General features: G+C 46.4%; 5 protein-coding genes, 2 long non-coding RNA genes and 2 pseudogenes across 25 annotated transcripts in view; 5 read left to right on the plus strand and 4 right to left on the minus strand.

The window, feature by feature from the left end:
* Positions 1 to 2632: 2632 nt before the first annotated feature.
* Positions 2633 to 45156, plus strand: Rabgef1 (RAB guanine nucleotide exchange factor (GEF) 1). Of its 6 annotated transcripts, none has more exons than NM_001199059.1 (9): positions 2633 to 2708; positions 18215 to 18400; positions 21691 to 21857; positions 28764 to 28930; positions 37823 to 37904; positions 39500 to 39632; positions 41238 to 41329; positions 42676 to 42932; positions 43648 to 45151. In NM_001199059.1, exons 2-9 carry the CDS (start codon positions 18222 to 18224, stop codon positions 44044 to 44046), a joined length of 1476 nt encoding a protein of 491 aa, NP_001185988.1. In that variant the 5' UTR covers positions 2633 to 2708; positions 18215 to 18221; the 3' UTR covers positions 44047 to 45151. The 6 variants fall into 6 exon arrangements, with proteins under 6 accessions (NP_001185988.1, NP_001346162.1, NP_001365802.1 ...); NM_001378873.1 differs by having other exon boundaries at positions 2644 to 2708; positions 28761 to 28930; XM_006504447.4 differs by lacking the exon at positions 2633 to 2708 and adding an exon at positions 2805 to 3151.
* Ndufa12-ps (NADH:ubiquinone oxidoreductase subunit A12, pseudogene) lies at positions 19207 to 19702 on the plus strand (annotated as a pseudogene).
* Gm15921 (predicted gene 15921) lies at positions 38894 to 39376 on the minus strand (annotated as a pseudogene).
* Positions 45157 to 50557: 5401 nt separating the features above from the next.
* Tmem248 (transmembrane protein 248) lies at positions 50558 to 74579 on the plus strand. 5 transcript variants are annotated; one of them, XM_030254810.1, is made up of 9 exons: positions 54738 to 55025; positions 56649 to 56749; positions 60004 to 60090; positions 60263 to 60440; positions 62569 to 62854; positions 67617 to 67767; positions 69061 to 69244; positions 71162 to 71305; positions 72092 to 74480. In XM_030254810.1, exons 4-9 carry the CDS (start codon positions 60282 to 60284, stop codon positions 72110 to 72112), a joined length of 945 nt encoding a protein of 314 aa, XP_030110670.1. In that variant the 5' UTR covers positions 54738 to 55025; positions 56649 to 56749; positions 60004 to 60090; positions 60263 to 60281; the 3' UTR covers positions 72113 to 74480. The 5 variants fall into 5 exon arrangements, with proteins under 5 accessions (NP_001074863.1, XP_011239209.1, NP_082130.1 ...); XM_030254811.1 differs by lacking the exons at positions 54738 to 55025; positions 56649 to 56749 and adding an exon at positions 59604 to 59685; NM_001081394.1 differs by lacking the exons at positions 54738 to 55025; positions 56649 to 56749; positions 60004 to 60090 and adding an exon at positions 50558 to 50733 and having other exon boundaries at positions 72092 to 74579.
* Positions 52532 to 54680, minus strand: Gm6598. Its single transcript, XR_377119.4, has 2 exons — positions 54548 to 54680; positions 52532 to 52842 (listed from the first exon to the last, which is right to left on the minus strand). It is a non-coding gene; the product is annotated as a predicted gene 6598 (long non-coding RNA).
* A 1966-nt stretch (positions 74580 to 76545) lies between the features above and the next one.
* Sbds (SBDS ribosome maturation factor) lies at positions 76546 to 86344 on the minus strand. Of its 2 annotated transcripts, none has more exons than NM_023248.2 (5): positions 86024 to 86344; positions 84753 to 84882; positions 81628 to 81828; positions 79100 to 79264; positions 76546 to 77275 (listed from the first exon to the last, which is right to left on the minus strand). In NM_023248.2, the coding sequence occupies exons 1-5, from the start codon at positions 86149 to 86151 to the stop codon at positions 77147 to 77149; spliced, it is 753 nt and encodes a 250-aa protein (NP_075737.1). In that variant the 5' UTR covers positions 86152 to 86344; the 3' UTR covers positions 76546 to 77146. The 2 variants fall into 2 exon arrangements, with proteins under 2 accessions (NP_075737.1, XP_006504553.1); XM_006504490.3 differs by having other exon boundaries at positions 84753 to 84823; positions 86024 to 86311.
* A 41-nt stretch (positions 86345 to 86385) lies between these two features.
* On the plus strand, positions 86386 to 172382 carry Tyw1 (tRNA-yW synthesizing protein 1 homolog (S. cerevisiae)). Of its 6 annotated transcripts, none has more exons than XM_006504331.3 (16): positions 86386 to 86459; positions 89747 to 89868; positions 93633 to 93755; positions 97797 to 97898; positions 98709 to 98903; positions 99980 to 100261; positions 105435 to 105557; positions 108747 to 108864; positions 112595 to 112647; positions 118057 to 118175; positions 119667 to 119776; positions 127438 to 127615; positions 130718 to 130853; positions 156413 to 156523; positions 166060 to 166227; positions 171433 to 172377. In XM_006504331.3, exons 1-16 carry the CDS (start codon positions 86456 to 86458, stop codon positions 171652 to 171654), a joined length of 2166 nt encoding a protein of 721 aa, XP_006504394.1. In that variant the 5' UTR covers positions 86386 to 86455; the 3' UTR covers positions 171655 to 172377. The 6 variants fall into 6 exon arrangements, 4 of the variants coding, with proteins under 4 accessions (XP_006504394.1, NP_849228.1, XP_017176073.1 ...); NR_153350.1 differs by lacking the exon at positions 86386 to 86459 and adding an exon at positions 87851 to 88007 and having other exon boundaries at positions 112595 to 114438; positions 171433 to 172381; NM_001015876.2 differs by lacking the exon at positions 86386 to 86459 and adding an exon at positions 87851 to 88007 and having other exon boundaries at positions 171433 to 172381.
* Positions 172383 to 200217: 27835 nt separating this feature from the next.
* Positions 200218 to 208024, plus strand: part of Caln1 (calneuron 1) — a 476922-nt gene continuing 469115 nt past the window's right edge. Inside the window, exons 1-2 of one of the 3 annotated variants that reach the window (XM_006504369.3) lie at positions 200218 to 200448; positions 206602 to 206767. The gene's annotated coding sequence lies outside the window, so the exon portion shown is untranslated. The remainder of the gene's footprint in view (positions 200449 to 206601; positions 206768 to 208024) is intronic. The other 2 variants (XM_006504367.3, NM_181045.1) reach the window with 2 other exon arrangements.
* Positions 206101 to 208024, minus strand: part of Gm40336 — a 3215-nt gene continuing 1291 nt past the window's right edge. For both annotated transcript variants that reach the window (XR_003956002.1, XR_003956001.1), the window contains exon 3: positions 206101 to 206332. This is a non-coding gene — a long non-coding RNA (predicted gene, 40336). The remainder of the gene's footprint in view (positions 206333 to 208024) is intronic.

Below are 208024 nucleotides of genomic sequence, written 5' to 3' on the forward strand. Positions count from 1 at the left end.
GAGCCAGCCATACGTGAACACAACTGCTGAACACATTGGTGGGGCTTAACAGAGAGGGAGTTAGGACAAAGTCAGGGAAGCTCTGCTGTAGGCTTCACATGCTATCTGTTGACATTCTCGGCTTGTGGATTGGTGGACACCACCGTTGGAATGTAAGAATGCATTCCAAAGATTTTTCCGGCTGGCCAGAAGGATGTTAAGTCAGAGACAGAATGAGTCTTAAACGGATATTCAACGGACCTAAAGACAGTCTGAGATATGGCTCTATAACATTCCAACTCTCCAAAACCAGTCTACAGAATCTTTAACACAAGGGTGGGTTTTTAGAGAACTTCACAAGGTAGACAACACTTATCTGCTGCCTCTAGCAGTCTTGAAGTGGGAACTAAGACTAGCTTCTGTTCATGCCTTCACTATTAATGCTGTGTAACACTGGCTAACTTAGCCGGGTGTGGTGGCGCATGTCTTTAATCCCAGCACTCGGGAGGCAGAGGCAGGCGGATTTCTGAGTTCGAGGTGAGCCTGGTCTACAAAGTGAGTTCCAGGACAGCCAGGGCTATTCAGAGAAACCCTGTCTCAAAAACAAACAAACAAACTCCAAAAACAAACAAACAAAACCAAAAAAACCCACTGACTAACTTATTTAATTTTTAGGTCTCAGCTATACCCCAATTTTTTTTTTTTTTAATTCTGATGATTGAACCTAGGTCCTCCAGAAGAAAGAGCTAGCCTTCTGTAGGTAGGAAAGGAAAAGGGCTCAGGGTGGAACTGCCCATAGTTCACACATATTTCTGTGAAAATATGTATCTATGTTTTAAATGAATGCTAAGAGTTCAAGCAGCGAGGCCAAGAACACCAGGGATGAGAAACAAAGATGTCTGCAATCCGGTTTGAGATAACCTGATGAAGCAAGCTCCCGGGCAGTTGGCACCAACCTGACTGTCCAGCTATCTTTCACTGATGCCAAAAGCTTTCCCCCCTTCAGTAGTAAATGTACAGGAGAGGCTTCCTCATGTTTCCTTACATTATGATTATTGTGTGTGGATGCCATGATACTTACATGGAGGTGAGTGGGCATCTTTGTTAGTTGGGTCTCTCCTTCTACTTTTTGTTGAAACCATTTATTTATTTTACGTACATTGGTATTTTGACTGCATGTGTGTCTGTGTGAGGGTATTGGATCCTCTGCAACTGGAGTTGCAGACAGTTGTGAGCTGCCATGTGGGTGCTGGGAATCGAACCCAGCTCCTCTGAAAGAGCAACCACCGTTCTTAACCACTGAGTCATCTCTCCATCCCCTCCTTCTTTTTTTTGTCAGGTCAGTTCCAGGATTTGGATTTAGGTTGTCAAGCCTGAATGGGAAACCTTTTACACACTGAAACATCTCTCTGGCCCTCTTTACTTGTAATCCTCTTTCATAAAACTCGCTTTCACCTCATTTGTCTGTGTCTTTCTTTAATCTTCATAGACCTTAAACATCCAACTTGGAGCCACTTCCCTAGGCCAACCTGACCCTGTCTGGCACCCTACAGCCTTGTGCCAAGCACAGCTGGGTCATGAAAGATCCTTTTATTCTCACAACTCCTGCATCATCATGTGCTCTCATTATAAAGCTATACCCCACAACCTTCCTTATATTTGCCCAGGCCAAGAACACTAGAGATGGGAACTCCTGAACTTCCTGTCTCCACCTAGCCAGGCTGGGATCACAGCCTAGTTGCTATTGGACCAATTTCCTTAAGATTCTCCTAAATTGAATCAGTTTCAAGTCCTGCTCTTAAAAAGAGCAAGCCAGGAGTGTTCATTTCTGTGGGCCATCTGCCCAGGTGACCAGGTTCTTTCTATGGACGAGTGCCCAGGAGTGAAAAACAAAATAGCAGAGTCAGAAAAGGTGAAAACAGGCATTTATTGAGACAGGGGTTAAAAAAAAAATTCTGCTGGGAACAGTGTTTTGTTTTTGTTTTTTGTTTTTTCCAGAGCTGAGAGCCAGTCTCACGGACTCTGGGTTGCTCATTTGTAGGGTTCATTCTGAATTCTCTCCTCCCCTATCCTATAACTTCATCTCCTCCACCCCGACGGTTCTTGGCCCAGGGAGATAACAAAAGCTAGTGAGGTGGCATGTCAACTGTCCAGTGGGAGCGTTATCTATCTTTACAGACAGGCAGTCATGTGCTAAACTTTTCCCTCTCGATCTTTTTCCTGACTATCTATTCCCTGCTAACTGCTCACTAGGGGAAAGGTGTGTTTGTATTTCCTTCTGGCGGCCGCATTCGCTAAGCGCTGGGAGATGTCTCCTGGTCCCAGACTTTGATGTCCCGTTTCGTGTATGGCTGTCCTCGGGGCTCCTTGTCGCCCTCAGGCTAATGCAAGCAGAAGCTGGTAGACGGAATGAGGAATGACAGGGGAAACCGCGGCTTCTCGCGAGTCACAGACACGTCAGCGAGGGCCTCACGGTCACTCGGTGTCCCCTGCCCTCAGGGACTGCCCCTTCGGGTGGACAGCCTCCGGAGCGTTGCAATCTTTTCCGGCCAGCCGCCAGCCAGTCCCCGGAAGTCCGAAGCGTCACGGAAATGACGCCACGCGTACGCACCGCGCGCGTGCTCGCGGTGCCGGGGGCGGGGCGTGCGGGGGCAGGGGCGGGGCAGGGAGCCGAGTGACTGAAGGGGCGCTGGGAGCGGCGGTCGGACGCCGGCGGAGCCGCGGAGCAGGTTCGGAGGGACGGGGGCTCCGGAGGCGCGTTCCCACACGGAGCGGGGCGGCGGCGGCGGTGTCCGGCCGCGCGCTGACCGGGGCCGCTCCGTTCCGCCTCTCAGCCGGGAGGGCGGGCGGGCGCATAGGGCCAGGCCGCCGGAGCTCTGCTGCTGCTCTCGGCCTCTCCAGCTCGGCCGAGTTCTTCCCAGCTCGGCGGGACTCGGGCTCCCGGGAGGACACGCTCCCCGGTCGTCGGCTGCCGCTCCGATCCTGTCCGAGTCCGGAGTTGTGGTTGCAGCCGGGCGGGTCCCATCCGGAGCCCGCGTGGGTCCCGGGGCTGGTGCGGCTGCTGTGGCGCGGGGTTTTGAATACTCGTCCCAGGTGCTAGAGGCCAAGGTTATGGGTGTCTCTGAATGAGAAGTCCTGAAGCTGAGGCAGGAGGATTGCCGCGAGTTTTGAGGTCAGCCCTCTGCCACTGAGGAAGACCCTTTTATGGAAAATAATAATAAAGGCAGTCCCTGATTCCGAGCTGTCTGGAAGGGAGAGCCAAGGGGATGTCCTTCCATCCCTTCGCGGAAGTTGGCTCCATAGAGGGAAGCGCCTTGGAGACTAGGTCATTGGCAGCTGGCTGTGTCTCAGAGCTGATGACCAACCTCTGTGGTTGGGAAATGTGTTGCTGGATGTGGTAGGCTCGGTCTGTCTGTGGAGTTTAGATGTGACACTGGCATAAGTTTTACAGCGTCACCTAGTTTTGTGGTAAGAGCCCCTATGGTCCCCCCACCCCCTGCCACCTCCTGGAAGTTAACTGTTGGGTCTTTTAACCTACAAACCTAGAATTACTTTTCAAAGGAAGACCCAATTAGTCACCCACTTCTGACATCCCAGTATTTGGAAATTGAGTCAGGAACAACAGTCTTGGGAGTTTTGACGTCAACGGGGCTATGTAGTGAGTTTGAGGCCAGCCTATACTACAGAGTAATATTCGATCCTCCCGCCCACCAGAGTCGCAGTTAAAAGAAAGAAGAGGCTAAAATAAAATGGTCTTGTCAAGCTTGTTACTGGGCGGTGGTGGCGGTGGCTCACACCTTTAATACCAGAATGCTGGAGGCAGAGACAGATCTCTATGAGTTTGAACAGGCCTGGTCTACAGAGTGAGTTCCAGGACAGTCCAGGCTACATAGACTGTTTTGGGGGGAGAAGAAGCTTGCTTGTTACTTGGTGATGACTGACTTTAAGGTTTACACATGTTAGATAGGGGCTGTTTAACTGAGCTACAGTCCCAGTTTCTATTCAGCCTCTGAGAGTTACTGTTTGGGGGGATTATTTATTTATTTTGATTTGTGTGTTTATTTTGGGGGACAGGGTCTCGCAATACAGCTTTGGCTGTGTAGATCAGGCGATCAGGCAAGACTCTGAACTTGGAGCATTCCGCCTGCCTAGGCCTCTCAAGTGGTGAGATTGCGGGTGTGGACCACTGCCTTGCCTGTCTTTTCTTTTGGTATGTGTGTTCACAGTGTGTGCATGTGGAGGCCAGAGGTTAGCAAATGTTAGCTATTTTCCTTGGTGTCATACTAGCCTTGACTTTCATTGAGACAGGCTCTTAGTGAACCTGGAGCTGGATTCACCTAGACTACTACTAGCTAGCCCACAAGCTACAGGGAACATTTTTTTGGTGTGGGGACTGGGGACCTGGTTCAGGTTCTCATGCTTGTGTGGCAAGTACTTTATTTTTGCCATTTATTTTGCCCCAGCCCCCCCTTTTGCCTTTGATGAAATGAAGTTGGAGTTTATTAAGAAACAGTTTTATTATAGAATTAAACCCCGGCTTTAAGGAAGAGAGAGACACTTTAAAGGACAGTATACCTCCAAGACATGTGTGTAAACTTCTTAAGAGTCTCCAAGATTTAGTGGTTCCTGATCAAAGGGTTAAGGTGCAGCCAGGATTTGAATCTTTACTTGCTTACAACATCTTGGCTGGAGAGTTAGCTCCCTGGTTGAGAGATCTGGCTGCTCTTGTACGGGATCCTGGTTTGGACGTGGTAGCTCACAACTGTCCAACTTCCAGATCCAGGGGATCTATGCCCTTTTCCAGGCTCCAGGGGTGCCAGTTTGCACATGATAGTGGACAGTAGAGATCCTTAAGGTGTAAAATGTTTGCCTAGTTTGCACCAAGGCCTTGGGTTTTATCCCCACCACGACAGAGAAAGAAAACAAAAATCTCCCACAGAATTTCATCATGGTGTGTGCTAGGCTAGAGCCCTGAGGATCAGAGCACCAGCCAACCTTTTGAAGTGTGGAGGATGGAAGAAGGGACCAGGAAATAAATACCTTCCCAAAGTGTTGAAAAATGTGTAACAGTTCAAACCAGTGAGCTGGAGTGGGAATTTTGGAGGCAGGTGAGTGTGTGTGTGTTGGGGAGCAGTGACCAGGAGAAGAGACCACCCAGCTACGTGAAGAATGCTGAAGGGCAGAGATGCCTGGGTGTGGGGCTTTTCTGTGCTGGTGACAGAGCCACGGGAGGGTATGAAGCAAAGTCATCCTTAGGTTAAGATAACTTCTAAGCAAACACACACACACACACACACACACACACACACACACACACAGAGGCTGCTGTATGGTTTAAGATGATTGTGTCCAAGGTAGTTCTGGGTTAGGGACTGTCTTTCTTGGCCATCTTTTCTGGTGATTAAGTATTTGAATTGAATCGTGTACTCATTACTAAGATTGACTCCCACTAACAGGAAATCTACTTTTATCTCTCCACTCTCAATTCATATTGGGTATTTATAGGTTCCATGGGTACTTGCTGACTGTGTGAGAGTAATCCCTGGACTTCTCCCAGTCTTTGGCTAGATACCATAGATTTTTTTTTTGTTTTGTTTTGTTTTTCAAGACAGGGTTTCTCTGTATAGCCCTGGTTGTCCTGGACCTCACTTTGTAGACCAGGCTGGCCTCAAACTCAGAAATCTACCTGCCTCTGCCTCCGGAGTGCTGGGATTAAAGGTGTGCGTCACCACGCCCGGCATATACCATAGAATTTTAAATCTTGACTGTGTACATTTAAATTTTGGTACTCGTTTCATTGGCTGTGAGATAAGCATCTCTAGAAGAGATGTCTGCAATCAACACCTATGTATCAGTAGAAGTGCTGCCAAGTGCCTTTCTTAGCCTGATAATAAAGTCACCCCAATAACATTGAGAGCGTCATGGAAAAGGCCAACCATTTTGGAAATCTTGCCCAATGCTCACAACACTGTATGAAGTAGTGTGTACAGGGGAAATGACTGTTGATCTTATCACGTTGATTACTATTTAACTGGTTATTTTTAATGTTTGAATAAAGTTCCCAAAACATTTTAAGAGGCTGTGTTCTAGCAAATCTGTAAGCCCAGCTACTCAGGAGGCTGAAGCAGAAGATTGCCAAAGCAGGCCAGCCTGGGCAACTTAGTGAGTCTCAATTAAAGTCACAGGAGAAGGTCTGGGCTGTCACTGCTGGTGGGGCACTTGCCTTCCATGCTGGATACTTTGATGGCTGCCTTTATCTTTTTTTTTAGTTATGTGTGCTCTGTGTATTTGTGTGTGGATGTAGGTACGTGCAAATGAGGTACCCTTAAAGACCGGAGGAGGCTGTCAGATCCCCTGGTGTGGTGCTGGGAATTAGACTTGGGTCTTCTAAGAGAGCAGTCCGTGCTCTTAACCCCTGAGTTGTCTCTCCGGTCCCATGCCTGTTTTCAGAGATTTCTGTTTTTAATGAAGCTCTTTCCACAGGGGTGGGAAGTCTAACTTTGCTTGTATAAGAGAAGTTTTCCTTGTTTTTGGTGACATACTTTACAGGCTTACAATCATCAGAACAGCCAATTATGGTGATTATGATCAGTTAATTAGATGTAACAGAAGTCATAAATCATGATGAGAGGGATAACCCTTGTGCATCTCCAGTAGGAATCAGAGAATGTACACACACTGAGCTGGGGTTCCTGGGCTGGCTACTGGGGGTATGTGGGGCACATGCTCTGCAAATCCTGTACCACTGATCTGCCCAACCTGCCCCAAGTCATAAGCCTTTTATTCCCAAATGATAGGGAGGAGATTGTTAAAGGGTCTGAAACAAGAATGTAGCCAGAGCCTTGAGTGAGGGCTCTAAGCATGGTGTGAGCCTTTGCCAGGCGCAGGACAGCTAAGATGGAACTGACTGAAATCTCTGTTGGTTTTTGTTTTTGTTATTATTATTATTTTTTTTGAAACAATGTCTCTATGTAGCTCTGGCTGTCCTGGAACTCACTATGTAGACCTGGCTTGTGCCACTACACCCCGTCCTGAGTAAAATCTGTGGACCGCTTTTCAAGTGAGTCTGCTGAGTTGTCATTCAACAAAGTCATTGTAACCGAATTTGGGGTATTTTAAGATTAAATGTGGGGACTAAAAATTAAAAATGGGGTGAGGGCTGGCGAGATTGCTCAGTGGTTAAGAGCACTTGCTAATCTTGGAGAGGGCTTGGGTTTGCGTGCAAGCACCCATACGGCAGCTCACAGCAACCTGTAACTCCAGTTCTAGAGAATTCAGATCTCTGGGCCTTGGTAAGCACCAGGCACACTCGTGGTACACATGCACGCATGCAGGCAAACACTCATACATATAAAAACAGATCTCTAAAAGTCATTTTTGTCATCAGTTTGTATGTGTGTGAGCATGCTCAGGACATGTGTGGAGGTCAGAGGACAAACCGTGGTGGTTGGTTTTCTCCTTCCACCATATGAGTTGAGTTCTTGGTGATCAAACTCAAATTGTTAGTGAGCAGGCATGTTTATTCAGTGGTCATCTCCCCAACCCTGAAAGAAAAATGAGGGTTATTTTTTTAGAATAAGCTGTGGGCCAGGACACTTGGGAGGCAGAGGCAGGCGGATTTCTGAGTTCAAAGCCAGCCTGGTCTACAGAGTGAGTTCCAGGACTACACAGAGAAACTCTTTCTCAAAAAAACAAAAAACAAAAAACCCAAAAAACAAACTGATTTTTTTTTAAGTTTTACATGAACTCTAAACTTTTTTTTTTTTTTTTTTTTTTTTTTTTGGTTTTTCGAGACAGGGTTTCTCTGTGTAGCCCTGGCTGACTGGAACTCACTTTGTAGACCAGGCTGGCCTTGAACTCAGAAATCCGCCTGCCTCTGCCTCCCAAGTGCTGGGATTAAAGGTGCCGGCAACTCTAAACATTTTTAAGAGTGTAATACTAGATGCATAATCCTTTATCGGCTTATGATTTTTATACCTCTCCTGCTACTGCTGCTCATCAGAAGTAGGAAATCGAGAGTTTTCAGATACCTGCTCATGTGGTATTTATTAGCATCTGTACTTGGGAATCTTAGCATGGAGGTAGCTCTGATAAAAGTACTTATTTGTATTAACCTATAGTTAGTAACCTGAAAGGTACTAAGGAGTGATTCTTTATATGGAAACTGTGCTGATCTTGTGTATTTTTATTCTTTTTGTTAGTTTGAGGTAGGTCTTCACTCTGTAGGTCAGTGTGGCCTTGAACTCACTCTGTAGACCAGGCTGACCTCTGTGATCCGTCTGCCTCTGCCTCACTGCGATTAAAGGGGTGTGCACTTGACCTTTTTTTAATTTTTATTTTTTGTAATTTCTATTTCTATTTCTTTCTTTTTTAAGTGTAGTGTAAAATAATGCCTTCCATGTGACTTTTTCATATATGTCTTATTGTACTTTGCTCATAATTTGGGGAATTTTTATATAGACTATATTTATAATTTTCCCTTGCTTTCAAGTTAAAAAATATATAATGACAGTATTTTATTTTTTGTAGTTCCTCTATAATAGCATATAGAATTTTCTAATTTTAGGTATACTGTTTACTAAAGCAGTTTCTTTTTCTATGGATGGCACTTTGGAGCACATTTAAAAGATGCTTTTAAAGATTGAGCTCAAAATGTTTATTAGTGGATGAAACTCCATTTGTGTTACACTATAATTTTACCAAGTAGAGCATACCTCTTGTACCACATCTTGTTCCAGAAAGGATTCTTAATGGCTTGTAAGGGCTTGCCCACCCTGCTCTGCTGCTGGTAACACACAGGGAGATGAGTGGCTGAGCGACTCAGAGTAAATGGAGAGTGAACTGGAGGATTAAGGGCCAGCTGTGTACCAAGTGCTTGGCTGACGTCTGAAGTGTCCGGGCCAGAGCTACAGAGGTGGCTTTGCTTGTTAGTAGCCAGTGGAGAAAGGAGTATAATGGTTTCGTGGCCTTGAAAGGTAATCAGAAACTCCTCAGCCCAGTCCTTCAGTTTCCACATGCCTTTTGGAAGGGTTGTGTGCTCTGTTGTGTGTCAGCTGAACTACTCCTGGTCTCATGATCCAAGAGTTTCCATCTTACAGTTCAATCAAGGGTCTGTTTTAGATGGCTAAGATAAGCTTGTACAGTCTCTTAATACCCTCAAGTATTTTTTCGGCTTATACTTTGATCTCGTGCTGTCTGGAAAATGCCTTGAATAGATGTATTTTATGGTGTCGGACAGTCAGAACCATGTGCATTATCGTGCGCGTGTGTGTGTGTGTGTGTGTGTGTGTGTGTGTGTGTGTGTGTGTGTGTGTGTGTGTTTTGGATGGATGGACAAGGTTGACATCCCAGCAGGAGATAGGCTGAAAGGATAGCAAACGAGTGAGAATTCCTTTCTAGATGCAGGTTTTGAGATAGAAGCAGGCTTTGAGATTCCAGCGTCAGCACAGAGCATTAGCTTGAAAAGTGTACACAGAGGATTTATGTTTAAGGTGGGAACAGGTCCACTCATCTCAGGCTAGGAAGTCTTAGGAAGTCGCTGTGTCCTCCACACTGGAAGGTTACTTTTTCAGGAACACTAGTTAAGATTTCCACAGTGCCAGCATGGTTGGTGTAGCCAGGAGCCGGTTCTTGCTTATCCTTAGTAAGCAGTAGGCGGGACCACCCTTGTCTAGATACAGTTGTGTGATGTTGTAACTTCTTCATTGCATTTCCATCACACTTTTACGTTTTTAAAATGTGCCCTGAAGAATGAGTTGGACCAGTGGCCAAAGCTTTGACTGCAATAGGGTAACCCAAATGAGAATTATAAAGACAGGAAGAATTGAAGGCAAGAGGTGGACTAGAATTCACCACAGGTCTGGTGTGCAGTGCTCTCAGTATTGTCATCGTGTGCACCGGCCCCTGACCTCCAGCCTCAGCAGTGCATTAAGAGAAGAAAGGAAAAAACCAAAGTTCTTTATAGGAAATAGACCGAGATGATATGCTTGCCTTCTGTGTAGCAAATTATGTTTCAGTCAGTGAAAATTTGTTAGCTGCTGTACTTGGAACCTAGTGTGGCAAGTGTGTGGAGTCTGCAGAGGGTTTCAGGTACTGTCCAGCCATGGATGGCTCACTTTTAATACTATTGGTGAGATTTGGATGGTAACATGCTTTCAAGCCCACATGCTAACCCGATCTTCTAGAATACTTTATTATGTTATTACTTGCCCTACAAACTAGAATGTGTTATGATAGAGACAATGTGAAGTAGCCTATTTAGCCATATATTATATGTTTTGTGGTCCTGGGGGGTCAAACGCAGTACTTAGTACTTTTTAGGCAAGTGCTATACCTCTGCACTACACTCCCAGCCCCACCCCCACGTTTATTCCATTTTCTTTCTAATTTCTTTTTTAAAAATTGTATTGTATGTGAATGGGTGTGTTTGCCTGTATGTATGTGCATGCAAGGCTGGAAGATACTGGATCCTCTGGAGTTGGAGTTACAGGCAGTTTTTAGGTGGGACTATCCCTGTCTAGATACCATGTGAGTGCTGGGAACAGAACCCAGCTAGGTCCTCTGCAAGATCAGCAAGTGCTCTTAACCTCTAAGTCATCTCTTCAGCTCCCTGTAATTATTCTTGTAAAAACATTATTTTTACATGTCTGAGTGTGCTTGTGAGTTCTAGAAGATGAACTGAAATCATCAGGCCTGTCCTGCAAATGCCCTCACCTGCTGAGACATCTCCCTAGCCTAATAACTTCTTATTCATTCTTTGCTTTTCTGACAAAGGTTTTGCTAGTTAATTCAATATGCCCTTGAACTTGCAATCTTCCTCTTTAGCCTTCCAAGTGTTTGGCTTATAGGCTTGTGTGACTGGCTTGCTTTCCCCTCCCCTCTCCTCCCCTCCCCTCCCCTCCCCTCCCCTCCCCTCCCCTCCCCTCCCCTCCCCTCTCCTCTCCTCCCCTTGCATTTATGATGGTGCTTTAAACCTTGATATCTCACAGTTTCTAGCTTTTCAGTTCTTAGCAAGAGGTTGTCACAGGCTTCTGTCACACTCAGAAAAGGGCATCCCAGGCTGGAGAGATGGCCCAGCTCTATGAGCACTGGCTGATCTTGAGGACTTGGGTTCAATTCCCAGCATCCACATGGTGGTTTACAAGTACCTGTAACTCTAGCTCCAGAAAGCCTGTCTTTTTCTAGCTTCTGTGATGCATAGGCATTACTCCTATTGAAAAAATAAAAATAATTGAAAAAGAAAAGGGCATCCCCTGCTGGTCAGGAGAGAAGAGTCGCTTCACAACTGGCAGTGCTTTCCAGGGTGGTTCCCATTAGCATCGCCCAGGGCTTGGATAAGCTCAGACTCTCAGACGCTGTGACACGGAAGTGTATGAGAAAGGTGAAATGGCTGGAGCAGAACTGAGCCAGATAGCACTGGAGACAGCCCTCCTGTGGGGAGATGCTTTATGCAGTGTGACGTGCTGCTGCTCAGGTGGAGCCACATCTGCTGCTCTGGTACTTAGTAATGGTCCATTTGAGTGCTGACTGCTTCTCTGGAAGAGTCTTGAGAGTGGACGACAGTTGGCTAGCACGTGTGGGTTATTTGGAGCATGCTCAGATTAGAGCCCTAACTTTGCTCGAGGGAGGAGGATCTGGCTGGGCCCAGCAGAGGATGGTGCTTGGAAGGCCTGAAGAAAGCTGCTCCGATAGCTCAGTTCACTCCCGGATTGTGTCCTGTGGGTCTGATTATCTTTTGGGATTACTTGCACAGGGTAGTGTTTACATACTTTGTTTTGTAACAGTTAACACGGAAACTCTGATGTCAATTGTCTGCACGGTATACTGCTTTTAGAAGGAATGTGTATCATGAGGGAAGTTGGTAAAACCGGTATACAGATCTGAAATGCCATGTCTTTGTGTGATGGTGCCCTCATAACATAAAAGAAGGCTACAAAATCATTCAAGCCAGGTAGTGGTAGTGGTGCATGTCTTTAATCCCAGCTCTTGAGAGGCAGAGGCGGGCGAATTTTTGAGTTCAAGGCCAGCCTGGTCCACAGAGTGAGTTCCAAGACAGCCAGGGCTACACAAAAAACAAAACCAAAATCAAAAACAACTCAAAAAGCGGGGCGTGGTGGCGCATGCCTTTAATCCGAACACTCAGGAGGCAGAGGCAGGCGGATTTCTGAGTTCGAGGCCAGCCTGGTCTACAAAGTGAGTTCTAGGACAGCCAGGGCTACATCGAGAAACCCTGTCTCGAAAAAAGCCAAAAAAAAAAAAAAAAAAAAAAAAACCCAAAACAAAAAACCAAGCAAACAGGATAATTAAAAAAGAGGACCTGGGAATCAAAGGGAAATTTTAGAGATATAGACACAGGAGCAGAAAATATCAGTGGTTACATTAGTAAAAATTGTTAATCAGGTGCTAAAGAACTGGCTCAGTAGTTAAGAGCATGTACTGCTGTTACAGAGAACATCTACCACCCATGTTGGGAACATACAAGTACCTGTAGCTCCAGCTCCCTGGGACCCGACAGCCTTTCCTGGCCTCCTTGAACACTCACACTCACCTGTGCACAGGACACCCCCCCCCCCACACACACACATCACATAGCTAAAAATAAAATGTAAAGACAAATAGCAGTAACAGTGGCTAACTGTTGATTGACAAAAGCTAAAAAGTTTTCTAACACTGCCGAGGCTGTGGGAAGTGAGTTCCCTTATCCCATGAGTGGCAAGCATCGCCTTTTCAAAATGTCAAGTGCACATGTTAGGCTTTCCCCTTGTGTTTCCAGGAGGCTGCTCCAGTTTACAAAGAACCTGCCCATGTCCTTGTCCTGCACAGCTGCCAGCCAATCTCAGGCTTTTTGTTAATATTATCTCTCTGTATACTAAAATACCTCATTGTCACATGTAAATGTTAGTTTCCACTCTTCTTTTTGCCTACCTATTTTTGTCACAGGTGAGGCCATTTTAAAACTAGATGGACATTTAAATTTGTGTATTCAAATTTCACTTCCTTCTTGATTTTCCCCTAGCTTCTAGGTATAGAAGTTTTGTGAATTCTGTCACCCTTCTGTCTCTCTTGAAAGTGTTTAAGTTGTACCAGGTGTGGTGTGGACATCTGTCATCCCATCATGTGGGAGACTGAGTTAGGACTGTAGGCCAGCTTGAGTTACATAGTGTGACAAATTGAAAACTGTCCTCTTATTAAAAAAGAAAAGCTGGCTGTGGTGGTGTACACATTGGTCCCAGCAGAGGCAGGGTGTCCCTGAGTTCATGAATTATGTGTCTATGTGTTTGTCTATGCACGAGTGCAGGCGCCCGGAGTGGAGTGGAAAGCATCAGATCCCCTGCAACTGGGGTCAGGTGGTTATGAGCGTCTGTGTGGGTGCTGGGAATCAAATCCAGGATCTCTGCAGGAGCAGCCACTGAGTCACCTCTCCGTCCTCTTAACTGGTTTTTCCAGTTATTTTGAGAGATGTCAGATCGCTGACTGGTTATTTACAACTGTTTACTTAAAACATTCCTTTCTCCTCCTTCCCTTAATATTATGTGTTATGGTATATTAGAATTCATTTGGGGGTTTTGTATTTTTTCTCTTTTTGGATTTTTTTCGAGACAGGGTTTCTCTGTGTAGCCCTGGCTGTCCTGGAACTCACTCTGTAGACCAGGCTGGCCTGGAACTCAGTAATCCGCCTGCCTCTGTCTCCCAAGTGCTGGAATTAAAGGCGTGCACCACCACTACCAGGCCGGTTTTGTATTTTTTTAGTGATTTGTCTAAGTTTAGACTGTTTAACTAGTATGCAGGAAAAAATTCAGAAAATGAATTTAGAAAGTTAAACACTGTGCTATTTATTGTTGCTGAATCATTTTCCTGAGTTCCAAAAAGTCTTGAGAATTCTGTTATCTGTAGTAAATGTACAGAGTTTGGAACCTATGTTATTTTACTAATGCTTTATGTGTATTTTATTCAGTGATACTGTATGTATTACTAAGTACAGCCTTACCATTAAAGCTTTCTTTATTTCTATTTTTTGTCTTTTGTAGTTAAGGCTGATCTTGCACATGGAACCTTCCTGCCTCAGCTTCCCAAGTTCTAGTAATATAGGTGTATCTATGATCATTGCTTTTTATATCAGTGTTTTTACATTGGCCACATAATTTTCCAATTAAAATATTTTCTAGATGTTTTTACATATTGATAGTACTGTGAGGTATTTTATACATCTTATTATCAAAGTAGTTGTTAGAGTTCCATAGATTTCATGTACACATACAGGGCTTGTTTCTTAAACATGGGTTGTTGGTGTAAGCAGGATGGTGGTGGTGCATCTCAGAGCGTGGGAGGCAGAGGCAGGCGGATCTCTGAATTCATGTACAGAGAGAGCTCCTGGGCAGCCTGGGAGAATCAGAGAAACCCTTTCTCAAAAAACAAAGCAAAGAAAGAGTAGTTAGTCAATATGAATAGTGTTTCTTCCTTTGGGTCTTGGCTGTATCCTGCCCATGTGAAACATTAAGATCCACAGAGCTTTTGTTTATTGTAGTGGCCCACATGACTGTCAGTATGTGAATGTTGAATCCACGAGTAAGAACTCTAAAGGTATGTTGGGTTGTGGCTCCCACTTATAATGCCAGCACTCAGGGCTCTTGAGGCAAGAGGATTGCTATGAGTTTGATATCAGTATGGACTTCAGATTCGGACCTTCTCAGAAAACCCAAACAACGAAAAAAAGAAGCTATTTAAAGTCAGCTGGACTATTTACACCCCCTCAGGATGAAGGGGAATGCCATTGTCAGCGTTAATGTCGTTTATGATAGGTGTGGGTAATGCTCCATGCTGGTGGAGTTGTTGTTTGTTTTTGTTTTGACAGTGCTGGGTCTTGAATCCAGAGCTTGAGTAATTTAGGCAAGTGCTTTATCACTGAGCTGTACCCCTAGCCCCATCCGATGGCTTCTTGTTTTGCTTTAATGGCTGGAGGTGTGAATGGCTTCCTGGGTACTGCTTCCTGGAAATATTAAGGACAGTGAAGGACTGGAACTTTTGCTCTGCTTAGAAGTAGCAAGTGAGCACGCCAAAGTCGATGGGTACAGGCAGAAGACCTGAGACTCCTGTAACGGGAGCAAAGGGACCCGCGCTTCAGGATGTCAGCAGAATAGGCTCTGTTACAGCCAGTGCATTTGCCCCACAAGTCCCGTGCAGGCAGTCACAGCTAAGAGTCCAAGGTGAAGGAACCCAGATTTCATGAGCGTATTAGTCTGTTGACTGGTACAGGGAGGGGCATGGTGCACTCATTTGACTGCACGGTGAACACTCTCCCACTGCTCTGGGAAAAGCCCTTTTCTCTCTTCTTTTTTCCTTTTATTTGCTTTATGTGTATATTTGTGGATGTACCTTATATAGAGGTCAGAAGGCAACTTGCTGGAGTCTGTTCTCTCCTTTCACCACTTCAGACCCTGGGATTGTCAGGCTGGCAGCAGGCTCCTTTATCTGCTGAGTTATCTTGCCAGCCCAGCCCATTCAGGGTCACAGAATGTAGCTCTAAATGGCACAAGCTCACTATGTATACCAGTCTGGCCTGCCTGTTCCTCCCAAGTGCTCCAAGGTGTGTGCTACCACATCTGGCAAATACATTTTTACAAAATAAGGTGGATAGCAATTGAAGAAAGCATTCTATCTGACTTCAACCTCTGGCTTCCACACACGGGCACACATATGTGTACCTATTTACACACTCATATAAAGACATACATATATCATACATACATAAAATAGATCCCTACCAGTGGATCTGTATATGTGCCAAAGAATGCACTGAGACCAGACCCTCCGATGTTTTCTGGGGCCACTTCATGTTGCCTTTGTATACACAGGTTCTGCCCCCTTAAAACCAATGCCCCACTGACCAGAGAGATTTGAGCACACTTTGGCTGAATATTAAGGTATGCAGATACAAGGTAAACCTTAGAAGGAAGTCAGACAACACAAAGCCAAAAGCAGATCTCAGCTTCATAGCTGCACTCATGTGGGTGCAGAGAAAAAGACCTGAGACTTTGAGCTCACATTTTGGCTAGCCCAACTGACTAGCAAATTCCAGGGATCGCCCTGTCTCTGTGCCCAGCACTAGACTTACAGGTATTCATTGCCATTCCCAGCTCTTAGGCGATGCCGGGGATTGGACTGAGGTCCTTATGCTCGTGCAACAGTTACTGTATCTATTGAGCCATTTCCGCAGGACCGGTTTTAATCACTCTTTACTGTTGATTTGGATAGTGCCTTCATTGTGCTATGATAATTTTCCATCATTGTAACAAAACACATGAACTAAGAATTCATAAGAATAAAGGGAGGTGTCATGACGGGCAGCAAAACGATCCTTGAAGAGGTAGGAATGTAAACTTGGCTCAGCCTGACTTAGTCATCCAGGCTGGGTCAAACTTTGGGAGTCTGATACTTGGTGGCTTATTGCCTTGAATACTTGGACATAGTACAATTTGGAAAACTGTTTCCTGGTGTAATACAATCCCTGGTGCACAAGGAGACATAATTATAATGAAACTCATCTAAAAGTACATGTCATTTCTTTTAAGAAGATAGGTTCTAGAGATGGCTACCTGCGTTAGCTAGGACCTAGGGGTGATCTAGCATGGTCTCCGTCACACATTTAGCATAGTGGTCATTTGGGCTATTAGCCTCCTCTGGTCCTGGTTGTGGGAGCTTGGTATGGCCTGGTCCTACAGATAATACAGATTACCAGGCTATTCACCTCCAATTTGCAGTCTTCTGAATGGAAAAAAGGCTATATATAATGGATAGGTGTCTTAGTCAGGGTTTCTATTCATGACCAAGAAGCAAGTTGGGGAGGAAAGGGTTTATTTGGCTTACACTTCCATACTGATGTTCATCAACAAGGAAGTCAGGACTGGAACTCAAACAGGTCAGGAAGCAGGAGCTGATGCAGAAGCCGTGGAGGGATGTTCTTTACTGGCTTGCCTCCCCTGGCTTGCTCAGCCTGCTCTCTTATAGAACCAAGACTACCAGCCCAGAGATGGTCCCACCCACAAGGGGCCTTTCCCCCTTGATCACTAATTGAGAAAATGCCTTACAGTTGTATCTCATGGAGGCATTTCCTCAACTGAAGCTCCTTTCTCTGTGATAACTCCAGCTGTGTCAAGTTGACACAAAACTAGCCAGTGCAATAGGTGTTCCTATAAACACTTTAAGGTGGCTTCCTCAGCTCTGTGAAATGCTGTCTCATTATGGTTTTGATTAATTCCAATACTTTCATGTGTTTTCTGACAATTAAATGTTTATTTCTAGATAAACACTCTATAAGCTAGGTGGGCCTAGAACTTGCAGTCTTCCTGCTTCAGACTGGTGGAATTACAGGCATGTGCCAACATTCTTGCTCTTTATTAGTCATGTTTGCTTGTTGAGACAGGGTGACCTAGAACTCAGAGATACACCTGCTTTTGTCTTCTGAGTGATAGGAGGCATGCACTGCCATACCCAGCTTGTTGGCCATTATAAGAAGTATTTTATTAATCTTGCTTGTGTATTTATATGCCACTGCACACCACAACATTTGGAAAGTTGCTTTCCAATGCTTTTACCATGTAGGTCCCAGGGTTCAAACTCAGCTTATCAACCTTGGTGACAGAAATCTTTAGCTGCCAAACCATCTCAGCTCTACCCCCTTTCTGGTGTGTTTATTGAGACAAGGTCTTATTGTCTGTTGGACACTTTTGTGTATTCTATCTTGTTGCTTTGTCAGTGTCCTTTAGATATTTTGGATTTAACCTTTTCTATGGAGGTTGGAAAGGTCTTCTCCCATTCTGTAGGCGGCCTCTTTACTCAGTTGATTGCTTTGTTTGTTGTGCAGAAGTTTGCTGTTGTGCCCTTTGTCTGTTTTTGTTGCTTCTGTTACCTGTGCTTTTGGCGTATTGAAGAAGTCCTTGCCAGTGTTAGGAGGCTTTTCTTCTAGGAGTTTAAAGCTTCATGCTTAGGTCTTTAATCCAGTATTAGTCTCTTAAGGTGCTCTGTGAATTTCAGACCTCAGATGAAGTCGTTCTTTACTATGACTCTACTTGAATTTGCGTGTTTAACTTTGGTTTTTCTACTTTCTTCTCTCCTTCTGTTCTTTCTCCCCTATGGCTTGAAGATCTCAGACTCATTTGTATTTTGCTTTATAAATGTTGTATTTTAATAGTATGGAAGTAAATTAATTTTCAGTGCTTTTTCACTCCTTGGTTATCAGGAAGAAGATGAGCCTGAAGTCCGAACGCAGGGGAATTCATGTGGATCAATCTGAGCTCCTGTGCAAGAAAGGATGCGGTTACTACGGCAACCCTGCCTGGCAGGGTTTCTGCTCCAAGTGCTGGAGGGAGGAGTACCACAAGGCCCGGCAGAGGCAGATCCAAGAGGACTGGGAACTGGCAGAACGGTAAATGACCTCACAAGCTATGTGGAGGTGGGGTGTGGTCACCAAGACACATCCGGGTACACAGCCTGCCATGCCCAGGCATGCTTATCTAGAGTTCTAGTCATCCTATAGAACTTCTGAACACCACTGAAAGATTTGTTTGTATGTGTGTCACATGTGTGTGGGGACCTGCAGAGGTTAGAAGTGGGAGTCACATTCTCTAGAGCTGGAGTTACAGGTGAATTTGGATCTTTTGATATGGGCCTTGGGAACTAAACTCTGCTCTCTGACTGTCTCTCTAGCCTGGTGTGTGTGTGTATGAATTGAACTTGGTTCCTTGTTGCAGGATATTTGATCACACTGTGAACCTCAAGATTGTGTTATTTACTGAAAATAACTGTTGGGCTGGCAAGATGGCTCAGCCTGTAAGAGTACTGATCGCTCTTTCTGAACATCCTGAGTTCAAAGCCCTTGCAACCACCCGTAATGAGATCTGACGCCCTCTTCTGGAGTGTCAGAAAACAGCTGTAGTGTACTTATGTATAATAATAAATAAATCTTAAAAAAAAAAAAAGGGCTGGAGAGATGGCTCAGTAGTTAAGAGCACTGACTGCTTGCTCTTCCAGAGGTCCTGAGTTCAAATCTTAGCAACCACATGGTGGCTCAATCTGTAATGGGATCTGAAGCCCCCTTCTGGTGTGTCTGAAGAAAATAATAAATAAATCTTTTTTTAAAAAAGTACTGTTTCTAGTTAAGGTGTGCGTTCAGCCTTTAGCAAACACCTTTAATCCCTCTATAATACAGACACACCCTTAGTATACACCTTTAGCAGGTCACCGGCCACGGCGGCCTGCGGGGCCTCCTACGGGTTTTCTTCAGGGCAAATGATATAAGGATTGGTACACTGGTGGGAGAAGACAAATATGGGAATAAATACTACGAAGACAACAAGCAATTTTTTGGCCGCCACCGATGGGTCATCTACACCACCGAGATGAACGGCAAAAACACATTCTGGGATGTGGATGGAAGCATGGTGCCTCCTGAGTGGCACCGCTGGCTTCACTGCATGACTGACGACCCTCCGACGACTAATCCACCGACTGCTCGTAAATTCATCTGGACAAACCATAAATTCAATGTGTCTGCCACTCCAGAGCAATACGTTCCTTATTCCACCACTAGAAAGAAGATTCATGAATGGGTCCCACCTTCGACACCTTACAAGTGACCGCAGTGAAGACTGTTCCTGCACTTTCAGGCTAGTTAGTGCAGGACCATCCTAGCAGCTGGCCATGAACTTGATTAAAATTGTTTGACCTAAAAAAAAAAAAAGAAAGTGATATCTAATTGAGAGGCAGACAGTGATGAGTCAGAGAAAGATTTGACAGAATAGGATGTGCCCAACTCTCACGAGACGAGTGAGGAAAGGGAAGCTATTTAAGGGAGAGACAGACAGTAAAGGAAGAGGAGAGTACAGTACAGGAATACAGTAGAGTTCCTAGAGGACAGTGCAGCAGAGTGGAGAGGGAGAAGGAGAGCAGCAGTATTACTGGGACAATTGAACAAAGACAGGTTGGAGAGAGAGAGAGAGAGAGAGAGAGAGAGAGAGAGAGAGAGGAGAGATTGAATGAGTCAGCTTGGAGAGGAGTTTGAGCCTGAACAGCTGAGTCCAGAAAGAACTAGGAAAAGGTAAGCTTATTCAAAAGCAAGTCTCAGAGACTGGAAACATTCTAGGCCTAGATAAGATTGTACAAAGGCTAGAAGCTTACAGGACTCGGGCTAGGTTAGCAGTAAGCCTGCCAGACAACAATTATAACAGGCAAATAAAAGTTCCTTTTACAGGTCCTCTGCAAAACAGTATGTGCTCTTAACTGCTGAGCCATCTCTCCAGCCCCATAACATGCACATGTTCATATAGTACATGATGTTTATGTTTTTAAAATTATCTAGTTTTGTTGAAGGAGTTGTATAGAGGCCAGAGGCTTTTTCCTTCTGCCAAATGGGTTTTGGGAATTGAATTTAGGTCATCAGGCTTGGCGCCTTTTATCTTACCTACTGAGCCACCTTGCTGGCCCTGTAATGATATTCTGAGGCAGGATCTTTCTCTGTCTCCCAAGCTGACCTCAAACTCACTGTGTTTTCAGGGGTGACCTTGGACTTTGTTTCTTTTACGTTTTGTTGTGAGTATGTATAAACAGGTCTCAGTGTGGACATGTGCAAATGAGGCCAGGTCCTGTGGAGGTCGGAAGCATCAGCTCGCTCTGATCTGGAGTTCCAGGGTGTGAGACACTGGGTAGGGTGGGGGGAACCAAACTCAGGTCCTCTACGAGAGCAGTGTGCACCCTCGACTGCTGAGCAGCCTCTCCAGCCTCATCATTTAGATATGTTGAGGCATGTGACTTGGACTTTGGATATTCTTGCCTTTACCTTCCAAATGGTGGGAGTACAGGGTGTGCCACCATGTGTGCAGTGGTGGGGACTGAACTCAGGGATTTGAGAGTGCTAGGCAACATAGCTGCATCCTAAGCCTTAAATGCGCTAGGTTACATTTCTTTCTGCACCTTTAAAGACTTATTTGTGTGTGTGTGTGTGGTACCAGCATGTATGTAAGTGCACCACACATGTTCAGTACCTGAGGAGACCAGAAGAGTGTGTTAGATTTCTAGAGCTGGAGTTAGAGGAGGTTGTGAGCTGCCATGTGTGTGCTGGGAACCAAACCAGGTCCTCTACAGGGGCAGCAAGTGCTTTTGAACCCTGAGCCATCTGTCCAGCTCCTGCATTGATTTATGGTATGTGTGCGTGTATACAAATGCTGCAGCCTTGTATGGAGGAAAGAGGACAAGTGCAGTGGTCACTTCTCTCTTCCTACCCTTTGAGCTCCCAGACTAAACTCAGGAGGGCAGACTGGTGACAAGAGTCTTTACACACTGAGCCATCCCACTAGCACTTATAAGCCCTGTTTCTTAATATGGGAATTTATGACAGGGTTTAACCCAGGTTGCCCTCAAACTTAGTGATATTTCTTCCTGGGCCTCCCAACTGCTGTGACTATAGGTGTAAAACATGTTTGGTTGTTGTTTTGTTTTGTTTTGCGGGGTACTGGGGATTAAAGCTATATATTGAAATCTTCACCAGGTATAGAATTTCATCTTAAAATAGCTATGTACCTGAGATCTCAGACCCACTTGGTATATTTAGTTTCTGTTTATAAAGTCAGATCTTTCTTAGTAATTTGAACAAGATCTTCTAGACCCTGGGAAAACCTGGAGAGGACCCAGATCATTCACAGTCTTTCCCCTGAATTTCAGACTTCAGCGGGAGGAGGAAGAGGCCTTCGCGAGCAGCCAGAGCAGCCAAGGAGCCCAGTCCCTCACCTTCTCCAAGTTCGAGGAGAAGAAGACCAATGAGAAAACCCGAAAAGTCACCACAGTGAAGAAGTTCTTCAGCGCCTCTTCCAGAGCTGGATCCAAGAAGGGTAATTTCCTCTCTCCTTCTTCCATGCCTGAGTAAGCTGCAGACTAGATCCAGAACGCAGGTGGCTCAGCCTCTCACTTCTGTAAGCCCAAGAGAGCTCTAGTCCAGAGTTCACATGGAAGTCAGGTTTGATGGCCAGGCATTTGATTTGAAGGCACTGTTTCCTTGTTTTTTAAAGAAGCATTTTATTCCGCAGGAGAACTAAAGAGAATTGAAATGTGTAATTCTGTTAGTAACGCTCTCCATTCTCATCCAAACTGCTTATCACTGGCTACTTAATGGTTTTGTTTTGTATTTTTCATGCCTTTATTTTTTTTCTCATCCTTGTTTGTTTATCTTGTGTAATACCCACTCTGTCAATAACTTAGGAGAAGTGGCTGTTTCTAAACTTGAAAGTCACCTGAGAGACTTTCTCTCTCAAAGCTTATTTCCTATGCTGTTAGGAAACAGACAGGAAAAGGCTCATTTGGGGCTCTTAAATAACTCATGTTAAACATTTTCTTGTGGATGGATTTGTGTTTGTTCATCTAATTTAAGAAAATAACCTTCCAGCCTGGCGTGGTGGCGCATGCCTTTAATCCCAGCACTCGGGAGGCAGAGGCAGGTGGATTTCTGAGTTTGAGGCCAGCCTGGTCTACAGAGTGAGTTCCAGGACAGCCAGGGCTATGCAGAGAAACCCTGTCTTGAGAAACCAAAAGACAAAAACAAAAAAAAGGTTTGGCTAGCACAGTGCCCCAGGGGATAAAGGTCCTTCCTTCGAAGCGTGATGACTGGAGTTTGAATGGTCCCCAGAACCCAAGAGCTAGAAGGAAGAAGCTGAATTCCTAGAGTGTCTTCTGACCTCCATATGTGCACTTCAACATGTGCACACCCAAACACCATTGCACACATGTACATTTACGCACTAACCAATCAGCTAAGTAAACGTTAACTTAAACATTAAAGAAGATGCTTGACCTCGTCTGCAGCTCTGGGTGTTGGAAGGCCGTTCTGTTAACACCTAGGAATTCCGGAGCATTTACAGCACTGCTAGTACAAATCTCCAAAGGTTGGCAGCTGGTGATTCACATTCTAGGACCGTATTGCCATAGGGAGTGCTGCCTTTCCCTTTGGCTTGTATCTTTTACCCACCTGCCTAGAAGTGGGGATTAAACCCAGGTTCTCCTGAGTGCTAGGTAAGGGCTTTCTTGGTACCAGTTGTGTTCTCAGTCCTTGAGTTCTCCAGACCGGGTCATGCTTAGAGCCTCATGCTGGCTTTGAACTCACTGTATAGCTCACTTCAAACTTGGAATCTTCCTGCCCTCATTTCCTGCTGGGGCAGGAGGCTGTGTTTGTAAAAAAAAATCTTCTGAGGGTGAGGAGCTCCAACTATGTAAAAAATGTTTCATTTCTAAGTGCTGGCCTTGTTGGCTGTGAGTTTACAGATGACCTCCCCACTTCTGCCTGGGTGCCTTGTTAAGTCCTTAATAAGCACACTCAGCTGATCCCCAGTACAGGTCACCTTAGAGTCTAACAGTGGCCAGCTTTGGTTTCTGGGACTTTATTTTACTTCCTTAATGTGTAGAGCCTTTGCCCTTGTCAGTTTATTTATATTAGCAGCACAAAAGAAAGCTCTTGAGCCCAGTGAGCTTGACTGCAAACAAAGCACAGCCTTCTAAGGGATTTGAAGAATGTGTGTGAGTGTGTGTGTGAGTGTGTGTGTGAGTGTGTGTGTGTGTGTGTGTTTGGTGCGTGTGGGTCTGTATGTGCATTTGTGTGATAGTGGGTATCTTATTTGATTGTTCTCCACCTTATTATTTGAGACAGGCTCTCTCAGTGAACCCTGGGCTCACCAATTTGGATAGGCTGATTGCCAGGGAGTGCCAGAGTCTGCCGCCCCAGTGATGGCATTACAGACACATGATAGCCTACCTGGCTTTTTTAGTGGGTGCTGGGAATCAAATTCAGCCGCCCCCCCTGCTTATGCTGAAAATAATTGACACTCTGCACCTCCTCATGTTGTCTTTATTCTTCATAACCATGCAGATTAAAAAGGTTTATCTCTTCATATATCAAAGGGGAAATCTGATGTAATATTTGGTCTGTTTGATATACCAAATATTAGTTGACTAGTTGATACTCACTGACTTTTAATTGATTGACTGAGGTCAGACTCACTGTATTCCCATGCTGGCTTCAGTCTCCTGGGCTTAAGTGAGTCTGTTGTCGTGCATCCTCCTCTTTGGCTTTTTTATTGTTGTTATTATCATTGCTATTATTTATGTGTATGAGCGTGTGCATGTGAGTGCCATCTCCACAGAGGTCAGAAGAGGACATTGGGTTCACTGGAGCTGGAGTTACGGATGGCTGTGAACCATTCAGCATGGGTGCTTCTGGAAGAGGAGTGTGTGCTCTTAGCCATTAGCCCATCTTTTGACACCCTTCTGGGGATTTAGGTAGAAGGAAACAGATGCTGCAGTAATAAAAAGATGGTTGCCGGGCAGTAGTGACGCACATCTTTAATCCCTGCACTTGGGAGGCAGAGGCAGGCGGATTTCTGAGTTCGAGGCCAGCCTGGTCTACAGAGTGAGTTCCAGGATAGCCAGAGCTAAACAGAAAAACCCTGTCTCGAAACAAAACAAAACAAAACAAAACAAAAAGATGGTCCAGGGTAGTTATAAAGAACTGGCCTGGGCTCCAGAGTCAAATCTGTTTTCAAATCCCAGCTCTTTCTTTTACTCACATGTGGCTTTGGACAGGAAAGTGACAAATTTTCTAAGATTCATATATAATACCATCCAGCTCATTAACTGTTAAGTTAATGAGGGATTTAATCCATACTGCATGTGCTCCTTGAATGATAGTTGATATACTGGTTCAAGCTGGCTGGGCAGCAGAGGTCTTTAAACATTTGAGCTGGTGACAGATGACAGCTGGAGAACCCTGTTTGACTGGGTGAACTTGAGCTGTAAATTGTCTTTATTTGAGAAACACAAGATGGCTGTAAGCTGATGTACAAGCTCTGGTTGTTTGGCCCCTGGCAAACACTGCAGGTGTAACGTGGGTAGGTTGTTCTCTTCCGTCTTCTTCTTGGTTGGTTGGTTTGTTTTGTGGTCTGTGTGAACACTCGTAGAACCAGCCCTGTCTTCTAGCACTGAGCACTACTCCAGCCCCCTTTGCTTACATTTTAAAAGGGGATTTGAGGCAGACTACATTTTTTAGACAAGGTCTCACTTTGTAGCCCAAGATGTCCTCGAACTCTTCCTTTAGCCTTGAGATGTGGGTATGAACCAGTGTGCTCAGCTGAGGACTTTCCCCTTGGTTTATTGATGTATGCAAGTGAAACCATGAGGGAGGTGACTGGCTTTCCTCTGCCTTTGGCCCTGAAGCTTTCATTCTCCACATAGTCTAAGGACTTGGCATTCTTTGAAGGCTTTGTTTGGTGCTCTGCCATAAGGGAGTATAGGAAGGCTCAGGAGTCAAACACATTGGCTTGAGTTCAGTTCTGTCCTTAACCTTGGGCAACTGAATCATTGAGGTTTCTAACCATCTTCAAGGCTCAGTTGCTTCATTTGTCAGTTTTGTCCCATGGAAGATATGTTCTGCTTCTGTTTTTGAGCAGTCTATACATTTCAGTTGAGTTATATTGATCCATGGTATTGCTCAAATATTGTGATTTTGTTTTTGTTTTTGTTTTTTGAGACAGGGTTTTTCTGTATAGCCCTGGCTGTCTTGGAACTCACTTTGTAGACCAGACTGGCCTCGAACTCAGAAATCTGCCTGCCTCTGCCTCCCGAGTACTGGGATTAAAGGGATGCACCACCATGCCTGGTGTGATTTTTTTTTTTTAAAGGTATTTTATTACACACACAGAGAGAAAGAGTGAATGAATGAATGAATGTATACGTGTGGGGAGGCCATGCTGGGCATGTGAGGGTTAGAGGACAGTGTTGCCTTCTTGGCACAATTGCTGGGTGCTACTGTCTCCCACCTGGAAAAGCATGTCCTTTTCAATACTCTTAGCTTCATGCCTCCCACCTACTCTAAACTTCAGTGGCTAGTCCAATCTAGCCCCTGCCAAACATCCCTGATAAACCTATCTATAGTAGTGGCCACAGTAGTGGCTCCTCCTGAGACCTCACATGGCTGCTGGGTTCTTCTCCCTCCAAAGCATGACAAAACTCCTTCTCTCCTTCCTTGCTTGCATCCTCCTTTCTTTCCTCTAGGACTCAGAAGTCCAGCCTGTGCCATCCGCCCAGCAATTGGCCCATGGCTTTCTTTACTGACAAATCAAGAACCAATTGGGGAACAGGACCTTAGCATCAGAATTTGTTTCTTCCTTACATTTCTGTCTTTGCTCTTTGCATTTTGAAGCTGTGTTGTTAGATATGTGTTCAGGATTGCTGTGCCTTGAAGAGTTAACTTTCCATTATGGGATGCTCTTCTTTGTGGGTGGGAGTAGCTCTTTTAGATTATTTGACTGCATCTTTTTCCTACCCTTAGTGTCCTGATACACATGTTGTGACATGGGGTCTTACTTTGTAGCCCAGGCTGGCCTAGAATCCACATTCCTCTTGCCTGAGCCTCCTAAGCACTGGGATTACCCTGCAGCTTCTGTGCCCAGCTGGGAATGTGGGTTTTAAATTTGTTGGTTATTGCTGAATTGTCCCCTTTTAAAGTTCTGATACTTGGGCTCTGGCCTGCACAGTGTAAGAAGCTTTTGTGTTCTTGTCAAGATCAAATTTCAGATTTTATTTTAGAGTTTCTTGTTGTGAAGAGACACCATGCCCAAGACAACTTTTTATGGTTTTGTTGATTATTACCTAAACTTCGAACTTAACTTTTGAATGGCATCTTCTTGTGCCATTCGTGTAGACGCACATGCAAACAAAGCACCCATATACATAAAACATAGAAGTAATTCCATAATCTGTCTGTCTGTCTGTCTATCTAGTGTGAGGTGTAGGATATGTTTCCATATGTAGAAATCAGAGTTTTGTTTTTTTTTTCCCTAAATAGCATGGTGTTAGGCTTGGTGGCCTATGCCTTTACTCCCAGAGACTAGGAGGTAGAATTAGGAGGTAGAAACAGGCAGATCTCTGTGAGTTTGAGACCATCCTCTATTGTACATAGTGAGGCCCTGTCTCAAAACAGACAAATAAAATTAAAGTGTGAGGTTGGTAGGCTTTAATACCTTTTGGTTTCTTTTTCCTGTGGGGTTGGTGGTGCACACTTGCTGAGGAAGCTGAGGTGGGAGGATCCTGTCTGGAAAGGAAAAACCAGACAAAATATCTCTATCTCTCTGTCTCTGTCTCCCCCACCCCCATGTGTGTGTGTGGGATAGACTCTTGCTATATATAGCTAAAGCTGGTGTCAGATGCACTGTGTAATCCAGGCTGACCTAGAACTTGATCCTCCTGCCTCAACCTCTTTAGTGCTAGAATTACAGGCATGTGCCAATGCACCCAGCTTGGATGCATTTTTACTGAGAGCAGTGTGACTTGCAAACTGAATGGTGGGGGAAATAAACTGGCCTTTTGTCTCTTTGTAGTGCTGTGTGTCACCTGCTGCCTTCCTGCTTCCATTGGTGGTTACGGTGACTTTTTGACTCAGCAAGAAAGTTGTTCAAGAAAGGGTTCTGTTTCACTATCAGTATTAGTGACTAAAAAATGCTAATAAGCTGTTTCTATTTGCTTTCTGTTAGTTTAGAAAAAATAAAAAAATTATTAGTTGGGTGTGTGTCTGTGGAGATAACATTAAACACTGTGGAGGTTTTTTTCTTCTACCTTTCTGTGGGTTCTACGGGTAAAATTCACATCTCTGGGCCTGTATGGCAAGCATTTCCCCTGTTGAGCCATCTTACTACCCATGGTTAGTTGGGGTTTATTTATTTATTTTTTATTTGAGGCGTTGGCACTGGTACTTTTCCACAGCACTCAGTAGTCATCTCTGAGGAACTGTGACTTCAGGGAGTACCAGGCCCCTTCACGTGCTGCCTGACAGTGAATTATCCTGCCTTCTTACATCGTTAACTACCTAATGCAGCTGTTGGGTTGGTAGCACAGATGTGAGAGTCTTTGTTAGTACTTGACTTGCTCTTTCTTTTTTTAAATTGTTTTTATTGGTTATTTTATTTATTTACATTTCAGATGTTATCCCCCTTCCCAGTTTCCCCTCTGAAAACCCCCTATCCCATCCACCCTCCCAGCCTTTTCTGTTTGTTAACGTATTTTCTGGGTCTCCTTTGTAGCTCTTTGGTCTGGAACTCGCTGAGAGATCTTCGTGCTTCTGCCTCTGCTAGGATTAGAGGTTGTTGACATCACACCCTGCCTTGTATTTGTGTTTTAAGAATTGTTATGCTGTAGTTCAGTTCTTGAGCAGAGAACATGGCAGAACTCCATTCTGTGTTTCCTCCCGGTGGATCTTAGGGATTAAAGTCAGCTCTCCAGGCTTGTATAAGAAGCTCTTTTACCTGTGGATCCACTGGTCATTCTGTAGATAAGGTTTCTGAGACAGGGTCTTGTGTAGCCCTCAAACTCACTGGGCAACTGAGAATGAATGACCTTTAACTGACCTGGATCTTCCTGCTCCTACTTCCCAAGTGCTGCGATTAGAGCTGTGCACAGCCTGCCTTGTTGACTCCTTGCTGGGGATAGAACCCAGGGATCCCTACAGGCCAGCAAGCACTACTCTACCAACCGAGCCACAGTTCAGCTCTGCTGAGCATGTTTTAGAACGTGCAGTTTTATTTACTTACACTTCCTATTTTTCCTTGCTTTAAGGAAACTCATCCAAATGTTTCAATATAAAGTGCTATTACTTTAATTTTGATTAAACATAATTTCAGTAATCTTGTTAGCTACATAGAGTAATTCCATACATCAGTCTTCTGGGTAACAAAACTTACTGTGTTTAATTTTCTCAGCAGAAATTCAGGAAGCCAAAGCTCCCAGTCCCTCCATAAACCGGCAAACCAGCATTGAGACGGACCGAGTGACTAAGGAGTTCATAGACTTTCTCAAGACCTTCCACAAGACAGGCCAAGAAGTCTATAAACAGACGAAGATGTTTTTGGAAGCAATGCCTTATAAAAGGGTAGGCTGACGCTACCACTTGGAAATAGGAGCTGTGGTTTAGGGAGGGTTAGGGAGAGCTGTAATCTTGTCATTTTACATCTGAGAGGAACAAGTGATAGTTACCTAAGACCGGCCTTTTAGCTCAGCTAACACCTGACTCCAAGCTAGTACTTTTCCACTGTGCCCTGGTCATCTCTGTGAAACTTCTGCAGCTAGAGGGACAGGCTGCCTCACTCGTTACCTGTGCTAGTGCAGCCTGCCTGCATAGACCTTTAGCTCAACTGTTTGGCCAGGAGCAGGAACTAGACTTGGTTCCTCATTGCTTGGATTTCTTTTTGTGTTTGGATCTTCCTTCTGTTCCTTATTCCTCAGTTAAGGCAAGGTCTCACTGTTATAGAGTTGGCTGGCCTGGAACTCACTATATATACCGGGCTGACCTGAACTCACAGAGATCCACCTTCGAGCTAAAGGTGTGGCCACCAAGCCTGTTGTCAATGCAGAGTTTTAGTATGCTTCTCTGTGTTTGTTTAGAGAAGGAAAGAGAGTGTAGAGGTGAAAGGAACCTTGGTGGCTACAGTTTCAGTCCCGTTGTTTTGTAGATGAAGGATGGTGAAAGGCAAACAAAACAGTGGTCTGGTTAGCTTGCTAGAGTTTTCAAAGTGAACCAGAGCTGTGGCTTCCACATGCCTCTCACTGTAGCCCAGGCTAGTCTTCAGCTCCCTGGTTCCTGCCTCAGCTGGCACAGTGCTAGGATTGTGGAAACACACCATCATGCCTGTAGGGGGTTATTTTGTGAGGTTTTGAGGTGGGGTCCCGGTCATGCTTGCCATATGGCTGAGACTGGCCTTCGACTTGAGACCCCCCCCCCCTCCCTGCCCCCTCCATAGCCTCTGGGATGCTGCTGCCATTTAGGGGTGTCATTTGCCACAATGCTCCATCACACCTGTGTCTTTAGTCCAAAGTTTCTTATCTGTAATTTTAGTTCTCATAATTCATAAAACTATTTGTGAAAGGAATCATTTTGTAAGAAAAACTGAAGTTTTTTCACTTCTACCATATTAAACTCAACTAGCTCTACCAGTGCCTTCTGTGAGGGGAAGAGAGCTTACAGAGAGGGGAGGGAACGGCGATCAACAAGCAGCTGCTGTGGCCATGCCCCCAAATGTTCTAAGATTCGGTGCTCCAAGAAAGGGCTTTCCTTCTTGCTCTTCGGGGGTGTTGTGACCCCGTGTTAGAAAGACTGTATCTTTTACTTTAAGTGTTTATGAAGAAACAGTGACATTTGGAGTTGAAGCAAGCTGCCACTGAGGTGTGTGTGTGTGTGTGTGTGTGTGTGTGTGTGTGTGTGTGTGTAATGACACTGAGGTGTGTGAGGGGAGGGATAGGCTTGAATGTGTGAAAAGTCAAGTTTGAGGTTGTTTTTGCAGTGTCAAGAGGACACCTCTGATAAAGTTGTATTACACTGTAGTATGTACAGAATATATACTACTGTGTTTATATTGTATCTACAGAAACACTGATCAGCTTGGGTTTTTCTTCTTCTGAGAAGCATAAACTACCCTTATTCTTTAAGCACTTAATTGACTTTTTAGTGAGTCTGAAAATAAAGAAGCAAGTCTAGCATAGTGATGCACACCTTTAGTAACAGCAGTTTAGAGGCAGAGACAGGCGGATCTCTGTGTTTAAGTTTAGTGGTCTACATAGTAAGTTCTAGGCTAGCCAGGGCTGCACAGTGCAACACTGTCTCTTTCTTTCTTTTTTTTGGGGGGGGGGAGGGGGTTTGTTTTTTTTTTTGAGACAGGGTTTCTCTGTGTAGCCCTGGCTATCCTGGAACTCACTCTGTAGACCAGGCTGGCCTGGAACTCAGAAATCCACCTGCCTCTGCCTCCCAAGTGCTGGGATTAAAGGCGTGCGCCACCACGCCCGGCGCAACACTGTCTCAAATAAAAAGGAAATAGAAAAAAAAAAAACAAACAGGAACACTATGCTGTGTGTTCAGAGCATCACTAATTGGTGCTGGAGACCTGATAAGCTTCAAATTCCTCCTGACTTAAGAACTACTGTGCAGCTAATTTTCTTTTATACTAGCGCCAAGTGTTTTGTGGTAAGGGGTCCAGTTGTTCATGTGTCTTGTGTATCTTTGGTGTCTAGCATGATGGGCAACATCCAGATACAGCTCAGGTGGATTTTTAAAATTGCATTGATTGGTTGATTGTGTGTGTGTGTGCTTGTAGGTAGGCATGGGTATTTAGAGGTCAGAGGATGACTGTCAGGAGTCTGCTCTCACCTCTACCATGTGGGGCTCAGGGATCAAATTTGAGTCACCAGGCTTGGCAGCAAGTGCCTTTATCCATCGGGCTACCTCTCCAGGTGTTTGAAGGAATCTCTACTGGCCTTTGACTCCAGGTTATAAAACTTACTATTTATGTCTGAAGTCACATACTCTAGCTTTACGACAATACTCAGATAAATTTATTAAATACAACGTAGGGAACGGTTCTTGGAGATTTGAAATGCACTTAGATTAAGGTGCACTTTGAATTCTTCAAATGTGTTTGCAAACCTTTACCCCACTTAGACTTTGTCTATCACTCTAGTGCCTCTTCAGCATGCTACGTAAGCCCTGCTTGTAGGGGCCACCCCACTGACCCGGCTGCACTGGGCTGTGTAGGAGCCGCCCCACTGACCCGGCTGCACTGGGCTGTGTTCCTGGGCATTGCACAGATTGTTTTCTCCCACGTTGCTGAGGCCTAGAACAGTGACACACTCCTGCTTCTGTCCCATGTGGATCGTTCCTGTTGTTTCCAGTCCTAGTTAATGCCAGAGTTGAACAACCTGTTCTGTGTGAGGGCCAAGACAAGAGAGTTGTTTTCAGAACTGTGTTAAATGCCTTCCCCAGCTATTTGTTCTCTGTTAGGAAACACTTTATTTGCATTTAGGTTTTTAAAAAAATTCCTGAACATTATTACTTCTGGCTGAAATTTCAATGCTTGCATATTTCAGACCCACCACAATATTGCATTATATAATGCTTTAACCATCCAACAAAATTTTATTTGCTAATTTTTTGAAGCTTGTTAATTTTATCTCCAGTTTTAAAAGCAGAGTTAGTTTAGTAAAGATATTTTGAAATAGATTTTAGGCTTAAGGATGGGGTGGAGCACTCCGGAAGAAAGTAAGCACCCTAAGAGGCATGCGTGGGCTGTGGGGGCTCTAATGGGAGAGTCACTCAGTTTTTCTTTTTTACGACTTACTTTTTTTAATGTGGGTATTTGCTCTAGGCCAGAAGAGAGGATTGAATCCCCTGGCATGGGAGTTACAGGCAGTTATGAGCTGCGACGTGGGTGCTGGGAACAGAACTCCACCCTTCAAGTATTCTTAACCGCAGAGCCATCTTTCCAGCAACCACCTCTTTTCTTTTTAATTACATTATCACCTATTGGGTTTCCTTTCTTTTGAGGCAGGGTCTCACTCTGTAGTTCACTCTGACCTTGAACTTGTAATCCCTTGACTGCTGAGGTTCTAACCATGTAATCCTACCACATCTGTCTCTGTGATTGAATATGTGTCACTGAACCTTGTCATAGTCTTCAGGATGTATGTTGTCACTGTACTGAGAAGAGCAGGCACATGATTGACGTAACATCCTTGCATGAATCGCTGCTGTAATCTCGCAGGATTGGGAGATCTAGGACAGGATCAAGTTTGAAGCCAGCCTAAACTACATAATGAGTTCCATGTCAGCCTGGGCTACAGAGTGAAACTCTGTCTCAAAAAACCACCAACAAAAAGATTCTGAAATTAAGAAAACAGAGGAGGTGGTCCAGGAATACAGCTTACTTAGCACACAGCAGGTCCTAGGTTTAGCCCTAGAACTGTGAAAAGAATGTGGAGAAGGCTCCCTGCCTTTGATTCCAACCCTCAGGAGGCACAGACAGGTGGATCTCTTGTTCCTGGCTAGCTTGGTCTATAGAGTGAGTTCTAGGACAGGCGGGGATACACAGAGAAACTATCTCAAAAACAAACAAGAGAGAGAGAGAGAGAGAGAGAGAGGAGAGAGAAAGAAAGGAAAGGAAAAAGAAAAGGAAAGGAAAGAAAAGGAAAGGAAAGGAAAGGAAAGGAAAGGAAAGAAAAGAAAAGAAAAGAAAAGAAAAGAAAAGAAAAGAAAAGAAAAGAAAAGAAAAGAAAAGGGCTCAGCGGTTAAGATCACTGATTGCTCTTCGAGAGGTCCTGAGTTCAATTCGCAGCAACCACATGGTGGCTCACAACCATCCGTAATGGGATCCAGTGCCCTCTTCTGGTGTGTCTGAAAACAGTGACAGTGTACTCACATACATAAAATAAATAAATCTTAAAAAATAAATCACCCCCCATACCAACTTGAGAGAGAACGAGGTTGGAGGGGGGGATGGAGTAAAAAAAGTGCAGAAAAGGCCGTGTGTGGCTTCATGACAAAGTTCTGAGTTCAGCCTTCAACACCTGAATTTTTTTTTTTCAATAAGGAAATTAGAAGCTAGAATGTAACTTGTATAAAAGAATCTTATAAAAGGTTATCTAGACATGGCTCAGTAATCAGGAGGAAGCTGGTTCTACTTGTTCTGGGGATCCAAAAGTTTGACAACACTCACCTCTCTGCTGGCTCTGCACTCATGTACACACACACAGGCTTCACAACACTCACCTGTCTGCTGGCTCTGCACTCATGTACACACACACACACACACACAGGCTTCACAACACTCACCTGTCTGCTGGCTCTGCACTCATGTACACACACACACACACACACAGGCTTCACAACACTCACTTGTCTGCTGGCTCTGCACTCATGTACACACACACACACACACACACACACAGGCTTCACAACACTCACCTGTCTGCTGGCTCTGCACTCATGTACACACACACACACACATACACACACAGAGGCTTCACAACACTCACCTCTCTGCTGGCTCTGCACTCATGTACACACACACACACACACACACACACACACACACAGGCTTCACAACACTCACCTCTCTGCTGGCTCTGCACTTATGAGCATACCCTACATACACACACGTTTGTACACATAACTAAAAATAAAACAAGATACAGCCAGGGGTGGTAGCAAACCCTTTAATCTTAGTACTTGGGAGGCAGAGACAGACCCCTGAGTTTGAGGCCATCCAGGACCACACATCATATAGAAACCCTGTGTCAAACACAAACAAACAAACAAAAAAACTTGGAAAAGGTAATCTTACTGTGAGACTTAAGCTTTAGTTTGGTAGAATACTGACTGTGGGTTCAATGGTATGTGTGGTCACCTGTGTAGTGTACTCTCTGTAGCTTTCCTTTGACCTTTGAACATAGCCTCATGTCTTGAGTAATTTTATTTTAAAGAGTATTTTTATTATTTTATGTGTATAGATATTTTGCTTGCCTTTTCTGCACTTTTTTTACTCCATCCCCCCCCCCACCTCGTTCTCTCTCAAGTTGGTATGGGGGGTAATTTATTTTTTAAGATTTATTTATTTTATGTATGTGAGTACACTGTCACTGTCTTCAGACACACCAGAAGAGGGCACTGGATCCCATTACGGATGGTTGTGAGCCACCATGTGGTTGCTGAGAATTGAACTCAGGACCTCTGGAAGAGCAGTCAGTGCTCTTAACTGCTAAGCCCTTTTCTTTTCTTTTCTTTTCTTTTCTTTTCTTTTCTTTTCTTTTCTTTCCTTTCCTTTCCTTTCCTTTCCTTTCCTTTTCTTTTCTTTTCTTTTCTGTCTGTGTACCTAGTGCTTACATGGCCCACTGAGGTCAGAAGAGGGCGTTGGATCCTCTGAACTGGTGTGAGCTGCTGTATGGGTGCTGGGAATTGAACCTGGGTCCAATGGGTGGAAGAGCAGCCCGTGCTTTTAACTGCTGAGTCATCACTCTAGCCCTTCAGGAGTAATTTTAAAGTATGGTGAAACCTGGGCATTGTGGCACATGCTTTTAATCTGTACACTCAGGAGACAGAAGCAAGTGGATGACCTCTCTGTGAGTTGGAGGCCAGCCAGAGCTACACAGGAGATCTTATCTCAAAAGGAAAGGAAGAAAAAAAGCTCAGAGGACATGCAGAGAGACAATCATCTCAAAACCCTGTTATCTCATTTAACGAGGTTCATGGCTTGGTGAAGAATTGTTTTCTTCAAGTCTGTTTATATGGAAACATGTTTAAAGCGTGCTATTAGGTTGGGCGTGTAGATGTGAGCATATACTTTAAGCACTTGGGAGGCTGAGGGGGAAGATTACTTGTGCCCACAAGTTTGAGACTGATTGGACAAAATAATGAGAGCCTGTCTCAAAACTAAAAATCATATGCTGGGTAAGGTGGCATATGGCTTTCATCTCCGCATTTATGAGCAGATAGCAGGGGGTTAGAGGCTGGCCTGGACTATCCTGGCCGGTGAAGGACAGCCAGTGCTCTCTAGACCCTTAGTTCGGGTTATAAAACACTATTACTCTAGGGCTGGAGAGCTGAAGAGGATCCAGGCTCAGCTCTCAGCACCCTTGGCATGGTGGACCTGACACCTTGCTTCTGAGGGCACCAGGCATGCGTGAGGTGCTCGTGCATGTGTAGCAAAGACACCAGTTTTCTTGTGAGCCGCACTCTGTGATCTCACTCTCCTGAGGAAGTGATCAAGTGTAATAGAGGAGCTTTTGGTCGTTTCATGGCTTTGGTTTCGTTTCCTGGAGAGCCTTTCTGTGAAGATTTGCCTCTGCCTTGCATGTTGGCTCCCACCTTTAATCTCAGCACTTGGAAGGCAGAGGTGGGTGTTTTTTTTTTTTTTTTTTTTTTTTTAAGTTCTAGTCTAGCCTGGTATACATAGGGAAGGAGTTCTAGACTGGGCTATAATAGAGATACCCTGACTCAAAAAACAAACAAGCAAAACAACAACAATAAAAAACAAAAGGCTGGAGAGATGGCTCAGAGGTTAAGAGCACTGGCTGCTCTTCCAGAGGTCCTGAGTTCAATTCCCAGCAACCACATGGCTACTCACAACAGTCTGTAACTCCCATTCCAGGGCTTCTGACACCCTCACACAGATATGCAGGCAAAACATCAATGCACATAAAATTAAATAAACAAATGAATAAAATAGAAACAGTTGCTACTGGTTACTTTGTATTAACTTACAGTTTGCCTTGTGTTAACACTTATGGAGAAGGTATTTTTTCTGTGTTTCGATGAAGAGATTATAGTGTGAAATGTGTCTTTATCTTCACTCACACTTTCCCAGAATATGAGGGCCCTCCTGTACCTTACAGAGATTTTGCTGAGCATTTCATTCGTATGTATTTATTTATTTTTGAGACGAAGTTTCATGTAACCTATGCTGGCCTTGAACTCCTGATTTTCCTGCTTCTCCCTCCAAGTGCTTAATCACAGGGTGTACAGCACTGGTTTACACTGGGCTGGGGCACTCTGCCCACTGAGCCAGTTGCTAGCACCCTCTTCAATTGTTCTAAACCAAATAGTAGTCTGAGCTGTCTGGTTACTATAGAGACCAGAAGGGTATGGCCAAGAGGAAGAGACTCATCCAAACAGGCTTTACTTCTTGAGGAAGTTGGGAGGAAGTAGCACAGACTTGGTTCTAAAATTAGAAGCAATGTGTCCTCATTATACACAGAAGCTGAAAAAGTCAACATGGTGGGAGCAGATTGCAAAACAGTGCCTCCAGGTACTGGGCAGCAAGACAGAGGGCCAGCCAGGTACAAGGTTAAACCTCCAGTGCTGTGTGTGTGTGTGTGCGTCTGCATGGCAGTATGTGTATATGCGTGTAGATGCCCATGTATATGTGTGTGTGTGTGTGTGTGTGTGTGATGTGTGTGTGTGTATGTATGTGTATGTATGTGTGTGGTGTTTATGTGTGTGTGGTGTGTGTATTTGTGTGTGTGTATGTATATGTATGTTTGTATGTATGTGTGTGTCTGTGTGCGTCTGCGTGGCAGGATGTGTATATGCATGCAGATGCCCATGGAGGTCAGAGAGAGTGTGGGGGAACTCAGAAGCTGCAGCTCCAGGCTGTTGTGAGTCTCCTGATGTGGATGCTAGAACTTAATCCTGGTCCTCTGGAAGTATAGCAGGTCCTCCTAACTCACCTCTGGGTCATCTCTCCAGCCTTTCTGATGTCCTTAAGCACAGCAGGAAAACTATGGTTGTTGACACATGACACATGGTGTATTTCAAAGTAATGAGTGGGAAGGAATTTGAATATTCCTGCTATAGCACATTGGCAAGTCTAGGATCGTATGCCTTGGTCCAATCTTGTATAGAAGTATCGCTATACCCATGAATATGGAGATACTAGAGGGTAATCGACATTTTTTAAAGTGAAAAAAAAAATGAGTATTTAAAAAATCAACTCAAAAAGGATCCAAAACTTACATGTTACAGCTATTAAAATCTAAAAAGACCTTGTCATGGAAAAATTAACACTAGTAGTAGTAATAGTAATAAATCGTAAGGATGAGGGTGGTGATGTGAAATAGAGCGCTCACAGGTTGTCTATGCTTACTGTGATGTGTAAAGATCATCAACAGGAGATCTCTCAGGCTGGAGGGGTGGCTCAGCAGCTAAGAGCACTGACTGCTCTTCCAGAGGTCCCGAGTTCAAATCCCAGCAACCACATGGTGGCTCACAGCCAGATCTGACGCCCTCTTCTGGGGTGTCTGAAGACAGCTACAGTGTACTTACATTTAATAAATAAATCTTAAAAAAAAATAGTAGATTTTTCTTTCTTGCAGAATATGTGTGATTTTTAAGTTCTTATAGAGTCGGCTCAGTGCAGGGAGTGTGTTTGAGAGACTTGCTCAGGTTTGGTGTTCTCAAACTAACTCTTCAGCTGCTTACCAACCTATTGTCTGTTGATTCCAGGATTTAAGCATCGAGGAACAGTCAGAATGTACTCAGGACTTTTACCAAAATGTGGCTGAAAGAATGCAGACCCGTGGGAAAGGTAATATGTTGTCAGTCAGCTGTTGTGAGGCAGCCAGTTGGAGCTCAAACTGCCCTCGCCTCCTTTGATTGGCCTGGCTGGTACCAAAGTACTGTGCTGACATTGACATCTGCCTCATACCCAGCAGTGCCCTTGCATGACCTGGGCAATTGGGTTGTGCTTTGAATAATATAATTCCTGTATTGTGAGTATAGTGGGGAAGATCAGAGAGGCTCAGGAGGGTTTCTGTATGAATCCCTACCTTGGAATTGCCATTTGGTGAGTCACGGTTCACAATGACATAAACCTAAGGGAGGGGAGTTGGAGCAGAAAAAAATGAGACTCACCCACTTAAAGCTTTGGGTTTGCTTTGTGGAGCTCCTCTGGCCTTCTGTTGACACTATACTTGAGGGTGCGTCTGAGCTATGCTTGATGTCCTCATGCGTGCTTCAGAGAGAACATGGTGGCTTTGTGGGAAACTGCAGAGGAAAGGAGGTTTGCCGGCACTTGGCAACCTTGGGAATTGCAAGTGTTTTACCAGTGTAGCAATAGAGAGGGACCCACAGAAGTCTTCCTACTTGGCAGGGCATATACCTGCTAGGTTCCAGTGAACCAGTTTAGCAAATAGGTGGGAATTCTGTACAATGTAGATTAGAAAGTTGTAATTTCTTTTGTTGTGTTTTTGTTTTTTGTTTTGTCTTGTTTTGTTTTTGTTTTTTGAGACAGAGTCTCACATAACTCAAGCTGGCCTCTAAAAGACTTTGTGTTCCTGAGCCTCCTGCCTCTACCGCCCAAGTGCTAAGAAGACAGACATGCAACACCATGCCTGCTTTATACGGTGCTGGGGTTGGACCCCAGGGCTTCATGCATGCTGGGGCACATCCCCAGCCCAAATAGTTATGAATCCATAAAGAGGGTTTTTAATGTTTCTTTACTAGGTGTGTTTATAGCAATTTTTTTTTTTTAAGGAAAACACTTTGCAGTCCGGGTCCTTTATTTCGTTGTGTACATTAGGCCATGAATCCGTATGGAATGGGCTCCAACAGCTCAGGCTCTTTTCCGTTAGTCCTCACAAAGTGTGCTTCTCTGGGTGGCGCAGGCTGGCGCTTCAGCTGCACCCAGGTGCCCTTCTCTTTGGCTTCCTTTTTCTTCTGGTCGTTCTCCTTCACCTGCTTCAGGAAGCTGTCTCTGCTCTTCAAGCGCTTGATGTGCTCAATCCGCACGTTGATCCTCTTGGCCAGAATTTTGCCCTTAACCTGCTTGTTTACAATGATGCCCACGGCATGCTGGGTGACATTGTAGACTCTTCCGGTTTTGCCGTGGTAGCACTTATGGGGCCTTCCTTTTTGAACAGTGCCCATTCCCTTGATGTCTACAATATTACCCTTCTTGTAGATTCACATGTGTGTGGCCAAAGGAACAACGCCATGTTTCCTAAAAGGCCTAGAGAATATATATCGGGTGCCTCTCCTCTTTCCCTTTGTGTTCGTCATTTTGGCGAGTTACTGGAAGATGGCTGTGGCCAGCAATTTTTTTCTGTATGGAAAATACTACAGAAATAGAGTCTTGTTTTGAAATCCTTCTCTTGAGCTGCTATACCCCTTTGTGTATTCCAGTGCCTCCAGAGAAAGTGGAGAAGATAATGGATCAGATCGAAAAGCACATCATGACGCGTCTCTATAAATTTGTGTTCTGCCCAGAGACTACTGATGATGAGAAGAAAGATCTCGCCATTCAAAAAAGAATCAGGTGATCGCAGTGCCTGCTTTATCTACAACCTAGAACGGAATGATAGCATGTGGCTAAGCGCGTGTGAGCTTCCAGCCTTGGGCAGTAGCAGCAGGAGCATCTCAGCCAGGCTTAGGATAACCAGCTTTTCTGTCTGGCTGGAGAGAGGACCCATGTTGGCTGTGTGAGATCATTCTAGGTCCCTAAAAGCTTCAAGAAGTCTGCTGCCTTGTCAGCGGGAAACTGTGGCTGTCAGTCTCAAGGCGGTGGAGGACGTGTGTCTGTCTTTCTCTGTAGGCATGGCTTTGCCAGTCTGAACTGACTGACCCCTTCTCAGGGACCTCATGGGGTGTACCCAGACTTGGCAGTTCAGCAGCAGTGGAATGCTTAGAGACAAGCCTGTAGTAGTTATTTTTTTCACTGTTGTGGAAAAATACTTGCCAGGAACAACTGAAGTGAAGGGATTGTTTTGGCTTGTAGTCTAGGAGGGATAGCCCACCATGGTGGGGAAGGCAGAGCTATGGCAGGAACATGGAGCTGAGGCTCCCTCTGACTCCATGCATCAGGAGGCCTCTCCTTTACTTCATGTGTACGTGAATGTGCCTGAGTACATGGTATGTGCGCCACGTGCATTCGGGAACACATGGAGGTCAGAAGCATTGTGTCCCCTGAGTCTGGAGTTGCCGATGGTTGTGAGCATCCCGTGTCGGTGCTGGGAACCAAACCTAGGACCTGTGCAAGAACAGACAATGCTCTTAAGCTCTGAGCCATCTCTCCAGCACTCTTTCCCTTGTTTTTTTTGAGACAGAGTCTCGTGTAGCTGAGGCTAGCCTCGATCCCCTGATCTTCTTACTTCTGCTTCCCAACTGCTGGGATTACAGGTCTGCCCACCACGCTTCTCTCTCTTTTACTCAGCTTGAGTCCCCAGCCTATGGATGGTGCCACTGAAGTTTAGGGTAGCTCTTATCCCCCTAATCTCCTAAAGCCTTCACTGCTGAATCCAGGGTGTCCTCTAGGCCATTCTAAATTGAGTCCAGTTATCAATGAAGCTTAGCCATCACAGCACCCAAGTGTGAGTTTCTTGGCTGAGGAACCCCAGATGAGGTCTCAGGTAAGTACATGGAGATGCGGCACCAGAAATGAGGAGTTGACACCTGGCAGATAGATGCAAAATAGAGTCCAAGGCCAGGGGCTAGAAAGTAGATGGATGTGAGGCTGAGGGGTAGGTTCAGAGCATTAACCCTGCCAATGGAGAACTCAGCAGCAGAGACCAGCATAGTCAGGGTGAGCCAGGAAGTGACTGAGGTTATGGGGACATAGCTCTTCCTCTTCAGGGACATGTGTCTTGGACATGGAAGGCAGAGTGTCACAGTGCAGGACCAGCTGTGGACCGTGAGGACAGCAGGTATGGGTTCTCAGCCTTCACAGGAGAATCTCCTTTGAGACAGCACACTCTGCCCTCTGCTGTGATAGGCACAGAAGCCATGGCGTTCAGGGACAAGTCATATGCTTGAACTTGGGATTGTCTAATAAGTCAGTGCTACCCTCGTTTTGATTGGACGAACAACAAGATTAGCGTCTACCCTCTGTTCTCAGACCTCCTCCTGACCATTCCTGTCTCTGCAGGGCCCTGCACTGGGTAACGCCTCAGATGCTCTGTGTCCCTGTCAATGAGGAAATCCCTGAAGTGTCCGACATGGTGGTGAAAGCGATCACAGGTCAGTGTGGCTGAGAGCTTTACATCTTACTGTTCTCCATAGCTTACCATGATGCTGCAGTATAACCCATAGGAAAGCCCTTAGAATCCTGCCCTCCTTCCCTCCTCCCTCCTCTCCCTCTTTCTTTCCTCCTTTTGCTCATTCAATTAAGACAGGATCTCACTATGTAACCCTGGCTAGCCTGGAACGTGCTATGCAAGACCAGGCTAGCTTCAGACTCGAGTTCTGCCTGCCTGGGCCTCTGCTTCCTGAGTGCTGGCTGCTGCACACTGCAGCAAGTAAGTTCCTCCCCTTCTTGTGTTGTGGTGGAGTTCTCTCCTTTCCACTTGAACTGCTTTTGATATCTAAAAAAATTATTAATTGGTTGATTTTTTTTTTTTTAATAATGTGCAATGGTGTTTTGTCTATGTGTATTTCGGTGCAACTGGAGTTACAGACAGTTGTAAACTGCCATGCAGGTGCTGGGAATTGAACCTGGGTCCTCTGGGAAGGAGACAGTACTCTTGACTTCTGAGCCACCTCTCTGGTCCCATTCTGATATTTTCTGTTTGTTTGTTTGTTTGTTTGTTTGTTTGTTTGTTTTACGAGACAGGGTTTCTCTGTGTAGCCCTGGCTGTCCTGGAACTCACTCTGTAGACCAGGCTGACCTCGAACTCAGAGATCCGCCTGCCTCTGCCTCCCGAGTGCTGGGATTAAAGGCGTGCACCACCACACCCAGCTCTTTAAAGTAACATGACCCCTCCCCCACCTCTGTCGGTCTTTCTGTCTTTCTTTGGGGCTATGAGGACAAAGAACAACTTGTGGGAATCAGTTTTCTCCTTCTACAGTGTAGTGTGTTTCATGGGGACTGAACTCACAGGCATCAGCAAGTACTGTTATATACCGAGCCATCGTGCTGGCCCGAAGTGTCAGGCTTTGACCATTGAGATGACAAACACAGCTAGAACTGACAGTGACTGCCACTGCTCTTCTCCACTCAAGGCCACTCAAGGCCTTTCTGTCTGAGAAAGGGCTTGTCCGTAGCCATATCCCCTCCCCGAGAAGCGGTGTGCACAGTGAAGACTTTCTAAACTGAGTATAGAGCTGTGTTAGAAGACGATGGGGGTGGACCTCAGCTGACAGAGCCCTGTGTCCCATCCAGTATGCGGTTGTACACCCATCATTTCAGCACTTGAGAGGTCAAGGTCATCTTTGCTGCTTAAGGAATTTGGGGCTAGCCCTGGGCTATAAATATAAGCTCCAGTTGAACAAATAAAAACACAGAAAGCACTTGAACAATAAGAAGCGGTGAGATACTTCTAAAGCCGTGTTCTCCTTTCCCATGGCCCGGTGCCTCCTCTTCACAGACATCATTGAGATGGACTCAAAGCGTGTGCCTCGGGACAAGCTGGCCTGCATCACCAGGTGCAGCAAGCACATCTTCAATGCCATCAAGATCACCAAGAATGAGCCAGCCTCTGCCGATGACTTCCTGCCCACCCTGATCTACATCGTCCTGAAGGGCAACCCCCCTCGCCTGCAGTCCAACATCCAGTACATCACTCGCTTCTGCAACCCCAGCCGGCTCATGACGGGCGAGGATGGCTACTACTTCACCAACCTGGTAAAATGGGACTCCCGAAGGCAGGGAGAGGACCCAGGAGGGAGGTGAGAGGTTGGTCTTGGACCCTCTGACAGCTCAGAGCTCCCGAGGATGCGTGCCTCTCAGAGTGGAGGGGACCACAGTCTGCTGAGAAACAGGGAAAGAGAGCTGTGAAGCTGGGCTGGTGCATAGAAGCAGCTGAGAGGATGGAATGGGCAGGTCAAAAGCACTGGGTTACATAGTGAGTCCCTGTGGTAAAGAGGACAGCCAGGCCTGGTGCCCATGCCTATAGTCTCAGGACTCTAGAAGCAGAGGTACCAGGAACCAGAAGACTAGGAATTCAAGATCATTCTTGGCTACTTAGTAAGGTTTTTTTTTTTGTTTTTGTTTTTTTGAGACAGGGTTTCTCTGTATAGCCCTGGCTGTCCTGGAACTCACTTTGTAGACCAGGCTAGCCTTGAACCCAGAAATCCGCCTGCCTCTGCCTCCCGAGTGCTGGGATTAAAGGTGTGCGCCACCACGCCCAGCTGCTACTTAGTAAATTTATGGCTAGCCTAGGCTACTAATTATCTCTGTGACAGGACAGAGGATATATAGCTAGTGACAGAGCACTTGCCCAGCATGCACGAGGCCCCATGTTCAATCCTCAGACCTAGGAATGGGGAAAGATTGAAAACTCTGCCTGAATTCTTGCAGCCTTTCTGCTGACCGCCATGCTGTTCTCTTTGCTCTGCAGTGCTGTGCTGTGGCTTTCATTGAGAAATTAGACGCCCAGTCTTTGAATTTAAGTCAGGAGGATTTTGACCGGTACATGTCTGGCCAGACATCCCCCAGGAAGCAGGAGTCTGAGAGTTGGCCCCCGGAGGCCTGCTTAGGTGTGAAGCAAATGTATAAGAACTTGGACCTCCTGTCTCAGTTGAATGAACGGCAAGAAAGGATCATGAACGAAGCCAAGAAACTTGAAAAAGACTTAATAGACTGGACAGACGGGATTGCCAAGGAAGTTCAAGACATTGTTGAGAAATACCCACTGGAGATTAAGCCCCCGAACCAACCCTTAGCAGCCATCGACTCTGAGAATGTGGAGAACGACAAGCTCCCTCCCCCTCTGCAGCCTCAGGTGTACGCAGGGTGACGGCCCTGTTTATTTGGGGCTGGTTTCTGGGAGCTGCTGCGTTCCACTGTTCAGGTCCGGAATATGAACTGACTGCTTAAAGTTTCAAAGTGTTTTTAGGTACAGATTTAGGGATTGGTTATTCTCTTTTTTCTTCTCTAGCGGGGAAGCTTAGTAAATAATAATGTACTATTTATTTGAGCTGGTGGAGTAGGTTTGTGTGAATTCTGTGTCGCTCTTTTATGTCCTGCCTGATTTCCCATGGGCTTCCTCTGTGTAGACACTGTTGTTGGTTTTGGGCAAACACTGCCTTTTAAAGGATAAAACAGATGCTATAAAGTCTATGTTGAAATGAATTCTATGTTCCCACACTCCCCCAGTGTGAAATAATTTTGTAATTGTAAAGATAGAAGATAATGTTAATAAGTAAATATGTAAAATTGTAAATATGTAAAAAAAAAACACATAGGGCTGGGGAGGGGTGTCTCAGCGTGCATGGCATTTCATGAGCTGATGTTTTTTTTTTTTTTTTAGGTGAAAATGAAATTTATTGAATGTTTGCCTTTAGCGCCATTTTATATGGTTTGTCCCACTAAAAAGAATCTAAAGAATTTGAGCTTTAACAGGACATTGGCACTAACTGCCCTAACTTGAGATTCTTTCTGGTACATGTGAAGAAGTTGTAACGCCAACTTTTAGGTCACATACAGAATTATTCTGGGACCCTGGGGTGGTGGCTCAGTCAGTAAAGTGCTCTCCATACTGATGTGAGGACCTGAGCTCCCTGTCCGGCCCCGGGTGAAAAGCTGGGCATGGTGACACTCACTTGGGACAGCTCTGCTGGGAGCCAGAGTTCCTGGGGCAGGGGGCATCGCTGTCAATGAGACACCTCGTGTAAGCAAACAAATCAAGATGGACGGCTCCTGAGAAATGATAGCCAAGGATGCCCTCTGGCCTCCACATGGCCACATATGTGCCTGTGTACCTCTACATACATGTGTAGCACACACACATGAACACACAGTTGCTGATTAGTACAGTTGACTTGGAACTGTGCTTGCAGCTTCCTTTCCCTGTTTATCCAATAAACTTCCCCCACAGTGCTGTGGGGCTATTGCCTTTTTTATCTGATTGGTTTTGTTTTGTTTCTGGGTCTTTGGGGACGGGCTGTTGCTGTGTAACCCAGGTAGCCCTCAAACTTGTGATCTTCCTATCTCAGCCTCCCTCCCGATGTTGGGATTAGGGGTCTCTTACCACCACACTCAGCTCCTTCACACAAATCATCCCAGAATTCTGTGATACAAAGATGTGCTCTTAGATGGGAGTTGTAGGGAATGAATGAGGCTTCTGGAAGTTGATGGGGGAACTTCTCAAAGCGTGAAGCAAGCAGATGCCTTGCGCTCTTCATAGTCTGCTTTAACTTATCAACAGGCAACAGAGTCAGCAGGTCACATAGACATCTCTCAGAACTTTCAACCTCAGAGTTGACCATTGGGGTCTAAGATTTTCCTGTTATGGCAAGACTGCCTTGTACATTGTGGGATATTGAGTAGGATTTCTGCCTTCTGTACTCAGATGCCAGCAGCGCCCCCCCATGTTTGTGGGAACATGGCCTCCATTCATGTGTGGTGGCACGTGCTTATAATCCTGGTATTCAGGAGATGGAGGCTGGAGGATCAGGAGTTCAGATCATTCTCGGACACATAGTGAGGCTGAGGTAACCCTGGGCTGCAGAGAAAGAGAAACTAAACCTGCCTCTGGACAGTATCTCATGTCTCCTAGGGGACAGAGTTAGCCTCTGCTAAAAATCACTGGTCTCTCGTCAGCAAGGGCGTTATGCACCTAGTAGTTAATATGCTATAACCGAAGAATATTGCATTGATTATATAGTGTAATGTTAACTTGATGCCTCCTTCCGTGAGGCCCTGCGGTGGGGAATCTTCTCCAATCCCTGTGGAGTTTCTTAGACCACAGATGGATGACACTTCCACATGGTTATCAGCACCTTTGTGAAATTCGGAGTTCCTCAGGACACCATTCTTCAACAGGGTCGTGGCATTCAAGTAGCTGAGAAAGACTTTCTTCCTTTCCCAAAATATTTTCCTAAATGTTTACGACAAATATGCAGTATGATAATTTGGGAATAGAAGTAGGTCAAGAATGTAACTTTTAAAAAGTATTTTGTTTTTAATTATGTGTATGTCTCTGTGTATGCATATGTGGGAGTGCAGGTACTTACGGAGGCCAGTAGACAGCGTCAGATCCCCTGGTCCTAGAGTTACAGGCAGCTGTAGTGAGCTACCTGGTATAGTTGCTGAGAACCAAACTCAGGTCCTCTAGAACAATATGCACTGGTAACTTTTGAGTCATCTCTTCAGCATGAAATATAAAACTTTAATGCTTTAATTTAAGCTGATATTAACTGTACCAAATTGGACACATCAGTAGTCACTGACGACATAGAGCATTTGAATCAGCTGTTGCCCAAGTTCACGCAGAAAGCAATGGATGACATCAGGTGCCAGTGAATTGGCTGAGGAGATGGCTCAGGAGGTAAAATAACAAGCTTTGCATGTCCAAGGCCCCGGGTTTATTCCCAGAACCCGTGTTAAATCCTGGTGGTAACATCCTTGTAATCTCAGCTCTGAGGAAGTGGAGAGAGGAGGGTCTCGGGGCTCACTGGCCGGCTGCTTGGAGAGTTCCCGGCCAGTGAGAGACACTATCTTCAAAAAAAACCAGGTGAGTAGCATTTATTCAGAGGAACTACTTCCAGGTTGATCTCTGGTTTTCACACCCATGTATAACCAGTCAGGATCTTTCTGAATAACGTGGCCTGGGGGTATAGCTCAGTGGGAGAGCATTTGGCTGTAAAGTGCGCCCAGGTGATTACGGTAGCTAGCATACTTTCCTTTTCTTTATTTTCTCTACTTTCTAGCTGCTAATCCAGGTCCACATAGGCTACATTGTCCTGGAAACATGCAGAAGTACCTGTCAGCTTCTAACAAAGGCTGACCTGTGAGTTTCTTGCTCTCCCGAGTTTCTGTGGCTATGTCCCTGGTCATAGATATTGGTCTCATTGGCTTGAGATAATGGTCTCATGCCTCAGGTAGAGGCTTATTATTTCAGCATCAGGACAGTGGCCAGAGATTCTGAACAAGAAAGTGTGGTATTGCTGGGCATGGTGGTGCAAGCCAGAACTGGGGAAGCTGAGGCAGGTGGATCTCTGAGTTTGAGGCCAGCCTGGTCTCCAGAGTTCTAGAATAGCCAGGGCTACACACGACAGAAACACTCTCTTGTTTTTTTTTTGTTTTTTTTTTTTTTGAAGAAACACTGTCTCAAAAAGAAAGAAAGTCTGGTATTTATGTACTGTGAATGTGATTTGAATCAAGTGTTGGGAAAGATGTCCATATCGATAAAGTTTCATGATCCATCCTTCCAAGTACGTTGACAGTTGGTTCCCTACTACAAGAAGAATGCATAAGGGCTGGAGAGATGGCTCAGAGGTTAAGAGCACTGACTCTTGTTCCAGAGGTCCTTGAGTTCAATTTCCAGCAACCATCTGTAACAGGATCCAGCGCCCTCTTCTGGTGTGTCTGGCAAGAGCTACAGTGTTCCCAAATAAATAAATCTTAAAAAAGAAGAAGGATAAGAGGAATACGTACAATTACTAATATTTTTGTCACTGTGATAATGGTTGGGAGCTTTAAAAGAGCTGTTGAAGACTGGTAATTCGTTTTATGTTGCTGTGACAGAAGACCCAACTTAACAGCTCACGGGGTGGGGGTGGGGGGAAGGTTTATCCTGGCTTCTTGGTTCAGACCGTCTCTGTCATAGCAACTGGAACATAGAATGGGAACTCCTTACATGGTGGCAAGCCAGGAAGTAGCTGCCGGAATGCTAACCGCTGACCTGTAATCTCCAAACCTGTCTCCTACCCACCCATTGCCATCAGCCAGGGAATGAGTGTTCACACACATGAGCCCGTGTTGACATGTTATACCCCCACCCCATCCCCATCTCTTTTGGCGGGCACCAAAGACTTCCTTCCCTCTCTGCACCTTGCTGCTACGTGACTAGAACTCTTAGAGCACTTTTGGAGCGTCTTCTAGGTAGGTCCACTGGAGAGGTACCCCAATGGTCACATTCACTGCCCACACTGAGCTAGAAAAAGCCAGAATGTTCACTGCCCCAACTCCATAGTAGCTGTTAGCGTTACCTCTTCAGAAAGGGGGCAGGGGTATTGAAAATGGGCTAAGATTTGACTAGGCAACTTAGAGCAAAAAGATCCAAAAGAAGAGTAACCAGTTTCTCTCTTGACTAAAAGCCAGATTCTCTTGGTGGTGGCAGCCTTCCCAGGGGCCAGAGCTGCCAAAAGTGTTTGGGGACTCTGATCTCTGATACTGTTCTTCAGTGTTTCTAGAGGCATGTTGTAATTCCTTCCTGGGAGGAAAGGTAAGCTCTACCTACCTCTAAGGTCTCAATGACAAGCCACCCACGGCACAATTCCAGCAAAGTCCAGTGTTGCCAGTGAACTTCGTGGGCTTCCTTACAGGAAAGTGCGGGGTTAGTTACAGGGTGTGGACACTCCTCCCATCACCAGCCACACCTGGAAAGCCTTATCCAGTAAGGATGGGGGCTCCCATAACCACAAAGATGTAGCCCCAACACAAGACCTCATGTGGGGAACTGACGAGAGCTCTGAGTGACTGTGTACAAAAGTTGATGATGGGAATTTGGCAAAGCCTTCCCTTTAGTGTGAATGTGGACGGTGTGCAAAGATGTATACTTGTGAAGGACCGGTTAGGCTCATAGCAACTGCATCTTCATTCTCCCAGATGTTTATGGCTGAAGACTGTTTGACTATAGACACCTGAGACTAGCTAAAGCCGCCTTCTGTTCTGTCCACGATGAAGGTGCTGAGGTTCTGAGTCGTTGCTGTAGTTGAGACCACTCCATCAGAGTGCCCACAGCTCACCTGACTCCAGCTTTTTTTGTACATGCATGTGCCTTAGCTTTTCTTCCTTGCCTGTTTGTTCCTAGCCAAGCCCCAGCTACATTGAATGCTGCCCGCTCTGTTCTTCCCCAGTGTGTGCATGTGTGTGGATTCCTGCATGTGTGCATGCGAGCGCATTCGTGTGTGCCTCCTGACTCCAGCTTTTCTGTACTTGTGCCTATCCTCTGTTCATTCCCTCATCGTTCCTGGTTAAGGTCAAGTGTCAGCTGAGCTGAATGCTACACCCTCTGTTCTTCCCTGGTGTGAGTGTATGTGTGTGAGTGTTTGTGTGTGTTAGGGTGGGGTGTAAATTTACAAGCCCATCTGGAGTGCTATTTCCCAAGGGCGGGGCACAGCTGAGTTCTTAAACACAGCAAGTTGCTTGGCTCTGAGGACAGTCATAACAGGTTAGCTCTTCCGAGGAGGAAACAACATTACAATAGTAGGTGAGGCTTGTTAAGACAAAACTTCTGGTCTAGAGAACATAATCTCCAGCCTGGGTGGACCTAACATTCCAGATGGGCCTGGTCAATTACCTGGCCAAGGGGCCACCCCGCAGAAGTCAGGCTTACCTTAAGCCATGCTAAAGAGAGGTATGGAGGTATGATTTCTTTGTCTTAGGGCCCTTTTCCAGAGATTGATTAAGCTCACTCTCTTAAAACAGTCCCAGTCGCTTACCATAATAGCAAATTCTGTTTATAAAACTTGGAAAGTCTGTATATGCTGACCAGGTTTAAAGTAAAAAAATGTATATTGGAATTGTGAGGGTTTTATTTTATCCCTATCAAAGGTAGTTAGCTCGCTGAAGGCCAGTATTCCATACACCATCTTGCTTTTTGGCTGGTTGGTTTTGTTTTGTGTTTTTGAGGCTGTGGCTGTCCTGAAGCTCACTCCATAGTGAGACCAGGCTAGCCTTGAACTCACAGAGATCTCTGCCTGCCTTGGTCCCTAGAGTGCTGGGATTAAAGGCATGCAAAGCAAAAAGTATCAGGGTATCCAAGGAAATTGTACACACAGATGAAGGTAAAAAATGCATGATGGGGTGGGGCTCGGGGTGGGGACATTCTTTTGGAGATGGGGGAGGAAGAACTATCAGAGGGCAGACTGGGACGGGGATGACCGGACTGTTAAAAAAAAAAAAAATAAGTGCATGGTCGCGCTTGGGTTATGCTGGAGATTGGATAAGGGTGAAACGTGCTTCCGGCCTGAAGTGAATGCAAGGTCTGGATCCATAGTTCCACAGGTGTCCATGGTCACCTCCCACAGCTTTCAGCCAGCTCTGATTGGGTGACTGTACCAACCTGCCTGTTCATGAAAAGGACCTAACCCAGGACACCACCCAGAGAGGTTACCAGGGTGCAGCAGACAGAGCATTTGAGTTCAAGAGTGTGAAGAACCCCCCCACTAAGTGGGAATTGGACTGGGGTTGGCTATCACGTGCAAGAAGTCCCTCCCTCCCTTAGGTTTTGCCAACAGCCTTGTCTGAGGAAGAGACACGTTCTGTATCTTCAGAGCACCCTGACTCCTGGCACAGGACAGAAGGAAGTAGCCTGTACAGCAGGCTTTCCAGCTCAAGGAAGATGCACCATGCTATGCCTTAAGGCTTTTCTGTTTATATGTTATATAGCCTCTTCTGCGAAGGAGACTCATGTCTAAGGGCACTCTGACCCTCTAAGGACAGCCAGAAGTGATCTTTACAACAGACGACCTTGTAGGTAAGATGGCTTTTCTGTTCCCATGCGATTTTTTTTTTCTTCCTGTACTTCCTCATCTTTGTTTTCCCTGATAATAATCAATTAAACATCCCATTTTCTCATAAGTCGATTTCCGTCAGGGTTTGATGACCACACAGTGTCTTTGTATGCAGTTGCCTCTAATAACAGCTCAGCATTGGACTTACTCTGAATCCCCAGGGATTCTCCCACGAGCCACCATGCTTGGCTTGGCTGGGTCCTGACGTCTGCTCCTTTGGCTCCACCGTCTCTAAGCCTGTTTTTCTTTGAGATAGAATATTCTGCCTCCCTCTTAAGACTCCTTTTATTCCAAGCTTGTTATTTACCCCGTCTCCAGATTTCCTTGCAACCTGGGAGTTAGTGACAGTGACATAAACAGGCTACCAAAAATGAACAAGATGATGTCATCCCATTCTGATTTTTTTTTCCTCTCTCTTTTAAGCCATTTTTCTGTGGTCTATATTTATCTTAGTTACTGTTCTGTTGCTGTGGAGAGACACCAGGACCAGGAAATCTCTTATAAAAGAAGGTCTTTAATTGGGGGCTTGCTTACAGTTTCAGAGGGTCAGTTCATGATCACCATGGAGGGAAGCAGACAGGCAGGGTGCTGAGGCAGTAGCTGAGAGATTTACCTCTTGATCTATAGGCAGCAAGTAGGGAGAGACGAGAAGATAGTGGGCCTGGCAGGGACTTTTGAAACCTCAAAATCACTCCCAGTGACACAGCTCCTTCAACAAGGCCACACCTCCTAAATCCTTCCCAAACAGTTCCTCTAACTAGGGACCAAGCATTCAAGCATATGGGCCGATGGGGTCCATTTTCATTCAGTCCACTTCAATATTTGCTAGATTATAAGCACTAAATAAAAATAACAAGAACTGTTGTCAGTCAGCCCTTGTAAAGAGTACAGAAGACACTCTGTCTAAAAAAACCTCTCAGCAGCTTCTCCAGCCTCCTAGGTTTAAGGCCTTCCTTATCTGAGTTCTGCTTGATGTCATAGACATCGATTTGATCACGTTTTACTGTGTATTTCTGCCTTTCTACCTGCTCCTTGCACTTATTCAAAACCAAAAGCATAGCAGTGGTAGCTCATTGTCTGGAATGAGAGCACACACATGCTGTGCACACACAGACATACACATGCAGATGTCTTCTATACGATTTCCCTGGAACTATTTGGCTTTGAGGTTCTGGAGGAGACAAGCATCAGAGTTCCACTTACACATTCTATGGGAAGCCATCATCCATTCTGGGTGAGGACTTTCCAGTGTAGTTGCTTTGAGGTCACTCACCCTGCTGGCAGTAACCTCTTGCCTATGCTCTGTAAGTAAGCCAGATACATTTACTGGCATTCCAGGGGGAACTTTGGTTTGTCACCGAGACCTTAGGAAAAGGGGATAAACATCGCATAGTCTTTACCTAAGGAGAAAATTCTCACAAATGTTCTCATGTCTCATGGCACACCTTTAATCCCAGCACTTATGGATCTTTGAGTTTGAGACCAGCTTGGGTCACATAGTGAGTTTTAAGTCAGCCAGGGATGGATTGAAAGACCTTATCTCTTTTGTTTGTTGGTTGGTTTGGTTTTTTTTTTTTTTTTCAAGACAGGCTTTGTTTAGCCCCAGCTTCCTGGAACTCATTCTGCAGACCAGGCTGGCCTCAAATGCAAAGATCTATCTGCCTCTGACTCTTGAATGCTGGGATCAAAGGACAACCTTCCCACTGCCCAGCAACCGTGTCTTTAAAGAACAACAAAAAAAGTCAAGACCAGACAAATGGATAAGTGTAACTGATCTCCTGGGTTTTCAATAATCATGTACAAAGGTCAGTATTAATGTGGTTAGAGGAATTTAAAAAGGATAATATTTTGCTGCTTCTAAGGTCAGCTAGGTCCTTGGGGACTGAGACATGGCTTGAAATGAATTGTCCTGTTGTCCAGAAACGCGACAGATTCCCATCCAGTGGATCCTAGAGTCCCGTCTACAGAGAGGAGGGTGGTATTAGTGTGCTCAAACACCATGACTAAGGTAGTTGGCTCCTCATTGGGCTCCAGAGAGAACAGGAAGCCAGCTCTTGCCATCCACGAGACCCCTGTGTCAAAACAAAAAATTCCAACAAAAATAAACGAAAATCGTGTCCTCTTTACTATCTCACGCCATACACACCAAGACCTGCAGAAGCACTTCGGGACGGAACCGAGCAAGCTCACGGCAGTTCGCGAATGCGAGTGATAAATTTCAGGCAGCTCCGTGTATGCTTTTCCCATTTGCAAAACGAAGACAGTCTGCTTCTCCTCCTAACCCCGACCCCACCCGCCGCTCGCCCCGGAGCAATTCTGTCCCTTCCGCGCCGCCGTCGCGCGCGGGCGGGGTCAGAGGTCACGGCGGCGTTAGTGGTGACGTGGTTTTCTGCCTTCACCCGGAAAGCCCGGCGTTCGCAGCGCGCGGAGCCGGCGTCCCGTTGGCGCGCTCTGGCCTGGCTTCGGGTCGTCGCTTCGGCCCCGAGGAGCCGCTCGCTGTCTCCGGAGCGGCGGAGAGGATGGTGCGGGGCAGCCCGGGGCCCGCCGCGCGCCGCCGCGAGTGAACAGGGCCAGGCCGCGGGCGTCCGCGGGCTCGAGCCGCCAGTCTGCGGGGCGGTGAGTAGGAGACGGGGTCGTAATCGCGGGCGCATGGGCCGGGACCGGGGACCCTGAACCCGGGGCCCACGGCGTGCTGGGCGGATCGGTGCGCAGGCTCTCCCAGCCACCCCAGCTCCGTTCACTCCTCTATTAGCTGACCCGGTCCTGTTCCATCCTCCCGAGGCCTGCGGAGTCCTGCTCCCTCAGTCAAGGCTTGTATAGGTCGGCTGAATAAGGCTGCGTGGACCTACTAGCATCCTTTGCAAGTTTTAGAAAAAAAAATGATTGTTTTGGAAAATTATTTACATGATGTGTTTGTATTATCTTGTCTGCGCACGTGAGCGCAAATACCCACCGACTCCAGAAGAGGGCGTTGTGTCCTTAGACCCAGAGTTACACTCCATTGGTAGCTGCCTGATGATGGGGTTGCTGAGAACTTAACTCTGGTCCTCAGGAATAGCAGGTATTCTTAACCCCGTAGCCATCTTTCCAACTTCTCTGTGTGTGTGTGTGTGTGTGTGTGTGTGTGTGTGTGTGTGTGTGTGTGACAGAGAGAGAGAGAGAGAGAGAGAGAGAGAGAGAGTGAGAGTGAGAGAGTGAGTGTGAGTGTGTGTGTGTGTTCAGTTTTAGATTTGTGACTTGACTTTGGGTTGTCAAAAATGTATCCAAAAGAGGGTTTAATGCAGCCTTAACTGGCTAGGATTTCCCTATGTAGACAAGACCCACCTTCAACACCGATCTTCCCGATTCAGACTCCGTAGTTCAGAGATATAGGCGTGGGCCACACTGCCAAGGTTTCACAGTGTAATAACGGTATTGTTTTGGTTTTAATCTGAATCCTGGAGTCTGGGGTCTCCTGCAGCCTTAGATAGTCCAAACCCACGACTCAGTCGAGGCTGACCTTGATTCTCTTAGACTCCCTAGTGCTGCCGTTGGCAGGTGTGCACTGCCATGCCGGTTAAGCCCGGCTAAAACATAATTTTTTTTTTTTTTTAAAGACAGGTCCACTGTGTAGTTCAGGCTGGCCTCCAACTCTCTGTGTAGCTTGAAGTTGTGATCCTCCTGCCTCAGCCTCATATTGGGGTGTTGTTAGCTGTGTGGTACCAGGCCCTGTTCACAGAGTAGTGGTAGCCTGGTGGCAAGGCTAGTCAATACTGGGACAGGGGGGTGATTTCTTACCTGTCCCATAGTTGTATAATACAACAAATCACGGGAGGATTTCCACATACTGTAAGACACACAGCTTTAGTTCTGATGCAGAGAATCCAGAGCTGTGAGTTTAACATAATGGAAATAACCTGAAGCCATGTCACAGTTCTGGAACTCGTATTTTCCCAGGCTTCTGTCGTTGCCTTGTCTGAACATTCTCAGGAGCCCATGGTTTTAAAGCTTCGTGTTTCCTTTTGACCCTTCTTCCCTCTCTCATCTAGTGCTCTCCTCTTTACACACGAGCATTAGAGAAAACTGGGCCTGATTTGGGGGTGGGGTGGAGTGGTCGGGGATACAGAGCACAGTGCAAGGGTGGTGGACCTACAGGATGGTTTTTGTCAGTATGGGAAGTCTGTAGAATTCTAATTATGGGCCAGACCTAGTGGCACACGCCTGTGATCCCAGATCCTTGTGAGCTGCCACTGGAGCTGCCACCAGCCCAACCCAGGTGCCCTGGAAGATTAACTGAGCCTTCTTTCTATCCCCACAGAACTTTAGTTAGACAGCTAAAGTGTTTATTGAAGACGGTGTCTCCGATGATGTAGTTGGTGTGTTCGAGGCATGTGGAATTGATTGGTGGGAAGCCCTCTTGCTGGGCCTGGTGTTGTGTGATAGCACAGTGAGTTAAATGAGAGTCCTCTGCCACTTACATGTCTGCTTGTATCATTGTACATTACCTAAGCTGTATGCTGACACGGAGACTGATACCCACCTAACAGTGTCGGAGAGATTAAAATACCTACCAGGGTGTGCTAAGCAGTTGTTAGGGTGTCCACTACATGGCATATGTTAAGTAGTTATTTTCTCCTTAGCCTCGTATAATCTGGTTCTGCCACAATCCACAATTAACTCTTGTGAAAGAGAGTGTTGTTTGTTTGTTTTAAATTTATTTATTTTATGTGTCTTAGTACACTGTCCTGTTGCTGTCTTCAGACACCCCAGAAGAGGGCATCGGATCCCCTTACAGATGGTTGTGGGCCACCATGTGGCTGCTAGGAATTGAACTCAGGACCTCTGGAAGAGCAGTCAGTGCTCTTAACCCCTGAGCCATCTCTCCAGCCCTGAAAGAGTTTCTTATATTGGTTGGTTTTTTTTTTTTTTTGGTTTTTCGAGACAGGGTTTCTCTGTATAGCCCTGGCGAGTTTCTTATATTGTTACTGACATCTTTAATTTTCTTTTCTCTGAATTTTTGGTCATGGTATTTAGTTTGTATATGTGTATGTGCATACCATGGTATGCATATGGAGGTCAAAGGACACGTATTTGAAGTCAGCTCTTTCCTCCATCTGCTTATGGGTCCCAGGGAGCATATTTATAGGCCACTAGGGTTGCAAGTCAAACACCTTTACCCCTGAGTGATCTCAACAACCCTTTTTAATTTTTATTTATTTTAACAGATTTATTATTATACATGAGTACACTGTAGCTGACTTCAGATGCACTACAAGAGGGTGTCAGGTCTCATTATGAGTGGTTGTGAGCTACCATGTGGTTGCAGGGATTTGAACTCAGGACCTTTGGAAGAGCAGTCAGTGTTCTCTTACCCACTGAGCCATTTCACTAGCCCTTGTTTTTATATTTCACTATTTTAAATATTCCTAAGTCAAGCAACTCAGTAGTTGAGCCTTTTTTTTTTTTTAGCCGTGGTTAGGATTTTAGAAATGGAGTCGCAGAAAAGCACAGGTGTGCTTTGTGTGCTTTGTGACACTGTGGAGTGTCACAAAGCTGACCCATGTCCTTTCAAGTGACTGTGTTCTTAGAACTTGAGGATTGTTGGAGCTGCCTTTTACCTAAGTTGTCTGCAGTTTGGCTTGGTTCTGGTGGCAGTGAAGTAGTCTAGGTAGCAACTGGTGACCTGCATTCGTCTTTCTTCTGTGCTTGAGGAGTCAGAGTTTGACTCTCTATCTGGTGTCCCTCCCCTCAGTCCTTGGACTTCTCAGACGCCATTTCCCAGCCTTCATTTCTCACTACCTGGTTGGAATGAACTTTGGGGGAAGTGGCCAGCCACAGCACCTGCTTCTCACTCCCAACGGAATGCAATGCTTGCTTGCTTATTTGTTTGTTTTTCCAGACAGGGTTTCTCTGTGTAGCCCTGGCTATCCTGGAACTTGCTCTAGGCCAGGCTGAGCTTGAAATCACAGAGATCGGCCTCTGCCTCCTGAGTTTTGGGAGGTGTGTACCACTACCATCCAGCTTGCATTTTTATTTAAAAGTAAGGCTTACTTTTTTTTTTCCCAAGACAAGGTTTCTCTGTATAGCTCTGACTGTTCTGGAACTCACTTTGTAGACCAGGCTGGCCTCGAACTCAGAAATTCACCTGCCTCTGCCTCCCAAGTTGCTGGGATTAAAGGCGTGCGCCACTATGCCCGGCAAGGCTTACAGAAACTTTTTTTTTCTTTCTTTCTTTCTTTCTTTCTTTCTTTCTTTCTTTCTTTCTCTCTCTCTCTCTCTCTCTCTCTCTCTCTCTCTCTTTCTCTCTTTCTTTCTTTCTTTCTCTCTTTCTTTCTTTCTTTCTTTCTTTCTTTCTTTCTTTCTTGGCAAGGCTTACAGAAACTTCTTTCTTTCTTTCTTTCTTTTTTCTTTTTTTTTTTTTTTTTAACTTAAAGGCAAGTCTTACTATGTAGCCCTAGCTGACCTGAAACTCTTTGTAGACCAAACTGGCCTCAGACTCACAGAGATTGGCCTACCTTTGCCTTTCTTGTAAGTGCTGGGACTAAAGTGTATACCATCATGCCTGGTTCAGAAAACCTTGCATCTCTTGGCTGATATAGCCTCTAATTTCCTATTTGAAAATGAGTGTGAATGGTAGAAAAGGTAGAGTTTTGGTAACTATTTAGAGTCTTGATAGTTTTGTTCAAAATGCTTTTGTGCCTGGCAGGGAGTTGCACCCTTGTAGCACCATATGATCCCAGCGCTTGGGAGGTGTAGGCAGGAGAGTCAGTTCAAGGCCTAAACTACATACTGTCTCCTGCCTAACTATAACTATAGCTATAGCTATAACTATAACTATAACTGTAACTATAACTATAGCTATAACTCCCCATCCGTACCTGGTTCTCATCATCCCTTTGCTATTAGATATTTTGAGCCAGAGACAGGTAAGAGTATTTCCCTACTCTTGAGTGATTTGCAGTTTGGAAAGACCAGACCACTGGAAAGTTTCAGAGGCGCAGCTCTTGAGCTGCCCTGGGTTCAGTCCCCAGCACTATATAGGTTGGGTGTGGTGGTACATTCCTGAAATGCCAGCCTGTGGAGGTGGTGGCAGGAGGATCTGAAGCCCAAAGTCCTCCTTGGCTACATAGCCAGTTCTAGTCCCACCTGAGTTACAAAACAACAAAACTACAAATAAAGGGCTGGAGCGATGCCTCAGAGGTTCAGAGTGCATGCTGCTTTCACAGGATTTGCCTTCAGGTCCCAGTGTCCATGCGAGCAGGCTGACAACCACCTATAACTCCACCTTTAGGGGATTTGATGCCCTTTTCTATCCTCCACAGACACCTGCACACATGTGACATACACGTACATAAAAATAAATCTTAAAGTAATTCTCTGCCATGACGTTTAAAAGCCAATGTAAAAGGGATAATTTCTTAAAATACCTGTTTTCTCAAATTTGACTCACCAGAAGTAAAAAATAGACATACAGTTTAAAATCGTTAAAGTAGCTAAGATAGACTCCTCAAAATAGAAAACAAATACTTGGCAGACTCAAATAGTTTTCTGGCCAAAGTTAATCAAATTTCTAAGAAGTAGAAGTGCATTTTATTCCTGGTCTCACAGGCCTTAAATCCAAGTACTTGGGAGGCAGAGGCTGGTGGATTTTTGTGAATCTAGAGCCAGCTTGATATACATAGGAAGTTTCAGGCCATCTTGGCTACACAGGGAAATCTAGTTTCAAGAATTAAAAAAAAAAAAAAAAAAGGAAAGAAAGATAAGCTTGTCTTATTTATGAATACATAGAAAAGCTGGGAGTAAAGGAGCAGATATATCATCACAGTAGCTTTAAAGGTCTCGATCAGGAGCTGGGGGATAGTCTGTGCTCTCGCCCCCATACACCAAACCAAAACTCTTCAGTTCTCAGTCATACCAAAGTTACCCAAACCATGCAGTCAGTATGGAAAAGATTAATCAGATTATTTATGTTAACAGAGTAAAAGACAAAAATTGTTTAGATATTGCAGATAAAGTATTCATTGAAATGTAGTATTTGGCTGAATTCAATAGATACATAGCAAACCAGAGAGACCTTGAACCCAAGAACCAAGAGAAAACAGCCAGGTGTGGTAGCATATGTCTCTAATCCCAATACAGAGACAGAGGTGGGAAGCTCAGGGTTCAAGGCCAGCTTGGAATACAGGAGACTCTGTCCCAATCCTTTCTTTCCCCCATAAAAAAAGAAATAACATTCTAGTGAAAATCTTTTGTAAACTTCTAAGAAAGAGTTAAGTACTTCCTCCCTCTCGAGAGGTCTTCTGTTGTAGTTAGGGTTTCCGACGCGGTGATGAAACACTATTCACAAAAGCAAGAAAGGTTTATTTGGCTTCCACTTCCAGATCATTGAAGGAGCTCAAACAGGGCTGGAAACTGGAGGCAGCAGCTAATGTAGAGGCCCTGGAGGGGTGCTGCTTACTGGCTTGTTCCTCATAGTTTGCTTTCTTACAGCACCTAGGACCACCAACCCAGGGGTGGCACTGCCCAGGGCCCTCCCACATCAATCATTAAGCAGGAAAATGCACCACAAGTTTGCTCACTGGCCAATTTAATGGGGACAGTTTTTTTTTCTTCATTTGAGTCTCCCTCTTCTAAAAGAACGTAGCTTGTGTCAAGTTGACATAAAATGAGCCAGCACAGCTTCCCACCAGAAGCCTGTGTTGAGTCCCAGATTTAATGGTGAAGCATTGCAAAGCATTTTTGTGAGGCAAGAATTTTATTACAGCTATTGCTATTGATGTTTCATTGAAGTAGGAAAAAGGAAAAAGATACAGGGATCCCAAGAAGTACTGCTAATGCACTTTTTCTCAAACAGTATGATTGTCTACATAGACATCCAAGAGAGGCCAGACAGCTTGGTTAGCATCAACAGCAGTGGGAGGGCCCTTGATTGGCAGGTCAGTAGATAAAAGTCTCCTATGAGCATGAACTAATAATAATAATGTACTGTGTGTGACAGGCTCCTGTAGCCCAGCCTGATCAGTATGTGGCCAAGGAGAAACTTGAATGCATGATCTTTTTGTCTGTCTGTCTGTCTGTCTGTCTTTCACGTGCTGGCCTTACAGATGTGTGCCTCCCTGCCTGTCTTACACAGTGCTGGTTATGGGACCCAGGGCTTTGTGTGTGCTGGGCAAGCACTTACCAAGTGAGCTAACAGCTCCACCCCTCCCTCCACTTTCTTTTCCTTTTTTAAAAATAATTTTGTATTTTCTTAGAAAGACTGTCTTACATAGTTTAGGCTGGCTTTGCCTGTGGCTGGGGATGACCTTCGACTCCTGATCTTTTCCTTCCTGAAGTCACAGGTGGGCACCTCCATTCCTGGCTCTTTCTAGTCTTCCAAATGAGCTCACTGCGTGGACATTTTCTCTCTCAGATCCGGCCTTTGGTCCACAGTCCTCCTGTATGAGACTGGACTGAGCGCTGCAGCTTAGTGCAGCCAGGCCGCCGGCCAATCCCTCGCTGCATGTGTTGCAGGTTGCCGCTGGTGGGAAGCATGTTCAGTATCAACCCCCTGGAGAACCTGAAGCTGTACATCAGCAGCCGGCCGCCCTTGGTGGTTTTTATGATCAGTGTCAGCGCCATGGCCATCGCCTTCCTCACCCTGGGCTACTTCTTCAAGATCAAGGAGATTAAGTCCCCAGAAATGGCTGAGGTCAGTATATTCCTGGTGTCTGCTTGTGTCTGATGGACCTTGTAGAGGAGTGTGTGTGTGTGTGTGTGTGTGTGGGGGGGGGCAGCTCTTTTTATATGTGAGGTCTCACTCTGTACTGCAGGCTATTGGCTGACCTGGAACCTGACGTGATCTTCCTGTCTCAGCCTCCTGAATGCTGGGATTATGCGTTGTGTATCACCACATCTGGACTGTTCTTTCTGAGACAAGGTCTCCTGAAGCCCAAGCTGCCCTTGAACTCCATATCCTCTTGGCTCTGTTATTCAAGGGCACACAGATAGATATGTCAGAAAAAGATACATATGTATGTAGTTTCCTCTTTTTTCCTGTGACTGGCTAGGGAATGCCTAGTTGTTTTAAGTAATACTATCAATTTTATGCAGACTATTTCAGTAGAGAAACATGCATCTGGGAGGGTGTATTTATAAATCAAACAAACACTGCGTATGGTGGTGCACTCCTGTGATCCCAGAACTGGGGAGACAGCGGCAGAAGGAGTGTGAGTTCAAGGCTATCCTGGGCCATGTAGTAAGAGTATGTTCCAAAAGAGTCTGAAGAGAGCATGTTCAGTGGGCGTGGAGAAGGGGAACAGTGAGTGAGAGCAGTGGGTAAATGACACGAGTGAGTGTCGTGGTACAGTGACGAACCCGCGGCCTTACGTGCTAACCTAAAATACTGAGTAAGAGTCTTAGATCCTAGAGAGAAGGAAAGGACATTTTTATTTCCAGTGCAGTTCTTTCTCTTTATTATACTTCTGACTGGTTTGTTACTTACTTACTTACATAGTCTCCCTATGCATCCCTGATTGTTCTGATATTCAACAGATCAGCTGACTTCTGGCTTCTAAGTGCTGGGATTAAATGTTTGCACCACCATTTTTATTTATGTATTTATTTATTTAAATATATATGCATGTTTTGCCTGCATATGTGTCTGTGTACTCATGCATGCAGTGTCCTCAGAGGCCAGAAGGTGTTGGATTCCCTGTAACTGGAGTTACAGACAGTTGTGAGCTTTAAGGCATGCATGTGGCACACAGCCATACATGTAGACATATACCCATATATTAAGATAAATATATAAATCTTAAAACAAAGCAAAAACAAGCTATAAAATAAATGAAAATAGTGATTTTAATGTGTCACCACTTTTGTTCAAGATCCTTTGCCCCCTTTTTTCTTCAATGCAGGGTTTCTCTGTGTAGCCCTGGCTGTGCTGAATTCACTCTGTAAACCAGACAGGCCTTGATCCCCTGTGTGTGTACCGCCTCTGACCGACTGATTTTTTTTTTTTTTTTTTTTTTTTTTTTTTTGGTTTTTGGAGACAGGGTTTCTCTGTGTAGCCCTGGCTGTCCTGGAACTCACTCTGTAGACCAGGCTGGCCTCGAACTCAGAAATCCACCTGCCTCTGCCTCCCAAGTGCAGGGATTAAAGGTGTGCGACACCACTGCCCGGCTTTTTTAAAATTTTTACTGTCTATGTATGAGTGTTGGCCTGCATGTAAGTATGTGCACCATGTGCCCGAGGAGCACAAAAAGGATCTCGGATGCTCTGACACTGGAGTTACAGATGCTCCAACCTTGCTTTCCCTGTAATAGTAGCAAGTGTTCTTAACCACCGAGTCATCGGACAGCCCTCACGGCCTTTTTGTTTTGCTTTTATTTACTTTTATGTGTATGGATGTTTTGCTCCCATTTATGTCTGTGCACTGTGTGTGGGAAGTGGCAGAGGGTGTCAGGTCCCTTGGAACTAGAGTTACAGTTAGTGTTAGCTGCCATATGGGTGCTGGCAATCTCTGGAGTAGCACTCTCTCTACCAAGCTCTCTCTCCAGCCCCTCAAGATTCCTTTTGAGTTTGATCTTGAGCCAAGTTGATTTTTCTCTTAATTACAATATGCTGAATTCTCAGGCACTGCAGTGTGTGCAGATTACCAGGGCTAGCATAATTGTATCAGATGCTACAGGTGCTGAGTGGTGATGCATTGTGACTTGAGACAGTCAACCTCATCTCATTCTTCTCGTCTTGTGCTGTGTAGCAGAGTCCAGGGTCAGGGCTCTTTCTGCCTTGGAGATGCTGGGACTTCATATCTTCTCTGTTTTATTTTGCTGAAGGATTGGAATACTTTTCTGCTCCGGTTTAATGATTTGGACTTGTGTGTATCAGAAAACGAGACACTGAAGCATCTCTCCAACGATACCACCACACCAGAGAGCACCATGACCGTCGGGCAGGCCAGATCGTCTACCCAGCCGCCCCAGTCCCTGGAGGAGTCAGGCCCCATCAATATTTCAGTGGCCATTACCTTGACCTTGGACCCTCTCAAGCCCTTTGGAGGGTACTCTCGAAATGTTACACACCTGTACTCCACCATCCTCGGGCATCAGATTGGATTGTCAGGTGTGTGCCAGCTACTTTCCTTTCAGAGTTCTGAGGCAGCAGCTGAGCTAGGTTCCATGTTCTGTTCTGTGTTTCTGCTGTGTCTCCTCTTGAGACTTGGACTTCATGAAGCCAAGAAGGACTGGTTCCTGTGCATCTTCACTCAGTCGGTCTTCAGGTATCACACACACTCTCTTCATAAAAGCTTTCAGAATCAGGACTGATGGGGTCAGAGACACAGCTCATTGTTAGAGCACTGGGCTTGTGTGTGTGAGGCCCTGGCTTCCTCTGTAGCACTGGGAGACGCCAAGTGGGAGGAGAGAGAACTTGTTAGTGCAGGGTCTGTTTCTGGTCTCAGTTTATTTGACCTTTGACCAACATAGGTTTCACTTGCTCAGGTCCATTTATACTTGAACTTTTTTCATTATTAAATGCTTTCTTTTGCTTGTATATGAATGTTTTGCATGGGTGGATGTGCACTGTGTGTTCCTGGTGCCTGCCAACATCAGAAGAGGGAGTTAGAGCCTCTGGATCTGTAGTTACAGATGATTGTGGGCTGCCTGCCATGTGAGTGCTAAGAGCTGAACCCTGGTCCTCTGCGCGAGAGCCTCTGCTCTTACCTGCTGAGCCATCTCTCCAGCTCTCTATTTGGACCCGAGAGAAGTTAGCATAAAAAGTGTAAGAATGCTGCCTTAGGTCATTGAGGCACTGAGGCCAGCTTGGCAGTGGGACACAGTGATAATCCCAGCGTGTGGGAGAGTAAAACTGTAGGATCGTGAGTTTCAGGCCCTGCCTCAAAAACAAAAACAAAAAGGGCTGGTGGCGCATGCCTTTAATCCCAGCACTCCACAGACAGGGGCAGGGGGATCTGTGCAAGTTTGAGGCCATCTGGTAGTCTACATAGCAAGTTCTAGGACAGCTAGGGCTACATATTAAGACCTTGTCTCAAACAAAACACAAAACAAAAACCAGAGAATTCAAAAAGAAGAATTGATGGTGGTCATGAGGTAGAAGCAGGAGGGTCATAAGTTCAGGGTTATCAGCATTGAATTTGAGGCCAGCACATGTTACAAATAGAAATAATGAAGACATCTTAGAAGCCTAACATCCCACACTGTCTTACTGTAATAGTCTTGTAGTCTCTTTTTGGTTGCAGTGGGGTCACATAGGAAGTGTCCACTGAAAACATGCTGAGTCTCTGTGAGCAGTTCACCTGTCTAATGTCAGTGGCACACAGCAGGAAGGAGGGATTTTGCTGCTGTGTCTTTTTCCCTGTTTATGATACAGGGATAGATATGTGTGTTAATTGACTGTTGAAGTTGTTAGTAAGGCTTCCAATCAACATCAAGCTAAATTAAATTGGTTGTTAATTTTAAGTCTGGGGAGTCAAGACTTACACTCAGTTTTTTGACTGTGTGGGAGTCAGCAGTCTATCATGTTGTTCAAGACACAGTGTATTTACAAACATGTCTATGAATGGGTGTACTGTGCTGGGGTTTGTGTGTGGCTGCACAAGCGGTATACCTGTCCAGAGATATGTTTGTAAATGTAGGTAGGATCCTAGGATTAGTCTTAGGTCACCTGATAGGTTATTTCTCCACTGGTGAACTGAGCCAACTCAAGCTGGATTAGATCATATTAAAGGCAGGTTTATTGGGAAACGGCTCTCGGGTGAGTTCAATGGCCACAAGGACTGAGGCCTGAGGGGTCACCATGGGAGGTGAGGGGAAGAAGAAAAAGGGAGAGAAAGCTTATATACACTGCAAGAGAGAGAAGAGGAGAGAGACCAGAATAGATTATATAGGGAAGGTAGGGAATGACAGGTAGGGATGAGGGATGCTGGGAGGACCTGAAGGCCAGGTAAAATATGTATACCTCAGTTCCTTGTGCCAAACTTCATCATCAGGCTCATTTCCCCTGCCCTGCTGAGCTATCGTGCTGGCTATTATTTACTGTTGTTTGTGATGCTGGACTATGAACCAGGGCCTCGTGCATGTGAAAAAGTGTTCTCTCAGGCCTGAACTTTTTTTTTTAATTTAAAATTAATTAATTATGTTCTATGTATTGTGTATTGCCTGCTTGTATGTATGGCTAATGTACCATTTATAAGCCTGGTGCCATGGAGGCCAGGGAGCACAGAATCTCCTTGGGCCTGGAGTTACAGCTGTGAGCTGCTGTGTGGTGCTTTAAATTGATTCTAGGGTCCTCTTAACTACTGAGCCATCTCTCCAGTCCCAGGTCTGCACAGTTTTAAATGTCCACAGTTTGTTTAGTGGTGTGCTAACTTCTAGGAAGAACTAGAAAAAGCCTCAGACCTAAGGCCTTCAGCCTTGAAATTTGGGGATTACAGAAGAGGTGAAAATAACAGGAATCAGGCTGGGGGTAACTCATTGGGCAAGGGCTTGCCGAGCATGTGTAATGCCCTGGGTTTAGGGCCCAGTACTAAAAAAGGATAAGTCAAACACCAACCAAAGTCCATATACTGCCTAGTTTTATGTCAGCTTTATACAAGCTGGAGTCATCTGGCAAGAGTTGAGAATATACTCCCAATATAGATTGGCCTGTGGGTAAAGTAAGTGTGTGTGTGTGTGTGTGTGTGTGTGTGTGTTTGATGATTGATGTGGGAGGATACCAGCTTATTGTGGGTGGTGTTATGCCTGGACTGGAGAGCCTGGGTATTATAAATGAGCCATGGAGAGCAAGCAAGTAAGCAGCACCCCTCCATGACTTCTGCGTCAGCTCCTGTCTCCAGGTTCCTGCCCTGGCTGAGGTCTTGCCCTGACTTCCCTGAGCAATGTATATGACTTGAGAGATATAAACAAACCAACCCTTTCCTCCCCCGTTGCTTTTGGTCAGAGTGTTTTATCACAGTAGTGGAACCCTTATTAAGACAGCTCATTATTGCAAGGCTTTCAGGGGTCCCTGCTTATGATTTAATAATAAACACAGGGAGACATCTGTATAGTTTAAGGCTGCTGGCCTGTTTGCTGGGGCAGTCCCTCTAACTCAACCCAACTTCTTTGCCATCATGTCTTTCCCTGTGGCTTTCTCTCTGCTCTATCTCTGCCCTGAGCCTGTCCTGCCTCCATCCCTCTCTGCCTCTCTCCTGTCTTCTTTTCTTCCGCCCCAGCTTCAACTGCCAGTTCTTTATTTCTCAAATGCCATGCTTCTTTCTGATACAAAGAAGCTACTAACATAAGTGGGAGATTTTTTTCTCCCCACAGCAGCTTGCCTTTCTTTGGGGGCAGGTGAGGAAATGACAAACATTTACATATCCTGCCAGCCTGGTGCTGGCACAGCAACTAACAATTAATACAGGGATATACCTTCATAGCCAGTCCATACCGTATGTGTGGGGGTGGGTTATCCTGAAAATTCATCATGAATTAACACTTACCAGGTACTTAAAATGCTAATTAGGGTCTTGTTAAATGTATCTGTTACATTTATATTGCTGTGTTAAAGCACCATGAGCAAAGCAACTCAAAGTTTAATGGGGCTAATGGTCCTAGAGGCTTGAGTTTATGATAGCTGATGGTTTGGCAAAGGCATGGCTGCAGGTGGCTGGAGCAGCAGCTAGCTGAGAGCTCACATCTTAACCCACAACAGGAGGGTTGAGCTCACTGGGAATGGCAGAGGCTGCTCCCCCTCCCCCAGTGCTTCTCTGTGTAGCCTTAGCTGTCCTGGATCTTGTTCTGTAGACCAGGCTGGCCTCAAGTTCAGAACTCCCAAGATCCATCTGCCTCTGCTTCCCAAGGGCTGAGATTAAAGGCGTGCATGCCCACCTCCAGGACGTACCTCCTCCAACAAGGCCACACATCATAATCCTTCATGCATCAAACCCTTGCACCAACTTGGGACTAGTAACCAAACATTTGATCCTGTGGGGACCATTCTCATCCAAACTACTACAGTAAATAATACAAAAGGTAAAAAGCATGGATTATGGCTGTGCCTGCTTGTATGTGCTAAGCCTGGGCACAGTAGTTCAGTGGTGTAGGAGGACATGAGAGGAAGCTGGGAAAAGCCGCAAAGCCTTTGTTCATTCGAAGGGCTGGCTGGACCTTGGAGCGATAACCTTTGGTTCCCAAAAGCCTTTGGGTAGTCAAGTCTTGGAGATGCTGGTAGGGTCCTGCCTGTTGCCTCTGACTGTTAAGAGTGGACATTCGGGCCGGGCAGTGGTGGTGCACGCCTTTAATCCCAGCACTCGGGAGGTAGAGGCAGGAGGATTTCTGAGTTCGAGGCCAGCCTGGTCTACAAAGTGAGTTCCAGGACAGCCAGGGCTATACAGAGAAACCCTGTCTCGAAAAACCGGGAAAAAAAAAAAAAAGAGTGGACATTCGGTGCAAATCACTCCTGTGCATTTCAAGAAGCAAACACGCAAGATGCACTCTATTGTCCCTGCCCTGAGTCTGGTGGACTGCGTCTCCCTGTGTGTGTGCAGAGAGATGCTTGAGACACATCCGTGGGCTAACGGTTGATTCTGAGGGAAGTGTCGCTGGTACAGAAAATGACTCCACTCAGGTTGCCCAACTCTGTTCCTTTCTGGCTCTGGCAGGGCTTCCTAGCCCCAACTGAAAAGTAGGAGCCTTCTGTGGACACTTGGTGGCTGTGCTAGTCTGGTGGGCCTCACAGATCAGGACAGATCAGAAATCCCATAGAGCAGGTAGGTGTGCAGGCCAGTTGGTGCCTGTTGGGTTTGGCTTCAGACTTCTTTGATTGTCAGCAAACAGTCTATACATTTCTGCCTGTGTCCACCAATAAACTGCCAATTCTTCTGCAGGCAGGGAAGCCCACGAGGAGATCAACATCACCTTCACCCTGCCTGCTGCCTGGAACGCCGATGACTGTGCCCTCCATGGCCACTGTGAGCAGGCGGTGTTCACAGCATGCATGACCCTCACAGCTGCCCCCGGAGTCTTCCCCGTCACTGTGTAAGTGCCCTACACATTTGGAGGCCAAGACGATTACTGGCAGGAGTCATTTCTCTCTCTGGTTTCCAGGGGCTGAGCTCAGGGTGTTGGGCTTGGTGGCAAGGGACTTTACCTTCTGAGCCATCTGAGCTGGTTTCAGGGATTATTTAATTTAATTTGAAGTTCTAACTTCTCCTCCATAAACAGATGTGCCTGTTGGGGGTTGTAGCTCAGTCGGTAGAGTGTTTGCTTAGCGTTCATGAAGTCCTGGGTCCCATTTCAACACAGAATAAACGGGACATGAGAAGTACACCTGTAGTCCCAGTACTGGAGGTGGAGGTGGGGGATCAGGAGGTCAAGGGTACATAGGAGACCCTATCTCAACAAAACAAAACCAGGCCAGGCGGTGGTGGCGCACGCCTTTAATCCCAGCGCTTGGGAGGCAGAGGCAGGCAGATTTCTGAGTTCCAGGCCAGCCTGGTCTACAGAGTGAGTTCCAGGACAGCCAGGGCTATACAGAGAAACCCTGTCTCGGAAAACAAAACAAAACAAAACAAAACAAAACACAACACCAAAAAAAACCCCCCCCCACCCCCCCCCAAAAAAAAAGAAGCCCCGCCCCCAAGCCAGTGTTTCAGTGAGCCAGTGATGCTGTGGCTATTCTCCAGTAACCATTCCTACTAAAGGGATCTTGTATTTGGAAAGGAAGAGCCAGGTCCCCTGCCAGAGTGACCTGTAATTAAAGGTGCCTAACGATAAAGGTCCTTCTCTTCGTCTCTGTGACCCAGAAATTATATTTTATTTTATATTTTTTAAATACTCATTTTTATTACTTTAAATTGTATATATTTGTAGGGGATGGATACGTGAGTACGGTTATTTTAGTTTTGGGGAGATTTGTTTTAAGATAGTCTCATGTAGCCTAAGTTGGTCTTAAACACTACACAACAGAGGTTGGCTTAGAATTGCTCATCATCCTGCCTCATTCTCCGGAGTTCTGAGATTATAGGTGTCCAATCTATGCCTGGCTCCTTATGTGTGCATTTAAACAAACAAACCAAGAACACTATAGAAGTTTGATGTGCTGGCTCATACCTGCACTTGTAGGCATTTGTCGGCCAGCCTGTTATGTATTGAGATCCTGTCTCAAAGCACAGGTAATAACAAGTAACTCTCAAACAGCGCTGTCTGTCCCAGAGGGCTGTGGTGATTGTTCTCCTCATGTGGCTCTGCTCAGTGTTGCTGGGGGCTGTGTGGAGGGACTCCAAATAAATGTTTCAGGTCACCGAGCTGGTCTCTTCCTCTCCCCTGCAGTCAGCCACCTCACTGTATCCCCGACACATACAGCAACGCCACGCTCTGGTACAAGATCTTCACAACTGCCAGAGATGCCAACACGAAATATGCTCAAGACTACAATCCTTTCTGGTGTTATAAGGGTGCCATTGGGAAAGTCTACCATGCTTTAAATCCCAAACTCACTGTTGTTGTTCCAGATGTAAGTGAAATAAGTCCCTTTTGCGTGTCTGTGACTGTGTGTGTGTATGTGTGTGTGTACATACATCCTGGAACTGTGGGTGTATGAATGTTACATCTTGGGTTAGCTTAGCCTTGGCTATTCTTTTTTTTTTTTTTTTTTTTTTTTTTAAGATTTATTATTATATGTAAGTGCACTGTAGCTGTCTTCAGACCCACCAGAAGAGGGCGTCAGATCTCATTACAGATGGTTGTGAGCCACCATGTGTTTGCTGGGATTTGAACTCAGGACCTTCGGAAGAGCAGTCAGTGCTCTTAACCACTGGGCCATCTCTCCAGTCCCAGCCTTGGCTATTCTAGGTTTCTACTTGGTTTGGAAGACTAGATGGCAGAGCTGTGGATATCTTGGTACCTTTGTGGTTTAGAAAAGCCTGTTCCTTAATTTTTTGTTTTTTTCCAGAACAAAACAAAAGTTTGTTTTTGTGTTTGTAACCCGTAAGGGTCTCTTGAGGCCTTATATGCAGAGTATCTGCTTAATGTCAATGTTAGCAATAGCTAGTTCTCTTTAGGGCCCAGAAAGGGTGAGTAGTTCATTAGAGGCAAATCTTTGTTTCTCTTCTTCTTAAACAGTAGCTCACTATTATAGCTCAGGCAGGCCTGGGAATTGGGATCCTCTTGCTTCAGCCTCTTGAGTGCTGTGATTATAGGCTTGTGCCACCATGCCTGGTCTAGAATGAGTATTTGTCTTGATACTAGGGCCTACATAGCCTTTAACTTCAGAGGAAAGAGGCAGCTGTCACTGCAGCAGTCAGTGGGTAGTCTGCCACACTCATGACGTTTGTTCTTGCTTCCTTCCTGAGTGTATCGCACTGGTTTCTTTCTATTTTTCCCTGGACTATCCCTTTTTCAGTTTCTGTTCAGTTAAGGATGTTGGCAGTCAGGGCGCTGCCAGCCTAGGGCAGAAGGGGAGGCTGCATGGACAGAGGTCAGATTCCAGAGCTTTCCCTGCCCAGCCAGGGTTCACCTGCCTCCTCCAGCAGGGCCTGACCGCCTTGCCAGGCGGTTGGAAAGCACTCATGCACTCACTGGTCTGGTGCTAGAGAGACGGCTCAGCAGTTGGGAGCACTTGCTCTGCAGGAGACCAGAGCTCACCGACATCAGGCAGTTGCCAGCACCTGTAACTCCAGCTCTAGAGGACCTGATGCACCTTTGTGGCTTCCACAGGCACCTGCACACACACAGCACACACATATACGTAAAAGTAAAGATCTTAAGAGGAGACTGGTCTGGCCTGGTGTATATATATATATATTCCTCAGATCCTGGCACTTGGGAGCTGAAGCAAGATGAGTTCCAGGCCAGTCTGTGCTACATAGTGAGTTCTAGGTCAAGCTGTACTCAAGAGTGAGACTCTAAAATGGGCCCTGAGCACTGGGTCGAGAAACATAATGGGAGGTAGACAAGGTCTCTTCCAAGCCCCCTTGACTGTGGTTACATATGAGATCTCAGGAATGAGGCTAGCCTGTGCCCCTTTCAGCCAGGGACATAGTGAAAAACAGAAGGGAAAAGGATGCTGTCTCTGGTGGGATGTGCCAGCTGTCCAGTGGAGGAGTGTCTCAGAGGTGGGCAGCAGACCAGTTGCTTTGTGGGATCAAGAGGACATGTCAAAGCACAGCAGGACTTTGGCAGGTGGCGTGCAGCTCCCCTTGCATGCAAGTTCCATGTCTTTACATAATGACAACTAGTTTGGTAGTTTTGGAGATACGCAGAGAGACTGCCTGTTCAAACTTAAGAGTTACTATTGGGGTGCTGGAGATGGAGCTCAGTGATTGTCTAGTGTGTGTGAGGCCGTGGGTGCAGTTCTGAGCACCACAAAGGCATGGAGCTGCTGTTGGAACATCAGTGATGGAGTGCATGTCTGGCTTCCTTTGTTCTTCAGGACGACCGCTCATTAATAAACCTGCATCTCATGCACACCAGTTACTTCCTTTTCGTGATGGTGATAACGATGTTCTGCTATGCAGTCATCAAAGGCAGACCCAGCAAACTGCGGCAGAGCAATCCTGAATTTTGCCCTGAGAAGGTGAGTAGTGGGTGGGTGTGGCTGCCTCTGCCAACAGGCCTTTCTCAAAAAAAAAAGTCTCAACTTCATGATAGCTGTTCTGAATAATCTCTGATGGAGTTCATGTCCCTCGTGCCTCTTTACCCCCAGTCCTTCCTTCAACACAGAAGTCATGCAGCAGAGGACCTATCAGGGCCAACTAACTAGTGGCTAGGGATGTGGCTTGGTTAGTACAGTGCTTGTCTTGTAAGCAGGAGGCTGTGGGCTCAGCCTGCAGCACTTGGTAAACCACACATGGTACATGCCTGGAATCCCAGCACTTGGGAGGTCAAGGCAGGAGCATCAGGAGTTTAAAGTCATCCTCAGCTTCATAGTGAGTTTGTCAGCCTAGGCTACCTGAATTCTTGCCTCAAAAAACCAAATTCAAGGTCAGGGATGGTGGCACACACCTTTAATTCTAGTTCTCAGGAGGCAGAGGCAAAGGAATCAATTAGTTCAAAGCCAGCAAGAGCTATATAGTGAGACCCTGTCTCCAGAATGAATGAATGAATGAATGAACGAATGAATGAATGAATGAATAAAAGGTTTGCTTTCCAAGCATAGTGTAAGTGGTTTTGCAGGTTGGCAACTGTTATAGACTTAGGCTTTTGTTCATTCTTCTCCGAGGTGAGGTAGTTTCCTTAAAGTCTTATTAATTCCCTCACTCCCCAAAGGTACTAGATGCTGATAGTCAGCATGACCTCGCAGTATTGTTCTCGGTCCCAGTGGCTCCCTAGTTGACTCAGTTGTCTGCTTGCTCTCTTCTAGGTGGCTCTGGCTGACGCCTAATCCTACAGCTCCCCATTTTCTGAGAGACCAAGAACCATGATCATTGCCTGCTGAATCGGCCAGGGCCTGGCCACTCTGTGAATACATGATCTTGCAATGTTGGGTTATTCCAGCCAAAGACATTTCAAGTGCCTGTAACTGATTTGTCCATATTTATAAACACTGATCTGGAAATTGGTCCTGTGATGCACGTGCTTTGCCCTGGATGCACCTGAACTCGTCCCCCTCGTCGAGGGGCAGGAGGGCATGGACATGGGCTTCTTCACGGAGAGCCAGGGCGTGTGGGGATCTTGCCAGAGCTGAGCTGAGCAGCTCGTGTTCCAGCGCCAGTGGGGCCGAGGTTTGCTGTGGTTCTTGTTTCAGACTGGCGTGCTGAGTGCTGGAAGCTGTTTGCACCTTTGTCAGGACACTGCGTTTCAGAAGCCACTGTTCCCTCTGGTGGCTTTTACATGTCGGTGGCTGGCATACCATATAGTAACAGCAGTAATTCTGTCTCAGTGTGCTTGCAAGGAAACTTTTCTTATAAAGAGAAAAAAAAGTTACAATTTACTACTGCCCTAGTTAGGACAGACATGCTTGTCTCTCCTAGGTAAAAGGTCAGGTCCCCGAGTCATTTCTGTAGTGAAGAGCAGAGTTCCGTGTCTACACTGGCAACTAGGAACTGGGGTGCTCTGCTCCCGTTTGCTCCTGGGAGGGGCGTTCTCCTGGCTTGAGAAGTAGCTGTGTAGTGAAGGCACAGGGTTGTGTGGGTGACTAACTTCACACGGCAGAAGAGATGTTGCTCTAATGCTCACAAACAGGGCTTGCTCTTTTTTTTATTTTTAGAGGAAATACATTTTCTTTTTAATTTTTTTTTTTTTGCATTCATTTCTATACATCACACATCTCCAGGAGAATGCACATTATAGGTATGTAATGTGGAACCGACACTGGGGAGATCTGAAGGAAGAAGGCATGAGGCACTCTCTGATGGCTTGCTAGTCAAAACTGGAAGGATTTTCCTTAGGACAGGTGTGACCTTCTGGTCCCTCTGTCCCATTGCCCTCTCGTATTCCATTTAAAAAAGTCATTCATGATCCTTTCCACCCGCTCTCTGTATTTTCAATGTTTTTCTCTCAGCGCCTTGCCTTAACAATCCCCAGACAGTGTTCTCTCAAGCAGTGTTCCAGACTTGTTGGGTGTGAAGATAAATGCATGTAAGAGCAGCCCTTTGGAGGCTGAGGCAGGAGAATCTCAAGTTCAGGGCCAGCCTGGGCCACATACTGATACCCTGTCTCTCAAAGGGAGAAAAATTACTTAGGTATGTCAGCACTTTTGTCCTGTAACTGTAGATCTGTCTCAATTGAAGTTAACTCACTATATTCGGAAACTTACTGGCCTAGAGAATTTTATCCCAGGCATTCTTAGATGGAAAACAATACTTTTGTTTTTTCTTCTAAATTGAAGCTTGTTAAAATAATCACTGTAGTTATGTGGTACACTAGTATTTCTTAAAGCAGAGGTGAGTTGCGGATAAGGTGGATAATATGTGACTTTAGTCTAGTCTTCTCTGAGACTTTGAGACCCTTGGCTTGGCTGGTATAAGTGTGTCATCCGGACCACCAAACTTCAGATTAAGCTGTTACTGAGTGAGACACGAGAAGAATGGTGTTCGCTGGTCTGTCGGCTGTGTTCCTCTTAGTCATCCTTGTGTTAATGACAGGCAGTGGCTGGGATCTGTAGAGGGTGGGAAGGAGGACCATCACAAGACCTAGGGAGAGGAAGTCCCCAAAATGCTTGGGACATGACCCATCCTGAGGCCAGATACATACTTTAAAATTCAGATATTCACCGTAGCAGGTAGACAGATGGAGGATGGCTGGGGAAGGGAGTTGTGGGCTGAAGTTTAGGGGACTGCAGACACATCTGGGCCCAGTCCTCAGCTGTTCCTTGCTGGTATACCTCAGAAGTGGAATGTCAGAGTGGGCTACTAGAGACCTCTGACCCCAGCAGCACTGGCTTGCCCTCATATGTGGGGTGTAGTCACGTCAGTGACTTCCTGGGAATTGCTTGTTTCAGATCATATTGATCTCTTTCCTTTTGTCTCTCACCGTATGGTATGACTTGAATCAGTTTTGATTCTATGTGTAAGTTCTCATCGTTTGGAACCTGGTATTTCTGTTGTGTTCTTGGCAGTGCATAGGAACCCAGCCTCCTGTGTTTTGACCCTCCTGCAGGCACTGTGGGACTCGAGGGCAGCAGATCCATCTCCCGTCCCTTGCTGCATGATGGTCACTAGCTGATCTGTGATGGCGTCCCTTCCCCCATTGATTTTCTGTGTTTGAAGTATGTGCATATGTGCTTTACAGAATAAAACATCTGGATTTACTTGGTTTGCCGTTTTAATTCCAGCCGGATTGGTGTTCTTTAAACAAAAAGTAGGCAGGGAGCACTTCCAGGGCTTTGCAGGCTGTTTTTGTTTTTTTTTTTAAAGTATCCCCGGCCATGAGGACGAAGGGTGGCCAGTGTTTCCTACTGAGGTGACCTCAACAAACACAGGGTCTTTGTACAGAGTGTAAAACCTTGTGTGAGACCATGGGCCTGACGTGAACTCTACCAGAAGACCTTAGAAAAAGAGCTAGGGCTGGCCTAGAATATCCCAGTGAGTGGCTGAGGGCACAGCTAAGCAGCAGGGTTCTGAATTCTATTCTCAGTGCACAGGATACACATACAACGAACCAGCAGAGGTTAAAAATACTCTGGCCAAGTACCTCTATAAATCCTTAGTGTGCCCTCAGCCACCATTAACAGCAGGCTTTGGCTAGAGACAGCTCAGTGCTTACGAGCCGATTTCATAGGACTAGAGTTGTGTCTAGCACCCACACTGGGCTCACAAGTATAACTCCAGCTCCAGGAGTTATGCCCTCTTTTAGCCTCTGAACTTGTACACATAAAATTTTTTTGGAGGGGTACAGCAGCCCCCTCTGCTCTCTGAAGGTCAGGTTGTGCTCATGTGGGTGTTAGTCTTGTGTGTCCCTCCTTCACTTCCACCTACTTTCTGTTGGAACCCTGCACTTGAGTGCTCTGTGCTCGGCACCATCTTCTTTGTTCACGCCCACCTCAAGAGAATATGCCTTGGAGAAGCAACACATCTTTTTATCATGTGTTATTCTATATTATGAGATCTTGCTTTATAACTGACTTGTGGGATATTGTGCTTTGAGTTCCCTCACACCCAGAAAAGCAAGGCTCACCAGAGATGTAAACCATCAAGTTTGCAGTGGTCTTACTGTGGGCACAGGACAGGTGTGGTGGTGCATACCTTGTGGTCTTAGTACTGAGGGACAGTGAGGCAGGAAGGGCCAGGTTCAAGGCTAGGCTGGGCTACCTAATTCTTTTTTTCTTCTTCTTTCTTTATTATTTATTTTGGAGATATATCTCACTATAAAGCCCCAGCTGGCTGGAGCTTTCTAAGTAGATCAGGCTGGCCACCAAAATGAAGATTGGATCTCTCCTTGTCCCCTGAGTGCTGAGATTAAAGCTATGTGCTAACATGTCTCCCATGGGTGTATGGGTTCCTAGGTACTACTGCAATAAATGGAAGGAAGGACAACTTGCAGAAGTCAGCTGTTCTGCTCTACCTAATGTGGGCCCTGGGGTAGGACTCAGGTCAGTAGACTGGGGGGTCTGGGCCTTTGTTGGTCATGTTGAGAGCCTGAGAACCTATTTAAAACAACAAATCCCACAAAGTAACACTTCATTTGTGAAAGCTGGACTTTTTGCCTCTGAAAACCAAATTTCTTGTGCTGTGTTGGTTGGTTGTAGATGAACAAACTAAAAACGGGTTGGTCACAGGCCTATAGTCCCAGTATTCAGGATGCTGAGGTGGAAGTATTGACTCCTAATGGGAAGAAAATAAATTAAAAGCAAAACCAAAAATCTGTCAAGGTACATTATATTCTTGGATGTTTTGCTGTTTGAATTTTGAGACAGGGTTTCTCTGTAGTCCTGCTTGTCCTGGAGCATGCTGGGAACTAGGCTGGCCTTAACTCAGAATCTGCCTGACTCTACCTCAAGTGCTGGGATTAAAGGCCTTTGACTAAGACCCTCAAATCACAAAGAAACCAAACCAAACCTGTAACTCCCTGCGCCCACCTCTATTTGTGATGGTTAGTAACACCATCTGATCACCATGGGAACAGGCCTCTGTGGGCTGGGGTCCTGACCGAATAGAGGAAAACTGAGGGACTGCAGATGTTGACCAGCTGCCTTGCCATTCTGCCACCACGCCTCCTTTGCTGTGAAGGCCTGTGACCCCTCACTTGCTGAGCTGCGTGTGGTAAAGCCTCACCTTCCTTGAGATGGTTTTCCAGGCATTTCGTCACAGCAATGAGTAAAGTACCGAATACAAAACTGGAGCAAAGGGGAAGCTGACTAGAAATGCAAGCCAGAGCTTAGTAAAAATAAGTTTTATTGATTACATAGAATTTTAACTATACTAACATATATTATAAACCTTTAAGAATTAGTATTAAATGACTGTATATATTTTCCCAAGAATAATCTAAGTCAGTTTTGGTAGCATGTTGGTTGAAAATTAGAAAGTCAAATTCTCCCTAGTCATTATAAATCTATTGGGAGGGACCCAGGAACTCTTCTCTCCATGCTCACACCCCATACCTGCACTTCATTATTCAGAAACACCCCATCTTCTTTCCAGCAGGCGTACCCCCTTTGTTATTCAGACCCCTCTCCAATGATCTGTCATGGACTAACTCTACCTTCTTATCCACCAATGCTGTCTCTGGTCCCCTGGAACTAGAAAGGCAGACGCAGCAGTGAGCAGCTGTTCTGGACTCTGTATTTTAGGTTATTTTTCATTTTTGCTGGAAACCCCAATTGACAACAAAAATACCCAGGTACCTGGGTAAATGTTTAACACAAGATGGAAAGTGGCACGTCGCGTGAGCAGGGCGTTTGGCAGGTCACAGAACGAGCTGCTGCTGTGAGGAACAAGCGTCCTCGGTCGTGCTCCAGTTGAGGAGCCGGGCGGTGTCATTCAAACTTCTCATCGCCTTCCTCCACGTCCTTCAGACTGAGCACTTCCAGAGAACCCCTGCCTTTCGTTTCCTTTTTTATTAGCTCATCAATTTCTCTGAAGCAGCCTGGGTCGATGAGGCACACCTGCAATGAGTAACACAGCTGGTTTCCAAGGGAAGATGGGCATCGGCACAGAATAAGCCCAGTTTGAATGCTCAGGGCAGATCTATGACTGTGTTCTAGGTGCTGCTCACATGGAGGCCAGGGCAGCAGGCTGGGCCTGGGGTTCTGTCTCGATTCTAAGCACCTACTGTTGGACTTTGGGAAAGGCACTTATCCCGTGTTACGGTTTGTATATGCTCAGCCCGGGGAGTGACACTATTAGAAGGTGTGTCCCTGTGGTCATAGGCTTTAAGACCCTCATCCTAACAGCCTCGAAGTCAGTATTCTGCTAGCAGCCTTCAGATGAAGATGTCGAACTCTCAGCCCCTCCTGTATCATTCCCACCTGGATACTACCATGCTCCCACCTTGATAATGGACTGAACCTCTGAACCTGTAAGCCAGACTCAACTAAATGTTGTTCTTTATAAGACTTGCATTGGTCCTGGTGTCTGTTCACAGCAGTAAAAGCCTGATTAAGACACCCTTGAAGACTCACCTGGCCAGTGCTGCAGCTCATACTGAGAGTGAGCACTGCTTAGCATCAAGACCCTGGGTTCAGAGGCTGTAGAGATGCTCAGCACTGGCTGCTCTTCCAGAGGTTCTGAGCTCAATTCCCAGCAACCACAAGTGGCTCACAACCATCTGTAATGGGATCCGATGCCTTCTGCTGTGTCTGAAGACAGCCACAGTATACTCATATATAAAATAATAAAATTAAAAAAAGACCCTGGGTTCAATCCCTAGCACTTCACTCCTTTCTAAGACATCCATATTCTCCCTCCCCCGTGGGGTGTGTGTGTGTGTGTGTGTGTGTGTGTGTGTGTGGCAAACCATGGTCCTCTCCAGGATGAAATGTAGCATTAGACTTTTACAGGTCACCACTAGTTGTGAGACAGCCCAGAGGCATACTGAGAAGCCATGGTAGGTTGTGACAAGTTCAGGTGTTTCCAGTGTGGGCAAGCTGTTTCTGTCTAGAGTAGTCAGCTCTGCATCAAATCCGTTCACTGTGAATGCTAAACCATGTTCTGGTAAAAAGAGCTGCTAACTGCTAGTCTCAAATTTACTATGGAGCTGAACTCCTGATTCACCTGCCTCTGCCTCCGGAGTACTGGGATGGCAGGCGTGCATACCTGGCTCCACTTTTATTATTAGTTAGCCCATAAGAGAAGATTCAGTGTAAAATATATCTGATTTCAAAGAAAATGAATATGGCCAACACAATTCTGCTATGAATGCTTTGACAAAGAGGCAAATAAGAAAACCTTGTGAATGCTTAACTGCCCCATCCTGTTTACACATGGATACGTTAGCCTAGCCCACACCCTCTAAATACTGTTCCATGGTTTAAACAGGAAATGTCCTCAACAGGCTCACATGTTCCAAGTCTGGCTGGAGGTGCTATCCTGTCACACCTGGGAACTTGAGTGGCCGAGGTCTCCATGGAGGGAGTGGATTCTTAGGGACCTGTCTATAAGCTACGCCTGCTCTCCAGTTCCCCTATCTGCTCTCCTTCCTGTCCTGCCCAAGTACATGAGGCCAAGCGTCACGGGCTGAACCCTCAGACTGAGCCAAAAAAAAAAAAAAACCAACCAACCAACCAAAAAAGAACCAAACCCAACCCCCTTACTTCCTTTCATCTGCTCTCTCAAGTGTTTTGGTCACAGCCATGCAAAAGTAATGAACACAGCACTTATGATCAGGAACGAGGCTATTTGGGTAGAAGGAAGCCAAGAATAATAATGTGTTAAGGTCATAATCATGGGACCTTGGCTGCGCCACCTGCTCCCCGCCACCATCATCTTACGATCTCCAGCTGCTGGCTGTAGTCCTCACTCTCCACCACCTTCATCAGTGGCTTCAGCTTCTCCTTCAGCTTCTTCCCTTCGTTCACTGGCAGGATGAAGCGCAATCGCATGTGGGCCCGCTCTATCTTCATCTTCTCTTTCAGCTGCTTTATCACTTCCAAAGCCTTTAAGACAGAACAAGGGGTGCTCGTTACTTAGTTTTTGTGCTGCACAAATTTATATGTTAGACATGAACAAAGCAGTTTCCACATAGCTGCCTTATGCCAGCAGTTTCACAGCCAAGGTACCAGCAATCCTAGAAATACCTAAAAAATGAGCTAGTGTCTCATTTTGTGAAATGGAAAAAAAAATAATTTTTGCTTCGGCAGAAAGCAACGTTAAAGGCTGGGACTCAGTTCAGTGGTGAAGCAACTACCCAGCATGCACGAGGACCTGGGCTGTCCTCAGCTCTCTAAAAGCAAGAAAATGTGTGCGGTGGGAATTTCGTACATCTCTAGAACAGACAAAATGTCTTTTTGTTGGCCTCGGAGACTTCTAAGCCAACCCTGTTTTAAGCCATGAACCTTGAGGACCTGAGCCCATAGCTGAGTTCACAGTAATTCTAACAGTGGTGAGAGCAGAGACATGCTCCTTGGGAAAATGGCCCAGAGCTTCCCACCAGCCGTCCAGCAAGGCCCTTCCCACTCTGTGGACACCCGTGCCTGAGAAGCTGTCACTGGGTAGAAGACTCAGTGGCTTCCCTGAAAGTCTAATAACAGTCATCCAGAGTGCTGGGACGCCTAGTGATACACAGTAAGGTCCTCACAGGCCTTTGCCTTGGCACCTCTGCCACTGACCCGCAGGCAGCGTCAGTCACTGGCAGCTGGATGTGGAGGAGACGGGGGCTGAGCTTGTGCAATCTGAGGTTTATGGAGAGGGGAACAGTGCACAGGTGGTCGATGTGAGCTCGTTAGTCCCTTGATGACTCTCCTGTGCTTGTTCCCTGTACAGAGAAGCCCCTGGTTGGGTTGTGGAATGGACATGAGTAGTTCTGAGGTTGCCCAGAGTTCTTGTGTATGGAGGTTCTTCTCTGGCTCCTTCCAGTTTTCCACCAGGCCTTTTCTGGACGTACATGATCAGGTCTAAGTCAGGCCACTGCCTAAGCAGTAATAACTCAGGCAGGCTGTTAGTTATATGGGTCATACTATACTTCGTGCTGTGAAACACCATTGCTCGCTTGCTTGCTTGCTTGCTTTCTTTCTTTCTTCCTTCTTTTTTTTTTTTTTTTTTTTTTTTTGGTTTTTCGAGACAGGGTTTCTCTGTATAGCCCTGGCTGTCCTGGAACTCAGGCTGGCCTCCAACTCAGAAATTCGCCTGCCTCTGCCTCCCGAGTGCTGGGATTAAAGGTGTGCACCACCACACCCGACTTGTTATTTCTTTTGAGTATGCATGTTATATGAAAATGCAAGAACATGCATGCATGTATGTCTGTACATGACCCATATGGCCATGTCTTCTTCTATGCCCTCTTCTGTACTCTCAAGACAGGGTCTCTCACTGAATTTGGAGCTGCTCTGGTAAACAGCAGTTCCCAGAAAGCCTCCTGCCTCTGTCCCCACAACACTGGGGTTACAGGCGCAGAAGCAAGGGACCCAATTTGGCTTCGTATCCAGGTCCTGGACATCCAAATTTAGGTCTGCGTTCCTGTGTAGCAAGTGCTCTCATGTCCTGAGCCATCTTCCCAGGCCTTTATTTTACAGAATCTGTCATGCAGCGCAGTTCAAGTTTGTCTCAAATTTGTTATGTGGTGAAGGATGCAGTTTTGCCTCCACATCCCTCAAGATGAAGGTACCAGTATTTCTAACTTGAAAAGGTTATAAGCTCTGTGAAAGCACTACAGAGCTGAATAATCTAAAACCAAACCAAACCAAAACCAAAACAACCGGTGACTTTATTTTCTGAGCCAGGGTGTCAGTCTCGCAAGTGCTTGGAATCCAGGCCAGCAGAATGGCTGGCGTGACAGGGCTGAGCTGTAGGAAATATGTTAATAAACACAAACAGCAAAAGGGCTCAGGTGACTCAAAGTCCAAGCTTTCTCTTTAAAGGTTTGAGCTGGGCAGGAAATAAGAGTTCTGTATGAGCCAGGTGTGGTGGCCCACGCCTTTAATCCCAGCACTTGGGAGGCAGAGGCAGGCGGATTTCTGAGTTCGAGGCCAGCCTGGGCTACAGAGCGAGTTCCAGGACAGCCAGGGCAATACAGAGAAACCCTGTCTCGAAAGACCAAAAACAAAACTAAAAAAAAAAAAAAAAAACCCCCAAACAAACAAACAAACAAAAAGAGTTCTGTGTGTATTTGTGTTCCGTCACACTGAGGAGCAGCAGCTAAGGGTATGGCTCAGCCGGGAGAGGGTCTGCTCAGAATGATGAGCACCAGCACAGCCAGGCAGCCTGGAAGTGTGTGCTGCTGACCCCAGCACCAGAGATAGGGAGGCAGGCGCATCAGGCACTTCCATGGCCTTAGGTCCCGAGGACAACAAGGAACCCTTACCTGTTGCTTTGTGCTCTTGTTGGGTTTCACGGAGTAGTGGATGTCCTTCATGGCTCTCTCGATGAGGATAACGGTGTAAGGTCTCTTTGTTTCTGGGTTCACACACTTGTCTGCCACAATGGTGGCGATATCCCTAAACATCTGCTCCAGCTGTGTGTGCCGTTCTTTATCTGACACTTGAACTTCTCCTTTAGTCAAAATCTAAAGATGGCAGAACATAGAGAAAGCCCTCATCAGTTCTGGGTATCTCTCTACTGCACAGGTAGGTAGCGGGGAGGAAGGGAGGCGGCGTCCACTGCAGCTGCTCACGCAGAACCACGTGCTGCCTTAACCCAGCAGCAGCTTACAAGGAGTTCCGCGATCCCACTTACTGAGGGCCAGGGAGAAAGCCCATTCAGAGCAGCAGTGCTCAGCCTATGTATGGGTCATGACACCTTTGGGGGTTGCATATCAGATATTGACATTATGATTCCTAACAAGAACACAATTACAGTTGTGAAGTAGCAGCAACGTAATTTTATGGTTGGGGGTGGATCACCACAACATGACGGACCGTGTTAAAGGGCGGCAACAATAGGAAGGTTGGTGATAGTGTGCACCTTGCATGCTAAAGGCCCTGTGTCCAATCCTCAGAACCCCCACCACAGAATCCTCGCCTCCCCGCAGAAAAAACCCACAGGCCGCTGTGGTGGCATGCAATTCTAATCCCAGGTATTGGGAGGCAGAGCCTAGAAGATCTCTAAGGTTGAGGCTGGCCTGGTCTACATAGCAAATTCCAGACTAACCAGAGCTATGTAGTCAGATCTTACTTTAAAGAAAAAAAAAAGAAAGAAAAAGAAAAAAATGTCTGGGGTTGAGGGTGGGAAGCACAATCAGGTTATTTTCTAAAGTTTGATTTAAAAAAAAATGCAGAAGAAGGACATAGTGTCACCCTTTGTCTCCAAAAAACAAAAGAACGAACAAACAAAAACAAATATAGGAGTTTGTCGTATTCCAGCATGGCTATCATACTCTCTGGTAAGATGGAGAACCAGAGCCAGTTGGTGATGGCCAGGCCTTTAAGCTTAGCACTCGGCAGAGGCAGGAAGATCACTTGAGTCTGAGACCAGCCTGGTCTACAGAGTGAGTTCTAGGAAAATCAGGGCCACACAAGAGAAACCCTGTCTTGAAAAACCATGATGGGGAACCAGGCAATCATGCAGCTCCTAAGGATGGGCTAAAAGATGGGTTCAATGTCAAGGCCTTAGAAAGGAAACTGCAGCCAGGCAGTGATGGCGCAAGCCTTTAATCCCAGCATTTGAGAGGCAGAGGCAGGCGGATTTCTGAGTTCGAGGCCAGCCTAGTCTATACAGAGAAACCCTGTCTCAAAAAACCAAAAAAGGGAAAAGAAAGGAAACTGCAAATTTCAATGCCCCAAGTTGGTGGAGTATTTAAGGTCCCACCAGCCTTAACCTAAAACTGGCAGAAATGCTCTGGGAACCATCGACAGTTACAGAAAAGCCACTGAAGGCTAAGAGACCCCTCAAACAGGACAACCAACTCTCACTCTGAAGAAGACGGTGGGGCAGACTGCTGAGGCAGAGCACTGCCCCTGCCTCTGAGCATGGCGATCCAGAGAAAGGTCTTTCCCATCAGTCCTCTACAGTGAGTTTCAATCCTCAGCATCCCGAACAAGGAGTGAGGACTCCTTGTACCTGCATCTCCTTTGCCTTTGAAGATGTCCTTCCCACCATGTGGATCTAAGTCACTGCAGTCTCCTCTCCACCTTGGATTTTCAATTGCCACCTGTTTTTTTTTTTTTTTTTTTTTTTAAATAATACAGGTATTTAAACTTCATCTCTCTTTATAGTTTATGTTTGTTTCAATAAAGATGGGAGTGCATAGAAAGTAGACTTATTAATATTGTGACTGGTATTTTTCGGACTTAAAGCAGCATTAAAAAAAGGTCCAAGGTTTGTATTAACGTGACCCTGGGGGGAATGGAGGGAAGGCAGTGTGGCAAAGGGAGCTTGCTGCTCTTCCTGAGGACCAGAGTTCAATTCCCCGCACCCAGACCACTGGGCCAACAAACACTTCTTACTCCGAGTCCAGGAGATCCAATTTTTGTTTTGTGGTTATTTTCTGGTCTCTCAGGCAACTTGCCCCAATTTGCACATGTGTATACACATTAAAAAAAAAAAATAAAAGGGGGCCGGGCGTGGGCGTGGTGGCGCATGCCTTTAATCTCAGCACTTGGGAGGCAGAGGCAAGTGGATTTCTGAGTTTGAGTCCAGCCTGGTCTACAGAGTGACTTTCAGGACAGCCAGGGCTACACAGAGAAACCCTTTCTCGAAAAAAAAAAAAAAAAAAAAAAAAAAAAAAAAGTTGGGCATGGTGGTATGCACCTTTAATTACAGAACTCAGAGGCAGGTGGATCGCTGTGAGTTCAAGGCCAGCTTGGTCTACACAGTGAGTTTTGGGCCAGCCCGAGCTACATAGTGATACACTATGTGTTGGCTCCCCTGCCCCCATATCTGTGTATTTTCCCACTTCATCTTGGGGTGTGTGTATGGGGGGAACTGAAACCAAAAAAACCCACGACACTGTTTTATGTAGGGAGTGAAGGCTTACATCCTAGATAGCCAAAGCAAAGATACTGCATACTTGGGTAAAAGTGGAGATTCCGAGGAGGGTGGGTGAGGGTGTTTGTGTGACCTGTAGTACTCATTTTAGTATTTGTAGGCTTAGCTTCCCAATTATTATTTCAGAAACATGACCATAGTAAGTTTCTTTTCTTTGTGATAGTATCTGGAGTAGTGGATTCCGGTCCTAATCACTGCATGCTATTATAATGGATGTGGGTGAGGTGGCATGTCCCTGGAGGAATCAGAAGTTCCATGCCAGCATGGCTATCCCCTGAGTTTGATGTCAGCTTGGGCTACAGAGTGAGATTCTGTCTCAAAAAAATAGCAACAGACAAATACCATACAGACCTCCCCAAATTGCCCAACAATATAAACTGGAGGTGGGAGGGACCCAACAAATGCTAAAACAACAAAAACTCATCAAGAAAAACAGTAAACACAGTGGTCCAGATGTTGCCTACCATCGTGAGATTTTGTTACATTGCACCTGGCAGGACCTACCTGCTTGCAGATTTCAGTCTGGTCGTCTGTCCCAAATGCACTGATGAGGTCTTCCTTCTTGGCAACCTGACCTTTGGAAACATTTACAAACACTGAATGGGTCTGCAGAACTTCATCAAGGTCTTTTTCCCTTGAAAGGGCAGGAGAGAAAGTCCTATGTGAATCCACTGGATAGTAGAAAATCCACTCACATTTAAACACAAGATAGCAACAAGAGAAATGGCAAGTGCTGCAAGCTGGGTGTGATGTGCACATCTGTAACTCACCATTTAGGAGGCAGAGGCAGGGAAATTGGGAGTTTGAGGCCAGTCTCAAAAAAAAAAAAAAAAAAAACCAAACAAAACAAAAAAAAACAAAACAAAAACCCTAAAGAAAAAAAAAAAGAGAAATCTCACACACACACACACCACACTCTCTCTCTGGTGGCTACCTGCGAAGGACAGTATCTGGATTCTCCCACTTCACCACAGAGGGAAAAACTACATCATTGTTTTATGTAAGGAAACTCAGGGTGTGGTGGGGAGTGGTGTTTCTTCTGTCCTGGAATATCTGTCCCTAGATGGCAGTAGCGAAGACACTACTACGCACTTTGGGAAACTGGGGATTCTGAGGTGTGACGTTTTAATTTCAGGATTTGTAGGTGTAAGATTAGCTTCCCGATTGTTATCCCTGGAAAATGACCATAATGTTTCTCTTCTTGGAGATAGCATTTGGAATGTTGGATTCCTGTCTTTTTTTGTTTTGGTTTGGTTTTTTTTCGAGACAGGGTTTCTCTTTGTAGTCCTGTCTGTCCTGGAACTCACTCGGTAGACCAGGCTGGCCCTGAACTCAGAAATCCGCCTGCCTCTGCCTCCCAAGTGCTGGGATTAAAGATGTGCGCCACCACCGCCCGGCCGGATTTAAACATTTAATCCAAGAGGCTACTGCAATTTCGGGTCCTCTTGACCGCAGCTTTGTTTTATTAGTACAGGGTCGGTCACGGTCTCTCTCACACACACATACACATACACACACACACACGTTCCAGGCTGGCCTGGAAATCGCAGCAATCCTCCTGCCTCAGTTTCCTGGGCGCTGGGATTACAGGCCTAAACCATCGGTCCCACCCGGCTCTGATGGCGTTTGTAGTTGGCAGTTTTTATGATACTAACAAAATCCCAAAGCAGAACCCAATCCGAATCGGGTAAACCAGGCCTGAAAGGTACCGATGGGTCGCAGGAGCCGGGGTTAGGGAGGCCAGGCCGCCGAACTCTGGGCACAGGATTACTCACACGCCACTCCGCCAGCCGACGACCTTGTTTTTATAGCAGGCGATTTCGAAGCGCTTCCCTCCCCGCTTCATCCGCACCACGGCCACATTGGTCAGTCGGATCTGGTTGGTGGGGGTGAAGATCGACATGGTGGCTGTTCACAGATCTCGAGCTCGAGGGGACGCCAAGTGCTCGGCTGAAACGACCCTGCGGCGCGCGAACCCTTAACGCCCAAGGAGTGCGCGGCTCTTCCGGAACCTACCAGGGAAGAAGCTACCGCACGCCCGATTGCCCTACTGCACATGCGTCAAGTGGCGCACTAGCCAGGCAGCCGATAAGAAAGCAACCACGCCTGCGCGCCGTGACTTTTTACGCCCTCTAGTTCCACCCTCAAAGGAAGGCGGGTCGTTCTGTGATGACGTCATTTACAGGCGCCAGTTACGCCTACCTATTATGGGTGAGTAATGTTTATTATCTGGGTGGAAACATGATATTTTGGTTGAATAGTTCTGCAGAGTTCAGAGGCTGCGCTCATTTTAAATTTAAAAAAAAATTTTTTTTGATTTATTTATTATATGTAAGTACACTGTAGCTGTCCTCAGATACTCCAGAAAAGGCATCAGATTTCGTTACGGATGGTTGTGAGCCACCATGTGGTTGTTGGGATTTGAACTCGGGACCTTAGGAAGAGCAGTCGGCGCTCTTAACCACTGAGCCATCTCGCCAGCCCTATTTTTTTTTTTTTAAGATTTACTTTTTAAAAGATTTATTTATTTATTTTATGTATATGAATACACGGTAGCTGTCTTCAAACGCACCAGAAGAGGGCATCAGATCCTATTACAGATGGTTGTGAGCTACCATGTGGTCCTGGGAATTGAACTCAGGACCTTTGGAAGAGCAGTCAGTGATATATATACACACATATATGTGTGTATATGTACACACATATATACACACACACATATATATATCTTTTTTTTTTTTTTTTTGAGACAGGGTTTCTCTGTGTAGCCCTGGCTGTTCTGGGACTCACTCTGTAGACCAGGCTGGCCTCGAACTCAGAAATCCGCCTGCCTCTGCCTCTCGAGTGCTGGGATTAAAATCGTGCGCCACCACGCCCGGCTATAACTTTTAAAAGAAGTAAATAAAAACTCTCTTGGCTTAGTCACCTATGCACATGGGAGTCAGAGGCAGGCTAATTGCGTTGTAAATTCGAAGCCATTTTGTTTTATATAGGCGAGTTACAGGCCATCCAGAGCTACACAGTGAGACTCTTTCTCCAAATAGTAGCTATCCTGAATCTCGTGATCATTTTGTTTCAGCCTCAAGAGCGCTGAAATACAGGTCTGTGTCATCAAGCTGAATTCCTTTTTTCCATTTATTGACTGATTGATTGAGGCAAGGTCTCTTTATAGCCCTGGCATACGTAGTCCTGGAGCTCACTACGCGGCGGAACAAGCTGTCCATTAACTAGGAACTCCCAGAGATCCGTCTGCCTGTGCCTCTGGAGTGCTAGGATTAATGGTCAGTCAGCAGCATGCCAGGTTGTCATTTATTTCTTGATAGTACTGCCCTCTGTCCTGCCCTTTCCCCTTCTGAGCCGAAGCGAGAAATAACAGTGGAGCAGGAAGCTCGCTTGCTTTTGCATCTCCCGCTCTGGACCGCGTTTCCCACAGGCCCGCCCCTTTCCACTCTGAGCCAATCCGAGAAGTACAGGAAGTGCTCTAGCATCTTTCCCAGGTTTAGAAGTGATGGCTTCTCTCTGGTCCCGCCTCTTTTCTATTTGAGCCTATCAGAGAGGAAGTTAGAGCTTCCGCTAGCTCCTTTTTTTTTTTTTTTTTTTCCTTCTGGGCCCGCCTCTGTCCCCTGCAGCCAACGCGGGCAGGTCTGCCGACTGCATGCATGGCTTCCCTGTCCCTGTAAACTCAATCCTCCTGTTCGCTGTCCCTCTCTCTTTGCGTTTGCCGGTTGACTTGCGTAGCTCGGGCCCCGCGGAGGATGGGTGAGTCTGGGCTGGCCAGGGTCTCGGGCGGGCAGAAGGCAACAGATTCCCCCTCCACCGAGGGCCTTAGGTTGCTACACTTGATGTGTTACTGTTTGTTTTTACTGTATCTTATTTTTTCTTCTTTCCTTTTATTTCTGTTTTCCTTTTAAAAGGGCCGTTTTATGTATCCCAAGTTAACTCAGAACTCACAGTGTAAGCTCAGGAAAATTTGGGACTCACTGTGTAGCCCCTGTGTGGATCTCAGCTTGTATAGCAACTAGTTCGGCATTCAGTGGATAGCCGAGGCTCACCTGGAACTCACTACCCAGGGGGATTAGGAAATTGCTCTGTAGTCTAAGCTGGCCTGGAACTCGGATGTAGCCCGGGTTAGTTTTAAAAAATAACGGGGGCTGGAGAGATGGCTCGGCGATTGAGAGCACTGTCTGCTCTTCCAGAGGTCCTGAGTTCAATTCCCAGCAACCACATTGTGGCTCACAGCCATCTGTATTGAGATCTGATGCCCTCTTCTGATGTGTCTGAAGACAGCTACAGTGTACTCATATACATTAAATAAATAATTAAAAAAAATTAACGGTGTTCCTCCCACCTCAGCCTAACTGAACGCACATATTAGCAGGAGGCTGTCGCTCCTGGGAGCTCTTAACTAGGTTTTTCCCTTTCTGAGCCTAAGGACCACGTTTCGATGGAAGTTGGTCTAACCTCAGGGGCGTCTGATGGTGGTAGCTCCTTATCCATGTTTTGGGACTTCTGGGTCTATTAAACAGCACCTGTAAACAATAAATTTCACCGGGCTGTGGTGGTGCACGCCTTTAATCCCAGCACTTGGGAGGCAGAGGCAGGCGGACTTCTGACAAGGCCAGCCTGGTCTACACAGAGAAACCCTGTCTCGAAAAACCAAACCAAACCAAACAAAACAAAACAAAACAAAAAAAAAAAACAAAACAAAACCAAAACCAAAAAAAAAAACCCAAAAAAACCAAAAACCAAACAAAAAACCAAAAACCAACAAAACAACAACAACAAAAAAACCCCAATAAATTTTAGATTTCAAGTCCTGTGAAAAAAATCTTCACCTTCTGTGTTTAAGGCTCTGGTTGAACACAAGTCAAGCTTGCGCTGGTGAAGTTGATTTGTGGTTAAAAACACTTGCTACTTTTCAGGAGGACTGGGCTTCACCTCTGGCCTCCAAGGTTCATCACGCCTCCATGTAACTGGAAGTAATACAAATAAACCCTTTTTAATGGTGGCACCTGCCTTTACTCCAAACACTTGGGAGGCAAAGGCAGGGGGCCAGCCTGGTCTTCCTAGAGAGTTCCAGGACAGCCATATCTATGTAGAGAGGCTCTTTGTCATAGAACAACAACAACAATAGCAACAACAAAAAAAGAGTCAGACACGGTGCCATTTGTACTCAGAGGCAAGAGGATTGTAAATTTGAGGGCGGGCCCGGTCTCCAAAATGAGACTTTGTGTCAACCAAAAAACTGACCCAGCCATCTACATTTCCTAGATCATGACATTGGCTTATAATCCCCCCCCCCCCCCCCCCCCCCCCCCCCCCCCCCCCGAGTCAGGGTTTTTCAGTATAGCCCTGGCTGTCCTGGAACTCACTCTGTAGATCAGGCTGGCCTCAAACTCAGAAATTCGCCTGCCTCTGCCTCATAATTCTTACAACATCAATGGGCATCTTTGTGTGTGGCCGCGTGTGTTGTTACATATGTGTGGTTTTAAACTCAGGTCCTCTGGATGTGTGGGACTTGTCGCCTTTGCTGTCACTGTGGATGAACAGGTTCTACATATATATGGGCTGTGCCCTGGGCCTTACCCTTTGCATCTGTGTCCAGATCATCAAGAAGCAGGTAATTGGGGGAGGTTTTCTCTCTCTTTCTACCTCTCCCCTTAAACACTTTTATTTTTAATTAGGGGGCCCATGTGTGGGTATGTGTACAGTGCCTGTGGAAGATGGAAGAGGGTGTTGGATCTTCTGGAGTAGGAGATACAGGTGGATGTAACTGGTATGGGTGTTGGGAACAGCTTAGTGTGTGCTCTCGACAGCTGAGTCATTTTCTCTGCTGCTTCATCTAATTTTGTGATCCGGGGTCTCCCGTTTAACCTGGAGTTTGCAGATTGGGCCATGGTCGTTGGCCAGTGAAGAACCAGTTCGTTTGCTCGCTCTTTCTTTCTTTCTTTCTTTCTTTCTTTCTTTCTTTCTTTCTTTCTCTCTTTCCCTCTCTCTCTCTTTCCTTCCTTTCCTTTCCTTCCCTCTTTCTTTCTTTCTTTCTTCCTTCCTTTCTTTCTTTGTCTTTTTTTTTAAGACAGGGTTTCTCTGTGTAGCCCTGGAACTCACTCTGTAGACCAGGCTGTCCTCGAACTCAGAAATCTTCCTGCCTCTGCCTCCCAAGTGCTGGGATTAAAGGCATGTGCCACCATGCTTCGCTGGCTTGCTTGCTTTCTTTCTTTCTTTCTTTCTTTCTTTCTTTCTTTCTTTCTTTCCTCCCTCCCCTGCACTGAAATCACAGGTATGTGTCAGCACACCCAGCTTTTATTTATGTGGGTGCTGGGGTTTGAACTCAGGTCCTCTGTGTGTGTGCACGCACACACACAACTGATGGATCTGGATTACCTGATCCACCTCCCCCTCATCTTTCTTTTCTTCTAAGAATTTTTTTTTTACATGTATGAGTCTTTGCCCACATATAGGTCTGTGCCCTTGGAGGTCACAAGGGGGCATTGGGTCTCTTGGAGTTACAGATGCTTGCAAACTACCATTGGGGGTGCTGGGAACTGAACTCTGTCTTAGTCAGGGTTTCTATTCCTGGACAAAAACATCATGACCAAGAAGCAAGTTGGGGAGGAAAGAGTTTATTCAGCTTACACTTCCATACTGCTGTTCATCACCAAGGAAGTCAGGACTGGAACTCAAGCAGGTCAGAAAGCAGGAGCAGATGCAGAAGCCATGGCTTGCTTCCCCTGGTTTGCTCAGCTTTTTCTCTTATAGAACCCAAGACTGCCAGCCCAGGGATGGTCCCACCCACAATGGGCCCTCCCTCCTTGATCACTAATTGAGAAAATGCCTTACAGCTGGATATCTTGGAGGCATTTCCTCAACTGGAGCTCCTTTCTCTGTGATAACTCCAGCCTGTGTTAACTTGACACACAGAACCAGCCAGTACCCCCACCTACCCACCTAGCACGAGCTAGAGCTGTGTTATATATCCCTGGCTGCACACTATGTAGCCACTAGCCTTGAACTTGGGTGGTCCTCCAAGGGTTGAGATTACCAGCAGGTAGCTCCATGCCTAGTGCCCACAGGGTATTAAATCACATTTTTGTTTGTCTAGATTTTTTTTAAAAGACTTATTTATTTATTTATTTAGTGTATATGAGTACACTGTAGCTGTCTTCAGACACACCAGAAGAGCACATCAGATCCCATTACAGATGGTTGTGAGCCACCATGTGGTTGCTGGGAACTGAACTCAGGACCTTTGGAAGAGCAGTCAGTGCCCTTAACCACTGAGCCATCTCTCCAGCCCAGTCTAGATTTTTATTTAATGCCTTAATTTTTTTTCCCTTAAGATTTTAAAGACTTATGTTATAATGGCCTAAGTTAAAATCAAAACGATTTTTTTTTCTTTTTTGAAATAGGGTTTCTCTGTACAGCCCTGGCTGTCCTGGAACTCACTCTGTAGACCAGGCTGGTGGATCTCCATGAGTTTGGGGTCGGTGTGGTCTATAAAGTGAGTTCCAGGACAGCCAGGGCTATGTAAAGAGACCCAGCCTCAATAAAAAAGAAAACAAAAACCAAAACAACAGAAAAAAGATAAAAATAAACAAAGAGATAGATGGATAGATAAACAGATAAATATATGAGAAAAAAATAAAGTTGTTTTGCACCCTTAGGGATTAGGGTAATCTTTCCTTTATACACACTGAAGGTCAGAACACAAGAATCCACAATTTGCCCATTATATCCTCATGGTTTTTAGGATTAAGTCAAAAGAATAGAAGGTATTTGGCAACTGGACTGGGGAGATAGGTCAGTGGGTTACAGCACTTGTCACGCAAACCTGCCAACCTGAGTTCAATTCCCAGAATCCACGTAAAAAGCTGACTGTGGGCGTGGAGAGATGGCTCTGCTTTTAAGACCATGTGTGCTCTTGCAGAGGACCCCAGCTCTGCTCCCACAGCCCATGTCAGGTGACTTATAACTGCCTGTACCTGCAGTTCCAGAGAATCCAACACCTTCTTCAATCCTTGATGATCACATGACACACACACACACACACACACACACACACACACCACCAGGGGTGGTGGTTGTGGTCTATGTGTGTGTGCATACACATTCATTTTTCATCCTCTGTGCATAACAGCTGTCTCTGTCAGAGCTGCTCTGACTGCAAGAGATCAGGCTCGGTGACTGTTGATTCTCCCTCACAGGAGGAGGGGTGTCCAGCGACACAGCTGAGATTCAGTTTGCTTCCTCAGTCTTGTTCCTCTTGGCCATGTATATGAAATTCTGTTCTTTTTGTTTTTGAATTTTTTATTAGATATTTTCTTTATTTACATTTTAACTGTTATCCTCTTTCCTAGTTTCCTCTCCGAAAATCCCCTATACACTCCCCTGCTCTCCAACCCACCCACTCCTGCTTCTTGGCCTTGGCATTCTATACTGGGGCATAGAACCTTCACAAGACCAAGGGCCTCTCCTCCCCAGGGAGCTCTGAGGGTACTGGTTAGTTCATATTTTTGTTCCTCCTGGTAGGGCTGTAAACCCCTTCAGCTCCCTGGATACTTTCTCTAGCTCCTTCATTGGGGACCCTGTGCTCTGTCCAATGGATGACTGTGAGCATCCACTTCTGTATTTGCCAGGCACTGGCACAGCCTCTCAGGAGACAGCCATATCAGGCTCCTGTCAGCAAAGTCTTATTGGCATCTGCAATAGTGTCTGGGTTTGGTGGATGTTTATGGGATGGATCCCCAAAACAGTTTCAGGATGGTCATTCCTTCAATCTCTGCTCCGTTCTTTGTCTCTGTAACTCTTTGTAATTCTGTTCTAATCCCATGTGGCCTTTCGTTCTTGGAAGGAGCTAGAGTCTGTAGATCGTGGGAGGTTACCTAAGTAGTAGACTCCATCTCTGCAGCTGTAGGGAAGCCATCCTCCATTCTGAGGTAGGAGTTTTAGGGTGATGGCGGCTACTTTCATGTTGCCCAGGTTGGGCTTGGATGGAATGGTGGAATGGTTTGTTGTGAGAGTGCTCTAAGGAGGGGTAGACGTTGTGTACATCTCCCTAAAGAAAGAGGTCCTGCAGCTGTGTATGTCTGTCTGTCCTGGAACCAGCCCTCCATACAGGCCAAGGGGAGGCTACAGAATTCCTCTGCAGAACATGGCATTGTGCAACTTGGAGGAAGTGGGTCCTGCCTTTTGAGGACCCAGTTAGGCTGAGAGGATGAGCTGAGGTATACACTTAGGAAGTCTGTGTTAATATTCGTACCGCTCAAAGCGAGGGAGAGGTCGATTCCTGGATCTCTGTAGATGAGGCTGGCTTTGAACTCACATCCACCTGCCTCTGCCTAAGGTTGAGTCTTGATGGATTCTCTTCCTCTGTTCATCTTCAAGGTCACTCGTTCCCAGGAGAAACGTGTCCCAGGAGCTCCTGATAGCTCCCTCTCCCCTCAGAAGAAGCAGACACACGTTTCTGGAGTGAAGATTTTTTACGGATCTCAGACGGGCACTGCCAAGGTGAACACTTTGCACCATGCTTCTCCTTTGTTTTGCCAGTGTTTAAAGGAAATGCCAGCAACCCTCTTTAGCAGTTAGTTCTGTCAGCCTTCTAGTCCCTTCCCCCTTCTTTCTTTGTTCTGGAATGGTGGGTGGCTTCCTTCTCTTGGGCTCAGTGTCTGTGGGCTCTGCTCTCCCTTGTCTGCCTCTGGAGGGTGGAGATTCCGCTGTGGGGGTAGGACGTGGACTTCAGGCATGTCCAACACTGTGGCATGACATTGTAATCGCACATGTAAGACCTCACGATCAAGGTAGAAAAAATTGTCCAGCACTCTGGTAACGAGGCAAGCCTGATTTATTTATTTATTATCTATTTATCTATTTATTTAGGTGCTGGTTTCCTAGCTGCCTTGGGGTGCCTGTGGCTTTCAGCTGTTGGTTGGATGTGCCAGGCACTAACTAGTGTAAACTGAATGATGGCGATGGTGTCAGCAACGGGGTCTATCTCTGGCAAGTTCACACATCTAGTCAGTGTGCCGTCAGTGTGTTAGAGGCAGGGAAGGTAGACTCGATTGCAGATGTGTGGAGCAGACTCCCCGGGCTGCTCTTCTTGGATGCATGTGTTCTTAGCTTCCCTGGAATGAGGGTCACGACTGTTGAGTGCTCTCTATGAAGTGACTAAGACTGACGTGAAAATGGGTCTTTCATAAAAAAACATTATTTTGTGTGCTGCTAGAGAGGGTTCTACTGCCCTCCTGTGGGCATCATACAGAAGAGCTGTTTTGTTCGAGACCGTCTCAGGTGGTCTGTTTGGAATAGTACTTTTTATCGTCATTATTTCCTTTAAAAACCTTTATTACTTTGTGTGTGTTTGAGCCTGTGTGTGGGCACACGTGTGGATGCCCGAGGACAAATGGCACCGTCAGTTCTCTCCTTCCATCATGTGGCTAGAGGGAAGGGAAGACGGGGTGTGGATGGGGGGGGGGAGGGGAGGCAAGCCCAGGGCATCAGGTTTGGCAGTGGGTGCTTTTACCCACTGAGCCGAGCGAGTCGCTGGCCTTGTAATTGCTGTTTTATAAACGTATTTTGTGTGGTGAATGTTTTGCCTGCATGTCTTTTGCATGCCTGGTGCCCTTGGGGGCCAGAAGAAGGGGTCAGGTCCCCTGCGACTGGAGTTACACATGGATGTGAACCTCCGTGATTGCTGGGATTCAAACCTAGGTCCTCTGGAAGAGCAGACTGCTGCTAACTGCTGCTAACTGCTGCGAGCGCCATCCCTCTAGCCTGACATTATTACTTTGTCAGTGGGGGCAGAATTGGAGTTTATCCAGAAACACTTTTATGTAGATTTTAAGCATGAGGGTTAAGGGGAATCGGTTGCTTAGGAAGAGGGCAAGGATGTAACAGTGTGGGCACAGGCTCCTCAGCGAGCCATAGGAATGTGGATCATGCCAGTGGTGTTACAGCTGTGGCCACCTACATGCTTGTGAGTTATTGAAGTTAGCACGTATGTGTGTATGTATACTCACCACTGCACTCAACGTGGAGCTCAGAGGGCAGCCTGCTGGAGTTGGCTCTCTTTTTACTCTGTGGGTCCCAGGGATCAGACTTGGGGCATCATGCTTGGTGGCAAGAGCCTTAACTCGCCCACCAAGCCGTGTCCCTGGCTCCATTCAGAGCCTTATAACTGTTTGCTTCAGGCAGGCTTTCCTTTATCCCAGGCTGACCTCAGATTCTCTCTGTGTGCCCAAGCATGATGTTGCTGAGTCACTCTTAGGTTCTAGCTTGAGTATTAATGACCTAATATCTCCTTTTAATCGTTGGTCATTGGTGATTAAATTCTAGTCACATGGTTGGTTTTCCTGGTTGCCAGCCTTTGTCCCAGAGTCATCAAAGGGCTCTCTGGTGAGTCATGTCACTGGCCAGATAGTGAATTCAAGGGTTTTAGGGACTTTGGGCTGAGTGACAAGGGTCAGCCACTTACATTTTCACACATACCCTTGTGCTATGCTCTGTGGATAGTGATCTCGCTTGCTGCCCTCGCCCCATCCTCTACCTTTTCTCTCATCTATCTTCTGTGCCCATCGGCACCTGGTATGCTCTACTGCCTCTTTTGTAGAGGCATCTTCAGGACCAGGGCTTTGTCCATTTTGTTTGCTTCTGTGCAATGTTGCCCAGAAGTGAGGCTGGCATCATGAGTGTCCAGTCAGTGACGTGGTCATAGCTAACAGTGAAGGGTGATGGCGCCAGGTCCTGGGACTGCCAAGGAGCAAAGAGGAGATGCTTTTCTCCGTGTCAACCTGCCTGGAAATTTGAGCTTTCCTGAGGCATTTGGTCATATGCTTTGGGAGAGCTGACAATGTTACATGGGAGAGAGCAACTGCCCCTTGGTCTCTGACATCTGTATATCTTTCTCCATGTGGTATAATAACTTGGTTTTCTGTTTCCTGCCTTCTCTCTTTGCTGGCGACTCCAGGGCCTCCTCCTGTCTATTAACTGGCTTCCCATTCTGCCACCCAGCTGTGTTTGTATGCATGTGTGTACACTAGCACATGTGTGTATTCTATTGCTGTGTATATTTGTAGAGGGCATACAGATCAGCACTTGGGAAAGCAGGAATGTCAAACACAGCATTGTCTCTTTAACCTGTTTCCACCTAGAAATCTGGGAATGGATGTAGTTAATAACCTGGTGAACTCTGGGCTGTCTGTAGGGCCAGGCCACACCCGACTGCTCCCCCCCCCCCCGCCCCCGACTCCCCCCACCCCCGTTCCGACTTCTCAGACTTTTCCTCCCTAACTCCTTACCTTGAGCATCGTTTCTCAGTCAATAGAACTCATCTTTATGGAAGAGGTCATGTGTGCTTTGAAAAATGTTTCAATGTAATCATGCCTTAAGTTTTGTTGTACTCACAGGATCGAGTTAATTATCATTAGGAAAATTTTTTCCAAAATTGTGCTGTACTTAGCCTAAAATAAACTGCCCAGGGTCAGACTCGAGAAGTTTGAACTGGCACCGGCTACTGAGTCATGTTCAACTGAATTGCCTTCGTGTCTTGCTCGTCTGACACTCTGCCGGCCCTGATGCTTGCAGAACCCACTCCTACCCACAAACCTGGGATGTTCTTTAGATACTGTGTACCTCGTGTTTTTGAGACAGGGTTGGCTGGTCCGTGAGACCCAGGGAGCCCTATGCCTCTGCCTCCTGGATTCTGGGATTATAAGTACATCACCATCTTGCCTGGTTTTAGCTTCTTTTTCTTTTTAAAATGTAAACAATTTTTATGTTACTTGGTTTTGTGTGTGTTGAGTGTGGGTCTCCATGTGCTGCCAGAGCGTACAAGTCAGAGTCAGAAGACGTGCTTGGGTGTCTGTCTGTCCTCATTTGCTACTCTGTCTGAGACTGGGTCTCTGTGGTTTACGGCTGTGGGCCCAGGCTAGGAAGCCTATCCTCTGGGCTTCTCCTGTGTCCATGCCCAATCTTGCTGTATATAGGAGCACTGGGATTGCAGTGTGTGCTGGTGTGTCTGGCTTTACATAGATCTGAGGTTCTGAAGTCCGGTCCTCAGGCCTGTGTAATAATAAGCACTGTATCCACTGAACTATTTCCCCAGTCTAAAATAAATTAAAAAATTAAAAAATCTTTTATCATATTTGCTTATTGTGTGTATGTGTACAGAGAACAACTTGTGGGAGTTGGTTTTACCTTTCTACCATGTAAGCCCTAGGAACCCAACCATCAGGCTTGGGGAAGTGCCTTCCTCTGTGTACGAAGCCGTCTCACCAGGCTCCAGCTTCTATGTCCAGTCTTGGCATACTTTTTCTATGGGAACGCGACTCAGTGGCTCATCTCTGTCCTGGGCTTGAGAACACTGTAAGCAGAAGATAAGAATAAGAGTCCCCTCCCCTGTTCACAGTGATGACATTCAAGGCAAAGCTGCTGAAGAAGCAGCCACCACAAGGGGGCGCCATGCTCCCTGGCAAGCGGGAGCAAACAACAGCCGTGCTTTCTTTATTTGGCACACTGAAGGGTTTGTCATCTTTTTTTTTCTCTCTTTTCTAGGGATTTGCAGTGGTTCTTGCCAAAGCTGTCACCTCTCTGGACCTGCCTGTGGCCATTATTAATCTGAAGGAATATGATCCAGATGACAGTCTGATAGGAGAGGTTGGTAGTTGTCCAAATTTGGGGCTGTAGAGATGACACAGTAGTGAAGAGCTCCTGTGGCCAGGTTCCCAGCACCCACATTGAGCCGTTCAACAGCAGTCCACAGTTCCAGCTCTGGGGAATGTGATGCCCTCTTCTGGCTTCCTTGGCACTTGCACTAGTGTGTACACACACACACACACACACACGCTCACAATTCAAATAAAGATTTAAAATTCAAATTTAATTGACCACCTGCCCTATGGGGTGAGTAGAATCTTTAGAATAATTAAAAAATTTGTGCTGAGCCATTTCAGCTGGAAGCTTTCTTACTGTGCGTGACTCAGGCACTTGATTTGTCTTTTGAGTTGGGATCCTGCCCTGTAGCCCTGGCTTGGCCTCAGACTCACAGCAGTCCTGTTGCCTCTGCCTCCTGAGAGTCCTGGGATTCCTGGTATACCACTAGGTGGAGCTGTGAGGGCCTGCACTCAAAAAGCAAACTTCACTTAGACAACCCTGTTTGTTATTATTTTTTGGAGGTTTATTATGCCTTTTTATTTTTGTTGACTGTCAGCATTTCCCTGCTTGTGTAAGTGCACCATGTGCATGCCTGGTGCCCATGGAGGCAGGAGGAGGGCTTTGTTGAGTCCCCTGGAACTGGAGTTATAGCTGGTTCTGATCCACTGTGTGGGTTCTGGGAATAGAACCCGGGTTCTCTGTAAGAGTGGCTGGTGTTCTTAACCACGGAGTCCTCTTTCTGCTCTTGCTTTGAATATTCTTGTAGTCATGTTTGCTTCTAATATCCTTCTGACATAGCACTGCTTCATTCAGATCACTAGTAAAACCGTCTGTGCCTTCCTGGTCGCTACGTACACGGACGGCTGCCCTACAGAGAGTGCAGAGTGGTTCTGCAAGTGGTTAGAGGAATCAGCTAATGATTTCCGCTTTGGCAAAACTTACCTGAAGGGACTTCGCTATGCAGTGTTTGGCCTGGGAGACTCTGCCTACCGGAGCCACTTCAACAAGGTGGGTGTGTGGTGAGTTATAGGACTAGGTCCTTCCTTAACCAAAGGACAGAGAAGGTCTCCCGAGAACACATTATGTGTGAGAACTAACCGATGAACTCTGCTTTTGTTATTTTTTAATTTTTATTTTATGTGTGTGTGTTTTTTGCCTGCACGTTTCTCTGTGCACCATGTGTATGCCTCGTCTCTGCGGAGGTCAGAAGGGCTGGATATCAGGGAACCAGAATTTCAGACATGTGGGTGCTAGGAATTGAATGTGGGTCCTTTGGGAGAACAATCAGTTCTCTTAACTGCTAAACCATCTTTCCAGCCCTAATAATAATATATTATTACATTAATGTTGTTTCTTTTATGGTGCTGATGATGGAACCTAGGCTGTCGTGAGCATGCTAAACAAGAACCCTGCTGCTGAGCCATGCCCTCAGCCCCTCACTGGGTGATTCTAGGCAGGGGCTCTACCACTGAGCCACGCCCCCAGCCCCTCCCTGGGGGATTCTAGGCAGGGGCTCTACCACTGAGCCACGCCCCCAGCCCCTCCCTGGGGGATTCTAGGCTGGGCTCTACCATTCAGCTCCATTTTTCAGCCAGAATAATCTTGAGCTTCTGATCTTCTTGCCTCATCTCAGAGTTCTGTGAGTGAAGCTGTGTGTGCCACCACACCTAGTTTATACAGTGCTGAGGACTGAACCCTGGGTCTCCTGTGTACTAGGCATGAGCTCTGTCACTGAGGTATAGTTCTAGCCTTTTCATTTTGGAGCAGAGTCTCATAAGTTGCCCAGGCTGGCCTTGAACTTACTGTATAGTCCAGGGGAGCCTTGGACCTGAGATCCTCCCACCAGGCCTGTGCCACCAGGCCCAGTGTGGAGCTTGAAGATTGTTATTTGGACCTGTGCTGTTTTCCTCAGCAGAAGTTCCTGAATTGTGGCCCGAATCCCTGGGTTTCTGCAGTGCAGCCTGGAAGCCTGCTTTAGAGGACAGATGGGATTTTCCATTTGCATGTTTGTGGATTGTGTTTTTTTCAGTGCCTCTCTCTCTCTCTCTCTCTCTCTCACTCCCTCCCCCCTTTCTTTCCTGAAGGTCAGCACGAACGTTGACAAATGGCTCTGGATGCTCGGTGCCCAGCGGGTGCTGACCCGAGGGGAAGGCGACTGCAATGCAGTTCAGAGCAAACATGGCAGCATCGAGGCCGACTTCACAGCCTGGAAGACCAAGTTCATCTCCCGGCTGCAGGCCCTGCAGAGAGGGGAGAAAAAGGCTTGTGGCGGGAACTGCAAGAGAGGGAAGTGTGAGTCGGCCCAGCATGGCCCAGGAGAGGCGCGGCCTCACCCGCAAGGCGAATTGCATCCTGGGGATGCTGAGGTGTGTGCTTATGCTCCTTTCTTATAGTGTGTGTGTGTGTGTGTGTGTGTGTGTGTGTGTGTGTGTGTGAGAGAGAGAGAGGGAGAGAGGGAGAGGGAGAGGGAGGGAGGGAGGGAGGGAGAGAGGAGAAACATGCATACATATGTGTGGCTGTCCTCTGTGTGGCTCTGGCTGTGAAGAGATAATACCTGGTTTTACCTCTGTCCCGGTTAGATGATCTGAAACTCAGGTGCAGCTGTTTCAGAGAGAGAGAGAGAGAGAGAGAGAGAGAGAGAGAGAGAGAGAGAGAGAGAGAACGAGAGAGCGAGAGTGCTCAGCTTGTGACTTACACAGGGTGCTAGTCACGTGTTAGATGTGTGGCTCCTCCTCCTCCCTTTCTCTTTCTCTTTTCCTCCTCCCTCCTTCCTGCTTTTCCTCTTCTTTCTTTTCTTCTTCCTCTGCTGTCTTCCTCCTCTTCATTCTTGTCATCCCACCCTGTTCCCCTCCCTCACTCCCTCCCTCCCTCCCTTCCTTTCTCTTTTCCTACTTCCCCCTTTCCCTGTTCCCCTTTCCCTTTTGTCTGACAGGGTCTGGTTATGTAGCCCAGGCTGGCCTGGAGCTCAGTACTTTGCTAGCCTCAGTTTCCAAGCACTGGGCCTTAAAGCTCAGGGCCATGGCACTCATTCTTGTCCCTTTCACTGCTGCCTTGCTGAGCCAGGCTGACTTTCACCATCTTCCTCTGGTCAAGAAAGAGGAGTGACGAGTGTCTCAGTCTGAGCGTGTATCCTGACCCCAATGACTGTCACTCACCATTGGAGCAGCAGCTCATCCTGGGGTTCCCTGCCGACTCCCTCAGCCTGGAAGCATTACTCTTGAGTGATTCCTCGGGTATCCACGTCCTGAGATTGTCTTCAGGCTGCACAGTAGCTGCTGGCGTCACAGCTGGCGTCCTCTGGCTGACCGCCTGGCCACATCCATCCGGAGCGGCTCTTAGTGTTGGCCCACTGTGTCTTTTTCTCCACTTTTGCTCCAGTCAGTAGACGAGGCTTGAATGTCTGTGTTAACGGTCACCCCATCTTCCTAGCTGGCTGCTCCCGGCCCTAACAGCTCTACCCAGTGGCGATGCTTTCCCTCCAGAAGGGTGGTGTAGAGTCCGCTTCTGTCTGTGAGGTTGGCCTCAGTCCCAGCGCCTTGTCTCGGCCACACAGGTGTAGGTGCACAAGTGTGCAGCTGCACAAAGCCAGAGTGGATATTCCCATGGGGATTGAATGGGATCACAGGTCTTGCCAATATATTTCCAGCCCCCCATTTATGATTTGTGGACGGAGTCTCTTGAACTTGACATATAACTGAGGATGACTAAGTTCCAGTCTTCCTGCCTAGTGTGCTGGGATCACATGGGGACCCATCTTGTTTTTTTTTTTTTTTTTTTTTCTTCTTCTTTTCCTTTTTTATTTGGCAATGGGATCTCAACAAGTTGCTCAGGCTTGAGCAACCTTTCGCCCAGGTGGAATTTTCCTGTTTTAGCTTCTTGAAAATGGGGATCACAGGCTTGTGCCACTAGGTTCTTTTTCTTGTTTTCTCGTTTAAGACGGGGCCTTGCCCTGTGCTCTCAATTGCCTTGGAACTGGGTGTGTGTAGTCCAGGCTGGCCTTGACTTGTGACCTCTTTCCTGACTGCTAAGATTGCAGTGACATGCTACCACACCTGGAAAGAGCAATGTTTCTCTTAAGACAGGATATCAGTATGTCGCTGAGATCAGAGGTGTGCTTGGTTGTGTCGTCGTCGTCGCCGTCGTCGTCGTCGTCATCGTCGTCATCATCATCATCGTCATCCTCCTCCTCCTCCTCCTCAGCAGTTTCCCTACTGTTTCAGAAACCCTGCCCCTCTACCTAACCTTGGCCCCTGCTCACTCTCCTCACTCCACCTGCATCCTGCTTTTCCCTCTCTTCATTACCTTCATTACCAGCAAGTGCCATACTGGGTGGGGGAGTGGTTCTTGGTGCTGAGCATACGTGTCAAATGACAGGTGACTTTGAGTGTCAGGCATCTGCTCTCCCGTTACCTGCGAATGGCCAGTAACTTTCTTCCCTAGTGTGCTGTAGCAGGCTTTCTGCAGCTACTCCTGTCTGCAGTCTGTCTAGTCTGTCATCTTATGTATTCCGGGTAGACACGGGCTACACTGCTCTCCTTATACAGACTATATTTTAAAGTTTGTATTTCCCCCATTTTCATACATGTGTATGTGGTGTGCATGTATGTGTGTGTATGCTTGTGGGCATATGTGTGTGTGTGTGTGTTCGTGTATATGTACACATGTGGAGGCCAGAGGTTAATGTTTGGAATCGTGTTTGATTTCTTTTGTACCCTATTCATTGAGGTAGGGTATCTCAGTCAACCCGGCACTCAGGGAGGGAGGGAGAGAGAGAGAGAGAGAGAGAGAGAGAGAGAGAGAGAGAGAGCGCGCGCTGGCGGGTTAGTCAGGCTGGAATTCAGGTGGGCAGCCATACTCATGCAGCGTTTATAGGGATTAGAACTAGGGAGTCAAACTCTGGTCCTCATGTTTGCCCAGCAAGCACTTTAACCACGGAACAGTCTCCCCAGCCCCTTTCAGTCACTTAGAAGCCTCTGCCGTTTTCCTTCCGGGATGTGATCTCCTCACATCTCTTCCGCACCCCTGCACTTTGTTTCCCAGTTTGCTGGCGATTTCTCAGTGGCTTACTGTTGCTTGTGTTCTGCCTCCCACCAGCATAGGTGACTTTTCCCATCCACTCTTCCAGCTTTACGTTCCCTTAATGTTTGCGCAGTTGTTCCACGACAGAGGCAGCCTACTGTGGCTACTTCTCCCTAAATCTTTTAGGCACAGCGGGCGAACTCTGTAATGTCGGTACCCTGGGGTTGCTGTAATTGGACCGGTCCATTTCTGGGGAGGATGGGGGTGCTTCACATTAATTTTCTAACCCCAGTGGCTTCTATGAGTTACATTTAACTTCTTTTGGTTTTTTTAAAGCATTTATTCATTTATTTATTTTTTTAAAATGTATGTGTATGAGTCTTTTGCCTGCTAGTGTATTTGTGTAGCACATGCCTGCAGTGCCTGTGGAGGCCAGAAGAGGGTGTGGGTTCCCTACAGCTGGAGTTGCAGACCATTGTAAGCTACCAAGTGGATGCTAGGGACTGGACCCAGGCGCTCTCCTGGAGCAGCTGACCCATCTCTCATCCTCTGCATTCATCTTCTATTGAAGACAGGTTTTAAATTTTCTGAAGGTCACAGAGCCAAGTTAATGGCAGTTCTGATTAGATTTTATGTGAAGATGAAATGAGTTCCTTTGAGAGGCAGTAAGTTCGTCTCTGTCAGAGATGAGGTTCTGAGCCTGAGTTACAGAGGAGCCCGAGATCGTCAGCTAAGTGTCTCACCAGCTAAATGTCACCTGCTGCCAATTTTAAAATTTGATTGATTAATTTTGAGACAGGGTCTCATGTAGCTCAGGTGACATTGATTGGCACCTGCTTGATTGAGGGTGACCTTGAACTTGTGGTGTTCCGGCCTCCACCTTCAGAGTGCTGGGAATATAGGTATGCATCCCCAGGCTGTGTGCATCCAGTGCTGAGGCGGAACCCAGGGCTCTAAGTGCTATGGAAGCACTCTGTCAGTCTGTCTGCCTCTCCTTTGAGGGTTTGGGGTCACAGCTGTGCTCATCCCTCCCTATTGCACAGTAACATCTGGAGTAAGCCTGACAGAGCGGTAGAGCTGAGGCTGGGATTGTTTCTATGTGCTGACGGTTGGCCCTTTACACAGCGCTGAATTGAAGTCACTTCATTATACTTGTTTGCAGAAATGAGTCACAGGCACATGGCACTTAACCTCAGAATCTGTTCTGAGCAGTGACGTGTTCAGGCTGCTCCAGTGCTAGGTGGGCATCAGCGGGTATGCTGAAAGAAACGGAGAGGGCTGTGATGTCACAGGCAATATGGGACCATGGGGCCACTGCCACACATATGGCCCATTGTTGGGTGACAGTTTTTGTGACACATTACTATTTTGTTATCTAGAAGCAAACAAGTCTCTGCCCAAAATTTAAAAAAAAAAAATTTCTTACGTGTGTGTGTTTGTACATGTGCACACATGCTGCAGAGCATGTGTAGAGGTCAGGTGACACCTTGTAGAAGTTAGTTCCCTCCGTCACCAAGTGGATCCAGGAGATAGAGCCCAGGCTGCAGGCACTGTTACTCAAAGCAGCATCTTGGTGGCCCCAGGCCTGCTGGGAAGTGCTGTCCCATCCAGCTACCCTGTAGCCCACACTTCCCCGTGTGCCTGCCTGCGGTTTTCTTCCCCCAGCATTGTCCAGCCTGTAGGCACAGGGCAAGTTTGCTGAGGGATTAGTTTTTGTCACTTTGTGAGGTTTGTTTGCTTATGTGGCCTGTAAGTAGGTTTGTGCACGGTGTGGGTGCAGCTCCCACCCATCGGGCCCAGGAGAGGGCACCGGATCCCCTAGAACCAACAATAGACACAGTTGGCAGCTGCCATGTGGGTGGGGACTGAACTCAGGTCTTCTGGAAAAGCAGTCAGGGCCCTTAACCACTGAGCCATCTCTCCAAACGGACGGACTCTGTGATGCCTTTTCACAGGGATCACTTTGATGCCAGAGAGGTAAGATGATTTTTTTTTTCCTGAGACAGGGTTTCTCTGTGTAGTCCTGGCTGTCTTGGAACTCACTCTCTAGACCAGGCTGACCTTGAACTCAGAAATCTGCCTGCCTCTGCCTCCCAAGTGCTGGGATTAAAGGCGTGCGCCACCATTGCCCCACATGATTTATATTTTTAAAAATTATTACTAATCAGTCAGGGCTAGTAAGATGCCTCAGAACGTAAAGGAACTTGCCACCAAACTCCATGACCTGGGTTCCAGGCTTGTCGTGTGTGTGTGTGTGTGTGTGTGTGTGTGTGTGCGTGCACACACACACACACACACACACACATGCATGTAACACAAAATAATGATTAAAAAGCAGCAAAGAATACTCAAACAAAAACACTGTAAAGGTGCTTTGAAGTGAGGCAGTGGTGGAGTGCCTGCCCAGGATTGTGAAAGGCCAGGGAATCCATCACCAGCAGCACAAACTGACCCAAACACAATAAAACAGGGACGTGAGAGCTGAGCTTTGTGTGGGATTCTGACGTTCTGGCCTTGCAGGAGGAAGAGCCCTGTGAGAGCAGCAGCGAGGACGAGCTCGGGACCCAGGATTATCAGAGCCTGACTTCTGTGGTGGATGTTGAGGACCTGGGCAACATCATGAACCCCGTGAAGAGGGAAAAGGTACCGTTTCTGTGGGGGATGCTGCGGTTGGGCTCTGTGATCCATTCAGCTCCTAGGCTCTGGTACAGCACAGGTCTGGCTTGAAGGAAAGGCAGCTTAATTTCTCTAGCTTCCACCTGGAAGGGTTCTGTTTGGTGGTTTTGTCTTTTTTGTTTTGTTGTACTTACATGAACTTTGAACATTAAAAGTTACACTTATTTCACGTGTGTCTGCACTTTGTGTGTTGTATGTTTGTGTGTTGTATGTTGTGTGTTGTATGTTTGTGTGTAGGGGTACAGGGCACAGCCAGGGGACAGCATCTGTGAATGGCTTCTCTCTCTCCTTCCACCTTGCAGTCCCACAGGTGGACTCAAGTTATCAGGCTTGTGGCAAGCATGTTTATCTGCTGAGCCATCTCTCTGGCCTTTGCTACATTCTTCTCATTCAGTTCTGTGTAAACAGGCTCCTCGGAGGACAGGTAAATCTTAATGTGGAGGCTGAGGAGAGCACACTGGTTCAGAAAGGGCATTCAGAGCTGTGGAGCATTCTTTATCATTAAGATTGCAAATGGACACCCAGCGGTGGTGGTAACCACGACTTTAATCCCAGCACTGGGGAGGCAGAGGCAGGTGGAGCTTTGTGAGTTCAAGGACAGCCTGGTCTACAGAGCTAGCTCCAGGACAGCCAAGGCTACACAGAGAAACCCTGTCTCAAATAAACAAACAAACAAAAAACCAAACCAAAAACGTGAATTCTTTTATGGTCTTTTCCCCAAATCAGTCAAACTGTAGTGCAGTGAAAGTTCATTTTGGCTTTTGACTGAAAATGTAAATTTCTTTATTTGAAAAACAGTCTTTAAGTGGGAAATGAAGTAGCAGATTTAGGTAGAATTCTGGAATTTACACCTGATTAAGCCTTCGTTAAAATTTTGCATAGGGAGGATAGGACACATTTCTTTGCTTTTCATCTGGTGGCCAGAAGAGGTCGCTAGAGAACACAGTAACAGAAACCATCTTTGCTATTAGTTTTGGAAGTGAAATGATGTTGGACCCGGAAGCTGCCAGTTTTTAGTATTTTAAAATTTTCCACAAAGCTATCCAATGGAAGGGGCTGTGTGTATTTATCGTCTTCAGTTAGACCTGAAAATAAGTCACCAGTGTTTTTTTCTCTCCATTTTATGTATATGTTTGCACACGTGTAGTTAATTTATTGTGTTGTTATGTGTTAACCCAGGAGCCATTCTGTATGCCGGGCTGTGCGGTGCCATTGAGTTCCAGCCTGAATCCCTCCTCTCTTCTTGTCTTTTTGTTTTTTGTTGTTACTGTTTCTTTGAGAGAGAGTCAAATGTAGCCCAGGCTGGCCTTAAACTTAGTGTGTAGCCACCGATGAGAAATATGATTTATAGCTGATGAGAACACATGATTGAGGGGTTTTATTTTAATGTTTTTCACTTCCATTTGGAGGCTGCCCCGGCAGAGGCACATCTCGTTGGCTTTGCAGTGTGACTACACTTAGGCATCTGGAGTGCTGACTTTGAGGATGAAGTGTGGTCAGTTTTTCTCAGAGCCCGAAGTTCAAAGAGCCTGAACTGTGTTCATTCACCATTTGAGGGCTTGCTGTCCTTGAATCCCCATCTTCCTCCCTTCTCTCGTCCTCACTCTTCTTTCCCTTCTCTTCTGCTTTTCTCTGCCTCCTTTCTTAAGTGCGCCAGTGGGAGGTGCACCTCCTGTAGGAGCTGTAGTTTGTTTGTTTGTTTATATTATTATTTATTTCTTTTTCTTTTTTAAAAAAAGATTTGTTTATTTACTATATGTAAGTACACTGCTGCTGTCTTCAGACACTCCAGAAGAGGGAGTCAGATCTCGTTTCAGATGGTTGTGAGCCACCATGAGTTGACTAAGATTTGAACTCGGGACCTTCGGAAGAGCAGTCGGTGCTCTTAACCTCTGAGCCATCTCTCCAGCCTCATTTATTTGTTTTTCAAGAAAGGGTTTCTCTGTGTAGCTCTGCCTGGCCTAGAACTCCCAGAGATCCACCTGCTTCTGTCTCCCCAGTGCTGGGATTGAAGGCGCCCACAATCCCTAGAAGGGTAGTTTGTTTAATACTTGCATTCTGACCCCTTTTCAGGTGAAGTTGAAATTCAGAGAAAGTCAGTCATTTGCCAAAGTTAGGCAGTTTGTCTGTGTTTGATTGTTAAAAGTGTGTGATCGTGGGGCAGGCAAGATGGCACAGTGGGGAACTAACATGTAAAAAATCATGAACCCAGACAAGCTGCTCTGCCTTATCGAGCTACTCAGACAGTGCCATGTCTCACCACAACAAAGAAAAGAGTGTAAGGCCTCCATCCCTGATTCAGAGACTTCTGCAACAAGTATTGTCGATGACGGTGGGGTGGAGGAGGAGGTCGTCGGAGGACTCTCAGGTGCAAGGAACCTCCTCAGCCCGGAAATGGAGACCTGGAAGGAGGCCTCTCTGACGGAGGAGCTGGTGGGAACACTTACACGGCCGGACTCGGAATCCATCCTTCAACTCCAAATCGATGTTGCGAGGATGGGTGCGAGGATCTCTAAACTTGCTGCAAGTGTTGAGTCCATGACATTAGCACTAACGAACTCAACTAAGTCTCTTGCGGTTTTAACTACCTGAGTTACATCAATGTCAGACACCTCGCAGGGAAAATTGAGAACCTGGAGACGGCAGTTGAGGAAGTCGGAGAGAAAGTGGACTTTGTCCATGCCAGATCTGCCATAGGAATGCCGAGCACCGATATGGATGGACCAGTGTACCCAACCGCTACAACCAATATCTCATTCTTACACGGCTTAATCATTGATTTAAAAAAAAAAAAAAAAAAAAGATGGCTCAGTGCGTAAAGGTGCTTGTCACCAAGCTGGACTTCCTGAGCTTGCTAGGATGCCCACAGAGGAGAAAACAACCAACTGCCAAGTGTTGTCTTCTGACTGCCATACATGTACACGCTAATTAAGTAAATAAAGTAGAATAAAAATTAAATACTTTTTAAACAGATGAACTACTGACTTAGGCTGGGTTTTTATGGTTGTTTTGTTTTGTTTGTTTATTTGTTGATCCTGGTCATTGTCTCTCTGTAAGTGAGATCACTCTGTGGGATGCAGGGTCTCACCTTGGTTACACGAACCTCCTCACTGTTGCTAGGGTCTTGGTTGATTTTATTTTCTCAATTGAACACAGAGAGAAAAGTCTCATCAGGACGGGAAAGCTGCCATGCAGAGGAACCCAGAGAAGACTGAGGACGGCGAAGGAAGAGCTATGATAACACCTGCTCTGCGGGAAGCCCTGACTAAACAAGGTGACCGCCTGCCTGCCCGCACTGGGCGTTCCTGCTCTCTGGTGTGCTTGGCTTGCTGCCCAGGGTTGGGGGCATAGGATAGATAGGCTTGTCACAGGACACAAAGAAGTCTCATGTTGGTTAGTGTGGCAGTTGGGTCACAGCATGTGTTAGTCAGAACTTAGGGCACTGGGACCTGGGAAAAATAACACAGGAGGAAGTGTTTATCTAGCTCAGTTTCAGACGCTTAGTCTGTGTTGTCTGTGGCCATGTGGCCCGAGTTTCTGTGTCAATAATGAGATAGAGCCTCGGGGCAGCATAATTGCATGGGAGAGATCTCAAATTAGGAAGTAGATAGTTGGAGACAGGAAACAGCCACACCCTTAGCCACTCTTCCTGTGACATACTTCCTCCAGCCAGCCTACCTTCCACAGCTGCACTGTCTTATATAAACTACTCACTTCTTGACTCCATCAGAGGAGCATTTAATTTCCCAGAGTCCTCAGTTTCTGACACTCTGGACATACCTAGGTGTTAGTCCATCCAGCAGAGCTGACAGTCAAGGTTGATCATTGCCTGGAGAGAACAGACTGCCAGAGCCAGTCCTAGCCACCCCATCACATTCTCTTCTTGTCATTCTTTCTCAGGCTTTTCTTTTGGGGCTTGTGTATTTCAGGATGGTTTCAAACTCACTATCAAAATTGAGGATAGCCTTGAACTTCTGATCCTCTTGCCTCTACCTTCCAAATGCTGAGATTATAGACATGTTCCCTCATGCCTTGTTTTCATGGTGCTGGGTTCAAACCTAGGGTCTTCTTGGTTTTCCTTCATGTACGTTTGGACACCACCTCCAGGGGACAGAAGTCTTCAGATTCCCTGGAACGGGATAGTTGGGACCCGCAGTGCTGGAGTTGAACATAGGTCCTCTAGAAGAGCAGCCAGAGTTCTTAACCTCTATGAGCCATCTCTCCAACCTCTTACTTGAGTCTTATTATGTTTCTTTAGTTTTATTATTTCTTCAGTTATTTTATTATGTCCACTCCTTGTTCCTCAAAGACTCTGCCACATGTCTTCTAGCAGGCTTGCTTGCATTTGACCAAAGCTCACTGATGTTTCTATTTGTTAAATTCTTTGTTTCTTGTCTCACTTTTTGGTTTAGCGTCTATCATTGTATCTTCAGATTTGGCATTTTTAAAAGATTTATTTATTTATGTATATGGGCGTTTTGTCTAATGTACATTTTTATACCAGAAGAAGGTACTGAGTCCTATGGGACTACACTTACAGACAGTAGTGAGCTCCCATGTGGGTGCTGGGAATTGAACTCAGCACCTCTGAAAGAACAGCTAGTGCTCTTAACTGCTGAGCCATCACTCTAGTCCACCAGACTTGGCAATCTTTTTTTTTTTTTTTTTTTTTTGTTTTGTATTTTTCTCAAGACAGGGCTTCTCAGGGTAGCCCTGGCTGTCCTGGAACTTGCTCTCTAGACCAGGCTGTCCTGGAACTCAGAGATCCATCTGCCTCTGCCTCGCAAGTGCTGGGATTAGAGGCATGTGTCACTACTACTTGGCTTAGCTTTGGCAGTCTTTTTATGTCCAAAGACTTTGTTACTTTTCTGTTGCTGTGAAGAGACAGCGTGATCAAGGCAACTTATAAAAGAAAGAGTTTATTTGGCTTACAGTTTCAGAGTGGAGTTCATGACTATCATGGGGTGGGGGGAAGCATGGCAGCAGCAGGCAGGGGTGGCACAGGAGCAGTAGCTGAGAGAGTATGCACACATAGGAAGCAGAGCGAGCTAACTGGGAATGGTGTGTACGTTGGAAACCTCCAAGCTCCACCCCCAGTGACACTGCCTCCAACAAGACCACCTCTCCAAATCCTTCCCAAAGAGTTCCACTGACCGGGATGAAGCATTTGAATACTCGAGCCCATGAGGGCCATTCTCGTTCACACCAGCACATTCCTCTCCCTGGGCTCCATTTCCCCACAGGCTCGGGACCATGTCATTTATTTTTTAAAGATTTATTTATTTTATATGTAAGTACACTACCTGTCTTCAGAGGTACCAGAAGAGAGCATCAGATCTCATTATGGAGGGTTATGAGCCACCATGTGGTTGCTGGGATTTGAACTCAGGATCTCTGGAAGAGTAGTCAGTGCTCTTAACCACTGAGCCACCTCTCCAGCCCCTCGGGACCATACCATAATGCACAGTGCCTAAGCCCAGCTTCTGAAGTCCCCATTGCCTTTAATGTGTGCACTTTCGTTCTCTCCATCCACCATGGTTTCAGGGGTTGAACTCGGGCTTGGCAGCAAATGCCTTTACCTCCCGAGCCCTGTTGCTGGCCTAACCTGAAGAGCTCTTTGAGTCAAGAGTACCACAGAGATAACCTCCCAGCTGCGTTTACTGTAGCCAAAGGGCTACAGCTGCCAACTAGTCGAGATGGAGATGGAGGCAGACTTGAAGCAGATGAATGGATGAAGAAAATGCCCATATGTGTTTCCTTGGACCATAAAGAACAAAATTACATTTGTAGGAAAGTTGATACTGGAGATGATTATACGCTGGGCTTAGAAAGACAAATGACATTTCTCTTCCATCTATGGATTTTATATTGTATATAATACACAGAAGCATTGATGTGAGCCTTTAGGGGACATTTCTCATTCAGACTGCCATGTGTTGAATGCAGTGTGTTTCTAGGCGAGGTCTTAGACAACCTTAATTGTCAGCCTGACCCAGCTGTCATCTAAGAAGGAAGTCCCAGTTGAAGAATTGCCTTGGTCAGGTTGGCCTGTTGGCTTACAGGGAATTGTCTTGATTGGTAATTGATGTAGGAGGGAGGAGCCCACTGTGGGTGGCACCATAGAATGGTCCTAGACTGTGTACAAAAGTTAAGCGAGCAGTAGCCTGTGAGCGAGCCATCCCGCATTGTCCTCGTACTTTCAGCTTACTTTCCTCCCCCGACTTTCCTCAGTGATAGACTGTGACCTGAAAGTATGAGACAAATAAACCCTGTGCTCCCTCCTGGAAGTTGCTTTCGGGCTGAGAATTTCAGTGGAGATAGAGGAAGGAGACCAGGTTTGTTTTGGACACTGCTCAGTCCTTGGGATTTAGTACAGAGGTTGGCCTTGGGACTGCTGAGCTCCTGGAAGCCAGACACCTCCCAACATGACAATGGCTTAGTTTATTGTTTGAGTCTCTGTCGTTAAATACATATACTTTTTATTGATTGGTTGATTGATTTTTTTTTTGTGTGTGTGTGTGAGCTAGGCTCTTACTGTGTAGCCCTGGCTGGCCTGAAACTCACTATGTAGACTAGGCTAGCCTCAAGATCTGCCTCCTGAGTGCTGGGATTAAAGGCATGTAACCCAGCCTGCCCTCAAGTTCCTGCCTCCACCTGCTGGGTGCTGAGGCTATGAGTTGTGCCTTGGTATGGATAAACTTTAATCGGTTTCCTGTGGTCGTCAGGCTGCTGGCTCACAACCTACTTCCTCAGCACTCTTAGAGGTTGAGGAGGGAAGACTGCGGCTACTCAGTGACACCTAGTCACAAACTATAGTGACTAGCTAAAGCTCAAAAGCTTTCTTAGCCAGCTAGACCTTGAGGGTTTTTGGCAACAGGGTCATTGAGTTCTGTAACTTAGTAAAGAAAAGTGGTTTTGCTCAATCTCGTTGTCACTGCTGTGAGTGACAACGAGATTGAGCAAAGGGGTTCATTTTTCTTTTTGTTGTCTGCTTCTCCCTGTAGGGTACCAGCTGATTGGCAGCCACTCTGGTGTGAAGCTTTGCAGGTGGACAAAGGTATTTATTGGTTTTATTCAAATATTATTTCTATTTTCTGCAACTTATTTATTTTTGTCCATTTATTTTGTGTGTGCGCACATGTGTGGCGGTCAGAGCACAGCCTACAGGATTTGGTTCTCTTTGTGGGCTCTGGGGACCAAACTGTCTTTTAGTGTGACAGCAGCCACTTGGATGGCTCCGGTATGGTTCTCAGCAGTGCTGTTGTGGTATACTTCACATGCAGTACGTGGCTCACGTTAGTGTGTCGATAGCTATCGTCACAGTCTGACTTGAGGATCCCTCTCTGGAAGACAGGCCAGCATCAGCGTGCTCGAGTCTTCCCCCAGCTCTCATGAGCCATCGATCTGCCCATTGTCTCCACGTGAAGTGGCTCATTTGACATTTCAGAAGACTGGAGTCATAGGCGTGGCTCATTGCGCCGGCTGCTTTCTCTCACTGGTCTGATGTTCCTGTGGCAGAGCTGTTGGGCACCATGAATCCGCGTTTGATTCTCCACCGTGGCTGATGGCATTGTCTGTTATTCCTTGTCTGTTTACTGAGACGTTGATGGACACTGGGGTTGCTTGTGTGTTGGATGTTATGGGCGATGGCTCCGGGGACATCACTCCGTGGATGGATTTATGTGGTGCACACTTCCGCTGTCGCTGGTGGATCGCGGTGGCTTGTCTTTTTCCCCAATGAATTGTCTATTTTTCAAAGCGACGGTTCATTTTATGTCCCCACCAGCAGTGTTCTGAGGGTCCTGATTCACTCGCCACTCTCTGCAGTCTCCCTTCCCTACCCTTTTCCTGGTGATGTCTACCTCCGTAATCCAGGCTGCTCTCAAGTTTATGATCCTTTTGTCTCAGCCTATGGACTTATTTATTTGCTTTTGAGGCCGGGTCACATGTAGCTCTGGCTGAACTTGAATTCATTCCATAGCTGAGGATGACCTTGCTTCCCAAATGCTGGGATTACACATGTAGTACCATGCCCGGTTTGTGTGGTCTTGGGGCTTGAACCCAGGGCCTCATTCCTGCCGGGTGAGCACTCTACCTCTGAGCTACATCCCAAAGAAACTATTTAATTCTAACTGGTTCCTCTTCCTTCTAAGGTACAAATATTCCTTAGAATATTAGAAAGAGATGTTTGCTCTGATAGTTTCTGTTGCTCCGTCTCCTTTTGGTGGCCGCCCCACACGTTAGTTAATGGTGGTTTCCACATGTCACATTCCCCATTGTTCTCTTTTCCAGTCCAGTGACTTTCACTGATGTCCAACTTGGTGCCTTCTGTGCACAGCCAGTAATAAGCAGTGTCTTTTTTACCATTGCTAAATTCAATTTTCAGATAGTAAATCACATGCATAATTTTGAAAGTTCGTGTTTCATCCAACCTATAATGATATGAAAGAGGAAGCACTTTATGATAAATCTGTATTTCCATGTAGAATGCTTAGATGCCTTGGGGAGGGGCTGGCTGCTGCGTCTAGATCTGCAGTCTCACTTCCTCCAAGGCCGGCTCCTCTTCCTCCTCTTCCTCTTACACTTCCCCCTCTTTCTTCTCATCCTCTGTCTTCTCTCTCTTTTTTCTCTTTCTCTTTTTATTCTTCCTCCTCCTCCTCCTCCTGCTCCTCGATCCCTATGTGTGGTGCTGAGCATCAAGCTGGAGTCTCCTCATCGGTGCTAGTCAGGCATTTTATCCCTGAGCCCTGCCAGCAGCCCTCCCACTCTAAGTGGATCCGTTTAAATCCGAGAAAGATCAGAAGACGTTTCTCTACATGGAAAGCAGTGAGATGCTTACTTATATCTGGTAAGACTAAGAGGGAAGCAGCCCACACCGAAGGAGGGCTGAGAGGGCCAGGGCTTCATTCAAGTGAAGAAAGTGAGGAAAGAGGCTGCACACAAAACACAGACTCAGACCTCATTCGTAACTCAATGGGTGTGAAGTCCTGAGAGGTCACCTGGTGTGGGCTTGGCATGGAATGACACAGAAAATCGACCTCATGTCTTGAAATGCCATGGCTCATGGTCCATGTTTTGTTTATAATTTATTTTAATTTTAATGTAAAGTGTGTGTGTGTGTGTGTGTGTGTGTGTGTGTGTGTGTACATGAGTGTAGTGCTCTCAGTGGCCAGAAGAGGGCACTGAGTCCTTGGGCTGGAGTCAGAGGTAGTTGTGGGCTCCCTGGTGTGGGTGCTGGGAACTGAACTTGAGCCTTCTGCAGCAGTACCATGGGCTCGTTGTCTCTCCAGCCCTGTTTCTGATTTGTAAGAAGACTTGGAGATCGTCTCCTTTAAGCCATTCCCACTGGACTAGGCCATGTGTTGAAAACAGGAATAATAGGAAGGCCTAGGCTACTGTGGATGGCACACCTGTGGTGACAGTTTCAGAGCGAGTGATGGGCAGCCCTAAAACAACTCAAACAGTGATCACTACAGGTAGATTTGTATTCATCCACTTACTTACTCGTGGGGATTATTAACAATATATGTGAGGTCAGCAGAATATTTTAAAAACAGATTATATTAATAAGAATTCTACAGGTTGTTATTTTCTTTACCTTTCTTGACTGTTTTGGATATAAGGTCTTACTGTGTAGCCCAGGCTGGCCTTGAACTTCTGGTCCCGTTGAGTCCTGGGACTACAGATACACACCACCATACCTGGCCATCTCGATGTCCAGCTACACACGAGCTGTCTTGCCTAAAGCTACCCTGTGACTCTGAAGGTGACAGTGTCTAGCTGAGCAGTTTGAGTCTGTGCCAGTCTCATACTTCCCATGTCCTGTCACCGTGGCTTCTTGTTCTCCTCTCTCTGCTGCCCTGCTGCCCATTCAGACTTATGATGCTTTGCCTTTCCCTTGCCCAGGACAACAGCTGGCAGCGGCCACCCCGGGCTGGCATGATGGCTCAGTGTCTAAGGGTGCTTGCCACTGAGTCTGACCAGTTGCGTTCAGTAATCATGCATGACCCATATGGTGGAAGGAGAGAACCAAGTCTCACAAGTTGTCCTCCCGTATACAGAAGATGATGATGGATTTCCAGTAAAACATTCTGTCACTCGATCTGGCAGGGAAGCTACAGATACGTCCGTGGGGCTGTGGGAGTGGCTCAGTAGAGTACTTTCTCACATGCAGGAAGCCTTGGGTTCCTCCATCTCCAGCACTGGGTAAATTGGAGGGGTCGTGTACACTCACGTTCCCAGTACTCCTTAGAAGTGCTCAAGACACACTTGAACTTGGCTACATAGCGTGTGAACCCATCCTGTTATATGTAAGACCCTGTCTCAAACAAAGCTCCCATGTAGACTTCCTGAAGGACAGGGTAGGCAAGGAAGTGAAGTCCCAGCCAGCAGCGCTTGTCACAAGTCTGACTGAGGTTGTCTTAAGATGAGTGGCTGCGGGGGCTGGTGAGATGTCTCAGTGGGTAAGAGCACTAATTGCTCTTCAGGAGGTCCTGAGTTCAAATCCCAGCAACCACATGGTGGCTCACAACTATCCATAGTAGCATATGATGCCCTCTTCTGGTGTCTAAAGACAGCTACAATGTACTTACATGTAATAAATCAATTCTTAAAAAAAAAGTCTCAAATGCCTTTAAAAAAAAAAAAGATGAGTGGCTGCAGCATAATTTTCCTCTCGACAGCTGTGTGGATAGGTGAGTGACCCTAGTCTGTAATTCAGTGTCACGTTAAGTCAGAGTTTGTGCTAGGTGACAGGTCTCTGCGCTGGATGGTACTGATTGTGTGTGGGGCCTGGGTCATAGATTGCTGCTCATTTGGCGAATGTGAGTTATCTGTGTGGTGAGGAAATCAGCCACAGTGACGTGACAGACGACAGAGCTGGGACTGTTGAGCCCTTAGCCAAAGCAGCGCTCTGGGTGTCGAGAGGGACCGAGAGGAGCTTGGTGAGAAAAGCAGATGATCTGACATCTCCGAAGTTCCATGTCAAGGCTTAGTAGGCTGCAAGAATTGCAGCCTGGCTGGCATCCCCAAGCATGCCGGTAGGGCTCGGGCATTAGCATCTGGGCAGTTTGGGGTTCTTTAGCCAGGAGGCGTGCTGTGGAGGAAGGTGGTGAGAGGAGGGCAGCTGTCAGGCGTGAGAAACATCACAGCCTCCACCGGAAAGGAGATGGCGACAGAGACGAGCGCTAGCTGCCTCAGCCTCACAGAAAGGCATGCCTCCTTAGGCTCTACAACCTCCTAACTTGAAGGGGAGCCCCTCCAGATGAGTTAGGCAGGCCCAGTTCTTCTGACAAAGGGCACTGGCACTCCCATTTGTTTTTTGTTGCTACTTCATAACTGTCATTTGGTGCTGTTATAAATTTTAATGTAGATATCTGATATGCAGGATATCTCATAGGTGACCCCTATGGGGTCAGACCCACAGGTTAAGAACTACTGGTCTAGACTTTCCTTGCTGACAGAATGCCCAGGACGTTGCAGAAGAATCACCTGTCACACACAGCAAGGACTTGAGAAAGTCATAACTCAGATAGCAAAAGATAATCAGCTGCTGTCAACAGGATCGAACTGGGTGAATGCTCTGAGCTGCTACAGCAATCAAGGCATCAGTGATTTCCACACAAAGGAAGGAATAAGATAGTCCAGTGAAGAGCAAGACTAAAAACACAACTGAGAAGCCCAATACAACAGAGAAGCAGAGTAACAGATGAAACAACCTTCCAAGGGCTCAGCCACTGGGCAGGGGTGGCAGCCTCTGTACTCCGACCCCAGCAGATCGATGGCACAGTTTGCACCCAGAACCAGTCAATAGGATTTACCCAGTCTGAACCACAGAAATCAAAGTAGATTAGACACAAACAGAACGCCGAGTGGGGCCTCGGGGATTTGTGGACTAATGAGATGCTCCGTCAGCATCTCCGATATTGAAGTACCGAGATGGACGCGGGAGGAGAGGGACTGAGGCAGCGTGGTCGCATACCGCTGACAGCATGGCGGCGGGTGGGGCTCGGGGAGGCGCAGGCTGGGAAAGCACAGGCGGATCTTAGTTATTAGTCTGTGTGGAGGTCAGGGCAATTTGGAGGAGTCGGTTCACCTGTCTTGTGTGTCCCAGGCGTCAGACTCTGGTCAGCCAGTGCTTTTACCCACTGAGTCATCCTCCGCCCTACAGGGCTGTCTTAAACCAATGCCTTTGGCTTGAGGAGATGGCTCAGAGGGTGAACGGCTTGCCGTGTAAGCCTAGTGACATGAGTTCAATCTCGGACCCACATAAGGGTGGCAGAAAGAGTCAATTCCACAACATTGTCTTCAGACCTTCACATGCTTGTGGCCTGCCTGAGCCTGCACGCTTCATACACAGTAATGATAATAAGCAAGAAAACTAGAGTGTGCAAATAGAGAAACAGTGCCTAGCTGTTAGGTTTCTGTTATCCCATTCAAATGATGGCGTGTTTCCTGCTTGCCACAGTCGATGCTGCGGGGGAGAGGAGGTTGCTACAAACACACATTCTACGGCATTGAGAGCCACCGCTGCATGGAAGCCACCCCAAGCTTGGCGTGTGCGAATAAATGTGTCTTCTGCTGGCGGTAAGTGGAGACGTGCAGTGCGGTGTGGTGACTAGAGGCTGAGCACTGCCTGGGGAGTGTTGGACTTGTGTGCCTTGTGGACCAAGCTCCAGCAAAGTTTTAAGAAGAATGTCAGCCTACATAGCCCTATCATGAGTGTGTTAACTGAATTATTTATCATCAAGGCGGGAATGATGCAGGAGAAACTGAGAGTCCTACAATTTGATGAGAGGCAGCTAGGTCGGGACTGTCCTCCATAGACTCCTCTGCAAGAGGAGGCTCTCTTCCATTCCGGTGGAGCTTGAGCACTGGGAGACCCCCACAGTGACACATTTCCTCCAACAAGGCCACATCTCCTAATAGTGTTGCTCCCTGTGGTGGGCCAGACACTCAAACACATAAGCCTGTGGGGTCCAAACCTAATCAGATGACTATAATTCGTGTTTAAAAATTGTAACTGGGGGCTGGAGAATAGCTCAGTGGTTACGAGCGCTTGCTGCTCTTAGGACTGAGTTTAGCTCCCAGCTCTCACATCAGGTAGTTTACAGTTGCTGGAAACTCCAGCTCTGTGGGGATCTGATGCCCTCTTCCGGCCCCTGGGGTCATCTGCACATACATTTGTAGAACCACATATAGATAAACACAGGGGAAAAAATCAGAGCTGGAAGCAGCGAGGCCTGTACTTGTTAACACATTCCAAGGAACAAGGAAAAAGAAATAGGCAAAGAATAAGAAGTGCCGAGGATGTGGCTTAGTCGGAAGAGTGCTTGCCTCTCGTGCATGAAGGCCTGGGTTCCTTTGCCAACACTGCATAAACCACATACAGTGGTCCACACCGTAATCCCAGCACTGGGGATGTGGGGGCCAGAGGTTTAGAAGCTAAAGGTGTCCTCAACTCCATGGGGAATTTGAGGGCAGCCTGGCTGTATGGGAGCCTGTCTCAAGACAAAAGACTGGAATAGAGAAGCCACACCCACTGCTCCTGAGAGCCTTGAGCGCCTGGTGTAGGTTGTAGTTTCTAAGTCTTGAGCACTTCGGCTCTTCTCATGTGGTTTTTCCACTCACAGTGGAAATGCGCTGGCCAGAGGTCATTGTGCATTTACGTCTGCATTCAGTTAGCAGGACTGAAAGCAGGAAGAAGGAGCCGGAGAGGTGGCTCAGCAGTTAGAAGCATTTCTTCTGTTTCAGAGGACCAGGGAAGCCAGTGCCTCCTCTGGGCTCCTTGAGTACCTGAACGTAGGTGCACATATACCCACAGAGATACCCATAAATATGTAATACAGTATTTTTCTTAAACGTCAGGTTCATTTGTTTGGTCAACCTATACCTGGAGTTGATTGACTCTGAGCCGAGAGCCAGGCAGACTGCTAAAGGCCTTCCCCACCCGCCTCTGCCATGTGCCATGACTCAAGTAGGGACTGTCCTCTGAACAGTGGAGTTTTGCTGGGACAGTCACTGTAGACTCTGGGATGTCATAACAGAAGGCCTTAGTACTTTGTACTGTGTTTACAGGCACCATACCAATCCTGTGGGCACTGAGTGGCGGTGGAAGATGGACCAGCCAGAATTGATCTTGAAGGAAGCCATTGAGAACCATCAGAACATGATTAAACAGTTCAAAGGTATTTTCCTGCTTGTTTCTTTAGTTTATTTGCCTTGTTATGAGACAAGGTCTTATCTCAGGCTGGCCTTGAACTTGCCTTGTAGTGGAGGATGACCTTGGGCTTCTGATTCTCGTGCCTCTTTCTCTAGTGTACTGGCATTACAAGTGCGTATCTGCTCTTATCCTGTGGATAAGTTCACCTTGCAGGTGAAGCTGCAAGTCACTGCAGGAACCTCGAGAGCAGTTCTTGGGCCAGGTTCTCTCAATGGCATCGTTAGCACAAGTTGAGCTCAACAACGCTAGGGAAGGCGAACCAAACCAATGCTCAGTGCTCATCTCCATTGTCTGTGGGGTCATATTTGTACTCCTTCACCTGGGGTCCTTTCACGTCTTTGCTATATCCAAACATCCTTTCACCTGTGTCTGCTTCAGGAAAACAGCTTTTTACGTGTTTGCTTTTGCAAGACATTCTTTTACCTGTGTGTCCCTGCAGAACATCATTTGACATAACTAACTTCCCAAAGATGGCCGGCAGAGGGGATCTATGAGAGAGACAAGGCAGTTTGGCTCAGAGCGACGCAGTAGTGATGTTGGTTCAAACTTAAGAGAGTCAGACCCCAAGTAGTTTATTTTAGGCAAATTTAAGCACAGCACAGTTTGGAAGAAAGCATTTCCTGGTGATAATTAGCTCATTGCTGTGCGTACAAGAGAGCTGCAGAAGTGCGATATGGGAACTTAGTAAAGTGCAGGTGACGTCGTCTATAAAGACGGAGTCTGTAGATTAGCTGAGGAACCAGGCTCATGAGATGGGTCTGGGGAGGAGCCAGTGTGGCCACAAGGTGACACAGAGGTCACCAGGCTATTAACCACATCTGTTCCCAACCTTCTGGGAGGAAAACAGGTTAACAATGACCCCCTTTGAAGAGACAGCTGTGTGTTTAACCTTCCTGGTTGTTCCCGTGCTTATCTATGAACACAGGGACCTCCATGCCTCTTGCACCACTGTGCATCTCCCTGTGTCCCTTTTAGCTTGTATGTTTCCACTAGGTGGAAGAATTAAGAATGCCAGCCAAAGGCCGGGCAGTGGTGGCACACGCCTTAAATCCCAGCACTTGGGAGGCAGAGGCAGGCGGATTTCTGAGTTCAAGGCCAGCCTGGTCTACAGAGTGAGTCCCAGGACAGCCAGGGCTACACAGAGAAACCCTGTCTCAAAAAACCAAAAAAAAAAAAAAAAAAAAAAAAAAGAATGCCAGCCAAAGCTTAGCACCTGGTGTGAGGTGCACTGAGTTTGTAAGTTTCTCCTGGAGACGTCTAGCCGTCATTCCTAAACGCTTTTACTGTTGCTTCTTGGAAAGCATGAGGTGGCTTTGTGAACGGACCTGAGGCTTCGGTCTGTAGAGAGATGGGCTCAGCAGTTTAGAGTGTGCTACTAAAGTTCTATTCCTAGCCCTCACTTCAGGTGGCTTACAACCCCATCTCCACAGCTCTGGGGATCTGCGCCCTCTTCTGGCCTCTGCAGGCACTACACTCATGTGCACATACCCCTTCTCTCCCAGACACACACCATACTCATAATTAAAGATATAAGTAAGGTAGATGTGGGGGCTCAAACCTTAAATCCCAGCACTCAGGAGGCAGAGGCAGGTGGATCTCTGAATTTAAAGGCCAGGCTGGTCTACATAGGGAGTCCTTGCCTAAAAAATCAAAATGGTAATATGTATGTAGGTATATGTGTGTGTGTGTGTGTGTGTGTGTGTGTGTATGTATGTATGTATGTATGAGCAAACCAAACCAAAAATCAAGTGGTTAGTGAGGTGGAGTTGCCTCCTTAGTAACCATTTATAAAAGGTTTTATGAATGACTGCCCCATGAGAAGTGCGGTGCTCTTAATAAAATGCCTTCCCGTGGCCCACAGTGAGGCAGCAGAAACCCCGTCCTTCATTTTCGAGCTTTCCAGTTCAGTTCTGCCCAATGCTTACACGGATTTGGCTCCACTGGGAGCTCTGGCCCCAGACTTTACTGTGAGTCAGAACCATCTGCGGCTGCTCAGACACCAACTGCTGCTCCTTCCCGGAGAGGAAGTCTAGCGAGCCGAGGCCTGTGAATGTACAGTCCTTGTCTTTCCTCGTTCTGCTTGCTTTCTTTTCTTTTTCTTTTTTGAGATGAGGGTCTCGATGTGTAGCTCGGGCTGGCCTTGAACTGCTCCTCCTGCTTCAGCCTCCTGAGGCCTGGGGTGACAGGTGTGGGCCACCATGGCTGGCAAATGTGTGTTTCTCACAGGATTCCAGGAATCTGCACTGCTGACCTTGGGTGCACAACTGAAAGCCTGCTGTAGGCAGATGGCATGAGCTTGCGATATGATGGTTTTATGTAGTGACTTACTGTGCGCACTGCTGCATTGTCCTGCATGGTTGGAGCCCACTAAGAAGGTGGCTCTAGAAACCCCACCCCCTTCCCAAGGTTTCAGACGCAGCTCTTTCCTAAGGTCAATGATATCATGAAGTTAACTGGAGGCATCAGAATAGATTCATTGGTTGGGTGTCTGTGTGTACTGCCATCATCCCAGCAGGAGACTGGCAGAGGATGGTGAGCTTGAGACCCTGTTTTATAAAACTGAAAAAAGAGGTCACAGGGACAGAGAAAGAGATAAAGGGGGGCATCTATCAGTGTCATTTAGACATATAGAAGACTTCGGTATTTGTATGTTGTAACCGAAATGCTTAGAAACAGTTCTAGTTCTTCTTTGCCTCTTCTTCCCCTCCCTTCCCTTCCCTCGCCCCCCCCCCCCCCCCCGTCTTGTCCTTCTCCTCGTAAATTGCAAAGTACATGTATGTCCATCCATTCTTGAAGCCCCTTTCCTCTTAGCTGCTGCATCGGGCATCTCCACCCTGGCTTGCCTTTAGAGGGGCATCCTTTAACTTCAGTGACTGTCAGCCTGAGGGTGTGGTTAAAGCAGAGAGCGCTTGCCTGGCATGTTCGTGAAGCCCTGGGCTCTATCCCTAGACCACATAAACCAGGCATGGTGGTGCACCTTGTAATCCGAGCACTTGGGAAGGAGAAGGCAGTAGGATCAGGAGTTCTAGGTCATCCTTGGGTGCATAATAAATTCAAGGGCAGCCTGGGCTACATGTGTCTCCTTCTCAAACAAAACAAAATAAAACAAAACACCCCCCCCCCCAAATCAAAATCCACCAACCAACAAGGAAAAGAATGTCCTTTGTCCTCTAGAGTGCCTCCCCACCCTGCCAGGAAGGCACCATGCTTTCCATGGTATGACTCGCTCATCTCAGTACTCTACTTTTGAGGACCGGATGGACCATGGGTCTTGTTGCCCGTTGTCTCTGGTTTTCTAACATTAGCATACTGCCCAGCCTAGAGCAGGGTTTGAAGATATTCTCTGATTTCCTTGTTCCAAACTCTGCTCTCAGTTCAGTGGGCAATCATTGTCTCTTTCACCCAGTCATTAAGATAGCTTTCTTCTCACAATATCTCCTTTATACACAAGCACAATTAGCTACGTATTGATGATCAGAAGTAGGTCAGAACTTCAATGCAACTCAGCATCTTTTCAAATTATACTCTGCCTCCCCTCCCCTACCACCACCCTGGCAGGCACACACAATCTCAGAGGATCAGTCCTGAGGCACCAAGGGGCGACTGCATTGTTAAGAATGTCATGGGTCTTGAAGATGTAAATGAAATCGACATTTGTTGCTAGCATTTCTGTTCGTTTCTGTTCATTTCTGTTCTTCCTTAGAGCAGACACACAAATGGCTTGCCACAGGCTGTGTCAGAAAGTGACACGGTGCGGAAACACCCGTGGCTTGTTTGCTTTTTCTTTCCTTTCCCTTAGGAGTATGAGTGTTTTGCCTGCATGGATGTATGTGCACCATGTGCATGCCTGGTGCCCACCAAGGCCAGAAAAGAGCATCAGGTCTCCTGGAACTGGAGTCACAAAGGGTTTTAAGCTGCTATGTGGCTGCTCAGAGCAAACCCAGTTTCTCCGAGAGAGCAGCACACATTCTCAACCTCTGAGCCATCTCTCCAGCCCCTGTTCTCTGAACCTGGCTTAAGGTTCAAAGAAAGGGTGAGGGGATGACGAAACCAAACCCTGAGGTTGGATAAGCTTGAGGACCTAAGTTCAGTTTCCAGAACCCATTTAAGAGATCTGGGCATGGTGGCATACACATGCTGGGAAGACAGCGGCAGATGGATCCCCGGGGCTCCCTGCCAGCCAGCTTTGCCTTCTTGGTGGTCTACAGGCTGACAAGAGGATTCAACAAGATGGATGGTGCCTGAGGAAGAAAGAGGTTTTCCTCTGGTGTCTACACTGGCCATGCACATTCACCAATACAAACATACACACACCTAGCACTGTGAAGTCTCCATCAGACATATGTCTTGCTGTCACTCAGCTGCGGACCTGTATCATTATGAGAATAAAAGAACGTCTCATATTTGATTTAGCCCCGGCTTCAGATGTGGAGACCCTTGAGCCAGGCATGGTGAGGCTCACCTACAGTCCTGGTACTCAGGAGACTGAGGCAGGGTAGGTTCTAGCATATACTAGGCTACATAGTTTGAAGCCATCTTAGATTTCACAGGGAGACCTCGCCTCAAGCAACAAAAAAGAAATAAGGATGTTATATGTGGATTAGTGCATCATTCATCATGTTTGTGTCATGGTTTACTCAATGTCAGGCTAAACCCCCAGCTCTGCATCTTTGGCATCTGTCTGTGAGGTAAAGTTTGCTCCTTAGTCTGTCTGATGGCTGTTGTGCTGATGAATCAGAGGGAGGAAGCTGCCCAGGATGAGGGAAACGGCCCTGAAGTTGCTTAGTAACAGTGAAACCAGGAAAACTCGAAAGGGTTAAGAGCTTGTGAATTGGATTGTATGCGTGTGCTGGTGCATGTGTGTCTCTCTGTGTGTCGATTCCTGAAGCTGTCTCTCTAGAACCCACATTTGAGCGTTGCACATTCGTTTAGCTGTCTGACGGACAGTTCAGCTTCTTGTCTGACTTTGAATCCCCTCTGTACTTTTCCTGCTGCATCCTCCCCGCAGGGGTTCCTGTTGGTTGTTCTGTTGGGTTCGTTGCTTGTTTTGTCTCTGCTGTTTAGAGCTCTATTGCTCAGGCCACACACTCAAGGCTTCTCTGGGACACCTTATTCTCCCATGCACATATCCAGTCAGCAAAACACCATGCCAGTGATTCCTTCCAGATGGCCTCAGCTGGAGCCCACTTCACACCAGCTGCGTCCCCAGTCCCCTCCATGGTCACCGTCTTACTCTGTGTCACCAGCAAGCCTTCATTTTTGCTTATTTGTTTATTTTTATCTGTGCGTGCATGCAGGGGTAAGGAGATGGGGTTGTTTCAAAGTCTTAGGTAGCCCAAGCTGGCCCCCCACTCAGCATGTAGCTGAGGATAACCTTAGACTTGTGTTTCCTCTGCTTCCTCCTCCTGAATGCTGGGGTTACAGAAATGCACCCCTCTGCCTTCGAGGCAAGCACTTGGCCAACGGAGCCACATCCCCAGCCCCTAATTTAATTCTTGCTCACGGTCTCCTTTTCTGCTTATCATGTTAAACATTAGGGGAGGAAAAGGCTGGGGCCTGCCTATGGATGCCAGACTAACTCCATAGTAGAGTCAGAAGTTGAGTCCAGTGCCTCTGCCCCTAACCCCCAGGTCTAGCCAACGTACCCTTGTCCCATATTCAGAGTTGGAGGCTGATTTTGCAGTTCAGGGTAAACCCACCCCTCTTCTGCTGCTCTTGGGGAATTTAAAGCTAACCAGGACTGTTAGGCAGAGCGCTAGGTTGTCTTGGCAACACAGACTGAGTTTAAGGATCAAGCTTTATTTAAAACTTGGATTTGAGTTAAATCTTAGATTTCGATAACGCAAGGAAAACTCACTGAGAAATACTGATGGGAAATGCACATGCTAAGTGTCAGGCACACAAAAGATGGCATCTGTCGTTTTTGGAATTTTAATCTGCTTCCTGGTCTTCAGATGGGGGTGGGGGCGGTTTACTTGCATATTTATATTTCCAAGTATGTTTTAAGTTCTTTGTTTTTGTTGGGGCGATAGTGACATTACTCTGTGTGTGTGTGTGTGTGTGTGTGTGTGTGTGTGTGTGTGTGTGTGTGTGTGTGTGTGTTTGGTTGTTGGAAGGAGCCTGAAAGTCTTTCAGGAGCCGGGTGGGGTCGGTTATGTGGGTCTCCCAATATCATTCCCCCTGGCCAGTAGCACCTGCCCACTGATGCCCAGCAGCTCGCTCCCACTGCCTGTCCACAGCTTGGTTGTCTTTCCTCAGGTCCTGCCCATCCTGGGTTGGTTGGTTGGTTGGTTTTTTTTGTTGGTTTTGAGACAGGGTCTATCAGTCCCTGGAACTTCCCAAGTAGGCTGCCCAACACCGAACTCTAGGCACTTGACTGTCTCTGCCTCCCTAAGGTACCTGAGGAGCCACTACCCACAATTTGTCGTTTTTGCGACAGGGTCTCACTATGTAGCCCTGGCTGCTCTGGAATGTGCTATGTTGACCAGACTGGCCTTGAACTCACAGAGATCTACCTGCCCCTGCCTTCTGAGTACTGGGATTAAAGGCTTGGTCCAGTTTACCTGGCTTTTTTTTTTTTAACAAGGATCCCGAGAATCAAACTCAGGTCCTCATGCTCGTTAGCGAGTGTTTTATTGTCTGAGCCACTTTTCCATCTAATATGCAGCTGATTGTGATGTTCAGTAAGCCAGGACCAAGGTATTATTATAATAGCTAGTTCGTAGTGAAAGGGTCTCAGAGGAAAACAATTAGTTATTTTTGAGACTGGGTCTTTACTAAGTAGACCAGGCTGGCTTTGAACTCACAGAGGTCGAACTGCTGTCGCCTCCTGAGTGTCGTGGAAGTCTTTATTTATTTTTTTTTTTTAATTTAATCCTAACAAAAATTCTTTGAGGTAGATACTATATTCACAGTCTGGGGGTAGGGGTGTGCACGAGCGTGCATGGGCTCTCAAGGAAAGTTCAAAGCAGGATACTGGGTGTCTTGCTCTATAACTGCCCCTCCCTCATTCTTTTAGACAGGGTCTCTCACAGTCCCCATCAATCATCCTGTGTCTACTCCCTTTGAACCCAGGTCCTTAATTAGTTGTGAAAGCAAGAGCTTTCACCCACTAGACTATCCCTTCAGCCCCACATTCAAGTTCCAGGGCTAAAGAGATGCCCGAGTGGTTCAGAGCGCTTGCTGCTCTTGGAGAGGAAGTGGGATCTGTCCCCAGCACCCACAGGGCAGCAGCTCACTAGCCATTAGCTTCAGTTCCAGGTGAGTGGATGCCCTCTCCTGGTCTCCTGGGGCACTGCACGAATGTGGTGCATGCAGACACCCACAAAATGAAAACATTTTTTTAAAAAGAAGAGAATTGGGTTTTAAGGTGGGTGTGGTGGTCCACTCCAGTAATCTCAGCAATGGCGTGTGTGTGTGTGTGTGTGTGTGTGTGTGTGTGTGTGTGTGTGTGCGCTGAAACAGGAGGATTACTAAGAGTTTCGAGCCTGTTTGAGCCACAGGTTGAGCTCCTGTTTAAGTGATAAAAACAGGGTTTTCCCTCTGAAATCAAAGCATCATTAGTAGTCATGGAAGCCATGCTCTCCGGGTTTGTGCCTGCTCTGACTTTCACCACTGCTCTCTCAGGCGTGCCAGGCCTCAAGGCGGAGCGCTTTGAAGAGGGGATGGAGGTCAAGCACTGTGCGCTGTCACTCGTGGGTGAGCCGATCATGTACCCAGAAATCAACAGGCTTTTGAAGCTGCTCCACCAGCACGGCATCTCCAGCTTCCTTGTCACCAATGCGCAGTTCCCTGAGGAGATCAGGTAAGGTGGCAGCGTCATTATTGTCTTACAGACAAGACAGCGAAGAGTGGACGGCTGGCCTGACCCTGGTCCAGATGTCACTGTTGAGCTGAGGCTGGCCGCCACCTGGGTCCTGGGGACTAAACTCAGGTCCAGGCTTGCCTTTGCCTGCAGAATGATCCTACTCGCCCTGTGTGATCATACTTCACTCAGAAATCTAAAGCTAGACTGTGTCGTCATGGTGTCCACACAGCCTCTGGACTTTATGACAGTGAGGGAGGGTTGGGTTTAAGGTTGTATTCCAAAGTAGTCTCCTTCTCCATCATTCTAAATAGTGATGGAGTTCTCAGACACAGGAGTTACAGTGTAGCTTTTTCTTTTTTCTTTTTTTTTTTTAACCCCGAGACAGGGTTTCTCTGTGTAGCCCTGGTTGTCCTGGAATTCACTCTGTAGATCAGGCGCTGGCCTTGAACTCAGAAATCCGCCTGCCTCTGCCTCCCGAGTGCTGGGATTAAAAGCGTGCACTACCACTGCCCAGCTGTGGTGTAGAATTCTTTAAAAAGATTTAGATTTTATGTATATATGTGTCTGTGTATTCCTATATATACCATGTATGCCGAGGCATCCTCAGAGGCCAGAAGAGGGTATTGGCGGTTATGGGCGGTTATGAGCCATTTGCTGTAGGTTCTGGGAACCACCTCAGGTCCTCTGCAAGAGCAGCAAGTGCTCTTAATTGTGGAGCCATCTCCCCACAGACTTCTTTATTGACATATTATATGTAGAGGTAGAGGGAGGGGGTCAGGCTGGGAGCCTTGTGACCTGTCTTTGTTACAGGGGCCATGTCTAGGCAGAAATATGATCCCTAGGCCCTAGGAGATGTCTTCAGGGTCCCTTGCTGCTACCTAGCCTTTTAGAGTGAGCGCTGTCATTCCTAGAGACATTCTTTCTTCTTTGACTGCTTCTGGAGTGAGAGCTGGAGACTTCCTTGAACCTGTATCTCAGACACTTAACACGGTGTCAGCCGTGGGCAGTGGATGCTTGTTCGGTATGTCTGACCTTTGAGAATTGCTGCTAAGTGGCTATGCACACAGGAGAAAGGTCAGGCCAGACTCTGCTCTGATCAGGAAGGGTTATGACCAAGCACTGGGTGTCTGAGGCCACCCTAGATATGCAGTAGCCTTCAGCACAGTCGTCTTTGCTTTCTTTGGTTTTTGAAGCGGGGAGCGGGGGTCTCACTTTGAAGCCCAGGCTGGCAGCACTGGGATTAAAAAGACTTAAAAAAGATGAAATTGTATTTTGTGTGTTTCTTTGTATGTGTTTGCCATGCCACGCCTGTGATCTCCACAGAGGACAACTTTCCAGACAGTTCTCTTCTACCATGTGGGTTGTGGGGACAAAACGTAGGTCATCAGGCTTGGAAGCTAGTACTTGTACCCACCAAGTCATCTTAGAGGACCCCATGGTGTTGATTAAGATTCCCAGTAGAAATTGGATGTGATTAAATATCTGTAATCCCAGCACTGAGAAGCCTAAGGCAGGAGGATGGTGAGTTAGAGGCAGTTTCTATATAGCAAGTTTTAGATCAACCTGGGCAACATGGTGAGAGCTAGACTCAGAAAAACAAAACAAGAGCAACACACACACATGTACACACACACACACACACACACACACACACACACACACACACACACACACACACACTCTCCTATCTTTTCAGCCAGTCATCCTTTACCTAGGGGAAGCAGACTTGAACCCATTTCTCCTTCTGACGCATGGGTGTGGCTCTGTGCTCTCTGCATTAAGGTACATGGGCTGGGTCCTGTTTCCTGTCCTTTGGAGGTTCCTCCAGTGACCTGAGGATATCGGTGACCCATTGATCCAGACACTACACTGTAGTTTTTAATTTTTCTCAACCCTGATTTTAATAATGGTTCTTAAATGCTTTAACCTTCCTTCTAGTCCATCACCCATTAGAGGTAGTGGAAAAGAAAGGTTATTAGGTTAGGGGGAAATGAACCTGTTTAGAAATTGTCCTTTGAAGCAAATCCCATCTGTGTTGTCAGGAAATTAGCAGTTCAGTTTATAGGTCAGCACCGGTAGCTTGGTCCACTTGCAAACTTCAGGAATATACAAACAGTCCAGTTTGGTAGTCTCGGGATAGCAGTAGCAGTAGTGGTGGCAAGACCTAGTAGGAACAGCTAGGCCTCAGCCAAATCAGCAGGAGGGACCAGGATTGGCAGGGACACCAGGAGTTCTTTGCTGTGTCTCTTTCAGTGAAGCAAAGATCAGTGAAGACGCTAGACCAAGAAGTGTTGCAAAGCGAGCCCCTCTCACGGTCCACTGAGTCCTATTTATCCTCCCTCCAAACATCACATGTCCCCCATGGGTCTTGCCTCAGTATGAGAGTCTGTCTTAGCAGAACTCCATGTGAGTCTGCCTCAGCTGACATTGCTCTGCCAATTGGCCCAAGTTTGAGGAAGGGGCAAGAAGCCATCAGCACACCAGCATGGCATCATGACAAATGGAACTCAACAGCATGTGTAAGGCAAACCAATACACGTGTTGGTTAGTGAGGAATCCTTCATCATGTGTCCTTTCATGTGCTTGCGCTAGCAAAACATCCTTTCATTTGTGTCCGCTTCAGGAAAAATACCTTCCATTGTTTGCGCCAGAAAAACACTGTCCAGCACAACGGATTTTCCGAGAACCTTTAAATTTCCACTTCACTTCACAGCTCTGGGTTTCCACCTGCATTAGACTGCATGGCAGAGCTGATGGGCCGGTTTCAGATAATTAATGTTTTCAGTTTATTAGCCTTCACGTCTAGGCATTTAAAAATAACCAGAGACTTCTTGTTGTGTCGCATTATAAAATCATCGTCATCGTGGACTGGGGCTGTAGCGCAGTGGCAGAGTGCTATTCCTCACTGCACATGGCCTTGGCTTCCATTTCTGGCTCTGTCCAAAAGAAAACAGAATGGTTGCTTTGGATAGGTGGGCAGAGTGGATACTTCCAGACCAGTGTAGTGTTGTGTCATCTCTTCCAGACTATACATTTCATACGGTGGAATTCCTGACGTAGGCATCATTTTTCCATTTTCTTTCTCTTTCCATTCCCAAGGAAGCTCACACCAGTTACTCAGCTCTACGTGAGCGTGGACGCCAGCACCAGAGACGGCCTGAAGAAGATCGACCGCCCGCTCTTCAAGGATTTCTGGCAGCGCTTCCTAGACAGTTTGAAAGCCTTATCTGCAAAGGTAGGAATTGTAACACTATCCCAAAAATAAGTAAACAAGAATGAACAGAGCCTGTGTACTTCATTTTTCTTTAAATGCAGAAAGATGAAATCCTTTTTTCTTTTAATTTTTCTTTAATTTTTTTTTTTAAGATTTCTGTGTGTGTGTGTGTGTGTGTGTGTGTGTGTTGCCTGCATGTGTACTGTGTGCATGCCTACTACCTCTGGGGGTCAGAAGACTGTGGCTGTGTGGGTAGTAGAAACTGAACCCTGGGCCTCTTTGAGAGCAACTAGTGCTCCAGCTCACTGAGAGCTCTCTTCAGTGGCCAGAGGAGGGCACGGAACAAGAGGTCCCAGGCAGTTGGGAACCTCCCCGTGTGGATGCTGGAAGCCACACTTGTGTCTTGGGCAAGAGCAGCAGATGCTGTTAACTGCTGAGCCATCTCCTGTTCCGTATCTTCAGGGTTTCTTTTGTTTTGAGAGACAGGGTTTCTCTGTGTAACCCTGACTGTCCTGGAACTCACTCTGTAGACCAGGCTGGCCTCCAATTCAGAAATCCGCCTGCCTCTGCCTTCCAAGTGCTGGCATTAAAGGCATGCGCCATCACTACCTAGCCCCAAATTTGTTTTTTGTTTTTGTTTTTTTTCATTTTTTTTATTATTGGGGCGGGGCAGAGTATGGTATATATGTATGCACATATCATATGTGTACAGACAACATTTGGGATTGGTTTTCTCCTTCCACTTGGTTGAGGAAGGATTTCTCTTATTGCTTCTGCTATTGGGTAGTCCAGGCTAGCTCACCTGTCCTGTTTCCGGCGATTCTCCTGTCTCCACCTCTCCTGTTGTAGGAGTGCTGGGATTGTCACCGGGTTTTGAGACTGAGGTCTCTGTTACTCATGTCAGGCAATTTTACCCCTGAAGCCCTCTTTCTGGCTTCCTGGCTTACTTACTGACTTTCAGGTTTTTGAGGAGCAGGGAGCATTTCTCACGTAGGTATTACCTTACCAGGGTTCTCTTGAGTGTGCTGGCTTTCTGTCCCTTTTGGTGTCCTCGATGGTCATGCATTTAAAGAGAGGAACATTTTCACAAGGTTCATAGTACAGTGTGCTGGGCAGCAGCCTGCAGCACGCCTATCTGGGATGTCAGCAGAGAATCGAGGTTTCAGTATAAAGTTCATTTTCAGAAATTTCAAGAATCAAGCATGTGAGCTCAGAAGTAACTGAGTGTGAGCACACAGGTAGCATGTGAGTAATATATAAGAACTATTTAAGTTAGAGCATCTGAACTGAATGTCTTGGGCTGGGGAGGTGGGTCAGTGGTTAACAGCCTATACTTGCTCTAACAGAAGATGTGAGTTCGTTCCCAGCATCTGTGTCAGGAGGCTCACAACCACGGTAACTCTAGTTACAGGAGGTCTGGTTCTCTCTCCTGGGTCCTATGGGCACCTGTATTTGTATGTACACGCACACACACACACACACACACACACACACACACACAGTCATACTTTATTTACATACATGTACATAAATAGTAAAACAAATCTTTAGAAAAAAAGTTGTAATGGAAATCGTTGTCCCTGTGTGTACTCGTTTTCCTGTTTTCACTGTGGTACTTAGGAACTGAAGCTGAGACCACATCCACACTCGGTGAGTCCTTTGGCCCTGAATTTTAGATCTCAAGTATAAGGGCAGCCAGGGAAACATGAAGAGACCCTGTCCTTACAAAACAAACAAAACAAACCCCACCGCCTCCAAACCCAAAAGCAAACAGAAAGCAGCATGACTTGGTGGCCTGATAACCTGGAGCTATGTTACTTGTTAAGGGCGGAGGTGGGGGGGCTGGGGGGTGGGAGGGTGGGGCTGCTTTTGATATGAGTGGGGTGTTCTAGTTAATATTTGTGTTTGTGTGCGTTTAGGTCAGAGCTCAACCTTAGGTGTCATTCCTCAGGTGCCACCCACCTTATTTTGAGACAGGGTCTCAGTGGCCTGAGATGCGGATTGGTTTAGGGTGTCTAGCCAGTGAGCCTGGCTCTGCCTCTGTGACACTAGGGTTCCATCACACATCATCACAGCCAGCACGCAGTGTGTGCTCGTTCTGGGATCACACTCGGGTCTTCCTGCTTGTAGAAGCATTTTAAGGACTTCAGGCTTCTTTCCAACCTTGTGTCTACTATTTAAACAAGCCAGTGTTTGCACGTGGCCCATAATTCACACTTAACATTTAATAGTTGACCTTCCCTTCTCTGACTGTGAAAGTGTTACAGGCTGAATATTGAAATTGGGGGTGAATAGAGAGAACCAGAAAGAAGCGAATAAAGAAATGGTATATATTAATTTTGTATTGTTTGTTCTTTTGAGACAGAGTTTCTCTTTGTAGCTCTAGCTGTACTGGAATTTGTTCTGTAGACTAGGTGGCTTCGAACTCAGAGATCTGCCTGCTTCTGCCTCCCAAATGCTGGGATTTAATGGCCTGTAATATTTTTAAAAATATTTTGTGTGTGTGTGTGTGCGCGCGCACACACACACACACACACACACACACACACACACACACACAGAGAGAGAGAGATCAGGAGAGGTCATCAGATCTGCTGGAGCTGGAATTAAAGGCGGTTGTGAGCTGCCTGACATGGGTGCTGGGAACTGAACTCAGGTCTCTGCAAGTGGTCTTAATCACTGAGCCACATCTCTAGCCCCATGATGGATAATCCTGGGTGTCAGCTTGATAGGATTGAGAGACTTTCAAGAGAAGAAGGAAGAGGTAAAATGCCAGGCAGTGCTGGCTGGGTCAGTGAGGGCTCTAACCTAATGGTGGTGGCATTGGTGGTTATGAGACACAGAAGGTGGGGCCTGTTTGGAGGAATTAGGCCATAGGATATGAGCCCTTGGACCTGTGACCTGCTCAGCCTTTTCTGTGTGCGCATTTCCCTCTCCCTCTCTGTCTCTCTCTGTCTCTGTCTCTCTGTGTGTCTCTCTCTCTCTGCACTCCCTGTCAGCTTTGAGATCACCTGCTCCCGTTCACGCCTCTCTCACCCGGGCTACTTACTGAGACTGTGTCTCACAACAAAGCAGCCCCCCATCTGAAGCCCCCAACACAAGCTGGCCAAATTGTGTAATTGTTATTCGTCTCTGGAAGTTTGCTGAAGTTTTATGATGGCTGTTTTTGTATTACTGCAAAATTGATTCCAGAAATTTCTACATCTCGATGAGCCAGATGACTATAAATACACAGAACAGAGGGTGATTTCCAGGAAACAATACTTTTCTTTTTTGGTTTGTAAACTGTTTTTTTCTCAAAGCTAGTTGTATATTGAGGTCAGGCCGGAGAAGATTGGGGCTTGAACAGCAGTGGCAATTTGGCAACTATCTAAAAATGAGAAATGTTTTTCAAGATCTGTCTATCCACAAGGTAATAGAGTTTTATATGCACCTCCTTTGACTTCTGGCTTACATACCATATAAAGAATATTAGCATCCATATATCTTCCAAATGCCTTCCAAATCCAGGCAGCTCCCTGCAGATCCTCTTCCTGGAGGTTGTTGGTATTCCAGTCGGCACACGAGTTTAATGTCCAAACTTGACTTTGCATACAGATCATTCAACCCAGTGTTTTCAGTGGATGTTTGCAAGGGCAAAATTTATGTTGATTTTCTGCAAACTGTGTGCAGGAAATGAATGGCCTTGCAGATACGGTTGGTGGAGCACCAGAGTCCGTTGAATTTGGTGTGGCCAGGTTACTAGGCATCACCGTAAAAGAGGCTTCTTGGTTGGTGCTGGCACAGAGGCTGCCATTCTCTGCCAGGCAGCTGCTGCTGACCTTTATTTTTGGTGTTAGGCCTGGAAGCGTTGTTTTACATGTACAGATCTGTGCCAGAGGTAGTTCATGTACAGGCACTCATCTCAGCTTTAAGAAGTTCTTCGGAAGACTTTAGTTGATATATGACCCATTTTAATTTTTCCAATTGTCAGGGTCGCATGTAATGAATGCTGGCCTTGGGCACGCTGAACGTCACGTAAACTTGGGTTTGGGGTGCATATATTGCTGTAATTATAATGTGTATGTGTATGTGTGTGTGCGCCCGTGGGTGCGTGCATGTATATGCTTTTTCCCAAATTGTTTTTCTTATGATAGAGTCATGTTCTATTAGTACCTGGTAAAAATGGGCCACTGCCTTCTAACATTTATAGATTTTTTTTCCTGTGTATTTTTTTTGTTTTTGTTTTTCTTGATGATGGAGGTTGAACTCAGGACCTCACACATGCTGAGCACACGCTCTGCCACCGAGCTACTCCTCCAGCCCCATCTGATGCCCTGTCAGAGCTGTATGAGGCTCTGCATACCCATCCATCAACAAATGCTAATACTCCAGCCCCTTCCCCTGGCAAGTGCTCACTGAGTGCTCCAGACCTGGTAAGGATAATCTTTGGCAGCAGTAGACAAGGCAGTGGAGGTCTCTGTTCTCTGGCAGCACAGAGAGGGAGAGATCATCATTTGTAGGTGGTAAACTAGCCGGCATGGTTTCTTATTGGCAAGACCTAAAAAAGCAGCAACAAGCAAAGTTCCAAGCCCTTGCATTTCAGAAAGTCAACTTAAAAATAATTAAAAAAAATTATTTATGTGTGTCTTTGTGTGACTGTATCCCTCCTGAGTGCAGGTGTCTGAGGAGTCCAGTAGAGGGCATTGGGCTCCCTGGAGCTGGAGCGACAGGCAGTTGAGAGCTGCCCTGTGAACAGGATGGGAAAGCAGCGAGAGTTCTTAATCATCGGTAAGGCTAACAAAACTGAAGCTGCGGTTACCGACAATTGTAAAATAGCGAGAATAAGCACCCCACATAGCTAGCCAGATCCAGATCTAAGCTGACGGTGCCACTGGCGTTCAGGTTAGCTGCAGGGCCGGATTCCACACAGACGATATGTGTGAGATGGTGTGTCCCTGTAGGTGAGCCAGGGGCTTTGTGTGTGGTCTCCAGTTCTTCTTTTCTCCCTTGCCATTGCTGAATCCAGCACCTTCTGAAGATGTATTGTTTTTAATCATCTATGTTCTGTCTGTACGTTGGTATGTGTGTGTGACTGTACTGAGGCCAGGAAAGGGCGTCAGAGCCCCTGGACCTGGAGTTCCTTAGCCACACTCTGCTTGGGGGAGCCAGGAAAATGTGCCTTTTTAGCTGGGTGGCTTGCTGTGTGCAGCCCGTAGCTCAAGCAGACGGCTTAGATGGAGGAAGGAGGCTTGGGGGCTGAGGATGGTTTGCCGTTTACCACCAGGGAATTAGTAAGCAACAGCCGTGAGGGCAGGGAGCAAAGAGCTAGGGAGATGAGGAAGGAGAGGTGATAGAGAGGGGTGGTCAGTGCCTGTTGAGCAAGTGTGAAGGCTACTTGTGGATCCCCAGCGCCTCATAAAATCTAGGCACAGTGGCATGTTCTTAGAATGCCAGCACTGGGGAAATGGATATGGGTGGATCCCTGGGGCTCAGTGGCCAGCCAGCTTAGCTCACTTGCAGAACTCCAGGCCGTCCATTGAGAAGTCTGTCTCAAAAAATACAGTGTGAGCTGGAGAGGTAGCCGAGCACTCAATCACTTGCTGCTCTTCCAGAGGACCCCAGTAGGTCGTAGCATAGCACCTACATCATTGGCTCACAGCTCCAGACATCCTATTCTCTCTTCTGGCCTTGATGGGTGCTGGCCTCATGTGCACTAGCCCCCTCCTCCAACCCAAGGGAGACAGCACCGGAGAAATGGCCCCCAAGAACATTTTCTAGTCTCTGCTTTCATGTATACAGATGAGCACACACATGTACATATGCAACTGTATGCCGATTGCTACCCCCTACACACACAAATAATCAAAAGGAAAGAGGGATTCAATTCATTTAAGGGCGGGGGGAGAAGAAACTTAAGTATTGGAAATACACAAGGTTGTTACTGAAAATACTAATTTTTATTTTATATGTATGAGTGTTTTTCCTTATGTCTGTGTACTATGTGCATGAAAGGGCCCAGAGAGACCAGAAGAGGGCGTCAGATCATCTGGAACAGGAGTTATAGACAGTTGTGAGCTCCCAAGTGGGTGCTGGGAATCAAACCTGGGTCCTCTGTAAGAGCAGCAAACTGCTAAGCCATCTCTTCATTCATTCATTCATTCATTCATTCATTCATTCATTCATTCACTTATTGAGATGTGGTCTGACCATGTAGCCCTGGTTGGCTTGGAACAGGCTTTATTGACCAGGCTGGCCTCAAACTTAATGGAGATCCCCTGCCTCTACCTCCCAGGTGCTGGGATTAAAGATATATGTCATCATGTTTGTTTTTAGTTTGGTTTTGTTGTTGTTTGTTTGTTTGGTTGGTTTGGTTTTTCAAGACGGGGTTTTTCTGTGTAGTCCTGGCTGTCCTGGAACGCACTCTGTAGACCAGGCTGGCCTCAAACTCAGAAATTCGCCTGCCTCTGCCTCCCAAGTGCTGGGATTAAAGGCGTGCGTCACCACTGCCCGGCATTTTGTTTTTTGTTTTTTGTTTTTTTTTTTTAAAGACAGGGCCTCTTGTAGCCCAGGCTAGCCTGGAACTCGGTTTGTAACCATGAATGACCTGAGTTTCTGATCCTCCTCCTCCTAGTTCTGTCCTGATGTTCATCAGTGGTGGATTGTGACTTTGAAATTTAAGCCAAATAAGTCCTTTCCTGACCCTTTCTGAGCAAAGGTTGCTTTTGGTCTGGGTATTTTCTCACACCAAAGAACCAAACAGGATCCCGACCGAGCACGAGGCAGTGATGTTGATGATTCAGCATAGCCAAGAGGTGCCTGGGAAGTAAGTGAGCAGGTGGACGTCTCAGGAGACAACTTCTACCTGTGTGGCGGCTGGAAAGGAATTTTGCCCTCATTTTACTGGTACCTTTCATGGTGCAAAAGGTACCACCTCACTGTGTGCTCAAAGGCAGAGAAGGCGCTGTGTGTAGACACAGAAAAGCTGGCACGGTTGGCGGTCTGCACCGCGATGGTCTCTGGTGCTGCCTGGGAACCAAGAAGTGAGTTACGCTGGCAGAAGGGGTGTGGGCTGCACCTTGAGGCAGGCTTTTCATGGTCTCAGTGATGCTGGCAGCTGATGGATAGCCCAGAAGCCTGGGCCCTCCACCACTCATGGTGCCCATTAAACACTTTTTTTTTTTTTAAATTTGGTTTTGTTTTGTTTTTTTACATTTAGTGTGTGTGTGTGAGAGAGAGTATGAGTGTGTTTGTGTTTGTATGTGTGAGTGTGTGTGAGTGTGCATGTGTGTTCTCACTTGTTTGGAGTTCAGAGGACAACGTGGAGTGGCTCTCTCTTTCCACCATGGCGATTATACTCAGATTGGGAGGCTTGGCAGCAAGCACCTTTCACCCCTGAGGCTGTCTTGCTGCCTTGGTGGCTTGCTTTCTTGGCTGATGAACCCTCTTCATAACCTTTAATTTCTTTGCAAGTGACATCCTTCAAGGCTGCTCGTCTCCAGGCCTGTTTTAAACTTTGAGCCCAGCCATCCCCATTTTGGAGATTAGAATCGAACTCCCTTATGAGCATCATCGTGTTTGATTTATTAAAAGCAGAGTTTAAGGGGAAGGGAAATTAAAAAGGATGATCAGGAGCTAATTTCTTTGGCTGGTTGAAGCCAGAAGGAAAGAAGCACTTTTTCAACTTGACATCTGAAAACCCATTTTATTAGCGCTTTCGGGAAGTGAAGATCCTGGAGACCATTTGGGGGTCTGTTTGATTTATGGCGACTTAAAGATAACTTGCACCTCTGCTGAGGGCCTGCAAGAAGGCACCGCGTGTGGGAAAAATTCATTCGCCGTCACGGGAATAAAAGAATTACTCCATTAGTCCTTGAGGTACTGGGTTGGAATAAATACCATTTGTATCCAGCTATTTGTTCTGTTCCTAAATCTAGCCTCACAGTGGGGAGAAATGCGTTGTAGCTGGGACCAGTCAGAAATGTTCAGTTTCACATAAAGAGCAGCAGCCTTGGGAGTTTATGTGGTACTGGGGACAGACGGCAGGGGCTTTGCGCATGTGTTCCCTCAGGTGTCGCCCGAGTTGCAGCCCTGGCCCTCACATGATTACAACCTCTGTAGCCTCTGAGCCTTTCCTTCCCCCAGGGTGGAGGCTGGGTTTGCTTTTGTTTCCCTTTCTCTGAGGATGGGAGGGTGGGGTTAGAAATGGAGGCGACAGTCCACCTGATTGTTCTGAACGTCATAATCTCAACATTTCCAGAAAGAACACTAGGATATGGAACCATCACCTGGCCCTCAATTGGGGGTGGGGGTGGGGGTGGGGGTGGTGTTTTTTGTGGTAGTTAACTATTCAATGTATAGGGGCTACATTTCAGTTTTAGAAGGTACAATTGTATTATGCTGTACACATTTTTGATAGGTTTACATGTGTACGTGTGTGTATGTGAAGATATTTATTTATTTATTTATTTATTTATTCATTCATTTGGTTTTTGTGCTGAGTTTGCAACTCAAGGCTTTGTGCATGTCAGATGTGTGCTCTCCCATTGAGCCATGCCCCCCAACCCCTCACTGGGGGATTCTAGGGAGGGGCTCTACCACTGAGCCACGCCCCCAACCCCTCACTGGGGGATTCTAGGGAGGGGCTCTATCACTGAGCCACGCCCCCAGGCCCTCACTGGGGATTCAACTAAAAGGTTCTACTGCTGAGCCTTTCCTAATAATATGTTTTAAAGACCCTCTTTTGTTATGCCACTAATTTTATCTTTTTATTTTTTACCATGCCTGTCTCCATTATATATTTGTTTCAGGCAGGGCTTCCAGGTGTATTCGAGGACCCTTCTGTTGTTATCCAAACAGTGGAATCATAGGCACTTGTTACTATGTTTGGTTTCATTTACCTTTTAATCTTAGTTTTCTTTGACCACAGCTACCTCCTTATAGAGCTATGTTGCCCTCCCATTGAAGGGTCAGGTGAGAAAACTCTGGAATTGTGGTACGTCCATCTTGACTCAATGCTAGTTTTGTTCCCATGTGTTTCCCGGCAGACACTGAATCCAGTTCTTGGTCATGAAGCCGTCCATCTCATTGTATCTTTATTACTATCCCCTCTCTCTCTCCTTTTTTCCCTCATCTGTTTCAGTGGAACAGCTCAGGAAACAGACTTGTGTTGGGAACAAAATAAAAAGGGGAGCCCAGGGCGGGCCCCGGGGGAAATGGGGAAAGGGAAAAGAGGCCCACGCCCTGCCAGAGCTTCCCTATTCTCTGGTCAGTCAGGCGTGGGAGGGCTGCTACCTACCCTATCCACTCATCCCTGGGTGGGCGTTCCTCTATCTCACTCTTCAGGGGGTGGCCAAGGGGCAGCCCTGCCTGCCGCCGCCCCCCCCCCCCCCCCCCCCCCCCCCGAGCTACTTTGCTAAAGCCACCAGGGTTGTGGGAGAGAGAGAATGGGGGAAGAAGTTCCCAATACAGACCGGAGTGTGCAGCGGGTCCTGAGGGAGCAGAGACTCTCTATGGTTTAAGAGCTTTATTATAGAAATGCAGGGGGGAAGAGAGAAGGAGAGAAGGTAGAACAGAGAGGAGAGAGAGAGAGAGAGAGAGAGAGAGAGGAGAGAGAGAGAGGGAGGAGAGGACAAAGAGAAAGGGAAGAGGAGAGAGAAGTCTGAGAAGTGAGAGGACAAAGGAGTGAGAGTAAGAGAGTGAGGTGGGGGCTGAGCACCCCTTTTTATGGTCTTCACTGTTGCTAGGTAACTGGGGAGGAGTTTAGCCTGAAGGTCAGAAGCTTGGGCCATTGCTTACATGACTACTGACCATGCTTCTCTTGTGGGGGCTGTGGGAGGTGGTACCTTAGGCAGGGGCTGGAGTTCCAGGAGCATGAGGGAACACCTACCGTGTCATGTAGGTGAATTATGACCATCAGGGTTCAGACCTCAGCTCGACCGGAGACCAGCCTGCAATTCCCCACAGACCTGTACTACCCTTTGGCTAGTAGTCCACCTTCCTTGTTTAGTAAGGACTGCCCCTCAGGAAAGCGATCTGAATGAAAGGCATATCACAGGTGTGCCAGTGAGGCTGTAGTGCTCTCTGCTTTTTCTCTCAAGAGACTCAGTTTGCTATCACTTTTGATTCACTTTGAAAAGCCAGGCTCAACATTCTGTCCCCACAGACACAGCTCAGTATAAGCTTTTTAGGCTCGCTTCAAGGACGGAGTCATTCTCTAATAAGTATCAGTTTTAGTCTTGGTGTGTGCGTGCATGTGCATGTGTGAGTGCAGTGTCTGCCGAGGCCAGAAGGGGGTGCTAGATCCCTTGGAGCTGGAATTGCATGTGGTTGTGAGCTACCTCTGGTGGGTGCTTGAAATTGCCCTTGGATCCTCTGCCTGAGCAGGGTGTGCTTTTAACTGTTGAGCCATCAACCCAGCCCTGTCTTAAAAGTTTTATTTGATTATTTAATATTATTGTCATGTTGTTTGTGGTTGAGTGCCTCAAACATGTGGAGAAGTCCGAGGACACCCGTGGGCAGCCGGTGCTTTGCTTTTATGTTTGGCAGGTGTGTGTAACTGCTGAGCCATCTCCCTGTCCCGTCCTTCCTCTTGCAGGTGAGGTTCAGCTTACTGTCACTTCTGATTTTACTTTCAAACACCAGACACACCTCACTGATAAATGTTCCAGAGAGGGACCGTGGAAAGCTTCATTCAAGGACCCAGTTGTCTTTAATCAGTCTTTTATTTTTGAGATCCAGTCTTAACACAGGGATACTTATTGACTTAAGTTAAAGAATCTAAACATTTCTAAACTCTAAAATCTTGTGATTAAACAATCAATGTCCACCAATGGGGTCATTTTCTTACTATTTGGAACTCCGACATTGAGGTTAGCTTAAGCAATAGTTCTGGAATGTAGATCTGCTACTGAGTTCATTGGCTTATCTGAGGTACCCTCACCCCTGTGTCCCACGTACCTTGGGACCGGCTGCTTCTGTCCATAAGAGTTTACTGCAGGAATGATGGATGGGCTGTGTCTCTGGGAATACTGCCAGGGGGTTGGCTTTTTGGTCCACGTCTTCAGACACAGAAGTGTAAGTGATGGAAGCTGACTTGGCATCTGGGCGGGGCTGCACCACAAGCGTCTGTTTATTGATTTTGGTGACATTGTTCTCTGACCTCTATATGGTGCTCTGTGCTCAGGGACCCACTCTGTCACCTCATGGCAGTGCTCTTCAGTCACGAGAGCCCACACTTCACCTGTTACTACATATTTTACAAATTGACTAGGAAAATCACTGCCTGTCATTAAACAATCCTCTATAGCAGGTTTTCCCAAGGTTTTGATGGGAACGAGAGTCCAATAAAATCACCTCAACTTGGCTTACCCTCCCTTTCCTAGAGTCCTGCTCTGATAGCTCATCTAGCATGTTACTTCTGCAGGACCTGGAACGCAAGCCTGTGGAGGAGTGAGTCTCTTGATTAGGTTAATTGCAGTGGGAAGACCTACTCCGACGAGGGGTGCACTGTTTCCTGGGCCTGGTCTGGAGTACATAGAAGGGAGGAAGTAGGTGGAGAGTGAGCATTTGAGCATTTGCTCACTCCTGTTTGACTGGATGCAGGGTGGCTGCCGCCTCTTGCTCTAGCTGCCTTGCCTCCCCCACCATGATGGACTGTGAACCCAGATAAATCCTTCCTTAGGCTTCGTTTGCCAGGGGATTCTTTCACAGCTATAGGATAAGAAATTAGCCTGCACGTCTGCCCTGAGCTCAGCTTTCCATAGGAATACCTCAGCCATGCTGGGGTTCACAGATACCACCTAAAATACCACTGTAGGTGTGTGTGTTGGCCAAATGACCACACCATAGATTGGTGTTGAACATCTTGAGACTGTGTGATATCTCACCGTGCTAGAAGGGCTCCAGTGGATAGATAGTCTCACTCCTCAGCTTTTGCGAGCTTTATCATTCCCGTAGGCTAAATTTTTAGAAATGCAATTACCAGATCAACCGAGTTGGATATTTTCTAGAATCCTTAATCATGTTGCCGCGTTAATTTCCAAAATGTCTGTGCCGAATCACAGCCCCACCACGAGGGGATGGGTGTGCCTGTCTAGGAAGCTCTGAGCATTGCTATTTAAAAGAAACAACCTGTGCCAATTTGATAATCCAAAATGGTACCTCATTACTGCTTCAATTTGCATCCCTTTGATTACTAGTAAGTCGGTGCCGTATTTTAGGAGACCGCTTTACCTTGTTTTGACACCACCTCAACTAGTTTGTCTTGAATTGCGACTGTCAGGATAAATCACTGGAATTAAGAGAGCTGTGGTGGGCCTGGGCTGTAATAACCTCACCTGGAATATGCGGCCTAATTAGAAGCCGCAGCATTCCAACATGTAATTGTATAGGTTTCAGCATTTTATTATGACTACCTAAGGCGCCAGAAAGAGCAGAGGATCCCACAGCACAGAGCTTCAGCCTTCGCTCTGACACCGACAGTGCTGTAAGTTACTGCCTGGTCGGCCTCCTCCCTCAGACGGGGCCGGGGGCACTGCAATAGTTTATTTTACTAAAAAGTTTTTTTTTCCATTCATTAATTTATTTCTCTCTGTATTTGTGTGTGGGTGTGGGCCTGCCAAGGCATTCTCTGGAGAACAGATGACAACTTTTTTTTTTTTTTTTGGTTTTTCGAGACAGGGTTTCTCTGTGTAGCCCTGGCTGTCCTGGCACTCACTTTGTAGACCAGGCTGGCCTCGAACTCAGAAATCCACCTGCCTCTGCCTCCCAAGTGCTGGGATTAGAGGCGTGTGCCACCACGCCCGGCTCCAGATGACAACTTTCTCTCTTTCAGTCATGGGGGTTCCAGGGCTTGAACTCTGGGTCTTAGGCTTGGTAGCAAGCACTTTTACCCCCCGAACAATCTCACTGGAATAAAACTAACCTGTGAATATTTCTATATATATTACCTAAAGGCTTACACACTTGAACATTGGGAAGATGGCTAGCAGGACACTGGGTAGTCATACTGTCTGTAACTGCAGCTGTGGGATCCAGTGCTGTCTTCTGGCCTCCTTGACTGCCTGCACACTTGTATACACCCCACCCAGATGTGGGCACTATTTTATTTCAATGCTGTGCGTACGCCAGCAACGCCAGCACACTCTGTAAGCCAAACGTTCAGACCCTGTTCTTCCTGGAGTAGATTTGCCTCAGTCTGCTCCGTGTAACTTTCAACTTCTTCTTATCACTCAAAAAATTCACTTCCAAGAGGCAAGTCGGATCACAATGGTTTCCTGGTCTACGTTGTGTGCTACGGGCCAACCAAGGCTACATAATAAGATTCTGTTTCAAACGAACAGACAAAGACTTTTTAAAAATTACACAAGCTGTGTTCTGGTTGAGATAGTGCCGTGTTTGTTGAGTCTAGGCAGGATTTGCATCCTTGTGTCGAGGGCCAACAGAAGAGCTGGTGCCACTGTGTAACTCCAGCACCTGGGATGGGAGGACAGGAGCCCAAGGTCTTCTAGGGAGTTAAGTACTTTTGCATGCACACACCAGAGGCACAGTGAAGGGCTTGTGAGGAAGTGATGCTCTCAGGAAGGAGAAAACATAGCTTTAGAAATTCACAGCCACAAAGCCCAGACTGTACTAGTGAAGGCTGAGTCCAGATAGAGTCCTGCTGAAGGCCTTGACATTTGTTGAGGTGGTATTGCGCTTTGCCTAATTAGACGTCACGGTCTCTGTTCTCAGTTACAAGACAGACTGTAATTGTTCAGACATAAAATCTATTTTTAGTTCAAGGCTATAAGGAGAACAAGTAGAGGACCATTCAGCCTTTGGGCCAGAATGTATTGATCCTTGCATTAGAGTATTGACCCACATTTGTATTCATGTGTGTGTGTGTGTGTGTGTGTGTGTGTGTGTGTGTGTGTGTGTGTGTGTGTGTGTGAGTGAGTGACAGGGTCTCATATAGCCCAGACTGGCCTTGAACTCACCCTGTAGCCCTGGCCAGGTTTGGATTTGAGAGCTCCTTCTTCAGTCTTCCAAGTGCGGGAGTTAGCATTTCTTAAGTGGTATTGTACCATTTAATGACCTCTGTAGGGATCACTCATGTGCTTTGTGATTTTTGGTTTTTACAAATACATAGTATTGGATGCCACTGGTAAATAATACTTAATTTTTTAATTTTCAAAAATTATTATAGATATGTAGAAGTTAGATTTTTTGGATAGTTATATGACAGAGACTTCTAAAATGATTAATTCTTTATTTATTAGCAATTATTTTATTAATTATATCATTTTATTAATCATATTAACATTAATTATAAGAATTACTTTATTAATTCTAAAATGATTAATTCCTTAAATCAAATCATATGGTATGTTTAAAAAGATCTTTTAAGTGTGTGTGTGTGTGTGTGTGTGTGTGTGTGTGTGTGTGCCGGCACATGCATACCCTAGCATTTGTGAATCAGCACAGATGTGGAGGAGGACAGCTTGCAAGCATTGGGTCTGTCCTTGCAGCATGCGTGTCCCCGACATCAGACCCAGGTTGTGAGGCTTGGTGGCCAGCACTTGTTCCTGCGGAACCATCTCACTGGCCCATGGTATCCTTTCGTTCCTTGTGTAGGACAGCTTTGCTGTGTGATGCTGTTTCTAGGACGGTCCTACCACTGCCTTCCCATGCAAGGTCTTCTGGATTCAGGAGGAATATTCGCTGTCTCACCACGAATAATATTAATAATAGTATTTGCTGTTGACTTCTTGCAAATATCATTAGTGTGGAGAATGTTCCTTTTGTTCCCAGGGCCCTATGTGTTTCTAAATTATGAATAATTGTTGAGTTCACATGCTTATTCTTATACTATTGATTAAAGTCTGCTCCTTCTGCTAATATGGTGAATGGCACTGATTCTCAAATACCAAACCACATTCCATCCCTGAAATGAGCTTCAGTTGGTCAGTGCATTATCTATTTTGTGTAACGGAGTTGTTTCGTGTATTAATATTTAAAAGCTGTTTCTGTGTTCCAGAGAAATGCTGAACTATAATCTTCTTTTTTGAAAAGATTTATTTTATTTTTATTTATGTGTTGTCTTTCTGAGTTATGCAGTTGCCCTTGGTGGCCAGAAGAGGGAGTCTTCCCCAGGGACTGGAGTTAACAGATGGTTGTAAGGTGTCTCATGGGAACTGAACCCAGGTCCTCTGCAAGAGCAGCAAGGGCTCAAGACCTGAGCCATTTCTCCAGCCCCAGCGTCCTTCCTGAATTTTTTTCTTAACTTTGAAATTCTTTTATTGCTTTTTTTTTTTTTTAATGTGTATGAGTATTTTGCCTGCATCATGTGTGTGCCTGGTACCCAAGGAAGCCAGAAGAGGGCTTTGTATGCCCTGGGATTGGGGTTACAGCTGTGAGCTGCCACGTGGGTGCTGGAATCAAAGTCACGTCCTCAGAAAGCAGCTGGCGCTCTCAGCAACCGAGCCATCTCTCCAGCCCCATTAAAAATTGTTTTCGTGGGTGTTAGCGCAGACCTTTAATCCCAGCACTCAGGATGCAGAGGCAGGCAGATCTTTGTGAGTTCGAGGTCAGCCTGGTCTACAGAGCCAGTTCCAGGGCAAGCCAGGGTTACACAGAAAAACCCTGTCTTGAAAGGCAAAAACAAACAAAAATGTATTCCTTTCCATTTCACAAATGTATATAACTCCCCAGTTCCTCTCTTACCCCCTCCCACTCTCACTGAGCCCCTCTTTCCCAAGAACTCTCTCCTATTTTCATGCCCCTCCCCCTCTGATGCCTCTGTGTTTAATTAGGGCTCTCAAGCGAGCTGACCTGTAATTGGTCAGAGCATTGCAGTGATCCCATAAGTACAAGGTGCTCCTCCTGCACTCACGAGGAGTTGAGTGCATTTTCTATCCCTTTGGTCAGCTTTAGAAAACTGCAAGTACTCTGTCATTCCATGTCCATCTGTGAACTGAAGGCAGTCCTCCCATCATGCTCTGCTGTTGCCTTTCCCGCTCCCCTCTCCTGCTCCCCTGTTTCTGTTGTTCTCTCCTCATTACAGCAATACATTGTTGTATTACTTTCTCCAGCTACTTCTAAAGATGTTATTCAGCTTTTTAAAAAGCCATACATGTATCTTTATATCCTTTGTGTGTGCGCGCATAAAACATGGTACATATGGTAAAATCAGAGGGCAGCTTTCTGTAGTGGCTTCCCTTCATCTGTTGAAGTGTCTCTTATTTCTGCCAGTGGGCAGTGTACTCCAGGGTGGCCGCCCCTTGAGCTCCCAGCTGATTCTCCTGCCTCTGCCTCCCATCTCTGAGTAGGAATGCTGTGATCACAAATGTGAGCCGCCAGGTCTGGCTTTTTACCTGGGTCCTGTAGATAGAATTCAAGTCGCCACGATCACATGGTAAGTGCCTTCACCTCACAAAAGTGATGCACAGGGCTAAGGCCTTATTCTGGCTCACGTTTGAGGCTCCATGCAGCGGGGGACGACAGGGAGGGCAAGGCCACAAGCCTGTCACATGGCAGTCAGAGCACTGAATGCATGCACACTCAGACCGTCCAGGCACCCAGCCAGAGAGAGGATGTGTCTTTTCCACATCAGTTAATATAGTTAAATCGTCCCTCAAACTGGGCTCAGAGACCCCCCCCCCCCCCCCCGTGCACTTCTGGATTCTGTCAAGCTGGCATTAACCAATGTGAGATGCTCTCTCTAAACAAATAAATAAAAATGTATCGTTCTGTCCTTTCCTGCTGTTTAACTCCCCTGTCCTCTGGTGAGGATCTCCTGTTGCTACCTCTTCCTCCTGTCTTTGAGGAAAAGATGGCCAAGCCTACTTGGGACTCTGCCAGACCTGGGAAGATGGAAACAGTATTCTTTTCTTTTTGTTCCTTTCAAAAATTACTTTATTATTTTTAGTATTTATGGGTGTTTTGTCTGAGTGTGTGTCTGCAAACTATTTCCTGGTGGCCACGGAGTCCAGAATAGGACGTCAGATTCCCTGGAGTTTCAGATGGTTGTCATCTGCCGTGTGGGTGCTGGCAATCAAACCTGGTTGCTTTGGAACGGCAGTCAGTGCTCTTCTCCGCTGAGCCATCTCTCCAGCTCCAGGGGCACTGTTCTTCAAGATTGAAAGAGGCCTCAGCTAAGTGGAACCCACTCTGGGTCATCAGTCTAGAGCTTTCTTCCCCGTGACAAGAAATGAATGTTTTTGCTGAAACAGAGTTCCTCCTATTTCAGTAAGAAAGACTAAAGATCAATACATATTAAGAAGTTAGAACCGAACTGCAAATTACCCACAGAGTAAGAACTTGGGAGGGAAGAAAAAAGTTAATGAAATAGACCATCCACAGAATAGAGACGATTATAAAAACCAAAGTTGGCCCTTAACAAAAAGCCTGTAGGACTGCAGAGTCAGTGAAGTGAGATAAGACAAATGTGGAATGTTAGGGATGGAAAGGAGTGTGGCCAGGCTCACTGTTCTCTTGTTGTAGAGACACTCCATGACCAAGGCGCTTACAAGAGGAAGAATATAACTGGGGACTTGCGTGCAGTTTCAGAGGGCGAAGCCATGACCATGTTGGGGAGCATGACTGTACCTGGGTAGGTAGACAGGCACGGTGTTGGAGCAGTAGCCAAGAGCACGCATCTGATCTGCAGGTTGGAGGCAGAGAATGAGAGGTTGGGCCTAGTATGGGTTTCTGAAGCCACAATGCTTCTCCCCCAACACCCATGACACACTTACTCCAACAAGGTCACACTTCCTAATCCTTACCAATACAGTTCTATCAAGTTAGGAACAAGCATTCAAATATATGAGCCTATGAAACCATCACACTGAAAATCTTGAGATGCTAAATAACCAAACGAGGGCTATGGGAGATGACGCAGTGGGCCAGGTACCTGCCTTACAGAAGCCTGAGGCTCCGAGTTCTGGTCCTTAGCACTCATGTAAAGCCAGACTTAGCTCATCTTCAATATCAGTGTCCCTGTGATGATGGGTCAGCTAGCCTGGGTTAGGCACAGTGACAACCAAGGAAATCCCATCTCAAGATAGAAGTTGAGGACTGCACAATCCAGATAGTTCTCTGACTGCCACACTTGTCCTGTGGCATGTGTATGGCTACCTGCATGCATGCTCACAAATCTGTATACACATATATACTCAAAGAAAAAAACATGTTTTGAATGACTTTATGCCAATTAGATGAAATATACAAAATCTTTTTTTTTTTTTTTTTTAAGACACAGTTTCTTTATGTAACATAGCCCCAGCTGTCCTGGAACTCCCTCTATAGACCAGGCTGGCCTCGAACTCCTAGAGATCTACCTGCCCCTGCCTCTCGAGTACTGGGATTAAAGTCATGCCGCCTCCTGGTCAAACTGTACAGATGCTTAGGGAACAAAACTAGAAAAAAAAGCACAAAAATAACCCAGAAGGCTGTGAGTCTTGTTAGATTTGTTAGACTTGTTAGATTTGTTTTCCAGCTTGATGCAAGCTAGGATCATCTGGGAAGAGGAAACCTGAACTAAGAAAATGCTTCCATTAGATTGGCCAGTAGGCAAGCTTGTGGGGCGTTTTCTTGAATAATGAATTGCTGGGTGTGGGCCCAGCCCACTATGGGTGGTGGCATACCCGTAGTCCTGAGGTGCATAAGAAAGCCAACTGAGCAAGCCAGTAAGCAGCATCCCTCCATGGTCTCTGCCTCAGTTCCTGCCTTGGGTCCTTACCTTCATGATGGGTTGTAACTGTTGTAGAAAATATTTAATCCCAATCCAGGGTTTCTACCCCGCCATTGATCGTTCAGTTCCTGGATAAAAGACACACAACCTTTATATTTATAATAAGCCTTTACCAGCACTAGTGCAGATCAGATATCTACCCTCCATGTTATTAAAATCTATTTTTTATCCATAATCCCGAGTTATTACTGTGATTTATCTAGGCTGCTCTTACCTCCAGTTGGCCAGCCCTCAGGGCCATGTTTTCTTGACTCCTAACTCATGGTGTCTTTCTCCTCTCTCCACCTTCTTCCCTCTGCCTTGTGGTCTCCTCCAGTCAGGAACACCAGGCCCCACTTATCTCAGTTCTGCCCAGCTTTAGACTGTAGGCATCTTTGTTGTTGTTTTCGAGACAGGGTTTCTCTGTGTAGCCCTGGCTGTCCTGGAAATCACTCTGTAGACCAGGCTGGCCTCAAACTTAGAAATCCACCTGCCTCTGCCTCCCAAGTGCTGGGATTAAAGGCCTGTGCCACCACTGCCCGGCTTTTTTTTTCTTTTTTCTTTTTTAAAGATTTATTTATTTCATATATGTGAATATACTGTTGCTGTCTTGAGACACACCAGAAGAGGGCATCAGATCCCATTACAGATGGTTGTGAGTTACCATGTGGTTGCTGGGTGCTCTTAACTGCTGAGCCATGTCTCCAGCCCTGACTATAGGCATCTTTAGTCACCAAGCAGAAATAATTTGGGGGCAAGGTCACACATAGCATCGCTTGGGTCTGCATGTGGACTCTCATGTCTGGGGCAACCAGGTCTTAGGTTAGCGTTACAATTCGTCTCAACAGACCAGACCTCAACATGTAATCTGTTAGCCAAGTAAGCCCCTCCCCCCAGGTTGCTTCTGGTCATGGTATTTTAATCACAGCAACAGAAAGCAAACTGTAACAGGTCTTATAAATAATCTGATTTTATTATTTACTTATTGAGAGAGGGTTTCACTCTGTAGCTCTGACTGACCTGGAACTCATTGTGCAGAGCAGTTTGGCTCAAACACACAACATAGTCTTCCCCTGAAGTGCTGGGGTTAAAGGCATGCATCACAGCCAGCCTATCTTAATTTTTCATGTGTGTGTATGTGCTTGTGCACGTGTGTATGTGCATGTCCATGGGAGTACAGTGCCCTTGGAGTCCAGAAGAGAGCAGCAGAGCTCTTGGAGCTGGTTCAGGTAGTTGTGATCATCTGCCAGGTCCGCTGTAATAGCAGGGAGTGCTCCTAACCACTGAGCCATCTCTCTAGCCTTCTGGTTTTATAGTTTAAAAACCTGTGCAAAGAGAGTTCCAGGCCCAGATGGCTTCACGGTTGACTCAGTGTAAGCCCCAGGAAGGAGAGGGCCAGCTCTCCACAGCCACTCTCCAGCTCAGACCGTCACTTTTGGTATTCCTGACTTCCTTGGGCGTGCTAGTGCAACACCTATAATCCTGGAGCTCTGAGTAGAGACAGAAAGATCAGAACATCAAGGTTATTGGCTAGATGGGGAGTTAGAGTCAGAGCCTGTCTTTCAAAATCAAATCAGGGCCGGTGAGATGGCTCAGTGGGTAAAGGCTTGTGCTGCCAAGCCTCATATCCTGACCGCCACAGCCCTCATATCCTGACCGCTACAGCATGTGTGGCATGTGCATGCTCCAACACACACTTGGATGAGTACATTTTTATTTTATGTGCATAAAGGGTGTCGTGCACTGCTGGAAGAAGATAGTTGGCTCCTAAACATGGACATTAAGCAAATGGCCAAGACTCCATTAATGGTCATGGGAAGACCAGCTCTAACAGGACTTCGTGGCTTTCGCTCCATTGGCCTTTTTCATGGAATAATTGTGATAGCAGGAAAAGGGGTGCAGGGTAGGGGAGCTTGTGATTATCCTGTGCTCAGCAGCAGCTCTGGCCTCTGCCCACTAGATGTCAGGAGCACCCCCACTTATGGAAGCCACAAAGGCTTCTCAAGGTTTCCTGTGGAAGGAAGTTTCAAAGTTGGAACAGAATAGCCCCAGGGTCACAGAGTCGCCTCTGGTTGGAAACCACCATTGCTATTGCATAGCAACCACTGTACAACTAGAAGTGGCTCAGCTGTAGAGGTGACTTTATTATATATATTAATTACAGTGGAACATCAGTTTGGAATATGAATGTACTCGTGCATCTTTTAAAAAGAAGAATTTTTAGTACTCCTGTCTCTGTGCATGTGAGTTCAGAGGACAAAAGAGGGTGTGGGGTTCCCTGGAGCTGGGGTTCCAGGCAGCTGTAATCCGAACAGTTTGGGTGTGGGGCACAGACTGGTCAGGCCCTCTGTAAGAACAGTCGTAAACCACTGATCCATTCTCCAGTGCCCCCCACTGGAGTCAGGGACTCATGTACTACAGGCTTGACTTGAAAGGAGGCCTTGAGCTCCTCATCCCCCTGCCGCCGACTCCCTAGTGCTGGGATGACAGATGCGCCACCATGCCTGTTTATGTGGTTCTGGGGATGGACACTGGGGCCTCATTGTAGGGAAGGCAAGCACTCTAGCCACCCAGATAAGTCCGTGGTCTTAATTTCTTTGTGTATTTTATCTCAGTTTTACAAAGTGTAACTAATAGAGACTGACAGACACACAGAGAGAAAGACAGACACACAGAGACAGACTGACAGACACAGAGAAGCAGAGCGAGTATACACGCAAGCCCAGTTGCTAGGATTCCTGTTGCTGGCGATCACGTCCCAGATCACCTGCTCTACTACTGTGTGGCTTTTGGCATTTTTACCCTCTCTGAGCCTGGATCTCGTGTTTGTCAAGTGAAAATAACAGTCACACATCTGCTAAGATTCCTTCTGATGTACATATAGATTTTATAGCCTTGGAAAGACACAAATACTCGTAACAGCATCTGGCACACAGCAAGTGCTGAGTAATGTCTCTACTGTTAGGGGCCTCATCAGGTTGTGTTCAAAGGACTTATAAATCCCTCTCGGTTTATAAATCCTGCTTTCCATGGAGGTAGAGAGAGGCAGAGTTTGCTTTAGGTCTCTCAGAAAAGTGTTTTGTTTAAGTTTCATCTCTTGCATGTAATTTCCTAAGTGAATGGTTAGGTTTTTATAGAGATGTTTAAGTGGAATATTGCCTTCCTTCTATTCTGTAAGTGGTCTTTGCTGGCATGGAGCCTTTCCTGTTGGGGCTGACTTAGTTTAGTTTTGGTGTGTAAGCGTGTGATGTACATTTGAGTGGTGTATCTTTGTGAGTGTGTGGGAGGGGGGCAAGTGTCCTGCTGTCTGTGGAGGCCAGGGGAGGACATCAGGTGTCGTGCTGTGTCACTCTCTACCTTATTGCCTTGTGACAAGTACTTACAATGAAGCTGGAGTGAGGCTGGCAGTCAGTGACACAGCAGCGATCCTATCTCTGCCCATCCTCCAACCCCTACTCCACTCCTGGGGTCACAGATGTGTGTGGCCATGCCTGGCTTTTTATTTGAGTTCTGGGGATCCAAACTTACATTCTCATGCTTGCATCCCTTGAATTCTCACGCACTGAGCCACCTCGGCTCTGTCATTGGTATTTTAATAGAGGTGTCTAAACAGACCCTTGGTACTTAGCGTGCTTTAGTTCTGCAAGGCTTCGTTCTAAGTCCGACAGGGTTAAGGTGCTAAAACAGGCAGACAAACAAAAACGACTTTGTTGTTAGTTTGGAAATGGGGTTGCTGTGTGCCATCCAGCTAGCCCAGCACTCTCGTGTAGCCCAGGCTGGCTTGGAATTTGCTGTGTAGCCCAGGCTGTAAACTTGGTGCATTCTTGCCACAGCCTTTCAGGACCTGGGATTCCTGGGTTAACATTGCTAAGCCTGCACAAATCCCGTTTTACAAAGATAGGAATTAAACATACTGAGGAAGCATGTGTGCTTTGGATCCCATCCTACCTTGGGTTTATTTTAACCCACTGCTGCTGTAGGCTAGGAGAGCTGGCGAGTTGTCCTTGGTAATTGGCCACTTTCTTTGCATTTGATTTTCCTTCTTTCTTTCTTTTTTTTTTTTTTTTTAAGTTGGTAGCTTTCCAAGACTCCAATTATATTACTCACAGTTTACTGCTTTTGTGTGCACTTCAGTCTTTTTTTGCCCTGGCTTCCTTGATTTGATCAGAACTTTCAGGAAGACTTTAAAACAACAGGATAGACAGCCTTCTGTGAGTTTTACTCGGACGTCTCTTTTATTTTTAGAAGTGTGTGTGTGTGTTTGTGTGTGTGTGTGTGTCTGTGCACAAGAGTACAGGTGCCCATAGAGGCCGGAAGAGAGGGACAGAGCCCTGGGAGCTGGGATTCCAGGTGATTCTGAGCTGTTCAGCATAGATGCTGGGAACTGAATTCAAGTCTCTGCAAGAGCAGACTGAGCTCTTAACTGCTGAACATCTATCTCTCCAGCCCAGCTCTATCTATTCTTCAATTTGATGTGGAAACCTGACAGCTATTTCAAGGGAATTTAGAAATGCCCTGTCTTTTCTTGCCTGGTAAAATGCCTTTCTAAAGAACTAAGTAGATAGGAATGAAATGCTTTTGATGTGCCTGACAGATGCTCTTTAGTATAGATTTCTAAGTTTGCTCCATGAAAGATCTCACATGTGCAGGGTGCTGTAGCATTCAGGAACATGGCCACCACAGGTCCCAGGAAATAGAGGCAGAAGTCCAGGGTTGTACTTGGCTAGCCTGGGCTGCAGGAGACTTGCTTTAAAAAAAAATTACTCTTGTGTTTTTTTTTTTCTTGTTATAAATTATACTTTTCTTTTCCCCAAACACAGAAGTGGGGAGCTTGGTGTCCCTTCTTTCACTTCATTATTTTGAGCCCTGCTCACTAAAGCTCCTGAGAACTTGCATTTGTTACCCAGGTCTGGCCTCCCATCAAGGGCAAAATGTTAGCCTTTGATTTTAAACTATCTGTAGTAATCTATAACGCCCTTGAGTCTTACTTGTTTATTTCAGGCCCAGGAAGGTTGCGACGTCTTGGGTTGTCCATCTTTCAGAGTCTTTAATGACTGCCATCTTAATGCTTTCTGAAAAACAAACAAACAAACAAACAAACAACAACAAAAAATGCGCCAATTTGGATTCTTTGGTAGATGTTGGTTAGACCATGCATGCACATGGTTTTCCTGTTAACAAGAGATGCCAGTGATTATAAATGACAAGAAAGCTGGAGAGAGTCGGGCATGGTGGTGCATGCCTTTAATCCCAGCACTCGGGAGGCAGAGGCAGGCGGATTTCTGAGTTGGAGGCCAACCTGGTCTACAAAATGAGTTCCAAGACAGCCAGGGCTATACAGAGAAACCCTGTCTTGAAAAACAACAACAACAACAACAACAAAAAAACCAAAAAAAAAAAAAAAAAAAGTCGGAGAGAAAAGAATGATAATCCATATTGTTCACAGTCCACGTGATTCTTGTGTGAACTTGAAAAGCTTGAAAAGGTTATTTGAGTTAATGTTCCATCATCTAATATGATTTAATCACCTTATTTCATTAGAATGTATCTGTTTACTGATCACATCTCAGTTTGACATTTTCCTACATGTCTATAATGACTTCCAGTCATTTTACCTTCCGTTTCCCTCTTTTGTCCTGCTCCACCCAGAATCCTCTTATTCCTAACAGGTTTTTTTTTTTGTTTTTGTGACCTGGAAAAAATATTTTTTAAAGTGTGTGTATGCACACACACATATGCAGGTGACCATGGAGACCAGAAGACCATGTCACATCCCCTAGAGCTCGTGTTACCGGTGGTTGTGAGCTACCTGATGTGGGTGCTGGGAACTGAGCTCAGGTCCTCTGCAAGGGCATTCAGTGCTCTGAACTGCTGAGCCATCTCTCCATCACATAATGAGTTTAATGACAGTTTCTAACCCTACCACGGGAGAGAGGTTATTCACAGGAGCACGGGTAGTTTACCAGTGGTGGCGCCCATGGGGGGACTTTATTTCTCTTTAATAATCATTTTACTTTATTTGTTTAGTGTATATGTGTGTGAATATATGAGTGCCTCTGCATGTATGAATACTTGTGTATATGTGTGAGTATGTGTGTTTGTCTGTGTATCTGTATGTGTGCATGTGTGTGCACCTGTGTGTATGTATGTGCATGCACATACAGGTAAAGGGACAACTTGCAGGAATTGGTTCTCACCAGTCACCATGTGGGTCCCAGAATTTGAACTCAGGTTATGAGGATTTTCAGCAAGTACCTTTACTGAGCCCTCTCACTACCCCCTTGCTCATACTGAAGCCTGTTCAGTGTGTGTGTGTGTGTGTGTGTGTGTGTGTGTGTGTGTGTGTGTGTGTTTGTTTGTGTTGGGCAGCCATTTGGTGACTGGAATGGTTCTAGATCCTGGCTGTAAGGGTGAGGGTGTGGGGAGCACATGTACTAACAACTTGTGCCTTCTGTAAGGTGTGTGAGAATCTGATCATCACTGACTGTCACTTTAGGGACTGCAAAGATAGAAGGCTTCGTGGGTGAGAGCAGTGGTGTTCTTCCAGAGGCCCTGGGTTCCATGCTCAGCACCATGTTACAAGGTGGGAGTCTGCTGCCTTCTGTTGGCCTCAGAAGGCAGTGTGCTCCTGTACACAAACACACACAGAGGCACAGACACATCCATATACATGGAATGAAAGATAAAATCACTCAGAGTCTCGTGCTCTACCAGTTGAGCTAGCTGAGCAACCCATTTTTTTTTTTTTAAAGTAACTTCGGTTTGTAGACGTCCATAGGGGCTTCACCTGACCTGCGTTCTCTGTGGCTTAAGGGTGCTGGCCAGTGTTCTTGGGTCAATCTGTGACTTATCCTCAGGCTAAAGCCAAGTTGTTTTCCCTCTGTTCCAGCAACAACGAACGGTCTACAGACTGACGCTTGTGAAGTGTTGGAACGTGGATGAACTCCAGGCCTACGCTGAGCTGGTGTCCTTGGGGAACCCCGACTTCATCGAGGTCAAGGTGAGCTCTGCTGCCTGGTGGTGGGCATTCTGCAGCAGAGGGCAGCTGACTGAGGGCTGGGGGGGGAGGGGGAAGCTTGCAGAGTTTCTGGGTATTTGGATCATAGACTCACCAGGAAGCTGGCTCTGTCCTGGGCATCAGACACAGCACTGCAGGAGACTGAGCCATTGGTCTTCGGGGCTGGAGAGATGGCTCAGTGTTTAGGGACAGTTGCTGCATTCCCAAAGGACCCAGCTCAAGGGGACCCAGCTGAGGGCACTGCACACAGACACACACAATATTTTTTGAATCTTTCTTTTTTTTAGAGTGAGAAATAAGTTTAATTATCGGACCGGTCAGTTTATAAAAATCAACCATTTCATTGATTTATTTTACAGTACATCACTGCCACATACAGCATGGTCAGTTTAGACTGACATTTTAGATATTTGGTATTGAGATTAAAAAAAAAAATCTTTGTTTTTCCTAAGATGAGAGGTAGACAACACAAGATGAGCTGTTTTGTGTAGTTCCACTAAACTGAGAAAGCAGTGCTGGGGTGAGCAATTAGATTCTAGGAGACATTTCAAACCTCCAGGCATGGGTGGTAGGTCTAATGAGTCCTGTCCACCTGCCACCTTCAGTGGACCAGGCTGGGGCAGGTCTGGTTTCAACCCAACTGCCATCCACTGTCTCTGCCCTTATCCCTGATTATTTTACCCTAAGCTATGTAAGTTAAAAGGTGAGTTCTTTCTTCCTTCCTTCCTTCTTTCCTTCCTTCCTTCCTTCCTTCCTTCCTTCCATATATCCGTCCATCCATCCATCCATCCATCCATCCACTTTTTGTTTGTTTTTGAGATAGGGTCTTGTTCTGTAGTACAGGCTAGCCTGGGACTCACTGTTTAGCCCAGACTTGTGGGCCAGTTAGCTTGGCATACACAGAGGCAAACAACGAGGCCCTTTCTTAAGCAAGGTGGAAAGCAAGGACTGACACCCATCCCACCACCACACAAACAAAAAGATTGAAAAAAAAATAGTACCCAGTGGCTATGCATAGTGGTAGAGGCCTGTAATCCCAGCACTCAGGGTCACAAGTTCAAACTCATCCTTGATTACTCTATGAGTTTGAGGTAAGCCTGGGCTATATAAGACATTTTCTCAAACATTTAAAAAAAAAGAGTAAAGGAAAAGGAAAACATGCACACCACGCACGCATACACACACACACACGCACACGCACTCTATATGTATGTATGTATGTATGTATGTATGTATGTGTATATATATGATACTTTTTTATATATTTATTTTTATTAGATATTTTCTTTATTTACATTTCAAATGCTATCCCGAAAGTTCCCCATACCCTCCCTCCGCCCTGCTCCCTTACCCACCACTCCTGCTTCTTGTCCCTGCTTCTTGTCCCTGGCGTTCCCCTGTACTGGGGCATATGAAGTTTGCAATACCAAGGGGCCTCTCTTCCCAGTGATGGCCGGCTAGGCCATCTTCTGCTACATATGCGGCTAGAGAAATGAGCTCTGGGGGTACTGGTTAGTTTATATTGTTGTTCCACCTATAGGGTTGCAGACCCCTTTAGCTCCTTGGGTGCTTTCTCTAGCTTCTCCATTGGGGGTCCTGTGCTCCATCTTATAGATGACTGTGAGCATCCACTTCTGCATTTGCCAGGCACTGGCATAGCCTCATACGAGACAGCTATAACAGGGTCCCTTCAGCAAAATCTTTCTGGCTATATATGATACTTTTACATATTTAAGTACAAGTTCATAGAGGCCACTGTTTTGGGGTTAAGCCAGGGCTGGAAGTGACAGTTTGGAACTCTGCCTGTAAGGTAGAGTATGGATGGGCTCTCTGGGGACCAAAGAGCATCCACAAGATGGGTGACTGGTAGGAGGAAGTCCTCATCTTTAGAAGCCAGCTCTTGCCTTCTCAGTGTGGAGTCTCAGGAGTGCTGGGAAGCAGCATTTCACTGCTTTAGAGATAGATGCTCTGCAGGAGGGGCAGGGGGTGGGCTCTCTGCAGGAGGGGCAGGGTTCGAGGGGAGCAGGAGGTAGGCACCCAGGGCCCCTGCTCAGCTCTTTGTAGTGGGGGGGGCGGCGGGAGGTAAGCACTCTGTAGGAGGGGCAGGGTGGGGGCAGAAGGGGGGAGCAGGAGATGCACACCCAGGGCTCCTGCTCTCTGAGCCATTATCATTTTATCTCTGGTCAGGCTAAAGACACTCTTTGATTTTAAAATTGCTCTTAAGTTCAAAAGGTTTCTCTTGGCAGAAGTTTTAATGACGCACAAATATAAACTGTCTGAAAATATATGTCCCTGTTCAGGGAAAGCTCGCCAACAGCAGAGATTAGTGGTGTTTTAATTTATGGTTTAGCTATTAAAAATGTTGCCACAAATTATATGGTAGTAAAATGTCTGTTTTTATTGTGCTTGGCTGGGTCACAGGCACCCTTCTCGCCCTCTCTTTCTCCCCCTCTCCCTCCCTCTTCCTCTTGCCCTTTCTTCTGAAGTCATGGTGAACATTTTACAATTTGAAAAAAAATTATAAATGTCTTTTAAATAGAGTCTTCTGTTGACATTATACTATGTGGCCAAAGATGAACTTGAAGCCCTGATCTTCCTGCTTCCACCTCTCAAGTACTGGGGTTACAGCCATGTGCCACCATCGTACTAGTGGTAGTAATTTTCTGGTGGTGGTAGTAGTTACTATTTAAAAAAAAAAAGAAGAAGAAAGAAAGAAATGGCTACTTGTTAGACAGTATATTTTCCTGCTGGGGTTTTTGTGTATTTGGCTCCCGTTCACATGAGTCGGAAGTAGAGAAAGCTGTGTCACCGCTCGCTTGTGGTCTCTTTCAAACAGCTTCCCACTTCGTCCTTTTATCCCAGCAGGATTGTCAGCGATACTTGTACTCACTGAAGCACTCAAGGGGAAAACTGAGGATGGGAGGTGTGGAGATGGTACTGAAGTCCTGAAATACAGTGAGCTAGTCGCCTTGAGAGAGTTGATGTTTAAAATTCTTAGAGAAACGTGTGGTCTTGCAAGAGTGAAAATCTACATGCATTCAGGAGTCGATTCCCTCCTTCCACCATGTGAACTAATTCAGGTTCCAATTCAGGTTGACAGACTTGGTGGCAATTGCCTCTGCACACTGAGCCTTGTCACCAGCCTCTTACACCAGATTTTCCATACCTGTTCATCTGTTGACCGATACCTCAACTGATTCCGCCTGCTGGCAGTTTTAAGTAGTTAGGCAGAAGGCATGGGCCTGGGGCTAGCTCTGAAGTTCTCCCTAGGATCCTACAGGGCCAGGCTAGGAGCATGCCCTTCCCTCGGGACAAACAGATGAGTTAGACCATCATTGAACCACTGGGCACTCTCCCCAGCTCTTCTCGCCTAAGCAGGGTTTTGCAAAGTTGCCCAAGGCTGGCCTTGAACTCCTTCTGTAGTCCAGGTTTACCTTGTTTTCTAGTCCTCTGCCTCAGCTGCCTCTATGCTGGGCTTCCAGGTCTGCACTGTCGTGTTCTGTCTCTCAAAACTCAGAGACTGAACCAGGACTGAGAACGTGGCTTGGTGGTGGAGCGCTTGCCTGGGATCCAGGAGGCCCTGGGTTCTATGCCCAGCATTTCAAGCAAGCAAGCAAACAGCAACCAACTAAAAATACGTTAGTAAGCTAGAAGGTAAGCTTTCTTGTTGAGTAGGATTCAGAGTTATTGCCTGAAGAGGTGACATTTTGGTGTGGTGGTGGCTTCACGCCTGTAGTCCTAGTGCTTGGGAGGCTGTGGTGGAATTTGAGGCCAACCTGGGCTACAGGGTGACACTCAGTGTAAAAATCAAAGACGAAATGGAAACAAACAGTGGACAGTGCTGGGGAGACGGCTCAGGTGTTGAGAGCGCATACCGCTCTCTTTACAGCACCAGCGTCCATCCAGCGGCTCTGATCCCAGCTCCAGGCAGTCTGACACCTATAGGCAGTGTCTATAGGCACTACACACAGGTGCACACAGCACATTTACATAACTAACAATAAAGTTTTGGAAAGAAAACTAGTGGAGGCTAAGGAGACATTAAGGAGGAGGAGGGGAGGGAGAAGGGTCCCTAAAGCTCCTTTGTTGAGAAACAGTGTGACAGCCAAGATAACCCCCTACCCCCCAGAAGTGAAGTGTGTTTAATCTATTAGCTGAAACCCTTGAGTAACTGATAAGTCAGGTGTAATGGAGCCCTCAGGGTCTGAGGACAAGAGGTCATGTACATCATAGTCCATTGGTTCAGGAGGGACCCCAGCCTAAAGGACAGAAGACAGAGCCTTTCAGTGCAGGGCAGTGCCTCAGAGGAGTGTCTGCCCAGGGCTGAGACAAACGGAGAAGCCTGGAGTCATGACCACCCTTACTCAGCAAAAAGGGGAAGTCTTCCTGTGAGCTTCAGGGCAGTTTGGCTCAAAGTTAAGAGTATGTCAGACTCACATGCACACCCCCTGGCCTTGCCCATCTTCTGAGTTGCAGGAGAGCTGAGTGCTTTGTTAGGATCCTAAGGTAGAAGTAAGCTGAGTGTGAGAGAGCTCACTGTAACCCCACGGCTCAGGGTCATCCTCAGCCACCATGGTTGTAGGCTAGCCTAGACCACGTGTCTCAAAACAGCCAAAACAAAAGCAAGGGCCAGTGACAACAGGTAAAAGTGCTTGCCGCCAAGCCTTACAACCTGCGCTAACCCTGGCTGGTCGGAGAGAGCCAATGCTAGCAAGTTGACCTCTGACCTCCACGTATGCACACACACTAAACACATAAATACCATGCAAAGAGTAGAAACGTGAGTGTTTTGGGATGTGTTTCAAACATGGTCCCTATTCACTTCTTTTTAGCATCTTCTCTTGTTTTACTGACTGAACCAGATCAAGGAATTTGCCTTTCTGTCTTTCCTATCTCCTTTGTCTTCTCATTTTATTTATGAGGCTGCTCAGGCCGTGAATCACAGGTTTGGTTTAAAATCTAAAGCTTTTCTTCTTTTTTTTTTTTTTTTCAAATGTTCATATGTATGTATATGAGGTTCCCCATCCTGACCATGGGTACACGCAGAGGTCAGCCAGCGACCTGCATTAGTCAGTTTCATCCTCTGCCGGGTGGGTTCCAGGGATCCCACCCAGGTGGTCAGACTTGGCAGCAAGCGCCCTTACTTGCTGCACCATCTTGCTCATAGTTTGAAACATGTAGTGATACCTATTCGACATGCAGTCTTTTCAAACCAAATTATCTTTCCTAAAATTAGAATGGCAGTGGCTTTTATTCTCTGAGGCAGGTGTCTGGCTAGGCAGCCCAGGCAGGTCTGGAATCTCTCTCTCCTGCCTCAGCCTGCCAAGGTCTGGGCTTGTAGGTGCACACCGCCCATCTGCCTTAAATTAATAATTGTTCAAGAGGTTTGTTTGAGAATTCAATGGGATAATCTGTGCCTGGATCCAGTAAATGTTTAGATTGCCTTCCATTAGGCACTTTATAGAAAATAAATCAGTAGATGCTATCTCTTCATTATATTGATTTCCTCTTTCCTTTCATTGCCAGTCTGGTAAAATATTTTTTCTTTTATATTCCCTGTAAATTAACGTGCATTTTAGCCTCATTAGGCTTGAATGGGGCCTTCATTTGTGAGCCTGAGACTCTCAGCTCTCATTATCTGCCTGCTTGTTGGTAAAAATGCACTTCACGTTACAAACATCTGCCACATTGAAACTCGAAGCATGGAACACATTTGTAAGAAGTCCTGTGTTTGTGTTCTCTTCTGAGCCCAGGAAGTGCCTGGTAGCCGCTTGTTGTCAAGTGACTTTGTTTAAAGCCACCCTCTGTTGGCACTGAAACTATTGACAGGGCTCAACTGTGGCTGAGGACATGCAGCAAAGCTCCCCTCTCTGCCCACATGCAGGGGCAGGGGCAGGGGCAGGGGCAGGGGCAGGGGCGCCAAGTACTTGAGTCTCTAGTGTTTCTCTCTCAGTTTTCATGTTGCTGCATCCACATACTCCATCAGGGGCCACTTAGAGGAGTGCAGGTAGTTTTCAGGGGTTGTGCTATGGCTTGAGGAGATTCTGTAGTCTGTCATCAAGGGGAAGACATGTTAGTGGGAGACGGGGGCTGCCTGTTTACATCCAGTTGGATCAGTAAATGGAAACATAAATAGTAGCATTCTGATGGTTTTCTCCTTTGTTCCTTTTTTACTGAGCCTTAATTTATTTTTATTTATTTATTTTGAGGAAGGATCCTACTGTGTAACCCTATCTGGTCTAGAGTATGCTATGTAGGCCAGGCTAGACCTAAACTCACAGAGCTTGTCTCTGCCTTCAGAGTGCTTGAATGAAAGTGTGTGTGCGTGTGCGCGCCCGTGTGTGTGTGTGTGTGTGTGTGTGGTGTGTGTGTGTGTGTGTGTGTGTGTGTGTGTGTGTGTGTGCACCCGTGTGTGTGTGTGCGCGCGTGCGCACATGCGTGAGCATGTGATTCATTTGGAACTGTTCCCATTCAAAAGGAAAACGGAGCCTAAAAATGGGGCCCGTTAAAGTTGTGTGCAGTAGCCAGCTTGAGAGCGTCAGGCAGCTTACGCTCTGAGGGTTAAGAGAGGTCACTTGAGTAAAGCTCTTATGAAGTCGAGCTGTAGAGAATCAGAAGTGCAAGTAGCACATGACCAAAACATGTTTTTCTACACATGCATATGACATGAACAGAGCACAGAAGCCAGTTGTAGCGAATAATTTGTGTAACTCACTCCTGTCCACGCCTGGCTTGGGTACGAAACATGTTCCAAGAACAATTCCATGTTTTTAAAGAAACTGAGGACACAAGACTCTGGTCTTGTTTTCTCATGAGCACTCCGAATTCCCGTCACGTGACTGCATCCTTGGACTGTGCTCCAACAGTAAGGCAAAGTGTTGAGAGTCCTTTTCTCCTATATGTGACTTGGGGATCAAATTTGGGTCATCAGGTGTGGTGACAAAGCACTCTGACCTGCTGAGCTATCCTGGTGCCTCCCTTTTTTTTCCTTTTTAGTTTGGGTCTTCAGCCCACCGGATGTTTCCTCCTCAGTTAACCCTTTACAGCAAGACCTTCACAGACACATCAGGGTGTGTCTTGGAGATGGTTATAAACCCAGCCAAGCTGAAACAGTGCTTAACTCCTGTTTAACAGTTCATAGTTCTCAGAGAGTAGACAGTTCAGGACGGGGCTGATGCAGCACTTGCCAATCACACACGAAGCGCTGGCTGTCCCCAGCACTGCATGAGCCAGGATTGGTGGTACATACATGAGAGAGAGGCTGGAGGGTTGACAGTTTAATGTCATCCTTCACTACATAGTGAAATGGAGGCCAGCCTGGGCTACACAAGACAAACAGAAGGTTTTAATGAACTTCGGCATATAGTCCATCTTCCCAGTGAGTCAGTCCCCTTTAGCATCTCATGATTTGTTATTGCTGAATAATAAAATATTAAAGTATCTCCCTCAATCAAAGTTATGAATATAAGATCTTATCTGAGACCTCTGTGCTTCAGGGAACTTTTAAATATTAACAAGAAGTTCCTTTGAGATAGCTTTTCCACACAGTTGCGTAACTCAGCTCTCATAGGCAGCATTGGAAGCTGATGACCTGTCTGTAAGCCACTGCTGCCGCTGCCGCCTCCTCCTCCTCCTCCTCCTCCTCCTCCTCCTCCTCTTCTCCCTTCTTCTTCCTTCTTTCTTCTTACTTCTTCTTTTACACTTGGGTTAGTAATTAGCACAGTTTTCCAGCTTGATTTTCCTAATGGTGTCTTGAACTGTGTTACTTGCGTGTTAAAATCCACTGAAGCTCAGCCTAATGAATTCTTTAAATCCCCAAGCAAACAGAGGCCATTTCACCACTTATTCTAAGGAAGTGGGGCTGTGGGTGGTTAATATTCAGAGAAGAGTTTCTGGGTGCAGTGTCCATAGTACTGCGAACAGCCATCTGTGGTGGCTGCCATCTGCAGCAAGCGGTCATCTGCACTGAGGGTTTGTAGAGCTCAGGCCAAGTCCCAGCTCTGCCATCTGTAGGGGCGGGTCGCCTAAGGCTCGTTTGTAGAATCAGCTTTTCTTTTTAATATAATGCAATTCTGCCTCTTACACAGCATGCGGTGTCTCTGTGTACATACATGAGCAGTGTCTCTGTAGTGTCTGTATGTGTAGTGTCTGTGTGTATAGTATATATATATATATATGTCTGTGGGGTGTATGTGTAGTGTCTCTCTGTAGTGCATATTTGTCTCTCGAGTGTGTGTGCGTGTGTGTGTGTGTGTGTGTGTGTGTGTGTGTGTGTGTGTGTGTGGCATTCGTCTGTCTGAATCTATATATGTGTTTGTGGCATATATGTCTGTGTGTCTGTATCAGGGAGGGGACTTGTAAGCAGCAGGCTTGCCCTTCTGTTTCGATTGCTGCCTGTGTGTAGCTGCCGAGGCAGTTCAGCGCTGAGCTGGTCATGGTGGCCGTGGCTGTAATCCCAGCTCTCGAGGTGGAACCGGCATGAGGAACTCAAGCTCGGCAGGATACAGCCTGACTTTAGGGCCAGCCTGGGATGTATGAAACATCTCAGAACCAAAACAACAGGGTTGCTCTGGAGAGGTCCGAAGAGACACCTTATTTGAGAAAGAATCGTTTCCCACTGCACTTGCCCAGTGGAGGGCCGAGGAGATTGGGGGCTGGGGAGGTATGTCTGGGTTCACAGGTAAGGAGCAAGAATTAGAAGCCAATGTATTGTACTACAGTTGTTTTTAAAGAAGTAGGAGTTTCCATATTGATAAAATAATTAAGGCTTGCATGTCAGTCTGCAAATGCTTCTCCTTGGTGTGATATTCTATTTATTTTTAATTCTTTTATTTTTTATATAATGAATATAAATATATTATTTTCCCTTCCGTTTTATCCCCACAAGCTCTCACATGTACCCTTCCTCTCCCACTTTCAGTTCATGGCCTTTTTTTCATTAAGTGTTGTTGTATGAATATAATACACATATATTCCTAAATACGACCTGCTCAGTGTATATAATATGTAATACTTTATAAATTCACACTCAATGGGGCTAGAGAGATGGCTCAGCAGATAAGAGCCACATAGACACACTGTGTCAGACAAACTCGCTATCTCGTTATAGAATTCCAGTGGGATCTGTATTAGTTACTCCCCTCCTAGCTGTGAGAAAATGCCTACAAAAGCAATGTCAGTGAGAAAGGCTCACATCATTCTTGGGCAGGCATGGTGGGCGGCAGGAGCATGAGTTGGCTGCTCACCCGGCATCCACAGTGAGGGAGCAGAGAGAGATGGATGCTGGTGCGCCTGTTTTATTTGGTCCAGGACCCTAGCCCATTGATGGTACACCCACATTCAGTGTGAGTCTCACCTCACTTAACCCTTTCTGGAGACATTCTCACCGATGTGCCCAGTGGTTTGTCTCCTAGGTGATGTCAAATCCAGTCAAGTCGATAATGAAATGTGACCACCACAAGCTGTCCCCCCAGAGACAGGTCCGTAACTAACAATCTTTGATGTTGTCCTTCCCTCAGGGTGTGACCTACTGTGGTGAGAGTGCAGCCAGCAGCCTCACCATGGCCAATGTCCCTTGGCACGAGGAAGTGGTTCGGTTTGTCCGTGAGCTGGTCGATCTGCTTCCCGACTATGAAGTTGCGTGTGAACACGAGCACTCCAACTGCCTCCTGATCGGACACAAGAAGGTGAGATGTGTGCTGTGCCCCCACTTCTCTCTCACCTTTCTTCTCTTTCTTCTTTGTGCCCCTCACTTGATCACAGGGGATGTCCGCTTGTCCACTGTCTTTCCTAACACGAGTGTTAAGAAAGCCCAGAACAACACAGAGAGCACTATTCCATTGTTTGAGTTTTTAAAATTTTGTTTAGAGATTCTTGTTTAAAGAATTGCTTTTATTTTTAATCATGTTTGCATATGCCAGTGTGCACGCATGTGAGTGCAGTACCCTCGGAGGCCAGAGAGGGTGACATATCTCCATCTGGGCCCACAACTGGATGAGTCACCTTAAGCCAGCAAGTTTAGAGACATCAAACACAAAATAATCTGGGGCCAGAGAGATGGCTCAGTTTGTAAAGGCACTTGCCACCAGGCTGGGCCACCTGACTCTGGGGACCCACAGGGCATTGGGAGAGAATTGACCTCTGCAAGCTATTCTGTGACCTCCACTCGTGCGTACCCTCTCCTCCCAAATGAATACATGTAATAAGGACTTTCAAAACATAACAAAATTCATTAAAATAGCCTAGGTGTCAGGTTTGGGTTGTGAGCTGAGCCTATAGCTAATATGTCATCATGTGTAGATTTCTTTGGATCGTTTATAATAATTGACTTGTGCTGTCAGTCATTTGGTTTATGGGATTTTCTCTGTGTGAAAGGTGAGAAAATAGCCAGATGAGGTTGTTTGAGTATTTTCCTTGTGGCAGGTACTCTGGCCTCTGTGGCTGGTCCTGTCTAGAGCCGCCTGGCTATTTAGTCAGGGCCGAACCTCAGCACAGTGTGCCTGTCATAAGACCATACGTGACCTTTTGAGTGTGTTCATAATTCTGCATAGATTTACCTCTTTTCTTCCTGTGGGGTATGAGGAGTCCCTGAAGTCAGATGACCTCATGTCTCAGGACACTTCCCCTGGCATCTTAGATCTGAGGCTTCGTTTCCCTGTTGACACAGCTGTCTTCCGGTGCAGTTTGTGTCAGACGTGCTAGGCGCTGCCCTTTTAGCTTCTGACTTTTGCATAAAGCAGTTTGACTTTTCTGAGCTCCCTTTATCTCAGCTTGTCTTGAGAAGTTCAGTTTGATCCTTGAGGCATTCATTTCAGAGTTACCCATACTCTGGATGGAACCTTGCGTTCTCCATACCCCAAATTAATTTGTGTTAGGTGTCTAATCTGCAAGCACGACTATATTAAAGATGGGGCTTCTAAGGATTGGTTGAAGTCCTGAGAACAGGCCTGATCTGTTCGGATTCGCATCCTCACAGGAGACACTGAATAGCCCGTGCACAGGGAAGAGAGCCCGTGTTGAGCCGCGGAGTCGACATTCTTTGCCAGCCAGGAAGACCAGACTTGCAGGAACTTGGCTTTGGCCTTCATTTCTGTTCCTGAGCAGCGCAAGACTGAGATGCCTTGTCACAGTGACCTGAGCCTAATGTGCATCCATGTCGTCTGCAGCAGCGTAGCCCTCCAGTTTTGTCCTCAGACGAGGAGTCAGAATTGTCATTAGCTTCACATGGCCCTGTGTGCGCAAGTGGTTTCTTCCACTCTGGACTAGGGTACAGTTTTAGAAGACTGTTAGCATAGCTCCCAGTGCCCAAGTTTGCAGTCTGCCTCTGGGATCGAAGATAAGGTACCTTGCATATGGGTTATTGTGTTTTGTGAGTGTGTGTGCGTGTGCTGACTCAACTCTGATTTCTTTTTTTAATGTAGGCTGGACTAAAAATTAGGTTTATGGTTCTAATTCAGTGGTTCTCAACATTCTTACTGCTGTGACCTTTAATCCAGTTCCTCCTGGTGTGGTGACCCCCAGCCATGAACTTATTCTCATTGCTACTTCATAACTGTAGTTTTGCTATTGTAATGAATTGTAATGTAAGTATCTGGTATGCTGGATGTCTACTTTGTGACCCCAGGTCCTTTTGTCTTTCTGAGACTATCTATGACAAGGAATTCTTTTTTTTTTTTTTTTTTTTTTTTTTTTTTAGTTTTTTGAGACAGGGTTTCTCTGTGTAGCCCTGGCTGTCCTGGAACTCACTCTGTTGACCAGACTGGCCTTGAACTCAGAAATCCTCCTGCCTCTGCCTCCCAAGTGCTGAGATTAAAGGTGTGTGCCACCACGCCTGGCTTGACAAGGAATTCTTTACTTCTTATTTTTTGTTTGCTTTTTTTTTTTTAATTTATTCTTAATTATGCGTACATATGTGTGTGAGTGCAGGTGCCAGTGGAGACCCAGAGGCAACAGGTCCCATGAAGCTGCAGTTACAAAGGTTTGTGAGCTCCTCCACGTAGGTGCTGGGAACCAAACTTGGGCCTTCTGCAAGAGGAGCAAGTGCTGTAAAGGACTGAGCCATCTCTCCAGCTGCACCCTTCCCTCCTGTTTTTGGAGACAGGGTCTCACGTAGGCCAGGCAAGCCTCAAATTGGAATTCACTATTTAGCCGAGGGTGACTTTGAACTTGAACTCTTCCTGCCTCTACCTCCTGAGTGCTGGGATTACACTTGTGCACCGTCATGCCTGGCTAGAAGGAGCTACCTGCCTGCCGCAGGCCTGGAGAACCCTGTGTACAGTGTGTCTTGGAAGGGCATGAGGATAGGGGGTTAGGCCTCTGCCTGTATGATACAGGAAGCCCTGGGGCAGCGTCCCAAAGAATGGACCTCAGACAGGGAGGCCTCATACTTCATCCACAGACTAATTACGCTTTTACATACATTTGGCCCTGTCTAGTAGAAAGCTCTTAGCTGACATAAACCACAAGCCATTTAAATTCAGCAAGTATTATCCTGACTCCAGGAAACTCTTTTTCATTTTTAATACCTTTTCTTAACTCTAACTGGAAACTGTTGTTTCAATTGGTTCATAGAATTAGACTTTTGTGGTTACTTTTTTCAAAGACATTTTTGAAAATTTTTGGGTGTGTATGTGTGCGTGTGTGTGTGTGTGTGTGTGTGTGTGTGTGTGTGTGTGTGTGTCCATGTGCCTGATAGCATGAAAGCAAGGACCCTCAGAGATCAGAAGAGGGTGTTAGATCCCCAGAACTAGAATCATAGGTGGTTGTGAGCCATCCAATATGGGTCCTGGGACCTGAACTTGTGTCCTCTGCGTGAGCTGTGAGTGGTCTTAACCATTTAGCTACATCTGAGCCCTGCTTTTATTTTGAGACAGGCTCTCACTCTGTAGCCCAGGCTTCCCTTGAACTCTTGTTCCTCCTGTCTCCATCTTCCTAGTGCTGGGACAGAAACACTAGTCTATTTACAAGTCACCCATCAACATTAGCTTTGCACAAATGAATGCCAGCTAGAAGCTTTGAATGCAATGCCCTCGCCACAAAATGAGTTCCCCCACCACCTCCTCCTCCTCCTTGGTGGCTTCTCTGTTCTCTTCATCCCGGCCATTATTCCACAGTGACTTTTGAGAAGCAATTTACTTAAGAGAGTACAAATTGGATTATTCCCCATTATTGAATTGAAATTCTTAACGAGGCTTTCTGCTAATGAGATATTGTATGCACGTTAGGATGCAAAGGCTAGCTTGAGTCATTTAGCAGCTCAGAATTAGAAGCCATTGATTGAGGCTTTACTCAAGCAAAGTTTAGCAATAGAAAGACCTCCACACGTCCATTCTGCCAACAAAGCCAGGAGAACACACACCAGATAGAAAGCAGCCACAGCAGGAAGAGGTGGAGGCAGCTTGACCAGATGTGTCTGCAGGCATCTGCAGTCACTTCACTCCAGGAAAACTCAGCTGCCAGTTTTAGGGAGTAGCCTCCTTCCCTTTTCCAGAAATGTAGCCCAGGTTGCCTCCGACTCCCTCCCACTAATACACATTCTCTTTCTTTCTTTTTTTAAGGGTTTTAATTTTTTTGTTCTTTTATTTTTTTTTTTGAAATTATAATGTAATTAACACCCTCCCGTATACCCCTCCTTACAGTCTTTCAAATTCATGGCCTCTTTTTTCATTAGTTGTTACATGCCTATACATATATGACATGAATGTATGCATTCCTAAATAGAACCTGCTCTGGCCTCGGATCTTTCTGCCTCAGTCTCCCAGGGACTGAGTCTCCAGGCCTGGGCCACTCTGCCAAGTTCAGGAAGTGTTCTTTGTTAACAGATGTGCCTGCCATGCGTGGTTTGGAGCAGTCTTCAGGGCCACAAACATACAAAAAAAACATGTGAAAGTTTAACATGATAGGAAAACCAGGCTTATTAGCAATTTAAAACATTTTTTTTCTTTTTTGTGCAAGGGTCACATGTAGCTCAGCCTGGCCTTGAACTTGCTCTGTAGTCCAGGCTGACCTTGAACTTCTGATCATCCTGATTCTAGTTCATGAATGCTGGGATTACTGGTGTGTACCACCATGTCCAGTTTGTGCAGTGCTGGGAGCAGAGCCCATGTTTGGAGAGGCCTCTACCACCAGATCCACATTCTTGACCCTTTCACTAGGGGCTTTTTGACATTTGTTTTGATCTTTAAAAAAACACTTATTTATATTTATGTATGCTGCATGGTGGCCTTGACCATGTTGGGCCTTGAATATCCTGGAGCTAGAGTTCTAGGCATTTGGCTATTTGGAGTTCTAGGCATATAGGCCATTGTGAGCTGCCCAGTATGGGTGATGGGAAGGAACTCTGGCCTTCTGGGAGAGCAATGCATGCTCTTGACTGCTGAGCCATTTCTCCAGTCCCAACCCAGTGCTGTGTGTTTTACTCAGGGCTTCTATTGCTATGATGAAACACCACAACCAAAAATAACTTGGGGAGGGAAGGGTTTATTTCAGTTTATGCTTGTAGTCAGTCCATTACTGAAGGAAGTCAGGGCAGGAGCTCAAGGCAGGAATCTGAAAACAGGAGCTGAAGCAGAGGCCATGGAGGGGTGCTGCTTACTGGCTTGCTCCGCATGGCTTGCTCGGCCTGCTCTCTTACACCATCCAGACCACCAGCCCAGGGATGGCCCCATTCCCGGGGAGCTGGGCCCTCCCGTACCAGTCATCAATTAAGTAAATGTACCACAGGCTGGTCTGGTGGTGGCATTTTCTCAGTTGAGATTTCCTCTTCCAAAATGATTCTAGGTTGTGCCAAGTTGCCGTAAACCTAGCCAGTGCAGCTGGTGGGATCCAGATGGGACTAGAACTTTATTCTTTATACACAGTTTTACTTCTGACCTGACAACTTTTCTTTGCAGTTTAAGATCGATGGAGAATGGTGGACATGGATCAATTACAGCCGCTTCCAAGAGCTCGTTCTGCAGTACGAAGAGAGTGGAGGCTCCAAGACGTTCAGCTCGAGGGATTACATGGCCAGAACCCCACAGTGGGCACTGTTTGGTGCCAGGGAAAGAGGCTTTGATCCCAAGGACACGAGATACCAGAGGAAGAACAAAACGAAGGACATTTCCGGATGTTGAGCTTATCTGAGTTAAGGATCTCCAAAGACAAAAGCTGCGTGGCCCCGGCAGGTCCTTGGCTGCCATCACTGTCCACGGGGCAACGGTTCACAGCCGTACTTCATGGTCTGACACCAGCAGGCAGCCATGCTGCCCACACAGCATCCACAGGTCGACGCTGCTTACCAGAACTCATGCCCTTTAAAGAGTCAGTTTCTGAGACAGTGAAGGTGACAGTCACCTGAATTTTTACAGTTTGGGTTTTATTTTAGTAATTTTCCTAAGTGCTATCCCTGAGTGTTACACAGGGAATAAACACTGCCGCCTCCGCCTCCTGAGCTACTGGCTTTGTCCTTACCTTCCTCTCTCCTCTTTAGATCTGCTCTGCTTAGGTGGTACAGGCTGGGGCATTCCCTCATGACAGTGCTCCTGCCTCAGCCTGCTGAGAGCTGGGATTACAGGCCAGCATCTCCAGGCAGGCTCTCTGAGCTATTGGCTCTTTGTAGAGTGATCACTTAGTATATTTAGCTTAGAGTGCCCTGGGCTAAACCCTTCTACCCATCCAAGGTAAGACCTCTGTTTAGAGTCACACCTGAAAAGGATTGTTCAGTTTTCAAAGGTGTGTGTGTGTTTTCACATGCAAATGAGTGTCATGTTCATGGAGGCCAGCGTAGGGTGTCAGATCCCCTGGAGCTGGAGTTACAGGTAGACACATGGACATAAATAAATGGTTCAGCTGCTGAAGGTGACATGTTCCCATGCTTGTTGACCCGAGTCTGATCATGGCAGAACACGACTGTCCTGCAAGCTGTCTTCTGAGCTCGTTCTTCTTGTGCAATGCTCGGTCACACAACAGCATACATGTGCAAACACATGAAGTAGATATAGTTGACCATGCTGGGGGCTTGCATTTAGGTTGCTCCAAGTGATATGTTCCACCATGGAACAGGTTGCATACTTTTTTTTTTTTTTTTTTTTTTGGTTTTTTTCGAGACAGGGTTTCTCTGTATAGCCCTGGCTGTCCTGGAACTCACTTTGTAGACCAGGCTGGCCTCGAACTTAGAAATCCGCCTGCCTCTGCCTCCTAAGTGCTGGGATTAAAGGCTTGCGCCACCACTGCCTGGCTGTTACATTGCATTTTTATAGTCATAGAACAAAAGTGGCGCCATACATCAGTGCATTCAAGGTTACACTGGACAGGACAATAGGTTAGACTGACACCAGAGTGGGTGTGTCTTCCCAGATTTTACACAGGGTGCTCAGTGTTAGGTTTGGGAAAAGGCAGGCAAGCCCTAACCTGGATATGTTTTGAGGATTTCTATCGGGAATGTTAGGTAAGAGACCAAAGTTAAGGTCATTGGCTATTAAGGGGGCTGGAGAGAGCACAAGAGGATTTTTAATGTGCACTGACCCACACTTCCTGCATGCTTTTCAGCCGAGGTCAAGCTGTCTGTAGGCTCTCAGGCATCCGTGTGTTAGCTTCAGACAGCATCAGTTCACTATTTATGTGTATGTGTGTATTTGTGTGTTGTATATACTCATGGGTATGCAGGTGTGCTCACCTGTGCACATGCAGAGTCCAGAAGAGGACTGCTCTGTTACTTTTAATATTATTCCTTTGAAACAGTGTCCCTTACTGAACCCAGAGCAAGGCTGGTGTCCAGCAAGCCCCAGTGAGTCCTTAGCTCCACTCCCATCCCCAGCAGCAGGGGTTACAGGCACGTATGTCTGCTCTCGGCTTTTTACCTGGCTTCTGGGCATTCAAACATGCCGTGTGACAAGTGCTCTTGCCCATGGAGCCACCACTCAGGATGTCCCTCAGACTGTGGCAGTCTTCTTCTGCCTCCTGAGGGCTGGGATTACTGATACAAGCTACCATATTTTGCATTCACTCAAGCTATTAAACACACACAGTCCATAACGCTAATAAGGAAATAGGGCTAGAGAAATGGCTTATGACCAAGAGTGTTTGATGGTCTTGGAGGGAACCCCAAGTTCAGTTCCCAGCACCCATGCAGGCCACCTGTGACTGCATATAACTCAAGCTCCAGGGAGTCTTTTGGCCTCTGTAAGCACCTGTATGCACACGCACACAGAGTTTTAAAAATCTTAGAGAATGGGGAGAAAAAAAAATCCCAAACATTGTTCACTTCAGAATAGTATATATATCCAAGGGTCTGTCATAGAACCCAGGAAAGTGAGGGAGAACTAAGTCTCTTTTCCTTTTCCTTCTTCCCTTCCTCCACCCCCATTGTTGTTGAAGCAAAGCTGGAAGAGGATTAAAAGTTCAAGATCACCCTGACTACAGAAAGAGTTCAAAGTCAACTTGGATTTCCTGAGAAAAGGTTTGGGGTGGAGGTGCCTCATTTGGTACCGTGCCAAATAGTGGGACCTGAGTTTGAACCCTTAGCACTCAGTTCTCCCTTTCATCCCAACAAGGCTGCCCTCCAACTCCCTTCATAGCCTAGACAGTGATTTCTTGAAAGAATGGCATACATTTTGTGTGTGTTGTGGTGTTCTATGTACCTCCTAGTCTTTGTTATTTCACATTTGCACCAGACACTGACTTTGTTTTAATTCTACCGGGGATCTGTTGTTAACTCTGTAACATGGAAGAACAGTCCTCACACTTCTGATGATGGCGTCTGTGGGAGACAGGCAGACTCCCAGAGATGAATAGTGAATGTCAGACAGTGCCTGATGAGTGTTGCCAAGGAGGCAGGGTCAGCGGGTACCCAGAGACGCCTCCTGGTAGCCTGCAGGGCAGCCCCTGGAAGATGTGTGTGCCGTGATATAGCTATAACCTAATGGAAGAATCCTGATTCTAGAGAAGGAGAGAAGACTGTGGTAGAATGGCTTGGGTCCACCCATGTGCCTAGAGCTGAGAGATGATGTGCAGGAAAGGGGGTTGTGGAGATGGCCCAGTGAGTAACAGAGCTTGCCTTGAAAGCATTGGACCTGAGTTCAATTCCCAGCACCCACATAAAAAGCTGGGTGTGGTTGTGCACCCACCTTTTGGCCTGTGGAACCCTGAGGCTATGGGAGGCGGATACCAGAGGCTGCCCAGAGCTTGACGGCTGCCAGCCTCGCCATATTGGTTACTTTTCGATTGTTCCTGATAAAACACTGTGACCAAGGCAACTCAGAGATGCAAGGGCTTATTTGGGCTTCTGGTCATGGTGGTGGCGCATGACCTCATCAGGCATGGCAGCTGGAGCTCCACGTAAAGAGTAAACTTGAGATGGCCCAAGACTTTTCATCTCCAAGTGTGTCCTCTCCAGCAAGGCTATACCGCCACCACCTCAAGCAGCACAAAGCATAGATATAGAAATACAGACGGAACACCCATAAACATAAAGACCTTCCCAAACAGCTATCCCCACTGGGAATAAGGGTTTAAATGACCTGAGGAACAATGTCTAAGGGGATATGGTGGGGAGTGATAGAGGATTCTCAGAGTCTTTGACCTTTGCACACATGAATATGTGTGCCTCACACACGTGCACACTCAAGAGACGGAGGAGGAGGAACAGCCAGTCAAACCTAGAGAGTAATGGTTGATTCAGGGAGGTGGAGGCCAGGCCTGGGCCCTAGGAACAATTATGCAAAAGAACAACTTGATCTGATTTGCATTTTAATAAGATCACTGGAGCTGCAGGCTTTAAAATGGCTTGGAGAGGCCAAGAGGGAAAGACATGAGATGGTAAGCATTTTCATAGACTGATCTAGAAGTAATGCCCTCTCTCCCGCCTCCGGGTTGTGCCCATGTCAGGGTGTGTGTGTGTGTGTGTGTGTGTGGTGACATTTGCACAAGTGGGTTGTAAAGCTGTGGATGGATTCAAGCGAGATCTATGATGTAATGCTTAATGGATGCAGCTACAGACTGGTCAGATGGGGTGGGGAGTTCAAAGGTCAGTGTTGGCCCACCATGCCCTGCCCTGGGGATTGAATAGACAGTGGTAGCAGGTAGAGGGCACTCGAGGGTGAAGGGTTAAGAGGACCCTCAGAAAAGTCTAGAGAGAGCCTCCAGGGAGGTAGCAGGTAGAGGGCACTCGAGGGTGAAGGGTTAAGAGGACCCTCAGAAAGGTCTAGAGAGAGCCTCCAGGGAGGCAGAAACGCACCAATCATCACCTTTCAAACCTAGGGAAGGGACTCAGCCGTTAAGAGCCCAAACAGCTCTTGGAAAGGACCCACTTCTGCTAGCTCACGGTCACCTACCTTCAGCTCCAGCTCTAGAGAACCTAGGGTCCCCTTCTCAACTCCACAGCAACTGCACTCAGTCGCACAGACACACATGGTAAAAATAAATTCTAAAACACAAAAGAGGAAGGTGGACGTCCCCCAAGCAGATAGTGTAGCCTGATAGCAGAGATACCAGGTCCCGAGGAGGAGCAGTGTAGGAAATGGGGTTACCAGGAAACAAGAGCAAACAGACACACGCTGTAGCTGCTGAAGCTCAGCGAAGAGGGCGTTGGGTCTATGTGAAGTACCACAAGGACACTTGTGTGTCAGTGTGTGGAGGCTAGGGGACAACCTCAGTTGCTGTTCCTCAGGTGCCTTCTACCACTGAGCCACAACCTCACCTGGAGAATTCCAGACAACTGCTCTATCATTGAGCCACGCCCCCAGCCCCCTCACTGGGGGATTCTAGGCAAGGTTTCTACCACTGAGCCACGCCCCCAGCCCCTCACTGGGAGATTCTAGGCAGAGGCTCTACTACTGAGCCACACCCCCAGCCCCTCACTGGGGGATTCTAGGCAAGGTTTCTACCACTGAGCCACGCCCCCAGCCCCTCACTGGGAGATTCTAGGCAGAGGCTCTACTACTGAGCCACACCCCCAATCCCTCCCTGAGGGATTCTAGGCAAGTGCTTTCTCATGGACCAGCTGTCTCTCCCAGCTCTCCCAGGACCCCTTTCTCAGCCCAACCCAGGGACTGAACCCTATTTCCCATTTCTCAGTCTTTTGTCATGGGGGAGAGGGTGGAGGTGACAGTCTGCTCTTGTCACTGGCCTGTCTGGGTCTGTCTGTGGCTAATGCAGAGTGTGGACCATTAGACAGTCCTTCGTGGCTCTTTTTTAAAAAGCCTATTATTTTAATTTCCAAACCTTTTAGGGGAGGCAGAGCATCAGCTACAACCTCACGCTCAGTCTGCCTCCTGATTATGACAATTTATGACTCAGAGTCACAAACTGACCATTCCTTTGGCCACCACATCCTGTCCCACTCTGCTCTGTGTCCCCTCCAAAAGACTCAGCCTGTTGTTCCCAGGGGACAGGAAATGCTGATGTAATGGCTTTTATTACTGATATTGCCCTGGTAGTTGGGGGTGCCAAGGTTGTCTGCAGTCCTGGGGAGGGAGATGAAGAGAAGAGCTGGACCTTATTTAGAGCTACACCACATCTCAGTGTGCTCATTTCCATGGGCTCTGTTTACCTGAGCTAATGTGTTTATTTAACTTGATGGGGAAATCAGAATATACCTTTCCCATTACCACATCATTCAAACACATCTAGACATAAAGTAGAGGATGTGCTTACAGCACTTAAACACTGTATCTCATTAAGGAACCACTTTCTCAGTCTAATGGCAACACAACACCCAGACCATGAACTCTCATGTGGTGAGGAGGGTGTGGGTAGCCTTGTGCCCAACAGCTGGGGGCAGAGGCAAATGTCTGCCTCTCCACGATCACCAGTTCCACCATCACCCTCCAGGGAAAAAGCTTTCAGATTCCCCATGAGCCCTGATGCCATGTCTCACATGCTTAGATGGCTTCCATAGCAACTGGAAATGTCTCTTAACTAAAGGAAACTCATTTTTTGACTGCTTTTTGGGGTCCTGGGGTCAGAACCCAGAGCCTTGTACACTAGACATAACATGGTGTTGCAGTTTATTGGTTTGAAATATTTGCCTCCTGCATGAGTCAGCGTTCTGTTACTGTAACAAATACCTGGGTACAAATAGTTTATAAAGAGGAAAGGTTCATTTGGACTCACAGTTTTGGTGGTCTCGGTCCATGATCATTTAACAGTAGCCTCATGTGTGTAGGACCTGTGATGATGTAGAACATTATAGCAGAAGGGCAAGATGTAGCAAAACCAGACCCCAGTGTTGGGCCAGGCAGCAAAGAGAGAAAGAGGAGGAGATGGGGTGCCATTATTTTCATAAGAATAGAGTCTCCAATGGCTTTTCTCTAGCTCAGTAGTTCTCAACCTTCCTAGCACTGTGACCCTTTACTATAGTTCCTTGTGTTGTGACCCTCAACCAGAAAATTATTTTTTGTTGCTACTTCATAATTGTAATCTTGCTACTGTTATGAATCATGATGTAAATGTCGGTGTTTTCTTCTGGACTTAGGCGCCCTCCATGAGAGGATCATTTGCTCCTCTAAGGGGTCGGGACCCATAGGTTGAGAACCACTGCTCTAGGCACCACCTTTTAAAGTTTCCACCACTTTCCAATAGTGCCAGGCTAAAGATTAAGACTTGGGGGCCACCGGGCAGTGGTGGCACAAACCTTTAATCCCAGCACTCGGGAGGCAGAGGCAGGCGGATTTCTGAGTTCGAGGCCAGGCTGGTCTACAGAGTGAGTTCCAGGACAGCCAGGACCACACAGAGAAACCCTGTGTCGAAAAGCCAAAAACAAACAAACAAACAAACAAAAAAACAGACTTGGGGGCCATATTAGTATTTTTGTTTTGTTGTGAGTGAAACACAGAAACAAATGAAAACTCGAGGTTCCAAGGATACCAGTCCATCAATGGCAGGGAAGGCATGGCAAAGCAACCCAGCTTATGGTGGTAGAAGCATGTGGTAGAAGCTGTTCACATCACGACAGACCAGGAAGGAAAGAGAGTTGGGAACCAGGGACTTCATATAACCTTCTGAGATCCCTTCTCACCCAGCCCAGTGATCTCCCTTCCCGAGCTGGGCTCACTTCCTAAAGGGTTCACGGCCTCTTGAAATAGCACCATCTGCTGGTGAACAAGTGGCTGAACTCTGAGCCTGTGGGGCATTTCATTTTCAAACCACAATGGAGGACATAGAGAATCTAATCTGCAATGCCTCTCTCCCCTTTCCCAGACAGAAGTCCGAGTCAGAGATGGCGTCTTCATCAGCTTCTCTTGGAGTCTATCTTCAGGTGGGCCTCATGCAGACACATTAAAAGCTACATGCAGAAGGATGAATGTAGGAATCACTTCTTTGGCAAGCTCACAAAGTAACAGGTCCCTAGCTGTCTTAATTAGCTTCCTTTTCTTCCTATTCAGCCAGGTATCAGGGCCCTAATATCTAATAAGCACTTGGTAATGGATTCATTTATAAAAAAAAATTCCTCTTTAAAAACAATAAGTCAGAGGTAACTTGCCATATCGATTACTAGTGGCTCTTACCAAGATGCCTCGGTGTATCTTGGTGTTGAGAGGCACTAAATGGTTTTTCGGAGTTTGATCAGGACCAATTTATTTTTTTAAGACATACTAATTTTGCAGCGAGAAACACTTCTGAATGAGTCAGAAAACTCTATCAGCATTTTCTTTCAGCTGATTCTAAATATTTCAGTGTTTTTGATATTTTTCTTCTGATACATAGGTTCAGTGGGTCATGTCTCCTTATTCTGGTGTGTGTGTGTGTCTATAGGAACATGTGCTTATGTGTATGAGTACTCATGGAGTCTAGAGGACAACCTTAGGTGTCCTTTGTTAGGTTCTAATCCAACACACACTGTCAAGACAGGGGTTCTGTCACTCTCTTCTGGCCTCCTTGGCCACTGCATACATGTGGTGCACAGACATGTTGTGCAAGCATAATACCCATACATATAAAGTAAAAATAATTCTTTAAAAATGCTAAAAGTATTATATTAGACTCACTCACTTTGTATTTGTGAGTGTGTGTGTGTGTGTGTGTGTGTGCACACGCGCATGTGTGTTTTGGGGGTGTGTGCATTGCACACCTGTATGGAGGCATGCACATACCATGGCACACATATAGAGGTCGGAGGACAACTTGCAGGAGGCGGTTCTTTCCTTCTACCATGTTGGTTCTGGGACTTGAACTCAGATCATCAGGACTGGTGGCAGACCCTTTTACCCACTGACTCCCCTTCCCTCTCTCCTTTTTTATTTTTTCACCTTAGTGTTTGAGACAGGCTCTCCCACTGGTCTGGAACTCATTGGGAAGGCTAAGCTGACTGGCCAGTGGGCCCCAGGGAGCTGCCCGCCTCAGCATCCCTGCACTGGGATTGTAAGCACACAGCACCATGCCTGACTGTTCTCTTTCTCTTTAAGAGAGTTCTGGGAATCGAACTCAGGTCCTCATGGTCGCAAAGTAAGCACTTTCTGAGTAGCATTCCCCAGTCTACTTTTCAGTATTATCTCTATTTCACTCCTGATAGGTAGAGTCCACAGGTCACTCCCTGCTTTAGAGTGAGCATATCAAGAGTTTAACCACCAGGCGTGGTGGTGCACACCTTTAATCCCAGCACTCGGGAGGCAGAGGCAGGCGGATTTCTGAGTTCGAGGCCAGCCTGGTCTACAAAGTGAGTTCCAGGACAGCCAGGGCTATACAGAGAAACCCTGTCTCGAAAAACAAAACAAACAAAAAGAGTTTATATTTTTGGGCCCCAGTATCCAGAGCCCCTCCTTTGACCAATTGCTTTAGCATCCTCCCTGATGTCTCCCCCAAGGACCCGCACACTTTCTCCCTGTCCTTCTCGTGTGAGCTTAGCTGTTTAGTTCATTGCGTGTGAGTTCATATAAATATTCCAGAGACATTTTCAAAGTGTGCTTCTGTCAGCATGTGAGCGCGCGCACACACACACACACACACACACACACACACACACACCATTCATATGCTCATACACACATGCACCCACACACAAATGCACACATACTATTTACACAAGCACTTTTAACTATTGAACCATGACTTTAGATGCCTCAAAGACTGCCCTTTAATGCACCCCTGAGACATAGCATTTTATTCCTGAGATCAAATGCACAGAGAGGGGACTTACTGGGGGACAGGTTTGTGTTAGGGCATGCTTTCAGAGGTCAGTACATAGTCCTTGGCTGTGGTGTTGCTGAGCCCCTGGGAGTTGGAACATCACAGCACTGGGACTGTTTGAAAGGCTCTTGGCCTCCTGGCAGCAAGGATGCATAGTAGTAGTAGAGTCATCAGAGGAAGGAACTTGGGCAATTAGAGCCCCTTCAATGGGCTGGCTCCAGGTTTCTGGGCTCTCAGGAAAGTAGAACATCGTGGTAGACCAGAGTGCTGTGACTCCCTGCCCTTGGGGATCATCAACTGATAGTCAATAGACGGTCCATGACAGCAAAGCTGGCAGAGACAGAGAACGGGGCTTCGGAAGCCCTGTGAGTACTGATGGTGAATAACCATACCGGGACCAGCCGCAGATCAACTTTACTTTGGGTGACTCAAGGCTTATATAACTTTGGGAATTGGAGGTAAGGGCATCCAGGATGGGCAAAGGCCATTTGCATTATGGTACTGAAATGCCTTATTAGCATGGGGAAGCATTTCAGGAATCTCCGGTGCTAGCTGAATGGGTTCTTATCAGAAGAAAGGACGTTGAACCTGTAATCTTAACCAAGGGGGTATGTGATGTTCATGTGTGTGTGGGGGGGGGGGAGTTGAACTCCCCAGGCAAGGTCAGAGAAGGGGAAGCTCTGCCAATGAAGGGAGTCCTCCATTATGTGCCAAGTTCCAGAAGGCTATCCGGGCAATGGTAGACTTTGACCTTAATTAGCAAGGTAATAAGTGCATTAAACTCCAAGCATCTGGGAAGTGGACGAGCAACAAGAGGACCCTAGTGGAAGATACACTCATCAAAGTCACACACCCAGTAACCCCCTCCTCCAGCTAGCCTCACCCTCCACGGTCCCAATTCTCCAGCAAGTTATTTAAAAATACTGTGTCTTGTTGGGCGATGGTGCAAATCTTTAATCCCAACACTTGGGAGGCAGAGGCAGATGGCTGTCTCAGTATTTGAGGCCAGCCTGGTCTACAGAGCAAGATCCAGGACAGCCAAGGCTTCACAGAGAAACCCTGTCCCCCCAAACAAAAAAAGTACAGTTTATTTTATTTTATTTTATTTTATTTTATTTTATTTTATTTTATTTTGTGTGTGTGTGTGTGTGTGTGTGTGTGTGTGTGTGTGTGTGTGTGTGTCTGAGGACAGCCTCAGGTGTTCATCTTTGCATCACCTTGGAGCAGGCTCTCTTACTGTGCACCACTGTGTACACTAGGAGAGCTTTCCTGTCTCTGCCTCTCATGTCCCCACAGGGGCGTTGGAATTATTGATGCCTGGCTACTGCATGGCTTCTGGGGATCTGGATTCAGCTTGTTAGGTTTGCATAAGGCAGGTGCTTTCCCCACTGAGCCATCCTCCCAGCTCTGTTGTTTGGCTTTTGAGACAAGGTCTCAGGAAATCCAAGTTGACTTTGAACTCTTTCTGTAGTCAGGGTGATCTTGAACTTTTAATCCTCTTCCCCCCATCTTCCAAGCATGAGGATTACAGCTGTGCACCCCTAAGTCCAGTTGGATGTGGTGTTAAGATGGAACCCAGGGCTTCGTGCGTGCTAGCGAGCAACATCATTAGTGTTTATGCGGTGTGTGTGTGTGTGTGTGTGTGAGTGTGTGTGGATTCTCCTTCCACCTTTACAAATGCTCTGAACGCAGGTTGGGTTTACACTGCTTGTGTTTTGCGCCTGAGCCATCTCACTAGCTCTATGTGGATGCTGAGCTCATGACTGCACTCCTGTCCTCTGAGCCATCTATCTCTCCAGCCCCCCAAAGACTGACTTTGAATGCCCCCAGAAAACAGCAGGCCCTTCCTTATCTCTCACCTCTCACCTGCAGAGATGTCTTTTGTACCTTTCTGCAGGTGTCTTTCGGGGACCACTTACATTTAGTGGTAAGCATCATCCTCTTTTCTCTGTTTCTGTGACCTCATCCCCGTGGGGCTGCCTCCAGCCCTCCACTCACTGGCACTGGCCACCCCGACTGAATGCTAACAATGCTTCCTTTGAAGACATTGGTCTAAGTAGAGTCTGAACTTGGAGACTTTTGATGCAGTTGGAGGTCATGGTCCTATAGTGAGAAGAGGAAGTTTGTTAAAATTGAACACATTAAAGGATGCCTGATTCCCAGTCTCTGACCTCTATTTGATATTTAGAGTAGCTCACAGCAGGTGATATAATTATATACAGCTATGGTTAAGTATAGAAAGCAAGCAAATGAGTTAGAGGCAATTATGGACCTCAAGGTAAAGAAAATAAGTGGTATTCATGTAACACCAATCACCCACGAAAAATATTGACATGGGCACGGGGAAAATGTTGCTTCAGCCAAAAATGATGACGTACTAGGAAGTGGGAAAGAGTGTGATTGCTAAATTGTCATTTGATTCACTAATTGATCAATAGCTAATATCAAAGACATCAAGAAATAAGGGTGTGGCCAGGCGGTGGTGGCACATGCCTTTAGTCCCAGCGCTTGAGATAGGAGAGGTAAGGGGATTAGGAGCTCCAGGCTATCCTCGGCTACATAGGGAATTCGAGGCCATCCTGAGCTACATGAAACCTGTTCTCAAGAATAAATATGAAATTATATAATATGAATGATCTAACCACACAGCTAGAAAGCTGATGGAATAGGGATATTTGATTTTTAACATTTCTACGGTTTTATAACAGTTATTATTACTGTGTTTGTGTGTGTGAACGAGTGGGTGCTTATGTACCTGTGTGTGAGTGGAGGTCAGAGGACAATCCTTGGGAGCTGATTGTCTCCTTCCATGATGAGGAGACAATCACGTGCTTCTGCCATGTAATTGGTCCATGGGCTTCCCTGGGACTCTCCTATCTCCACCTTCCATTCACCATTGAGTGCTGGGCTTACAGAAGCCCACTGCAGTGTCTGGGTTTTTACAGCTTCTTATGTGGGGTTTCAGGGATTGAACTCAGGCTGGCAGGAGTTCATGGCAAGCCCCTTTACCTGTTGAGCCATCTCACTGCCTTGCCCTTTCATTTTTCTGTTTTCTTTTTTTTAAATTTAAACTAGATTTTTTTTTCATACATTCTCTCCTAACGCCTCCCAGATTCTCCCCCCATCTCCTTCCATCCAAATCCGAACCCTCTCTTTTATTCTCTCATTAGAAAACAAACAGGCTATTTTTTTGTGAGACTTCTAACAGAGGGAATAGGGGCTGATTTTTATGCTGTTGCCTGCTTTGGGGACTCCTGTCTTCCTATACTGGCTTGCCTCATCCAGCCTTAACATAAGGGGAGGTGCCTAATCTTTTTTTTTCCCCCCTGGGACAGGGTTTTTCTGTGTAGTCCTGGTTGTCCTGGTATTTGCTCTGTAGACCAGGCTGGCCTTGAACTCAGAGATCCATCTGCCTCTGACTCTGCAGTGCTGGGATTAAAGGGGTGCACCACCACTGCCCCTCAAGGTGCCGAGTCTTACTGCAGCTTGGTATGCATGCAGTGTTTCATTGATATCCCTAGGAGGCCTGGCCTTTACTAAAGGGAAATGGAGGAGCGGATGGGAAGGGAGGAGATTGGGCGTATGTGGGGGACTGGGAGGAAAGGAGGGAGGGGAATATAATAAATAAAATAAAATGAGATAAAGCAAAACCAACAAGCTGGAATAGGACAAAACAAACAAACAAACAAACAAACAAACAAAAGAAAGAGAGTCAAAGGAAAAGCCCAAGAAACACAGATGCAGAAATCTCACACCAACACAAACCCTGAAACATAGTATATATGCAGAAAGGAAGAAAGAAAGAAAGAAAGAAAGAGAGAGAGAGAGAAAGGGAGAGAGAGAGAAAGAAAGAAAGAAAGAAAGAAAGAAAGAAAGAAAGAAAGAGAGAGAGAGAGAGAGAGAAAGAAACCCAAACGAAGCATTATGAGACAAAGGTCCTCCAAAGATGCCATTGAATGCGTTCTGCGTTGGCCATCTACTGCTGGGCATGGTGCCTGCCATGAAGAGTGATCTGTATTCCCAGTGAGACTCCTTTGTCGAACACTGATTATCATGTGAAGATAGCATCTGGGTTAGGGATGGGGGCTTCCTTGCACTCTGTCAGCACTGGGACCCCATCTGGAGGAGACCTGGGCAGGTCCTGTGCATGCCACCACAGCCTCTGTGAGTTCTTGTGTGCACTGACTTTGGTGTGTTTGGAAGGCTTTGGGTCCTTGGTGTTTTCTATCTTCTCTGGCTCTTAAAATCTTTCCTTTTCCTCTTCCACACGGCTCCCTTGACCCTTGGGGGAGAGATTTGGACTGCCACTATACTTTGATTTTAAATAAAAAAAAGTATAATTGTTAGTAGAGACATGATAGTCTATCTGATTTATGTACTTATATATGTATCTAGTGTGTGTGTGTGTGTGTGTGTGTGTGTGTGTGTGTGTGTGTGTGTATGTGTGTGCACAGTGGAGCTCAAAAGTATGATCCTGTCTAACACATACGCTGTCTGGGGCTGAGGCTCAGGGGGGGAGCATTTGCCTGGTGTACAAGGGTCCTGGGTTCCACCTCCCAACACTGCAGAAGTAAGAAGTAAATAAATTGATCAGTGTTCAGTTGTTTAAGAGATTCGTATTTCGTGTGTGCATGAGCATGCTACGACGTACTTGTGGAAACCAGTTCTCTCCTTCCACCATGGGTCTTGGGGATGGAGGGTTCCAGATTTCAGCCCTCAGATTCTCTGAAAGCTCTAAACCCCATCACGCCTGTCTCATTGTACGTAAACGAAAAGGCACCCTCAGAAACGGTACATCAAAGGGGATGTAAGATTCACTTAAAAAAATACTATCACTTGCTTTTTAAAATCTGGCTTCTGCCGCTAAGAGAACTCATGTCGTCTCTGTCTCTCTGAGTCTGGTTTACTTCACTCGGCATAGTCATTTCCGGTCCCATCCACTTCTCTGCAAACGTGGTTTCATTTCTCTCCGTGACTGAATAAAACCAAACTGTACACACACACACACACACACACACACACACACACACACACACACACCCCACAGTGGCCTGTCTATTGATGACATCTGGGATGGTACCAACTCTTGGCTATCGTGACCAGGGTGGCAAAGGATGTGCAGGTTCCTCTGTGATCTGCTGACTTAGGGGTCTTCCAGTATATTCCTAGCTGTGGTGTGGCTGGGTCATATGTAGTTCTGACTTTAGTGGTTAAAAAAAAAGATTTATTTGTTTATGTAGATAAGTGCTCTATCTGCATGTATACCCCGCATGCCAGGAGAGGCATCAGATCCCATTACAAATGATTGTGAGCTACTGTGTGGTTGCTGGGAATTGAACTCAGGTCCTCTGGGAGAGCAGCCAGTGCTCTTAACCACTGAGACACCTCTCCAGCCCATTCTTGTTGTTTTGTTTTTGTTTGTTTTGTTTTGAGGAACCTCCATATTGATTTACATAGTGACTCCATAAGTTTACAGATAACGTATTTTTAAAAAAGATTTTTATTTCATTTTAAATATGTGTGTGGGTTTGTGTACATTGAGTATAATGCCCTTGGAGGCCACATGAGGGCATCAGATCCCCTGGACCAGCTTCAGATGAGCACTGGAAATGGAACTGCTGCAGCATCTCACCGCCCCGCCCCCTGCCCCTCCCCCGAGGATAAATATTCTGACCTTCTTACTCGAAGGCTATATAATTTCTTCTAATTGTACCGTGTGAAAATAAATCTCAATTATTTATGAGTGTGGAACTCAAATAAATCTCGAGGTCTTAAGTACTGGCAGAGAAACAGTAGTTAGTGATTAAAAAGTGATTCTAATGTGTACTACAATCATTGGAAAACAGAATGGAGCCAGCTTAGAGCTCACTGCTATAAGTCTTACAATGTTCACTTCTGTCTTCTTCTGTAGTTTGGTTACTGAATAGTTTATAGGATGCCTTTGGTTTCTTTAAAACACCCATTCTTTTTGTGTGGGTGTGTGTGTGGTGGGTGGGTGGGTCAGTTCATGTGTGTGCACACACAAGTGTGTGTGTACATCTAGAGGGCAGAGATCAACCTCTGGTGCTCTTCCTCAAGAAATATCTGCCCTTCCCTTCCCTTCCCTCTCCCTCTCCCTCTCCCTCTCCCTCTCCCTCTCCCTCTCCCTCCCTCTTTCTCTCCCTCTCCCTCCCCCTCCTTTTCCCCTCCCCTCCCCTCCCCTCCCCTCCCCTCCCCTCCCCTCCCCTCCCCTCCCCTCCCCTTCCTTTCTTCCTTTCTCTCACTGGTCTGAAACTCACCAAGTAGGCTAGACTGGCTGGTCGGCCAGTGAGTCCCAGAGCTTCACACAGACTCTGCATCTCCAGCACTGGGCTTGCAAATGTGGGAGACCATGCCCGGCTTTTTATGTGAGTGCCGGTCTCCAATTCAGCACCTCCTGTTTGTGGAGCAAGCACTTAGCTGACTGAACCATCTTGCTGGTCTGCTTTAAATAATCCAGGTCTTGGGGGGCTGTGACATCATCTTTGGAACGACCCTACGAGCCAGATATTATCATTTCTTACTGCAAAGAGAGGATTCAAGGTTCAGAGAAGCTGGACAATGTGTTCAGGGGCGCACAGCAAAGAAGAGATAAAGCAAGTCTCCCCAGCTCGAGCTGTTGTACTAAATGGATTTTTTTTTTTTTTTTTTTTTTTTTTGAGACAGGGTTTCTCTGTGTAGCCCTGGCTGTCCTGGAACTCACTTTGTAGACCAGGCTGTCCTCGAACTCAGAAATCCGCCTGCCTCTGTCTCCCAAGTGCTGGGATTAAAGGCGTGCGTCACCACTCCTGGCTAAATGGATTTTTTTGGGGGGGTAACATTTGGTAGTGCTTTTTGCTGTTCTTTTCGCCTTCCCTGCTAATTGCTTGCTTTCTTTTCTCATTCTTCAGTTGTTTTGCTGTTTTTGAGATCGTCTCCTTGTAGAGCCCAGGCTGACCTCAAGATACGCAATTCTCCTGCCTCAGCCTTTGAGTGCTAAGATTACAGGCACTTCCACAGCTTCATTGCTTTATTCTTTAAAATTATTTGTTTCTTAAAAGATTTATTCATATTTAAAATGGCGCATTGTGCATGCATGCATGCATGCGTGTGTATGTGTGTGTGTGTGTGTGTGTGTGTGTGTGTGTGTGTGTGCATGCCTGCAGTGTCCGTGGAAGCAGAGGCGCTGGATCCCCGGGGAACTGGAGTTACAGGTGGCTGAGAATCACTCAGTGTGGATGCTGGGAATGGACTCAGGTCTTCTAGAAGATCGTGAAGTGCTCTTGCCAGCAGAGCCGTCTCCCCCAGCTCCTTGGTTTATCCTTTCTAATAGAAACCATACTGTACAAATGCCTGTGTGTCCTGGGGATCCCCACTAGCCAGAATCCCAAGTCCTCAGGGGTTCTCTGCAGAACTCACAACATAGACAAAATCATTACTGGAAGATTCCATCTTACTCCATCAACATGTGAGACCTTTATTTAGCCAGGAGAAGGCATGGCCTCTGTTTCCCATCTTCAGCCTTTGTCTCTCGTTCTATTATTATTATTATTATTATTACTTGTTATCAGTTCAGTTGTTTGGGATTGGGTTATGTTATGTAGCTTGGGCTGGCCTGGAACTCACCATCCTCCTGCCTCGATCTTCATCTCAGCTGAGATGACAGGCAACTGCCATGATATTCCACAAGTCCAGATTCTTTACAGCTCTATATGCAGCTTATTTGCCTAAAGAGAAAAAAATATTAAGGACCAAATATGACAATCCGTTTCCATCGTCGACTTGATTGCATTTAGAATCATTGTGGTAGCATAGCTCTGGGCAAGTCTGTGAGGAGGTTTCTAGATTGGCTTTATTGAGGTAGGAAGACCCATTCTGAACGTGGGTAGCACTCTCCCATGGCCTGGGGTCCTGGGATGAATAAAAAGAGAGAGTGAGCTGAGCACCAGCATCCATCTTTTATTCTTGACTGCACACAGCACATGGTTGCATGTATGTATAGGTATATGTGTACATGCATGTAGAGGGCAGAGTACACTTCAGATGGTGTTCCTCAGGCTTTTCCCACCATGTATGTATGTATGTATGTATGTATGTATGTATGTATGTATGTATTATGTATTTTAATTTCTCTCACTAGGATCTGGAACTCACTAAATAGACTGGGTTGGCTGACCATGAGCTTCAGGGATCTGCCTGTTTCTGTCTGGTAGCACTGGCCTCATGTGTCACTATACTCTGCTTTTTTTTTTTTAAGAACACATTTATTTGTTTAGTGTGTGTGCATGTGTGCTTGCATGTGCATGTGTTCCCATGTGTGTGCACACCACAACATTCTTGTAGAGGCCAGAGGATGACTTTCTGGAGTCTGCCTTCTCTTTCCACCATGTCAGGTCTCAAGGCTTAGCAGCCAGCCCCTTGATGTGCTGAGCCACCTCACCAGCCCATACTCCACATTATCCTGTAAGGTCGTGGGGTCAAACTCAGGTACTCACACTTGCAAGGGAAGCACTTGGCCAACTGTGCCATTGTTCCTCCCCAGCCTCCTCTGGGTTTTAGAGACACCAGAAAAGGCCATTTTTACAGAGACTCCGTGGAGCAGACAGCCAGGAAGCAACATTTAGTCTTGTATCCTCAGCTGGTGCATCAGTTCAAAGGAGTCCAGTGGCTTTACGAGAAGGCAACACTTCCCGGAGGTTTGACTCTCCTGGGCTAATCCCTTGTGCCTCACAGCAGACTTAAGCTCAGAGAGAAATCTCATAAAGAAGACATGAAAAAAAAAAAAAAAAAAGAAAGCTTTGTTCTCTGCTCCCTCCTTACTTCTGAAAATATCCACAGATGTGAACGTGTAGGGGAGGTAAAGAAGAGGGAAGCCTTTTTTCTTGTTAAAAGAGAGGGCGGTGGTGGATGTGGTCCAGGCTGGACTTGAACTTGCTATGTTGCTGAGAATGGCCTTGAACTTCTGATTTCCCTAACTCTGTTTCCTGAGTGCTAGGATTTATAGGTGTGCACTGACACATTTGCTTTTTTATTTTTAGATTTTTTTTTTTTGAGACAGGGTTTCTCTGTGTAGTGCTGGCTGTCCTGGAACTCACTCTGTAGACCAGGCTGGCCTCAAACTCAGAAATCTGCCTGCCTCTGCCTCCCAAGTGCTGGGATTAAAGGTGTGTGCCACCACTGCCTGGCTTATTTTTAGATTTTAAATTGTTTGTGTGCACACATCTATGTGTGCTCTGGAGTGTGTGTGTGTGTGTATGTGAATGTGCCCATGAGTGCACTGCCTTTAGAGGCCAGAAGAGGGCAGAAGATTCCCTAGAGCTGGAGTTAACAGGAGGTTATAAGTGGTTGATGTGGGTGCAGTTTGCAAGAACAGCAAGCAGTCTTAACCACAGAGCCATTTTTCCAGTTCCTACAATTGGTTTTTAGTATGGTGCTAGGAAGGCCTATGATTTTCTAATACCTTGATTGTTAAGCCACATCATGTGGAGCTGAGAAGTAAGAAAATTCCATAACATCTATGTTAGCCACTTTTGCATCTGTGTGATCAAAGTACCCGACAGACATAACTTAGGACAGGAAGGATTTATGTTTGCTCATGGTTACAGAGGACTTTAAGTCCAACATGGCAGGGAAGGTGCTCTGTGTGGTCCTGAGACTGATATGTGATTGCTAGACTTTCCATTTCAAATGAGTTTACCAAATATATTAACAAAGTAGAGTAAAAGAATAAGTGTCAATTGATCGATAGATGGATAGCTAGCCATCACAGTTCCATCAAACTGAGTGCTCAAACATTTTAGAAGAAATCCATGGGGCAACACCATCAAGCCACTCAGTTGGGACTCCCAATCAGGAGAAAGTCCTGGGCAGAGGATTGTCCCCTTAGGACAGAGAGGCTTCCAAGTTAAAACAAACAGATAGCAGCAGATGTGGATGACATCATCCAATCAGGCACTCACAACATCCATGACATCATCCAATCAGAAACTCACAACATCCATGACATCATCCAGTCAGGCACTCACAACATCCAGCAGCAACTGATTGGGGAAGTTGAGGTAGTTAGCTGGATTCCAGACTGGGCTTTCTCTCCATGGCTGAACTTCCAGCTTCTCTCTCCCACTGCAGGCACTTTCATGTCTTGGGATAAACACTCGTGACCTATGTTGGAAATGGGTCTTCTTCCAGCTACCCTCAAGGACAGAGTATTTCACTCTTGGGCTGTTTTGCTGTTTCTTTCCCTCCCTGTCACCAACTTTGGGAGGCAAGCCCATTCTCAGACGCCGGAGGATACTCTGAGAAACACATGCTTGGGTCTGAAATGGCAGGATGTGTGTGTGCAGTCCAACTTCCTGAATTCAGAGAGTTCAGACAGTGCACGGCAGCTGGCCAGTATATGTGCGTTACAGAAGGGATGGCAGTGGAATTGTCTCCGTTGCTCACGGTGGGAGCATGAGGCAGAAGGGATTTCACACCATGGCTGACCAAGACGCAGGGGGAAGGAGCCAGAATCAGGGAGCGGTAAAACCTACCAAGGCTCACCTTCAGTGCCCAGTTCTGCCAGTGCAGCCTCATCTCTGACAGGCTCTCCAGCTTTCGAAGCAATAGCTCAGTCCATGTAAAACCCATGTACAAACCAATGTGGCGGTAAACATCTGTAATCCTACTGCCGAGTGGGAGGAGACAGGTGGGTTCTTAGGACTCACTGGCCAATAAGCTTAGCCTAATGAGCAAGCTTGTGGCCAATGAGAGACTCTGTTTCGAAAAACAAACAAACAAAAAACTCAAGGTGGCATGCTCTTGAAGAGTGTCATTCAAGGTTGACAGAACTCTGGCTACCACGTGCCCACAAGCACAAGCACATGCACAGGCACATGCACACGCGTGCACACACACACACACACACACACACACACACACACACACACACACGCACAGAGCATCGCAAACCAGCCTCAGATCCAAAATTCAATAGCATCTTTTTTGACTGCAGGTCTCATGATAGGGAACCAGGGAATTAAGATCTAAGAAAGCTCCCTTAAGTGTGTAATATACGTATGCATGTGTTCATGGTGAATGCCTCTGCCCCCCCCCCCGTGTGTGTGTGTGTGTGTGTGTGTGTGTATGAGATGTAGCATGGGTGTGGAGATCCGAGGACCTCCTTAGGTGTTGGTCCTTGGTACCCCTTTTGTTTGGAATGGGATTCTTTGCTGCTATGTTCCACAGTCCACAGTGGCTTCTAGAAGGTCTCCTGTTTCTACCTCCCATGTTGCTGTAGGATTGCTGGGATTATAGACACACACTCCTGCCCCTGGCTTAGCATGATGCTGGTGATTCAACTCAAGTCTTCATGCTTTTGAGGCAAATACTTCATCCACAGAGCCATCGTCCTAGTCCCTAATCTTAATAAACATGGCTTATTTATTTTATTAAATCTTCCATTTCAGTCCTGAAAAATCATCTCTGAAAACTAGAAATAAAAGATAAGATCTTGTTGTGGATTGGTTCTAATGCTATTTGTGTTAAGTCAGCTCCCCACATCACACAAGTATTGGCATGTCTGCATGTGAAATGCTGAAGGTCCCTGCCCCCAGCTGGTTCTAATTGGTAAATAAAGTTGCTTGTGGCCAATGGCTGGGCAGGGAGACAGAGGCAGGACTTTAGATTTCCTGAGCAAGTGACAACAAAAGGAAGGAGGTTTTAGAATCACCATGACGGGGTGGAGGCAGGGGAGCAGAAAGATCAAGCCTGAGAACTGCAGGAGAGAAAGAATACAATATGTAAGAATTGGGGTAGTGTCCCTAGGGGCCACTCTACCCCAACTGAGTCTGGGGTAGCAGAGATGGAATTATAGGTTTTAGAAAGTAATAATTCAGGGGAGAGTGTGCTAGCTGCAGGGAGGTTTGGAAGTGCCCAGCCATTGTGTTGTTTAAGGGATATTAAAAATAAGGCTGTGTGTGTGTGTGTGTGTGTGTGTGTGTGTGTGTGTGTGTGTGTGTGTATGTCTTTCTTTTGGGAGTCCAAAACATTTGGGCGAAGCATATTAGCAAATTACCGCTTCAACATCTTTAATGTGGTAGAAGCATCTAAAATTTAAAATAAGAGGCAAGTTTGCACTTTAAAATTTTACTTAATATTTTCTTTTATTATTACTTTTACATTGTGTGTGTGTCTGTCTCACGTGTGTGAGTGTTCAAGGATGCATCACACACACCCCCACCCCCCAGGGCTAGAGCTACATGTGGTTTGATCCACCCCTACAGGTTCTGAAAAGCAGACCTGAAGTCCTCTGCAAGAGCAGCGTGCCCTCTTAAATGCTGAGCCTTCTTTCCAGCTCCCGTTCAATATTTTACCAGAAGTCCTAGTCCGTGTAATAAGATAATAAAAAGAAATAAAAGACATCCATATTGGAAATGAAAAACTGAAAGTTGGAAAATTATTTCTTTGCAGACTTATTATAAAGATATGGTAATTAAGATAATGTGTTATTTATTGAAAAGCCCAGCCTCGCTTCCTTCCATTGATTTTTTTTTTTCCCTTCGTCGAAATTTAATTGTCTGTATCAACGTGGGCATGTTTTTTGGTGTTTTTATTCCATTTCATTGATAATCATCAAAATAAAATCTTCATCTTCCTGTAAGAAACAGCTAAAGGGATAAAGAGGCAGAGTCTGGACCAGGGGTGCTGGCACACATCTGTCATCCCATAACCATGGAGGGGAAGGGTCAAGTGTTCAAGGTCATCTCCAGCTAGATGTGAGCTCAAGGCCAAGCCGGGCAAACTGAGATGCTGGAACCTGTGGCCTCTGACAACATCAGTGTGGTTCCCTTTGATCTCTGATGAGGACGGTGGCAGGGGGAGGGAGAGGACGGGAGGGTCTTCGCTCCCTGACAGTTTTGCCACTCATATCTCAGCTACCGAGAGCCTTTGTACACACACACACACACACACACACACACACACACATGCTAAGGAATGCCCTCCCCTTCTTATACTAATAAGTGTTTAAATCCCAGCCAGGGGTTCCTACCCCACCTTTGGTTATTGAGTTCCCAGATAAAAGATACACTCACAGCCTTTATATTTTCAATGTGCCTTAAGCAGCACAAGAGCTAGCTGGGTCAGCTCCCTCCAAGTTGTTAGAATGCATTTCTCTATTGATAATCCCGAGTTATTACTTAATATTTACTTCGTTCCATCTGGACTGCTTTTAACTGCAATTGAGCAGCCCTTAGGGCTGAGCTCTCTTGACCCTTATCCCACGGTGGCTTCCTCGATCCTTCACCTCCACGTGGTCCTTGCAGATACTAGCCACTGAAACCTCAACCCCACCTATGTCTCTTCTGCCCAGTTATCGGCTGTTGGCATCTTTATTCACCAATCAGAATTAACTCAGGGGTAGGGCCACAGGGGCTATGAGCAGATTCAAGGTCTTGGGAGCCTGCACTTAGCATTACAATAGACAGTTAAAGACAAAACCTCAACCCCCTCCCCCCTTGCTATTATGAGACAGGTTCTCATGGAGCAAGGGTGGATTTGAACTTTTGAACTCCCAGCTGTCTTACTGCCATCCTTCAAGGGCTGGGATTACAGGCATGCGCCCCCACACCTGGCCCAATGACATTCATCCCAACTGTTCTTTCTTCCTCTCTGTCAGCATATGGATGTCTGCATGCATGCCACGCTTGCGTGTTCGTGTATGTGGGGTTTGTTTGTTTGTTTGTTTGTTTTTCGAGACAGGGTTTCTCTGTGTAGCTCTGGCTGTCCTGGAACTCACTTTGTAGACCAGGCTGACCTCGAACTCAGAAATCCGCCTGCCTCTGTCTCCCGAGTACTGGGATTAAAGGCGTGTACCACCACGCCCGGCTGTGTATGTGCATTTGTGTGTGCATGTGTGTGAAGAGGTGTGTGAACATACAGGTGTATGCCATGGTGTGCTTGCAAAGGTCAGAAGACAACTTTGTAAAGTCATTTCTCTCCTTGTACTGTGACAACCAGGACTTGAACTCAGGTCTTTAGGCTTGTGGTGCAAGCACCTCTACCCGCTGAGCCCTTCCACCAGCCTTTAACTGTAACCTCACATTTATGCATACATTGCTTGTTCTCTTGTCCCCACCAGAAGCTCCTTTCTGACATGGTAGCTTCCTCTGCCTCCAGCACCTTAGACAGCTCCCACCGTACGTGTTTAGTACTCTTGTGTGGAATGAATGGTTTGATTCCTGTTGATTGTCAATTTGACAGAATTTAGATACATGCTGTAGACAAATCTCTGGGTATGTCTCTGAGGGGTTTTAGAAATTATAGTAATTCAGGTGGCAAGACCCACCATAATGTGGGTAGCACAAGACTGAATAGAAAGGAGACAGTGAGCTGAGCACCAGCATCCATCTCTCGCTGCTTCCTGACTGTGGATACAATGTAACCAGCTGCTAATGCTCCTGCGGCCGAGCCTCCCCCAACCCCCATGATGGACTGTGCCCTGGGTCTATGAGCCTCCATAAACCCTCCCAGTTGTTCTGGACAGTTATTTTGTCACAGTAATATGCAAAGTATCTAAAACAAACAGAAACTGTAAGAGCAGCCTGGGATGCTGTGGAGGGATGCTGCAGTTTTTACCATCTGGAAGCTGGGAGGTTTGGACAAGCATGTCCCCAGAATACTGGGCCACTCCAGTTAAGTGTGATGTGAGCAGTCACAGTCTCCGAAGACCCCAAGAGGTCTCAGTGAGGAAGTGACTCACACCACTTTACATGGCCAATGGACTGGGCTTTGTCACTTGAAGTTACTCCAGGATTTCCAGAAAGTCAATTATCTGCACACAACTGCTCCATTATAGCTTCCTTGAAAGCTCTCTCATGGGAACCAGGTTTATCCAAGTTTCGGTGGTCTTGGGTACTATGTACAGGAGGGCATAGGCCATGAAATGCATTTGCTCGAGGAATCTATCGAAGCTGGCGCAGAGCACCATGGAAAGAAAAGCTCTCTAGGGTAGAAGAAAATCAAGCGTAAACAGATAAATCAGAGTCCACCCAGATGAAAATTTCAGCTGTCCACAGAATACTGTTGTGAGAAGGAAAAGGCAAATTGTCGGAATGTCATTTGTAGGAGAAAACAGTTACAAAGCACACTTTATAAAACTCTTGTATCCTGCCAGGTACAGCAGCATACTCGTGACATCTCAACACTCTGCAAGTGGAGGCAGGAGAATCAGTAATTCAAGGTTATCCTTGGCAAGGTTAAAAGCCAGCCTGGGCTACATAAGATTGTCTCAATAAAACAAAACAAAACAAAACAAAACAAAACAAAACAAAACAAAACAATAGCAACAGAATCTTTTTTTTTTTAATTCAGAGTATAAAGACATTTTAAAAAAGAGTTTTTAAAAATTCCAAGGATGTGTGAATTTGTACCCACGTGAGTGCGGGCACCCATGAAGATCAGAGGAGGGTGTAGGGTCCCTTGGAGCTGGAGTTACAGGTGGTTGCAAACCACTGGATCCTGGGAACTGAACTTGGGTCCTTTACAAAAATGTATTCTTATCCATTGGGCCATCAGTCTAGCCTCTATAAAGAACTTTTAAAACTCAGTAAGAAAATACCTCATCAAACTGGGTAAAATATATAAACATGCACTTAACTAAGGACTCACGGACACCTTCTCAAGCTTACCAAAAACTGGTGAATAATTGTTCAACACATTAGTGCTTAGGTACATGTGAATGAAAAATATCATATGCTCCCTGTTATTGATTATTTTGATTATATTATTTGGATTATATTATATTGATTGATGTTTTTGATATATAATACAGTTATAGATCAGGAGAAACTGTGTTAGGAGTTGGGGATCTATCTCAGCTGGTAGAATACTTGTCTGGCAGGCATGAAGCCTGGCTTTCAGCACCAGTAACAAATAAACCAGGTATGGTGGCACATGCCTGTAATTGAGGTGGAGGCAGGAGGATCTGGGGTTCAAGGTCATCTTCGGCTATGTGACAAGTTCAAGGCAAGGTAACTTGGGATGATAAGGGGGAAGGTGGAAGAGGGGTGTTGGGGGAAAAGGAGATGGGAGAGGAAGGCAGAGGTTGATAGATATTTTCATTTGAATCCTGATTTGACTTCTCTTGAGTCATGTGGTCTTTGGAGAATCACTCCATTTGCCCAAATCTTACTTTTCCTTTAATACAAAAGCAGGGCGAAGTTGCCTGCATTTAACCTTTGTTGAAAGGATTAAGTTGGACGAGACCAATAAATAATTTAGAACGCAATGCACAGAAACTGTCATTGGTGGTATGGCGTAGTTGCTACAATCGATATTTTGTTGCTTTTCTCATGGTTGTGACAATACCAAGCACAGGCAGATCAAAGGCAGGAATTCTGCATTTGTGTTGCAGGAGATTCTGTCTGTCTTGGTCAGGAGGACTTCCTGGAGCAGAGCAGTTCATGTAATTTCCCCCTGGATGTACAAAGAGGGAGATAGGAAGGGACCTGGGCAAAATATAACCCTGGGGACACACCCCCAGCAATCCATTTCCTCCAATTAAGCTTTACCACCTCCTTTTCCCACCTCTCCCAAATGTGGCCATATTATGAGTCTATTAAGGCAATAATCCATTGATTAGTGCTCTTAGGATTTAGCCATCTCTTATAACACCCTCACTGAGGTGTGCTCAACAAATTTCCTAGGTGTTTCTCACTCCAATAAAATTGGCATTCAAGATTAACTATCCACAGATCTTGTTCTGATATCCCAGATCAGGAAGTGCTAAAGAACTCATTCTAAAGGGAATATTCCGGAGAGCATGTATGACGCCATGATGTAAATCCAGGGGTTAATAAAGATGACCATTTCAGGGATGAGTAGGTCAGAATTAGGGAATAAGGTTAAAGTCAAGGGTGGAAGAAACCAGTGTGTCCTAGGGACTTTTTGGGTCAGAATGCCACACACATTTGCAGAAGCGTCAAGAGATGGGCTGGAAAAGTGCTCCACAACCAATATTCAATTTCCGCCCTCCTTTTGAGACAGGTCTCATATAGTCTAGACTGGGCTTGCATAGCCAATGATGACTTTGAACTTCTGATCTTTCTGCCGCAGTCTCTGGGATGCTGGGGTACTACCATGCTACCATGCCTGTTTAGCAGTACAGGGGACTTGAACTCAGGGCGTTATGCATGGTAGACAAGCACCCGATCAGTTGGTCTACACATTCCCCAGGACCTTTTTACTTCTGCCCCATAAGTGGGCACTATCCCTACAGGGAGTGGTGAGGTATGGCTTCAGGATGTTAAACACCACAGAGCCATATCTTGGAGGCATTTGATGTAGAGCTTGGCTTCTCAACCAGTCAAAGGTGTTAAAGGAAATTAAAAAATCTCAGCTACAAGATGGGGTAAAGGAAGAGCATCCTCCAAGGTCACATGGGTGCTGTCTAACAAGCCCCGCCCCCTGCCATAGATAAAGGGATGTGTCTTTGACTCACTACTCATCATTACTCAACATCTCAGACATTGTGGGGGCTCCCATGTTAACTTGATTATTTTTTTTTCCCTTGGTGGAGACAGAATCGACTTTTGGCTTGTAGAAGCTACAACTCCGATTGCTATGGGCGTAAAATGTCTTAGAAGGTCGGTAAGTTGCTCTGTCTCTGACTTAACAACTTTATTCTGGTTTCAAAAACTTAAAGCTACATTCTCCAAATGCTTTCCAGGCATGTGCGTGGTGTGCTGTAAGTGCTCGTGTGTGGCCCCAGGTGTCTTCTTCCTCGACTGCTTCATGTCTGAGACAGGGGCTCTCACTGAAACTGGAGCTCATTGACTCACCCAGGCTGGCCGGCCAGCGGACTTCAAGCTTTTACTTCCTTTCCAGTTCTGGGGATACACATGCCCTGTTTTTATATAAGTTCTGGGGATTAAACTCAGGTCCCCATGCTTGCACAACACATGCTTTACTGATCCGAACAATCTCTGTAGCCAAGGTTTTTTTTTTTTTTTTAAAAACTGGGGTAGCCTGTGTAGCTCAGGCTATCCTTCATCCTTCTGTCTCAGTCTCCCAGTGCTGGGATCATGGGTTCGCACCACCACGCCCAGCTCAAATACTTTAAAAAAATTGTGTGTGTGTGTGTGTGTTCGCGCGCGTGTGCGCGCGCGTGAGTGCACATGTGTGTTCGGTTGCTTGCGAAGGGTGTTGGATCCCCTGTAGCTGGAGTTACAGGAGGTTGCGAATTGCTTCGTAAGGGTACTCATTGGGAATCGAACTCGAGTCCTGTGGAAGAGCAAGCCATCACGGTACAGAAGGCAGAGTAGGAGCGCGAGGCAGTTTGTCACGCTGCATCCACTCTCAGGAAGTGGAGCCCATCTGCCTAAAAGCTTCTAGACCCATCTCCAGGGGCCCACTTCCTCACCTCCTAAAGGTTCCACAACTGCCCAAGCTGCACCACCTGCTGGGAGCTGAGGGTTCAAACACGTGAGCCTGTGGGGACATTTCACAAGTCACATGAGTTCTCTGGGACTTTTGACGGCTCAGGCTGAGGATGTTAAGAAATAGTCACACTGCCTTAGGGACAGGGCCCTGACTCACATTAGCATAGGCATATGGGATTTGCTTGAGGCCAGCGTGAGCTCTGCCTTGGCAGATGGGAACAGGCAGGGAACCTTCTCTGCCGCAGGGAATATCAAAGTCAGATCAGGTGCGTGAACTCTCCTCACTGGATATTTCTATGTATTAATCTGTTGGGGGAAGAGCTGTCCACAAGCTGGCCAACATTCAGGATACAGGGAGCAGGCTTGGTTGTAGCAGAAAGCTAGAACGTTTGGGGTAAAGGGACCCACATCCTATGTGGCTTTGCCTTTCGGATCCAGCCAGTGGGTCCGGTGACATTTGCAAGCATGGGACCTGTGGTGAGCTCAAGGCCCTGCCTAGAATCCGATGGTGAGGGTCTTGGGTAGGGGTAGCTCAGAAGTAGAACCCTTATTATGGGTTCAACCTCCAGTACCATTAAAAAAAAAAAAAAAGCAAACTGAGCTGTGGTCACCCACGCCTTTAATCCCAGCATTCAGTGGGCAGAGGTAGATGCATAACTGTGAGTTTGAGGCTAGCCTGATCTGATCTATGGAGTGAGTTCCAGGATGGCCAGGACTACACAGAGAAAGAAAGAAAGAAAGAAAGAAAGAAAGAAAGAAAGAAAGAAAGAAAGAAAGAAAGAAAGAGAGAGAAAGAGAGAAATATGGAAATGAATAAATAAAAATGAATTCTAAACAAAAGTAATTTTTTGCAGTGCGCATTTTAATTAAATTAAAAGTTTGAGAAAAATTAAACGGAGTCCTAAAGTTCTCAGTTTCATTGATCAGGGACTGCCAAGAGTCTCAGGCTCCAATAGATGTTAAACATGTCCAATTTAACCAGGACCAGACCCTATAAGAGCCAGAGCCACAATGAAGCCCCAGCAGTCTGGAAGAGGAACTGGACTTGGGCTCATGGCTGCTGCCCTCAGCCAGTTGCTTCTGTGGCTTCTTGGGAGTTAATGTGACACTGGAGATCTGCCAGGATCCCTGAGCTCCACCTCCATCTGCCCGGTAGGTCAGCTGGGTTTGGCCTGGATCCAGAAAGCAGGCGACACACTTCCCCGATTCGTAGTTGGACCGGGGCACCGTAGCCAGGGTCCCACACTCTTCGGCGGGCTGCATGGACTGAGCCAATTCGGTGTGGAAGATCTCCTGGCTGTGGCGGTGTGGCTAATCCACCTTCGCAGCTCCAGTAGTCAGTCTGGAGTCCTTCTGGAAGCAGCTCTAAGGAACAAGCCAAGAACTCAGGTGAGAGAGCCCAAGAGCTGTGGGGACTCAGGAATAACGGGCTGTTTCGAAAGACAGAAACTGTGTTTCTAGAGTTCCAGGGAAGCCCACAGTTGTTCCCTGGTAGTGAAGGTGGGAAATGGTCCAGGGATGTACTTCTCACTAACTTCTTGATCTTCAGGACTCAAGAACCAATACGACCTCCTTTGGGAAGCCTTCCCAACTCAAAAGATATCTATCTACCTGTTCATTCTGCTCTCAAAGCACGTTGTACTCCCTGTGTGTTACTTTGTTCCTTATATTGTAAATCTTTGGACCAGTAGCAAAAATTCCAAGTCTATATATACCTTTAGCTCTAGGTTTTAGAATCTTTTGTTGGGAAATCACCCTCTGGGATCCAGACACCCTTACATAACTGACCCCAGTAGTGTTTGGGGTGACTGTTAGTGACATGGGGCAAAAGGCTAAGCCCTTTTCTTATTTGGTAAGGTAAACGGCTATTCACATGGGTCTATTAGCTCTCTCTGTCTTTGTCTCTGTCTCTGTCTCTCCCTGTCTCTCTCTGTCTCTCTCTCTGAAAGACCTGTCCATCAATGGTAAAACAATACAGAACCAATATGGGTTATAGGTTAAAAACTGGACTTTGTAAGCCTCTCTGCTCTAATCTGTAGGTGTTGCATGCTTGTGAATGGTCTCTTGGCTAGTGTTATGGAATGCTGTCCTTTGAGCTGATCTTGAAATCAGAGCATATGTTGTTATGCATACAGGACCCTCACAAGATCGAGCCTGTTGACATTCCCTCATAGAAGGCTGTTTCTCTTGCTGTGATAAACGCCATGACCAAAAGAAACTTAGAGAGAAAAGGGTTTATTTCAGCTTACAGCTGTAGTTGATCATGACGGGAAGTGAATGCAGGAACTCAGGGCAGGAACCTGGAAGCAGGAGCTGATGCAGAGGCTGTGTGTGTGTGTGTGTGTGTGTGTGTGTGTGTGTGTGCTACTTACTGGTTTGATCCCCATGGCAGCGAGCTGGGCCTTTCCAAACCAATCATCAATCAAGCAAAGTCATCAATCAAGCAAAGATTTGCCCACAGGCCGACTTAATGGGACCATTTTCTCAGCTGAAGTTACCTTATTTAAAAAAAAAAATGATGAAAACTAACCAAGGCAGCAAAGGTGGTAGGAGTGAGTCATGAGACTCTCCCCTGAGATTCCAGCCAACTCTCTCTCCTGCCTCCCCACACCAGCTACAGGTAACTGTCCCAGTTGCGTGCCCTTGGGGCATCCTCGGTCTACAGGTGGTAAAAGATGAACTGAAGTGGGGAGTCTGTGCGGCCTGGAGAATCCATCATACATGCTAATGGTGCTGCTGTTTGCGGGTCACCTCTTGCCCTCCTGTAGGTAGCCCTAATACATTCACCAGTTCTCCAAGACAAACGTGGGTGGAAGGAATCCTCTTGTCTGGCAGCAGCACCCTCTCTAGTGTGAATAGAGCTTTGTTCTTGTCAGGCCTGATCTTGTGAGGGTCACATACTGAGATCCTCACGGTTGCTTTGATTTCAAGTTGGAAACACAACACCCAGCCAGGTCTCCCAATTGGATCCTGTTTTCTCAATTTTTTTTTTTTTTGTATATACATGTATATGTATGTTTGTGTGTATGTGTGTGCATGCATGTGCCACCCCTCATGTTTTAATTTAGTGTGTGCTATGTATGTGACAAATGCTTGAAGCAGTTGTCTTCTTCCACCGTGTGGGTCTCGGGGAAGGGATACAGGTAATCAGTTGGTACCTTTACCAGTTAAGATGTCTCACTAGCCCCTCCCCCCAACCTTGTTTTTTTTTTGTTTGTTTGTTTTTTGTTGGAGATGTAGTTTCTCAGTGAGCAGGAAATCACTAACTAGGCTAGGGGGCTGGTCCGTGAGCTTCAGGGATGCTCCTGTGTCCTCCTCCTCAATCCTAGGATTACCTGCGCAAACCAGAATGCCTGGGTTTTTTACATAGGTTCTGGGAATTGAACTCGGACCTTTGTGTTTGCAAGGCCAGTGCTTTATCACGTGAGCTGTTTCTCCAGCTCCTGTTTTCTTACTCTCCCATTCCACCTGCATGTCTTCTTTCTTGTGTTGGGGTTATTTTCTTACTTGAAGCATTCCAACCTTCGTTGATGTTAGTGTTTTTATTCATTTTACTGCTGCTTGGGACCAGGGACACTTGGAGCCTACAAGTCAGAGAAGTAAGGGGTCCTCTATGTTGGGTGTCAGGTTCTGTTTCTTCCTGTTTTCCAAGCTCATCTCCAACTATATTAAACAACAAATCAGGCACCTCACTGTGCAAGTGTTCATCTCCTGCCCACAGATCGCAATGATCCACAGAGAAGATTCATGGTTTCCTGCTGGCATCATTTCTGGACGTTATTATGCTAGGCGAGTGTCTGTCTCTTGCTTGACTTTGGCTGTCATATTACAAAACCCTCCTATCGCGCCGTCCTTAATGTCTACATTTCCATTATCCTGGATGCAGCAATTAGGGGGTGAAGGTGAGTGGGAAGATGTTCACCCACGTCCATCGTGGTGTGTGTGTGTGTGTGTGTGTGTGTGTGTGTGTGTGTGTGTGCGTGTGTGTAGGCAAGAGACCTTGGGTCATTGGATCATTCCTAAGGTAAAATCCACTTTTTTCTTTGAGACAGGATCTCTCACCAGCCTGGGGCTCATCAAGTAGACTAGGCTGGCTGGGCAGGGAGCCTCAGAGATCCTCCTGTCTCTGCCTTGCAGGCTCTGGGCATACAAATGCACACTACCACACTCAGCTTTCTAAATGTAACTTCTAGGGACTGAACTTGGGTCTTCAGGCTTGTGCTCTGGGTCTTTTAACCCTCTGAGTCATCTTGCTTGCCCTATGAGAAACAATGTAAAGGACGAAAGGTTTCGGCTCATGGTATAGAAGGGTTCATTTCATGATGGGTTGGCTTCGTTGCCCTTAGGCTGTGGTAAGGTAGAGAGCATCAGGGTAGGGATCAGTCAGGGGAATGAAGCTGCTCATTTCATGATGTCCTGGACATGAGAGAGTGAGAAAAGTATACATTTCAAAACCACGTGCCCCAATGACTCACTTCCTCTAAAGAGGTGAGAATCCTCATAGTCTAACCACTTTCAGGAGCCCCACCTCTGTTTCAGGGACAGTTGTAATTTCATTTTGTTGCTGTGACACACAAACATGACCAAAAGCTACTTGGGGGGGGGTATTTCACCTTATACCTCCAGCTCACAGTCAAGGAAGCCAAGGCAGGAATCTGAATGCAAGAACTATGGAGCCTCACAAGCTCATGCTTTGATAGCTTTTTTTTTTTTTTATACAGTTCTGGGCTACCTGCCTAGGGATGGTGCTGCCCACAGTGGACTGGACCACCCTACATCTATTAACAATGAAGACAATCCCCCCACAGACATGCCTACAGGCTGGTCTGATCCCTCAGTCATTTCATCTTAGAAGACTGTAGGCTGTATCAAGTTGGCAACTAGAGCTAACTATGAGGGGACCAAGCCTTCAGTACATAAATTCTGGGAGGACATATTGAATATAGAACCCATAACATCACATTTCCAGTGTCCCATTCCCATTCTCTTAAGTATTCACCTTTACATAAGCTAAGTGGGTATGGGTGGCTACATCTGGGCAGGGTGGTTAATATGACCTATCTTGATCCTTTGCAGTTTAGATTCAGCAATTTTAATTCTTTCTGACTTTTCTTTTTCCCGTTTGGTTCCCTCTCCTATACATTATGCAGATATTCCTCACTCTCTGCTGAGTTAGATTCTTGGAGTTTTTTGAGTCCCTGGGAGAAATGACACTTGGCTAATTTACAATTTGAATATAAACCTTTGAACACTTGGTCTTTATATGGTGCTGTCTTCGGAGCTTGTAGAATATTTGGGATATATGTTCTAGCTGGTAGATATAAGCTATTTGAAATGGACTTTGAAAGTCATAACCCAGCTCTGCTTCAAAATTTACCAGAACGTGAACAAGCTAGGAGCTCCTATTGCCATGGTCCCAATGGTAACACCATGCCTTCCCCTCTAGGATGAGCCAAATATATCCTTCCTTCCTTAAGTTGTTTCTGATAAGTATTTTGTTACTAAGATCATAAAAAATAACCAGTATGTCCATGGGTGGTCCTTACCTTCTGAGAAGCTGCTGATTTTCCAAGCCTGGTGTTATAGAATGGTCTCTTTCCTCCAGGTGTAACATGATGGCATCTTGGAGTAGAGATTAATTTGGCTCAGTAGCCCTGGCAACTAGAGCAGAACAAGACAGTGATAGCCAGGTCTATGGTAATGGAAATGGAGCTGATGGTAATCCCTAGTAGGTGGAGGAGAGTCATAGAACCCTCACCTGGGATTCTGGTCACTCCTTCTTCCTGCCCACCAGAAGCTGCAAAGAATCCTGGGAGATGCTAGACTATACAGGAAGTAGAAATTTAACTGAGAGAGGACTCCAGGTTGCAGTATCCACGAGGTCACCATTCTTGCTGGGGTGGGAATTTGCAGTGAGTGATACAGTTGTTTGGGGCACCTATTGCTTCTTACATGTAAGTAATCCCTTACATGTCTCTGTAAGTTCAGTCAGCTCACTCAGTAACGTTTGATGAGTTGGACTTTGGTGCCTTACTGGGAGTGATTAGTTATTTGTCCATGGCTTCCCAGGAAAGATAGTGTGAGAAGGCAAATAAGGCTCTAGTCTCAGCCTCCAAGACAACCTGTGTAGGTCTTCAGCACAATACGACATGGCTTCTGTCTCCTTTGGCTCTCTAGGCTGGGTTTTTTAGTAGTGTCTCAGTGGGTCACAGTCACCAGAACTATGGTTATGGTCGTCATAGTAGCAGAGAAAAATAGGCAATATAGAGTGGATATTTTCTTGTTGGCAATTAAAAAAATGTGTGTGTGTGTGTGTGTGTGTGTGTGTGTGTGTGTGTGTGTGTGTGTAGATCAGGAAAGAGTGGCAGGTGTCTACTTCTGTTACTGTCCACTTATTCCTTTGGGGAAATGTCTCTCTGAATGTGGGGCAGGTGTTTTTCTCCTAGGCTGGGTAACCATAAGCCCCAGTGATCCTTCTATCTCTATCCCACTCAGAGTGAGGAATGTTTGTAGTCTAGCTTGTTATGTGGGTACTGGGATTTGAACTGTAGACCTCAGGCTTGCTCAACAGGCACCCTTAGCTGCTGAACCATCTCTGCAGTCCCCTCTTACTATTAATGAATAGAGATGAATTTTTAAGACATTGGTGAGTCTTGGGCTATTACAGTTCTGGGTTTGCCTCTCTGTGCTTTTTAATTTTCTATGACTTGTATGTATAGTCATATGGACATGGACATGGCTTATGGCCAGTGACAATAGAAATCAAGGTCAACCCTTGAGTAAACAAATAGATGGGCTGGTACACCTTATAACACACAGGGGCCTATTAGTTATTTTTCTCACTGCAGTGACCAGGTACCTGACAGAAGCTGCTTAAGGGAGGAGGGTTTACTGAGGCTCACAGTTCAAGAGGATGCAGTCAATCATGGTGGGGGAAGGCATGGCAGCTAGAGCTTGAGCGAGCTGGTCACACTGTATCCATAGTCCTCCAGAAGCTGAGAGAGATGGATGCTGGTGCTCAGCTCACTGTCTCTTTTTCATTCAGTCTAGGACCCCAGCTAGGGAATGGTGCCACCCATATCCAGGATAGGTTTCCTCACCTCATCTCTTTCTCCAATCTCATAGTCGATCATTTTGTGGCTCTGTCTTCATGATGGGTTTTCTGCATATGGATCCAGGATAGTGAGGTTGTGGACATGCGTCAGATGTCAGAGAAGCTCTCTCAGAGCCTTGGTGTGTGTACATCCCACTGGCTCCCTGACAGATGTGGTTCCTTCAATAATAATGGCAGTGGCATTATTGTTGGCTTTGGCATCTTCTTAGGCTTAGATAAAAATACATCAAGCCTTGGAACATCAAAAGATGACCTTGCCGGGTGACAGCAACCAGATTTAGGGAAAGGACAACTGCCGTTCATATGTTATCCAGAGCTCTGTGCTGGCTGGATTTCCAATCAGAGAGGCAGGCTGCACACCCAGCTGTGTTGGGGCCAAAGGTTACTAGATGGGGTGAAGTGGTGTATCAAGCCATTTATCCTTTCAGGAATCCATTTGGGAGTACCTCCTGGCCTCTCTGGGACTTTTGCATTACCCAGAAAGCATCATGGCAGCCCAGCTCCTATGTAATCACCTCCCTGTGTCTGGGAACTTCTGTTGCAAGGTATTATTATCTCCTGAGCCATACAGTCTCCAGCATCAGGACATCAACTGTAAGTGTCTCACCAGGAGTGAGTTTGGGGACTCTTGACAGACTTTCTGAGGAGGGGTGTGGGGAGGGTCACTGGACCCTTACCTGAGATCCAGCCATTCCTTTCAGCCATTTGTATGCAGTGGCTGAAACTTTTCTTAATTGCTTGTTGGGGAGTGGTCCTGGGAAAAGCTACAGTATATGGGCTGAGAAAGACTGGAGGGGGATTTACTATGTTGTCCACTATGTTGTGGAGAAGCCATCATTGATGCTGGGTGAAGACTTTCTGGTGTGGCTACTTTGGGGGGTCACCAAGTTCCTATCAGTAACTCCACATTCACCCATGCTTTTTATGTAAACCCAATAAGCTCAGTGGCTCCCCAAGGGGGTGATTGTGTCTTGGTTTGTCTTTGGAGCCTGCTGAGGAAGGTTCACATCTCCACCAGGGAGGGGATTTTTAACGACAGTTTCTCAGGCTCAGAGTTCTTATCCCGTGGGGACCAACTTTATGAATGGCATCTTTATCCTTTATGGCCACAGTTCATGCTTTAGGGATGTCACTGCCTTCTATGGGTTGCCGTTTCCCACCAGCCCAGGGAATCTGGTGAAGGGGAGGAGGAAGTAGAATGTGTAACTGGACAGAGGCTGGGAGATGGTTGGAGAGGCAAAACAGTATGTTATTTCTGCTACTTGCAAATCGTTTGGAACCTTGGACTTAAGAATCAGGATGCCGAATCCAGATCCACAGGGCTTCCGGGAGGAAAAGCTCTCTGCCTCAACCCAAGGAAAGTGGTAACTCTCTGTGGAGACATCTTTCAAAACCACCTTCACAGATCACTGTAGTCATGATGGGTTATCACAGTAAGACACAGGAGCTGCCTAGGTGTGGTGACACACACCTGAAACCCAGCACTTAGGAACGGAGCTAAGAAAGTTACTCCAAATTTCCTTAGTGCAGCGTTCTGCGACCTGGTAGCTAGCTCCCTATTACAGGGCTATAGAGTGTGCACATACTTTGACCGCTTCACGGGGGTGAGATTTACAAACTTCTCATTTATGCCAGAGAGTAAGCTTTCTTAGCTTGTTAATAAAGAAGCAGATGGACTGCTTTTTGGGGGTAGGGGTGGGAGCAGGGAGAGGTGTATCTGTATCTATCCCAGGCTGACCTTGAATTCACTTTTCTCCTGGTTTAGCTTTCTGAATGCATGGATTACAGTGTAAACCTTCATACTTGGGCATCGGTTCATGTTAATCAAAATTTGCTGGGGCCAGTGAGAGG

This window comes from Mus musculus, chromosome 5 (genome assembly GCF_000001635.26).
Source record: "Mus musculus strain C57BL/6J chromosome 5, GRCm38.p6 C57BL/6J".
In the NCBI taxonomy this organism is placed as follows: domain Eukaryota; kingdom Metazoa; phylum Chordata; class Mammalia; order Rodentia; family Muridae; genus Mus; species Mus musculus.

Excerpts from the sequence above, each read along its gene's own strand:
- Rabgef1 (XM_006504446.4), top strand. The coding sequence starts at position 3,105 with ATGAGAAGTCCTGAAGCTGAGGCAGGAGGATTGCCGCGAGTTTTGAG. Across the intron at positions 28,931-37,822 it reads AAGCAATGCCTTATAAAAGG|GATTTAAGCATCGAGGAACA; the intron begins GTAGGCTGACGC and ends TGTTGATTCCAG. Across the intron at positions 41,330-42,675 it reads GGTGGTGAAAGCGATCACAG|ACATCATTGAGATGGACTCA; the intron begins GTCAGTGTGGCT and ends TCCTCTTCACAG.
- Tmem248 (NM_001081394.1), top strand. The coding sequence starts at position 60,282 with ATGTTCAGTATCAACCCCCTGGAGAACCTGAAGCTGTACATCAGCAGC. Across the intron at positions 60,441-62,568 it reads AGTCCCCAGAAATGGCTGAG|GATTGGAATACTTTTCTGCT; the intron begins GTCAGTATATTC and ends ATTTTGCTGAAG. Across the intron at positions 69,245-71,161 it reads TCACTGTTGTTGTTCCAGAT|GACGACCGCTCATTAATAAA; the intron begins GTAAGTGAAATA and ends TTTGTTCTTCAG.
- Sbds (NM_023248.2), bottom strand. The coding sequence starts at position 86,151 with ATGTCGATCTTCACCCCCACCAACCAGATCCGACTGACCAATGTGGCC. Across the intron at positions 84,883-86,023 it reads GTCGGCTGGCGGAGTGGCGT|GGAAAAAGACCTTGATGAAG; the intron begins GTGAGTAATCCT and ends TGCCCTTTCAAG. Across the intron at positions 81,829-84,752 it reads AGACTGAAATCTGCAAGCAG|ATTTTGACTAAAGGAGAAGT; the intron begins GTAGGTCCTGCC and ends TGCCATCTTTAG.
- Tyw1 (XM_006504331.3), top strand. Across the intron at positions 93,756-97,796 it reads CTCAGACGGGCACTGCCAAG|GGATTTGCAGTGGTTCTTGC; the intron begins GTGAACACTTTG and ends TCTCTTTTCTAG. Across the intron at positions 118,176-119,666 it reads AAATGTGTCTTCTGCTGGCG|GCACCATACCAATCCTGTGG; the intron begins GTAAGTGGAGAC and ends CTGTGTTTACAG.